Consider the following 288,358-nt stretch of genomic DNA (forward strand, 5'->3'; position numbering starts at 1 on the left):
GACTCCTGTGATTATGTTAATAGATATATTACAACTATGCTTTGCTAGCATGATCAGAAAAAAATCCCTTTGTTGGCTTAAAGAAGTAAACTGCTAAGCAAGATGGCCCATAGAGAGAGCCATATGGCAAGGAACTGCTCCTAGCCAATAGTCATAAAAAAAAAAAAAAAAAAAAAAAAAAAGACTTCAGTTGTACAGCCACAGTAAATAAACTCTACCAGCAACAAAAATGGGCTTGAAAGTAGATCCTTCTCCATTGAAGCCTGTGATGTTATGTGAACACAGACCTAGACAGCACCTAAATTACAGCTTATCAAGACCCTGAATCAGAAGGCCCAGATAAGCTGTGCCCACACTGCTCACATACAGAAACCATGATATAATAAGTGTTGAGATGCTAAGTTTTTGGTGATTTGTTATACTACAATAGAAAACTAACATAAAATGTCTTAATTCTTCTATTGGATATCATCACCTCCCATGGCAAATAGCACCTGATTGTTGGAATGGACAAAGGACAGGTTGGTCTAACTTCTCTTAGGAAATACCTCAAGAACAAAGGGTAGGTTCAATTACTCAGACTGAATACAGACTTTAAAGACTTACCAGTACAAAAGGAAATGCACCAATGGAGCAATGGAGGCAACTGTGACCTCTGCTAATGTAGGTCCCATTTGGAGGACCTCAACAATTCTAAATCACAATTACTTTCCAGGGGTACAATGTGCATCCTTGGGACTGTTTCTTGTGTATAATCCAGGCATTAACTTGCCTCCCTCCCCAAAACAGTGATGTGCACTTTAATGGTGGTCATAACAGACCTGTAATTGCTTAAGGGGACACCACCTGTAGATCACGTAGCACTCAGACCTTGAGAGGTTCTCTCCTAAATTGGATATCTCTTGGACACTTAGAAAAATTTCTCAGGGAGGGAGTATTAATGTTATCATATACACAGTGCAGGTAAATGTCTCTATAGTGGGAATTATACAATTAGAAAAGGTGTTATGAAATGAGTTTATAACTCATTAGCTAAAGAGATCAGTGATGCCATCTCAGACTCAGCTTACTAACCAGGACAGTTGTGGATCACAGAATTACCTTAATTGTCCCCTTTGTAAAATAAGGTAAGTCTATATATTTACTAATATATCATGTTGTAGCTTAATGAATACTTTAGCCGAGAGGAAAGGTCAATATAAAAATGCCAATTAGATAAAAAAAAAAAAAGACACTTAGTATTTTAAGTTAGACACTGGTAGTTTACAGAATTTTTTGACTATTTCAGTCTGGGACTGTTAAAGGCATGGTTGAAACAAATGACAAAGATTGGTCCCATCATGCACCTTGAAGTTCCATTGGTGTAGACTTAATTAAATGGCTGAATTAAAACAACTGAATTGATTTGGTCCCAGTCTCTGATCATCAGGTTATTTAGAGTGCCTAGTAAAGAGGTTTAGCCATGAAAAAAAAAATCCAGTCCCAGGATGGTGCAGAAACAAGGAGTGGATATTATTAGGAGATATTTCTCAACAGATCTCTAGCATTTCTGTATATCTAGAAAACAGAAGCATGTAAAGATGCTCATGTGGTAAACAATCTTGAAATACAGAAAGTTCATCTCCTTTCAGAGCAGTCATGCTTATTGCTCATTATAAATTATTTGGATTTTCTGAGCTCAAGGCTTCTGTCCTATAATGTAACCTGGATGCAGGCATATATCAGGGTAGCTCTGTGTGGCTGAATAGGACTTGAAGTGCAGGAGGAATCAATGCAAATATTATGTTCACATTCCATGCTGTAATGTGAGAAACAGTCCTTTGCTCTTACCTGGAAGTCCTGCATGTACCTTCTGAGAACATACTTAAAAAACTGTGGCAGGCTAGCCATTTAGCTTATAAATAGGGTAAAATCTTAAATCTTTTATTGTTCTTTACAGATTTTAAAATACCTTATTTGTTGTGAAATTTGAGAATGCTTATAGCCAGGGAAGAATTTTTATATCCAATTTTTAAAATCAGTTAACTTTACTAAAGAAATAGAAACAATGACATTGTTTGCATTTGTATTATATCAGAAATAAAATCGTATTCTTTTAGCTATGTACTTAATCACTGTTGTTTGAGATTTTTTTCCTCAGTGATAGAGTTTATTTAATTATGTTTTCCAAAAACTAACAACTGTCCATTTATTTCTCCATTTTCTCATAAAAAAGTATTTTAAAATATTATCTGATCAAGAGCCAAAAATAAAAATAGTTTACAGTATATAAATTGAATAATAAAATATTTCTTGAGATACCATACTTTAGGAAGTGATTAGGATTAACCATTTTGAGAATAGGTAAAGACGTATGCTTGTAGTTTTTACACCATAAAATTCATACCATTTTGCAAATTAACATTTTCCTTATAATATGATCTCTCAGTACATTCACATCTACATCAGACATTTTATCATGGTCTGGTGTATAGATATATTGTAATGCATTTAATAATTCTCTTATGATGAATAATTTGGTGATCTCTCGTACTTATTTTTGTGTTAATATAAACAATACTGAAATGAACATCTTCATTCCTTAGATTCTCTAGAATGCATTCCTGAAATTGGAATTGCAAGATTACATATAATTAATTTTCCTCTCTAATGTTTTTAAAATTTAAGTTAATTTATTTTACATCTAAATACCCTTCCTTAATATACAAAAAGTTGAAAAGCTATAGCTAATATATGTCTCTGTCATGAAGAAATAAACTGAGCTATGAAAATTCACCAAAACTTATAAAAATGCACCAAAAGCTGAACTCAAGTAAATGAAGCTTATCTTTAGAATTAGAAACAATGAATTAATTTTAATGAAATAAGTATGATAGATATACAATAATCATGAGGGAGATGATATACCTTATTATGATGTTAATTCTTTCCGAAAATTCATCTATAAATCCAATGAAGTCTTAACCAAGAGAAACTATCAGCCAAAGAAAAGCAAAGTTGGCTTCTTCACAAAATCTCATTTTATGAAGTGTATAAAATACAGTTAAGGAGGTAATATGGAAACAGAATTATTATCCTCACAATCTTATTATAAACAACAGAGAAAGTATTAATGATTAACAACTGCAGTTGACAGTTGAAGTACAGCAAAACTTTATCCCCTAAACTTAGAGAGTAAATGAACCACTTTTTACTGAAGATGTGCAATGAGTCATACCCTTTGTTGGTAGCTTTATAAATATTACATTGAACCAGTAATTAGTTCAAATGAACATACTGAGATAACCATACAAAATGTTTTATTTACTCTCTATTGCTATATTTCAACGGGTCAAAAAGAAAAAAAAGAATTACTATTGGTTCTTTAAAACACCTTTTTTTCCCCCTGAAATCTCGATCTTGCACCAATTCCTGTTCAGACACCAAATGCTGACTCAGTGTCTATTATATCTCACTACTTATATTTGTGAATACTAACTTAATGCTTTGACAACTGGCTGTTTATTTCTCTGAACCAGTTACAGTTGACCTTTGAACAACACAGGTTTGAACTGTTCAGATCCAGTTATACTCAGATTTTTTTTTGTAAATACAGTGCATTACTGTAAATGTATTTCTCTTCCTGATAATATTCTTTTTATTTATTTATTTTTATTTTTTTTTTTTTGCGTTTATTTATTTTTGAGACAGATAGAGACAAAGCATGAATGGAGGAGGGTCACAGAGAGAGGGAGACTGTTTCAGATTCTGAAATCTGAAACAGGCTCCAGGCTCCGAGCTGTCAGCACAGAGCCCGACATGGGGCTTGAACCCACGGACCATGAGATCATGACCTGAGCCGAAGTCGGACGCTTAACCGACCAAGCCACCCAGGCGCCCCGTCTTCCTGATAATATTCTTAATAACATTTTCTTTTTTCTGCCTTGTTTTATTGTAAGAATACAGTATGTAATATATATAACATGTAAATATGTATTAATTGACTATGTTATCAGTAAGGCTTCTAGACAACAGTAGGCTATTGGTTGTTAAGTTTTGGGGGAGTCAAAGTTATATGTGGATGTTTGTGCAGGGGGTGTCAGCACCTTTAACCAGTGTGTTGCTCAAGGATCAATAGTAATACCATTTAAAAAATTTAATATATGTAGTTATCCTTTAGACAAGATTTGATTTAAATACTATATTCTTATTTAGATATTCTTTACCTAGTTCATGAGACCTATTTATAATTTGATATATTTTTGAGTAAGATAGCATTTATTTAACCCATCAAGAATATTTAAGGGGCGCCTGGGTGGCGCAGTCGGTTAAGCCTCCGACTTCAGCCAGGTCACGATCTCGCGGTCCGTGAGTTCGAGCCCCGCGTCGGGCTCTGGGCTGATGGCTCAGAGCCTGGAGCCTGTTTCCGATTCTGTGTCTCCCTCTCTCTCTGCCCCTCCCCCGTTCATGCTCTGTCTCTCTCTGTCCCAAAAATAAATAAACGTTGAAAAAAAAAAATTAAAAAAAAAAAAAAAAAAAGAATATTTAAATAGATGAATTTAGTGGACCAATGAAACTTACTTTCTGCCATATGAATAATATTATAGGAACAATCTAAATGTTTTCCAAAATGATGCATTTCAATAGGCACATTGGTAGATAGACTCTTAAGTGTAACCTATGAACATGCTGAATTCCTAATATTAGTAAAATCTTACACTGGCCTGAGGATTAATGAGGTGACTTCTAAATGTTTATTTATTTTAAAATAAATTTATTTATTTATTTTGAGACACAAAGAGAAAGCGTGAGCAGGGGAAGGGCAAAGAGAGAGAGGAAGAAGAGAATTCCAAGCAGGCTCCACGCCATCAGTGCAGAGCCTAACACAGGGCTTGATAGCACAACTGTGAGATCATGACCTGAGCCAAAATCAAGAGTCAGATGCATACTTGACTGAGCCACCCAGGTGCCCCAGGTGATTTCTAAAAAAAAAAAAAAAATACCAGATGAAGATAGTTTTTGAAAAACTATGATATTTATGTGTATTTTTTAAGACTTATAGCTAATAGGAATATTTATTGACCCATGTGGTTGTATCTCTTCAGATTGATAAACAAGAGCTGAAATTAAAATGCCTCGTTGGAGCTCAACTTGTATAGATTTTCATTTCACATCCGGCATTTATAGAACTTGGTATCTTATTGCCTTCTGTCACCTCTCATTAACTATGTCAGTCTATCTCCACACTATACATCACATATTACAAGGATGTAATGCAGCAGTGGAAAGGAAAAGAGGATCCTATTTGTATTGGCATCATATATCCACTTTGAATTGAGATACTGTCTGATCAAGATCCAAGAAAAACATGAAGAGAAAAAAGGACCAGGCCTCCATCAATATTGCCTTTTGAAATGATTCAGAAATGTGGTAATACTTGATATAACTGGATTTCTGTCACATTAAATAACAGATGTTCTGGGAGCTCCTTCACTACAACAATCTTCATCCCCATATCCAAATGCATTCAAAGTTCTATTAGATATACTTAATGACCTGTTGCCCGAATTTTCCTTCTAATTAAATTATATCATCTAGGTAAATACAAGTAGGAGAAGTTAAATTAAATTAAAGGTAATTTTTTCCCTCTATTATCTTGAACACTGAGATCAAGCCTTTTTTTTTTTCAATTGAAGATTATTCAAGATACAAGGTTATTCCATTTAAAGGAGAAAATGAAGATCAGTGATAGTTTGAGTACATAAACAGCATGAAATTTTGTAACTACAGAAAGTAATTAAAATGCTGTTGGCACTTTTGTGTCATATATAATTGTTTTGTTTGGTCAAAAGCATAAGCTGAAATTAGCTTGTCTAGGCAGTCTGCCCCCAAATTATAATTTGTCTAAAACTTGTTTATTTGATAAAACCTGTGTTTTAGATGATTATATTTTTGTTCTGTTTTGTTTTTACTTTTCTATTCAGGAAGGATCATGGCTTCTTTCTGAAAACATTAATAAAAGGAAACTACATTTCAGTAATATCAAAATGTTTTGGAAACAAAAATGGATTATTTTATTAGCACTCAACTTAAGTTCTGAAACTACACTTTCCCACCTCATATTACTCTTGGGAAAAGAGTAGATTAAGATTTATCTTCAATTAAATTTATGATTCAAATAAAAGTTTTTGATATTTTGATGAGTGCTGGCATGAAATACTGGCAAAATCCTCATTTGGATCTATTTTAAGGAATGGTTGGAAATGGTGCTCAAAATATAATGTATTAATATCTTGCACAAGCTCTAAAAAATGTTAATTGTCCTACCAGAATTTCATTTGCCATAGGAACTATGCCCTTTTTATTTAAGTAACTACCTGACAATAACAGAATGGGCATGAAGAATGGAGTCTGTAGAAATGCTTTATCAAAATTAAAATACTCAACTTTTTCAACTATCTTTAGAAAACAAAAGTTAAGTAGAATATTTATATCTAGAATACTTGAAATGTAAGAAATAAAATTTCTTCACAAATTGAATAACTGTTTCTTAACTATCCAGACAAATTTTCCACCTTTTTTTTATAAGATAAAAGGAATATTTTGTTTTAGTTTTAAACATAGTACAATAATCCATCTATGTATTCTTGGCATTTTTATACTAGTTGAGTAGTAGAATTTCTCATTTGTTTTGCAGTTGTTTTTAAAAGGTACTACCTTTATTTAGAAATAAATGGAGGGGCGCCTGGATGGCGCAGTCGGTTAAGCGTCCGACTTCAGCCAGGTCACGATCTCGCCGTCCGTGAGTTCGAGCCCTGCGTCGGGCTCTGGGCTGATGGCTCAGAGCCTGGAGCCTGTTTCCGATTCTGTGTCTCCCTCTCTCTCTGCCCCTCCCCCGTTCATGCTCTGTCTCTCTCTGTTCCAAAAATAAATAAACGTTGAAAAAAAAAATTAAAAAAAAAGAAATAAATGGAAAAATCTTTGGATATTTATTAAGTAACAAGAAAATAGTGATTATAAAAAAAACTGATATTGGGAATTGAGTTGTTCCCTCTTTCTTATATTTCAGTATCTTTTCCAAGATGCAGTATTTAAATTACGTAATTTTAAAAGTCTGAATACAAATATTCAGTGAACATTGACATTGAAGTCATTTTTAAATCATTATTTATCAGTTGAAAGTTTTTCTGATTTACATTTAGAATTTTATTTTAATACTGAAGTTACATGATTTGGAATCATGAAAAAGTTAACTGTTTTTTAAAGTTTACTTAGAAAGAGACGGAGAGAGTGCAAGTGGGGTAGGGCCATGGAGAGAGGGGGAGAGAGAGAGGATCCCAAGCAAGCTCCTCGTGCTCAGTGCACAGAACCCAACAAAGGGCTTGAACTCACAAAACCACGAGATCATGACCTGAGCCGAAGTCCGACACTTAATCAATTGAGCCATCCAGGCATCCTCTGGCAAAGTTAACTTTAAGATAATTTAAGATGATAAGAAAATTGCCCTCTGTAAATGCATATGATATGTAACTCTGTGACCCAGTTTGGCATGTGTTTATGCATCTTAACTTTTTATACATACATATACAAAAAGACTACACAGCCAATTCTGAAAAATGGTTGTGAAAATACTAAATTATTGATTCAAATATATCCTGAGTTTTTGAGATGTTGAGAGAAATGTCTAATCACTTGTGCGTAATTAGAATTAGAGTGGCTACCTGTATGTGTTTCTAGGGCAAAAAAATTTTTCGCTTAAATTTAAAAAAATTAATGTCGATATTGAAAGATAAGAAAAATGACACATTTTTCTTCAAAAAGTGGGGCTATCAGGGACACCATTTCAAAAAAAGAATGTGCAATTAACAAAACAGATAAAAGTAAACTGAATATGAGACATCATGTCATATTAAAAGAACAAAGAAAACTGTAAGAACTCCTAAGGAATATAAAAAGATACATTAATATCATGGCAGTGTTTAGAGAGTATATTTATTTTTACAACTATCTTCTACAGTGTGCACATAAACTATATTTATAAAGCACCAAGTTAAATGTTTATTTATAACATCTTTTCTTTTTTCCAGCTTTATTGAGGCATTACTGACATACAACATTGTGTGAATTTAAGGTACAACATGATGATTTGCTACACATATATATTGTGAAATGATAACCACCATAACATTACTTAATACGTCCATCACCCCACATAATTACCTTTTTGTGTCTGTATGTGATAAGAACATTTAGATCTATCCTCCTGGCATCTTTCAAGTATATAATTGTTAACTATAGTCACTACGCTGTGCATGAATTCTTCAGAACTTACTCATCTTCTGACTGAAAGCTTATACCCTTTGATCAAAATCTCACCATTTCCCCCATTTTCTAGATGCTGGCACCCCCCCATTCTATTCTCTGTTTTTATGAATTCAGCTTTTTAAGATTGCACATAGAAGTGAGATTATACAGTATTTGTGTTTCTCTGTCTGATTTTATCTCATATAGTAGAATGCTCTCAAGGTCCATCCAGGGGGCAAGATTTCCTTCTTTCATTAGGCTGAATAATATTCCATTGTAAATGCATTTTATCTTAGCTGTTGTGAATGATACTGCAATGGATATGGGTGTGCACACATCGCTTTAGGACCTTGATTTCATCTCCTTTGAATATATACCCAGAAGTGGGATTGCTGTATCATATAGTAATTTTATTTTATTTTTTACTTGTGTTTTAATTTGAATCCAAGGTAGCTAACATGTAGTGTAATAATGATTTCAGGAATAAAATTTAGTGATTCATCACTTACATATAACACCCAGTGCTCATCCCAACAAGTGCCCTCCTAACGCCCATCGTCCATTCAGTCCCTCTCCCCACCCAACACCCCACCAGCAACCCTCAGTTTGTTCTCTGTATTTAAGAGTCTCTTATGGTTTGTGTCCCTCTTGTTTTAATCTTATTTTTCCTTTCCTTCCCTTATGTTCATCTGTTTTGTTTCTTAAATTCCACATATGGGTGAAATCATATATTTGTCTTTCTCTGACTTATTTCACTTAGCCTAATACCCACTAGTTCCATCCATATTGTTGCAAATGGCAAGATTTGATTCTTTTTGATCATCAAGTAATATTCCATTGAATATATATACCAATCATTTTATCCATTCATCAGTCAATGGACATTTGGCCTCTTTCCATACTATGGCTATTGTTGATGCAGCTTCTATGAATATTGGGGTGCATACATCCCTTTGAACCAGCATTCCTGTATCCTTTGGATAAATACATAGTGCAATTGGTGGGTCATAGGGCGGTTCTATTTTTAAGTTTTTGAGGAGCCTCCACACTTTTTTCAAAAGTGGCTGCACCAGTTTGTATTCCCACCAGTAGTGTGAAAGCGTTCATCTTTCTCTGCATCCTTGCCAACATCTGCTGTTGCCTGAATTGTTAATTTTAGCCATTCTGGCAGGTGTGGGGTAGTATCTCATTGTGGTTTTTATTTTTATTTTTTTTATTTTTTTTATTTTTTTTTATTTTGGTTGCATATTTATTTAATATGTTCTTTTTTTTTTTTATAATATATGAAATTTATTGTCCAAATTGGTTTCCATAAAACACCCAGTGCTCATCCCAAAAGGTGCCCTCCTCAATACCCATCACCCACCCTCTCCTCCCTCCCACCCCCCATCAACCCTCAGTTTATTCTCAGTTTTTAACAGTCTCTTATGCTTTGGCTCTCTCCCACTCTAACCTCTTTTTTTTTTTTTTTTTTTTCCTTTTTTCCTCCCCCTCCCCCATGGGTTCCTGTTACGTTTCTCAGGGTCCACATAAGAGTGAAACCATATGGTATCTGTCTTTCTCTGTATGGCTTATTTCACTTAGCATCACACTCTCCAGTTCCATCCACGTTGCTACAAAAGGCCATATTTCATTTTTCCTCATTGCCACGTAGTATTCCATTGTGTATATAAACCACAATTTCTTTATCCATTCATCAGTTGATGGACATTTAGGCTCTTTCCATAATTTGGCTATTGTTGAGAGTGCTGCTATGAACATTGGGGTACAAGTGCCCCTATGCATCAGTACTCCTGTATCCCTTGGATAAATTCCCAGCAGTGCCATTGCTGGGTCATAGGGTAGGTCTATTTTTAATTTTCTGAGGAACCTCCACACTGTTTTCCAGAGCGGCTGCACCAATTTGCATTCCCACCAACAGTGCAAGAGGGTTCCCGTTTCTCCACATCCTCGCCAGCATCTATAGTCTCCTGATTTGTTCATTTTGGCCACTCTGACTGGCATGAGGTGATACCTGAGTGTGGTTTTAATTTGTATTTCCCTGATAAGGAGCGACGCTGAACATCTTTTCATGTGCCTGTTGGCCATCCGGATGTCTTCTTTAGAGAAGTGTCTATTCATGTTTTCTGCCCATTTCTTCACTGGGTTATTTGTTTTTCGGGTGTGGAGTTTGGTGAGCTCTTTATAGATTCTGGATACTAGCCCTTTGTCCGATATGTCATTTGCAAATATCTTTTCCCATTCCGTTGGTTGCCTTTTAGTTTTGTTGGTTGTTTCCTTTGCTGTGCAGAAGCTTTTTATCTTCATAAGGTCCCAGTAATTCACTTTTGCTTTTAATTCCCTTGCCTTTGGGGATGTGTCGAGTAAGAGATTGCTACGGCTGAGGTCAGAGAGGTCTTTTCCTGCTTTCTCCTCTAAGGTTTTGATGGTTTCCTGTCTCACATTCAGGTCCTTTATCCATTTTGAGTTTATTTTTGTGAATGGTGTGAGAAAGTGGTCTAGTTTCAACCTTCTGCATGTTGCTGTCCAGTTCTCCCAGCACCATTGGTTAAAGAGGCTGTCTTTTTTCCATTGGATGTTCTTTCCTGCTTTGTCAAAGATGAGTTGACCATACGTTTGTGGGTCTAGTTCTGGGGTTTCTATTCTATTCCATTGGTCTATGTGTCTGTTTTTGTGCCAATACCATGCTGTCTTGATGATGACAGCTTTGTAGTAGAGGCTAAAGTCTGGGATTGTGATGCCTCCTGCTTTGGTCTTCTTCTTCAAAATTCCTTTGGCTATTCGGGGCCTTTTGTGGTTCCATATGAATTTTAGGATTGCTTGTTCTAGTTTCGAGAAGAATGCTGGTGCAATTTTGATTGGGATTGCATTGAATGTGTAGATAGCTTTGGGTAGTATTGACATTTTGACAATATTTATTTTTCCAATCCATGAGCAGGGAATGTCTTTCCATTTATTTAAATCTTCTTCAATTTCCTTCGTAAGCTTTCTATAGTTTTCAGCATACAGATCCTTTACATCTTTGGTTAGATTTATTCCTAGGTATTTTATGCTTCTTGGTGCAATTGTGAATGGGATCAGTTTCTTTATTTGTCTTTCTGTTGCTTCATTGTTAGTGTATAAGAATGCAACTGATTTCTGTACATTGATTTTGTATCCTGCAACTTTGCTGAATTCATGTATCAGTTCTAGCAGACTTTTGGTGGAGTCTATCGGATTTTCCATGTATAATATCATGTCATCTGCAAAGAGCGAAAGCTTGACTTCATCTTTGCCAATTTTGATGCCTTTGATTTCCTTTTGTTGTCTGATTGCTGATGCTAGAACTTCCAGCACTATGTTAAACAACAGCGGTGAGAGTGGGCATCCCTGTCGTGTTCCTGATCTCAGGGAAAAAGCTCTCAGTTTTTCCCCGTTGAGGATGATGTTAGCTGTGGGCTTTTCATAAATGGCTTTTATGATCTTTAAGTATGTTCCTTCTATCCCGACTTTCTCAAGGGTTTTTATTAAGAAAGGGTGCTGGATTTTGTCAAAGGCCTTTTCTGCATCGATTGACAGGATCATATGGTTCTTCTCTTTTTTTTTGTTAATGTGATGTATCACGTTGATTGATTTGCGAATGTTGAACCAGCCCTGCATCCCAGGAATGAATCCCACTTGATCATGGTGAATAATTCTTTTTATATGCCGTTGAATTCGATTTGCTAGTATCTTATTGAGAATTTTTGCATCCGTATTCATCAGGGATATTGGCCGGTAGTTCTCTTTTTTTACTGGGTCTCTATCTGGTTTAGGAATCAAAGTAATACTGGCTTCATAGAATGAGTCTGGAAGTTTTCCTTCCCTTTCTATTTCTTGGAATAGCTTGAGAAGGATAGGTATTATCTCTGCTTTAAACGTCTGGTAGAACTCCCCTGGGAAGCCATCTGGTCCTGGACTCTTATTTGTTGGGAGATTTTTAATAACCGATTCAATTTCTTCGCTGGTTATGGGTCTGTTCAAGCTTTCTATTTCCTCCTGGTTGAGTTTTGGAAGAGTGTGGGTGTTCAGGAATTTGTCCATTTCTTCCAGGTTGTCCAATTTGTTGGCATATAATTTTTCATAGTATTCCCTGATAATTGTTTGTATCTCTGAGGGATTGGTTGTAATAATTCCATTTTCATTCATGATTTTATCTATTTGGGTCATCTCCCTTTTCTTTTTGAGAAGCCTGGCTAGAGGTTTGTCAATTTTGTTTATTTTTTCAAAAAACCAACTCTTGGTTTCGTTGATCTGCTCTACAGTTTTTTTAGACTCTATATTGTTTATTTCTGCTCTGATCTTTATTATTTCTCTTCTTCTGCTGGGTTTAGGCTGCCTTTGCTGTTCTGCTTCCATATCCTTTAGGTGTGCTGTTAGATTTTGTATTTGGGATTTTTCTTGTTTCTTGAGATAGGCCTGGATTGCAATGTATTTTCCTCTCAGGACTGCCTTCGCTGCGTCCCAAAGCGTTTGGATTGTTGTATTTTCATTTTCGTTTGTTTCCATATATTTTTTTATTTCTTCTCTAATTGCCTGGTTGACCCACTCATTCGTTAGTAGGGTGCTCTTTAACCTCCATGCTTTTGGAGGTTTTCCAGACTTTTTTCTGTGGTTGATTTCAAGCTTCATAGCATTGTGGTCTGAAAGTATGCATGGTATAATTTCAATTCTGGTAAACTTATGGAGGGCTGTTTTGTGACCCAGTATATGATCTATCTTGGAGAATGTTCCATGTGCACTGGAGAAGAAAGTATATTCTGTTGCTTTGGGATGCAGAGTTCTAAATATATCTGTCAAGTCCATCTGATCCAATGTCTCATTCAGGGCCCTTGTTTCTTTACTGACCGTGTGTCTAGATGATCTATCCATTTCTGTAAGTGGGGTGTTAAAGTCCCCTGCAATTACCACATTCTTATCAATAAGGTTGCTTATGTTTATGAGTAGTTGTTTTATATATTTGGGGGCTCCGGTATTCGGCGCATAGACATTTATAATTGTTAGCTCTTCCTGATGGATAGACCCTGTAACTATTATATAATGTCCTTCTTCATCTCTTGTTACAGCCTTTAATTTAAAGTCTAGTTTGTCTGATATAAGTATGGCTACTCCAGCTTTCTTTTGGCTTCCAGTAGCATGATAAATAGTTCTCCATCCCCTCACTCTCAATCTAAAGGTGTCCTCAGGTCTAAAATGAGTCTCTTGTAGACAGCAAATAGATGGGTCTTGTTTTTTTATCCATTCTGATACCCTATGTCTTTTGGTTGGCGCATTTAATCCATTTACATTCAGTGTTATTATAGAAAGATATGGGTTTAGAGTCATTGTGATGTCTGTATGTTTTATGCTTGTAGTGATGTCTCTGGTATTTTGTCTCACAGGGTCCCCCTTAGGATCTCTTGTAGGGCTGGTTTAGTGGTGACAAATTCCTTCAGTTTTTGTTTGTTTGGGAAGACCTTTATCTCTCCTTCTATTCTAAATGACAGACTTGCTGGATAAAGGATTCTCGGCTGCATATTTTTTCTGTCTAGCACACTGAAAATCTCGTGCCAATTCTTTCTGGCCTGCCGAGTTTCAAAAGAGAGATCAGTCACGAGTCTTATAGGTCTCCCTTTATATGTGAGGGCACGTTTACCCCTTGCTGCTTTCAGAATTTTCTCTTTATCCTTGTATTTTGCCAGTTTCACTATGATATGTCGTGCAGAAGATCGATTCAGGTTCCGTCTGAAGGGAGTTCTCTGTGCCTCTTGGATTTCAATGCCTTTTTCCTTCCCCAGTTCAGGGAAGTTCTCAGCTATTATTTCTTCAAGTACCCCTTCAGCACCTTTCCCTCTCTCTTCCTCCTCTGGGATACCAATTATGCGTATATTATTTCTTTTTAGTGCATCACTTAGTTCTCTAATTTTCCCCTCATACTCCTGGATTTTTTTATCTCTCTTTTTCTCAGCTTCCTCTTTTTCCATAACTTTATCTTCTAGTTCACCTATTCTCTCCTCTGCCTCTTCAATCCGAGCTGTGGTGGTCTCCATTTTGTTTTGCATTTCATTTAAAGCGTTTTTCAGCTCCTCATGACTGTTCCTTAGTCCCTTGATCTCTGTAGCAAGGGATTCTCTGCTGTCCTGTATACTGTTTTCAAGCTCGGCGATTAATTTTATGACTATTATTCTAAATTCACTTTCTGTTATATTATTTAAATCCTTTTTGATCAGCTCATTAGCTGTTGTTATTTCCTGGAGATTCTTCTGAGGGGAATTCTTCCGCTTGGTCATTTTGGATAGTCCCTGGCGTGGTGAGGACCTGCAGGGCACTTCCCCTGTGCTGTGGTGTATAACTGGAGTTGGTGGGCGGGGCCGCACTCCGACCTGATGTCTGCCCCCGGCCCACCGCTGGGGCCACAGTCCGACTGGTGTGTGCCTTCTCTTCCCCTCTCCTAGGGGTGGGATTCACTGTGGGGTGGCGTGGCCCGTTTGGGCTACTTGCACACTGCCAGGCTTGTGATGCTGGGGATCTGGCGTATTAGCTGGGGTGGGTAGGCAAGGTGCACAGGGGCAGGAGGGGCAGGCTTAGCTCGCTTCTCCTTAGGTGATCCACTTCAGGAGGGGCCCTGTGGCAGCGGGAGGGAGTCAGATCCGCTGCCGGCAGTTTGGCTCCGCAGAAGCACAGAGTTGGGTGTTTGCGCGGAGCGAGGAAGTTCCCTGGCAGGAACTGGTTCTCTTTGGGATTTTGGCTGGGGGATGGGCGGGGGAGATGGCGCTGGCGAGCGCCTTTGTTCCCCACCAAACTGAGCTCTGTCGTCCGGGGGCTCAGCAGCTCTCCCTCCCTTTGTCCTCCAGCCTTCCCGCTTTCCGAGCAGAGCTGTTAACTTATGACCTCCCAGACGCTAAGTCGCGCTTGCTGTCGGAACACAGTCCGTCAGGCCCCTCCGCTTTTGCAGGCCAGACTCCGGGGTCTGCTTGGCCGGCGAGCCGCCCCTCCGCCCCGGCTCCCTCCCGCCAGTCCGTGGAGCGCGCACCGCCTCGCCGCCCTTCCTACCCTCTTCCGTGGGCCTCTCGTCTGCGCTTGGCTCCAGTGACTCCGTTCTGCTAATCCTCTGGCGGTTTTCTGGGTTATTTAGGCAGGTGTAGGTGGAATCTAATTGATCAGCAGGACGCGCGGTGAGCCCAGCGTCCTCCTACGCCGCCATCTTCCTGGAATCCTCTCATTGTGGTTTTTATTTGTATTTTCCAGATGATGAGTGATGTTGAGCATCTTTTCATGTGTCTGTTAGCCATCTGGATGTTTTCTTTGAAAAGTGTCTATTCATGTCTTCTGCCCATTTCTTCATTGGATTACTTCGTTTCTTTGGGTGTTGAATTTGATAAGTTCTTTATAGATTTTGGATAATAACCCTTATCCAATATGTCATTTGCAATTATCTTCTCCCATTCTGTCAGTTGTCCTTTAGTTTTGCTGACTGTTTACTTCTCTGTGCAGAAGCTTTTTATCTTGATGAGGTCCCAATAGTTTATTTTTGCTTTTCTTTACCTTGCCTTCGGAGACATGTCAAGTAAGAAGTTGCTGTGGCCAAGGTCAAAGAGGTTGTTGTCTATTCTCTCCTCTAGGATTTTGATGGCTTCCTGTCTTACATTTAGGTCTTTCGCCCATTTTGAGTTTATTTTTGTGTATGGTGTAAGAAAATGGTCCAGGTTCATTCTTCTGCATGTCGCTGTCTGGTTTTCCAAACAGCATTTACTGAAGAGACGGTCTTTTTTCCATTGGTTATTCTTTCCTGCTTTGTCAAAGATTAGTTGGCCATACATTTGTGGTTCTATTTCTGGGTTCTCTAATCTGTTCCATTGATCTATGTGTCTGTTTTTGTGCCAATACTATACTGTCTTGATGATTACAGCTTTGTAATATAGCTTGAAGCCCGGGATACTGATGTCTTCAGCTTTGTTTTTTTTATTTTTAATTTTTTGAGGAACCCCCATTATATTTTCCATAGTAGCTGCACCAATTTATGATCCCACCAACAGTGTGTAGGATTCTGTTTTTTCCACATTAGTGATGCCACTTATGACCTCTTGTCTTTTTGATGATAGCCATTTTATCAGATATGAAGTGATATCTCATTGTAGTTTTTAGTTGCATTTCCCTAATGATTAGTGATGTTGAGTGTCTTTTATTGTACCTATTGACAATTGGTAGGTCTTCTTTGGGAAAATGTCTATTTGTCCCTAAGACCATGTTCTAGTCAGATTATTTGTCCTTTTGGTATCGAGTTGTATGGGTTTCTTACATTTTGGATATTAATTCTTAACAGTTTGAAAATACCCATAGGATGTCTTTTTGTTTGTTGATTATTTCTTTTACTATGCCAAGTTTTTCAAATTTGATTCATTCCCATATGTATTGTTTTCTTCTGATGCCTGTGTTTTTGGTGTCATAACCCAAATCACTGCCAAGATCAATGCTATGTATCCTTCCAGGAATTTTGCCATTTCAGGCCTTATATTTTTGAGTCTTTAATCTTTACAAGTTAGTTTTTGTGAGTAGTATAAGATAATGGTCCAGTTTTATTCTTCTGTATATGATTATCCAATTTTCTGTAAATATCTTAGTGAAGAGATTATCCTTTCCCCATTGAATACTCTTCATTCCCTTGCCAAGTATTAGTTGACCATACATGTGGGAGTTTATTTCTAGACTCTAAATTCTGTTCCATTGGTCTATGTGCCTATTTTTATGCCAGTATTACAGTGTTTTGATTACTACAGTTTTGTCATATGGTATGAAATGAGGAGGTGTGATGCCTCCAGCTTTGTTCTTGTTTTTCAGAACTGCTTTGGCTATTCAGTTCCATACAAGTTTTAAGATTTCATATACACTTTAGGATATAATTTTTTTCTATTTCTGTGAAAAATGTCATTGAAATTTTCATAGACATTATATTGAATCTGCAGATAACTTTGGGTAGTATGGACATTTAAAAATATAAATTCTTCTAATCCATGAACACAAATAGCTTTCCATTTATTTGTGTCTTCTTAAATATCTTCATTAAAGTCTTTTACTTTTCAGTACACAGATCTTTCACTTATTTGGTCAAATTTATTCCTAAGTATTTTACTGCTTTCGAGGCTATTGTGATTTGAATTGTTTTTCTTGTTTAGCTATTTCATTGTTAGTATATAGAAACACAACTGATTTATGTATCCTAAAAATTCACTGAATTAATTTACCAGCTTTAATAGTTTTTGGTGAAGTCTTTATGGATTTTCTATATATAAAATCACATCATCTGCAAAGAGACAATGTTATTTCTTCCTTTCTGATTTTGGATGTTATGTTGAGCTATATATTCCTTCTATATCCAATTTGTTGAGAGATTTTATCATGAAAAAATGTTAACTTTTGTCAAGTGCTTTTTCTACACTTATTGAGATGATCATAGGAATTTCATCTTTTATTCTACTAATGTGGTGTATCACATTTATTAATTTGCATATGTTGATCCATCTTTGCATCCTAGGAATAAAACCTACTTGATCATGATGTATGTTCCTTTTATAGGTCTGTTGAATTTCATTTGCTAGTATTTTGTTAAGAATTTTAGCTTCTATATTTATCAGGGATATTGGCCCTTAGTTTTTTGTAGTTCCCTTATCTGGTTTTAGAATCAGTGAAATGCTGACCTCATACAATGAGTATTCTCTCCTATTAAGATTTTGGAAAATTTCCAGAGGTACTGGCATTAATGTTTCTTTGAAGATTTTGTAGAATTCACCAGTGAAGCGATCTTCATTGCTGGGGTTTTGTTTGTTGGAAAGTTTTTGATTACTGATGCAATCTCCTTACTGGTTATTGGTCTGTTTGGATTTTTTATTTCCTCAGGATTCAGTATTGTTAAGTTTTATGTTTCTAGGAATTTGCCTGTTTCTTCTAGGTTATTCAACTTGTTGGCATATTAATTGTTCATAGTAGTCCCTTCAATTCTTTATATTTCTGCCATATCATTTTTATGCCTCCTTTTTCATTTATGATTTTATTTACTTAAGCCCTACCTCCCATTTTCTTAGTCTAGATAAAAATGTGTTAATTTTGTTTCCTTTCACAAACAAGGTCTTAGTTTTCTTACTGTTTTCAATTGTTTCCTGTTTTCTGTTTTATTTACTTTTGCTCTCATATTTGTTGTGTCCTTCCATTTGCTGACTTTGTTTTGTTTATTCTTATTCTATTTCCTTGATGTGTAAAGTTAGGTAATTATCTTGATCTTTTTTTCTAATCCAGAGGTATTCAAAAAGATAGAGTTTGAACTCTCAACAGAGAGGAAGTCACATTATCTGAGATGCTAAGATTCCCATATACCAATAACACATAATAATATCCAAATTAGTATCTATCAAAAATCACATCATTTAAAAAATACTACTATGTAGAGAACATTGATTCTGAAGCACAGACCTGGGAGATGGCAGCCAGGAGGACAGTGGGCTCACCTTGTCCTGCTGATTGCTTAGATATCACCCACATCTGCCTAAATAACCCAGAAAACCACCATATGACTAGCAGAATGTACTCTCCAGAGTAAAGCATGGACAAAGCATACCCACAGAAGAGGGTAGGAAGGACAGAAAGGCAGTGCGTGCTACATGGACTGGAAGGGAGGCTGGGGCCTTGGAGGGGCAGCATGCCAGGCAAGGCAGAAGCCCAGAAGTCTGGATTGCAAAAGTGGAGGGGCCGGTCTCTGTGAGTTCTGACAGCCAGCAGGACTTAACATCTGGAATGTTAAAAGTCAACAGTGCTGCTCTCAGAGAGAAGGGAAGGCAAGAGGACACCGGGAGGGAGAGATGTTGAGCCCCAGAAGACAGAGCTCAGCTCAGCTTGGTTGGGGAACAAAGGCACTGGCAAGTGCCATCTCCTTCTCCCATCCCCCAGTAGAAATTCCAAAGGGAACCAGTTCCCGTCACCGAACTTGCTTGCACCACTCAAACGCCCAATGCTGTGCTTCTGTGGATTCATCCCTCCAATGGGCCTTCCTACCTCCCTGTGCTGCAGTGCCCCTCCTGCAGGGGACCACTGATGGCAAAGCCTGCCCCTCCTGCTCCTATCCACCTTGTGGATCCATTCCAGCTAATACACCAGATCCCATCAAAGCAGCACCACAAGCTTGGCAGTGTGCAAGTAGCCCAGACAGGGGCCACACCACTCCACAGTGAGTCCTGCCCTTGGGAGAGGGGAAGATAAAGTACACACCAGTCTGACTGTGGCCCAGCGGTGGGCTGGGGGCTGGCTTTGGGACTGCTGCCCCACCCACCAACACAAGTTACTCCTGACAGCACAGGGGAAGTGTTCTACAGTTTGGAGTCACTACAGGGACTATCCAAAATGACGAACGGAAGAATTCTCCTCAAAAGAAACTCCAGGAAGTAGCGACAGCTAACAAACTGATCAAAAACTATTTAAGCAATATAACGGAACAAGAATTTAGAATGATAGTCATAAAATTAATCGTTGGGCTTGAAAAAAGCATACAGGAGGGCAGAGAATCTATTTCTACAGAGATCGAGGGACTAAGAAATAGTTATGAGGAGCTAAAAAATGCTATAAATGAGATGCAAAATAAAATGGAGGTGGCCATAGCACAGACTGAAGAGGCAGAAGAGAGAATAGTTGAATTAGAAGATAAAATTATGGAAAAAGAGGAAGCTGAGAAAAAGAGAGATAAAAAAAATCCAGAAGTATGGGGGGAGAATTAGAGAACTAAGTGATTCAATCAAATGGAACAATATTCGTATCATAGGAATTCCAGAAGAAGAAGAGAGAGAGAAAGGGACTGAAGGTGTACTTGAAAAAACCATAGCTGAGAACTTCCCTGATCTGGGGAAGGAAAAAGGCATTGAAATCCAAGAGGCACAGAGCGCTCCCTTCAGACGTAACTTGAAACAATCTGCATGACATATCATAGTGAAACTGGCAAAATACAAGGATAAAGAGAAAATTCTGAAACGAGCTAAGGATAAACAGGCTCTAACTTACAAAGGTAGACCCATGAGAATAGTGGCAGACCTAACTACTGAAACTTGGCAGGCCAGAAAGGAATGGCAGGAAATCTTCAATGTGATGAACAGAAAAAATATGCAGCCAAGACTCCTTTATCCAGCAAGTCTGTCATTCAGAATAGGAGAGATAAAGGTTTTCCCTAACAAACAAAAACTGAAGGAATTCATCACCACTAAACCAGCCCTACGAGAGATTATAAGGGGGATTCTGTGAGTGAAATGTGCAACGACCACAAAGTACCAGAGACATCACTACAAACATGAAACCTACAGACATACAATGACTCTAAACCCATATCTTTCAATAATAACACTAATGTAAATGGGACTAAATGCTCCAATCAAAAGACATAGGGTATCAGAATGGATAAAAAAACAAGACCCATTTATTTTCTGTCTACAAAAGACTCATTTTAGACCTGAGGACACCTTCAGATTGAAAGTGAAGGGATGGAGAACTATCTATCATGCTAGTGGAAGTCAAAAGAAAGCTGGAGTAGCCATACTTATATCAGACAAACTAGACTTTAAATTAAAGGCTGTAATAAGAGGTAAGGAAAGGCATTATATAATAATTACAGGGTCTATCCATCAAGAAGAGCTAATAATTATAAATATATATGTGCCAAATACGGGGGCCTCCAAATATATAAAACAATCACAAACATAAGCAACCTTATTGGCAAGAATGTGGTAGTTGCAGGGGACTTTAATACCCCACTTACAGAATGGATAGATCATCTAGACACACGATCAATAAAGAAACAAGGGCCCTGAATGATACATTGGACCATATGGACTTGACAGATATATTTAGAACTTTGCATCCCAAAGCAACAGAAGATACTTTCTTCTTGAGTGCACATGGAACATTCTCCAAGATAGATCACATACTGGGTCACAAAACAGCCACTCATAAGTGTAAAAGAATTGAAATCATACCATGTACACTTTGAGACCACAATGCTATGAAGCTTGAAATCAACCACAGGAAAAAGTCTGGAAAACCTCCAAAAGCATGGAGGTTAAAGAACACCCTACTAACGAATGAGTGGGTCAACCAGGCAAGTAGAGAAGAAACTTAGAAATATATGGAAACAAATGAAAATGAAAATACAACAATCCAAATGCTTTGGGATGCAGTGAAGGCAGTCCTGAGAAGAAAATACATTGCAATCCAGGCCTATCTCAAGAAACAAGAAAAATCCCAAATATAAAACCTAACAGCACACCTAAAGGAACTAGAAGCAGAACAGCAACGACACCCCAAACCCAGCAGCAGAAGAGAAATAATAAAGATCAGAGCAGAAATAAACAATATAGAATCTAAAAAAATTGTAGAGCAGATCAATGAAACCAAGAGTTACTTTTTGAAAAAATAAACAAAATTGTTAAACCTCTAGCCAGGCTTCTCAAAAAGAAAAGGGAGATGACCCAAATAGATTAAATCATGAATTTAATGGATTCTGAGAAACTTAACAGAAGACCATGGGGGAGGGGAAGGAAAAAAAAGTTAGAGAGGGAGAGGGCCAAACCGTAAGAGACTCTTAACTGAGAACAAACTGAAGGTTGATGGGGGTGGGAAGGAGGGGAGGGTGGGTGATGGGTATTGAGTAGGGCACCTGTTGGGATGAGCACAGGGTGTTGTATGGAAACCAATTTGACAATAAATTTCATATTAAAAAAAAGAAACTGAAAAAAATAATTCTGAAGCACAGAAAATTATCTGCCCTTGTGATTCATTTAACAAAGATTTTAATTTAGTATTATGTGACCAATAAAAGATTAAATCACAAACTGAAAATTTGAAGCAAAGAAAATTTTGTGTATTCTGTAGTTAGTATGTGTGGTAATACTTTCATTTCTCCTTTTCTCAGTTCTGCTTTCTAAGCTGATGTTCAGATAAAATTTTGGAGAACTTAAACATTATTGTTGAGAAACTTGTAAGACTAATGTCAAAAAATCCATAAAAGTTTTTTGTTGATGGAAATATATCCATTGCATCTATAATTTTAAGGGAAATGTGGCAAAATATACTCTGAGTCATGTGAGAAAATTATTTTCCTATAAGGGACAAATCTATGATTTAGTAAGAATTGTTTCCCCATTTTTTGATTATTCTATCCCACAGTCATATTTCCTTCTAATAAAAGGCTATATAAATGTTTTGTAGTCTATATTAATAGTTAAGATATAATGTTTATATACTCATGAATGATATCATTCTCTGAAGGAGAAATTAATCAATATTGACCCACAATAAAATATTTATAAACTGACATATGTCAAATTTCCTATTTATATATAACAAAGTCTGTAAAATCACCACAACACTTAACACTAAATCCACCCAGGGTCACCTGGGTGGCTCAATCAGTTAAGCGTCCAGCTCTTGAGTTTGCTTCAAGTCATGATCTCACAGTTCGTGAGATCAAGCCCCATGCTGGACTCTGCACTGACAGTGTGGACTCTGGTTGGGATTCTCTCTCTCTCCCTCTCTCTCTCTGCCTGTTTCTCTCTCTCTCTCTCTCTCTCTCTCTCTCTCTCTCAAAATAAATAAATAAACATTTAAAAATAAATACATCCTAATTATGACCAAGTAATTTGAAACTTCAGAATGAACACACAAGTACAGGTTTTCTGTGTTTATTATCCTAAAGTCCACATGTCTCTCATGACACTGTTACTTTGCACATATTGTTTCCTTCTAGCTCTTTTTTTCCTATGTATTTCAATAAATTGTAGATATTCTTTGAGAGGTCTTCTAGGAAGTCTTTGTTATCTTCCTATCTCCTCACCTCCTACAGCTTCTCTTTTCCTCTAATATACTAGTACACTAGATGCTCAACTCTATTATTATACTATTTTAAATCCTTTCTACAAATCAACATAGAGTACTCTTTACAAAGCTTTGCACCCTTAAAAAATCTGCATATATTGCATAATCTAGTGAACTGCATTATAATATTTAATAAACGAATAAAGTAATAAGTCAGAGAAAAAAGTATTTAAAAAGTGGAGCAGTAAAAGTGGATTTACAGAAAAATGAAAATAGCAGTTTTCAATTTTATTTTATTTATTTATTATTATTTTTTAATGTTTACTTTTGAGAGAGACAGAGAGCAAGAGCATGAGTGGTGAAGCAGCAGAGAGAGAAGGAGACACAGAGTCCAAATCAGGTTCCAGGTTGTGAGCTGTCAGCACAGAGCCTAATGCAGGGCTGGAACCCATGAGCCCTGAGATCCTGACCTGAGTCAAAGTGAGAGGCTTAACCAGCTGAGCCACCCAGGTGCCCCACATCTTTAGATTTTAAAGATGGCATTACAGGCAAGAATTTTTCACTTATATTGGTGCAGCTGAGAAGACTGTTACATCAAAATCACTCTCTCTGTCTGTGTCTCTGTCTTTCACTCCACACAGAAACACTGTTCCGAATGTTCTGAACATGATGATTAGCTTAGTTTGATGCTGGTAGAGTTTGAGAAAGCTTTATCACCTTAATTTTAAATGGCACCCTGTTTTCTGAAGTTGTTGTCCAATGATCCATCATTATTATATGGCGTGTTCACTCAATCTCTTTTTGCCTCAGCTTATGTTATAAAAATGTTTCCATTTCTTTCCTTTTTCTGCCACAGTTCTTTCCAGTTAAAAAATTGACCATTCATAAATTCCTTGGCTAATTCATGAATTTCCCCAATGTTTTCACTTTGTTGTTTAAATATTGAAGAAGAACTTAGGTAGTAATTACACCTTCAAGAAGTGGATGTTAAGCCTCTATTAGATTCACATCCAAAGAGTGTAAGTTATGTCAAACTCTATAAAGTTTCTGTTTGTTAAGGAAATTGACACCACACTGCAATTGACACTGCATGACAACTGTGTGACTTCTAAAGTTATTAAAAATAAATAAAAGCCATCAAAAGAGAAGCATTTGTGTAAAACACTGATTTTATAGGACAACCTGAAGTTGAACATGTTTTCCATTATTTTTGAGCTCTGATGGCCCTGTTTGCTTCTTTCTTACAAAGCATAAGTATTTCCATTTGAGTATAGTTACTTACAACTTGTTTTAGTTACTTTAGTAGACTGAAAGCCTCTTGATGGAGGAGAGAATAGCACTGAAGTATTTGTTTTTCTCATCTTTGCGAGTTACTTACATGGCATGAAGGAGAGAATAGTATCCTTTGCTTTATTCCGAGAGGGAAGTGATTTGCTTGTTCATCCTTTCCAAATCTATCTGATTTGAAGGAAAACTTATGGAAGAATAGAGTTTCCCCATGTGTTGTAAGTGCTTAAAAGCTAGTGTGTTTAAAGCATAAAGTTTTGAAGTAGTCTACTCAGTTTTTAACAGTTATCATCTGGAAATGGGGATGTCTATCCTAACATTTTTTCAACTGTGGTTCTTGAACTACCTCAGTAGATACTTACAGGTATTATTTACATATGGCACGCATGAATCTTCATTTTCAACAGTGTCCTGTGTGATACTCATGCATGCTAAATTGAGAGAATCTAGTATGGCCTCTGAGAAAGTGACTACCTAAAAATAACACAGGTTCTCAAAGATAAAACAATAAGACTGGTTTTGAGAATGAATGTTTCAAACTCAGTGCTGCTCAAAAACCTAGTCATGTTGTTGGGAGCAGATCGCTGATTCAATTTCATTGCTGGTAGATCAGTCTGTTCAAATTCTCCATTTCTTCCTCCTTTAGTTTTGGTAGGTTATATGTTTGTAGGAACTTAGCATTTCTTCTAGCTTTTTCAATTTGTTGGCCTATGATTTCATAATACTCTGTTACAATTGTTATTTCTGTGATGTTGGTTGTTATTTGTCTTCTTTCATTTGTAATTTTGTTTATTAGGGTCCTCTCTCTCTCTCTCTCTCCACCTTTCTCTTTCTCTCTTTTTCATGATCTGGCTAAAGGTTGAACACTTTTGGTGATTCTTTTCAAAGCACTAGCTTTGGCTTTCATCGATCTATCCTATTGGTTCTTTTTAGTGTCCGTATCATTCATTTCTGCTCCTATCTTTAGTATTTCCTTCCTTTTGTTGGTTTGGAGTTTTGATTGTTCTTCTTCTTCTAGCTTCTTTAGGTATAAGGTTAAGGCATTTATTTGAGATTTTTCTTGCTTCTTGAGGTAGGCCTGTATCTTTCCTCTTAGAGTGACTTTTCTGCACCCCAAAGATTTCAAAGATGTTGGAAATCTGTTTTCATTTTCATTTGTTTCCATGTAATTTTTTATCTCTTTGTTTTCTTGTTTACCCCATTCATTGTTTAGTAACATGTTATTTAACCTTCCTGTATTTGTGATGTTTTGAGATTTTTGTTGTTGTTGTGGTTGATTTGTAGTGTCATAGCTTTGAGGTCAGAATGACTTTCATCTTTTTGAATTTGTTGAGACTTGTTTTGTGGTCTAATATGTGATCTATTCTGGAGACTGTTCCATGTGCACTTGAAAAGAATAGGTATTCTGCTGTTTTAGAATGGAATGTTCTGAATATATCTGTTAAATCCTTATGGCCCAGTATGTCATTTAAAGCCATTGCTTTCTTGTTGATTTTCTGTTTAGATGATCTGTCTATTGATATAAATTGGGGGTTAAAATTCCCTATGGTTATTGTATGACAATTGATTAGTTCCTTTATGTTTGTTATTGACTGTTTTATGCATTTGGGTGCTCCCATAAATATTTACAATTATTATATTTTCTTGTTGGATTGTACCTTTTATTATCACATAGTTTCTTCTTTGTCCCTTGTTACAGTGTTGGTTTTAAAGTCTATTTTGTCAGATATAAGTATTGCTACCCTGGCTTTCTTTTGATACCATTTGTATGATAAATGTTTCTCCATCCCCTCACTTTCAATCGGCAGGTGTCTTTAGGTCTGAAATAAGTCACTTGTGGTATATGGGTCTTGTTTTGATCCACCGTGTCACCTTATGTCTTTTGATTGAAGCACTTATTCCATTTACATTCAAAGTAATTATTGATAGATATCCATTTATTGCCATATTATTACTGGTTTGGTGGTTCTTTTTTGGTTTCTCTCTGATCTTTTCTTCTCTTGCTCTCTTTCATGGTTTGTTGACTTTCTTTAGTGATATACTTGGATTCATTTCTCTTTATTCTTTGAATATCTATTACTGGTTTTTGATTTTTGCTTACTATTTGCATATAACATCTTTTGCGTAGAGCAGTCTATATTAAGGTGATAGTCACTTAAGTTTGAGCTCATTCCTTACTCCTCTCATCTACACCTTTTAGGCAGATGGTGTCATACTTTAAATACTTTTATTTTGTGAGTCCCTTCTCTTATTTTTATAGATACACTTATTTTACTGCTTTTATGCTTTCTAGTTTTCTTTCTTTTGTTTGTGGTCTTTCCTTTTTGCTCAGTGTCTCCTTTAATATTTCCTGTAGGGTTAGTTTAGTGGTCCTGAAGTACTTTAGTTTTAGTTTGTCTGAGAAACTCTTTATCTTTCCTTCTATTGCAAATAATATCTTTGCTGGATACAGTATTCTTGGCTAAAGACTTTTCCTTTCAGCAGTTTCACTATATCATGCCATTCCCTCTGGAGTGCAAAATTCCTGCTGAAAAATCCACTCTCAGCCTTATGGGGTTTCCCCTGTATGTAACTGCCTTGTTTTCTCTTGCTCCTTTTAATTTTTTTTTCTTTATCACTACTTTTTGCCATTTTAATTACATGTGTCTTGGTGTGGACCTTCTTGAGTTGTTTTTTTGAGGGGATCTCTGTGCCTCCTGGATCTGGATATCTGTTTCCTTCCCCCAGGATAGGAAAGTTTTCAGTTATTATTTCTTCAAGTAAGTTTTCTGCCCCCTTTTCTCTGTCTTCTTCTTCTGGGATCCCTATAATGTGAATGCTGTTACACTTGAGGGAGCCACTGACTTCCCTAAGAATATTCCCAATTTGCATAATAGTTTTCCCTATCATTTGCTCAGCTTGGTCACTTTCCATTTCTCTGTCTTTTAGGTCATTAATTCATTCCTCTGCTTCCTCTAGCTTGTAATTTATTTCATCAAGTTTATCTTTAATTTCATTTATTTTGTTTTCATCTCTGATTGGTTCTTTTTTGTTTCTTTGTTAAGGGTTCCACTTATTTCCTCTACTCTTTTCTCAAATCCAGAGAGTATCTTTATTGTTATTACTTTAAGTTCTCTATCAGGTATGTTACTTATATTCATTTCCCCTAGGTCTCTTCCTGTGGTTTGGTCCTTTTTTTTTTTTTTTTTTTTTCATTTGGGACATATTCCTTTGTGTTCTCATTTTGTCTAACTCTCTGTGTTTGTTTCTGTGTTTAGGAAAATCAGCTACATCTCTTCTCTTGATGGTAATGGCCTTATGTCCAATATGACTAGACATATTAACAGGTAAATTCTACTAAACATTTAAACAGGAGTAAATACCAATAATTCTCAAACTATTCCAAAATATAGGGGAGGAAATAAAACTTCCAAATTCATTCTATAAGACTAGTATCATCCTGATACCAAAACCAGATAAAGACACCACATAAAAAGAGAACTACAAGCCGATATCTCTGATGAACACAATGCAAAAATCCTCAACAAAGTACTAGCAAACTGAATCCCACAATACATTAAAAAAAAAACATACACCATAATCAAGTGGGATTTATTCCTGGGGTGTAAGCATGGTCAATATCCACAAGTATGTCAACATGATACATCATATCAACAAGAGAAAAGATAAAAACCATATGATCATTTATTTTTTCTTTTAATGTGTATTTATTTTTGAGAGAGAGAAAGAGGGAGAGAGAGACAGAGTATGAGTGGGGGAGGGGCAGAGAGGGAAGGAGACAGAATTTGAAGCAGCCTTCAGGCTCTGAGCTGTCAGCACTGCTGAAACTCACAAGCCATGAGATAACCTACTGAGCCACCCAGGCACCCCTGATCATTTCAACAGATATATAAAAAGCATTTGAAAAACTTCAAAATCCCATTCATGATAAAAACCCTCAACAAGGTAGGTCAAGAAGGAGTATATTTTGACAATGAAAGCCTCATTATGGAAAACCAAGAGTGAACATTATACTTAGTGGTGGGAAACTGGGAGCTTTTCCTTTTAAGGTCGAGAACAAGAGAAAGATGTTGACTCTGACCATTTTTATTCAACATACATCTGGAATTCCTAGCTATAGCAACCAGAAAACATAAATAAATAAAATGCATACAAATTAGTAAGAATGAATTAAAACTATTTGCAGATGACATGATATTCTATGTAGAAAACCCTGAAGACTCCACCAAAACACTACTAGAACTGATAAATGAATTTAGTAAAGTCATAGAATACAAAATAAGGTACAGAAAACTGTTGCATTTCTATACATGTGAATACTCTATACACGTTATACTCCTATAACAATGAAGCAGCAGAAAATAAAATGAAGAAAACAAACACATTTATATTTCCACCAAAAGCAATAAAGTGTCTAGGAATAAACTTAACCAAAGAGGTAAAAGACCTGTGCATTAAAACTATAAAAAATTGATGAAAGAGATTCAAGATGACACCAAGAAATGGAAAGACATTGCATGCTTATAGATTGGAAGAAAAATGTTAAAATGTCTGCACTACCAAAAGCAATCTCCAGATTTAATGCAATCCTTGTAAAAACAGTAACAGCATTTTCAAAGATTTAGAATAAACAATCCTGAAATCTGTATGGAACCACAAAAGACCCCGGATAGCTAAAGCAATCTTGAAAAAGAAAAATGAAACTAGGGTATCACAATTCCAGATTTCAAGTTACATTACAAAGGTATAGTAACCAAAAAATATGGTATTGGCACAAAAATAGACACATGGATCAAGAGAAAACCCAAAAATAAACCCACAATTATATGGCCAATTAATCTTCTATACAGCAGAAAAGAATGTCCAATGGGAAAAAGACTGCCTCCTCAACAAATGGTGTTGGAAACACTGGACAGCAACATGCAAAATAATGAAACTGGACCACTTTCTTACATGATATGCAAAAATAAATTCAAAAAGATTAAAGAACTAAATGTGAGACTGGAACCATAAAAATCCTAGAAGAGAGAAAAGGCAGTATGAAATTTCTCTGACATTGACCAATAGGAACATTTTTTAGATGTATTTCCTGAGGCAAGAGAAATAAAAGTAAAAATAAGCTACTGGGATGACATTAAAATAAAATTCTTTTGTACACTGAAGGAAACAATCAACAAAACTAAAATGCAACCAGTTGAATTGGAGAATATAGTTGCAAATGACATCTCTGATAAAGGGTTAGTATCCAAAATATGTAGAGAACTGATATAACTCAACACTCAAAAATCAAATAACCCAACTAAAAAAATGGGCAGAAGACATGAACAGATATTTCTCTAAAAGATATACAGATGGCCAACAGACACATGAAAAGATGCTCATCATCTCTGATCATCATGGAAATGCAAATCAGAACTACAGTGAGATATCACCTCACATCTGTCAGAATGACTAAAATCAAAAACACAAGAAACAAGTGTTGGTGAGGGTGTGGGAGAAAAGGAACCTTTATGCACTATTGGTGGAAATGCAAACTGGTGCAGCCACTGTGGAAAACAATATGGGGTTAAAAATTAACTCCTCAAAAAGTCCAAAGTAGAACTACCCTAGGATCCAGTAATCACACTATTGGGTATTTACCCCTAAAATACAAAAACACTTATTCAAAGGGATGCACTCCTATGTTTACTGCAGTATTATATAACCAAATTAAGGAAGTAGCCCAAGTTTCTATCAATAGATGAATAGATAAAGAAGATGAGTTATATATACAATGGAATATTATTCAGTCATAAAAAACAATAAAATGTTGCCATTTACAACAACGTGGATGGAGTTATTGAGTATAATGCTAAGTGAAATAAGTCAGTCAGAGAAAGACAAATACCGTACGATTTCACTCATATATAGAACAAAACAAATGAACAAAGAAAAGAAAAATAAAGTGACAAATGAAGAAACAGATTCCTGACTAAACATGATTACTGGATGATTACTGGAGAGGAAGTGGGTAGGGGGATGGATGAAAGGGGTGATGGGGTTTAAACAGCACGTTTGTCATGATGAGCACTGGGTGATGTATGGAATTGTTGAGTCACTATATTGTACACCTGCAACTAATATAACACTGTATTTTAATGATACTGGAATTAAAAAAAAAGTTAAAAGCCTTGCCATGTACGGCTATCACTAGTCTACCAACTCCAGTGAGTTTGTGCAAAACTGCCCATACAGGTACCATAGACTTTTCCTAGCTACAATGTATATTGGACTCATGACAATAAGACTAAATGGTACACTTTACCTTCAAAGCAGAGAGGTGTTTTCAAACATTCAGTGTCTCAGCTCATGAAACATGTAGGACTTAGCCTTTGAAAAGCCTGTGCATAGAAATGAGAAAGGTGGGCCTTAATGTCAGGAACTTGGAAACCATATTCTTGAACTCTTCATTTGAAGTTTTTAAAATAAAGTGAATTATTAGGTGGCTTTACCGAATGCTCAAGGGTTGAAGTAATTTCAATCTATGCTTGATGTAAAGTTCAAGTATAAAACTGAATCAATTTTTTTCTTCTCTACATTTCTTGACCAAAAGATTTAAAAACATGTATATAGGATAGTGAATTTACAGAGTAATATTGTAGTTTCAATTTTATTGCTTATCCCTCCAGAAAGCACTATAAACTACTCCAGAGAATGGAATAAACTTTCATTTAGACATATGTGGCAAAAGAGAAAGAGAAAGAATGCAAAACTGTAATAGTGACAAAATATTTTCAAATATCATAATCTCCTTTATTTTGATACTACCATTTACAAAGTAAGCAGATATTTTATATATCAGAAATCATTATATTTCAAGTAATAGAAAAATGAACTAATTCAGACTTTTATTTTTTTTTTAATTTTTTTTTCAATGTTTATTTATTTTTGGGACAGAGAGAGACAGAGCATGAACGGGGGAGGGGCAGAGAGAGAGGGAGACACAGAATCGGAAACAGGCTCCAGGCTCTGAGCCATCAGCCCAGAGCCCGACGCGGGGCTCGAACTCACGGACCTGGCTGAAGTCGGACGCTTAACTGACTGCGCCACCCAGGCGCCCCTAATTCAGACTTTTAAAATAAAGGGAATTTTTAAGTCACTTCACTGTACAATGTGTGGGTCATTCTAGTTTCAATAGAGGCTGATATCTTGGGTTCCAGCAATATAAACAGGACATGCATCACTCTCAGCTATTTTTCCTTAATCTTGCACCCATGTTGTGAGGCACTGTCTTTGCCTTCGCAAATAGGGTGTTAGCCTCTTCTACCACATGCTCCCGTGTTCATAGGCAGCAAGAAAGAGAAATTCTGCTTTCCTAACAGCCAAATAAAAGTCATATAATTGAGACCCATAAGCTCTGTTTGCCCTGACTATTTCATATTTACTAACCTGGAAAAATTATCTTGTCCAAAAAGGTAGGTCATGTTGACTGGATTTAGCCAATCTTTGGGCACCCACTAGAAACAGAGGTGGAATAATCTATCCCTCATAAACATTGTAGGTGGGAAATTCTGGGTACTCTTAGAAAGATGATTAAACGATAAAATGCCAACTAGTGGATGTCCAATATATTATTGAAATGGATACTTTTTAAGAAAAATTGTTTAATAATTTTTGAGTTTTTTTTGAAGAGCCAGAACTTTCTTTCTTACCTCAAATTGGGCTATAGAAAATTTTCTGACTGTTAAATTGTCTTTCATGGTTAGAGACCTAGCTTTTCATTATTTAGTGAGCTAGGTGAGTACTACTACTCATCCAAAGTTCATATTTAGATTATCTTTTATTTAGAAATAATGTCAACTGCAGGAAACCAACTACATTGGCTTAAAAAATATGCTATCTCCCACCCCCACCCCCCACTCCATGTAATGTACAGTCAGAAGGTAAGCAGTTAAGAAGGTGGTCAGGTTTTCAGTGGCATAAGAGACAGGATATCTGTGATTCTCTATGCCCTTGGTTACCAGTAAGTGCAATAACTTTATACCTCCAGAGACCTTGCCAACAACTGGAGCAGAAAGAGGAGGTAAGCAGACTGGGCTTTGGCATCAGAAATTATCATACCTCCTTGGCCACTCTAGCTTTAAGGGACTCAGAGAACATGAGGACTTTTGTTTTTCTACCAGAGTAAAACTGAGCAAGAGAGAAAGAACAGGAAGAAGGTGCTAAGTGAGTCAACCTATATTGTCTTCTCCAGATAATATTCTCTATTTTTTTATTGCATTAACCTATTTAGTAACAAAGAAGAGGCCAATCCTAAAAACATTAAAAGCCTGAACTATATTAAGCCTAAGTCTAATGTAAACAATCTAGTGATAAAACAGATCCACTTAAGGGCTTTTAAGTTTCTTGCTTTAGGCTAGACTAAGATTTATTTCACAAGGAAATTAGAGGTCAGAGGGGGTGCTCAGTACTTACCATTGCTGGTAACTATATACAGGTACAGTCTTGAAAAATGAACTGTATACATTACTCAATTATAAATATAAATGGTCCCATGGTGTAGGAAAACTTGGTTGACTGTCATACCATGGTAGTCATCTTAAAGCCTGTTTTTTAAAAGCACTGGATTTTATGTGAAGAACAAAGGCTGAAGAGTTTCAAGCGCCATAAGAACATGCCAGTTAGTTTAAACATTCTTCTTGCATACAGGAGAGTCTGAGCAAGAAGGCTCCCTCCGTTTTCTTTTTCAGATTCACTTTCCCAGTAAGGGAAAAGCCTAAAAAAAAAGGATAATGCTTAGTAGATGATCACACTTGACCAGAATTTAATGAGAGAGATTTTTTTGTGTGCATTTGCTATAAAACTATATGTGATGATACATTCTACTGTATTATTCAGTGTCCTCTAAAAAAAGACAAAAACTACCTCAAATTTCAAAGTTAGGGGAAGAAAACACTTCCTAAATAACTGATATGTTTTTAGATTATATAACCATGTATAAAAACCCTTCTACAGGCAGTGTATGTAGTATCAATGATAAAAACAGAAAAACAAGGTGAAAGAGAGGGACAGAGGAAAGAAAGACTGAGTTTCTCCCTGACTGGCCAACTTGCATACATCTTCATCATAACTCTATGTATGATGCAGAACATTAAAGCTGGACCAAAACACTAGCCCTAAAATGGGGGAGATTATGGCCATCACTTTCTTGTATGAAATGCCAAATGCCAAAATCTGTACTTAATATGTAGCTGATAATATGTAGCTGATAATATGTAGCTGATATGTGCCAACAGTGAGTAGTAGGTTCTTTTTAGGCGTCTTCTAGGATACCACAAAGACCTAATAACTCTTTCATTTATATCTACTCACTTTATGTTTTCTATGTTTTCATTTAAATTCCAGTTAGTTGACTTACAGTGTAATATCAATTCCAGGGGTACAATAAAGTGATTCAACAATTCCATACAACAAATGGTGCTCATTATAGCAAATGCCCTCCTTAATCCCCAACCCCTCTTTAATCCATCCCCTCACCCACCTCTCCTCTGGTAACCATTAGTTTGCTCTCTATAGTTAAGAGTCTGTTTCTTGAAACTCATTTTATTTTTAAAACTATTTAAGTCAAATCCTGAGTGATTAAAAAGTTATGACAATTACAGCATCATAAGCCAAACAGATCAAATTCAATATTTCTCCTGAGTATGTATATATGTGTGTGTGTATATATATAAAAGTGAGTACTGTTTTGGTTTCTATTCTAGATATATCACAATGAGAGAGAGAAAAAAAGAAAGAGCTTGATAGACCAAAAGACTCTAGAAAATATCATGGAGGAGCAAAACTATAAGTTAAATGTGTCAATGAAATTTTGTGGGGTGGATGTGTCCTAAAAATATTGAAATGCAGAATTTAGTGGCTAGGAGCTTGGTTTAGAATCAACAGACCCTCCAGGATTAATTATTAGCAGTGCAACCTTAAACAGATTATTTAACCTCCTTGAAGTCAATGTCCTTCTATGTTAATTGGGAAAAACTATTGGTGGTTTACAGTGTTATTGTGAGAAATGAATTATATCTGTGAAACACCAATCCTAGTGCTAGTGCTTAATAAGACAGTATCATTTGAGGGTTTTATCATGTATCTCACCCAAGCAAAAAAATATCCCACAAATATGCAAATGTATCAAAAAAAACCCTAAATATAAGCATATAACAAGATCTACTATTTTAAAGTTTAACATGGTAAAATATGAATATGTTTGTATAAAATTTGATAAATTGTATAAATTATAGGGTTTTAAATGTCATCTTTAAGAAAAAGGTATAGGGGCGCCTGGGTGGCGCAGTCGGTTAAGCGTCCGACTTCAGCCAGGTCACGATCTCGCGGTCCGGGAGTTCGAGCCTCGCGTCAGGCTCTGGGCTGATGGCTCAGAGCCTGGAGCCTGTTTCCGATTCTGTGTCTCCCTCTCTCTCTGCCCCTCCCCCGTTCATGCTCTGTCTCTCTCTGTCCCCAAAATAAATAAACGTTGGAAAAAAAAATTAAAAAAAAAAAAAAAAAGAAAAAGGTATAAAATGCCATACATGAAACCCAGACTGTGGGAAAAGCTGTGTAAGGAAAAACATTGATTCTTTAATAAACAGAAAGAAGCCAAGAGAAATAAAGTACATTAAGCCTGTAAAAGGTTGCCTTGGAAATATTTAGATACGACATGTGTTAAAAAGGGATTGTAGATTCTGCTTTGACATTGATAAGAGAAACCTGGAACATGTAAGTCCCTGTAGCAAAGTCCAAAGCATTACAAATGTTAACACATAATATCAATGAAGTTTTTCATTATCCACTCATTCACTCACTATACTTCAGAGTAGGGGTGTGTCCTTACAAAGAAAAACAGCATGTGTTATTTAAGCAGAAGCAAAATAACATGGTTAGTTTGAGAAATTAAAAGAATAAGGCTGAAATAATAGAGAATGAGGTTATAAGGATGTAGTGTGATCATACTGTATAATTTTGGATTTTATTCCAAGTGGTACACTGCATCCTAATATCCCCCCAAATATAAAGGAAAATAACCACATACTTCAGCATACGTTGATAAATTCATAAGAAGGAGGTATTAGTTTAACATCTTTTGTAATCAGTTTCAGACTGGTATAAGTTTAAATTATGAGTAGGCAGGATTCTGCAATTTGGTTACCAAGCAAGTGATACACTTCTATCTGTATTGCAGTCTTGGAGTAGGCAGAGATGGTAGAAGAAAGTATGCAAGGTAGATCAAAGAAACTAGACACACTCTAAAAGCCCTTGAAATAAACCCATCTCCTGACATTTTAGTTATTAATTTTATTTGCATTTACTGGTTTGTTCTTTTATTTATTATATAAGATTATTTCTTTTTATTTATTTATTTATTTATTTATTTATTTATTTTTTAATTTTTTTTTCAACATTTATTTATTTTTGGGACAGAGAGAGACAGAGCATGAACGGGGGAGGGGCAGAGAGAGAGGGAGACACAGAATCGGAAACAGGCTCCAGGCTCTGAGCCATCAGCCCAGAGCCTGATGCGGGGCTCGAACTCACGGACCGCGAGATCATGACCTGGCTGAAGTCGGACGCTTAACCGACTGCGCCACCCAGGCGCCCCAAGATTATTTCTTTTTAAAAAATTTTTTAATATTTATTTACTTTTGAGAGAGATACATAAGCATGAACGGGGGACAGGCAGAGAGAGAGAGAGGGAGACACAGACTCCAAAGCAGGCTCCAGGCTCTGAGCTGTCAGCACAGAGCTCGAGTCAGGGCTCGAACACGCGAATTATGAGATCATGACCTGAGCCAGAGTTGGAGGCTTCGTCGACTGAGCCACCCAGGCTGCCCTATGTAAGCTTATTTCTGAGTGTAATTACATTCCTCTGTTGATTTATAATGCATCATATATAAGAATTAGACTTTTTAGGGATTTACAAATCCTTACATGAAACTAAAGTTTGGCTAGGATGTCAAGCAAAGCACCTAGCCATACAGTGCTGTAGGAATGTCAGTTTGTACATACACTTTGGAAAACAATTTAGTGCTGTAATAATACCATGAAAATACAAAAGAAATAATAAATACAAAATTCATGCTATTAGTTACTTCCTAGGTGATTCAGCAATGGTCACCCTTGATGTTTCAAAAGCAAGGCTGTTTTTTAATTGATTGGTGTTCAGGAGTTTCCTTTTATTATTGATTATTATTCTTAATATTGCATGTGTATTTCATAATAAAACAGAAATAAAACCTTTTTCAGTATGAAAGTAATCATTCCAAACTGAAATTGTTTACATGCATTTCATATAAATGTCTGTAACAAAGGTACCTCATATGGTTTCTGATCAATTTCTAAGCTTTAAAGAATAAAATGAACAGTCAAATCATCGTTATAAAGGTGACTTTATCTTCTACATAAAGATGAGAAAATATTCTTATTGAAATAAGGGAAGACTATTATTGGCACTCTGCAATGCCACGAAAGTATGTATACATCCTTATACATATATCAAAAGGCTTTGACTACAAACTTGTGTTCTCCCTTGTGAGTATTCAGAAATATATGCCTCCAGTAGCTAAGCTGTAAGAGTTGGAAATTAAAAATAATAATAATAATAATAATAATAATAATAATAAGGGAAAATTTAAATTTTCCTGGCCTCTGGCATCTACGTAAGACAACTACTGCTAGATGCAATGATTAACTCTGCCTAAATATTAGAACCACTTGGAAGAAATTTATCAAATCCCAATGATTTGTGCCTCACCTTTAGAGAATGAGATTTAATTGGTTTAGGTGGAGCCAAAGCATCTGTAGTTTGGAAAAGATCTCCCAGATGATTCTAATGCACTATCACTGTAGTTCTTGAACTTTGATCACCAGACTAGCAGCATCAGCACCTGTGATCTTTTTACCCATTCTTACTTAGGCTCCACCCCGCGAGCTGCTGAATCAGAAACTCTGGTGTTGGGGTCCGGTAGTTTGTGTTCTTACAAGCTTTGCAGGCGATTTGATGCTTCCTGAAGTTTGAGAACCAGTACGATGTGCTGTAAGGTATTTTTTTTAGATTTTCTTTCCTAATTTGCTCCTCAGTAGGGAAAAAACGTCGTATCAGATTGGAAATTTTGAGACCAGACACTGATTCTGCTAGGTTTAGCTAATGTTTGCTGAATATAATTGGTTAGGGGTAGCGCTAAACAAAGGTTTGTTACTGTAGCAAGCGTTTGTGTAGAATCCTTGAAGTGTTTAGGGTTTGGCCCAGTTTAAAAGTTTATGGTTCCACCAGATGAGGACATGTTTAAGACTCATCTTTTTAATGGCTTCTTGGCTCCATTTTAAAAGCCCTTGACAAAAGTGATTGCATTTTATTTTACCTTTTGGATCAAACAGCAGATCCCTTACCCCTTTGGATCAAACAGCAGATCCCCACATACTTCAGGTGGGGGAATGGGTTGAAGCCACTGGTGAAAATTACACGTTAGAGTTTAGAAAGGTTTTTCATCAAATGGATGTAGTAGAAAAGCTAGATGGTGAGAGAGCAGGAGAGCAAGTTGTGGTCAAAAGAAGGAAGTAGGTACTTGAAATTGTAAAGCGTGAGTTGAGACTGTATGAACATCGCTTGGAATATGCTTTACGAAGCAGGATGCAGACTCTGAACGTGATGTAAACGTGTTTAACTTGTTTCTGTTAGTCTGTGTGTAGTGAGTACAGAGGACTGTTTAAGATGTGGCTGCAAATCCTGATCTGACATTTCCTGTGTGGTCATTTCCTAAGCGGGCAGGTGCAGCTTGTACTTTCTCCTCCCCTTGCATTTATGTTTAAATGAGTATCTTGTGGATATTTTAATATGCATTTCCTTGATGACTAATGTGGTTGAGATTTAGTTCTATTCTGTCATTTTTCTTTTATGAGGAAGAGTGCTCTGTTCAATTTTCTGTTTTCTCATCTACTACTTTGTAACATTATATGTTAATTTCATAAAAATACATTAATATCTTATAATAAACAAAAAAAAAACAATATTCCTAATACTGGTTCCCACCCTTGTTACCATTTGATAAGTCTTGCATACTCTTTTTATGTATATGAGTATTCATAGAAATACCTAATTTTAGTTTCACTTTGTGATTGCACACCTACCATATCATTGTTTTTGTGCTGATAGGGAACTTTTTTTCCACAAAACAGTAAGCCCTGATCTGTCCACATCACTGTCTATAACTATACAATTTAACTGTTACATTATATTCTAGTTTACAGATGGATATTTTAGGGACATGTGGAGTTAATAACATTTTTCATTAGGAGCAATGTATAATTGTGTCCTTGCCCACGATACCCTAATATGTTAGAATATAAAAGATCATGTCTAACCTAATCACTGTTATCCCCGGGGCCTGGAAGGTCATTGGTACATGGTTGAAAATAGATAAATATTTGCTCAATAAATGACTGAATGGATATACATACTAGTTGGCCCTTCAGTACTTAGAGGGACTTAAACTGTAAGTCTAACTATACAGGATCCTATTGAATTCGGATGTCAAGATGGCTGACCCAGGGATATGTAGATTTCAAAGTTTTCTAAGGTATTTTTTTTTTCAGACTTAAGTATGAGAAAAATTCTTTTTCAGAGTAGTGTTTCTCTAATAATTATGCCAAGATCAACAGCAAGATTACCAAGAGGGAACTTGTTAAGAATGCAAATTCTTTGGCTCCAACGAAGATCTACTAAATCAGAAACTGGGGCTGGGTCCCACAATGTCTGACTTAACAAGCCCACCAGGTAATGCGAATTTCTGAGAACCACTGCTTTAATAAATAACTTGATTTTGATTGAAGACAGCTGTTTTTAACTAGCTACCAATGATAGTAAAAATTAGCAGTATTTTTTCCCATTAAACATTAAAACATGAAATAAATTGTTGATCATAACCTACTGTATTATGCCAGTTGAGAAAAATAGAGAAGTTAGAGTGGATTTCATGGGGAGCCTATATAAACAATAAATTATTTTAATACCACATCTTAACGAGTGTGAAAAAATACTGTTCTCAAATACACAATGTTCTTCCTTATTATTTTTTTAAATGTGTGTGCTTCGGTTATGGGGAAGTACATAGCACAACTTGTATAAAATACATGGTAGTAATTTTTTCTTAAGATTGGGTTCCAGCACAAATAGGGCTATATTTTTATAATTAGGATGTTTTTTTAATCTCTTTAGTTCCTTTTCATCAGTACATTTATGAAGATGGCAGAAGATATTAAGAGGTCTGAGGTTTTTTTTTTTTTTTTTTTTTTTTTTTTTCCTCCCATTTTCCTTCTAGTCACAGAGTACTTCAGCATGTTACAATGCAATTTCACTCTCTAGGAGACGGCTATAATTCATTTCTCTTTGTAAACTGAATCAAATGCTGAGAGTATTATGGAGAGCCTCGGCTCGGGACTTCAACACTAGGCTGAGAGGCCTGCTAAGGATGGTGCAGGACAAGTTCTAGAAGCCTAATTGACTCAGTTTGTTCTGTAATTATAATTACAGCCTTTCTTAATTGAGGCCTGTGAAATCTGCCAGAGAGTTTTTAACTCCCTTTTTCCTTTACAGATTTAATAAAAGGTCAGACTCTTTTAAAATGAGAAATTATTATTTTTTATATATAGTTACCTCCCTAAGGAAATCCACTGGTGTCTTATGAATTACTGATTGCAATTCAGGCAAGGAGCATGTACCTTTTAGGATATGTAAGAATTATAATGAAAAACATTTCAATGAACACAATTTCCCTTAATCTCTCCTGAAAATACGCCACAGTTTCTATCACTTAGAAGGAATTAAGTATTTTCTTAAAAACTCGTCGCTTTAAAATTGGTCAGTTAGAATTTGTCTTTCTAATAAATGGAAATCTGTTTCTTTAGTAGCCAGAAGAATTTTACCAGTTTAGTGAAAGTTACTGTTTACCTTGATGCATTGCCAACTTAAATATCTTAAAGATTTTACTCAGTTACATGAAAAAAAAAAAAAGCATATTCAACATTTGCAAATAATCACTTAGTGTATGTTTTTATTTTAAAGTATCTCAAGTCCTTTTAATTAAGGAGGAGCTTATGATAGACACAGAAGAAAAAAACCTATAAGAATATTAGGGAATTTTGGGGTGCTGGGGTGGCTCAGTCCGTTGAAAATCGTACTTTGGCTCGGGTCACGATCTCAGTTTGTGGGTTCAAGCCCTGCGTCAGGCTCTGTGCTGACAGCTCAGAGCCTGCAGCCTGCTTGAGATACTGTGTTTTCCTCTATCTCTGCCCCTTCTCCACCTGTGCGCACTCTAGCGCTCTCTCTCTCTCTCAAAAATGTTAATAAAAAAGTTGAAAGAATATTAGGGAATTTTATATTTCACATGACAAATCTACATGTGTTTTATACAAAAATAAATACTATTTAGCCATACATAGCTTTAAAATAGGGTACAAAATTGGGGCACCTGGGTGGCTCAGTCAGTTAAGCATCTGACTTCAGCTTGGGCCATGATCTCACAGCTCATGGGTTTGAGCCCGCATCAGGCTCTGTGCTAACAGCTCAGAGCCTGGAGCATGCATCGGATTCTGTGTCTCCCTCTCTCTCTCTCTGCCCCTTCCCCGCTTGGGCTCTGTGTCTCTCTCTCTCTCAAACATTTAAAAAAAAAAAATTAAAATAGCGTACAAATTTAAATGCACCTTGGTTTCTGTTCTCAAAGTATTTTAATCTGGTGAACTATTAAGATACTCAAAATCACTAATGTTGTTAAGAGCTTTGTTTATGTAAATAAGAGGCTTCTATATTGATATAAAAATCACTTTTGGAGGCTTCTCCTAATTAAAACTAAACTGCAATGAATTTGTCTTCCTTCTACTCCCCTACTTCACACCAGCACTCCTAAACTTCTTTTTTAAATATACAGCAGGACTTGGCAATAAACAACTCCTGAGAAATTACAAGGAGAATTAAGTACAAACTGATAAGGAACAGTCCACTGGTATTCTAGTTTCAGATGTTGGTCCTAATAGCTGAGCCTGGGGTTCTGAGAAGCCTGGTAGGGTCGAAAACACAACTTGGGTTTGATGAGGAACTTGGAATTATCTACCTTCTATAAAGCTCAGAACCAAATGAATACTTGATAATCAATGGGAAAGGAGGTGGAAAAAAGCCTATCTTTGAAAATTTGAAATAGCGTGACTGGGCCACTTCAGGTTGTGGCTTGTGAACTCCAAATACCTGAAAAGTAAGAAAAACCTAAATCCATAAAATAAACATAAATTGAACAATTATGTACATTCATCAAGTTCACAAAGAAATAAACACTGCAATAGCAGTGTTAGTTTCATAACCACAAAGGATCCCCACTGAGGTTGATACCATAATTAAGAAATTTATAAAATAAGGAGAAATTCCTATATGATGAGTCCATACATCTGATAAACCCAAAGAACCTCTGAAAAGAGGACAGTTACCTGGAAAATATGAAACAAGTAGGATTTAAAAAAAAACTCTGAAGTGTTTAATTATTTTTGAGAGAAAGAGAGAGATAGAGTGTGAGGGAGGGAAGGGGAGAGAGAGAGGAAGACACAGAACCCCAAGCAGGCTCCAGACTCCATGCTGTCAGCCAACAGCTTGACACGAGGCTCGAACCCACATACTGTGAGATCATGATCTGAGCCGAAGTCAGATGCCTAACCACTGAGCCACTCAGGAACCCCTGAAATAAGTAGTTATAAAATAATTACATGCATAAAAGCTGAGTTAGGGACTTGGGGGGAACAGTAAAACAAATGGGGATATTAAAAAAAACAGAACTCCTCAAAACCAACATAACTATTCAAATTAATAACTCCTATGACAGATTAAATAGCAGATTAGGCTCTGGAAGATTGAAATATGGAAGGTGATTTAAGGGAAACCCAGAATGCAAATATAGAAAAAATGATAGAAAGCATGAAACAGGGGTTAAAAAATACAAAATACAAAATGAGAAAGGCCTTTGCATATCTGCTAAGAGTGTCTACATGAAACGAGAAAGATGGGAAAATATCAAATGAGATAATGGCTGAACAAGTTGGAGGGTTGAAGAAAGACATGAGTTTTTAGATAAGAAACACAATAGATCTTCAACTCATGATGAAATGACAGAATGTAAAAGTCAAAAAGCACATTCTAAACATTACTGGAAAGAAAAATTTCTACAAAAGGAGAAGCAATGAAATTGGCACAAGATTTTTCATCAGCAGTATTAAATCCCTGAGCATGGAATAATAGCCTGAGAATGCAGTATGGGCAGAAAACCTGGATTTCTTTTCCAGTCAAGTCTATTGACAAAAATAGGCCTACAGAAAACCTATTTCTTTAAGATGTAATTTGGCATTCCATTTGACATCGTGAAGAAAAAGATGTTCAAGCTTACTAGGACAAAAATTACATTTCAATTCCTAACTAATGACTAGATTATATGAGTAAATAAAAAAGAAGGAAAAAATTTGCCTTTACTTGCAGTGATGTGATTACGTAAAATTTCAGACTTTCTATGTATTAGAAAAAATTAGCATTTAGCTATTGCTCTTCATGTACAATTAGCAAAATTAAAATGCAAAATTAAAAGTATAATTGTATAGTAGTAATAAGCAAATAAGAAATTGACTTAAAATATTCTCTTGGCATTACAAAGTAAAAAAGGTTCTGAACTAAAAAAAAGATGAATAAGAATTTTATGGAGAAGTTGGAAATTTACTGAAATGATTTTCTCTCTTAAGTCTTACATTTTCCAAATGCAAACATACCACATGCCCATTGTAAAAGATAAAATGATTCAAGTGATTAATGTGTATTACAAAAATTAGATTCTCACATCATCTGCCATTGTCAATCATGTTAAATATTTGTGTATGTTTTTTGAGATGAAAGAAAGCATAAATGATACTTGTAAGTCTTAAAGCATATGAAAACTGATGCTATACTTAAGAAATGAACCATTATCAACATCCTTCATGGTTTGCCAGCAGTGTAAGGTAATTACTGTTAAGAATTTTTTAATCATTAAAAGAAAGTGTTTAAATACTTAATAAAACAGCAATATACCATGTGCAAAGCTAGAAGAAAAACCCATATTAACAATAGCTTATTTCTATAATATATATGGATATACATATATACACATATATGTGTGCATACACATGTTTCTATTTAAAATTCTGATCATTTTTGGTAACTTGGCAAGAGGATAATAAAAATCAAAATGGAAAAAACAGAGCCATGGATAACTAAATTATCAAGAAGATAACAGAGTAAAACATTTACCCATAGGAATGTATAAGGTGGTAAGCCATATTTTACAGTCATAGAAATAAAGAGGTTGTATATTGGCACAGGTAGACTGTATGAATAGAATAGAGAACCCTGAAAGATAACAGAATGCAGAAACCTAGTACTGATAACATTGTGTCCATGTCAGTTCATCAACTGTAACTAATACACTGCTCTGGGGGCAGGTGTGGATAATAGGGGACCTGCTTGTGTGGAAGGGCAGAGGGCATATGGGAAATCTCTGGAGCTTCCTCTCAGTTTTGCTACAAAATAAAACTGTCCTAAAGACCAAAATCCATTAAAAAACTAAAGAAATTGAGCAAATAGTAGCAACAGCTGGAAAAATGGAAGTTACACAATTGCTGCCAATATGGAAAGAAATGATATAAAACAAATTCTATTTTTAAAATTCTTAGTTCAGAAATCAAATATTCAATATTTTAAAAGTAAAATATAGAATAAAATATCAAATGATTACGAGTTGCTTAAATAAGATACAAAAGGCACAAACTACAAAATAGAGGTATATGTTGACACAGTTTAAAAATGGATAAATAACTTACTAAGTTCATAATTTGATATATAAATCAATTGATAAATCCAATATACATATTTCTTAAAATCACAAAGAGTTAAATGCAAGATATTGGCTGGAAGGGAATATGTATAAAACATATTACTAACAAAGAAATATTTAGCAGTTTTCAACACTATGGACAAAAAACTAACTCACAAATTTTAAAAATCTTAAGATGAAAGAAAATGGACAAAATATATAAACAGGCAATTTAAGGATGAGGAGATCTAAAAGCAAATACATGAAAAGTTGCTAAAATTCACTTTGTAATCAGGGTAATCAAGAATAATTTCTTATAACCAACAAAAAGCTATAACTAGATATATGTAAAATTGACAATATTATCAATAAATTATCTCTTATTTAAATTTTAAAATATGTGGGGTGCTTGGGTGACTCAGTCAAGCGTCCAACTTTGGCTCAGGTCATGATCTCACGGTTCATGTGTTCGAGCCCCACGTTGGGCTCTGTGCTGACAGCTCAGAGCCCAGAGCCTGCTTTGGATTCTGTGTCTCCCTCCCTTGCTGCCCCTCCCCCACTCATGCTCTGTCTCTCTCAAAAATAAACATTAAAAAAAGTTAAATTTTAAGATGTGAAACAAGTGGACACATGTCCATAAGTATAAAACTGAAATTAAGAACAGTGAGAGGTCTGAAAAATTACTCTTCTTGCAAGGTAACAATTTATCATGTCACTATTTCATGCACGCTAGTAGAAGACACAACACGCAGGATCCAAGACAAAAGACTTTATTACTCATGGCATAGTAGATAGCTTGAAAATCAATTCATCTTAGTTCCTCTGGCCCAACACTTCTCATGGAGGTAAATGCTATGTACATAATGCACCTCCCTCACAGTTTAGGAAACCAGATCTTAGGAAACTAGTAAACCTGCCCCAAATTTTCTCCTGGAAAGAGATTTTTTTATTATTAGACAACAAATAAATGCCCCCAGAGGGAGATTCTGTATTCTAAAGCTGTTCATTGCAGAAATATCTTTGAAAAGATAATATGGAAAACTTATGTAAGATATTCAGAGATGCTGTGGGAAATTGTCTCTCAATAGTAACAAGAATGGAAATGACACAGTAAACTTCAAAATAGTGATAATATCTGTGGAGTAAAAACCAAACAAACAACCCCCCCCAAAAAAAAGATTTCTAAGATGCTTTCAAAAATAACACTAATATTCTATTTATTTCAAAAAAAATAGTGAAAGTACTACTTACAGAAAGGAGGGAGTAGCTGTTGCCTAAAACAAAAAGTGGATTAAGAAACAAATTATTAAAAGACATCACTGAGCTACTAAGGCAATGGAACTTAGAAGATTCTCCACTTGATTTTAGCCAACAGCTGAGAAGCAATGGGACCTGGAAGATTCTAGAGACAGGAGAACTGTGCAGCAGACTCTCTGTAGCTGATTTTTCTCAGGGAGTATCTACCAATTCTAGGTATAGGCAGGAGACGAAGAGTCTCTGTTTTCCCCATTAAGAGTTGCCACTACCAATACGAAATGACAACAGCCAAGATATTGGTGGTTTTGCAGGACTTGAGTAATATAGTTAAAAACTTTCCAATCTCAAACATACAGTTAGTCTTATGAAGACCTTTTCCAAATCCTAAAGCTATATTGTAGAGAGATAGGTCTTAAAGGTACGGTGACAAGAGAATTGGAAAGCAGGGGGCTAAGACTCTCCAGGAGCCGAAGCATCAGTCTCCTGGCTCAAGCCTGTTTTATTTTTGCAAATTGTCTGATAACAGCAAGCACATACAACAGAGTATTTGGCATCTTGACAGGTCGTGCATCTGCAGTGTATTCCATACTGGGCCATGAGTACATCTGGAACCAGACAAAACATTCTTATCCCAGGCCTGGCACCCATATGATGTCCTTCTGGAGAGAATGAGCAGTCCCGGTGGCCTTCCATCCTGGGAATGAAACTGCTTTCAGTTTCGTCCTGTTCTGTCCCTTTCCTTTAGGACATTCTTACGATGCCTCTGGTCTCTTGTTCTCCAACACTATATGGATTAGAAGGGAGTATATACTTGACAACCCTTTTGCTGTTATTCTTAACCATATGACTTGCTTTGGTCTATGAGATTTGAGCAGAAGTGACAGTGAAACAGTTCCAAATTTATCATGTAGAAGATGCTGTATATTTCTAGTGTCCCTGTTGGGAGTTTTTGACACTGTTCAAGAAAGAACATATTTGAGGTAGCCAATATCCCTGACCTGAGTTTGATAGATTTTGAGTATATCAAACTCACCTAACCAATTCTACCGTCAATACAGAAACCAAAAGCCCTGAAGGAATGCTGATTAAGGTATGTCACTGAGATTTTGGTGGTGTGTGCTATATAGCATCGGTGTGATACCAGATGACTAATACAGAAATTGGTACCTAGGTGAAAATTGTTAACAAAATCTTAAACATGTAACACCGGCTCTAGGGAAGGTGTTGGATAGTGAGTAAAGTGTCAGCAAATGCTGGGGTCAGTGGACCCATAGTTATGGAGTGCCAAAATACTTGCTAAAGCTTGAACTACAATAAACGGAAAGAAAAAAAAATCTAGTTTATAATCTTGTGGAGCTGGGTGAGGGACCTGAGACACAACGTTGGATGAGTGAATTGTCTGTTTCTGTTGTAGATCACATGTACCTATGTGCAGAAAAAAGCTAAAAATATATACAAGAAAATTACTGAAATGCATACGAGAATTTATCAAGTAAACAGATTATATACAAGGTTAGAGTCCAGTACTTGGCATACCTGTACAGTAGCCAAACCATGAGGATCAGATTTTTAAAATATTTCCCTATACCACAACATCAATAGCATAAAATCTGTAAATGGTATACAAAAGATATATAGTAAAAACTAAAATTATTGAGAATAACTAAAGGAGACATAAATATTTCATGGAATAGTAAGTCAGTTATACTCTATAGAGGAAGCACAGCTCCAAAAAAAAAAAAAATCCAACCAGTTACATTTTTTTGAGAGGAAGCAAAGGCATAACAAATTCTAAAATTTATATTGAACTCCAAAGGTGAAAATGACCCTTGTGAAATGCAAGTAGAAATGATGGACAATGAAAAGAGTAGAAATGTGATAAATATAAATGTCTACTGATTGTAATTACCCCAAATAATAATGCATAGTATTTTTCAATATGTGTATAATTAACAAATATAATATTTACAGCACAAAGAAAAATAGAAGATCTAAATACTGCCATATGTTTCTAAAAATTTAATCCATTATTAAAACTTTTTCAGAAAGAAAAGTCCAGACTTAAATCATTTTGCAGGTGAATCTTCCAAACCTAGAAGGAGGAAACATGACCAATCTTATATAAAGTCCTCTAGAGAATAGAGAAAGAATATTTTCCAACTCCTTAAAGGAGACCCTGTTTCCTTCATAATAACCACAACAAGGACTTTATAAGATGACAAAAAAAAAATCCCTTCACAAGATAGCAAATCAAACAGGTGAATTATCAAAAGTATACTGTATCATGACTAAGTGACAGTTACTCCAAGAATGATACAGTGATAGGAAATCAGTATAATTTAACATATTAATCAAAGAAAGAAAAATTACATAACCCCAAAAGTGAAGAAAACTATTAAATCCTAACATGCAATCATGTTTAAAACACAAAAACTTTTTATATTAATATGGGGGAAAAGGACTTCCCTACTCTAAAAAATAGCATCTGCCAAAAACTTAGACAAATATCATGCTCAATGGCAAATTACTGAAATTCTTCCTCTAAGGAGAGCAAAACAAGAATGCTTGCTTTCAACCTTTCTAATTAATATTATCCCAAAGGTCCAGGCCAAAGCATTAAGCATTGAAAATAAGTAATTAGTATAATAAAAGAAAAGGAAAAATGACTTAGATTATTTACCAGTGAAATTATTGTATATAAAGAATGACTAATGAATGATAGTGAATGGTTAAACTGGTTCATCCAGATTATTAAATAGAACTCAGCTAAAAAGGAAACAGATTATAGATATACAAACAACCATGAAGATGAATCTCTGGGAAATTATGTCAAATGAAAAAAAATCCAAAGGTTTACATACTATATTATTCTCTTCTTATAGTATATCTTTAACTTAAAAAAAATACAAATCTATATGAAGAAAACACAAATGGAATTTCTGATGGAGCTGTACTTTACCAAGAATCCTTAAATTATAGATACAGATAATTCGCATTCACTTAGTCATTTATTCATTCTTCCCAAGATAATATTCTATCCTTTTACTGTATAAGCAAGTAACTGCACCAAAAAAGTAAGAGCCAAAAAGAAAAAAAAAATGCACAAAGTACTAAAGGATGTCAAGATGTTAATGTGTAAAAATTAGAATTTAAAAAACAGTTGAATCTTTAAAATACCTGATGAGAGGGGTGCCTGGGTTGCTCAGTCTATTAAGCATCTGACTTGGGCTCAGGTCATGATTTCACAGTTCCTGAGTTGAAGCCCCGCATCTGGCTCTGTGCTGATAGCTCAGAACCTGGAGGCTGCTCTGAATTCTGTCTCCCTCTTTGCCACTCCTGCTCTCTGTCTCTCACACAAAAATACATAAAAATCACACACACACACAAAAATTAAATACCTGATAAGATTAAGAAAAGCATTTCAGTTTTATACACACAATTTGCCTCATGACAAAGCACTTACAAGAGCTACAAAATTTAGAAATAAGATATACATTCTTTGTTCACAGAACTAATAATAGTCCTTAATCTTTTTATTTTTCTCTTAGTTTCAGGTGTAGAAATTAGTATTTCATCGCTTGTATACAGCACCCATTGCTCATCACAACAAGTGCCCTGCTTAATACCCATCACCCATTTAACCCATCCTCCTGCCCATCTCCTCTCCAGGAACCCCTCAGTTTGTTCTCTATAGTTAAGAGTCTGTTTTCTGGTTTCCCCTTATTTTACCCCCTATGTTCATCTGTTTTGTTTCTTAAATTCCAGATGTGAGTGAAATCAGATGGTATTTGTTTTTCTCTGACATGCTTTACTGGGCATTATACTCTCCAGTTCCATTCATGTCACTGCTAATGGCAAGATTTCATTCTTTTTATGACTAATATTCCATTGTATGTATGTATATATATGTACGTGCATATATATACACATTCACACACACACACACACACACACACACACACACACTTCTTTTTCCATGTGTGGTTCATTTTGGCTATTCTGACAGGTGTGAGGTGATACCTCATTGCAGTTTTGATTTGAATTTCCCTGATGATGAGTGATGTTGAGCACTTTTTCATGTGTTGGTTGGCCACCTGGATGTCGTCTTTGGATAAATGTCTTTTCATGTCTTCTGCCCATTTCTTCATTGGATGATGTGTTTTTTGGGTATTGAATTTGGTAAATTCTTTGTATGGTTTGGATACTAACCCTTTATCTGATATGTCATTTGCAAATATCTTCTCCCATTCTATCAATTGCCTTTTAGATTTGTTGTTTGTTTCCTTTTCTGTGCAGAAACCTTATATCTTCATGAAGTCCCGATAGTTCATTTTGTTTTGTTTCCCTTGCCTCAGGAAGGGAAGTGAGAAATTGCTGTGATGATGTCAAAGAGGTTACTGCTTGTGTTCTCTTTAAGGGTTTTGATGGTTTCCTGTCTCACATTTAGGGCTTTCTTCCATTTTGAGTTTATTTTTGTGTATGGTGTAAGAAAGTGGTCCAGGTTCATTTTTCTGCATGTCACTGTCCAGTTTTCCCAGCACCACTTGCTTAAAAGACCGTTCTTATTCCATTGGATATTCTTTCCTGCTTTGTCAAAGACTAGTTGGCCATACGTTTATGGGTCCATTTCTGGATTCTCTATTCTGTTCCTTTGATCTGAGTGTCTGTTTTTGTGCCAGTCCCATACTGTCTTGATGACTACAGCTTTGTAATACATCTTGAAATTAGAATTGTGATGCTTCCACCTTTGCTTTTCTTTTTCAAGATTGCTTTGCCTATTTGGGGTCTTTCTTTGTGGTTCTATACAAATTTTAGGATTGTTTGTTCTTGATCTGTGAAAAATGCTGGTTGTATTTTGATGGGGATTGCATTGAATGTGGAGATTGCTTTGGGTAGTATAGACATTTTAACAACATTTATTCTTCCAATGCATGAGTATGAAATGTTTTTCCATTTTTTTGTGTACTCCTCAATTCCTCTCCTTAGTGTTCAATAGTTTTCAGAGTACAGATCTTTTACCTCTTCGGTTGGGTTTATTCCTAGGTATCTTATGGTTTTTGGTATAATTGTAAATGGGGTTGATTCCTTGATTTCTCTTTCTGCTACTTCATTATTGGTATATAGAAATGCAAGAGATTCCTGTACAGTGATTTTGTATCCTGAAACTTCATGTATCACTTTGTATCTGAATTCATGTATCAGTTCTAGCAATTTTTTTTGGTGGAGTCTTTTGGATTTTCCACATAGAGCATCAGGTCATCTGTTAAAAGTGGAAGTTTGAATTATTCCTTGCAGATTTGGATACCTTCTATTTCTCTTTGGTGTCTGATTGCTGGGGCTAGGACTTCCAGTACTATGTCAAATAACAATAGTGAGAATGGACATCCCTGTCTTATTCTTGACTGTAGAGGAAAAGCTCTCAGTTTTTCCCCATTGAAGATGATATTAGCTGTGGGATTTTCATATATGGCCTCTGTGATGTTTAGGAATGTTTCATCTATACCTACTTCGTTGAGAAGTTTTATTATGAATGGATGTTGTACTTTGCCTAATGCTTTTTCTGCACCTATTGAGAGGATCATATGGTTCTCAGCCTTTCTTTTACTAATGTGTATTATATTGATTAATCTGTGATTATTGAACCACCCTTGAAACCCAAGAATAAATCTCAGTTGATAATGGCAAATGATTCTTTAATGTACTATTGCATTTAATTTGCTAGTATTTTGTTGAGAATTTTTGCATCCGTGTTCATCAGGGATATTGGCCTGTAATTCTCTTTGTTAGTGAAGTCTTTGTCTGGTTTTGGAATCAGGATAATGCTGGCCTCATAAAATGAGTTTGGAAGTTTTTTTTTTTTTCCATTTCTGTTTTTTGAAATAGTTTGAGAAGAATAGTTACTAAGTCCTCTTTAAGTATTGGTAGAATTCTGGGAAACCATCTGGCCCTGGACTTTTTTGTTTGTTGGGAGATTTTTGATTATTGAATGAATTTCTTTGCTGGTAATCTTTCTGTTGATTTTCTGTATCTTCCTGTTTCAGTTTTGGTAGTTTATATGTTTCTAGGAATTTATCCATTTCTTCCAGATTTTCCAATTTGTTGACATACTATTTTTCTTAATATTATTATAAACATTTGTATTTCTGTGGTGTTAGTTGTTATTTCCCCTCTCTCATTTGTGATTTATTTGGGTCCTTTCTGGTTTTGGTGGTTAGGGGTTTATTAATTTTATATATTATTCTATAATACATTTGAAAAGACAATTTTAGAACATATTAGTGGTTCCCAGAGTTTAGGGCTAGGGGAAGGTGGTGGTGGAGTGAAATGGGTGCAGTTATAAAATGCAACATGAGGGGCGCCTGGGTGGCGCAGTCGGTTAAGTGTCCGACTTCACCCAGGTCACGATCTCGCGGTCCGTGAGTTCGAGCCCCGCGTCGGGCTCTGGGCTGATGGCTCAGAGCCTGGAGCCTGTTTCCGATTCTGTGTCTCCCTCTCTCTCTGCCCCTCCCCCGTTCATGCTCTGTCTCTCTCTGTCCCAAAAATAAATAAACGTTGAAAAAAAAAATTAAAAAAAAAATGCAACATGAGTGAGCCATGTGGTGATGAACTACCAGTCTCTCCACTATAATGGAGGATACACAAACCTACATGTGTAATAAAGTTGTAGAAAGCTGAGCAGATATACAAATTGACACAACAAAAGACTACATGTAAAACTGGTGAATTCTAAATAGGTTGTGACATTATAGTTTTACAGTATTACCATTGACGGGAAAATGGGTAAAGTATACAGAGCTCTCTGTATTTTTCTTACAACTGGATGTGAATTTAGAATTATCTCAAAAATGTCAATTTAAAAAGTTATATGGAGGCACCTGGGTGGCTCACTCTTTTTAAGCATCTGACTTCAGCTTAGGTCATGGTCTCACGGTTCGTGAGTTCGAGCCCAGCTCCAAGCTCTGTGTCTCCCTCTCTTTGGCCCTCCCCCACTTGCTATCTCTATCTCTCTCTCTTTCTCTTTCTCTCTCCCTCAAAAAAAAAAAAATAAATAAAAATAAAAATAAACACCAAAAAATTTAAAAATAAAATACAGTAAATTCTCCTATCAACATATTGTCTGAATTTAACTTAAATTTATATTAAATGGCCAAATACTGTTAGCAATTTCAAATGTCCTTTATACACTGAAGTTTTATCCTACCATGAATTAATGAATTTAAATGGCATTTTTATGACTGCTCATAGTTTGGGTAAAAAACATTAAAATCTGTACTTCTATTTAAAGTCATGATTATTAAACTTAACTGTTCTCAAATGAATTCTGAAAATTCAGTTATTTTCTCAAATGAGCTTTCTCTTTATTTCTCCAAAAGTATGTCAAACCTTTTCCCTACATTCTCTAACCATATACTTCCAATTTACTCTGATAAATTGACCTCATTCCTTGAGAACATGAAACATACTTGACAGGAACTACTTAACCTTCTTTCTAAAGCATCTAATAAATTGAACTGCATTTGGAAATCTTTCTTCCCATCAGAGTCAGTTGGGACAGTTGCCTCCTATTAAAAGCTGATCTTCATACTAAGGTTCTGCCTTCTTTTGCTTGACCATTCAATAACATGAGGAAGGGTTGTCAATAACACCACACTATTTCTTCTGGAATACCTTCTACTCACTCTTCTGCCCAAAGAATCTCAGGCCTTTCTTTGTCTCCACGTTCTCTATGTGCTTGATACTTTGGAGTACTTCAGAGTTTGAGCCTATCTAATTTTCTTTCCATTTGCAATCTTTTCTAAAATGCTCAAAATGACCAACTATATGCCAAAGATTTCCAAATGGGTACCTATAACTAGAGTTCAGCTAACTCCCTATGTGCAATCTCCTCTCGAATTTAAAACTTTCATCAGCATTTCTACCATAGTGTTTCTTGTCTTAGTAAATAGCATACTAACTCCTTAGTTATTTAAGAAAATCTCACAACCATGCCACTGTGTGTAATCAAATTAATCTCTCTGATGTATTTAATCACTGCATCAGCAAATCCTATTGATCCTTATTCCAAAAAGAAATAGAAAATCTCATTTTCTCCAATACTATGAACTTTTCTAAGCTATTGTCTTATCTTACCTATACTGCTTAAAAAGCTTTACCTCATTTCTGCAATCTCATTATCCTTTGCCTATAATACTACACATTTCCCCAGGTTTTCATTTTCCATTGATTGGCCTGAGTGGCCTTTTAAAAACACATTAAACATTATATCTCCTTTAGTGCCTTCCCTTTATAGACTAAAATTAAGACTCCAAGGATCATAGCCTGTAGGAACTTACATGATCTATTTAGGAAATCAGATAATTTGGCTTTTTCTCATCAACCCCCATTTTTATATCTCTATGCTTCTCATATACTTAAATCCGGACATATTGTCCTTCTTTTACAACAATATGCCAGAGTATTCCTCAACACCTATATTTTCGATATTCCAAATTTCTGGAAAATTCTCCATACTTCTTAACATTTCAAGTTTTTGGAATTTGAATCTCAGATCAATAGTCATCTCTTCAAAAAGGTCTTTCCTGACTTCACCACCCAAAGTATCCTCATATCAAGCTACTCCCCTTGATCCCATCACATATAATTTTTCATTTAAAGAAGTAAGAATTGATTGACTTATTTAATTGATTACTGACTGCTTTGGTGCACTAGAATTTGAGCTTTAAGGGTATGGATATCATTTGTCAAATTCATCTCACTTCCAAGTGATTAGAATGAGACTTGAAACACAGAAGCACTCAGTAAGTATTTTGAATATATGTTAATAGTAGCATGCTCTCCTTCAGTTATTGCCAATTTTTCTTATCCATTTTAAGAATAGAAAGATCTAAAGACAATCCTTATATATCTTCTTGGATCCTTCTAATTAATCATTGCATATAAGAGTGATATTTTAAAACAATTCTGAATAAGACAACTCATGCTTAAGTATTTCCATTGGCTTCCTATTGTTCTTAGAATAAAGACCAGACTATTATACAAGATTTTCGATGGATTGGATTTTGCCTTTCTTATTGTTTTTTCACCATTATTTTCATCATATTCATTTTAATATCAGCTGAATTTTGTCTTATTTCAAAGTTTCCTAAATGGATTAGCCTTGTAAAACCTCAAGTTACTTATTTTATCCTAAGAGAAGTGGTAAAAATTAAGTACAACATATTAACAAATAAGATGGAAAATTGAAATGAGTGTATCCCTAATATTTTAATGCATTTACTTTGGAAATTGAACATGAATTTCAAAATATTCTCACTACTTCAAAGGATTTCAAGTGTGCTAAAATGTATACAGGCAGCAATTTTTGTCATTGGGAACTTTTGCAAGTATAGTTGTCCAATAGGATATTATTTCAATAATTTTTAACAAAAAGAAGAGTTACGATTATTCATAAAATGTTACCTTCTCAATCTACAAATATGTTTATCCTTGTGTAGATCATAATTCTAAAATGTAATATAAGATTATCAGTTCTTGGTAAAAAATTAAAATACATTTTCAATATTATGCTAAAGGCATTGTTATGTGTCATCCATGAATTGGCTTTTTATATTGCAATTTAAGCATTTTTTTTTACCTAATTTAATCTGCAATTACCTTAATTTTAATAGTGTAATAAATTGCACACAGTTAATTAAGCGTTAGAGTCATTTTTTAAAAGTATGAATCAATTGAATAGTGGCATGGTTTCAGTGCAGAGATTCCAGGTTAAGTTATAAAATTTAGTATAACTGACATACAGTTATATTGCTTATTTTTTCCCTTGGATTTGGATGAGCAAATCACGTTACATCTCCTGAGGCCAATATTAGAATGAAAACATTTTAATGAAGAAAAAACACATTTAAAAGAGCAATTTTTTAAAACATTTATTTTTGAGACAGAGAGAGAGAGAGCATGAACAGGGAGGGTCAGAGAGAGAGGGAGACATAGAATCTGAAACAGGCTCCAGGCTGTGAGCTGTCAGCACAGAGCCCGATGCGGGGCACGAACCCACGGACCGTGAGATCATGACCTGAACCGAAGTCAGACGCTTAACCGACTGAGCCACCCAGACGCCCCAAAGAGCAATTTTAAAACGTAATATGAGCTTTATTTTCCAGACTTACAATTGGTAAACATATAAGGAAATATTTTTGGAATTCAAATGGAAAGCAGTAAATTCATGGAGTGCTGTTTACAAATGAGTCTTATTAGCTATAGCTATGTAAAGGTGTGCTTAAGAAAGAAGATAGAGAAACAACTTAGAGTGGATCAATGGAGAAGTAAAGTTTCAGAAGGTGAATCTTATCTATGAGAGAGCTAATCCAAACAAAGGAGAAAAGAATATCTGTAGATTCATGGCACTTCAATATCAAAATGAGACACACTCAGGACCTGGACAATAGAGGCTCTCACTAAATATTCGTTCATATTCTCCCATCACTTGCACTTAAACATTTTGGAAAAAATACTGTGTGTGGTTGTTGTTTTGCTTTTAAAGATAAAGGATTCCTTCTTAGACAAGAAACAGACTGAATGAAATGGAGAGAAAAAAAAGCTACCAGTGCCTGATTTGCCTTAAAATATATATGAGTGTGTGCGCACACACACATACACACACACACATTTCAAAAAAGATAGTAACGTAGTATCAATAGTATGTATTAAGCTTGATTTTAAGCCAATCCCACACGTTAATTTATTTCTTACAACTTTGTTAAATTAGCACCATGATTACCTCCATTTACAAAAGAGAATAACAAAGCATAGTAATTTCCTTAAGGTCTCATAGCTGATCAAAGTGATGGAGTCACATCACACTAGATACTCTACAAACAAATGTACAAGTCAAATTCAGGAGCTCTTGTTACGAAGCTTATGAGGACTCCATCTTTCCCCTTCTCTTGAAGTCTTTAGGTACCCTTCCTTCACAGCTTCGCTTAGTCTAGAATCACTGTCTTAGAATGAAGCAACTCTACAATCCCATGATTATATTTTAAAAGAATTATTTCATCCTGAAATCCTGAAATCAAATTATTTCAAGGAAATATTTGTGTATTTGCTGAATGTGTATCACATGGGTACTCAAAGTATGCTTACAAAGTGTTATAATATCCCTCCATCTGATCCTCATGTACGACAGTGAAACTTTTGAAAGCCCAAGAAATCTGCCACAGAATAGTTCACTGATACTAACATCTTTGTTCTTCAGAATGTCAATGTTGCTTCATCCTTACCTGTTTACAGTTGAATTTTGATACTATTTTGAATGAATTTTAAAATGATTTTTTCCACCGAGAAGTAAAATGAATCCAGAAGGAGGTGTAAGCAGTGTCCTTTCAAACTCTTTTCCTTTTGTAGTGTCAGAATTCTGTGTAATTTTAACAGGAGGGATTCAGTCTATCACTGAATGGTTTTATTTTATTACACCATGATAAGTGATTCCAAGTAGCCTAAGTTGTTTAGTCATAGCCCTTCTGTCAAAAAAATATCTAAAGAAATGTGCAAAGTACAAAGCTTTCCGCTAAGAAAGGGAGGCAGGTAATTAATTTAGTTCCTAGAAAGATGATAATTCTCCACTTATCCAAAAGCCATTCTGCTATTAGTAGCCATTGCTTTTAAAATTTTAGAATCCACAAGAGCATTTCTGAAATTAAAGTCACTATTAAAAATTACTATTTTACCAAGAAGTGATAGTAAGCAAATTAGGTGCCTAATACAGTTTAGAATTATCATCAAGATATATAGCCTCATTTGTAGATATTTCAGTGAAATTTTAAATTAGCCAATAGAGGAAGAATACTTAATAATATAATAGATATAAGAAGCTCAATAGATTTTACCTGACATCTATATTAACTATGAGATTCAAATCAAGGGCTAGTCATAATGAACCAAACAAAGCTAGCCCTATGGCTCGCTCTTTTCTTTCTTTCTTTCTTTCTTTCTTTCTTTCTTTCTTTCTTTCTTTCTTTCTTTCTTTCTTTCTTTCTTTCCCTTTCTTTCTTTCTTTCTTTCTTTCTTTCTTTCTTTCTTTCTTTCTTTCTTTCTTTCCCTTTCTTTCTTTCTCTTTCTTTCTTTCTTTCTTTCTTTCTTTCTTTCTTTCCATTTGTTCTTGTTCTTTCTGTGTTTCAAACATAATGATTAGCAGCTGCCTGAATCTTCTAGAAAGGAAAATACAAGAAACTAAATCCCTGCTTTCATTCTTCATTTGTGTCTGACAATTAAGGTAATATGCTTTTATCTTTGTATACCTAATCAAAAGCAGACCTTGCAGAGTCAGGAAGGCACCAAAATGAAAGCAAAAGATTCTGGCCTTAGGAACCATTTTAGCGGAGATGTTAAGTCATAAATTATGCATAAATTAAGCCATATTAATGTATAAATTGAGAGATTCCCTTTTATACTGTTTTCCTAAATGGGCTCATCACTAAAATAAAAAGAAAATCTGATGCAGCTTCTTTCTGTTTGCTAAACATGCTTACCATTTTTCTTAACACAGAGAAAACCCATAAAAATATTAAGTGGTTTATAGGGCTGCAAGGTCCCCTCCAGTTACTGCCAATTTTACTTGTTAGCTTTAAGAATAGAAAGATCTGAAGACATGCTTTATTTCAAGAATTTCAAGCCTAACCACTTAATCAAAAACAGTTTAGAAGTTAAAAAATGGGTATGACTTCAACACATTCTAGCATGCTGTCAAAGAAGCTCAGGTGCACATTTTCCCTGGACATTTTTGTCTTTAAGGAAGGAAGAGACTCTGATTCCAAATACACATCAATATTTTAATTGACCTCTTGTTCTCATTTTCCTTAATGTTACAGAGAGAAGTCTGTGCCTTTACCTGTTGAAAAACAAAACAAACTTCTTTCTCACAGAGGTTGGGGGCAGTATTTGATATTTAAAGTATTTTCAAAGAGGCTTTGACCCTTGTCGGAATAATTGTTAGGAATATATTTACTTATATTAAAAACATGCTTTGTGGCACCTGGGTAGCTCAGTCAGTTGAGTGTCCGATTCTTGGTTTCCCCATGTATATTTGGGGACAAATCTGACTTAGGTCATGATATCAAGGTTTGTGAGTTCGAGCCTTGCATCATGCTCTGTATTGATAGGGCAGACCCTGCTTAAGATTCTCTCTCTTCCTCTCTCTGCCCCACTTATGCTCACTCTCTCACTCTGGCTCGCTCACTGTCTCTCGAAATAAATAAGTGAATAAAATAAAAAAATATGTGTAATGGAGCAAGCATAAAATATTACTACAGTCTCTATGATTCAGTTGTGACTTACCATTTATTGTCAAATTAAATCTATCTACTATTAGATAGAAGTATACATGGCTTTGGAGCCTGGAAAAGTAGATGTCTATCTTCCTCAATCATCATACACTTGGCTTTTTCCAAGAACGGAGTATATGCCAACTACTGGGATAAAGTTGGAATACTTGGTTTATGGATCCAGACGATTCATTAATGCAGCATTTCTTAAACTCTTTGACATCTCTGGATCATTGAATAGACATTTGGAATTGAATGGACCATAACATTGAGGTAAATTAAGAAAAAGTGATTTATTGGGAAAGAACACAAAGTGTTATAAAAAGTTAATAATTTCATATTAGTAACAATGATATTGTTTGCATCTTACATTAATACTTCCAGTTCTTATTTAATGATAAATAGCTATTGTTGTAAGAAGTTTGCATATCCAGGGAGTTTCTTGTCTTAAAAAACCTAACTTATATTTCTTATGTCTTACTCAAAATAAACATACACACTCACTGCCTGGAAAATTGACACACACACACACACACACACACACACACACACAAACAAACATGCATACATAGGACGGAAATATGGAGAGATTTCTCCTTAAGGAAAATAGGAAAGTTTCAGCACTTCATCAGAGATGGTGATGTTAAAGGATTGTCACGAGTTCCTAAGTTCCCGGTTTCCTGACTTGAATCATATATGTGTGTGTGTATATACACACACATATATACACATATACATATATATGTGTATACATGTATATATGTATATACACACATATATGTGTATATATGTATATATACATGTATATACACATACACACATATATGTGTATATGTGTATATACATGTATATACACATATACACATATATGTGTATATATGTATATATATACATGTATATGTGTGTATATATATTTATTCCATCCTTAGCTTGATAGAGGCTACATTCTTAAAAGGAAGACGTAGACTATCAAATAAACATAAAATGAAATCTCAGGCAACAATGTATGTTTTGAAGAAAAATGAAGCAATATATAGAAGGAAAAGAATAAGAAGAGCTATTTTATTTTCGTGGGATTCTCTGTTAAGGCAAAATTTGAGAAGATGTATGCAAAAGTGAGAAGCAAACAAAAAGTATCTCAGGCAGCAAGAGCAGTGAAAGTGAGATCCTAAATGGGGGAATCCTTGGCAGGAAAAAAAACAAACAAAAAAACCCACAAAAAATAGCCAAGCAGTATGACTGGAGTGAGAAGGAGCATGGTAGGAGATTAGGTCTTAGAGAGCAGGACATGGGAGAGGTTGGGACAGACCATCTAAGGTTTTTCAAGAAGAGTGTTTAAAACTAAATAAAGTATGAAACCACTGAATGATTGAGGATAGGGAAAAACCAGTTCCTGCTGATATGTTTTTAAGAACTTTGATACTTTATATATAAACAATTATAGGAGCACAAGAATGAAAATAGTGAAACAAGTTAGGAGGCTATGCAATGATCCAGATGGAGAAGATAGTGACCTGACATAAGTTGAAGCAATGGGGGAGGTAAAAAGTTGACTGTATCCAGGATATATTATGATAGCAAAGTGCATAGGATTTACTAATATATCAGATACATGCTATGAGAGAGAGGAGGCAAGGATGACTATAAAACTGTTTCCAGAGCAATCAGGTGAATTGTACAATTTCTTAAGTTGGGAATAAAATCAGCTGGAGAAAGGTTCAGTAGTTTTGTACTGGAAATGCATTTTGGAATACTCAGTAGACATGCAAGGTGAATTGTTGAATGTGAAGCAACGTATATAAGTATAGAACTCAAGAATGAGGCTGAAATTAGAGCTCTATATTTGGCAGTAAGAAGCAAATCGTGTTTCAAGCCATGGGACTAGGTGTGATCACACAAAGTGCAATTAGGTAGTGAAGAAGATGCAAGGAACCTGACTCAGCAGGAGCAGCCAGAGAGGTAGGAGGACAAAACACCTGTTATTGAACTCCAAATACATATTCATTTAATGAATATAAAAATAAAGCAGTTTGCTTATAAATTGCAATCCACAGTGAGGTTTGTCAAAAGAGAGTAAATCTATTTTTTATTGCTTTTTTTTTAGTAAAAAACACTACTACTGATATATATATATATATATATATACACACACACATATATATATACACAATATATATACTATATATATACTATATATATATATATCTACTGATATATATACATACATATGTCTACTGATATATATACATATATATGTCTACTGATATATATATATATATATATATATATATATATATACACACACAAATGCCTATATATGTGTGTGTGTGTATATATATATATATATATATATACATACATATATATTTGCTTATAACTGTTCTTTGTATATAGAGCAATGCCTCGCACATACTTGGTACTCAATAAATACATGTTAGATAAATAGGGGGGCTAAGCAGAAAAACAGTAACATAAACAAATTTACTTTGAAATTGTTACTCTGTAATGTGGAGAATATTCTTTGGCAAGGCAAAAGTGTCTATGGGAATAGAGTTAAGAATGTACTGTACTAACCCAGGCGGGAGAATTTCAAAGCATGAACTATGAAGAAGGAAATAGAGATGATGAAAAACAAAGATGTGAGAGCTATTTAAGAAGTAAATTACAGAGCAGTAATGAATCAGTACTGGGAAAGGACAAAGCGCATAGGGTAACTTCTAGATTATTCACTATCAGGATAACACAGTCGTTCTTATTACTATTCTAGGAATAAAGGAAAAAGGTGTCTTGGAAGGTTGGGGGGGGGCATGAGTTCATTCCGAAATATGCTGCATTTATTACCTAAAAATGTAAGAGGTTATTAGAGACACAGTTCTGGAGTAGAACAATGAACTATGAGTTGGAGACAGTTTTGAGCCATCTGTATATAAGTAACGACTGAGACTATTAGCTTAGATGAAATATCTTAGGCGATATAGAATAAAAGAAAAGATAATTTAAGACAAATCGTCATGAACTAAAAAATACAACACTGAGTGAAGAATGATGAATTTGCCAACAAAAAAGCCAAGTCAGACCAAAAGATAAAAATAGAAAATGAGAATGATAATTTATCATGGAAGTCAAATTTTAGGAAAGTAAGTTTCAAAAGGATGTAATGATTGACAGTGGTGGAAAAGGGTGAGACTTCTGTCTTGGGGAATGGCATATTTGTTGATGATCCCTCTACAAAGAGATAAAATCGCTAACTTAAAAAAAAATAACAGCGTAAAATCTGACACTATAGTAATAAATTATGAAGTAAAAAGATTTCCAGAGTGGAACAAATAAATATTATTTAAGGAAGTTAAAAAAAAAATGGCTGTTTTCAAATGCTATTGAGAACTAAAAGTAAATACTAGAAAATCCTTGATGGCTTTAGAGAAAATAATTTTATTGGTTTCCTTATTAAGAATTGTTTGAGGCACTATTGTGCTTGAAGTCAAATTGGACTGGTAGAGAAATCTGTACCAGGTGAATAAATGAAGAGCATGAATATTACCCTTTCTTTAGAGAAGTAGAGCAAAGTACTGACAAATAATTGACTGATAGGGCAGTAGCTTTCAGATGATATGGGGTGGTGGGGTTTATTTACTTTTCTAAGGGAAAATCACTGAGGGTACTAAAAATAAAAAGCCCTACCTATACACATAAATACTTCTTTGCTACTCCTACAACTCAATCATTTTTGATCCACTTGCAGTTTATTGCATAGATTACAAAATGAAAAACTTCTTTATAATGTATATAATTTCATTAACAAGCAGGATACTTCTCTTTCAAATATAGATATGCACTTCAGTAATGCATATATGTATACATGTGTGTGTATCCATATACATAGGATATGTGGGTAAGCTTTGTGTGCATATGCGCACACACACACACACACACAAACATCCTATGTACTTTACTGATATCAATCATCTAAAAAGAAAGCAAATGGATATGTTTACATAATAGTAAATATTTTTTCACATCATGTATCATTGATTTCATATCACTGTCAACATTGCATTTATGAAAAGAATATTTTCCAATAGCTACTTCTGTTTTTCTGAGTGTGTGACTAAGTTCAGAATTGGTTTTATGTATTTCTCTGCAAAAGTTGTGATTTTTAAGCTCTTTTCCATCTAAGGAGTAAAAATATTCATAAAGCTTCTGTAATTTTGTTCTCTACCTTACATTTAACAACTAATCATTTCAATAAAAAGCATGATCACAAAATTAGTATTAATAACACAGTTTGGAATAATACTATAACCATACACAGAAGACCTCCTTACAAAGCCAGAATATGCTGCCCTATACCTAGAAAAATTACTTGATGTTTATTGTGTACATATCAACTGTATTCCAGAGAAGTCGCTTGGGTTTGACAGAAAATGATGAAAACTCTCTAGTGGTTTTATGTCACTCTTTGAGAAACATTTAAGACACGATGAAATTCTCCAATAAAATCCAGTTTTAGAATATTCATCCTTAAACATCCCATTAAAAAAAGTTATCTTTGATGGCTACTTATGTGAAATTAGAGTTTTCCCAGCACAAGGTTTACACATTCTATGTGTGTTCTAAGTTCCTACATACATTATTCTGAATGTATTTGTCACATTAGTTGGTCCATCTCCACAACTGTTAAATCATTTTTGAGTCACTGATTCATGTCTTAAATTAGAGTAATGGCAGTGAAATGTGACCTATGATAAATTATTAAACATAAACAATAAAAAGTAAATGATGTGAAACACTTTGACAAAAATTACCAAGCCTTGTTTAATGAATTGTAACAGAGACCAACTCAACAATGTGATTTTGTAGTTCATGGGAAAACTTTAAAAATAAAGAGATTGTTGAGTCGCCTGGGTGACTCCGTTGGTTAAGGGTCCGACTCTTGGTTTCGGTTCAGGTCATGATCTCACAGCTTGTGAGATCAAGCCCTGCTTCAGGCTCTGTGCTCACAGCGTAGAGCCTGCTTGGGATTCTCTCTCTTCCTCTCTCTCTCTCTGCTCCTTCCTTGTTCATGTGCATACACACATGCTGGCTCTCTCTCTCGATAGGTAGAGAACTAAGAATATAACAATATTGAATCAAAATCTGAATGGATTATACATTTCACCTTTCAAATTGGGTAAACACAGAGAAAATTGTTTCTTCTCTCTCTCACCCTACTCTAAAAAGCAGCAGCTCCATCTGCAGAAAATGTGTTTGACCACAGAGAACTGCAATGGTCCATTTACCACACTTTACAAACACTGCACTAATGACTGCTTCCTTATCACTCTTCACCTATTAAGACGTGCAATAAACACATCTTTTAAAGTTTTACATTACTGTGGCTTCAAATACATCTTTTATGTGCAGTAATGATTTTCTAATGAATGTATATGCTTCAATGTCTTCTAAGTATTGATTAGTATAAGCAGGCTAATTTTAATTCCTAGCAATTTCCATTTGTCAACGAGATCTTTATCAGTTTCCTACTGTATGCCTAGCCTTATTAAGAAAAAAAGATTTGGGCCAGAGCTACAAAATTGCGACTTTTCTTTCTTAGAAGAAAAGGTAGTGGTTAAAAATTACCATATTTAATGTACAATTCCTTGTCATTTAAAAATAAAACATTTTCAATAAGAATGTAAAAACATTAATTTTGAAAAAAAAGACACCAATAATAGTTTGATTCTAACGTTACTGGTAGACTTCCTCAAGGGGTGAAATTGACATGAATTTGTTTTAGCCCTTAATCATAGGTATTTAACACAGTACAATATATTCAATAAAATTCACAATAAGTATAATTTTGCTGACTCTAATCAAATGAGTATTTTTGTCTTTCTCTATCACTTTAACTTTATGTAACATGTTACATTTACCAGCTTTAAAAAGTATAATCTGAGGATTTTTCGCATGAACATTTTCCTTTATCCTTCATATTTGTCATTTTTTATTTATATAACATTCCTTTTAGCTCATACGCCATAATGTTTAAACACTTCCTTAGACATATTTAAAAGTTTTCAATTTTATGATTTCACAGGTAAATTTTTAACAAACTTTTGCTAAGCATATAGCATTCTACTTTTATTTTTTTATTTTTTATTTATTTATTTATTTATTTATTTATTTATTTATTTTTCCAATATATGAAATTTATTGTCAAATTGGTTTCCATACAGCACCCAGTGCTCATCCCAAAAGGTGCCCTCCTCAATACCCATCTCCCAGCCTTCCCTCCCTCCCACCCCCAACAACCCTCAGTTCTCAGTTTTTAAGAGTCTCTCATGCTTTGACTCTCTCCCACTCTAACCTCTTTTTTTTTTTTTATTTTAGCATTCTACTTTTAGAGAACTGTTTCCTTAAGTCAAATTTTCAGAAGTGGGATGACCCAATCAAGAGATTGTTTATAATATATTTTGATTTGAGTCATGCATCATATTGTTTTCAAAAGATCTTACCAATGCATAATACCAGATTTCTTGTGTAGGGAAACACTTTGAAAATCTCTTGACCTATCCTGAAATTGTTTTGGGATAACAACTACAAACTAAATTCTTGGTGATGTTTAAGTGGCTATTAAAATGTATTTTTCATTTCCTACTATCTAAACTCTCCCCAAGGTTTTTTTTTCCCCAACTCTCTGCATGTGGCTGTAAATTAATAAGTTTCATTAATATCTTGGTGATACAGCAATGCCCACAAACTTGCCATTCTGTGATGTTAAATAAAATATACTTGAGTATAAAACTCTTATAAAAGTGAAATTTAGAGTCAATTCTAAAACTTAGAAAATGCTCCAATGCAACTTCCCTGAAGAATAGTATAAGTGTCATCTCTCTGAAGAGGAGCTGAACATACATAAATGCACTGCCATTTTGAAAGTCAATAACAGTACCTGAAAAACAAGTAGCTCATATTTTGCAGTAGTTATTCTCATGTGGTGTTTGAAGCTGATATTTCACATTCTGAAAGTCACATACTAATAGTGAATGTAATAAATAGATTGAATAAGATCTCCTGGTTGATTTTTGTTCACAGGAGAGAATTTAAGGTTTGGGTTTTTTTTTTGTTTTTTTGTTTTTTAATTTTTTTTTTCAATGTTATTTATTTTTGGGACAGAGAGAGACAGAGCATGAACGGGGGAGGGGCAGAGACAGAGGGAGACACAGAATCGGAAACAGGCTCCAGGCTCTGAGCCATCAGCCCAGAGCCTGACGCGGGGCTCGAACTCACGACCGTGAGATCGTGACCTGGCTGAAGTCAGACGCTTAACCGACTGCGCCACCCAGGCGCCCCTAAGGTTTTTTTTTAAGAGACTAACTTACTCCCCTTTCTTTGGATTGAGTAGAACATCTAAAGGACTGTACTATGGCAGCACGTTGTGTTTAAAAAAAATAAACTGTATTTTTAAAAATACATATGATATTCCACTTTGATCAATAGAAGGCCACACACGTTTGGAACAAACAGGTCATTTAAATGGTATATATCAAATAGCACAGGGTGCAACAATGACCTAGCTTAACAGGAAAATTGCAAACTAGTTTTATTCAATTCCTTCATAAAATGGGATAGGGAAAAGTTTTTTTCCCATATCCTATTGCCATACAAAATGTCCAGGACCACCTACTCCTATTCAGATGAGTTTAGTGGTTCAAACTGTGAGATGGCAAGTGGTCCAAAGGCTATAAATAAACAGGGATGCAGAAGCAGCAACATTCTAGAACTTGTGTCCTTTTTCATGTCGATGACTCTTATTTGTCCACTCTTTCCTTTCATACTACATATCCCCTATGCCATCAGTCTCTCCTCTCCTCATTTACCTCAGGTCTAAAATCATCTTTGGATGGAGAAAAATTGCTCTCCAAGCACATGTTAGAATCTTTCAGTTTATTACTTAGGCTAGTGTTTTCTCTACTTCGTTTTTGTTTCTATGTATGCTGAGAGAGGGGATGAAAGAAGCTTAAGGTTCCAATGAAATGCTGGAAGGTAAGTAGGGAAATGCATAGGAAACACACAGGTTAATACTTCTAGACTTAACCCGGCTACCTGTGTTATTGCTTACAAGATAACTTCAAATCCTAGTTTCCCTTTGTAATTGAGTTTAAAGCTCTGGGTAGTTTGAATCATTTTTACATAAAGTGTAGGCAAGAGGTGAATCTAGTTGTCATTGCTCTTTTCATTTTTCCTTGTGAATGGAATCGAGGTCATCAAGTATTCCCATTTCTAATAGGAGAGTCATAGTTATGAATTCACAGGCTAACATCTGTAAGTTCCATTATGTTCTGTTACCTGAGAAAATCTCAGAGTGATTTAACATCCATGTTTAAACAAATAACTGAAAGTTCTTCAATTTGAAGCACTCTTTTTGAATACCAGATATAAAACTGTAGATTTTAATTTAGCTACGACATACTCATGACTGAAATAAGCTTGAAACTTTTCTGCTTCTAATTTTTTAAGAAAGGAATCCTTTATATCTTTCATGGAAAACATACAGCCTCTCCCAAGGTTGACATACATAAAATCTCAGGCTTACCTGCAAAATAAATTTCACACGTTCTATACTTCATTGTCTTAAGGAAAACATGTTTCTTCAGCTGGATTGTTTGTAGTTTACGAATGGATTCTCATCCTTTGTTGGGATATAATTACATTGGCTTTATTTATGACATTATTTATAGCCTTATAATCCATTACATAATACATTGAGTCTCTCAAACAGTGCTGTGACTGGGAATCTGTGTGCTCTTAGGGGAGGATACAAGTAAAGTATAGGGGGGAATTAAAGACCATTTTCAAAGCTTAGTAAAAATCCCTTCAATTAAAATTAAACGTACACATTTTTCCTTCATAACTGTGCACCTTGAAAAATGCTTATGTAGTAGGTTGTGCATTTGCAAAAGGTATGCAAGAATGTATCAGCAACTTAGTCCTACCTCATCATCGTTTCATGCTTTGCTTTGCTCAGATCTGCATGGCTATCCTCTATCCCACCGTGAGAAGGTACTTAACTTTCTCATATCAGCTGTCATCATGTCATTTTAATGTGATTTGTTTTTCTTTAACTATTGTCACCCTCTAACAAAATGGACTCCTTCAGAATTAGAATACTGCCTGCCTTCATTGCATCTTCCCACAACTAATAGATCACAAATAATTTACAACTTCCATCAACCTTTGAAAAATCTCACTTATCTTTCATATACGCTACTTACTTCTCCCCAAGTAGCTTCCATTAGGCTATACATTCTAACTAGTATTTTTTTTGGATTAGCAAAGGTGAGCACTATGCCTTGGGCCCTAATTTTTTATCACATATTTATTGATAATGATAATGCATTTAATTGTATCAAACTCTTTCTGCTTCTTTTAGCCCAAAGGTATTTCTGTGTTACAAATAATTGATTAATGTAAAACAAATCAATATGCAAAATAAGAGTAAGTCATAAACTAAAAATACATAGAATAACAATTTTTGAACATAATTATTTTACCTCATTAGAAAGACATCAGGATGAATTGTCCAACATTGTATAATGTCCAAATGCACAGCTTTATTCTTAAACGCCCTTGCCTATTTTTTTATATCTGTGCAATCTTAGATTTAATTCATATATTAAAAAATAAATATGCATTAACCAAATTCTATATAGCAAGTACAATGTTTATATCAGAATGCATTTCTTCTTAAGTTTTATTAAATATAAAACATAAACCTCTGCCTTTCTTACGTCTAATGTATGGTTGTTTTTTTATGAACCACAAAGGTGAAGAGAAATTCTACATAAAACATACTACAAGTAGAGGCATCTGCTTGTTAAGTAGCTTCCTATACTTCAATATTAATGACTATATATCTCTTAAGAGGCAAAATCCATGATAATTTGGGATTGTTTTTATCATATGCCAATAATAATACCTAATAATCAAGATAAACACCTCTTATAATTGAGTAAATTTTTTTGGAAATGGGTAAAACAACTAAAATAATACTCTCCTATTTCACTTAGACATTAACAATTTTAAAATAAAAATACTTTCAGTAAAAATTTATCCTTAGTTTTTATAACTTACTGCATTCAGTACAATTCCCTATATCTGAATCTGAGCCTTGCCATTTACTAGAGGTAGAACCTTTGGGAATTTTTAACCTTTCTAAGCCCTAGTCACTTTATTTATAAAATTACATCATGTGGGTTTTTTTTTTTTTTTTGAGATTTAGAAGAGACTTCAGATGGATAAAATGCCTGACAAATTGTAAAAGCTCTATAAGTATTATTTTTATTGTATGGATTTAATTTTAATAGTATAATGATTTCTCTTGTAATTCTCTGCTGAAAACATATGCAAATAAAAATCTTCTCAAGAACACTTAGTCTTTCCTCCTTCGGGGGCATCCAGCTTTTTATGAGATAGAAAGAATCTTCTGTCCTTGGAGAAGTCCTTCAAGTAGTACCTGAGTGTCAGTCAAATGGCAGTTATCATACATCTATTATAGTTAATGCCTTTCAAGATATTATCCTCTCACAAGCCCAAGGACTATAATTATTTGGAAATAGATATTTTCCTTAAAATTGGTATGCTTTAACCTGTTTGAAACCAGGAGGTCAAGGAATATTTAAATTATAGTCTGTTTCCTTCTTACTCAGAGTTCAAAGTTTTTTAAATGAATATTTCAATTACATAGGTCTTCTTAGGCTTTAAAAATAATAGAAAAATGTCATTTGGGTTACTTTTTACCCAATCATAGCTTTATCATCTGTCAACTCACCAAGGCCCATCTGGAAGTGTTGCCATAGAAGTCTGGGCACTTAGGGCTCTCATTCTTCTGGAATGGCTTCTGGCTCTTTGGCTCATTCTCTTGTGTATTCTAACAACACAACACTGGGACATATTGTTTATATAAATGTCAATAAAATGAAATTGAGTCCCACAAATAATCCTATCTAAAAGTTTTCCAACATTTTACTTCCAAAAACTACCTCAAGATCTTCACAAACTTATTATCACCAAAAGGCATAGTGGGATTACTTTTTTCAAAGAAACACTACTTTAAAAAATCCATTATAAAGTCACAATCTTTAACAAGTTTAAGGATTATGATGAGTTTGAAAATCAAATATGAACTCATGCCTTACATTACATCATAGTAAAGAGATGTGGACTATCGGCAGTTTAAAATCAATTTGTTCTATCTGAACAGAACACAGATCATGAGATGAATAAATAGAATTATACACATTGTGCACAAACAGAAGTTGCATTCTCCAACCAAATAAAAGTCTTTTTATGTTCGTGAGCCAGGAGGTGGGGAACAGGGGATGCTTGTTAGGTATTGATTTTTGTAGATGCACACATCTGCATAATGATCTTAGTTAACAGCATTACCTAATACAAAGTGCATGGAGATAGCTAAGCTGTTTAGACTGCCAGAGGAAGTAAAAAGTAGGAAAGAAGCTGGAGCCTACCTGTCCCTTGTTGTATGTATACAATAATGCAGCAGGAGTGCAAAGTAAAGTCAAGAAAATATTGAGCAATGGGCCTTTTCCCTAATGTAAGGCACGGTAAAATGTTTAAATATGTAGACTTGTTTGGAGAAATTTGTCCAACCTTCTTATTTTAAATCTGTGTTTATATATATTATAGACTATATATTACTCCATACCCGAGTTTTTTACTATATTTCTGAGATACCACTTGATAGGTTAGTTTTAGATAGATCATCTAGAAATCACATAATTATTGAGTATCTACTCCGGATTGGGTCAATCAGCAAAGAAGTGAACACAAAAATCAGGATACCAGCTTTTGTGGAGCTTTGTAATAGTTAAAATTATAGTCAACTAAACACACATATTTATATTAATTTTAGATACTTCTGTAAAACTTTATAGTTAATTTTTAGGTCATATTTATAAAAGATAATTACTTAGTTGATTTCATTGCTAAGTATACATTTTCAAATTTGTGCCAATCTAGGGATGCTTTGCTGATAGGTTTCTCCCTTATTTTCTTCCCCTTGTGCTTTCTTTTCTTTTTTATAATTTTAAACTCAGAACATACATATCAGTTTTTTTATTTTCATTATATTCAATTTATGGATCTAAAATAATTGACTTTAATCATTTCCCCTAAAAATGGACAACTACTTATGACATTTTTACTATTTGTAGTAATGTCCCACTGAACATATATGTTGAAAGAGTGTGTGAATTCTAGTGCATATTATGAGTATCTTTACAGGATAAATTTCTAGAAATAAAATTGCAGGCTCAAAAAGTACATTTGAAATTTGGTGTTGTGTTAAAATATCTTACCTTGAAAAAATTTTATGCCAACTTATATAACAATATTATAGTATAAGAATACCTGTCAAATCTTTGCTTCATTAATCCATTTATTCATTTATTCAAGAAACATTTATTGCATACTTACAGTATGCCAGGCACTATTATAACTAATGGATTATCACAGAGAACCAGCCAAGAAATTTTGCTTCCATATCAGAATCTTATATTCTAACAAATAATTAATGAGGCCTGTCCCAAAATACTTGATTTTGTGATAGCCTTCTGGCCTTAAAAACATAAAATAAAAAAGGATTTTGAGGAAAAAATTCTCTATTTGAAGACCACTACAAAACTCAGATAATGTATCCTGGTGAGAACTGAAAATACACAAGACTTATTTACAAAATAAGAGTCGATTTAATTACTAGAAGGCATTATAATTATCTCACACATCTTATTTTTGCAAAACATGAAGAGGTCAAGGAGAAAATTGTAGAAAATTGTAGAAAATAATACTCCCTTTAGGGCCATAATTTGGTATTTTAGCAGCAGAATGCAATCCTAGATCACTGCGCCCTTAAACATTCTCTAATAATGATTTCATTCACTTATTTCTTTGCACATTACCTAGTATAATATTGTATTATTTTAATCGTTTTCCTTGTATTTCCCAATATTTTCACATTCTACAAAAATCTTATGGAGATAAATTTGAGCAATTAGTTTCAAATGTTTAATACTAATTTATGAATTGGAAATCCATGCACAGGGTTACAATACATGCTACATAAAAGACATATAAAGTAAATTAAGTGTTCTTTCCATTGCGGACCCAGAGCCATCCTGGTGGCAGCCATTATTGTATTTCTTGTGCATACTTCAAGAAGTAGTGTAAGTAGTCTAGGCGTATGTACTGAAACAAAAGGTATACATATAATTTATTGACCAAACTGAGACACTTTTGAAAGTGAAATGGTGAGCAAGTATTAATTATGCCAGGACAACAGGTAAAAATTAGAAGGGAGCAAACTGAGATAGTTGGTCATCCTATTTGTGTACACATATATTGGGGTGAATATATATTTTAATTTGATCTATATAGCATCATACCTCACACTCTTCTTCACCTTCCTTTTTTCACATAATGGTATATTTTGGATATATTTGCAGAGATTATACATAAAATTACTAATCCTTTATAATGTCTACATGGACATCTCATTATTTCCCCTGTTGACATTTAGATTATTTCCAGTTTTTTACTATTACAAATAATGTTGTATTAAATATCCTTAAATACCTCTATATCTATCTATCTTTCTCTATATATAGGTCATTTTGCTTACATGTAAGTATATATGTATAATCAGCTAATAGAACTGTTGAGTTAAAACCTATGTGTCTTTAAAATTTTGATGGATATTGTTAAACTATCATCTTGAAAAGTTCTATCACCAATATAGAGGATCCCCTTATTTATTCAAATGATTGACAGTGCAGTGAATTATCACAATTCATTATGTATGTTAAATTTATTAATATTTAAAAATTATGTCTTGTTAATTAAAAGAAATAATGTTTATTTTTGAGAGAGACAGAGACAGAGTGTGAGCAGGAGAGGGGCAGAAAGAAAGAGGGAGACACCAAATCCAAAGCAGGTTTCAGGCTTTGACCTGTCAGCCCAGAGCTCAACATGGGGCTCAAACTCATGAACCATGAGTTCAATGCCTGAGCCAAAGTCAGACACTTAACCAACTGAGCCACCCAGGCACCCCATGTCTTGTTAATTTTTATTTTCCTTTGTATGCAACTCTCATTTAACATGTTTTAATTTCTTCATGCCCATTTTTTGTATGAAATTATTGATCTTTGCCTTATTAATTTACAAGAGACATAAGTTATTTTGTACTGATGGATGAATTCTCATCCATTCAGACATATGCATTGGGTAATCAATGCCTACATTTCAGTTTTATTCTTATTAGCAATGTTGGTTGTTCATCAAAAGAAATTCCAATTTCTCAAGGATTTGATTGCTGAAGTCAACTGAGGACTCATGTAGGCATCGGAGACAAAATCTATAATGGGGCTTTTCTCAAACGGGAACCTCAGTGATGAGTGACTAGACATCTCCATGGCTTTCACTCAAGTGCATGCCTAGTATTTATTTAGTAGAAACTTTGGAGCAGAGTGGCAGGTTGTATAAGTAAAATGAGAAGATGGTTCTAAATAACCTCTAAATCTCAAAAGCTTGAAATAACAAAGTTTCATTTCTTGCTCAAGTTACGTAAAAGCTGTGGCAGCTGCAATTCAACTGCCTGCACCCCAGTAGTCTTCTATGGGTCTTTTTTATTCTAGCAACCAGGCAACAGCCTATATTGAAGTGTGCTGTTCACATGGCAGAAGGAAAAAAGGAAAAGTGCTGAATCATATTGTCACTCATAAACTTTCTTCTCATTGTACTCAGACTTGTTCACACATTCTACTGACGAGAAAAGGAAAACGAGAAGTTGATGAGCTGAGGAAATGTACTCCTCCCATAGGGAGATATTGACCCTCACATGGTAATGGACAGGGTTAAATAATCCTGTTACAGCAAGTAATTGGAAAGAATATTGTAATCTACCACAGACAATATTTTGGCTGTGTTGTTCATTTCCTTCCTTTCGTTAGTTAAAATGTCCTTATTTCCTTCAAAGGAGTTACCAAAAAGTCCTATCAAATCACAGTGTTAAGGCTCAAAGTCCAGGATCTTGATACAGCCTTGGCATTTGTTCCAGATGTGAATCTTCTTGATTCAAAGGCTGGAGTTTGAAAAAGATTACCTGCACACACACACACACACACACACACACACACACACACACGCACACACCTCTAACAACAATAAGGGACTAATTAATCACACAGTCTTTTTCAGATAGAAGAAATGGAGATACAAAGCAGTTGATGTTCTATAACAATGCTAAATTTGGGGGATAGGGAATAATTTTTAACGCACTAACTCACCTCATCTACTTCTTGGAAGTAGCCAAAAAACTAATAATTCTCTATAAGCCCTTAGTTCTGTGCTCTGGGAGGTCCTTCCCCATTATTCTCTTAAGCCACATCTGAAAACACCTTTGAAGAATATGCACTCTTCAGCCCGGCTGCAGCTTGTAGAATATTAGGCACCCAAATATCATCTTGAGTTTTCCATAGTCTTTATTTTTGACCAAAGGTGCCATGGCTCATTAATGATTGAATTGAATTTTTTTCTACTTGCTTGCAGTCAGCTCCATATGCCAACACTTCACACCTACAATTCTTTTAAAGGTGGATCTCTCTCTCTCTTTTCATGTGTACATATTTGTATTTGTGAAGTCATATTCTAAGTTGGGGCACTAACCATCCTTGTAATTTCTAAAGGGTAGACTAGTTGCTCTATACAGGTGTGTGTGTGTGTGTGTGTGTGTGTGTGTGTGTGTGTGTAGGGGGATAATCATGGTGGGTGGAATCAGAATTTTCAGCAATAGAGCTTCTTTAAACCACACATGATCTTTACCTTTCCAGCTATACATGTGATCACCATTAGAGATTCAGAATTTAGAAAAATTCAGAATTCAGAATTTAGATTCAGAATTTAGATTCAGTATTTAGAAAATATCCTGAATTCTAAATATATGTCGGGATAGTAATGAGTAATAGCAGCTTAAAAAGGGAACTTACACTACCCAGATATGGTGGTTGTAAGAAGAGATTTCTGGAAGTATTATTTAGAAATTATTGATGTAAAAGTTACAAATAATAACTTCTATTTGCTTCTTCGTATTTTCTAAACAGAGGCAGGGTATTATGTTAGATGCTCTTGTAACATCAGGTTTTTATGCATGCAGGAACCAGTTGTTAATTGATTCCTCCAAAGGAGAAAAAGAGGAAATAAATCCTTAGCTAAGAATTTTTCTCTTGTAATATTTTGGCTAACAAATATTCTTTCTCAAGAAGAAATTTTAAGGTAACAATGTTGTATCTCAGTATCTATCATATTAAACAACAGAGAAAGAAAATCTTTCCTATACTGTAAACAAGATGAAATTATTTAGGTATTTTTGATGACATTTATTTTTCTTACTGAAATTAAAATCAATATACATTTTCCTTTTCTTTCCTCTATCAATATGTATTTACTGGCTTACCCTTTGATGGTAAGTGCGCTATTCACTTGAGATGAGGTATGCAAAATGCAAACTTCCTTATGCAATCTGGAGTAAAATAAGAAGGACTGAGCAAGCAGTACCCAAACAGTAGAGTACACACTAGTCAGGAATAAGGGGAGTGGCTAAATGAAGAGGCAAGAAAGTGCTTCTGGGAAATACGGGGAGAATTCACAGAGGAGGTACCTAATAGAGTCTTAAAAAGTGAAAGTAAGATACTGTGAGTGGAGACAACATCAATGCAAACAGAAGAAGCATGAGAAAATAAGGACAATGAACATATTAGCATACCTGAAGTCTAACTTTCAAGTAGAGAGACCTGAGTCCTAGACTGGTCAGCCCTATGAAATATACTGAGAGGGGCACCTGGGTGGCTCAGTCCATTAAGCATCTATATGACTTCGGCTCAGATCGTGATCTCTCCATTGTGAGTTTGAGCCCTGCTTTGGGCTCTGTGCTGACAGCTCAGGGCCTGGAGCCTGCTTCTGATTCTGTATCTCCCTCTCTCTCTTAGCCCTCTCCCACTCACACTCTGTCTCTCTCTCTCAAAATCAATAAAGATTGAAAAAAATTAAAAAAAGAGAAATATACTAAGAGAAAAACTATTCTTCAGTGTCACAAATTTATTTATTTATTTATTTTTACTAAGTATAGTATTATCAGATGAGGGATTTAAAACCACGAACCTGATAGGCTTGGGAAATGGATTGGCATAGGGTGATGTTGACAGCAGGGAGACCGAGCTATTATCTTTATAAGTGAGACAAATATAGATCTGAAATAAGACCTTAGCCATTTTCTTTCAAAACTCACTTTTTGAAATATTTTAGGCATCTATTTCAATAAAGGTATTCTTTCTACCTATTTCACTACAAACATTAATAATTGCTTTGTGCTACTACCATAATTCTGAAGAAAACCCTAAAATTTCACTGTTTTTACTTAAAATATGCAATAGTCAAATGTCCAACCATTTTAAAAGATTATAGTTGATAAATACAAATGCATAGCTTCTTTAATTTCTATAAGGAGAAAGGACAAACATGTTGAATGTTTTACATAAAGTATTAACCCAACAAGCAGACAGTTACCATTTTTAATTCACATTACCATTCCTATTTAAGAGGGACACAAGATAAAATGGAGGAAAATTTACCGAACATTATCTGTTTAAGCAGGGACCTAATCCAGTGGTTTAACTCTCCTAATAAATATTGCTCCACATAAGGGCTGTCACTATATTCTGTACTACACAGCAAATTTTACTTAGCCAAACTAATTATCAATAAATCTGCCAGAATTCACTCAAAATATTCTCCTAATTAATCAGAATAGGAATAAATGAATTGAAAAACATTATTAGCCCATGAAAGAAATCTTACCAGTTTCTAGAGTTACTTAACTGATTTGTCTGTCTTAATCCTGGCATACCCATCAGCCTTTGCCTTTCAAGCCAGTTAAAAATATTCTGATTACCTGGGATGAAGAAATTATAAAAACCTTTTAACAGCACCAAATAATTGTGATTCTTAGCTGGAATACATTTATTTGCTCAAGCACACTTGATTCTGGTAATAAAATTCATGTCTCTATTCATACACTAAAATAGTAACCTCTGTGGTTCTTTAATCTTTAAATGACTCCTGTTCTTTTAGAGTACTTTCATTTACTTTTTTTTTGTTTTGGCTCTTCCATAATTTCTTTTGATCTCTTCCTCAACAATTTCCAGTGACTGTGTCAAGAATACTTTCAACAAAATTTTAAATGCCTTTTAAGTATAACAATTAAGCTTCATTAAGGCATAACAGTCTAAATCTTAACACCGATAATCAGCACTAAATGAAACAGACAACCTTCCATTTGTTTTTTTTAAATAGTCATAAGTGTTTTATTTTTTTAATATATGAAATTTACTGTCAAGTTGGTTTCCATACAACACCCAGTACTCATACCAACAGGTGCCCTCCTCAATACCCACGACCCACCCTCCCCTCCCTCCCACCCCCCATCAGCCCTCAGTTTGTCCTCAGTTTTTAAGAGTCTCTTACACTTTGGCTCTCTCCCACTCTAACCTCTTTTTTTTTCCTTCCCCTCCCCCATGGGTTCCTGTTAAGTTTCTCAGGATCCATATAAGAGTGAACACATATGGTATCTGTCTTTCTCTGTATGTCTTATTTCACTTAGCATCACACTCTTCACTTCCATCCACGTGACTACAAAGGGCCATATTTCGTTCTTTCTCATTGCCCTGTAGTACTCCATTGTGTATATAAACCACAATTTCTTTATCCATTCATCAGTTGATGGACATTTAGGCTCTTTCCATAATTTGGCTATTGTTGAGAGTGCTGCTATAAACATTGGGGTACAAGCGCCCCTATGCATCAGCACTCCTGTATCCCTTGGGTAAATTCCTAGCAGTGTTACTGCTGGGTCATAGGCTAGGTCTATTTTTAATGTTTTGAGGAACCTCCACACTGTTTTCCAGAGTGGCTGCACCAGTTTGCATTCCCACCAACAGTGCAAGAGGGTTCCCATTTCTCCACATCCTCTCCAGCATCTATAGTCTCCTGTTTTGTTCATTTGGCCACTCTGACTGGCGTGAGGTGATATCTGAGTGTGGTTTTGATTTGTATTTCCCTGATGAGGAGCGACGTTGAGCATCTTTTCAAGTGCCTGTTGGCCATCCGAATGTCTTCTTTAGAGAAGTGTCTATTCATGTTTTCTGCCCATTTCTTCACTGGATTATTTGTTTTTTGGGTGGAGTTTGGTGAGCTCTTTATAGATTTTGGATACTAGCCCTTTGTCCAATATGTCATTTCCAAATATGTTTTCCGTTGGCATTCTGTTGGTTGCCTTTTAGTTTTGTTGATTGTGTCCTTTGCTGTGCAGAAGCTTTTTATCTTCATGAGGTCCCGATAGTTCATTTTTGCTTTTAATTCCCTTGACGTTGGGGATGTGTCAAGTAAGAAATTGCTACGGCTGAGGTCAGAGAGGTCTTTTCCTGCTTTCTCCTCTAGGGTTTTGATGGTTTTCCTGTCTCACATTCAGGTCCTTTATCCATTTTAAGTTTATTTTTGTGAAAGGTGTGAGAAAATGGTCTAGTTTCAACCTTCTGCATGTTGCTGTCCAGTTCTCCCAGCACCATTGGTTAAAGAGACTATCTTTTTTCCATTGGATGTTCTTTCCTGCTTTGTCAAAGATTAGTTGGCCATACTTCTGTGGGTCTAGTTCTGGGGGTTTCTATTCTATTCCATTGGTCTATGTGTCTGTTTTTGTGCCAATACCATGCTGTCTTGATGATTACAGCTTTGTAGTAGAGGCTAAAGTCTGGGATTGTGATGCCTCCTGCTTTGGTCTTCTTCTTCAAAATTCCTTTGGCTATTCGGGGCCTTTTGTGATTCCAATATGAATTTTAGGATTGCTTGTTCTAGTTTCAAGAAGAATGCTGGTGCAATTTTGATTGGGATTGCATTGAACGTGTAGATAGCTTTGGGTAGTATTGACATTTTGACAATACTTATTCTTCCAACCAATGAGCAAGGAATGTTTTTCCATTACCTTGTATCTTCTTCAATTTCCTTCATAAGCTTTCTATAGTTTTCAGCATACAGATCTTTTACATCTTTGGTTAGATTTATTCCTAGGTATTTCATGCTTCTTGGTGCAATTGTGAATGGGATCAGTTTCTTTATTTGTCTTTCTGTTGCTTCATTATTAGTGTATAAGAATGCACTGATTTCTGTACATTGATTTTGTATCCTGCAACTTTGCTGAATTCATGTATCAGTTCTAGCAGACTTTTGGTGGAGTCTATCGGATTTTCCATGTATAATATCATGTCATTTGCAAAAAGTGAAAGCTTAACTTCATCTTTGCCAATTTTGATGCCTTTGATTTCCTTTTGTTGTCTGATTGCTGATGCTAGAACTTCCAACATTATGTTAAACAACAGTGGTGAGAGTGGACATCCCTGTCGTGTTCCTGATCTCAGGGAAAAAGCTCTCAGTTTTTCCCCATTGAGGATGATATTAGCTGTGGGCTTCTCATAAATGGCTTTTATGATGTTTAAGTATGTTCCTTCTATCCTGACTTTCTCGTTGGTTTTTATTAATAAAGAATGCTGAATTTTGTCAAATGCTTTTTTGCATTGGTTTACAGGATCATATGGTTCTTTTCTTTTATTAATGTGATGTATCACGTTGATTGATTTGCAAATGTTGAACCAGCCCTGCATCCCAGGAATGAATCCCTCTTGATCATGGTGAATAATTCTTTTTATATGCTGTTGAATTCGATTTGGTAGTATCTTATTAAGAATTTTTGCATCCATGTTCATCAGGGATAGTGACCTGTAGTTCTCTTTTTTTACTGGGTCTCTGTCTGGTTTAGGAATTAAAGTAATACTGGCTTCATAGAATGAGTCTGGAAGTTTTCCTTCCCTTTCTATTTTTTGGAATAGCTTGAGAAGGAAAGGTATTATCTCTGCTTTAAATGTCTGGTAGAATTCCCCTGGGAAGCCATCTGGTCCTGGACTCTTATTTGTTGGGATATTTTCGATAACTGATTCAATTTCTTCACTGGTTATGGGTCTGTTCAAGCTTTCTATTTCTTCCTGTTTGAGTTTTGGAAGTGTGTGGGTGTTTAGAAATTTGTCCATTTCTTCCGGGTTGTCCAGTTTGTTGGCATATAATTTTTCATAGTATTCCCTGATGATTGCTTGTATTTCTGAGGGACTGGTTGTGATAATTCCATTTTCATTCATGATTTTATCTATTTGGGTCATCTCCCTTTTCTTTTTGAGAAGCCTGGCTAGAGGTTTATCAATTTTGTTTATTTTTTTCAGAAAAGCAACTCTTGTTTTCAATGATCTGCTCTACAGTTTTTTTTTTTTAGATTCTATATTGTTTATTTCTGCTCTGATCCTTATTATTTCTCTTCTTCTGCTGGGTTTAGGGTGTCTTTGCTGTTCTGCTTGTATTTCCTTTAGGTGTGCTGTTATATTTTGTATTTGGGATTTTTCTTGTTTCTTGAGATAGGCCTGGATTGCAATGTATTTTCCTCTCAGGACTGCCTTTGCTGTATCCCAAAGCGTTTGAATTGTTGTATTTTCATTTTTGTTTGTTTCCATATTTTTTTAAATTTCTTCTCTGCTTGCCTGGTTGACCCATTCATTCTTTAGTAGGGTGTTCTTTAACCTCCATGCTTTTGGAGGTTTTCCAGACTTTTTCCTGTGGTTGATTTCAACCTTCATAGCATTGTGGTCTGAAAGTATGCATGGTATGATCTCAATTCTTGTATACTTATGAAGGGCTGTTTTGTGACCCAGAATGTGATCTATCTTGGAGAATGTTCCATGTGCACTTGAGAAGTATGTATATTCTGTTGCTTTGGGATGCAGAGTTCTAAATATATCTGTCAAGTCCATCTGATCCAATGTATCATTCAGGGCCCTTGTTTCTTTATTGACCGTGTGTCTAGATGATCTGTCCATTGTTGTAGGTGGGTATTAAAGTCCCCTGCGATTACCACATTCTTATCAATAAGGTTGCTTATGTTTGTGAGTAATTGTTTTACATATTTGGGGGCTCCCATATTCGGTGCATAGACATTTATAATGTTAGCTCTTCCTGATGGATAGACCCTGTAATTATTATATAATGCCCTTCTTCATCTCTTGTTACAGCCTCTAATTTAAAGTCTCGTTTTTCTGATATAAGTATGGCTACTCCAGCTTTCTTTTGACTTCCAGTAGCATGATAGATAGTTCTCCATCCCCTCACTTTTAATCTGAAGGTGTCCTCGGGTCTAAAATGAGTCTCTTGTAGACAGCAAATAGATGGGTCTTGTTTTTTTATCCATTCTGATACCCTATGTCTTTTGTTTGGAGCATTTAGTCCATTTACATTCAGTTTTATTATAGAAAGATATGGGTTTAGAGTCATTGTATGTTTGTAGGTTTCATGCTTGTAGCAATGTCTCTGGTACTTTGTCTCACAGGATCCCCCTTAGGATCTCTTGTAGGGCTGGTTTAGTGGTGACAAATTCCTTCAGTTTTTGTTTGTTTGGGAAGACCTTTATCTCTCCTTCTATTGTATATGATAGACTTGCTGGATAAAGGATTCTCTGCTGCATATTTTTTCTGTTCATCACATTGAAGATTTCCTGCCATTCCTTTGTGGCCTGCCAACTTTCAGTAGATAAATCCATCACTAGTCTTATCAGTCTCCCTTTATATGTTAGAGCATGTTTATCCCTAGCTACTTGCAGAATTTTCTCTTCATCCTTGTATTTTGCCGGTTTCACTATGATATGTCGTGCAGAAGATCGATTCAAGTTACATCTGAAGGGAGTTCTCTGTGCCTCTTGGATTTCAATGCCTTTTTCCTTCCCCAGTTCAGGGAAGTTCTCAGCTATTATTTCTTCAAGTACCCCTTCAGCACCTTTCCCTCTCTCTTCCTCCTCTGGGATACCAATTATGCATATATTATTTCTTTTTAGTGTATCACTTAGTTCTCTAATTTTCCCCTCATACTCCTGGATTTTTTTATCTCTTTTTTTCTCAGCTTTCTCTTTTTCCATAATTTTATCTTCCAGTTCACCTATTCTCTCCTCTGTCTCTTCAATCTGAGCTGTGGTTGTCTCCATTTTATTTTGCAGCTCATTTATAGCATTTTTAGCTCCTCCTGTCTGTTCTATAGTCCCTTAGTCCCTTAGTCCCAGAGAGCAATAGATTCTCTGCTGTCCTCTATACTGTTTTCAAGCCCAGTGATTAATTTTATGACTATAATTCTAAATTCACTTTCTGTTATATTGTTTAAATCCTTTTTGATCAGTTCGTTAACTGTCGTTATTTCCTGGAGATTCTTTTGCAGGGAATTCTTCCATTTCATCATTTTGGATAGTCCCTGGAGTGGTGCGGAACTGCAGGGCACTTCCCCTGTGCTGATTGAATAACTTGCGTTGGTGGGCGGGGCCGCAGTCAGACCTGATGTCTGCCCCCAGCCCACCGCTGGGGCCACAGTCAGACTGGTGTGTACCTTCTCTTCCCCTCTCCTATGAGCGGTATTCCCCGTGGGGTGGCATGGCCCATCTGGGCTACTTGCACACTGCCTGGCTTGTAGTGCTGCGGTCTGGCGTATTAGCTGGACTGGATCCGCAAGGTGCACAGGTGTGGGAGGGGCAGGCTCAGCTCACTTATCCTTTGGTGATCCACTTCAGGAGGGGCCTGTGGCACCAGGAGGGAGTCAGACCAGTGGCCAGAGGGATGGATTCGCAGAAGCATAGCATTGGGTGTTTGCGTGGTGCAAGCAAGTTCCCTGACAGGAACTGGTTCTCTTTGGGATTTTGGCTGGGGGATGGGCGAGGGAGATGATGCTGGCAAGTACCTTTGTTCCCCGCCAAGCTGAGCTCTGTCATCTGGGGCTCAACAACTCTCCCTCCCGTTGTCCTCCAGATCTCCTGCTCTCTGAGCAGAGCTGTTATCTTATAACCTTCCAGATGTTAAGTCCCACTTGTTGTCACAACACACTCTATCCGGCCCCTCCACTTTTGCAAGCCAGACTCGAGGGTTCTGCTTTGCCGGTGGGCTGCCTCTCCGCCCCGTCTCCCTCCCGCCAGTCTGTGGAGCGCGCACCGCCTCTCCACCCTTCCTACCCTCTTCTGTGGGCCTCTCATCTGCACTTGGTTCCAGAGAATCCATTCTGCTAGTCTTCTGGTGGTTTTCTGAGTTATTTAGGCAGGTATGGGTGGAATCTAAGTGATCAGAAGGACGCGGTGAGCCCAGCATGCTCCTACACCGCCATCTTCCTCCAACAACCTTCCATTTGAAGATAAACTGACTTTATTTCTTTTCAAGGCTGAGGATCCAACTGTCTGCCCTTTCATAGGAATTTGACCTTAATATTTGTAACTTTGTTGCTTTATTCTGTGCTTCTAAGCACTTACATCATCCTTTTTTCTAAATCTCTGAAGGAAATATCTTTTAAATCACCATGAGTTTTCCTAAGTGGAGAGTATTAAAAAAAGTGGGGAAGTATAACTACACTGGAGAAACATGGCAAACACTACATCAGATGGGTGATAAAGGCTAATATCTTCAGTGAAAAATTATTTTGATTTTACTATCATTGATATATGTGATAAGAATGACCTTCAACTTTGTAGTGTTCTTCCTAAAGCCTTGTAACCCCCCTGTAAACATAGAATAACAAAACAAAACAAAACAAAAAATGAAAAACATCAGAAAAACTCAGAGTTGTTTTACAAAAAACCTGACCAATACTTCTCAAATACATCAATAGCATCATAAACAAGGATGTTTGAGAAACTCACAGAACAGAGGAAGCTAAACAAACATAATGATTGAATGTAAGGTAGTATCATGGGTGGAATCCTGGAACAGAACTAGGGCATTAGAGAGAAACTAGGGAAATCCAAGTAAAGCATTGGGTTTAGTTAATGGCATTATTACCAATGTTGGTTTCTTAGTTTTCACAAATGTATGATAGCAATGTAAAATGTTAACTAGGTGAAAGGTATTCAAGAGGTTTTTATACTCTCTTTGCAAATTTACTGTCTACCCTAATCCTATTCTAAAAATGTTTTAAGTTTATTTAAATTTTTTTCCTTAAAACAGGAAATCAATAACAATGTAATAAACAGGCAAAATAGCCTCACATGTGTACTTGACAAATAGTATATTGATTATTAACAGGACTTCTGCATGCATTTTATACTATGAAGTATTTTGTACTGTGGATTTACACGTTCTGAGTTAAGCTGTAATCAAATGGTAAGGGGAACACTTTGTCAAAATTACTCTTGACAGTCTATTAAACAACCACAAAATATGGAACATACTGTCTTATGTATACTACATTCATTGTAGAAAGTCATATCAATTCTTACAAATCCTTCATAGTCAATGTTCCTCCATGGTCCCTTTCCTAATAAATATAATCCTCCAATTTAATCTTCCTAACCACTTGAAGAAACAGTGTTATTCGTGTATTTCTCAATGATGTGGGAACTCTTTGGAGAATCTCCACTTTCCTTTCAAAGACATTAAAATGTGGGTTGATAACTTAAGATCTTACTGTGTTTATTCTCAGAGGCACACTATCTTTGAGAAAAATGCTGAATCATCATCTCTATGATTTTTCTTTATTTCCTGATGGTTCAAATGAGTTCTAGCAGGTACACGTGTGACTCCACTGTTCCTCAGAATGTTGAATGCCTTTATTAGTATTTAGACTTTTCATGACCAAAAGGACAAATACTTTATTTAGGTAGGAAAGAGCTAGGTATTGGTATTTTTAATTGGAATAAAATCAGTGAACTATATAAAAGACAAATTCATCTAAATACGAAAACTAGAAAATCATAGATGATCATCAAATTGATGTTTGGTCAGTTTAAACATTAACTTTGAAGCAATTGCATCTAATCCTAGTGTTGCTATTGTGCCATTAAAGGAGGTACCATTATTTTGGTATGTGATGTTGGTTATTATTTATCTTGACACTGAATTAAAAATCCTAAATGAAAATTCCAAAAATTCTTGATAAAACTATTAAAAATTAAAAATTTTATCAAGTAATAAAGAAAAATTAACCAAAAAGTTTAATTGCTTATTCAATATTGATAAAGAAAAAAGAATAATCAGAAGTTTCATCTATTAGTAAAGATTTTACCTAAGTTATATGAAGTAAAGATGTAGCAACTAAAATGGGCAAATTTGGTGTTGTTCATTGAATGTTACTGACTGTTGACCCTTCAGGCATATAGTACACTTACTTGACACTCAATATCACATGGGTCCAATTGAGAAGTTCTCGCCAGCGGTGTGTGTAAATGATTTGTAACACTTCTTGCTCAAATGTTTAACTGATTGTACAAATCTCCAGACCTTTATTTTTCTTCCAGCATTGTGACAAACAATAGTCAAAATTGTGTTTGCCCCATCAGTCTGGTTCTACTTGTCACTCTGAAGTTCTACTGAATGGAGTTACTCTCTTGACTAGGTTGTCTTTTTGCATGAGAAAACAACCAGAAAATAAAAAATAAAAAAACAGAAAACAACCGTGTAATTGTAAGTCACTGAGAATTCGGAGTCCCTGGTTACCAATATCATAACTTTTTCTTAAACAGTGACAATACCATTTTTTAATTGAGGAAACACCATATAATTCTAGCCCTAAATAATTTACTATTTTAATTAACTACATTCACTGAACAAACTAATTAAATAATTGCCAGGCTTTTCACTTCACAATGGATTTCAGGCACATAAGAAATTAAAAAAAAAAACACATTGTTTTAAGCATGAAAAGTAGACATTTAGTTGTAAGACATTAGAGATAATATTCCAATTATAGTATTATCACACCCTACACTAAAGACCAGCATTGAGCTAACACCAATATTTGTACAAGTGAAATTAAGAGCATTCAAAAAAATTTGAAGAGCTAGGACTCATGTATATGCCTTGAGTAGGAAACTCAGTGTTTGCTTTGAAGGAATATTCAATGAATGTTTCTCCTCTACCAAAATCCTTCCTGTCTCGTCTTTAACCATCCATACTACACAGATATAACATTTTTCTAAACTCCTACAATACTCACAGGGTATGTTAAAAAGTTAATGTATATTTTCTTTTATTTTAATCATTACTTTATCTGTAATTATCTGCAATAATCTCATTTTTCTGAGCACATTGGATAGCAAGACCAGAACCTTACGACTTTTTTCATAGCTTACCTTTCCAACTACTTCAAACAATCCTAGGTATTTTTTTTTAAGCTGGAAGATTCAAATCTAACTTAAAATACATATTTTCCATGAAAACTTCTTAAACTAATTTCAATGTACTTAGATAAGGTTCTTATTTCTACACACATCTTCAATATTTCTATTCCATAAGTAGAGTATCAATTCAAATTTATTAACAAACTCTGACATCAACAAGTTTACTCACCTAAGTGTTATATTTTCTTTTTTTCTCTTGTATTCCACCATATTTCCTAAATTTTACCTCCATGTTCTAAATTCTAAAGAAGTCTTAACTACTAAATATAGGGATGTATATGGGTCTAATAAGGAGCATAGATAAGCCAGAAAACCCTATAGGTTGATTAAATTTGGAAAACAAGTTTAACTTGATCAAATATTCTTTATCAGGTATGTTTTTTAAAGATAAAAATTTTCAATCTGGGAATTACATAAAATAGGTTATTAAAATCTCTCAAACATATGTGAAAAAATTTCAACTCATTTACAGAGAAATGAAAATTAAAATCACAATTAGATTCAATTAAAAACTCACCAGATTAACAAACATTTAAACAGATCTGAAAATGCTGAATATGGATTAAAATGTGAGTACTATGAGTGCAAACTACTATACTACTTGGGAACATTATTTGAGAGATTTTAAATTATATAGATTCTACAGAAGAGCAATTCAATTTCTCTACACATATATTCTAGAAAAGCATTTGTTCATGTGTACCAGAAGATACGTACAAAAATGGTTTTAGTAAGATTTTTGTAAACTAGTCTGAACCTATATGAACCACTCATAGAATGGGCAAATTTTTATTATATTCAAGCAATGTAAAATTACATAGTATAAAAATAAAGAGGAGAAAAATTCCTCCATTCTTTTAGATTCTGTGCCCGGGTCTAAGATTTTAACTTACATAAAATAGACTAACATAAAAAAGCATGCTAATTTTCTTTAATATTTTTATGTGTACAAAGAAATTTTCCTGAACTACCTGTTAGGACCAAGAGCTTATGTACATTTTTAACAAAGTAATGATAAATTTGTGGAGAAATGACAAGACAAATTTAAGCTAGGGGCAGTAAATTGTGGGAAAGTGGCTGCATATATATTGGTGAAATTAATGCAAGATAAGGGTTATTTTATAGATTTTTTTGAATAGGTAAAATCTGGCATCATCTGTCAGAATCCAGTAATAAGAATTTTCTTTTCCCGGCCCAGAGAGGGCACCTTTCTCATGGTGAATTTTATGACGTGCTTTTAGGTAGAAAGGAGGAGTTCTGAGAGCTCTTCCTGTGTCTGCTAGACCTTCAGTGCCTTCAGCTCAAAAAATTCAATATGCTAAGTCACATATTTTGGGCATTACATGTTTTGAATCCCCTTAAAAGTGATGGTTAATTTTATGTGTCAAGTTGATGGCTGAGAGATGCCCAGATTACTGATAAAACATTTCTGGGTGTGTCTCTGAAGATTTTTCTGGAATACATTAATACTTGAATTAGTAGACTGGATAAAGAAGATCACCAATGCTGGTGGCACCGTCTGATCATGTGAGGGCCTGAATAAAACAAAGAGCAGAGGATGGGTCAACTTGCTGGCTGCATAAGCTGAGACATCTATCTTGTGGCCTCAGAAGCCAGCACTCCTAATTCTAGGGCCTTTAGATTCAAACAGTGACTTAACACCATTGGCTGCCCTGATCTCAGGCCTTTGGACTAGAACTGAATTACACCACCTGCCTTTCTGGTTTTCCAGCTTCCAAGGCTTCCTATTGTGGGACCTCTCAGTCTTCCTAATAGTGTATGCCAATTCCTATAATAAATCCCTCTCTCATTTCATATCTCTTTCATTTCATATTGTTGCGTATTGTTGCGTATTAAATTTTTCCAGAAAAACAAAACAGTTTATGTTGTGTGTAGATATATGTAGACACTACATAAATTAGTTTTTGAATTCTTCTGCAATGCCAGAATACATTTTTAAAAATCTATATATAGAAAGAGAGAAAAGAGAGATTCTACTTTGTTTCTCTGAAGAATCCTGATATAGGCACTACAGAATAATATAAAATAAGCTGGCAATACTTTGCGTAGGAAGCAAAGAACACAATTTTACATAGTAAAATCTACATAGTGTAGATTAATTTATATAAAGTTCAAGACAAGGCAAACTAAAATAGTGTTGTTAATTGATAAATACATAGTAAAATAAAAAATCAAGAGAATTATTACAAAGATCAGGAGAGTGATCATTTTTGCAGGAAGAAATATTTTGGAAGAGAGGCATACAAAAGGTTCAAGTACTAGAAATACTCTCTTTTTTGAACAAGGGAATGGTTATATGGATATCCATTAATACTTACATACATGAGACATATATATATTCTTGTGTTCATATAGTATTTATCACAATAGTAAAAATCAACCAGCTTGAATTGTATATGATGTAGGATAGAATAACAACAAAAAGGTTGTTGAAGGAGTAGAACATTGTATATGTTGTAGGATAGAATAACATTGTATATGATGTAGGATAGAATAACAACAAAAAGTAAGAAAATAATTATTAATATACAGAAATGTATTGGTTTATTTTCCTGGGATCTTGATAAAACATCTATTAGCTAAATATTTCTTGGCATAGTTCAAATTTATAAAGGGCTTAACAAATGAAATTGACTTCTATAATAAAGAGACAAGATACCTGAAGAGCCACAGCACAGACAGCTTAATTGGGTTTCATTAAGATTTTGATTATATTGGCATATATAGTTATGCAATGTGGCATATGATACTCAGACTATCAGGCTAGTAAATGACTTCAGAATTAACTGTGGCTTTTGGAAATTAGGTGATTAGTGATTTAAGAGCAAATGGAAATAAAAGAAAATGGAAAAGAAATAAAGGAGCACTTGGGGAAATTTTGTGTAGTCATTGTAATATATTAATCTTTGCCATATTATTTTTCTCTCACTTAGATTATGCTCCCCATTTAAAAAAATGAATATAGATATTGTAGACTTCACATATTCATTTATGTACTGTATATAAAAGGCTTTTTATTATTTTTATAGACCTGAAAGTACAAGAAATCTTCTTAGTTTTATAGATGTTGTTCCATAGGTAGTCAGTGCCTACCTCCCAAAGGCTTCTTTAAGGATCCATGAGGAATTTATTCCTAAATTAAAATGTAATCTTAGAGTAAAATTCAAAATGACATTTTAAGCCCATTTTCCTTTTTTCACCTACTTTAGCCAGTAGAAGATGTAAATTTTCTATTGCATAACCATTTCTAAAGGAAGAAGACATTATATTTACATGCATTTTGCATAGCATAAACTAAAAAAATAAGTATACCTTGTGTTTAGCACGTATAATGCATTTTCTATATATTGCTCTCCATTTCTTATGTGTGCTCTCAGCAAATAATACATGTATGAGCTGTGGCGATTTTTCCCCCATCAATACTGGTCCTATTGATCCAGAAAAATATTCTCTCACACACACCAATACTGGTATATAAGATGGAGAGATAGTATTCAATAATATGGCAGAATAAACAATACAAATAACCTCTCTAAAAGACGCATAGGAATTCTGGCTTTAGAACTTAGAAGAAGACACTTAGGTCAAAAATATTATAAATATCCCCTCAATTATATGAATGAGTTCACAAGAAAGTAAACAAAATCCCCAGATGCCAAAAATGAAGAGGAAGCCAAAACCAAAGTGGCTGCATGGATACAGTAATGGAGGCGTTGGGGGTCCATGAAGTGGGAAGTCAGAACTGAAATGCCAGAATAATGCCAGCAGAGAGGCATCTACTGCCAGTAGAGGGATATAATGAGAAAAATCACGTGCCTGCCCTGAGCTCCAGTTGGAAAATAGGTACCCATGAAATTGTGACTAAAGATCTGCTGTTTCACGAGCTTATAGTTTCGGAGATCCTTGCCAAGCAAGACCAAGATAACTTAGTTATACAATGAACCTCAACCATGGCTGCACAAAATTTGTACTTATAAAGCTTAACAACATTAACATTATAAAATTAGCACAAAAATGAATGTGCTACAATGAAAGAATGAGAAGATTTAGACTCCCAGAATTTTCAGATAATGGACTTTTGGAATATAGAGTATGAAAAATATATTTTGAAATTTAGTAGATAAAAAAATAAAAATATGAGAAGGAAGAAAATAACAGAATAAGCCCCCCAAATAACTAAGTACATTTATCAAGTACAACTTACTAAAATAACAAATAGGATTATTGATATTGTATATTCAGTGGATTGATAAAAAGCTTAGATACAATTAAAGACTGATTAGCTCAAAAATAATATAGAAGGGATTATCTATACCAGCACAGATAGAAGATCAATAAAAAAATAAAAATTAAAAAACACGTAGAAGAGACAGAAAAGGTTAAGAATGCTAATAGTCGTTCTAGAGAAATGGACAAGAAAATGGAGACACTATTCAAATAAATGATAGTTGATATTTTCCTAGAATCAATGAAATATGTGAATTTCAAGATATAAAAAGCACAAGATCTGTAATGAATATTTATATATATGGTAATACAACTTTAAGGCACCAAGGGCAAAAACATTTTATTTTCAACTTTCAAGTGTATAATAAATTCTTAATTATAACCCATACTATACATTAGATCCCCAGAACTTATTCATCTTTATAACTGGAAGTTTGTACATTTTAAGCAACATCTTAGTTCACCCACCCCCAAGTTCCTGCTAATCACCATGCTAGTTTCTGCTTCTATGAGTTCTACATTTTATGTTACACATACGGGTGATATAATACAGAATTTGTCTTTCTCACTTAGCCTAGTGCCGTCAAGGTCTATCCATGTTGTTGCAAATAGAAAGTTCTCCTTTCTCAGAGCTGAATAATATTCCATTGAATATACATACCATTTCTTCTTTGTGCATCCTTTGATAGGAAATTATGTTGTTTACATATCTTGACTATTGTGAATAATACTGCAGTGAACATGGATGGGCAGATATCTCTTGAAGATCCTGTTTTCATTCACTTTGGATATATATCCAGAAGTGGAATTGCTCTCTCATATGGTATTCCTGTTTTTAATTTTTTTAAAGGACCCTCCTTACTGTTTTCCATAGAGGCTGTATCAAGGAAATACTGGCCTGGTAAACTCATCTTGGAGTATTTCCTTCTCTTCATGTTTGAAAGAATTTGAATGGATTGACATTAATTCTTGAAATGTTTCATGGGATTCACTAAGGAAGCCAATGTGATATTGGGCTTTTCTTTGTTGGGAGGTTTTTGACTACTGAATAAATCTCTTTACTAGAAAGTGGTCTGTTCAGATTTTCTATTTCTTTTTGATTTAGTCTTGATAGATCATTTCTTGGAATGATTCTATTCTGTTGTCCAATTTTTTACTGTATAATTGTTCATAGTCCCTTATAATTCTTTTTTGTTTCTGTGATATTAGTTGTAATATCTCATCTTTCATTTCTGACTTTGAGTTCTCTCTCTTTTTTTTCCCTTAGTCTGGCTAAAGGTTTGCTAATTTTGAACCAACTCTTAGTTTCATTAATCATTTCTATTGTCTTTTTAGTCTCTGTTTCCACTCTGACCTATTGTTTCCTTCCTTCTACTAACTTAGGTTTTGTTCTTTTTCTAGTTCTGCGAGGTATAAAGTTAGGTGGTTGGAGATTTTTTGTTTCTTGATATATACTATGTCTTTTGATTGGAAAATGTCAATTTACATAAAACATTTATTGATACTTATGGGCAATTGCTATTCTGTTAATTTGTTTTCCGGCTGCTTTGTAAAGCTTCATTTACTTTCTCCTTTATCATGATCTTTTTCCCTTTGTTATTTGATGTTTTTCTACAGTGGTATGCCAGTATTCTTACCTTTTTATCTTCTGTGTATCTACTACAAGTTTTTACTTTGTGATTACCATCAGGCTTACATAAATCTAGTTATAACAGTCTAAGCTGATATCTATTTAAGTCTGAACACATATTAAGCTCTACATTATTACCCCTCCTCCCACATATGCATTTTTATATTTTTAGTGTCACAATTTAAATCTTTTTACTTTGTGTTCACTCACAGATTATTTTAAAGTTATTTTTGCTACTTTTGTCTTTTAACTTTCATGTTAGATTTGTAAGTGCTTTACTTGCCACCATTACATTATTCTGAATTTAACTATATATTTACCTTTATATATTTAACTATTCTGAATTTCACTATGTGTTTATCCTTTCATGTTTTCTTTTTCCTACTTAGTGCTTTCTTATTTCATCTTGAGGAAATCCCTTTAACACTTCTTGTAAGGCTAGTCTAATAGTGATGAAGTCTTTCAGCTTTTACTTACCTGGAAAACTGAGACTTTCTGTTTCAATGTATTTTCTCATTCAAACAATGTATAGGAGTCACTCAATTTATAGATTTATTTCAGTGATAATTTCCCTATGTACAACTGTACCTTTAGTGTGTTTGTGAGAAAAGGGGAGTTTAGGAATCTCCTATGTTACCATCTTTCAAAAATCCCTCCTTTGGGGAGCTGTCCAGCTCAGGTGGTAGAGCATATGACTCTTGATCTCAGGGTCATGAGATTACTTAAAAAATAAAAAAAAAAAATTGGGGTGCTTGGGTGACTCAGTTGGTTAAGTGTCCAGCTCTTGGTTTTGGCTCAGGTCGTGTTCATGGTTTTGTGAGTTTGAGCCCTGTGTCAGGCTCTGCACTGACATTGTGGAGCCTGCTTGGGAGGCTCTGTCTTTTTCTCTCTCTGCCCTTCCCCTGCTCATGCTGTCTCTGTCTCTCTATCAAAAAAAAAAAATTAAATAAAAATATTTTAAAAAATACTGTTTCAAAAGGTTTTAAATTAGCCATAAAGGAAAGGCATTTTAAAGAGAAATTATGATGATTAGACTTACAGCAGACTAACAATTACAAGAATAGATGATAATACAAACACTGGGGAAAAGTTCCTACAAATGCAGAGAATATAACCATCCATAATTGTATACCTATTTAATTTTTACTTAATGAAAAGTTGAAGAGAATTTAGACAAATTGTTGATTGAGTCTACCACTTATTAACCCTCAATACTAAATGTTTAATAAATTTACTTCACTATAAATAAAAAAGGGAAGAAATAAGAAGGAATAGTGAGCAAAGGAACTGGTATGTATGTAATGTAAACATATTACATATGAAATGCTAATATCCAATATATGTTGGGTGTGGAATATAACATAAAAGTAAAATATACAGGAATAACATGTATCACAGAAAACAATTATTAGTTTTGAGAAGTTCTAATGGCCTCACATACTTCTTAAGGATAGTGGAACTAGTGGTGAGTACGTGTGTGTGTGTGTATGTGTGTGTATATGTATATCAGTATATGTGTGTTACCCATAAATACTTACAAATAAAATAGAGTGTATAGTTCTAAAACCATTAGAAGGAGGAAAAAGGAAAAATGTATTAAATCCAGAGAAAGCAACAAAAGAGATTAAGATATTACAAAATAAGATTATAGCAGGAAGTCGCAAGCATTTATCATTGTGATACCTGTAAATGGTAGAAATTTTCCAGTTAAGTGCAGAAGTCATAGGAGTAAATAAAAAGAAACAGAGACAAACTTTGTACTATTTATAAACATAAATTAGAATGTCAAAGACTGGAACTGAAAAGACAAAAGACAATTAAACTCATCAAATAGCAATGAAAATAAATGGTATAGTGAGGTTACTATTAGACCAAATAAATTTTCAAGCAGAGAGTCATCATGCTATAATAAGATATAATTTGGTGTTTGTATTTGCATATTTTATCATCATCTCCCTCAATCTTTTGACAAATATAAATATGTAATATAGTCTCAAAACACATGAAGAAAGAATGGACAGAATTCAACCGATATCAACAAATTAGCCATCAACCCTATTCATATAAAAAAACTGGACACATTTTAAGCCTTAATGCAAGACTTAGAAATTTTCAGAGACCACATTTTGTGATCAAAATTCCAAGTTTTTAATTCTTTCATAAATTTCTTGGGAAGCATTCTTGATTACAGCAATACCTGAGTTCTTAAATACTTAAAAACTTTTTCAATTGCTTTCATTCTGAAAGCAAAGGTTGGCTGAATATGAAACCCTTGGTTCATAAAAAAATACCATTAAGTTAAATATATAGAACAACGTTACTATGAGAAGTTAAAAATAAAATCTAGTAAATTAATAGAATATTTTAATTTATACCACAAAGAGAAATCATAATGTGATTAGGAAATTCAGCACCTGTTTTATTTTTATGAAAAAGAAGAAACTGTTAGAGAAAAAATAAATAAACCTGAGATTTCCCAGTTGAATAAAATCCATCAGCAAACAACAGTGACAAATAAATAATTAAAATATTTATTTAAAATCAGAAGTAAAAATACATGCTTGAGTCTTTTCATTACTGCCTTTCAATATTTTATTTGAGGGATTAGGTAATGTAAATTACAAGAAAAAGAAATAAAAATTATAAGCTATTAAAAAACCTCATTACTTACAGATGTCTTTATTCTAACAGAAAATTAAATAGAATTTATAGACATTTATTTGAATTTATTAGGTCAATATGCAATCAATTACAGCTTCATTATATAAAATGAATTATTTGTCAGTATCCTAGAAACAAAAATAGAAGCCACATAATTGAAGAATAATTGCATTTTTCTAAAAGTAAAAATATTGGGGGGCACCTGGGTGGCTCAGTTTGTTAAGTATCTGACTCTTGATTTCAGCTTAGGTCATGATCTCAAGGTTCATGAAATTGAGCTCCATGTCAGTCTCCATGCTCACAGCATAGAGCCTGATTGGGATTCTCTCTCTCTCTGTCTCTCTCTCTCCCTCCCTCCCTCCCTCCCTCCCTCCCTCCCTCCTGCCCAGCTCCCTCTTTGTCTCTCAAAATAAACTTTCAAAAGCAATAAAAACGTTAGGTTGCTGATGACTACATTTAACAAAGCTGTGTAAAATATTTTTGAAGAATATATGATTTTATGAAAAGACCTTACAATGGAAAAGGAAAAAGGAGAAAAAGGAGGAGGAAGACAGGGAAGGAGGAGAGTGTACCATGTAATGAATGGAAACACTACCATATACATACCATTGCACTCCAAATTCACCTATAAAGTTAGTGTCATTCCATTTATAATGACAACAGGTTATACTCATGAAAATTGTAAAGCTCATGCTAAAATACATGTGGAATGGACAAGAACCAAAATTTTTGGAGACAGAAATGAAGAAATTTGCTATCTCAAGAATAAATTGATGATACATAAATTTACATAGTACTTTTTAGCTGCCAACATTATTGTTTAATGTTTACATTTAGGGGAGCCTGACTTCAGCTCAGGTTATGATCTTGCAGTTGGTGGGTTTGAGCCTCACATTGGGCTCTGTGCTAACAGCTCAGAGGCTGGAGCCTGATTTGGGTTCTGTGTCTCCCTCTCTCTCTCTCTCTGCCCCTCCCTTACTCACGCTCTGTCTTTCTCTGAAAAATTTTTAAAAATTAAAAATTTAAAGTATTATTACTCTCCACAACAATTATATAAGTTATAAAATCCCTATCTTGTAGATGAGGAAACAGTGATACGGAGGACAGATAATTTGTCCATTTTCACACAGTGGTAGAGACTGAATTTAAATCTGGACCTTTTGGTTGTATAGTCTTGTTCATAATTATTATATTAATAACTGTCAAAACATTATTGAACTTTGAACATTATTGCAAAGTGTTGTATTAAGCAGGTATAAACAGAGATGCTAACTGATCAGAATAGAAAGCCTGGAATTTGGCTAAAAGTTGTAGGAATGTTTACTATGTAGCAAAGATGGTTTTTTAAAAAAATAATGTTTATTTTTGAGAGAGAGACAGTCACAGAGTGTGAGCAGGGGAGGAGAAGAGAGGGAAAGAGACACAGAATCCGAAGTGTATCCAGGCTCTGAGCTGTCAGCACAGAGCCTGACGCGGGGCTCAAATTCATAAACCACGAGATGAAGACCTCAGCTGATGTCAGATGCTTAACTGACTGAGCCACCCAGGCACTCCCAAAGATGGTTTTGAGTAATCAGGATTGGAAGTAAGGTTTGAACAATTTGATAAAAAAAAAAATTCCTTGGACAATTCAAAATTACTTGCAGGTAAATTCAAGGCTGAAATATATAAAGTAAAATTTAAAATGTTATAATTTTAAAAATTTTGTTTTGAAAAGGATTTTTAACATAGACTCAAAAACAAGTAGGAAGAAACTGATTATTATAACCATGTTAAATGGAAAACATCTGTGTTTCTATAGCTACCAAAAAAGGACAAGAAACAAGTAACAAACTAGAAGATATTTGCTACATGTATCAAAAGTTTTGATATTCAGAATATTTCTTTTATAAACCACAAATGAATGATAATGATTATTATAGAATTATTTTTATGTAATAAAATTATAATTTTACTTTTTTTGTATTTAGATATACTTTATTATAATTTAATGTTTATATTTACATGTTATTACTTATAATAATATTTTTATAATTACATTATTAAAATTATAACATATAAAATATAAAGTATAAGTTTAAAGGATATACCTGCATATGTGCTGAGGTAGAGATGTATAATATATTATGGCAACATCATTTAAAAAACTGAAATAATTGGAAACAAATCAAATGCCCATTGCCAGAAGAATTTTAATGGAAATATGGTATAATAGATAAATGTCATAAACCAACTGGGGAAATTATACAAAACTATTATAATGTATTTAACTTTAACTCTACAATACAAACATAGTAAATGTTTATGGATACATACATGTGTATTAAAAGTTTGAGAACACATGTGGAAATGCAAAATTAATGATAATAGCCTTTTCTGTGGAGAGATGAATAACGTGGAAAGGAAATGGGATGGGGAGTATTAAAGGAGCCTCCATATGTTGTGTGCTTTATATCTGATGCTGGTTTGTAAACCACAGTAGTGTACAATATAGACTTTGGCATTTTTTTTTGAGAAATTAATAATGTAAAATATAATATGCTCTTTCGTTAAAAATTCATTAAGAGTTGGGGTGCCTGGTTGTCTCAGTTGGTTGAGTGTCTGACTTTGGCTCAGGTCATGATCTTGCAGTCAGTGAGTTCGAGTCCCGCTTCTGGCTCCCTGCTGACAGCTCAGAGCCTGGAGCCTGCTTTGGTTTCTGTGTCTCCCTTTCTCTCTCTGCCCCTACCCACCTCACACTCTCTCTCTCTCTCTCTCTCTCTCAAAAATAAATAAACATTATTTTTTTTTAATTTGTTAATGGTTGTTAATTTAGGAAGAAAGAAGATTAAAAAAAAAAAAACTCCTAAGTGATACAATTTATTAATGTTGCAGTAAAACCCTTCAGTGTGTCTAATAATAGGACTATGGGCTTTTTGTCTGCCTTCTGCAGTGTCTATGCTGTCAAACAAATTGTAGTTAAGGTGGTAACTGAGTATTGCCATATACTGATATCTGAACCATAACTGGGATGATTTTGAGATAAAAAGTAACACTATGGTGTTTTTTTTTAAATAATTGTTGCTTATTCTAATACTTTTCAAATAGAGATGAAAATTAAATGAGGATGTTTCTTTACAAGCAACATATTTCCAACTAAACTTTTAACTCTCGGTTCATCTAATACTCAAATTTAACAAAGTACAACTTGTACAATGAATCAGAGATAATCATTAATTACTGCATGCTCTAAAATGGGTGTTATCTTTGTGTAATTGTTTTTATTTATGGAGAAAATGGAATATTTGCACTTGTCTGTAGGAAGGCTAAATCTCATACAGATCAAGTGACTTAGAAGATACTGTTATCACAAAGGAATAAAGTACATTTGCCTAAAATATATTTGTTTTTAAGTGCCCAAGCTGCCATCTTTAAAGTCTTGTGTCACCACTATCCCAAGCCTAACACCTTCCACCACATACACACACATTTGCTTCATTCTTTGTCACTTACCTGCAGTTTCTATCTGAGGTCCTAAATCATCCTTCTATAGTTTCCTATTTCACAAAAACGCATAGCCTGTTCTAAAGTCTGTCACCTCCATGTCTCTGAGGACCACCACCTACAATAATTCCGGCATCTTAAGTACCACAGTCTTTCAATTAATCTCTCATCCTTACAACATGTCTTGCAAACTCATTAGGAACTTCCAACCACTGATTACACAATTATTTTTTTTATTCTTTCCATCTCTTCACAGCCAGATTTAAAAAATAAGCTCTATATACTTATCTCCCACTTATTCTCTCTTAATCTGGAATTCCTTCCTATGAAACTTAAATCCTACCATTTTACTGAAACTATTCTCGTGAATATAACCAACATCATTGTCACCAAACCCAAAGAATGCTTTCAATCCATATCTTCATTGAATATTCAAACTTATTAAACATAAACACCTTTACATAAATTCATACCCTGTAACAATTTTAATGGCATCCTACATGTTTATATATTAACTTATCCAAACACAATTTCCTTATCTTAGTATTTATTGTATCCACTAGGTTGCAATATTCATTACCTTCAATTTTGTACAATTTTCCAGGTCATTGACATTGACTTCTATAATGTTGAATAAATTTTGGCTGGTACTGCTTACCATTTCTTTCTTGAGGTCTGTCTTCGCTACTGTAACACCAAACTTTCCTGATTTTTCTCCTACACCTATGGGTTTTCCTTCTCTGTCTCCTTAACACTCCTCCTCTTATAACTAATTATACATGGTGAAATTCCTTAGAACTGTACCCCAAATCGTCTTTTCTCCTTGGGCTAATCTCTCTACATAGATGATATTATCCACCCTAATAGTTTTGATTATGAACAATATGAAAAGGGCACCAACACTCAGGTATCATTAATCTGAACCTCCCTTTTGACACATCTCATTATGATGGCTGAGATGGACAGTATCTTCTTCCAAACCCCTTCCTCCTCTACTATACAGCCTGATGGAAATATAGTGGGACAAAACTCCAAAAGAATGTTGATTATGCATATTTAAAAATCTTAAAATATTTAAAATTTTGGATTGAATAGTGCCTTGCTAAGATTTTTTTCTAAAAGCAATATACTTTCTATGCATACTTTCATATATTTTAAAATATTTCCATATATTTTATATATTTGTCATTATTATATATTTCTATTTTGTACGTCATGGATAAACACATAAAACATTGTAGTCTTAGTGAAAAGTTGCAGTAGGGGTTTGGTGGAGCTATTTTGGTTTACAGAGACTAAAAAATAGAAAAACAAAACAAAAAAATTGTTTTTAAACAAAAATATTAATATATAATATATATGATATATTGCTAACCAAAAAAGTAGCGTTCAAATGAATTTATAGAACATTCATCTTAACAATATGAGAACAATCCTTTTTCTTTTTTTTTTTTTAATTTTTTTTTTTCAACGTTTATTTATTTTTGGGACAGAGAGAGACAAAGCATGAACGGGGGAGGGGCAGAGAGAGAGGGAGACACAGAATCGGAAACAGGCTCCAGGCTCCGAGCCATCAGCCCAGAGCCCGACGCGGGGCTCGAACTCATGGACCGCGAGATCGTGACCTGGCTGAAGTCGGACGCTCAACCGACTGCACCACCCAGGCGCCCCAGAACAATCCTTTTTCTAATGAACATAGGAGTATCAGTCATTTTCTTTTAGTATAAAGCTATCTATTTTGGTGAAAACAATGTTAGACCTTAACTGATCACTCAAGTTATAAAAGCCAGCAAGAAGTTAATGAGTTTTTTAAAATGTTTATTGATTTAATTTTGAGAGAGGGGTTGAGCACAAGCCGGGGAGGGAGAGAATCCCAGGCAGGCTACATGCTCAGCATGGAGCCTCACTCAGCACAAAGTCCCACTGTGGTGCTGGATCTCACCACCATGAGATCATGACCTGAGCTGAAATCAAGAGTTCGTTGCATAACTGGCTGAGCCACCCAGGACCCGCAAGAAGTTAGTGAGTTTTTACTTGTGAATTATTTTTCTAGTTTTCTCTTGTTTGGAAGATGAACAGTAGAGAGTCTCATTCCTTTCCATCATGGAGCCAATACTGGAACTGCAGTTGGTTTGTAAGAAGAATGTAGACCTGACTTAAAAAAGACTTTTGATTATGAATATAAATCAAGACTACCCTCCACAGTGAAAGGCAACCTTTAGTGTGGATATTAAAGTATTATTTGGGGCACCTGGGTGGCTCAGTCTGTTAAGCTTCCAACTTTGGCTCACATCATGATCTTGTGATCTGTGAGTTCAAGTCTCACCTAGGGCTCTGTGCTGACAGCTCGGAGCTCCAAGCCTGGAGCCTGCTTTATATTCTATGTCTCCTTCTCTCTCTGCCCCTCCCCCTCTCGTACTCTGTCTCTCTCTCAAATGTAAATAAACATTAAAAGTATTAAAATAAATAAGTAAATAAATAAAGAAAATACTGCCTTATATATAAACCTAACTACAAAGTTAAATATGTCAACTGCTTTGTATATAAGAGGTAGTTCTATCTTTTGAGAAGAATTATTGCTTACTTCCTAAGAATCATTTTGACTATTACTGTGTAGAACCTATATATGGGATTGCTAAATAAGAATTGAATTACTGATACTGACACATTAACGTTAGCAGTTTAAAAAATATTTTCTCATCCTTTTCCCTCTATTATTTTGATAATATTTCTAGTCCTGTGGAATAAACTAGTTAAAGTATACTTTTAAATAATTTTTTTCAGGCGCCTGGGTGGCGCAGTCGGTTAAGCGTCCGACTTCAGCCAGGTCACGATCTCGCGGTCCGTGAGTTCGAGCCCCGCGTCAGACTCTGGGCTGATGGCTCAGAGCCTGGAGCCTGTTTCCGATTCTGTGTCTCCCTCTCTCTCTGCCCCTCCCCCGTTCATGCTCTGTCTCTCTCTGTCCCAAAAATAAATAAACGTTGAAAAAAAAAATTAAAAAAAAAAATAAAATAATTTTTTTCAGTTTCACTCACAAAAAATAAAAATTATGAGATATTAACAGAGGCAGTTATATAATAAATACCATTTTGGGGTGTGTGTGTGTGTGTGAACTTTTTTCCTTTCTTGAAAGATGACCAAATTCAGAAAACAACAAAAAGTAAGCTGTAGCTACTCTAATCACCTGTATCCAGAAGTTCAAAATATTTTTGCCTCTACTGCTTGCTACAAATTTATTCAGACTAGAATTGCCAGAGGCAAAATCTGAATTCCGCTTTGAAAGCCAGTGAAGGGGAATTAATGTCCAATTTGATCTGTTAAATTAGTTAAACAAAGTGACCATTAGGCTGATGTGGTTCTGATGCTCTGGTGGCCTATGTAAATAAGCAAACCAAATTCTAAGCCTGTAATGCCTCCAGTTTACCAAACCAAAATGCTAAGGACAACACATCACAAACAGCTAGGCTTTAAGCTGCAGTCAATCAATAATTTCCTTACACTGCTTCTGCCTTTTCTCTCTAAAAGTCACTCTGCTAACACCCATCGCTGCCGATGGGACACTCTTAACCACTTCCTGTTTGGAGCTACCCAATTCAAATACATTTTTGCTCAATTAAACTCTTAAAAGTTTTAATATGCCTCAGCTTCTCTTTTAGTAGTTCTGGAATCAGAAGAGGGAACTTAGAGTGACCGCTGAGAGCCCCCGGGAGCAAGGAGCAACCAGGCTTGAGTACCTGCTCAGCCTCTGGGGCAGCATTAGTCCTCTGTAGTGGGTGGGTGAACTTCTGCTAGTTCCTGGATCCTAGCTCTACAACTTTTGCATTATGAGTTTTCAAACTCTGAGCACTGCTTTTTCTACACTGGGTTCAGAAGCCACCACAGTGAGGCTGAGTCTGACTTGAAAACCTGACTGGTTATAGACTTGGATGGGTCTGACTTAGAACCCGACTGATTCTGGGCATCGGTTCCAGGGTCAGACTGGGTGGGACAAAGAAACAAGTCTCGTTGAGGGGTCAGACTGGGTATGACTTAAATTGTATCCCAGTACAGTTATTGTTGAAGGTGAGGAGAACTGTTGGGGCAGCCAACTCACTCCAGAGCCTGTAGACAGAAACCTGGGAAAACTGACAGAAGCTGGCAAAAGGTAAGATTTTTTTTGAGAGAAAGAGAGAGATGAGTACAATCTGGGGAGAGGCAGAGAGAGAGAGAGAGAATGAACATTTTCTTTTAATGTTAATTTTTCAGAGAGTGAGCAGGTGCAGGTGGGGGAGAGGCAGAAAGAGAAGGGGACAGAGGATCTGTCAGGGAAAGTGGGCTCTGCACTGACAGCAACCCTGATGTAGGGCTCAAACTCATGAACCCTGAGGTCATGACCCAAGCTGAAGTTAGGCACTCAATTGACTGAGCCACCCAGGTGCCCTGAGAGGGAATGAGTATCTTAAGCAGACTTCACACCAGTGCAGAACCTGACATTGGGCTCATCTCACAACTATGAGATAGGGACCTGAGCCAAGATCAAAAGTCAGAGGGTTGGCTGACTAAGCCATTCAGGTGCCCCAAAGATAAGAATTCTTAATGATGTCAACTCTCCCAGATGTCTGTGGTGCCTGGTCTAGAGAGGAAGGAAAAATTTCACCTTGTCTCTTCTTTTCCTAATTCAGATTGTCAGGAAAAAAAAATTAGTTATTGATCCTTTCTTTCCCAGAGACAGCTATTGCCATATAGTTTGTCTTGTTTTGTGCTCTGAGAACTTGGCTTGCCAACTGTCAGGTTGGGGATCCTCAAAATATGGCCAGACACAAATGTGGGTTGCATTCCATTTGCAGCTGGAGTCTTAACACTGTTTTTCAGCTCTCAGGAAAATTGCCCAAGTCTTTCTTTTGGTTATCTTTGGGAGTCTGTGCCAGGAATATTTACTGTTTGCCATGGCTAAAACCCACAAGATATTGATTTTTTTTTTCTTTTAAGTAGCTCTGTGGTCAGAAGTTGGCCAAATTGGAAGCTGATATTTAGGATCTGATAGGAACTTTTAGACCTTCTTGCCTAAAACTAAAATGAAACTATGTACCGAAAGAGAAAAAAAAAAGTTATGAATCCATTTTGGAAGGATTTCTTAAAACTTTCCAAACAAACGCAGCTCTAAATCTAGAACATAGGAATCTTTTGATTTCCATCTTAGTTGAAGATCTCTCTGGTATAAAAAAGCGAATTGAAGATAATGTAGTCAGATGGGCTGAATCAATTTCTTCACATCATCCAGGTTTCAATAGAATTGATTGAGGAATTAAAAACAACTGTTTATCTTACAAATTGAATCTTCAGAAGAACATAAATGTTACTCTAGAAACTATTCAAAGCCCACCTATCCTTTGTACTAATCCCGAAACACCCACTACTCTTCCCAAAAGACTTGCAGATATTGTAAAATAGACAGTATCTATGTCTATTTAGGTAAATTATAAATGTGTGATATTTTTCTAACTCTAGATGTTATTGCCAAAATTAATTTGTAAAGAGCTCTATTTAATTGGCTTAAAGACAAATAAGTATACAAATCAGGTATACTCTCAGAAATAAACTAACACAAATGTTTTTCAAGTTCCTGTGATATAGGATAATCTTCAGTAAATAAAAGCTAGTTCAAGTTTGTTGATTTAATAAAAACAGAAATGTTTTTAGAGTTAGCAGCATTAAATACAATACTTTTATTCCACGTAGGTTTCACTGAAAAGCAAGATCATTTCCAAACAAGATAAAATACTGAAACATTAGTTACTGATCACAGGTTTATTCAGTTTTGGCTTTCTTTTACAGAGGAACTAAAGATATCTGGGTGTATTCGTAAACATGTTTTGTGTTACATTGAAAACTATACTGTGAGGAAGAATAAACTCCTAGAAATTGTGAAATGTACTTATAAATTTACCAATCTGGAGCATACGAGTGTATCCGACATTCCACAACTTATTTCTTAGTTTCCACTAGGAATAAATGATTCTAAACGTTCAGAATTCTAATCAATATATGTAATTTAAAACTTTTTTCACCTCTGTGTAACATTCTATATTTGCCTTTAAAATCTGGTCACTTTAGTTAAGTAGATAATTAAGTATTATTTCATAATGATCTGAGATCCTATTTCATCAAATATTCATAACTTTGACACTTTAAAACTTCCCCAAATCACACACACAATTGGAAACATTGGTTGTATTGCTAAGGCTTGACTGGAATATCATATTTGAAAATATGCATAAAATCAGATATAACCAGACAGTTTTAAGAAACTAAGGTTGACTGAATGGAGCCAATAAAAGCCCCTTGTAAAACTGTCCTGGTGTCTTATGTACAAAGTTCCTGAGAGGCTTACCAGAGTAAGGAAGGTCACTCACTGGCAGGCCCAGGAATCTCAGAATACCTTGGGTACCTCAAGAGGAGAGGAATTTGCCCAAATCTATAGGTACTTCAGGTGAAATCTGATGGAGGGTTCTGGGCTTCGCTTCTTAGACCAGAGTGGCTTTAAAGTCCAATCTAAGATTCCTTATGTAAATCTAGCAAAATAGATATTAAAAGAGCCTATGTGGTTAACCACTGTTTTTGATACACTTGTGTAAATAATCAGGCCAAGTTTAATGGGACTGGACTTATTTTGCAAACAAATTAGTCTTACCGTGATTATCTTTCATAGAACTGAGGGTGATTATAGAGGAAAAATTTTATTTCAATAGAAAATTATAACACAAGCTTATAGATATCAGATTCTAAGTCTGTTCATTGTCTCTGAAGTTTTATTATATACCTGCAAACCAAGCTGGATCCCAAATTCTTCTAGTTTCCTCAAATATCTGGCTATAATTCTCCAAACTAATGTTTTTAGTTTTCTCCCACCCTTCTGATTTGGAATCATTAAGAATAAAGATGGCCGTTGAACCTCTTTGGAAGGGACCATACCAGCTCCCCCTCACTACCCAGATAGTAACCAAACTTTAGGAATTTGAACCTTGGATCTACATCCCCCAGTTAAAAAGGGCTCTGTCCAACTCTTGGAACCAGCTAGAGATCTAGAAGTAAAATAGAGCAGGGAGGTTCCTCCATGGAGTAGACAACATCTTGGGGGTGGGTAGGTTGCCCAAGATCAAGGATAAGATGTTCATCTCTAATATGAAACCTTTATTCCTTTTGCCTTTTTGCTATTTGCTTTTTTCTTTAGTGAATAGGGAGGAAGACCGTGCTCGTTAACCCTGGCAAGTAGTGTTGAATCTACTGCTAAGACCATAGCAGAAAAAAAAAATCCCTAGACTTTCTTGCTAAGGTGTTTTTAGATTATAGAATTGCTTTAGAGTACTTACTGGCTGAACAAGGAGGAGCCTGTGCCGTAGCAAATACTTCTATCTGTACCTAGATCAACATTGCTGGTACTATAGCAAATACAAGAAATAAGCCACTTGGCTGAAACAGATTGACTTCCCTTTCGTTACATTCTTTGATTTATTTGATACCAACTGGCTTGGTTCATGGAAATGCTAGCTAAGGAGTGTATGTCAGTCTTTTGGCATTATCCTAATAATTGTTATCATTGCAGTTTCCCTGGTACATTATGTTCTGTCAAATGTTTTAAATGAATGTTCACAGCCATCAGCAATACATCAGATGATTTCATTGTGCTTAGAGAAACAGAAACAAGATGAACAATGGGATGAACAGCATAAACAATTCTCCCACGAATCTGACATCGTAATGTAAGTTTCACAATGAGACAAGAACGATTTAACTCTGATGGAGACTGAGAGTGGCACCAGCAGCAAATTTTTGTTTAATCTCTCATGTATGAGAGGATGACCAAGTGAGGGGAATAGTTAAATTGATTAAACAATGAGGCCATTAGACTGATGTGGTTCTAATGCTGTGATGGCCTAAGTAAGCCAATCAGAATCTAAACCTGTAAATGCCTGAAGCTTATGAAATCAAAATGCTAAAGACAATCAATCACTAATAGCCAACCACGCTTTAAGCTATAGCCAATCAATAATTTCCTTACTTTGCTCCTACCTTTTGGCCATAAAAGTCTCTCCCTGAGCTCCTGAAGCACTCCTGGCCACTTCTGACTTGGCACTGTCCAATTCTAATAGATTTTTGCTTAAATAAATTCTCAAAAGTTTTAATATATCTCGGTTTGTCTTTTAACAGGTGTAAATTTCTCTTTTTGGCCCTTTATTTTATTTTTCCTCTTACTATGTTTATAACATGATGAAATATTTTCCTTAATCTTGAATTGGCTTATGGGAGTCTTCTGTCACTTGTGCCATTCAATAATAAATAACACAAATATTAACTTAGCATAAAAAGGAAAAACTTTATCCACAACAGTCACTGTTCATTGCCACATGCATTAAATCCATATCTCTGAGGCAAGTCAGTATTGATTTCATTCCTACTAATTATCTTATAATGAATATATTTTTAACGATTCCATACTTTTCTTCTAAACAGATGTTTCTTTAATGGTGTTCTTCTTTTTTTTCTGCTGTTAGACTGTTTAAATAAGTTGGCACCAATTTGTTAGGTTATAAAACTGGGTGCTTTGTTGGAACTAATTTTGTATTAGCATAAAACTTCAGTACACTTGGTCCTTAGTGTTTCCCCATGGATAGGATGTAGCTTTTCTCACCATTTAATTCTTTCATTCATCAGTGTTTTATTTGCAAATTGAGGTTTCTTTGGTGGGTATCTTTTTCTGTGCTAATAGGCTACTAGCCAGTTTTGCCCAAGAATTGTGTAACCCTTCAGGGTTAATTTCAAAAGCAAAGTAATTCAATTTCTCAGCAATTCCCTAGAAAAGATAAGTACAGGACAGGATGAGTGCAGACATAAAAGCGAGCTTTAAACATTCCTTCTGAGGTAGACACTCACATATTTATCTCTACCCTTAAACCTTAATTACACAGAATGTTGGAAACAATGGCAGACTCATCACTTGCACTTATTACTGTAGGCACAGGCCATGTAAGTTGTGAAGGAAAAACTGAAATAACCCAACTGATTCTTTAGCTCATAGGTGAGGTAAGTACGTAACTTTCAAAGTAATTGTTGACCATTTTTTAATTTTTGCCATAAAAGCAAATATAGGGTCTCAATAAAATCCATATTACTGATGAAAATGCACCTACCCTCTCCAGTTTTACCATCATATCAATTTTTCATGACTGAATCTGACATTATCTCTTCCCCTCTCCTCTTTTACATGATAAGTGAAATAAACTATAGAGGTAAAAGAAACTTGATGCCTCATGCAAGTTTCATAGAATAAAGAAGCAGAATTTGCCCTTTTCTCCGTGTTCTCTCTGATAGTGTTACACCATTACATAAGAATCACGTATACATGCCAAACACTGGAAATCACTTGATTCTATGTCACCCTTTATTATTATTACTTTGTTTTTATTTTTTAGTTAAACTCTATACCTAGCCTGGGGCTTGAACTGAAGACCCAGAGATCAAGAGTCATATGTTCTACCAACTGAGGCAGCCAGGCACCCCTTATTATTACTTTAAAATGACTTTTAAAGGGAAAATTTCATTAAGTAATCTTGGTTTTCTTTGTACTGTGAAGTAGTCTTTTTAAGTTGCATGGAAATAAAATTAATTTTTTTGAAGATATGGGGAATTGTTTTTCACATGATAGAGAAACAAATCCCCATCCTTCAAAAAAAGTCACCATTTCCCTTATGACAGATAAAAATATTCATGTGAATATAATTATGTGAGTCAAATATTACAATTTTAAATTACATATAATAATTTATCACCCATTGACTTTTTTGGTTTAAAAATGTGGTGTTTATAGAGGGATTTATTGTTTTAACTATGCCTCAGTTGCAAATTTCCGAAATTAACAGTGAATGCTTAACACAAAAAGTCATAAAAGGTATGTACCATCTTCCCTGATGTGTTAATTGATGTCATCATGTGATTTTCAATAGTTTTGCTTTACAAATGTGACATCACAAATCTGTTATGAAGACAATGCCCACTTTTTTTCCTTATTAAAAAAATTGTTTTAATGTCTATTCATTTTTGAGAGAGACAGAGCATGAGCAGGGGAAGGGCAAAGAGAGAGGGAGACACAGAATCCGAAGCAGGCTCCAGGCTCTGAGCTATGAGCAGAGCCCAGTGTGGAGCTTGAATTCACGAACCATGAGATAGTGACCTGAGTCAACATTGGATACTTAGCCGACTGAGCCACCCAGGCTCCCCTCCTTATTTTCTAACAGGACCATATTAATCAAATAGTTATACCAAACTATAACATCTCTGAGTACATATGAAGAACATCTTCATATCTAATCATATTATTTAAGTTAGATTTCACATATCCTTAAATTAAGCTTTTGGCTATTGGACTTTAATCACAAAATTTGTCATGGAAAATCCTTTTCAGAATCTTAATGTGTGTTTTAAAGTCTTACTACGGGAACTTTAAAATTAACACAAAAGTAAAGAGAATAATGAAACCCACACACCAAAAACCTAGTACATTCTTTCCTCTTGCTGCCGCGAAAGAAAAATAACACAAAGTTGGTCGTTTAAAACGCAGATTTATTATTTTACAGTTCCAGAGGTCAGAAGTCAGAAATGCATCTCCCTGGGCTAAAAATAGGTACATATTCCCTTTCTGGATTCAAGCGGAGAGGTGTTTTCTTGTCTTTCCAAATTGTAGAGTCTGCCTAGAGCCTTAGGGGATTATTCCTTGATCATCAAAGCCAGCAACATTACCCCAATTCCTTTTCATATTGGCCAACTCCCTGGTTCTACCCTTTCTGCTTTCTTATTCTACTTGTAAGAACCTTTATGATTGCATTGATTCATTCCCCTCTTAACTGTAGGGTCTTCAGGAAAATTTTTCCATTTCCATGTCAGTTGTTAAGCAAACTTATTTATATCTGCAACATTAATTATCCCTTGCCATATAACAAGATAGTCATAGATTTCCAAGATTGAGACCTGGACGTCTTTGGGGGTGTCCTTTTCTTCTTATACATACTGCAGTTACCAATATTTTGCCATTATTTCATTTATCCCCTTTGCCCCATAACATACATATACCAACTTTTTTTTTCATGTGTTTGTTCAGTTTTCTTTCTAAGCAAATCTCAGACTTTACCTCACTGCACCAATAAATGTGAATGTGAATACACATTCATTAAAATGTGTATCTCAGTGAATAAGGACATTTTGTTTAAATGTAACCAAAACAAAATAACACCTTACACAATAAACAAGAATTCTACAGTATCACATAATACCTAGTCTATTTCTCATATTTTAGGATTATCTCAAAAGTGTCTTCTATAATGTTGGAATTGGAATCAAAATGAATTTCACATGTTTGTTGGCTTGATAGATATCTTAAATTTCTTTTACTCTATAATCATTTCCCATTTATGTTTTTTTCACATCATTTAATAGTTGGTGCTACTTAATTGTGTACTCCAGAATTTTCCAAACTCTGGGTTTGGCTGATTACAACTTCATAGCATAGTTTAACATGAAACTTTATCCTCCATATTATCTGTAAACTGGTAGTTTCAGAGTCCCCCCCATCAATCCCCAGAATACATTACTGTAGTGTGTGTAATTCCTATTGTACCACATTGGCTAATACATTGTATGTGGTTGTCTCAATTTTAGTGATTTTAAGAATGAGTATAAGATTCAAGAGTTGTCAGCCTAATCTGTGTGTTAGGTTATAGTGTTCCTCATCAACATTTACCTAATTATTTCAGGTGGAGTTGATAATAGTTGCATAGATATTTTGAGCCCACCTTTTAGGAGCTTCCTCTATCTTCATATTTAACATTGTTCAATGTTCTATAAAAATTGACTTACCACTACTTTCCAGAGATTTAACTAGCGGGAAAAAGGGAGGTACTTTGGTAACTGACCAACTTGTCTGCCTACAGAAATATAAGGCTGTCTTAACTCATGATGCAACTGTCAGTTACATTAACTTTGGGTTTCTTATCTATCACAATTTTTATAATGTGTGTTCAAAGAGGATACAACAAAGTAACTGACAATCTTTATGAAATAATATTACTGAGAATATTACAATGTCAGAATTTCTATGCTGTGTACATTGGAAGGTATAATTTTTTTGTTTTCTAGGACAGTATTCACAGAAACTGGATCCACACAAATTCCTTAGAAAATATTAATTATATTTGTATCATATTCTTTAACTTATTTTTAGGATGCCATTATCCTTATTTAGGAGAAGCTTGGATGATTTCCTTTTTCTTTCTGTCTAAAATAACATTAAGGTCTTTTACTATATAACAGCAAGTTTTAGTCACATTTTCTAATTAATAAGTGTAAGTATTGTACATGAAATTGCACAAATAGCACATATAATTAAATGGAAGTTATTAGCTGGCACCCACAATGTCTATATTTATGCTTTATTTTTAGTAAAAGTGTAACTTGAAAAATCACCTTTATAAATATATAAGTGTTTTAAGTTGTGGATACTAATTTGATGGTCAAAAAATGAAAAGAAAGAGCTACACTAATCAGTTAATTAGTCATCAAAACAATTTTTCAAACTCCCTCACAGGAGAACGAATTTTTTTCATGTCATAGGAATGATAGTCAGTGAGAACTTATTAGTATAATATTTGATTGTGCAGTATTCATGAACACGTTCTATAATAGTCCTTTGAGAAGTTAGATTTTACATTCCTATTCTTTATTCTTACTTATAGATGCTATAATGGTATAGTCATCAAATATTTTGAACAAAGTATTTAAAATCCATTTGGTAAGTAAATCGCTCTTATAGTAATCACTTCTTCATATAAGACAAATAATAAACCCTATATTTGACCATATATTCCAAACATTCAAAATATACTTTATCTCCTGTGCATGTTCCCATATCACAATTAGGCATTTGTGACTGATTTTCATGATTCTTTCAAATGCCCATACTTAACTTTTAGTGTGTTTCCTATTTATATAAAACACACTTCAGAAATATTTTAGGAGTCATGCTTCATTTTTCATTAATGCGAAACCTTTCAAAGTTTCTCTTTATCTCAACTCACTTAAATACCAACAACACTGTGTTTTTCTCCTATTTGCTTTGTTCTAATATTAGCAATTGTTCATTCACATTTATTTATAAATTCTCTAAGAGTTTTCACATTGTGCCTTTTAAATTTTTTAATGTTATTTTTGAGAGAGAGACAGAGAGCGAATGGGGGAGAGGCAAAGAGAGAGGGAGACACAGAATCTGAAGCAGGCTCCAGGCTCGGAGCTGTCAGCCCAGAGCCCCATGTGGGGCTCAAACACATGAACCATGAGATCATGACCTGAGCTGAAGTTGGATGCTTAACTGACTGAGCCACCCAGGCTCCCCTCACATTGTGTTTTTGAAGAATCTTAGTATAGTGCCTAGATCATAATATCGAACTATGAAAGAAAACTTATTAAGTTAAATTACTAAATCGAGAATATGCCAAATAAAGCCATTGATCAGTGATATTTTAAATCTAATGTTTTAACATTTGTTACTAAATTCCACAAAATTTGTAGTGACTCTCATTCCATACCCTACTGCCTCTGTAGAATAAATTCTAAAGAATGAGCAGAACTTAGAATATATATATATGTATATGTGTGTGTATATACATATGTGTGTATGTATATATACACACATATACATATATATATGTGTGTGTGTGTATTATATATATATATATAATAGTCCCTAGTTATTTGCATGCACTTTAAGTTAGGCTGGACTATGCTTACAATCAATTATAATACTCTTGTTTCCTAAAACATTGAACTCCAGAACAGATTGCTTTTGCTCTCATCCCATTTTTTCTTTCTCCACTTGCCACTATCTAAAATTATCTTGCTCCCTTTTGTTTGTTTATTCTTTTGAGGTACTAATTTAGTTGTTTATTAGCTATATTCCTCACTCCCAAATCCCTCTACACTCCCAAAGCCCCTAGCCTACACAAAAATATTTCCAGAAGAACAGGGACTTGGTTCATCTCATTTATTACTGTATCCCCCAGCTCTTAAGATAGTGCTTGTCACAGAAGACATACTAAGTAAACATTTCCTCATAGCTCAGTCTCTGAGATTTTGCATGTCCTTTATTCCTTTTCATTAGTGTTGTGTATACTGTTGTAGGTATAGTGTATATGATTCCCCTTACCATTGAGTTATCATCCAGTTGGCATTACTGATCTCCATATTTTTCTGTTCATTCATTTCAGGCTGAGGTTTCTTAACACATTAGTAAGTCAAAACCATTTGTTTCCAGCCTCTTCTGAGCTGAGATGTTGTCCTACTAAATAATGCAAGGCATATGTTACTATTTGTTCTCTTGAAATTGCAGGTGTAGACTCTGTTAAAATGAGAAATTGAATGTCCTGTGTTGCTCATTCCTTCATTTTGCTTGTTGAGTCTATCTAAAACTATTTGGAGATGTTGACAACTAATGCATTGTTCTATTAAACTCACAGCAGATAGTATTTTAGTACATATAGGTAGCTGTTCATGGATACATTTTTGAACAAGCTATATTCCTTATCTTCATTTCAATAGTCTTGTCATTTATCCTATTTTTATTTGGAATCAATTTTACTTATGAAAAATATTTGATTTGTAGTTCTTTTCAAATTCAATAAAATATGTTTCTTACTTTCAAAGTCCTAGAATGTACTAGAATTAATTTATGGATAGTTTTAATGACTATTTTTTTTTCAAATCTGTAATGAATCTTTTTTTTTTCTTTTTAGCAGTATTTCTTCTGTGGTTACCTAACATTCTAATTTAATATTTGAAAACCACGAGACCAGCGATGCCACCCTATGTTTTTTTAAAATGTTTTATTTATCTAGTTAAAATTTTTTTAATGTGTTTATTTTATTTTTGAGAGAGAGAGACATAGAATGCAAACAGGGGAGGGGCAGAGAGAGAGGGAGACACAGAATCCATAGCAGACTCCAGGCTCTGAGCTGTCAGCAGAGAGCCCCCCCCCCCTCCATGTGGGGTTTGAACCCATGAACCATGAGATCATGACTTGAGACAAAGCTGAGTGACTGAGCCACCCAGACACCCCATTAAATGTTTTATTTATTTTTGAGGGAGAGGGAGAGAGAGAGAGAGAGAGAGAGAGAGAAAGAGGGAGGGAACAAGCAGGTGAGGTACAGAGAGATAGAGGGAGAGAGGATCCCAAGCAGTCTCTGCACTGAGAGCAGTAAGCCCAATGCAGAGCTTGAACTCATAAACTGAACTATAAGATCATGATTTGAACCAAAGTCAGATGCTCAGCTGACTGAGCCACCCAGGTACCCCTCCACCTTGTGTTAAATAATATAACATTGCCAGTATTCAGTTGTGTTTGATATATAATGTCCAACCGAAATAATCTTACTTAACACTAAAGGTGACTTTAAGAATAAAAACTATAGTAATAAGAAAAAAGAATTTAGATTACCATACAGCAATAAATATTATAAATAAAATCTCTCTATATCTCAAGTTGATTTTCAGACTATAGTGAATTTTATCATTTCCATTGTACAGGGTTATAAATTCTTGAAGGGCTTTATGTAACAAAAAATTGCCACATTAAAATCCTCATTCTTTTTCCCTTAGGATAGTAGTTTAATTGTTCTTTCTCCGCCTCTTTTTCCCCCTATTGAGGGAAAACAAAATTTAGTAACAAATGATCTTGTCATATTTTCTGGACAAATTTACTGATTAAGATGTGCGACAAGAGATTCTGTTATAGATCAGATTATGTATATTTCAAGAACAGATATATATACATATACATATATATATGTACACATATATATATGTGAGATATACAACATTCATGAATGGAAAGAAAGAAAAACAGACTAGGAAAACTAGTAACAATGGGAACATTTCCTGTCAAAAACTAATAGTACATATTTTATAGGTAGAAAAATATTATTTTTAAAATATGGCAAAAGAATGATCTAAAAGGTCAGTGGAACAAAATACATAGCTTATAAAGTAACCCTAAAATTCCAAATTATGAAAATCCATGTGTGAAAAATAATTAAAAATACACACTGAAAAGTTAACAATGTGTTTGCTTTGAGTAATGATTAGTAATTCATTTTTATCCTTTTTCTATTTTTAAATTATTTACAAAAACTGCATATTTTCTTTATAATTAAAAAACCCCTCTAAATTCTAAAAAAAATTTGAAGTGTTTGGGTTTTAAAAAATGATAATAAAGACTATATACTAAATGATGATAATAAAATGTAAATCCGTTTCCAGGGAAAAATAATTCTTCACATTTACTTGTAAAATATTTAACCATTGGAACTGAAACTGCAGAATTCTGGATCTATTAGTAATCCCAATAATGCCTTTCAAAATAGTGGGTTTCTTATGTTCTGTTAAGAATTAGCTAAGCCATTTCACTGACCATCTAATTGGAATTTTGGTTGGTTTTAAAAAATTTCTAATTCAATTTAATCTAAGCCATCATGTGAGGAATAATTGATTCTTTCTAAAAGAAAATAGATGTTATTCCAGTATGAAGATGGTCATTACAAACAAGTTTTTTGGTCTATTTTTCTCTGTCTCAGAGATGATGAAAGTGGTTACATTAATATTATTAATACATTATTACCATAATACAATTGTTTTCTGGATTCCTTTGCAGTATCACTTACATTATTCTTGCACAGCCAACCATCTATTTAATTAATTATTTTTTAAAATATGGAAATAATCTTTACACCAAAAAAGTTGAACTAAAAAGTAGACTCAGGAAAAACAAAACAAACAAACAAAAAAACCCACTATCGCATCTGTCTTCCTTATAAATTAAGGAATTTATCTGCTTTAAAAATGTCAGTATCAAGACACTACAACTATTAAGTTTTTGAAAGCTACTTCTGCACTGGAAATATTTTTGTAACTTTTTATTAAAGTGTGTGCCTCCTACTTAGTGTAAGATCTGTTGAAATGTTTGTTCTTTCACTTGAATGCTCTTCATTTATATAAAGAATCTATATAGTCCCAGAAACTTTGGGGGTTAAATATCAGTACTTCGATAGTTTCTACAATAGTGTAGTTTTTCTTTTTTTTTTTTTTTTTATGTTTATTTGCTCTTGAAGGAGATAGAATGTGAGTGGGGAAGGGGCAGAGAGAGAGAGAGAGAGACAGACAGACAGACAGACAGAATCCAAAGCAGGCTCCAGGCTCTGAGCTTTCAGCATAGAGCCAGAAGTGGGACTCGAACTCACCGACTGCAAGATCATGACCTGAGTGAAGTTGGTTGCCCAACCAACTGAGCCACCCAGGTGCCCCTACAATAGTGTAGTTTTTAAACAGTTCCATTCTGATAAACTTCATTTGGAGCCTCCATAATAAGTTAATATACTTTACAAAATTTTCAGGTGCCCCTGTGCCCTAGTGTCTTGATCATGCAGAGTGACAGAAGGCTGTGGCTCTTAAACTTTTTCACATGAACCACAGTAAAAAATAAATAAAATAATACAATGATAGAAATAGATATAGATATATTTCATCATAATTCATTGCATAACATTATTGGGTATACTCCATGTGCCATGCACTCTTCTGTGTCATGTACTAGGTATTCAGAAGTAATGGCAGCAATCAAAAATTTTGGCCCGCATGTAATTAATAATCTAGGCCTATCCGTCTCTCTACCTGCATCCCTCAAGTAATTATTCCTTTGTATGAGTAATGCAATCTTATATTTTTTATTCCATCTGTCCATTCTGATCCTATTCTCTTCTTTTTAGTTCTAAAAAATAAAATAAGGTGCTCTTTATGACCCACTAATTGTTTCAAGACTCATTAATGGATCTTCTTTAAAATCTGCTTTGAAAAATATTACCATATAGGTGTTACATACTTTAGAAGCAGCCTAGAATTTATTTATATCTCATTGTTGGCTTCTGTCACCAATTTAAACATCTAGTCTTTTTCACTGAGCTGCTTTTGAGATAGGACTCTCTGAATCTACGTTTATGTAACCTGCTTTTAATCTAAATGGGGAATCTTATATTTATTTCTGTCAAATTCTTCTTTATTGGTTTTAGTCCATCATTCAAGCCTATCAAGATTTTTGAAATCCATCACTGTCATGAAATATATTGGATAATCCTCCTAAATCTGTCATCCACAAATACGAAAAGGGTGGCTTCTATGTCATGATCCAAGTCACTGATAAAAAATATTGCAAATTCTTGTACTTTTCCTTTAGAGATCTCCCTAGTGTTGGCATGGATCCATTAATCAACATTTTAGAGTTGTATTTGCATGTCAAAACACAAATCTCCCTTAATTATTCTAAGGGTCAGTCTACAGTTTTTCATTATACTAAAAAATCTTAAACTATCAAATATGTACTGAATTCTTGATTTTTATGTTCCCCTGAGATATGATAACCCATTCAGAAATATATAGTTTCTGTTTACCCCAGCCCCAACTAGTTGCAACTAATAATTGCCTTCAGTTTACGAGTTCAGCTCAAGAGCAGATAAGATTCTAGTATCACAGTGTCCTGGGAATCATTCTCAGAACTAAGGGATGGTCTAGAACTAGCCTTCACTGATGCAAGTGCTGAAGGGATAAGCAGCATTCTTGGTGGTCACAAAATCATTCAGCGATTGCTCTTCAATTTACCATTGATTTCCAACAGATATGGCTTTTTATTTGGGCACCAGGTCTTACTGTCGATAACAAGTCTTGAACAGGACTGGAGTTGGGTAAGCAAGAGCTAGACACTCTTTATCTACTTTTAAAAGATCTCTTTCTGGCCAGACACCTTACTTTGGATGTAACTTACATTTACCTCAAAGAATGTTATTAAAATGATATCATTAACATATAATTAACAGGATATTTTCCTTAGGTAAGAGCATAGGGCAAGATATTAACCAGGGATGCGTTTGAATCCTTACTCTATTTACCAATTTTTATATAACTTTTGTAAGATCTTGATACTTGTAAAGTCTCTGGTACTTCATGTACAACCTGGAGTTAGAAATACATACCTCACCTACCTCATAAATTTCGTGTAAGAATGGAGATTATACTGGAAAGAATACTAAATGTTCACTAAATGGTAGTATGAAGGAGCATGAGGCAACCTGAAGGCAAATACAGGCTAACAGCAACCCCTCTCCCCCAAGCAAGTGGGATATGTGTGATATTCCTCAGACACTCCTAGCTGTCCAGGAACAGGGAAAAGGAAAGAAAGCAAATGGTTGACTGATAGAGATCACAGTCATGCAGGACAGGAGTCTCCTTCAGTTTATGGATAACCTAGTAAACTGCAAGAAAAAGGCAATCTTCTCCATATCCTAATCTCCAGAAACCGATAGATTCCGTTTCCCGGAGCCCTTATATCTCCCTCATCAAGATGCAAGGAGGTTTAAGTGCTTGCCAAAGGAAAATAAAACATCAAATTCCCTTGCTTCCTACAGCCCATTGACAAGTTGTTGAAACAGGCAGAGTAACCTTCCTGTAGGAGCTCAGCTGCCTAGATGATAACATTTTGCTGGGGGCAAAAGGGAATCTTGGCTTAACATTATCCTGACCCCCAGGATCCTGTGTCTCTTTAAACACGTTAAAATCCCTTTGCAAACCTCCTTTATCTTTAACCCCCAGGTATAAGTTGGCAATTATACTCTAAGCATATGGCCACTGGTATACATCTGAAGGGTCTCATGACTGAGATCTTACTAAACAGTAATAAATGATGTTTTCCTAACAACAGCCAGCCCTGCAAGGTCCTGGAAACCTTGCTTCCAAAATTCCTTAGTGACAACACTGTCCCTAACCCCCTCCCAACCTGAAGGTATGTAGTCAGTCACTCTTCACAACCCAAGTGCAGCTCTTTCTGCCCACATGTCCTGTACCCATGCTTTAATAGAATCACCTTTTTGCACCAAAGACATCTTCAAGAATTCTTTCTTGGCCGTTGGCTCCAAAGCCCCACCATCAGCCCAAACCCCATCAATAGTATAGTATCAATTGGTATATTAGTAGCATCCTTTAAAATGGGTCACTGCTTCATCTGCAGAAATATCAAATTCATAATCCAAAGGGGGAACAATTTTCTACAGCATCATCTCATTCTACAGATGCTCTCTTTTTACTTCTGTGTAAGATTATTCCATCCCTCAATGTTGTCCATCTTTCTTCCTCAGGAAGATACATGGGCATTTCATTCTTTATAGGCATTTATATGCTAGTCCTAGATCTGCAGTCATTCAGCAGATCACTTAATCTCTCTGAGCCTCATTTCCCTCATTTGTAAAGCAAGAAACCAACACTTAATTTGAGGCAGTTTTAATAGACGTAACATATGTAAAATTTTTAAAGCAGTGATTGACACACACCGAGTGCTCAATACATGGTAGTTATTTTTATTTCTAGATTTTTTTCCTATTCATTTTTTAAAAATGCAATCCATAATAAATAAGAAAGGAAAAAGAGGTCCTCAGACATTCTTTTTTCCAACAGAAATATTCCTCTGTCCTCCCACAAAACTGCAATAACCTTTCAAACCTTTCTCTACCTTCCTCTTTAAGCAACTAACTAATAAATCTAGAAGAACAGCCAAATTCCCAGTGAGAGGGAAAGTGCAGAGCAAATATATCTGGCATAGTAGTGAGGAGGCATCTTACTATGAAAAGTGAAGGAGTTAGTAATTAATTGCATAGCCTTTTAAATCAGGCAGACAGAACTGGGTCTGAATTTAATCTAGACATTTACTTGCTGAGTCACAATGTAGAAGTTACTTACCCTTTCTTAGCTATTTCCTATTATATAAAATGAGCATAATAATAGCATTTTGTCACTCAGTAGAAAGTGATATAAATGAGAAATGTTTAAAAGTTTAATACTTAGTACTGGCAGGTAGCAAATAATTTATAAATAGAATCTCACTGCTATTTCTCCTTCCACTGCTCCATTTAAAACCTCCTTTCTAATATTTTTCATTGATAATGATCAAAATTATTTTACCTTTGGAATGTGCATTTTAGCAATGTACATATTGCGTGAGTTCTTCAGATAAGAACATTTAGGTATCCTGTAGTATTATTAATTGACCATGTCAATTACAGCAGGATTTACATGCTCATCAGAAAGAAATGATAGTCTCCAAATGTCTAGTTTCTGTTAACAATTTTAGTCATGGAAGACTATAAAAACCTTATTGTTTTGCTGTTTTTGTTGCTGTCATACTTGATGTAGTTGTTATTCTTACTACATGTTTTAACATTTTGTGTCCTGACTCTTGGATCAAAATACTTCAATGATATTTCACCCAAGTTCAAAGATATATGGAAAAAAGTAAACATAATTTCAGTACTTCCCGGACCCATGTGTAGCTTGTAAGAGATTCCCAAATTCTCAGGTTGGGAATACAACTGTTAGAATTTTAAGATTATTGGTTTGGAAAAGTAAGATTGTAGAAGACTGTTGGAAAGCATCTCCTAGATATATTATCTTTCCATATGGGCTAGGCACCTTTAAAGTGGAAAAAGCACTTTTTAGTCTCTTAACTCTTTTGAAAGTCTCCACAGAGGGAAAAAAAAAAAAAAAAAACAACACAACTCATTTGAACAACTGGGAAAATTAACCTAAAAATAAAAGTATCTACAAAATAAACACTCATTACAAATCTTCTGTGTTTCACAAATTATTTTAAGGCTAAGGGTACAGTGATAAGAAGATTAGCCCTGCCTTGGGGAGCAGGAAAAGGCACACATAGAAACATTGAGCAAAATGCAATGCTTAATATGCCAGAGTTAGGGGAGATCTATTGAAAAGGAGGGAAAAATATTCTTGTATCTATTTAAGGCTTTACAGAGAAGGCAACATTTAAGTCATGAGAAGTTCAATACATGTACCAAAGATTAGGCTCTTAGGAGTTGAAAGAGAAGAAATAGCAGATGGAGAGTCTCAGCTGATGAGAGAGAGAAAGAGAAGGGCCAGCCAGAGGAGGGAGGCAGAAAGAAAGGGAGAGGAAATAGAGAAGGGAAGGAAAGAGGAAAGAAGAGAAATACAGAAAGTGACCAAATAGTAGTACATCTTGGGCATTAAATATCCTATTAGTACTAGCTGGATATTGATGAGATCCTACTGGTATCAGATTATTTGGTATAAATAACGAAGCCCTAAATCCATAAATCAATAATTTGGTTATCGCATATTATTTTTTAAAATGTTTAGTTCTGGGCACCTGGGAGGCTCAGTTGATTAAACGTGTGACTCTTGATTTTAGCTCAGGTCATGATCTCACTGTGTGAGATCAAACTCCATGTTGGGCTCCTTGCTGACAGCACAGAGCCTTATTGTCATTCTTTCTCCCTGTCTCTCTGCCCCTCCCTCACTCACATGCACACTTTCTCTCTCTCTCTGTCAAATAAATATTTTTTCCTCATTAACATAAATACCAGATCTTTAATAAAATTTCAGCCTATTAAATCCAGTAACATGTAAGAAGATATTCCATAATAACAAAGTGGCAGTTATCCCAGAAATGCAAGGTTACTTTAATTCTTCAAAACTAATGAATGTAATTCACTGTATTACCAAAAGAAAAAAGAAAAAAAATCACATGATCATTTAATAGCTGCAGATTGGTCTTTTGCTTTTCTTTACATACATTTGTTATTTTATTTTATTTTATTTTATTTTATTTTATTTTATTTTATTTTATTTTATTTTATTTTTTCAGTATATGAAATTTATTGTCAAATTGGTTTCCATACTACACCCAGTGCTCATCCCAAAAGGTGCCCTCCTCAATACCCATCACCCACCCTCCCCCCCTCCCACCCCCCATCAACCCTCAGTTTGTTCTCAGTTTTTAACAGTCTCTTATGCTTTGGCTCTCTCCCACTCTAATCTCTTTTTTTTTTTTTTCCTTCCCCTCCCCCATGGGTTTCTGTTAAGTTTCTCAGGATCCACATAAGAGTCAAAACATATGGTATCTGTCTTTCTCTGTATGGCTTATTTCACTTAGCATCGCACTGTCCAGTTCCATCCACGTTGCTACAAAGGGCCATATTTCATTCTTTCTCATTGCCACGTAGTACTCCATTGTGTATATAAACCACAATTTCTTTATCCATTCATCAGTTGATGGACATTTAGGCTCTTTCCATAATTTGGCTATTGTTGAGAGTGCTGCTATAAACATTGGGGTACAAGTGCCCCTATGCATCAGCACTCCTGTATCCCTTGGGTAAATTCCTAGCAGTGCTATTGCTGGGTCATAGGGTAGGTCTATTTTTAATTTTTTGAGGAACCTCCACACTGTTTTCCAGAGTGGCTGCACCAATTTGCATTCCCACCAACAGTGCAAGAGGGTTCCCATTTCTCCACATCCTCTCCAGCATCTATAGTCTCCTGATTTGTTCATTTTGGCCACTCTGACTGGCGTGAGGTGATATCTGAGTGTGGTTTTGATTTGTATTTCCCTGATAAGGAGCGACGTTGAGCATCTTTTCATGTGCCTGTTGGCCATCCGGATGTCTTCTTTAGAGAAGTGTCTATTCATGTTTCTGCCCATTTCTTAGATTGCTAGAAATCTAGGGAGAAAAAAATTATAATTTTTATAACTTCTATATTTGTTTCCAATAAAAAAATATTCTTCATTTATGTAGCGGTATTTTTACTTCACAAAAACATTGTGTAGTTCTTTGAACTTAAAAGTTTAAATCTAAGAGTAAATTCATTACTTGATTTTGCTTATGTGTTACATTATGAAGTATTACTTCATTCATACATAAGTTACCTAATGAAGTATTGCTGAGTCCTTAAAATTAATAAATATAAAATATATCTTTAGTATAAAGTCCTATTCAATCAGAAAAAGTCAATGTGTAAGACATTATGACTGAATAATCCAGCTGGTTACTTGCTTTCCATACTTCACCTTGAAACCTAAATTAACTACATCATAATACAGAGTTCTATAGGTTATCAACAATATTTTGAATTATATTTGAAGCACAAGAAGTAGCCTTTAAGGTTACTTTCTCTGTTATCCTAATTGGCTAGCAGTTTCTCCTAAGTACTAGCTAATTGGTATAGAAATAAACCATAAGCCCATTTTACTCTAAGGCAAAAGGTCAGCATGCACCCTCTAGTAATGTGCTATTCTATTTTTCTGGCATATATTTTGCAGATAATTATTTTTCTTAGAGTCAGCACACTATAGGCTCGAATGTGACAGTGGGTTAATTGTATTAATTGTGATGATTGAACTATTTTCCCTCAAGCTCCTATGGACTCTGATCATGACACATAATAGGCAATCATTTACAAAGATTGATGGAAATTTAAAATTTAAATTGTATCAATAATTATTGTTTTAGTTATTTTGACTTGCTGAATAAGAGCAAGCACATTACTGGCATTTGTGAAAGAAAGAAACTTCACAAATACCAGGCACACACTGACAGGTCCTGGATAAAAATGGCAAGTTAAGGTGAAGGTGTTGGAGTGACCAAAGTAATAAGGTCCAGGTGGCCCATCAGTGCAAAAGTGGCACATTTTATATACCGTAGAGAAAGGATGGTAGACTGGGGCACCAAGACATAACTAGCCACAAACCGTGCTCATTCTCTTATTGATGTAAAGAGAATATTTGTTACCCATAACTAAAGGGAAAATAGATAGTTTCCAGAAGGAAAAATGCACAGAATAAAAGAGTACACATTTTACAAGAATATATTTAAATTAAAAAAAATAGTATAAGTTCATTAAGAGGATCTCCTGTAGGGAGATGGAAATTAGAATGTGATTTGGTGATAAAGGGAATTCATTAACAAAATACATAGTCTCTAATGAATTGATTTAAATCAAACAAAACGTCAAGAAAAATATCTTACCCAAATTTGTTCAAATGAAAACAGAAAACCTAAGTCCAAGAAAATTCACAATGCTTTATCATTACCTACCAATATACAAAGATTAAAATTGTTTTGAGAACAATAGTCTTCAAATTCGAATATTCCCCATAAGATAAAACAACACTATGGGAATAAATAGATATTCCTATTTCCCTAATGCAGAATCACTGAGAGAGACGAAATTAAGGTACATTTATGAAAGCACTGAGCACCAAGACTGGCACAAAATAGACCCTGGCCTCAGAAAGGAATTAAGATGTGAATCCCATATTCACAGGGTACCCACATTCCATCTAAAAGCACAGGACCAGCTCATTTCATAATCATAGTTCTAGCTACTCAGTGCTGCTCATTCATTTCTTACCATTCTCATCATCCTTTTTTTTTTTTTTAAGTTTATTTATTTTGAGAGAGAGAACAGGGGAGGGGCAGAGAGAGAGGAAGAGAGAATCCCAAGCAGGCTCTGGTCTGTTAGCCTGGAGCCTGACTGATGTGAGGCTCTGTCCCGAGAATCGTGAGATCATGCTCTTAGCCTAAACCAAGAGATGGATGCTTAAGCAAATGAGCCACCTAAGCGACCTCCCTTCATCCTTTTAAATATTCACTCTCCTGATCATATTTAGTAGCCTTGAGAACTAAGGCTCAAAGCTTTTCTGGGACCTAAGAAGACATTTTGATGATAGATCTAAGAACCACTGTTCCACTTCCCCTTATCAAAAAAAAAAATAAATAAATAAATAAAATAAAATTTCACATAAATGCATTTTTGTCTTTACCTGCATTGTAAAGAATAGATGTTAGTTTGATCAATAAGAGTGCAGAAGTACATGGGCTCCTGGGTGGCTCACTTGGTTAAGCGTCTGACTTTGGCTCAGGTGATGATCACACGGTTTGTGAGTTCCAGCCCCAGCTTGTGTTTCTCTGTCTCCCTCTCTCTCTGTCTGCCCCTCCACTGTGTGTGCTTTTGCTCTCTTTCTCTCTCTCAAAAATATATAAACATTTTTTTAAAGTGTAGAAGCACAGACACTGTTGCCACTGCTTGGGTTCAGGTCAAGCTTTCTCACTTACCAGCTGTGTGAAATTTGGTCAAGCTGTGTTACTCCTCCTATCAGTTAATAATTCTAAAACATACCTTTTTTCTCAGTAAAATTATTGTGAGATACTTATAACCTCACATATGTTTTCCATTTTTAAATTGTGGTAGAATATACATAGCATAAAATTTATTACTGTAACATTTTTAACTATTCCGTTCACAGGTATTAAGTACATTTATACATACTCTTGTGCAACCAACACCACCAGAACTCTTTCCATCTTGCAAAATCGAAACTCTCTGCCCATTAAACAATAACTCCTTTTCATTTGCTCTCCCCTCAGCCCCAGGCATCCATGATTCTGCTTTCTATCTCTACAATTGGGTCTACTCTAACTGCTTCATAAGAATGGAATCATACAGCATTGTCTTTTTGTGACTGGCCTATTTTATTTAGTATTACGTCCTCAACATTCATCCCTGTTGGGGCACCTGGGTGGCTCAGTTGGTTGAGAATCTGACTCAGGTCATGATCTTGCAGTTTGCGAGTTTGAGCCCCATATCAGGCTCACTGCTGTCAGTGTGAAGGGAGCTCCCTTTGGATCCTCTGGCCCCTTCTCTCTGCCCGTGCCCACTTATGTTCTCTCTCAAAAATAAATAAACATTAAAAAATTTATCCATGTTGTAGTATATGTCAGAATTTCCTTCCTTTATAAAGCTAATAATATTCCATTGTAAGAGCTTAGTACATGTTACTTATCTGCATATTTGTTGATGGACACTTGAGTTGCTTCTATTTTATTTATTGTAAAAATGCCGCTATGAGTATGGGTATATAAATATCTCTTTGAGATCCGGTGTTGAACTTTTTAACTATACCCAGAAATAGAATTGCTGGGTCATATGGTAATTCCTTTTAATTTTTATGAGAAACCATGGCAGCTATACCATTATACATTCTCCAGCAATAATCCACAAAAGTTAAACTTTCTTTACATCCTTGCCATCTTTTCTTCTTCTTTGTTTTTTTTTTTTTTTCAACGTTTATTATTTATTTTTGGGACAGAGAGAGACAGAGCATGAACGGGGGAGGGGCAGAGAGAGAGGGAGACACAGAATCGGAAAGAGGCTCCAGGCTCTGAGCCATCAGCCCAGAGCCTGACGCGGGGCTCGAACTCACGGACCGCGAGATCGTGACCTGGCTGAAGTCGGACGCTTAACCGACTGCACCACCCAGGCGCCCCTCTTCTTTGTTTTTTGATAATCATTTTAATGGACATGAGGTGGTATCTAATGATATTTTTGATATGCAATTCCTTAATGATTAGTGATGTTAAGCATCTTTGCATGTGTTTGCCATTTTTATATGTTCTTTGGAAAAATGTCTATTTAAGTCCTTTGTCCCTCTTTACAATGAGCTGTTTGCTTTTGGGTGTTAAGTTTGAAAAGTTCTCTATGTATTATAGATACTAATCTGTTATCAGATATATGATATGCCAATATTTTCTCCAATTCTGTGTATTGCCTTTTTGCTCTATTGATAGTATCTTTTTTTGTTTTTTTAATGTTTATTCCTTTCTGAGAGAGAGATAGCACAAGCAGGAAAGCAGCAGAGAGAGAGAGAGGGAGACAGAATCCAATGCAGGCTTCATGCTCTGAGCTGTCAGCACAGACCCCGGCGTGGAGCTCAAACTCACGAACCATGAGATCGTGACCTGAGCCAAAGTCGGAAGCTTAACTGAGTGAGCCACCCGGACTCCCCTGTTGATAGTATCTTTTGATACACAATTTTTAAAGAAATGTTAATGAAGTTCAATTTGTCTGCATTTTCTTTTGTTTCCTGTGCCTTTATTGTCACATTTAAGAAGTCATTGTCGGGGATCCTGGGTGGCTCAGTCGGTTAAGCGTCCAACTTCAGCTCAGGTCATGATCTCGCGGTCTGTGAGTTCAAGCCCCGCATCAGGCTCTGGGCTGACAGCTCAGAGCCTGGAGCCTGTTTCAGATTCTGTGTCTCCCACTCTCTCTGACCCTCCCCTGCTCATGCTCTGTCTCTCTCTGTCTCAAAAATAAATAAATGTTTAAAAAAAAAAGAAGTCATTGTCAAATCAAATGTCATATTTTGCTGTATTTTTTCTTCTAAAAGTGTTAGTTTTAGGTCATACATTAAGGTCTTTGATACAATTTTTAGCTAATTTTTGTGTTATTGTATTAGGTGAGGGTCCAATTTTATTTTTTTGCATGTGCATATCCAGTTTTTCCAATATCATTGAAAATATTGTCTTTTACTCATCACATGGTTTTGACCTTCTTACTAGAAATCATTTAACCATATGTGCAAGGGTTCATTTCGGAACTGCATTCTATTCTTTTGGTTCATACTGTCTTTTTGCTAGTACCATATTATTTTGATTACTGGAGCTTTATAATGAGCTTTGAAAAAAGGAAGTATGAATCTCCAGGTTTGTTCTTTTTCAAAATTATTTTGGCTATTCAGGGTCCCTTCAGATTTTATGTGAAATTTAGAGAAGATTTTTCTATTTCTGCAAAACCATCATGAGGGTTTTCATAGGGTTTAAATTAATTCTGTATACCACTTTGGATAGTATTGGCATCTCAACAGTATTCATTCTCTGATCCAGGAACATAGGCTATCTTTCTCTCCATTTGTCTTCTTTAATTTTTTTCAGAAATGTTTTATAGCTCTTATGGCACAAGTCTTTCATCTTCTTAGATAAGTTGATTCCTAAATATTTATTATTTTTATTGAACTGTTTTTTTTTAAATTTCCTTGTAGATCATTTATTGATAGTATATAGGATTACAACTTGGTTTGTATACTGCTTGCCTTATATCCAGCTACATTGCTGAATTTATTTTAATATTTTTCTGTAGAATCTTAGAGTTTTCTAAAGATTATGTCATCCATTAAACAGAGATAACTTCATCTTTTCTAATTGGATAACTTATTTATTTTTCTTGCCTAATTTCCCTGACGAGGACTTCCAATTCCACGTTGAGTAGAAGTGGTGAAAGTGGGCATTTTTTTCAGTCTTTGACTATTGAGTATGACTTTTGCTGTAGATTTCTTATATATGTCATTTCTTCTGTTGAAGTAGTTTCTATTCCTAATTTGTTGAGTGTTTTTATCACGAAAGAATGTTGAATTTTGTCAGTGCTTTTTCTGCATCAATTGAGATAATAATTTTAAATAGTTTATTATCCTTCATTCTGTTAATCTGATATATTGAGTTATTTTCTTAGGTTGAATGGTCCTTGAATTCCAGGAAAACCTCCCACATGATTGTCTTTTAATATGCTGTTGAATTTGGTTTGCTAGTGTTTTGTTGAGGATTTTTGCATCCTTGTTCATAAAGGTAATTGGTCGGTAGTTTTTCTTTTTTGTAGTGATTCTGGCTTTGGTATCAGGGTAATGCTGGCCTTATAGAACACATCAGATTTTTTCCTCCTCTTCAACTTTTTGGAAAAGCCTGAGAAGGATTGGTGTTAGTTCTTCAAATATTTGGTAGAATTCACCACTGAAGCCATCAGGTCCAGTGCTTCCTTTGTCAGGTTGTTGTTGTTGTTTTAACTAATTATGGGATATTCAGATTTTCTCACACTCTCTCTCTCTGTCTTTCTCTCCCTCCCACCACCCCCACCCCTCTGGTTTGTATTTAGGAATATTAATCTGATTCAGGAAGCCAGAGCTGCAAAAACAGCTCTGTGGTAAGCCAATATCTGATCTTTCCTTGCTGCTATGAATATGCTTCTACATATTTTCAGGTTCCCATGTGGAAATATCTAGCTCATTAAAAAAGATGAAATTAAATGTGATCTGGAACCTTAGAGAATAAAGTGTTCTATGGGGTCATATTTGTCAGAATGTCTAGCTCCAATCTAAGCATCAGGGCGTAATTGTTTAGTTAAGAATTCTCTAAGGAATTTGCCTGCCTTCTGTATATTGAGTATTGTAAATATATTTTGAGTTTTCCTTTATAATCCAGGCAATTATTATAAAATCAGTTTGGGTGTTGTATTTTATAATAGTAATGGTTCCAAGACATATAAAAGCGTTCAGGGCTTGTGGCACAATATTAGTCATGTATTTTATTTTATTTTATTTTATTTTATTATGTTTTTTAGTTTGTTTCCTTCCTACTTCACTGTCACCTTTCTCTCCTAAAGACAACAATGTAGAAATCCATCATCTTTTCAAATTTGCTACTTCCCAATATCATGTGCTTCAAAACAAAATAATGAAGCATATCTAAGTTGTGGGTAAGAGTAGCTAACATCTGGCTAAAGGAATGTGTAGTTTCCCTATGAGTAAAAGACAGGAGCTTAAATGTATTGACTCTGATTTTTAGCTGGCTGGCCAGTGACTTACATATTCTCTTCATATTCTCTCTACCTTATTTGCCTAGAAAACTGGCCTATTGCATTAGATGCTAACACTTTATGAGTTGTAAATTCCAAAGAAGTCAAGATTGAAGGAAATTGAAGAAAAATTGAGAAAAGTGAGGCTAGGGAGGTGTATCTTCACAGCGACCCTATGGACAAATAGATTCAAAAGAATCTCAGTAGGAAAATGATGGTAGAAAATGTATTCATTGGCTTTGTTTCATTGATCAACATTGCCTCATAGAGATCAACTCCCTTACACATGTTGGTTGTGCTGTCCACTCTGAGTGGTTACCAGAGCTAGCAAGTTTCCAGACGGCAATGATAGCACCCAAGTATAATCCACAGGGTTCAGGGCAAGCCAGTAAGTGAGTGTGAACTGGCAATCCTCCTTGCCAGGCCTAGTAAACTATTGCACTTCTGTGAGCTCACAATAGGCCTTTTGTCCTCTTCTTGGCTCCAGGGGAACAGAGACTCACCAGGGAAGGAGGTCAAATGGCCTTGAACAAGGCTTGAGACAAGTTACAGTTGGGATTGTATCTCTGAGAGATCTGAGAGCAATTACTGCAGTGGGCTAGTCACAAAAGCCTCGCCCTTCTGAGACGTATATGAAACATTCCAGGAACCTATTTCTGGTGATTATGGAAATCCCCTTTGGGCCTACAGATATGCTTCTAGGAATCTTTCTACAGAATCAGCATAGTAGTCAGTAGAAAATCATGCCTGAGGAATCCATATGGCATGTATTCTAGATCCAAATATTTTAACTTTTTGTTAGGTGAGGGGACACCCAAACAAGTACAGATCTTCCTTAACTCAAGATGAGGTTATGTCCCAATAAACCCATCATAAGCAGAAAGTATCATGTTGAAATTGCATTTAATACACCTAACTTACCAAACGTCATAACTTAGCCTAGCCTACCTTAAACGTGCTTAAAACAGTTACATTAGCCTACAGTTGAGCAAATTCATCTAACACAAAGCCTATTTTATAGTAAAGTGATGAGTATCTCATGCAATTTATTGAAAACTGTACTGAAAGTGAAAAACAGAATGGCTGTATGCATACAAAATGGTTGTCAGTATATCAATTGCTTACCCTTGTGAACCCATGGCTGACTGGAAAGTGGGCCGGCTGCTGCTGCCCAGCTTTATGAGAAAGTGTCTTACTGCATACAGCTAATCTGGAAAAGATCAAAATTCAAAATGTGAAGTATGTTCTTTTACTGGATTCATATTGCTTTTGCACCATCGTAAAGTCAAAAAATTATAAGCCAAACCATTGTAAGTCAGGGACTGTCTGTAATCTAAACTCCATCCTCACACTTTCCATTTGTTTGATAACCAGTAAAAATTGATTGAGTGTAGTTTTCTCTTTTAACATACATGAAATGCTTTCTACACAGGTGTGATATTTAGTGTTTACAGATTATTTGGCAGGGTTCATGTAGAACCAGAGGGAAATAAGACAACAGGATTTTTTAGACTACTTTTTACAATGCTTTGGGAAGATTTTCTTCAATATTTATTTCTGGAGGCTGAATTATTAGTTATAGACTCGGATCATAAAACCATAAATTGGAAGTTACTTATAAAGTGTGTGTGTGTGTGTGTGTGTGTATAACCATATAATTAAATTATATTGAAATACCAAGATGAGATGGCATTTTAAGTATGCATCATTTCTCTTCTATATTAAGCAAATAAATATGTTTTTTCTGATGTTCTAAGATTTTGATAATTTCTTCTTAACACTGGTAGTTTTTGCTCTTCTGAAAATAATTCTTAATAAAGTTGAAAAACAGTGAATTATCAAGCACATACTCACACACAAACACAGAAGTTATTCATCTTCACAGCACACTGGAAGTCCAGTAATGAGATAAATAATAATGTAATTTAATTTTATGTGTTTCCAGCAAGTACTAGGCATAAAAAAGTTCTGCTCACTAAAATACCAATAAAATCTGGGAACTTCCTTTTAAAAGGAATCATTCTGCCTCTCTATTTACTCTCTAGTTAATACTACTCTTTTTATCAACTTGTTCAAAAAAATAGTTGTTTTGAAAGAAAAAAGAATGCATTCACATAGGCAATGTCTCTGCATTCCTGTGTCTTTCCAAAAAGGAGCAGGAAAGGGTTTCAATAATCCTAACTTCTGGGCATCCGGAGAAAACTGTTTGTTCCAAATCCATACATACGCTGAATCACAACCTCGGAGGAGGGAGATTTTGCTATGGAAATTCAGTGAGCAGTAATCTTAACATTGACTGAGGATTAAGTAAATGGTGAGAAAATGGAGATCCCCTTGTACCCAGCAGTCCTTATAACTGCTAATTTACTACATGATGCTAATTAAATGAAGTTAGCCTCATAATGGCAATGTATGGTGCCTGTGTAGGAAAGCTGTTAACATAATTATATCTCTAACACAGGGGGCAAAGCAGATTACAATTATTAGAAAGCCATGGGATACAGACTACCGTGAGCTTTACAACATTAGGAAGTGGATTTACAATCCTAAATTTCCCAAGTACCTCTACATTTTATATTTCAGTTTCTATTCCTTAGGTAGCATTTAATAGAAATATTTGAAAAGTGAGCATTCTTCCATATTGATATTCTATCAATTTTCAAATTCAGAAGTGAGAGACAGAGTATGTGTTTATGCGTAGAAGTGTGTGTATGTGGGTAAAATATATTTTGGTGTACAATTTCCTGCCTTGTCAGAGAATTACCTCTTTGGAAAGATACATGATGTGACAGTTATATATCAAACCCTAAATAAAAATTGATATATAAAAATGAAAATATCTTAATATGCAATACTGGATCCCATCTCTCACATACTTTCTACCTCTTATATCCTACCAAGGCAACATATTATTGAATATCAAAGAATATCAGACTGAAAAAAGGACAAATTCTCAAAGTTAAAGTTATTTTCAAAGCCATTTTGCCTTATTAAATACTCCTGGCCTTCAGTAATGTCCTAACTCTAGTATTACACAAAGGGGAAAAAAAGCTGGCAAAACAAACTTGCCCATTTTCATAACACTTGTTTATTATTTTTAATTACTAGTTTTAAGAAAGGCATACTTTGTAGTACAAACAGAAATATTTAATTTAAACAAAAGCAAAATTTTTAGAGTGAATCTGAGGAAGTAAAGAGGGTAGTATTCAAACACCAACAACACACACACATACACACACACAAAACTAAAGCCTGTAAGCTAGTCATGTACAATATAACAAATATTTTAAATATTATTACTCTTGAATTCTGGTTAATCTGGCTTTTTGAAAATTCTAAAGTGTTATAGTGTTTGCCTTGAATATCTGAATAGTATAGAATATCTTTAGAAATTAATTAGCTGATTAAAGATGAAGGCAGCAGAAACTTTCTAACCTCTAATGAGTTACAAAGAAACTGGATATTTATTGATGACAGAAGAACTAACGTTTGTTTATGCCCTTCTGTATTTCCGGAACTTAATATAGATTGTCTAGTTTAATTTTCAAAACAATTATACAAGGCAAACACTGTTATTATTTTGCTTTTATTGATAAGGAGTCAGAGATTCAGAAATGTCAAATAACTTGTCCAAGGCCACCCACCCAACTTCTCTCCACATCTTATGTATACCATCATCCATGCAACCCTGATATCCAGTACCCATGGATGCCAAAGAGGCCTCAGAATTTACTTTCTTAATATAAAAGAACAATAACTTATGTTTATATATTTATTTTTGTTTTAACAATTTTTATGTTGAAGAAAAGACAGAAAATGATACTATGAATACCCATATATTCATATATCCATCATTCAGAGTATTCAAATGTTAATTTTTCATTCTTTGCTCTATACATATATTTATATTTAAATAAGAATTAGAGTTACCTTTGTGCTTTTGCCCTGATCTCTGTTCTCTTTATTACCTCCTTTAATGTGTAATATTGCCATCCACACTCAAAATATCAGATCTATACCTGCAGCTAAAAATATTATATAAAATACACTTATTTTATATGAATGCTTGTATGCTGAACCTATGCAACTCTTCTCATTGAACATTAAGTTTTAACATAAATTAGATAATAGAGATTTAATTCACCAATAATGGGAATGGATACATTTATACAATGGAATACTACATAGCAGTTTAAATAAATGAAATAAATTTCTAATTAGTTGGAATATATCCTATTTTTAAATAAAATTTATTTTTTAAAATGTATTTATTTTGAGAGAGAGAGAGAGAGCAGGGGAGGGGCAGAAAGAGAGGGAGAAAGAGAGAATCCCAAGCAGGCTCTGTGCTGTCAGTGCAAAGCCTGATGTGGGGCTTGAACTCACAAACCATGAGACCATGACCTGAACTGAAATCAAGAGTCGGACGCTTAACCAACTGAGCCACCCAGGCACTCCAAAATTTATTCTATTTTAAATGACAAAGTAAGTGGCGTGTACTATTATTGGGTTGTGAGGCATTGATTAGAGAAGCATAAATTAATCAAGAAAAGCAAGGTATAATGTTAGCTTTGAAATTTGAGAACAGTATGTAAAGGTACAAATTGATAACATATCCACCAGTGAAAATTTAGTACTTCATTTTGTGACTTTCTCATTCAGTACTCTTATTTTTATTGTGAATGTGGTTGAGATTTCTAATATATGCCATAATTGCCTACACATGTGTATGTGTATATATGTATATATTCATGTATATGTATATATTCATAAATATATTCATGTACATTGTATATGAAAGAGTATATAAATATAGGAATGGATATTATATGAAGATAATATAGATAGTGACATTATTTATATAGTATACAAATATAGATCAATGTTTTTGTCTCTTATTAAAAACTCTTAGTTAGATTTTTATTTACTTATTTTTATTTTTATAAATGTTTGTTTATTTTTGAGAGAGGACACAGTGCAAGCGGGGGAGGGGCAGAGAGAGAGGGAGACAGAGCATCCAAAGCAGACTCCAGACTCAGCTGTCAGCACATAGCCTGAAGTAGGGTGGAACTCGTGAACTATCATGACCTGAGCCAAACTGTGAGATGATGATCTGGCCCAACTAAGTGAGCCACACAAGCACCCCTAGTTAGATTTTTAAATTTTTTTTTCAACGTTTTTATTTATTTTTTTGGGGACAGAGAGAGACAGAGCATGAACGGGGGAGGGGCAGAGAGAGAGGGAGACACAGAATCGGAAACAGGCTCCAGGCTCTAAGCCATCAGCCCAGAGCCTGACACGGGGCTCGAACTCACAGACCGCGAGATTGTGACCTGGCTGAAGTCGGACACTTAACCGACTGCGCCACCCAGGCGCCCCCCTAGTTAGATTTTTAAATCCCCAGTTCTTGTATTTTAACTTGTGATAAAAACTCTTTTTGTATTTTTCCTCTCATCATCCTTATGATTTCTTTAGACTTACCTAACTTTATTCACCTATCCCCTGAGTTTTATATTTCAGTGTATATGCAGTTAAGATGTAGTTTGTGAGTAACAGAAAACCAGAAAAAATATCTTGCATAACAAGAAGTCTAGAGGTAGTATAGCCTCTATATATATATGGGGTATCTGGGCGGTTCAGTGGGCTAAGCATCTGACTTCGGCTCAGGTCATGATCTCACATTTTGTGGGTTCGAGCCCCACATCGGGCTCTGTTCTGAGCCAGGAGCTTGCTTCAGATTCTGTGTCTCCCTCTGTCTCTGCCCTTCCCTCACTCATACTCTGTCTCTCTCTCTCTCAAAAATAAAAATAATAAAAACATTTTTAAAAATATATAGGCAGAGGGGCGCCTGGGTGGCGCAGTCGGTTAAGCGTCCGACTTCAGCCAGGTCACGATCTCGCGGTCCGTGAGTTTGAGCCCCGTGTCAGGCTCTGGGCTGATGGCTCAGAGCCTGGAGCCTGTTTCCGATTCTGTGTCTCCCTCTCTCTCTGCTCCTCCCCCGTTCATGCTCTGTCTCTCTCTGTCCCAAAAAAATAAAAATTAAAAAAAAAAAAAACGTTGAAAAAAAAAATTAAAAAAAATATATATATATAGGCAGAATATTCACATAAAACAATCTAGTTGAAAAGCTAAACTTTTTTTTTTCTTGTTAGGACAATGGTATTGTTTCCATCATATCTCCTTGACCCAAATTCTGATGTATTCCCATTCTAGAATGAAATCATTAGCTGTGTAGTGGGATTTTCTGTGTATCAATAATATCTGTCTTTGGAAGTTGGTCTTTAATAAGCACCTTGGCGGCATTTAACTAGGTAGATGAATAGGGTATGTTTGAAAAAAATAAAATAGAATTTCTATTTGAAGGAAAAATGGTGAAATAGTGCTGGTAAGAAAATGAACATTGTTAGGGTATAATCACTGTTTTCAATTTCAGAAAGTTATTTGATTTTTTTCCAATTCTGTCTTCCTTTACACATAGTCATATATTTTTCTTTGATTTTAATTTTTCACTTTAATTTTCAAATATATTTTTTAGTGTCTTTCAAATTATTTTAAATTTTTCATTCAACAAATCTTTAGTTCTTTTCACTTTTATTCACTTTTTCCCCTCTGTTTTTTTGCAATTTTTAATTTTGTTCATATTTTGTACAGAGTTCATTTTTTTCCAGTTCAGTAAATTGTAGATAATAAGAAGAATGTGACACATAATTTATGAAATTTAGACTAGTAATTTCTTATAGTTAATTCAGGTTAGGATTATTTGGGTTATTAATTTCTAAAAGTTTATTTTTTTCTCTCTCAAACACTCCAACATCTCTTTATTTTTCTGGGCGGTGAACAGTGTACATTTAATCCCCGATTTCTTGTATGGATCATGTCAAAGAAAACAAAGCAAGGGCACATTTTATTCAGTAATAAGTTACTGAAGGTGGTAAGAGGGTTCCCCATGAACTGAATTCAACTTCCATTTGTACAGAGGTGACTATGAATTTTAAAAGGAAAGTGAGGAGGTAAGAGGGGGTACTGGGGTGGGGGACTATTGAGCAGACTCAGGGGAGAAGAAATTTATAAAAGCAGAAGAGGTCTTGGTCTGTATGACTAGACCATCTGGGTTTGCTAACTGGTGCTAATGGAACTTAGGCTCCTATCTTCCCACAGAGACCGAGAGACAGGATTCCCATGTTCAAGTGTTGGCTGGAGGAAACAGTAAATACTTTGGGCAGCCTTGCTCTTTCTCAGGCAGACATTTTAAAGGGAGCTGGGTTCGTCCTCCCCATATTAAGGGATATGGCCTTGAGCTATTACAAACTATGCTAGTGTTTTTCAAGTCTCTTGTGTCTATGAGTGAGTGAATGAGTGTGTGTGTGTGTGTGTGTGTGTGTGTGTGTGTGTGTGTGTGTGTGAGAGAGAGAGAGAGAGAGAGAGAGAGAGAGAGAGGGAGTTGGTGGGGTAGATAAAATCACGTGTGCTGTATTTCCCACTAGGTTTTAATAAATGTTGAGTCCTAGTCAAGAAGAGGGTTCAGGGCAGTCTGACTAAAATTTGGTCAAGAAGAATCTGTCAACCATTACTTGGAGTTTCAGTAGTTCTGCTTTCTACAGCAAAGGCTACATTCTTCTTCTCAAAATAGGAATCACTCATTTTCTGGGTCAAATTTTATGAGTGTTATCTCCAGTGAGTTACTACAGAGTTAGCTGAAATGTGTTCCTCTCACTTAGATTTCTCTCTTCCTTTCTGGCTTATGATGGTTTTTCCTTTGTTTGAAAATTGTTTACTGTGTGTTTGAAATATATTTTATCATAAAGTTCAGCATTTCTAAGGTGTTAAAAAGGACAATTCACTTCAGTAAAATAAACCAAAATTAAAATAATATGGTATATAATATCAAATTGCCAGAGGAATAATAGAAATATTTTTTATTTTACCAGTCAAGCATTCTACCAGCTCAAATATTTATCAATAATATGCATAATTATATTTTAATTCCTATGTATATAATAGAATGAATGATAATTAATAAGTTATACATTTGTGTGAGGCTATAAAAACCGAATGGTTAACTAGGGATTCTATAGCAATTCTGAAGTACATTTGAGGTACAAGTTCCCCCCACCCCATTCCAGAAGTAGAGCATTCCTATGAAGCCTTTTGTAAGCCAAAATGGCATAAAGTGAAGAAGCAATTACCATTACTTCATATGGAAAACTTTTTGAGCATTTCCAGGCCACCCGAATAACCTCTTTTAGGTTTTTCTGATACCTTAGGACACATCTTGGTAACAGATGTGGGAAAGAAATTGAGATAAAGCATAGATGCTCACAGACACAGCTCAAAACAATGGCAGCTTGATGCTGAGGTGCTGAGTGTAGTTCCCAGGGAAGAAGCTTGGAAGCGCCACTCTCACTGCTTGCGGTGTGTGGTGCCTCTATGATGGCTAGCTGCAATACAAAACAAACATTGAATGCTCTTTTTTTGGTGTTTCCCTTTTTTCCTAAAGGTGAAAATCCTCTTCAGATTTCTTTCAGTTAGCAAAAACAGGTATATTTGTAGGTCTTCTTAAAAAATGATTTGGTGCATTGTGAACTTGCAAAAAGCAGGGGATACCTGTCACTGAAATATTGTCCTAAATTATGTTTCATTCCATCAATCAAATATGCTCTAATTTGCATACATATAATCTATTCTTTATGGTTTAGAAAGTACTTAAACTGCATTTGAAGATTCTGAAGTCACAATTTAAACTCTAATTAAGAGCTTTGAACTTCTGTGATCTACGTGGTTTGATTTTTCCATTCCTGATTTTATATACCTTGCATATTCCATTTACTACATAATGAAACTATAATTTTCGTGGAGTATTATGTACCCTCTGAATTTTAAGTTGTATTTCCATAATATATGAAACATGACTGCAGTAGAGGCAAATTCTTGTTGCCAAAAACGATACCTGTGGCAATTTTCTACATTTATTTCCAGAATTCTCGTCCTGCACATTTCTTGAAAATATTTAACTCAAGTGATTGGAACCAAAACTAATTACTTGAACATGATTGCCTGAATTGAACCAAGTGTTTTCTTGAGAGATTTCTGCGACAGTGCCATACATCGTGGGGTGAAAGACATAAACCTGGAGTGCCCAGATGTGTGCAGTACACATTCATTTAGATTAATTCTTACTAAAGAAAAAAAGAGGCACTTCCTTAGATACTAAGCCATAGTTAGAATAAAATATAGTAAAACCTTGGTTTGAAGCATAATTCATTCTGGAAACATGCTTGTAATCCAAAGCGCTTGTATCTCAAAGTGAATTTCCAGTAAGAAATAATGGAAACTTAGATGATTCATTCCACAACCCAAAAATATTCATTTAAAAATTATTACAATACTGTAATATAATACAAAATATTAAAATACAAAATATAAAGAAAAATAAATGAACCTGCATTTACCATTGAAAACCTTAGAGGCTGGTGTGAAGGAGGCAAGAGAGAAGAGTGTTCTTTTATAGGACAACTTTCACTGTCAGTAACAGAATTACTGCTATCTATTGCCTCAAGGGAATCTTTCTTTTCGTGGAACTTTAACAAGGAACCTATCCAGTGACACTTGCTTTTGCCTCCTTTTGAGGATTTTGTGGAAATGTGACATTGCATTGTCACTGAACAGATTCATTGCTTGCCCTGTTACAGCCTTGTTCAGATGGTGATTTTCTATAAAATCTTGGACTGGTTCCCACACTTTACATATCTCCATAATCTCATTTGAAGTGAGGGATTCCTCGGCCTTTTTCTCCTCCTCCTCTGCGAACAAGACGCACACATAGACTTCTTATAAAATCTTGCAATTTTGGCTACTCGTGTACCTTGTTCGTAGTTCTTGATGATTTCCTCCTTAACTTCCGCTGTAATCATCTCCTTCTTCTTACTGTATTTCTTTTCACCCTTTTTCTTCATGGGAGCCATTGTATATGCTCATGTGGATGTTGACTACAGTACAGTATTAATAAACTCGTTATATACTGTATTTATTGTAACTGGCAATAAGGCACCAGAGGAAAGTGTCTATATCTGCAGGCTGCTTGACCTAGAATGAAGCAAAGCATTCCTAAGCTTACTTTTGTATGGAAAAGCAAAGGACTGTCCGTACATTCTTTGAAGTGACAAAAAAATATACTAATGCTAATTGTAGGCCCCTTTCAACATTCTGAAAAATCACTGATTTCTGCCAAACACCACAGCCTGTGACCAAGGATCCGAGCATGGGAGATGATCACCCACAATCCTGCATCAAGGGAGAGAAGGAGAGAAGAACCATCATTTCAGTTGTGATCATGTGACATTTGGTGTCGCATACTATTCATATTGCAAGATATTGCTCATTTATCAAGTTAAAATTCACTAGATATGTTGGCTCATCTTGAGAAACACTTGCATAACAAGTTAATCGCGATGCAAGGTTTTACTATACTGTTTTTAAAAATTGTTACGTGTCTAGGGTATTATACTAAAAAGTAAGACATGTAAGATTAATATAAGATATGGTCTATGTGCTTAATGGATTTATAATCTACTTGGGAGAGTGGTGATTTAGTGAAACCATATCATGTTTATGCTAAGTTCCAAATTAGACTTTTAAATAAAAATAGAGCTAGGAGGACAGAAACAGAAATGATTACCAGGCTCAAGATGTTCTCAGGAAGTTGTCAAAGAGCAACTGAATGTTAGACTGGGACTCAGTGGAGGAGAGATAGGTTTCATATCAAATTTTATAAACTCAAATACCCTTTGGAGTCAACCCATGGCTCCGGTGGAAGCCACATCCTTCAGTAGGTGAAGTCCTAACAGGGAAATAGCCACACAATTTGATTGGATTCTGCAAGAGTTGACCCAGACTTGGCAGATATCCCAAATTTTATGAGAATAATAAAATGTGAAATTTATATTAAATGTCCAGATTTTTGAATACTAACAAGCAATAACATAAAAAACCCCCACCATTTTGCAGGACAAAAAACCCCGCCAAAAACAAAAAAACAAATGCAGTTTTAAATCCACCATTGCTGCTAGTGTGAAACATCTGATTTAAATATATAGCTAGTTAAAACAGAGTGGAAATTGCTATTTCAGTTACTGTGCTTCAGACAGTAGACAATTTTTAAGCTTATATGGAGAGGATATTGCATAATTGGAGGGAAAAATATGTACCAGTTTGGCTAAATGGCTGCTGTGGTGGGAATTAAAAAAAAATGTTTTTAATTATTTGAATGAGAGTTATTATGTCAATTTTTAATTGGTTTCTAGGGCAAACAAGTTGATAAAAGTGGGACAGGCCAGGAGCCAAAATGATCTACTGACAGGAAAATATCAATTTCTCTAAATAATAAGACACCATAAGAAAATACTTTTATAAAGAAAAAACAAGTTCTATATAAAATATCTAACAGGGTTTTAGTTCAAAGATTGAAATTTGTAGAATATTTTTTCAGAAGAAAACCTTTTATAAATAAATTTACAAATAAATATAGAACTGCCAATAGAATTCTAAAATTTATATGTGTTCCAATATGCAGGAAGACAATTTAATTTTAAAAAACAAACTTGTCTTTCCTTTATTCTACTTGAAACCCATTGGTAGATACGAAGTTGGAGATAACCTCAGTAGACATATGTAAATAAAAGTTTTCAGAAGGATTGCATGACCTCTACTCCTACCTAGTGTCATGGTGATAGATGGGGTTACAGTCTGCCCACTTACACCTTCATCACTTTGTAACAAAGCTCTCTTTGGCCTTCATTTATTTTTTCAGACAAATTGTTTTTTTTTTCAAAACTGCAAATTAGAGAAATCTTTAACTTAAAAATTCTTACTGAGTTACAAGATTTTAGTCAGTAGGCATCTGGCTGGTAAATAATTGAAAATTTACTTATACTCCAAAAGTATAACCAAAGGTATTCATATAGAATGAAGATGTTTACCATCTTGTATTTGTATTTGTTCAACATATGTTATCATAGTATTTGTTATCCTAAAATGTTTATATAAGTATGGATCAATATAGGGCAAGTAGGTCAGATATATTTTTTTTACAAACTCTTTTGATGAATATGTCTTCACCAATTTGAAAGTTAATTAAAAGTTCAACTTTATTTCTTCTTAGTAGAGGTTTTTGTGTTAGAAATTTGTCGTATTGGTGTCCTGAGTTTAAGTATTGTCACTTTTGGATTAAAGACTCACCTGCTAATTTATCACACATACCTGACATTGAAATTAAGTTTATAGAATCATCTGAATTTTGATTCATGGATAACTTGAGAAGTAAAGATTTTATTAGAATTAACTGGTAGGAAAATTATTGAAAAGTCCTTAGCGGTGAGATTTTGAAAAAAGAAATGCTGGAGACATGCCTAAAGGAATAAAGACTGACAAGACTGTGCTGTCACACAGTTTTCATGATTAAGTATATTTGTACTTTTTGTTGAAACTCCTATAAGTAATATGATGAGTAAATTTACTGAAAACTATCTAGATACATATATATATGTAGATATAGAGATATAGATACGTTATTTGGGAGGTGAATTGCAACAAAGAAATCTCAATGGACAAAATCAAAGATCAGGAGAAGACATAGAACTTGATCAGTTTTACTTAATGGTCTCTACATTAGGGGTATTTTTTTTTAACCTGTAACTTTAATATCTCAGTTCCTTAAGAACTTCCTTCAAGTTCCTTGAAGCCATGGAATAAAGAATAGGAAAAAAAATAGAACCAAGAAGAAAAAATATTTTCTTCTGTTTTCCAGGAAAAACAAACGTTTCTCAAAAATTGAAAAAGAATTTAAAATTACCTATTGAGTGAATGAAAATAACATAAGAGGGAATTTGCCAACCCAGGTGTAAATATTTTCAGTGTTCTGAGTACAATTCAAAAGTAGGGCTGGATGAGAATTTATGAGGTGCTTACTGGGGTTTCAAGACTATTGCCTGACAAGGGATTTGACCTTCCTCCCACTGTGAGTTACACCTGATCAAAAATTGATAGCTTGTATTAATTCAAAGTTGATTTAGGTAGTTCAATTTCAGTTCATTTTATTAGGTTATAGAAAGAATGAAAATGTTCTGTATGATAAAATCAGGAAGCAAGAATTTTTCTCACAGTAACACAGGATCAAATTTTTAGTAATGGTTTTTGCTTGGTTCAGTTGGCACATTGAACATTTCCATGTCCCTAAAGATGAGTAGTTTGATCGAAAAGAGAGATGTCCAGATGCAGAAATCTAATAGTACTACTCAGTATGACTTAGATAGCAACACCTCAGTAAAAGAAGAGAAATTACTTCCAGAATAGAGACTGCTTAAGCAGACACCATCACGAAAACTCACTGAAGTTCTTAATAATTTTGTTGGCTCACAAAGCAACCCCTAATAATGTTTTCAACTATATGCTAACATTGTTTATTTTTAAGGTGATACCATGAAAAAATATATTATCTGTGTGTGTGAGTATGGCTGAGAAGCTCAGTGGTATCAATTAGTCATTAAAGCACCATCAAATATATAGAAATGATGGCTGGTAGTGGTAACAATTCTAACAGCCTAACAGTCTGTCAGGTTCCAATTCTTTACCCTAGAGTCCTGGATGACCCAATGCCTTTGCTTGAAAAGTTACTCTATTGACAGAGGTATATTTTAAGATCTATATTTTGCCTGTAATTTTTTACTTTTTGTGAAATAGTTATTGCAAGATGGAAATTAATGTATTTGAGGAGGTATTTTGTAATTAAAATCTGACATAATGCTTAATCATATAAATCTCTGTGTCTCACACTTCTGAAATATTGACAAATGGTAGACTTCTTTTCTTCCTTTACCTTATTAGTGAATATTCAGGAATATAGAGTTCGTTACAGTGTTGAGTCTGATCTGCAAAATTGGAAAGGTCAGCAGATGTGTGTAATCTTCAGTATACACTTATGTTGTAGTTGTTGTTTTAGTTCGTTTGTGATGATGCCAAATTATTTAAAACACAAAATATGAAAGTATTGTTGCCCTTACATTAAACTTTAGTATAAATTGAAGCTTTAAGAAGCCTCATATTTTTTCAATCAAAACATAGACATATATTTCTGATAAATACAGCTTTTAATTTTCAAAATAGTATTCAATACACAACGGCATTACAATCCACATGGCAATACACATGGTATTTCAAATGGTTGAAATTCCTTTTTTAACAAAAATATTCACTACTGTGTTTATAAAATTGAGTTGATCAAGGATAGTGCAAGACACTGAAGATAAACCAGGAAAGAGAGAAGAGTTTGTGAGCTAAAACAGCATGTACAACATGAGGAAAACACTTCAGTAAGTAGCTTATCTCCCTTCATGCATACCAATCTGAGTAGAAGAGAAGGAGACAACAGAAAGGAATGTAAGAATGGTTGACGGACTAAAAACCTGTGAGGAATATTTGAGTGCACAATAAAACTTTACCTTTCAGTCATCAAACAGATCTCAGGGCACCTGGTTGGCTCAGTGGGGTAAGTGTTTGCTCTTGGCTCAGGTCATGATCTCATGGTTTGTGAGTTTGAGCCATGCATTGGACTCTCTGCTTGTCAGCACAGATCCTGCTGCTGATTTTGTTTCCCTCTCTGCCCCTCCCCTACTATCACTCCCTCTCTGTTTCTCTCAAAATAAATAAAAATTTCTTTAAAAAGGCAAAGAGATCTCCATTCCTCAATCAGAAGTTGTTAGCGTGTGTAGTGATGGCATTGTGAAAATAACCATATAGAGGCATCAAAAGACGTGAAATAGGCAATGAGACAACAGTGACAGTGATTACAATAAATAGAGGAATTTACAAAGTCTCCCAGATGGCTGAAATAACAGGAAATTGTATAGAAAGCAGGAGAAAAATGGATAAAGGCCAAGTGGTATTACTTTCAAACTCTCTAAAGTGAAAGGATAAATTGTTACTGTTGTTTTTTTTTTTTATAAATTTTCAGTATGTTGCAGACCAATACTTTTGTGAAGTGAAATAAAAATAAATTATACCAAGAATTAACTGAACATGGATTACAAACCTAAAGTTAAAAGGCAAACTATAAAACACATAGAAAATAACATAGGAGAAAACCTAGATGACCTTGGATATGGTGATGACTTTCTAGATGCAACACCAGAGGCACAATCCATGAAAGAAATAATTGACAAGATGAAGAAGACAAACCACAGACTGGGATAAAATATTTTCAAAAGGCACATCAGATAAAGGACTATTATCCAAAATACACAAAGGACTTGTAAAACTCAATAGTGAAAAACAACAACAGCAACAACAAAAAACCAGATTAGTAAATGAGACAAAAACTACAATAAACCTCTCACCAAGGAAGATACACAGATGACAAACAAGTATAGGTGAAGGTGCACCACATCATGGGTTATTAGGGAAATGAAAATTAAAACAATAATGCAATACTGCTATGTACCTATTAGAGTGGCCAAAATATAGAACACTGACAACAACAAATGTTGATGAGAATGTGGAGCAACAGGAACTCTCATTTATCACAGATATGGCAAAATGATACAGCCATTCTGGAAAACATTTTGGCAGTTTCTTACAAAATTAAGCATACTCTTACCGTAGGAGTCAGCAATTGTACTCCTTCATATTTATCCAAAGGAGTTGAAAACTTATGTCCACAAAAAACCTGAAGATAAGTATTGTTCACACGTTTATTTGTAACCACCAAAGCTAGGAAGCAACCAAGATGTCCTTCACTAGGAGAATGGGTATATAAACTATGGTACATGCAGAAAATGGAATATTTTTTAGAGTTAAAAAAGATAGGAGCTATCAGTCCATGAAAATACATGGAGGAAACACACGTTACTAAGTAAAATAAGCCAGTGTGAATATGATACACGTATGATTCCAACTATGTGACATTCTGGAAAGGCAAAACTGGGATCAGTGAAAATATTCATGGTTGTCAGGATTTGACAGAAGGGATGAATTAGGCTGAGCATAGAGAATTTTTAGGACAGTGAAAATACTCTGTATGGTATTATCATGACGGATATGGCCATTAAACATTTGCCCAAACCCGCAGAATGTACAACACCAAGAGCAGATTGTAATGTAAATTATGGACTTTGGGTGGTTATGTCAATGAAGCTTCATCCATGGAGAAAAACAGAAAAATAGAAAAATAGCCTGGGTGGCTCAGCTGGTTAAGTGTCTGACTCTTGATATTGGCTCAGGTCATGATCTCACAGTTCCTGGAATTATGCCTCGCGTCAGGCTGTGCACTATAAACACAAAGCCTCCTTGGGATTCTCTCTCTCCCTCTCTCTTTGCCCTTCCTGAGCATGTGCACTGTCTCTCAAAATAAATAAACCTTAAAAAAAAACTCAGAGAGCAAGATAAATATTTAAAAATTAATAAAGTATCATCCTGTTAGGGGATATCAATAATGGAAGAGACTACGCAGGTGGCAGGTCAAGGGTTATATGGGAACACTCTATCTTCTCAATTTTGTTGTTAATCTAAAACTCTAAAATTTGCTTTAAAAAGCAAACAAGTAAGTAAAATAATCTTGCCTTCTAAATAAAGAGACTTGATGAAGGACAGCAATCATTTATTTAGTAATGAATATAATTTACCATAAAGTACAAATTCCATATTTAGCTAACTTCTTTGAAAATGGACTTGCAAATACATAAACATAATGGTATACATATAATCATCCTCCAGTAAAGACAATGTGAAGTTCTATTTGTACATGTAACATAGTATGCTACTAAGACAGGTTATCTAATTTTTAAAATGTATTTGAGTGTCCATGGAGCATTTCTCCTTTTTCAAGTGCTATAACACAAGTGCTATGTTTTCTTATACAGTTGCTATAGAAACTCTGTATGTTATTGGATAGTAAATTAGGAAACTCATAAAGCCTTTTTATAATACAAAGATTAGAAATCTTGTTTGGTTGCTGCAGTTATTTGCAATGTATCCCTAAAAAAGAATTGAATGACTCTAATCAAGTAAGTGATATTTCTCATTGCTACCATTTTTCTTGTAGATTTCCTTACCTAGAGTAAATAATGATACTGTGATGAGTAGTTAATGGATGAAGAAAAACATCTTATATGCATAAATTCTAAGAGTTTACAAATACACATGCATATGCACATATACATATGTATGTGTGTATATGTGTGTATTTAAGTGTACACATACACATATGTACACATAGATGTTTTTAAAAGCTTTAATTCAAAGTTGTAGTTCATAATTGCATAAATGTTTGCTTCTGCATATACCTATGAAGGTGAGAGAAAAATCTTCACAAATAACACAAGCTCACTGTTGAACCATTACACCAATGTATGCTGAGAATATTAAAATAGTTTCTATTATATTGTGTCTTTCTGGACCTTTATGTCCATCATCCTTTAAATAACAGTGAATATGTAAAATGTTAAGATGTGGGAATTTAATTTGTACTGCTGACAAAGTGAGATTGTAATGGTTGTAACATTCTGTTATCCATGGAATTTTCTATTCCTTGGAAGTTAATAGCTCTCTTTTAAATACCAACTTTTTAATTCAAAACACAAAGATTGGGACTACACTGACATAGTGAAGGGCAAGTAATATGACATAATCACTTGGTGAAATCAAGGTTTGCCTTTATTGATTATTTGGAGAAAAGGGCCCTTTGATGCCTTTAAGGCGGGCTTCCACATCACCAAGGAGAACTAAAATGTTCACTAATGTGGAAGAGCTGTAAGGTAGAGAACAATCTTAAAACGTTACTAATATTTCTCTAAGAATAAAAGCCTAAATAATTTATTAAAAGCTTAGAAATCAAAATGGCTATACAGGCAAATATAGTTGCGTTTGGTAAATGTCTATTCCTCACAGAGAAATGTCATTGCTCACCATCCAGCTCACTCGTCAAATATCAGAGTATCTGAATATTGGAAGTACCTTGAAGGTAGAGGGGTCTTATCTGTATGAAGCAAGTGCCTAATGTCTAATAGCTGTTGAGTAAATGTTTGTGAATGAATAAATGAGAAAGTAGACTGCAGTCTGACTTTTCAGGAATACGTCTCAACCCTTCTAAGTTCTGTTTTCTTGAGAAGCATAGTTGAGGGGAAAAAGAACATCCATTTTTTTGCCTATAATGTTTCAGTATATTGGTCATCAGTAAATAATGTGATGCATGGATGATACATTGTATTTCTTTTTAGTAAAACTCTGATATGATTAAAATATAAGTAAGCTGTTTTCTATTTCTAGACAAAGTTGCACTTTTTGATGAATCTTCCTTGTGAAATAATAATACCAACACGGATTTTAAAAAATAAATAAATAAACAAATAGAATGTAGCCATTCCCGAAGAAAAAAGTGATCAGTCAACTCTGTGAGATCCTTCTAACCTAATATCTGACAAAGTATGGTACCTGGATCAGAAATTTTATAATGGCCTGGGGAATTTGGGAAAAAAATCAGTTACATGGACCAATCTCAGACCTACTGGATCAGAATCTCTGGGAAAGGTGAGGCTTAGGAAGCTGTGTTCCTAAAACGACCCCAGGGAATCATTATGTTCACTCAACTTTGAGAAGCACTGAACAGCCAGATGGGCCTTAAGACATGGACATAGGCTTGCTTTTTACTCACCACCTCTCATTTATTTTCTTGAGTGGTACTTTGCAAATGTGCTGTTGAGTAGAAATAATTTAAAAACACTACCAAATACCTGCATTAAAAAATAAATACATGATTTGTTGCCACATTTCAATAAGGTAATGTCAACATATACTGACACTAGAAAATCAGTGACTATGAAAGTTCACTCACGCTTCCTAAGAAGGATCTCTGATTAACACTGTTTATCTGAGATTCTCAGAAGTTCGTAACATTATGTCAGCTATTTTCATAGTGTGTTAGGATTTTTAAGAATGGCTTAAACTTGCTCAAACCTACACACATAATAATAAGATAAAAAGTAGAAAAATAAATCTGCCTCCTATTGAGTACTCAGTTACACTAGGCACTCTTATGGGACCCTATCCATACACACTTGTGAATTTCAAATATATGGGGATATAGTCCTTCTTATTTAAAAAAAATTACCTTACATTTCCAAAAATAATTCAACAAGACATATCAGTGTCTGCCAAAATTTGTGCTGTAAAATATTTCTGCCAGGTTATTCTTGAAGCAAATGTGGTCAATATGTTTGGAATGTATTACTACGCTCTATTGCTCTGTTGACAAATTCAAAGTAGGTATCATAATATTAAGTGTTCTGAGAAGTTGTATAATAAGGATACCAGTTTAAATTGTCCTCCAAGTATTTTTTACCATAATAATATGTTTTATAGTAGTATAATAGTTTCTAATGTCACAGAACTGGTACTCTAACAATATATTTTTAGAAGGATTCTTCAGTTAAAATATTTTTTTGGAAAGATAACTTAGGATTCAACTAGGTTGAATTTAGGATTCAACCTAAATTCTGGATTGCTCCTAAATCCAGAAGAAGGTGTGCACATATGTTTAAGGCATTTGTACTAATCTTTGAGACATTGTAACTAAATATTACATTCTAGTCTTAATATACATTTCTTACCAAACTTAATGGAACTGTCTAAGGTAAATTAATTTTGATACCATATTGATAGATCCCAGGAGAAATTTTCTGAAGTCCAAGTTAGATTCAAATACTTACAAATTAGACAAAGAGTTTTCTGCAGTCACATTGACAGTAATATTATTTCACTGTTTTGTGATTGAAGTAAACACAATTTAAAAATAGTTTGAAGTAAAGTCAAAAAATACAATATTTAGACAGGGTATAAGTGGCATAATTGACATCTTTTAAGAATAAGATATTGTTCAGTTATTATTCTTTTCATTTTTCTATCTTCTTGTCATTCTTTGACATCACAAACAAACCATGATCTATCCTTTTCAATGAATGAAGGGTAAAGTGACATCAAAATGTCTCTTTTTATGATATTTACCATTATCAGTCAATGGTCCTTTCTTCCCATTTGTTTTGAATTAGATATAAAATCCCTGTCATGGAAAGACATCATCATTTTGCTTTAAGCCTAACATGATTTGTCTCTTTTTTAACATGTGATATGTGAATAATTTACTTTCTGTTTTACGTGTTTCATAAATATTTTTGTCGTACTTTGCAATTTTATCTTTTCACCCCTTTCTTTAGTAAAAATACATTTGTGAATACATAACAGTGAATATAATGAAAATGATCAAAGATTAAAAATTAGTTATACATTGAAGGTTATGTTTTTTATAGTAGAAAAATGACAACCTTACAAGTTCCATGGAAAAATAATTTTAAAATATCTCCAGAGCTCTCAATTCTGAATAAAGATTGAATGGAAAGATTTTTGACACAATGAGAAAAGAGAATATAAAGCATTTGGGTTAAAGCAATGAGTCTGATTTTCTCTATTTACCAGTGCACATTATGCCACCATTTTACTGTATCATAAGTGTGGCTTAAAATAAATGAAAATTGTCCCTAAAATGAGTTTCAAAAAAGTATACATGTATATGAATCTGAAGTCAGGAGGGTGAAAGAAAAAGGATTCAGTCAGTACCTCCAAAGTTAATATATCTGAATTCTATTTTTAGGCCATGTTAGATCATTAACAATTGTAATTGTTTTTCAGAAATCTAAAAATATTCTTTATCAATACTACATTGCAAACTGGACAGTGTATTCTTTCAATTTCATAGTTGAATAATGTTTCTGTGATGAACGGGGTCTTCAATTATTTCCATTGATTATTATGAATTCAGTGCTCATGACAATATGATGAGGATATATGTCGATAATTTTTAGGTCTCCTGTTAATGTAGTATACTTAATGAAAAAGAGACAAGTGTAGCCAGGATGGCTGTAGAAGTTTTTTCGTTTACCATACAAAACCATTGATTAACTAGGCTGGATCTGAACATTGCAAAATGGTTAATGTCTCAAAACAATTAACCTCTCAAAATCATTAATCTTTCAAAATATATAGTACAACCATTATCGTTAAACTAGGTTAGAAAATAATAGTATGTGATGGTTTAATGGCTTTGATTTCAAAGAACTCACCTTCAGCATACTTTGTTAAAAGTGGGTTTCTTTTAATTTTTCTTGTAGAAACCTTATCAGGACCAGTTTCAATAATTTATTTAATACATAATTTATACCTGAAAGGTTGAAATTCTTATAGATCAATAACCATGCATATTTTTTCCAGGTATGTATGCTGAAGTGTTTGGGTAAAGTAGATAGCTGAAATGTGGTGAGATTTTTAACTTAAAATATTTAATCAAACACAAAATTAACCCATACAGCAAAACATTAATACTTGTAAAATTCACATAGGACCATTACATAAGTCTCTCTAATTTATGATTAACATTTGGTAGTGAAAATTGGAAACAAATCAGTACACAAAAACAGATGTAAAATAACGAAAATAAGAGTAAGCCTTTCTTTTTTTATGATTTGTGTAAAGAAAAAGTTTTAAAGTAAGACAAACACTAACAAGACCATAAGAACTAACTAATTTGATAGCATAAAATGATGCAATTTTGAACTTTACACACAATCAATACTAAAGGAGTCGTCAAAAGACAAATCATAAACTGGAAATAACTGAAACCCAGAAACCTGCAAAAAGATTGTTATTTTGTCTGTATGGCTTATTTCACTTAGCATAACACTCTCCAGTTCCATCCATGTTGCTACAAAGGGCCATATTTCATTCTTTCTCATTGCCACGTAGTACTCCATTGTGTATATAAACCACAATTTCTTTATCCATTCATCAGCTGATGGACATTTAGGCTCTTTCCATAATTTGGCTACCATATGGTTTCACTCTTATGTGGATCCTGAGAAACTTAACAGAAACCCATGGGGGAGGGGAAGGAAAAAAAAAAAAGAGGTTAGAGTGGAAGAGAGCCAAAGCATAAGAGACTCTTAAAAACAGAACAAACTGAGGGTTGATGGGGGGGTGGGAGGGAGGGGAAGGTGGGTGATGGGTATTGAGGAGGGCACCTTTTGGGATGAGCACTGGGTGTTGTATGGAAACCAATTTGACAATAAACTTCTTATATTGAAAATAAAAGATTGTTATTTTGTATAAATGTCATATGCAAGCCAATAAGAAAAATAAAAATAAAACAAAAATTGGTTAAATTGCATGTATTCAAAATGATAACTAGTAGTTCCAAGTTATTGATTCTTACAATAGCATATGAGAGTTTCTGCTTCCCTACCTTCTTGCTAACTTCTATCAAATTTAATATGTAGTTTCTAATTTGATAGGCAAAAATATTTGATTATTTCTTATATTGGGAAAGAGATATGTTTTTATGTGTCAGAAGCTATCTGTTTCTTTTTCCATTAGTTAATTACCTATTCATATAATTATGTGAAAAAATAAACACACACACATATATATCCAGAGTGTGTATACCTATGGGAAGTAGAACTCCCATGAGACTCAAATTTTAATGTATTTCCTTTTGTACTCTTTTAACATGAGTATTTTCTTTTATAACATAAATTTTTAAAAATATCAAAAGTAGGTAAAACTGTGTTATCAATATAATACTCTTGTTTTAGTATCGAGAGAGAAGATTTTTTATAAGATAGCAGCAAATATATCTTCACTCACAATTAAGTTATTTCTGGTCTTGTGTTGTTATACCCAAGTGATCTGAAACGTTATGACACAAAATTATGCTGTCAAAAATAGCAAAATGAGTACCAGCTCCATCTTTGCCAGGAAGGAAATGAAACTGAGTGTCTTAGAAATGCTTATGTTGAATGATCTTAAACTTCATTTTGGATTTAGGTAGGGGCTCATTATTTACTGAAATCACCTTTCATCAAGTTGCTATCATTGATTGAATTCAGACATTCTTTTGTTATATCCAAATATCCCGTGGAAAAAAAATAGCTTTGGAAAAAAAAAATCTGTCAGCCATTGCATGTATATTCTCTCTTCAGTTGCAACAATGAAGATTTTATTTCCCAAACCAGCTATTTATTTAAATTACCAAAATTTATGAAAAAATTTATTTAAATTATATATTTCCTAACAAAACCAGGTTATGTCACATCTATCCCTGTTCCTTACATACATGTATTGAGTTCATCTATTATCAGGTTGAGCTTCTTTTTTTTTTTTAATGAGTATTTATTTTTGAGAGAGAGAGAGAGAGAGACAGAGTGTGAGCAGGAGAGGGGCAGAGAGAGGGAGACACAGAATCTGAAGCAGGCTCTAGGCTCTGAGCTGTGGGAATCAAACCAATGAGCAGCGGGTTCATGACCTGAACTGAAGTTGTATCCTTAATCTACTGAGATACACAGGTACCCCTCAGGTTGAGTTTTGATAATCAGATTTTTATTGTGTTTTTTTTAATGTTTATTTATATTTTTGAGAAAGTGAGAGCACAAGCAGAGGAGAGGCAGAAAGAGGGGGGAGAATCTTTTTTTATTTTTATTTTTTTGAGATCAAAATGACAGATGCTGAATTTATTAGAAGGAAGAGCAAGGGGGCCTAGGTGGCTCAGTCCATTAAGCCTCCAACTCTTATATATATATATATATATATATACACACACACACACACACACACACATATAATTTATTTTCAAGTTAGCTAACATACAGTGTTATATACAGTATAAATACAGTGTGCTCTTGGTTTGGGGGTAGATTCATGTGATTCATCACTTATATAACAACACCCAGTGCTCATCCCAACAAGTGCCCTACTCAATGTCCATCATCCATTTCCCCCTTCCCCAACCCCCCCCAATTAACCCTCAGTTTGTTCTCTATATTTAAGAGTCTCTATGGTTTGACTCTCTCTCTGTTTGAAACTATTTTCCCCTTCCCTTTCTCCCATGGTCTTCTTTTAAGTTTCTCAATTTCCACATATGAGTAAAAATATATGATATCTGTCTTTCTCTAACTGATTTATTTCACTTAGCATAATACCCTCCATTCCATCCACATTGTTGTAAATGGCAGGATTTCATTATTTCTTATTGCCAAATAGTCTTCCATTGTACATATAAACCACATCTTCATTCATCAGTTGATGGACACTTGGGCTCTTTCTCTACTTAGGCTATTGTCGAAAGCACTGCTATAAACATAGGGGTACAAGCGCCCCTATGAATCAGCATTTCTATATTCTTTGGATAAATTCCTAGTAGCACCCTTGCTGGGTCATAGGGTAGTTTTATTTTTAATTTTTTGAGGAACCTTCACACTGTTTACCAGAGCGGCTGCACCAGTTTGCATTCCCACCAACAGTGCAAGAGGATTCCCATTTCTGCACATCCTTGCCAGAATCTATGGTTTCCTGAATTGTTCATTTTAGCCATTCTGACTGGTGTGAGGTGGTACCTCAATGTGGCTTTGATTTGTAGTTCCCTGATGATGAGTGACATTGAGCATCCTGTCATGAAATGTTTTTCCATTTCTTTGTGTCTTCTTCAATTTCCTTCATAAGTTTTCTATAATTTTGGCATACAGATATTTTATATCTTTGGTTAGGTTTATTCCTAAGTATTTTATGGGTTTTGGTGCAATTGTAAATGGGATTGATTTCTTGATTTCTCCTTCTGTTGCTTCATTATTGGTGAATAGAAATGCAACTGATTTCTGTTTTGTATCCTGTGACTTTGCTGAATTCATGTATCAGTTCTAGCAGCTTTGTAGTGGAGTCTTTCAGGTTCTCCATGTAGAGTATACTGTCATCTGCAAAAAGTGAAAGTTTAACTTCTTCTTTGACAATTTGGATGCCTTTTATTTCATTTTGTTGTCTGATTGCTGAGGCTAAGACTTCCAACCTATGTTAAACAACAATGGTGGGAGTGGACATGTCTGTCATGTTCATGACCTTAGGGGGAAAGCTCTCTGTTTTTTCCCATTGAGGATGATATTAGCTGTGGGCTTTTCCTACATGGCTTTTATGATGTTGATGTATGTTCTTTCTATCCCTACATTCTTGAGGGTTTTTATTAAGAAAGGATCCTATATTTTGTCAAATGCTTTTTCTGCATCTATTGACAAGATCAGATGGTTCTTATCCTTTCTTCTATTAATGTGATGTATCATGTATCACATTGATTGATTTGTGGATATTGAACTAGCCCTGCAGCCCAGGAATGAATCCCACTTGACCATGGTGAATAATTCTTTTGATAGACTATTGAATTTGATTTTATAGTCTCTTGTTGAGAATTTTTGCATCCATGTTCATCAGGGATATTGGCCTTGTAATTCTCCTTTTTTGTGGGGTCTGTATCTGGTTTGGGAATCAAGGTTATTCTGGCTTCATAGAATGAGTCTGGAAGCTTTATTTCTGTTTCTATTTTTTGTAACAGCTTGAGAAGGATAGGTGTTAACTCTGCTTTAAATGTCTAGTAGAATTCCCCAGGGAAGCCATCTGGCCCAGACCTCTTATTCGTTGGGAGATTTTTGATAACTGATTAAATTTCTTCACTAGTTATGGGACTGTTCGATTTTTCTATTTCTTCCCATTTGAGTTTTGGTAGTGTGGTGGTATCTAGGAATTTGTCCATTTCCTCGAGGTTGTCCATTTTGTTGACATATAATTGTTCATAGTATTCTCTAATAATTGTTTGTATTTCTGTGGTGTTGGTTGTGATTTTTCTTCTTTCATTTGTGATTTTATGTATTTGGGTCCTCTCTCTTTTCTTTTTGAGAAGTCTGGCTAGGGTTTATCAATTTTGTTTATTCTTTCAAAAAACCAGCTCTTAGATTCATTGATCTGTTCTACTGGTTTTTTTGGATTCTCTATTGTTTATTTCTGACCTAATCTTTATTATTTCTCTTCTTCTGCTGGCTTTGGGATTTCTTTGCTGTTCTGCTTCTAACAGGTGTACAGTTAGATTTTATCTTTGGTATTTTTCTTGTGTCTTGAGATAAGCCTGGATCACAATGTATTTTCCTCCTAGGATCGCCTTTGTTGCATCCCAAAGGGTTTGGACTGTCATGTTTTCATTTTAATTTGCTTCCATATAAGTTTTAATTTCTTCTTTAATTGCCTGGTTGACCCATTCATTCTTTAGTAGGATGTTGTTTAACCACCATGTATTTGGAGGCTTTCATTTTTTTTTTCTTATGGTTGACTTCAAGTTTCATAGCGTTGTGATCTGAAAATATGCATGGTATGATCTCAATTCTTTTATATTTTTGAGGGCTGTTTTGTGACCCAGTATGTGATCTATCTTAGAAAATGTTCCATGAGCACTCTAAAAGAATGTGTACTCTGCTGCTTGTGGATGAAAAGTTCTGAATATATCTGTTAAGTCCATCTGGTCCAGTATATCACTCAAGGCCATTATTTGTTTATGACTTTTTGCCCAGATAATCTGGCCATTGCTATAAGTGGAGTATTAAAGTCCCCTACAATTACAGTATTCCTATCAATAAGATTGCTTATGTTTGTGATTAATTGATTTATGTATTTGTGTTCCTCCAAGTTGGGAGCATCAACATTTACAATTGTTAGCTCTTCTTGATGGATAGACCCAAGAATTATGATATAATGCCTTTCTTCATCTCTTGTTACAGACTTTAGCTTAAAATCTATTTTGTCTGATATAAGTATGGTTACCAGCTTTCTTTTGACTTCCAGGAGCATGATAGATGGTTCTCCATCACCTCACTTTCAATCTGAAAGTGTCCTCAGGCCTAAAATGGGTCTCTTGTAGACAGCATATAGATGGATCTTGTTTTTTTTTTTATCTATTCTGAGACCCTGTATTTTTATTGGAGCATTTAGTCCATTTACATTCAGAGTTATTATTGAAAGATATGGATTTAGTGTCATTTTGTTATCTGAAAGTTCCATGCTTGTGGTGATATCTCTGGTTCTCTGTAGTCTTTGCAGTGTTTCACTCAAAGAGCCCCCCCCCCCTTAGGATTTCTTGCAGGGCTGGTTTAGTGGTCATGAACTCCTTCAGTTTTTGTTGGGTCTGGGAAAGCCTTTATCTCTCCTTCTATTCTGAATGGCAACCCTGATGGATAAGGGTTCTTGGCTGCATATTTTTCCTATCCAGCACATTGAATATTTCCTGCCACTTCCTTCTGGACTGTCAAGTTTCAGTGCACAGGTCTACTACTATCCTTGTGTGTTTATCTTGTAGGTTAAGTCCTGTTTGTCCCTAGCTGCTTTAAGAATTCTCTCTTTACCTTTGTATTTAACCTGTTATACTATGATATGCCATGGAGAAGACCTATTCTTGTTTAATCTGAAGGAAGTTCTCTATGCCTCCTGGATTTGGATGTCTGCTTCCTTCCCCAGATTAGGGAAATTCTCAGCTGTAATTTGTTCAAGTAAACCTTCTGCCCCTTTCTTTCTCCCTTCATTTTCCAGAACTCCTACGATACAGATATTGTTATGTTTCATTCAATTACTTAGTTCTCTAGTTCATCCCTTATAGTCTAGTATTTTCCTATTTCTCTTTTTCTCAGCTTCATCATTATCCATAATTTTATCTTCTTATTCACTTAATCTCCCCTCTGCCTCCTCCATCCTTGCTGTCACTGCATCTAGTTCATTTTGTAACTCATTTATAGTATTTCTTAACTCATCAGGACTATTTCTTACTTCCTTGTTCTCTTCAGCAATAGAGTCTCTGCTGTCTTCCCTGATTTTTTCAAGCCCAGCAGTTAATCTTATGACTATTATTCTAAATTCCTGCTCAGTTATGTTTTTTATACCTGTTTTGAGCAATTCTCTAGTTGTCACTTCTTCCTGGAATTTATTTTGAAGAGAATTTCTGCATTTTGTAATATTGGCTAGATTTCTGTCCCTTATAAGTTTTAATAGGGGGGTGGTGGTGGAAAAGGCCTTATCCCATACAAAGAGAGAAATGACAGGGTAGGGAAAACGAAAAGAAAAAAAAAAGATCAGGCAGAGAATCAGAGAAATTATATGGCTTAATCCAGAGAGAGAAAGAGGAAAATAAAGAAGGAAAATGTCTGGTTAAACAAACCAATAACCAATATAACCAGACTAGAGAAGGGAAAAAAATAAGTGGTGAAAAGGGAAACACACACACACACACACACACACACACACACACACACAGAGAGAGAGAGAATAAGAATTGACCAAGAATCAAAGCAGAGAATGCAAAACCACTGGACAGATATCTGACGGTGCCATGGAACTGTTTCCTACCCTGGTCTGAAAGACAGATTGTCTGGTTTGATCAGTGTCAATCTTGCTCTGTTAGATATGCAGTTACCAGGCACGGAGGGGCATGGTTTGGTGTAGGCAGGTCCAGCCTCCACTGTGGGCCTGCTGTCTATTCCCTGAATCCCCACCTTGTTGGTAATGGGGAGAAAAATGGCAACATCCCAGTCTCTCCTCTATAGGCCAGGTGTCCCAAATCACTCTGTTCAGGCCATCCTTGCAGTGCTGTGTGGTCACAAGCAGGCCGGTTTTGTTCTACTCCATAGTGTCCCATGCCTCCCAGGTGCTTGGCTGGGATTCAGACCTTGATGTCTTAAAGGCTCCCACTCTCTGTGCCCTGGTTCTGTGGAAGTGTGCCACTCCACCCAGCTAACTAAGGGCTTATGGATCTTCACAGTGCCCAGCAGGTACCAGTGGGCTTCTATGTCTCACTCCACCATCCCCAGTGTCTCTCTGGTGCTCAGCTGGGATTCAAACCCTTATAGCTTAAACGATCCTGCTTGGCACACCCCAGTTCTGGTGTACTGTCACTCCAGGATAATGTCACAAAGGGCGTCTGGCTAGCAGGCGGCCCGTGGGGTCTTTTGTCCTTGGAATGGGTATTTTCCTTCTTCCCACAGCACTCAAGGGAGAGGATTGCTCTCTCCAACTGTGCCTGGGAGCTAGATACCAAACAGGGGCTGGCTTCCCTCCTCCACAGGCATTCAAACAGGGCTAAGAAAACCCCATAGTTGTAAATTGGTTCATTCTCCGTTTTTTCCATTCCCTGGTCCATGGTTTTTCTCTTGACAAAATAAAATCCTACACTTCCATAGCCTCTCTTTCTCTTCCTTTTGTCTCTCCACAGAAGGAGATCCCTCCCTTCCATTCCTACACCACCCATTTTATCTCTCCCAGTTTGCAATCATGCAAGTATGGCTCTCCACCTTGTCCCTGTGGACTCCTGGAGACATTTCTGTCACTCTGTAGTCCTGGGTTCCTGAAATTCCAAGGCTTCTGGTCTCAGTACTGCTGTGTTTGAGGGTTGAGAGAACTTCGGATCCCCCTACTTCTCTGCCATGTTGACTGGTCACCAAACAGGGAGAGAATCTTAAACAGGTTCCATGCCCAGTGTGGAGCTTGACACAGGTCTCAATTCCATGACCATGAGATCACCACTTGAGTTGATATCAAGAGTCGGAGACTTAACTGACTGAGCCACCCAGACATCCCTGTTGTGTTTTGATGGTTCAAACACTGAAATCATCAGACATCTTCAGTATTCTCATATAGAACATTGTTAACTAATATTTGGGTGAATCAAGGGTTCCAGTGTGGATAATTAATAAGGAGAAAAGCCCATGATGAATTCTCACTGAGCCGTGTATTTTTTTAAATTTAAACCCGTTAGTTAGCATATAGTGTAATAATGTTTTCAGGAATAGAATTTAGTGATCTATCATTTACATATAGCACCCAGTGCTCTTCCCCACAAGTGCCCTCCTGTTATTCATGCCCATCACCCATTTAGCCCATCTCCTCACCCAACACCCCTCGAGCAACCCTCAGTTTGTTTTCTGCATTTAAGACTCTCTTATGATTTGCCTCCCTCTCTGTTTTTATCTTATTTTCGTGCTTCCATTCCTATATTCATCTATTTTGTTTCTTAAATTCCACACATGAGTGAAATCATGTGATATTTGTCTTTCTCTGACAGACTTATTTTGCTTAGCATAATACACTCTAGTTTCATCCACGTTGTTGCAAATGGCAAGATTTCATTCTTTTTGATTGCCAAGGAATATTTCATTGTGTGTGTGTGTGTTTGTGTGTGTGTGTGTGTATCACATCTTCTTCATCCATCAGTCAATGGACATTTGGACTCTTTCCATATATTGGCTATTGCTGATAATGCTGCTATAAACATTGGGGTGCATGTGTCCCTTCAAAACAATTTTTGTATCCTTTGGGTGAATACCTAGTAATACAATTGCTGGGTTGTAGGGTCATTCTATTTTTAATTTTTCAAGGAACCTCCATACTGTTTTCAGGAGTGGCTGCACAAGTTTGCATTCCCACCAGCAGTGCAAAAGAGTTCCTCTATCTCTGAATCCTCGCCAACATCTGTTGTTGCCTGAGTTGTTAACGTTAGCTATTCCAAAAGGTGTGAGGTGATATCTCATTGTGGTTTTGATTTGTATTTCCTTGATGATGAGTGATGTTTAGCATTTTTTCATGTGTCAATTGGCCTTCTGGATGTCTTTTTTGGAGAAGTGTCTATTCATGTGTTTTGCCCGTTTCTACACTGGATTGTTTGTTTTTTGGGTGTTGAGTTTGATCAATTCTTTATAGATTTTGGATACTAACCCTTTATCTAATACATCATTTGCATGCATTTGACCTGCCCAATTTCCTGAGTGCTAGAGAAGATTGCTGGCCCTGGGCCTTTGGTTGGGGAGCTGCAATGTATAGCAGCATTAGCGTCAGTACCACCACCAGCAGCAGCAGCAAGAGTAGTTCAAACCTATTTTCTCTTCCAAATTTGACCTAATTATGCAATCAGTCAAAAAGATATGAATGCAAGGTAAGAAGAATTTACATTCCTTTTAGGAACTCACTTTTATTAAATACCCTTCCCATGTCTTTAACTGACTATCAAGGATTCAGAGTCAATGTTATATAGAGGAATTTGTTTTTTTATTAATTGCAAGAGGAAACTAAAGTTAATTCACTAACATTGAAATTCTTAAATAATTATCAAGCTACTATATATATTTGGACAGTCATGTGGTCTATTTTGTATATTCTAAAGTCATTATTATGCCATAAGGGAGGGGAGAATCCAAAGATATACTGAGATCAAGATGAATGTCTAGTCTTAATTTTGATTTTCTGAAGTTTCTCTATCCTGAATAAAAGTGGCAAAAGTAAGTCTCATGCCCATAAAGTTGTGGTAGCTATCAGAGTCCTTCACTCTTAAGAAAATGTAAAATTATCCAATGATATTTTGTTTTCAAATGCCCTAATCTGTAAACTTAGTCTAGAGTTTTCTTTCTGACCATTAGCCATGTTCCAGTCTTCAAGAGTTATTTTAAAATAGCAGTTTATAGCTTCACAGTGTGTTTGATCCAATTTTGCTAGAACTCTAGAATCCCAGTCATCTGCAGTAAAGGTGTTTATTTGAATCATCTTTCACCATGTCTTTACCTACTGCCGTCTAGTTCATCAAACTTCCAGTCTGTGCTTTGTCTCTCTCCTTGCTCTGAATTCCCAGTTCAGTGAATCTGTCTAATATTAATATGTGGAATGACTCATCTAATATTTGAGCCATAATTTAGCCATATGACAGATTTATTTGCAGGAGAGAAAGAAAAATGAATTAAATGATAGAATATGTTGAGTCTCTTCAACTTTTGATATTGCTGTGTATTTTTTTCACTATTTTTAACTAGAAACACAGAATTCACTGCAAGAATGGTAAAATGGAACATATATGCATAGCATATTAAGCTACAGATTCTCTACTTTACACATAATTAATTATTATGTGTTATCATTAGAGAGCAATTTCAAATTTGTAAGGATAAAAACAATTCCAGATTCTCTGCAAAAAGGGACATTAAAAAGACAAGGCAATGAGGTATAAATTACTCTTGCTAAAGAAGTTAAGGACAAAGAAAAAAGATATTGGCAAGTGGCTACATAGTAGACTAAACAAAATAGAAATTGATCTTTTTATTAAGTTTTCAAAGTGAAATTGTCTGTATTTGTTTACTATTTTTAATTATTTCATTTCATTTATTTTCTAATTGTTTGGATGCTACTCCCTACTGAAGTTAGGAGGCACAGTGGAAAGTAAGGGTAAATAACAAGTGCCCTAGTGTCCAGACAGAAGTCTCCCACTAAATAAATAAAGACACTCACAGAGGAGAACATATCTCATCAGAGTTCTTCCAAAAGTCACTTTTGATGGCCTTTATTTTTTTATTCTTGCCTTTTTATGCCTTTTTTTTAAAAAAATTTAAGAATTAAAAGTAAGCCCACAATACTAGAAGTTGAAGGGAGGGATGCAGCCATTATCCCTTTGTTTCACTCGTTATATATGTTTCCATGTTTCTGTCACACTGGAAGCTGAAAGAGAAATGAACGTATTGAATTTTTAATGGTATATTTGTTTATGTTCAGTTTACTATTAAGCCCTTTTTCCATATTTTCCTAAATGCTGCCATGGCTATCAGGAACAATCTTTTCATGTCCATATTTTTCATTATAGGAAAAAAAGCCCGCTGATGAATTTCCCAATATTATCTATTTCCCACTGCACACCTTGGGGAAATTACAAGCTTCATTTTCAACACATGAGAAATAGGTGAGAGCTCATTTTTAAAGCAAAATTAAATATTGCCCTCTAGTATTCTGTCATACTCTTTTTTTTCTGATTCATGTTTATACACATTCATACTCAGAGGGGCACTACATCTAAAAATAAACAAATAAGCCCGCTGTGTGTGCCTGTAAACACAGAGACTGATGGTTGTATGCATGGTATGAACTCAGGAATTATGGCTTAGCTCCTGCAGAGGCATAAGAAAATTACATAAACTTCTGAGGCTGGAGTTTATCATCCATTTAAAAAAGCAACAATTCCATGTCTAGTGTATAGCTCAGTGAGATAAGGGTCATGCAGCCTGAATGAAACATACTTTTCTACCCAGTCTTCCAACTTTCTCTGTGGAAAGTCACAGGGACTGACAAATTTTCCTCTCAGTTTTTTTTCCAAGATGAAAACTCTTGATAAGGCAAAAAAGAAAATCACACAGAATTAACAACCAGGTAAGCAATTAGCCTTTTTGCTCAAAGATATTTTGCCTGGTAATATTTAGATATTAGTGCTCAGCATCAGTATTTTCTGTAAAAATATTTATTCAGGACCTAACATGGACAATGAGTCATTCTGAAAGATACAGAGTAAAAGTTCATAATCCTCTCATACAGTTTTCGTGCTATATTTACTTAAAACATTAAAATTAATAAAAATAATATATATGGGAGGGTACAGTACTTGTATTTACTCTAAGTCGAAGATGACTGTTGCTTAATATAATATGCATGAGAAACTCTGATTGAAAATTTCCCACTGTGTTCTCAGCTCCCAAAACTGTTCCTTCCAAACCTTGTGGTAGATCTCCCGTAACATTAACACATAACCTTCATTGTGCCACTTTTGCTGGATCAAAATTGCCTAGCTATCAGCTGGTAAACTATAAGAACAATCTCTCCCTCTTCCAAGAAATGTTTGACTAACCATTCCCCAAACCTACTTTAACTTACTCCTCTGCAAAGCACTACAAAAACTCTACCCTTTTTCTTAAAGATAAAACACTCTTTCCAAACCGAATCTGTCGTAGCATTTTTGAATAAGGGCTTTCCTTAATGGTGCTCAGGTTAGTTTTCCTCTGCCTTTTTTGATGCTGCCACTCAGGTCATACTTAGCCCACGTCACTTCCTAGAGAGAGCACAACAGGACCTCTTAATGTCTGTCTTTTCAGAATCCCAGAGCATGGAAAGTTAAGCAGTTTGTATTTAGGATGAACATGCCTATTCTTTACTTCAAGTGATGCTTACGCCTTTACTCTCCATCTTTTTTGACCTTGGCATAGCCTCTTGATTGGAATCTGTTTGACTACCCAAGGTACTCAAGAATAAGGTGGTGTATAGTGCCAAGACTCTTGTCTACTATGTGTCTATTGTTTATTATCATTTGTGTATGGGTTTCTCATTCAATGAAACTGATTTGTTGTCCGCCTGATAGGTGTAAGTATATAATGTGAATATAACTAAACATTAGAAACTCTGGCAAGATTTAACCAATTAGTGACTTCATTGTTTTTTTTTTTTTTGTATAACTTTCAATATACTAATAATTTCCCCAATTACTAATAATTTTTGTATAACTTTCAATATACTAATAATTTCCCCAATATACTAATAATTTCCCCTTTCCTATTAAAAATGATTAGTTAAGAATCCAGTCCTAGTTCTCAGATATTGGTGCCTACACAAGTCTCTGATTTAAAACAAAAATGAAAAACAGAGCTCTCTGGAGGAATGGATGATTTTAATACTTGGACAGAACATATACAAAATGAGTCTGGGTCTTCTTGTATTGCCACAGAATGAATAGAAGATAACTAAAAAGACACACATATATATACTTTGATGGGGAATATGATGAAGAGGGAACTAAAAGAATTGCCAATGGCCAAAATTGGAATAATTTGAGCAAGAAAATAAAGTAAAATTGCATTATAACACAATGTATAAAATAAATAGCCATGGGTCTCTACTTCTATAAATAACTGATTGAATAAATAAATAAATTTGGGTGGAGAGAAGAGACTCTTATAGAGAAGACTTCCAAATCATTTATTTGTTCTTTATAAGGGGGAATATAACTCCCCATTCCTTAAGTGTGGGCTGCACAAAGTGACTTCCTCCCAAAACCTGCAGTTCGGAAAGGGGAAAAGAAAGTAACTTTATAGTGGAGAAACATGACAAAAAAATGATCTCATGTAGTTAAGGTCAACATCATGTTGATAATACGTGTCCTTAAAATATGTGATGAAAATCACACTTTTCTTGTGTGAAAAACCAAAACCCATAACCCGAATTTAATCGTGAGAAAAAAATCAGGAGAATTCCAATAGAGAGGCATTCTACAAAATAATTGACCAATAAACTTCAAAACTGCCAAGTTAATAAAAAACAAGGAAAGTCCGAAAAATTATCATAACAGAGAGGAGGCTAAAGAAACATGGGTGACTCTGAATAAGATTCCAGAGCAGAAGAATACATTAGGTAAAAATTAAAATCTTAATAAAATGTGAATTTTAGTTAATCATAATATATCAATATTGGTTTATTTATAATATACCATAGTAATATCAGACATGGAAAGTGGATGCAATAATATGGGAACTGTATTATTTATTCTTAATATTTTTATAAATATAAAACTTCTAAAATATAAAGCATATTTAAAAATCTCAGTCTTATAAATAGAAAAAAATTTCATCTTAGACTTTCAAGGTCATTATCATTGCCACCTTGAAAGGAAATTCTAGTCTCTCTTGGGGAGAAGACGTTGCAATTGTTCTTACTGTCCTATTAACATTTTTGGTTAAGGTCTTAAACCTGAGGTCACAACTTTAGTTAGAAAACCAAAGATTAGAAACCAAACCGTACCCATTTGGAATTAAAAGAGCTTGCTAAACACTTTATAAACTTTGCTCAGAAAAAGAAAAATTGTAGACCAAATTAATAGCCTCTAAGTTAAGCAACTGGAAAAACCCATGAGCAATGAATCTTTATACTAGTCTAAACAAAGACACTTGTCAATATTTTATAGAAAAGAAACACTAGAAGGAAAAATGTCTTAGCACAAATAAATGAATTCAAAAGGACAAATGTCAATCTTTGTGTGACAGAATGGTATTTATCATTATTGTCCTTAATATAATCAGGAAATGTCCACATAATTACCAAAAATAAAGTTCTCTTTTTATTTGATTGTGTCATCAAACCCATTACCATTCCATCCTTCTTTTATTAGGGTAACAATCTGATTTCAAGTGTTGGAATTTCAAATACCCCTCAAATTGTGCTTTTGCCTCAACCACTTCCTGTTTTCTAAGGCACCTTCTGGATCCTCTCACTAAACTTTACCTCTTATTGATTCCACTCCAAGAATCTGTTCAAGACCTATTTTGTAAATTTGATACTACTGTTAAAGTGTGGATAGGTCAGCTTCTTTCTGGAACTCTCAGGAGAATAATACCTGGCCTATAACTTAATGATTGTGCACATTGATAACCCACCACCTGATTTATCTCCAACAATGTTAACCCCTGAATCTGTCCCTAAATCCTCAGGCCAAAGATAATTCAGAAGTGGGATCTACATAAGAGAATTAAATTATAAAAATCTCAGTTAGTCTAGCTATACCCTTAATAAAATTGACCAAATTTCCAGTACAAAAGGATGGTATTAAAAGATTATGTTTCATCATATCTGCAGACCTCCAGCAAGGATTTATCACATGTCTTGTGGGCCCAAATCAGTCTGTTAGCTAGTTTTGTAAAAACTTACTGGAACACAACTATGAGCATTCATTTATGTATTTTGTATGGTTGTTTTTGCACTATGACAGATTTGAGTAGTTCTGACAGAGAACAGGTGGCCAGCTGAGCCAAAATATTTACTGCCTGACCATTTAGAGCAAAAAAAAAAAAAGTTTATTGAACCTTGATCTAAGTTATGATGTCATATAAAATAGAAAGCTATTTGCCCCTTTAACTTCAAATGCTAGTTACAACTTTTATTAGCTGATTACTAAAAAAACAACTTAGAGGATATCTAAGTTGTTGGATACCTTATATACTTGATTCTTAACTTTCCTGCACTGGCTATCCCTTTAAATATCTCAGAAAATCTGATACTCCAGAGGCCATGCTTTGAACAAACTCAATACAAACTGACTTCTTTAAGTGAAAGGACTTACTCAAACCCTGCCTACCCTTGGCCTCACTAATTACCATAAATCCTATTTTCTGTTTGTACATAAAAAGTATGGACAAGCTTTGAGGGTTCCAACTGAACAAATAACACACTATTTTAAGTGATTATGGCCACACTGTTGAAAGATTTAAAGCCACCAATTCAAGGTATACTTTAATCTCTCAGTAAGATAAATATAAAGGATAATGGTAGTTTATAGGTTTTAAAGTGTATGTAGAAATGAAAGGCACAAAATAATAGCACAAAAATAAAAAAAAATATATGAGCGCAGTCAAGTCATTCTAAATGTTTTGAGTGAAGGAATATTGAAAGTATTGATTGATGTTAGACATTAATTAGCCACTCATGAAATTTTAATTTCTATAATAACCATTATAAGAATAGGAAGATAATGAATACTTAAGAAATTTTAAAAGGTAAAATAAATGTTGAAACTATTCAAATAACCCAAAGAAAGAACACAATGAGAAAAAGGAATGTGGAGCTCTTGGGATAAAAAATAAAATAATAAAATGTCACACCAAAGCATATTAATAATTACACTAAATATAAATAGACTAAACATTGCAATTAAAATATTTCAGACTGAAACAAAAACAAAGCTTTAAATGGTAATTTATATGTTCCTTAAAAGGGACACAGAGCATATAAACAGTCAGAAAAGTTGAAAATAAAACTAGAAAATGACATACTATGCAAACACTGATCAAAACCAAACAAAAATTGACAGAAGAGAAATAGTCACATATACAATCATAATTCTTTATTTCACTAATTTCTATAACTGATAGAAGTCGTAAAAAAGAAAAGCTAAGATAAAAGATTAACTAATTGATAGAACACTGAAGCTAACAATTGCATGTTTTTGATGTACATAGGATATTTATAATAATTAGAGGGAACTGTTATCCACAAACACATATATATTAAAAGAATAATGCCAACTAATAAATGATAAATATATTTAAAAAATAGAAATAAAAAAGGAAAAGGATGAATATGAGAAAAGAAAGAAGGAGAAATTAATGAAATAATAAATGTAGTGTAAAGAGGCAAAAAACAAAAATTGCCTCTCTGAAAAAATTAAACCAATTAACTGCTGACAAAGCAGATAAATTTATTAAAAGGTAGAAACACATGATAATAAGTATCAAAATCTAAAAGGGTTTATTACCATATATTTTATACTCATAATAAGAAGACATTATAAACATTTTGTTCCAATAGATTTGTAACTAGATGACATATGCTATTTACTCATTCTTTCACATATGATTTTATTGACTCCAATAATGGCCTGGACATTGCCTTTGGAACAGTTCTCCTGCAACCAACACATATAAACTTTGAGTAAAATGTAAAGTCAGCTATGTGAATACACTGGAGAGCAACTAACAATAGACAGAATCTGTAAGAGTCTCTATGCCTGGACAAACTTTAAGCATAAGATGAGTATAGTGGCTTAATTATATCAGATATAGTAGACTACAAGACAAAATCACTCAAATCAGTTTTATTTAAAATAACTTAAAGTGGAAAGAAATTAGTTTATTCTTTTTTTAACCAACAGGACAATATATAAGAAACTGAGGCATATTCATACAATAGGAAACTACTTGGTGATAAAAAGTGATGGATTATTGTTGCATGTAAAGCCATAGATGAATATTAAACACGTAGGAAAAAAGGCATCACACAAATGATCACAACCTGCATAACTCCATTTATGAGTCATTTTAGAAGGGACAAAACAAATATAGGGAAAACAATCAAGAAACTCATTTCCTCTGGGGTGTAGACTAGCATGAAAGAACTTTCAGGATGATCATAACATTATATATCTTTAGAGGGGGTTGTTACAGATGTATACCAAAATTATTGCATGTATACTAAAGACCTGTGCTTTTAAGTCTATGTGACTTTTACTTAAAAATTATAAACAGGTATCAAAATAGTTAACATTGTTAGTGTTGAAATTTTTAGGGCTGCAGCATGTGCAACTTACTTTGAAATGAATAAAAAAATAAGATAGTTTGAGGGATGCATGCAGGATGAGTACTTGGAATATGTGAGGAAGCAAACAGCAAAATATTAGTCCAAGTAGTGGCTATGTAGGTACTCACTGTACAAGACTTTTAGCTTTTCTTTATGCTTGAAAAGTTTTACTGAAAAACTTAGGGGGAATGATGTTCATAAAAGTGGATAATAAATATATCTCCATTATATCATTTGAAGTAACCATAAATAAAAATCTCACCATGTAAAAACTTCAAATCTAGATGGCTTCCTATTGAATTCTCCTACAAATATAAAAAATAATATCCCCAAACTTAAACATTATCATGAAATATAAAAAGAAGACAAATATTCCCAGAATATTCTTAATATCCAAAGCTAATGACACTGAGATAATTACAAAGGATATTACATTGAAAGAAAGTGGCACTAATCCTACTGAAAAAGCTAATTAAGTCCAGCAATCTGTTGAAGAAAAATTGAGTACAAATAAGTGTTTTATTGAAGAAATGCAATAATGATTATACATTAAAAATCAATATAAATGACCCCATTACAGAATAAAGAGAAAAAAAGGTGAGATAATTTCAATAGGTGCTAAAAAGGTTTTGAAGATTCTCAACATCCATTCATGTTAAAAATACATAGCAGGAAACTTGAATACATACTTCCCCAAAGTGAATATCCAAATAAAAGATGCTCAATCTTATTAGTCATCAGGCAAATGAAAATTAAATTATTAACATGACATTCTTCAGGTTTCAGTCGAAAATCACTTATACCCAAAATCAGGAAGAACTTAGACTGAATGAAAAAGACATCAATAGATGCCAACACTGAGATGAAAGAGATGTTAAAATTATCTGACAAAGACTTTAAAAGTATCCTTCATAAAAAGACTTCAACCAACCATTACAGAGACCCTTTAAACAAAAGATTTTTTTTAATCTCAGCAAAGAAATATAACGTATAAAGAAAAACCAAATGGAAATTTTAGAATTTAAAGTACAATAACCAAAATAAGAAAGTGAGACAGCAGAATGGAGGGCACACAGGAAAGAATCAGTGAAGTTGAAAATAGAATAGAGAAGGGAAGTAATGTTTTTATATTTTACTTAAATGGGCACAATGTTAACATTAATAGAATGTGACATTATGTATAATGAAATGCTTAAGAGTAAATGACTAATAATGTTATTCAAAGAGATGTACTCAAAAATACTTACAGATAAATAAAAATTGAATCTAAAAAATACATTGAAGTAACCCACAAAAGGCAAGGAAAAGAATACAGAGAAATGACAGAGCAAATATAAATACAATCTTATATTTTTCTCTTAAACTTAAGCCTTACCATGGTGATAATTCTGTTAAATGTGACTCACCTAAGTATAACAATTTAAAAGAGCGTAATCAAATAAAAAACATGAACTCAAGTATATGATGTCTGTTGAAGCTTATTTTATTTCAATTTCCAGTATAGTTAACATACAGTATTATATTAGTTTTCCAGGTGTACAGTATAACAATTCAGCAATTCCATAATCAGCCAGTGCTCATTACAACACCTTAATTCCCTTCACCTATTTCACCCATCCCCCTACCCACCTCTCCTCCGTAACCATCAATTGCTTCTTTAAAGAGTATGTTTCTTGGTTTGTCTCCCTCTCTTTTTTTCCTTTCCTCATTTGTTTTGTTTCTTAAATTCCACATATAAGTGAAATCGTATGGCATTTTTCTTTCTGATTGACTTATTTCACTTAGCATTTAACTCTCTAGGTCCATCCAGATCATTGCAAATGGCAAGATTTCACTCTTTTTTATGGAGGAATACTATTCCACTTGGAGAAATGTCTATGTCTTCTGCCAATTTTTTAATCAGATGATTTGGTTTTTGAGTGCTGAGTTGTAGCAGTTATTCATATATTTGGATATTAACCCTTTATTGGATACGTCATTTGCAAATACCTTCTTTCATTCAGTAAGTAGGTTGCCTTTTAGTTTTGTAGAGTGTTTCCTTTGCTGTACAGAATATTTTTATTTTGATGTAGGTCCGATAGTTATTTTTTGCTTTTATTTACTTTGCCTTCATAGACATATCTAGAAAAAATGTTGCTACAGCCAGTGTCAGAGACATTACTACCTGGGCGCTCTTCTAGGATTTTTATGTTGAAGCTCATTTTAGATATATAGGCTGGTTGAAAGTATGAGAGTATAAAATGTTACATTATGTAAAAATCAAAAGTAATCAGGCATGGCTATATTAACATCAGATATTACCGACTTCTAAGCATAGAAAATTACCAGTCACAGAACATGATATAATGATAAAAGTAGGAATACACCAAGAAGACATAGTAATACAATTTGTGTATGAACCAAAGCACTGATGTGTGGAATAAAAACTAATAGAACTTAAAAATCTCCAGTTATAACTGTGATTTTGTCTATTCTCCTTTAAGACCCTTTGCAAATAACTGACAGAATAACTAAACACAAAATCCACAAGAATGTAGAACTTAAAACACCCATCGACTGACAGAATCTAATCAACATTTTTAGAATACACCATTCAATAACAGGAGAATACATTTTATTTTTAAGTATTCAAGGAACATATACCAAGACAGACCATATCCTAGGCCAGAGAACAGATATGAGAAAATCTAAAAAAAAAGAACACAATGTGTTCTTTAAAGAATCAAACTAGAAAGCAATGACAAAAATAATTTAAAAATCACCAAATACTTGAAAACTAAAGAACAAACTATTAAATCACCCTTTGGGTAGTTTTCAGGTTAAAGAAGTCTCATTGGAAATTTATAAATACAGTGAGATAAATGAAAATAAAATACATTATATCAAAATTTGTGGGACCCAACTAAGGTAGTGCTAAGAGAATACATATATTAGAAAAAATGGAAATTCTCAAGTGAATAATCTGAGCTCCCACCTCAAGACACAAAAAATGAAGAGCAAAATAATCCAGTGAAAGCCTAAAGAAAGACCTAGTCATAAGAGCAGAAATCAATGAATTTGAAAACCGAAAAACAATAGAAGAAATCAGTGAAACAAAGAGCTATTTCTTTGAAACTATCAATAAAATTGGCAAACCTCCATCAAGACTGACAAAAAAAGAAAAGACAAAAATTACTATATCAGGAATGAACCAGGAGATATTACTGAAGACCCTGAAGATGTAACAAAATTAAATAATAATGATTTCCAATAATAAAAATAAGGAATACTACAAACAATATTACACTAATAGATTGGACAACTTAGATGAAATGGATCTGTTTCTGAAAACAAAAGCCTTGTAATTAAAAAACAAAACAAAACTTTTATTATACACTAAAGAGTTTATTGCCAGTCAGATGTTACCTGGATTCATATGCTGAGGGCATTCATTTTATTTTGAAGCAAATAACATTAAAATTGAAAACAGAGATATATATGCTCTTGAAAGTTATGAGGACATGCTTTTTCAAGATCCAGAAGTGCATTAAATGCCTTCACATCATTTCAGGCTCCTAAAATGTATTTCTAGTATAAATTAATAGGCATAATATTCACATATAGTTTATGTTAATTCTAAAAAATTGTAGGCAAATGTATTTTAGAATACCTGCTAATTGATTATTTATGCCCAATGACTGGCCCTGAACAGGCTGTAGAAGTTATCAGAGCTTTATTTTAGGAAATTTACTAATAATACTTTTTAACATGAAACACTGCACTGAAGAAGTATGTGTGGGTAAAAGAGCTGTAGCAGTGAAAGACATCATATATTACCAAATAGTTTACTGATATTATACATAATAAAATGCTAAATGGATTTTTATGTCTTTGAAATTCTAGGCAGATTTTTTTCTTAATATACTATGTTCTTGTAAGTTCTTCTTATAAGATAGTTTAAATGAACTGGAATTGACCCTATGTCAGTAAGAACTTACCTCCAGCAATATTTACCATAAACCCAATTACTGAGATTATTAGTTTTTAGTTTTTTTACAAGGTCACTGTAAAAAGTTGCCATTCTTGTAATACTCTTTGTGAACATACTTCAACACCACAAGCTTTTCTTTATTGAAACAGGTGATACTAAAATTTTTTCAATAAAAGAGAGATTAACATTTCCAAATTTCAATGTTTATGGAAGTTATAAACCAATGTGAATATCTAAATAAAGAAATTTAAGGACATAAATCATACAAGTAATAATTGAATAATAAGGCTTGGAAGGATAAAATATGTCTCTGGTGGGAACCACTCAATATTTTCATCAAGACACTTTCCTTGGAATGAAAGTATATAAATTATTTCCTCTTTGTACTCCATTTTTCCTGGAAAATAGTAGAAGTCCAATTTGTTTATATGTTTCAAATCCACCCTTTTACTCAGAAAAAAACTAAAAATATTCTGATTTAAAGACCCTCCCTAACCTCATACAATAGAGGTAGAAGTAATTCTAAAAAAGGTAACTGAGATGATTTGAACCAAACCAAGGGAAACAGATGCTGGCCAGCTAAAATGCAAGAAAACATTTAATAATGTTGTCTCAAAGGACCAAGTAAACTTTGTGAACATCTAGTCAATTAAGATAGTCCTATGCCACTATGTAAAATACTCATTTTAGTAATGATCTGTAACAATAGATGGATATTTTAACTGTTGTTTCACCATGAATGAAACACTTAAACATGTCTACATCCTATGCCTGTAGTCATGTATTCCTTGGAATTTCTGGTGCCTTAGAATGGCCTGATGGGAGTAAATGTGGACAAAGAAAAAGAAGGCAAGGTTTTTGTAAAATGTTGTGTTTCCTAACAAAGGAAAAATAATACTGAAAACGCACTTTCTGAGGAGAAAGCTCAGTAAAGCACTTTTTCCTTATTTACTATTATTTCCATTTTAAGAATGAGAATGGAGTGCTAATTGACTAAAAGTACTACTTACCTTACTTTTTTAAAGAATATCAAATTACCTGTATAAGTCAGTACATTTGATACTCAGTTAAGAAATAATGCAAAAATGGTTCTTCAAAGTCAAATTCTTAGCCTGCAACCCCAGGATACCCTCAAATTTCAAGATCAAATCAAGCAAGAGATCCAAATATTTTATGGTTTTACATTTTGTATCTTAGCTTTCTTTCAGATGCAATCATGGTTGAGACATCTCACCTTTTCCAGAAAAATACCTTGGCTATGATATTGGACTTCCCACTTGGAGAATAATATCTGGGGTGTCATACAGTTATTAAACTTTTAAATCTGTGCCTTTATACAATGATCAACAAAAGTTACTTTCTATTTTTATTTTTTAAATTTTTTATGTGTTTTTTTTTTTTGAAAGAGAGAGTGTGAGCAGGGGAGGGGCAGAGAGAGAGGGGGAGACACAGAATCTGAAGCAGGCACAGGCTTGGAGCTATCAGGACAGAGTCTGATGCAGGCCTTGAACCCACAAACTGTGAGATCATGACCTGAGCCAAAGTCGAATGCTCACTTGACTGAGCCACCCAGGCACCCCTGTTTTTATTTTTAATCCTTACCTTGCCATATTAAGGGATGTGCTTGTCCACAGTCTTGTCTGATGGCATCAAGGAATCAATTGCTTACTAGTTAAAAATGGTGTCATTTTCAGCATAGGATTAATGGAAAGGTTGATTAAAACATGAGGTTTCACAACTGAGTCTATAGTTTGATTTTATCTATACTGATTTTATGTAAAATTGTCTTAAAACTTTGAGATATCAAGAATAAGCCATGTCAAGGCAAGGCAAGCCCTGTAGCCAAGGCAACTCTTGTAGGCACTAATGATACCATGGGAAATGTACAACTAGTCTTTTCTTATGAATCAGTAAAGGCTACCCCTCAACAAGACTCCTTGTTCTGAATAATATCTTGCTTGAACAAAATGATTGAGATTCAAATACCTTCCATGTTACTGGACCCTCTCTGATGGATTAGGACAATTCCAGTGAGGTTTACTACTACACAGTTTCACAAGCCCTCCTCCTACCTATATCTTTCACTTCTCAGAAGCTCATCCTAAAAGACAATCAGAATTGATGATACAGACACAAAATAAGGAATTAAATATTTGCAGGCAATGGGATGTGTGATTCTGGCTCATGTTTGACTCAAGCTATATATCCTTCATGGCTATCCATCCTGAAACAGTAGGCATGATGAGATAGAACAGCTGAGTGTGTCAACATAGACTAAGGAGCTATAATAAACATGAGCAGCCCATGGCTCTGGTGGTGTAATGCCATGTTATTCAAAGTGGGGCCCATGGACTAGAAATTTGGACTTAGTCACTAAATCAAATTCTGCATTTTAAAATTCTCTCCTGCTGAATTGTATACATAGTAAAAGTTTGAGAAGTTTTAGAAGTAAATCTGAAAGTAAAAATGAGAAGATTTCCCTTTTCTAAAACTCCTTCCTTTATAACCTTCAGTAGAATCAGTAAAGTAGTAGATATGATTAGCCTGAAAACATGAGGGGCCACTTGTGATCCCAGTTCTAGCAAGTGGAGGGAGCAGGAGCAAAAGCATGTTTTCTCTCCAAGAAGTAAAAAAAGGAACATAACTGGCAACTTCGCATTGAATAAATTTCTGATATTCTTGGATATTAAGGTGGGGGAAAAGATCTCAAGACCCAGTGGTGTATGGCTGTCATCTAATGTTATTTATATGCTGAAACCTTCTACTTTATATACCTAATTCCACTCTCTTTGTGTGGTTTCAAATCAGATTCTACCGTGTTTGATATTTCTAGTTGGATATTTAACATCCATGTATTTACATGTTAAAATTCATATGCTTAAATAGAAACCTCAATTCCCCACCTCTAGCCAAATCCTTTCCCATCCTCCCCCACTTGGATAAATGGGACCATCCTCATAGGTTATTTTAAGCCAAAATATTAAAAGTCATATTTGACTCCTCTCTTTCCTTTATACCCTATATTCACCCAAAGCAAGTCATGTAATCCCCACCTTGACATAAATGCTGAGTAACATCAAGACTTCTTTAACATGAAAATTACCCAAAGGATGATTAAATAGTTTGTTCTTTTGTTCTCAACTATTCAGTGACTTTCCAGTTATCTTTCTGTTAGTGCTTTCCAGCCCTCACTGCTTTCATAATGACCCCACCTAAACAACCATAGACTGTGATAGCCTTCTTAATGTTCTTGCTGTATTCATTTTCTGGTCTCCTTAGTCAGTTTTTTTATGGAGCAGTCAATATGGTCAATTTGATACTTAAATCAGATCACTTTCGGTTCAAAACTTCCAGTGGCTTCCATCACAATCAGAATAAACAGTCTCCACCTCAATCATAACCCATAAGACACTCATGCTGGACTTCTAATACCTCACGTCACAAGGGTTTTCCTTGCATTTGAATCTTTCTATTTACCATTTCATTTTCCTGAAATATTTTATACTGTCTGCTGATTTTGCATGAAGGCCGCCTTTGATTAATGTGTCTAAAATGGCCTGTTATTCTCTATTCTGTCCTCCCATTTTATTCATCTGATATCATGTAATTTGTGTTTCATGTCTTTTTTTCCCCACTTAAATGTAAGGTTCATGAAAGACCAGAACGTGAACTTTCTTACAAATAGTATAGCCCATCCTTGAACACAGATGCAATTAATAAGTATTCATTAAATATTTTACAGGAGGAAATTTGAAGAGAAATACAAATGGGTCCTTGATTTTATTATAGGCCATTAAAGCCATTCAGCTAATTAGCTCTCTCTTAAAATAAATGAGGAAAGACTGGTAGGGAAAAAAAAAGGAGAGACAAGTAATTTACCATGTTCCCCTTATAGAAAAAAATGAAAAGCAAAACAGCCACTAACAGTTGATATATAATATATTTCACTGACTGATTACTTGATTGATTCATTAACAGAGTATCTACTATGTGCCAAGAATCCACCCAGAACCATGAAGACACATGGGAAAGGTAAACAAGTCTTGTAAAGTACAGGTCCTCATAGACATAGAACAAGTTATATTTTGATCTAATAATATTTCAACAAAGCTACACAGCAAAGAATATTATCTCTGATAAAATCCACCAAAGCCATACTTTCAATTTTTGCATTTTTCTGTTCCTTGTTGTTTGCCCTCCGACCAAAAGTTAAAATGGTAAAGAATTTATTGTTCTTTTTTAAAATGTTTATTTGTTTATTTTGAGAGAGGCAGGTAAGGGCAGAGAGAAAGAGAGAGAGAGAATACCAAGCAGGCTGACAGCACAGAGCCCGATGCAGGACTCACTCCTACAAAGCATGAGATCATGACCAGAGCCAAAATCAAGAGTTGGATGCTCAACTGACTGAGCCAACCAGGTGCCTCAAAAATACCTTATTCTATTTCAAACCTCTCCTGATTAGTCATGGCTTTGTACCATTTATTTCCAACTCTGAAATTATAAGATGCTCAATTCGCATGATAACTCATTTATCTAAACTGCATTCATTCAAAGCTTGACAAGGAAAAACAACAATAATAACAACAACAATAATAACAAAATCTGACCAGCGATTTTCTATATTTTTTTTACTTGATTGCCTTTTAAACATGATTAAATTTATAGGATGATTCAAAATGCTAAAGTAGCCCAGACTTGGGATTTTCAAAGAGATTTTCAACAAGAATGTCTCTCTCTCTCATTCTCTCTCTCTCTCTCTTTCTCTCTCTCTCTCTCCCTCTCTCTCTCCCACCCTCCTTCTCTCCCCCTCCCTTCCTCACCACCCCACCACACACACACACACACAACTGTCCTGATAACATTATTGGCTTGGCTAAAATTTTTCATGGTGACTCAACACTTTTCTTAACACTTTCCATATATGCTGGTGATATTCAATCTAAACTACAGATACTCTTAAAATCACATGAAAAATACAGGGCACTGCAGTTTTCTATGTTAGAATTTGAAAAAAGGACCCAGGCTCTTTCAGCTTATAACCTATAGTTCCTGACTTCGAAGTGTGGAATGTCTTTTCCAATGATTGAATGATTCTTTGTCATCTTATTATATACTCATTGAGCACACTCTAAAGGCATGAATGTGGATGTTACCATGAGTTTTATGCTTGCCTTCAACAGCAAAAAATTACCTCTCCAGCACTGCTGATCACTGCACAGAAAATCTGCAGTCACCACAAATTTTGTTAGAACGCATCAAACATACCTCACTGCATATGCTAACAATAATCAATCATGTTAAAAATTGTATGGCCTAGGGTCGCCTGGGTGGTTCAGTCAATTGAGCGTCGGACTTCATCTCAGGTCATGGTCTTGCAGTTTGTGAGTTCAAGCCCCACATTGGGCTCTGTGCTAACAAACAGCTAAGAGCCTGGAGCCTGCTTCAGATTCTGTCTCTCTCTCTCCCCCTCCCCTGCTCATGCTCTGCCTCTCTCTGTCTCTGAAAAATGAATAAATGTTTAAAAAAATTAAAAAAATTGTATGGCCTATAGGTACAATTTATAAGATAAAATAATAAAATAAAATTTGAAGTACCAATTTCATTTCAATATTTAAACAGTACTCCCTCAAATACATCTTATATAGAATCACTAGCATTCTTATTGTTGGGTGATTTGTAAAATGCGTTGGCTTAACTATTTAGGGGGTTATAAGCTGAAGACCAAAAAGCCTGTCTACCAAAGCAAACAACAGAAAAATATCACTTGCTTTTTAGTGATTATGAGCACGTGTACTACGAAAAAATGAAACTATAGGAGTGAGTGCTTTCTTTTGTATAATCATGGGGCTTCTGTCTTGCTAGAGATTTTCCATTTCTTCATGCAGTTAGGCAAGTTCTCCTCTATGCTGCAGGGATTAATCAGAAATGTGAACAATCATGGTGAGAGCAGTTGTAGTTTGAATGAGTGTGTCATTGGATATGTGAGACTTTACATTCTCAAAAGAAGTAAAAGGATAATGGCCTTTTAAGAAGTAAAAGGATTGATGGACTTTCAGTAGGAAATGACTAGGTGCCATGACCTATCCACCAGAAATATAAGGGCAGGTTTTTACGTATGTTTGGTAGAAGGTTTGTACCAAAACAACTTCAAAGGCCACATGCCAACAGACACCAATATAATTCCAACAATGATTATATTCCCTAAATTTCACTATCTAGTTAGTTTAGCTCAGTAAGTCCAAACCTGCCAAGTCAAGTCAGGTTTGTACTTTCTTTGGAATGATTTCCATACTCCATTAAGGTTTTTTTATTCCCCCCCATGTAAAAACTAGTGTATGCCTTTAACATAAAATAAGTTTTTTTTTTTTCATCTGCTTGCTTTTCAGGTACACTAAGACCGTGCAGTAAAATACAATAACCCAGTAGGTAAATAATGTCAAAAAAAATAAACATTTGAGGTAGCACAACTGGCAGAGAAGAGGGGTTTTTCACAAGTCAAACTGAGAACATGATACAAAAGCCAATTATTTTGAACTAGTATCTTTTCCAAAAATCATTTGTCTAATCAATATAAAATTAAATTTCCAGCCAAAGCAGTATTGAGAGCCTAACAGTTGCTTTGACCCTTGTCTTAGGCTCACTTCTGCTTCACATGTCTTAGTCTTTTGGAAAGCAAAGCTATGGAAACTCATAAGGGCATTCAGGTATCCTAGGGACACATGTATGCAAGATCTTACGCCACTTTTGGTCTATCTAACATGAGGTAGCACTGTATTCTTTGACATCAGACTTCAGATTTAACAATGTCACATTGGCACCTGTAACAGAAGAAAAACAGTTTTATATGAAAAAACAGTATGGTTAGACACAAGCTTCTAAGAAAAAGATAATTTTCCACTATGATTGCAAACAAGACAAGAATTCGGCTGAAGGTAAACTTTGATATTTGGATCCTTTCTACTATTTCTCTATTTTATAAGGCAAATTGAGCTCACTTCACTTTTTGAGTGAACTTGCCATGATCCATCAATTGCCCCTTTAACCTAATATTAGTTGACAACAAAATTTTATTGTTACTGATTTTACAACAAATATCCTGATTTATTTAAAGATGCTTAAATATGAAACTAATATGGAGGAAGTGGTATACAACTTACTTGCATATTGTTAAAGAGAAACCATACTCCTGTTCTTCTAAAAATAAAAACAGAAAAGCCCAAAATAACAAGATAAATAGCAGATAAATGGTTTGGGGAAAGCCAATAGAGCACAAAGCAAAGAACTTGAAAAGAACCAGGAAGTAAAAGGGATAGGACTAATTATGTATTTGTAGAGAGGCACCATTTATGTGTACTTACAGCTATCTTGGAGACTGATAAGAAAGGTAATCTGAATGATTTATGCTTGATGTTTTTTTATACATTTAGTAAAGTTTATATTGCATGTTACAACACATTTTCTTATTAATTATTAATGCAGAAGTGTCTGAATCTTAATCATTTATTATATTCATAATAGTTTATCTATTCTTTCTAAATTATTTAGAGTAAAAATTTTTTAAGCATTATCTTTTGAAGGACTTCTACTCTAGTGAAGCCAGAAAACATAGTGCATGGTCAGATAGTGATCTGAAAGGAAATAATTCTGTTTCTTGGTAGAGCAGAATTCTTAAGCACTAGCTCACAAAGAAGAAACAGTGCAAGTTACAAAAGGATACCTACATAGAGCCTCTTAGCTATAATTTTTCTTACAAAAATTCACTCACAAAATTTCAGCATTGAATTACATGCCAACATGTTGCTCTATTTTGGGTAGGTCCATTAATTTCTGTCCACTTATTATTATAATTTAAAAACCATTTCCCCGAAAGATTTTAAGAGAACTTTAAATCAATAAATGTCAACACCTCATATAAAATGGAGGTGATTTATTTCTTTACTTCATCTAAACAGATAATTGCTTAGAATCTAATGGGGACAAACCGGAATTCAAGGTAACTGGAGCAGTCAGTTATAATATTGTGTATAGTTCAAAAGGTAAAAGAAGGAGCCACAGGCATTTATATATTGTTGAACCTTAGTACTAAACTATTTTACAGTTCTGATTTGTTCTTATTCTTAGTACAGCTTCACAGAAATACCTAATACCTTATTATAAAACAAGGCAACCCCCACCCCCAAGAAAAAGCTGAAGAAAAAAAAATAAACAGACTTTATTATGAGTAGCAATATCCTTTTAAATAACAAAAAATAAGCAATATTTTTTAATGTTTATTTTTGAGAAAGAGAGAGAGAATGAGTGGGGGAGGGGCAGAGAGAGAGGGCGATACAGAATCTGAAGCAGGCTCTAGGCTCCCAGCTGTCAGCACAGAGCCTGATGTGGGGCTGGAACTCACAAGCTGTGAGATCATGACCTGAGCCGAAGTCGACGCTTAACTAACTGAGCCACCCAGGCACCCCTTAATCAATTTTTTAATTGCAAAGAGTAGAATAATACAGATAAATGCTTGACTAGTCATTTCTTTATGCCTAAGTTAGAAAGAAAGTTATGCCTTTGACATCTAGTTCTAGCCCCCCCTTTTTTTCAAATCAATCATTTTACAAATAAGGACACTAAGACCCAGAAAATTAAAGTTTTTCGTCAGAAGTTATACATAAACCTATTACCTCTAGGCCCAATAGAATGTATTGAGTAGGTATTTGTAGTGCTAATTCCGTGAGGGGTCTCTGTTAATATATACATGTGCCAGATTTTGTTCATAATGTATTTAGAGTTAAACCAGTGTGAATACTAGTGACATGATTCCTATTTATTTGGATGGATAGGCTAGGTGTCACCAATACTCAAATTTGAGGCTCTTTTCAGTACAAATCATTATTGATCTGCTTTACACTGTAGGAAAAGATAGTAGACTCAAAGAAAGAGAAGTTAGCTTTCATTTACTGTTCTAAGTTTTGACCAGACCCACATTTCAAGATTTTATCTTGAAATATTTATGCTTGCAAATCAACACAGCAAGAGCCACACTGTGCCCTTTTATAGTTCTTTTGAAATGAGAAAATGACTTCACTGTTGATGACTTTATACACTCAGATTCTTCCACTTTATAGGTAACTCTTTGAGAATATATAAAGCCTAATAGAGTTTTTGCTTTTTCCTTTTGTTTGTCTGTTTAGATGTGTTTTTTTTTTAATTCTCTGTAATTTTTCATTTAGAAAATACTTGGAGTAAGTAAGTAAATAACTTGAAGATAGAGTTAGGAATTTATAAAACTTTCTGGCTATAGTCTCTAATTTAATAGCTCCCGAACTTTGGATAGCTTATAAGGCTCATGATTTTGACGAATTCCGTCACTTTTTATAGTGCCTTTGTCTTTCAATGAACGTTCAAGGTAAATTTTTTATCAATTTCCTGGAAGGCAGGTGTCTTTCTGGGCTATTTCATTAAGCGTTATGTATAACCGAAACATGTCTGCTGAATCCGCGTGCAGCAAAGGGCAGAGGAGTCTGTATGTAAATCATGTGCCTCACTTCCTACCTGTGAGATGTCCTCCCAACGTAGTGATGATCAGACAAACAGGTTTCCCAGGGAGCTCTTTGGGAGGACTATGGATATCTTTTCCTTTAAGTGATTACAAGGCCTTCTGAGACAAAGTCATTTTTCCCTCAGGCAATAATCTTTCATCCTTTAGGGTTCCAAAGGAGAATCTCATTTCTTGTACTCACATGACTTCAATCTTTGAAGATTCATTTCTCTGCTTAAAAAAAATAAAATAAAATGAAATAAAATGGAAGGAAGGAAAGAAAGAAGGAAGAGAGAAAGGAAAGAGGAAGAAAGGGAGAGAAAGAGGGAGGCAGGGGTCACATGTTTACATCCATCTTTGTTTGAAGGGAAAGCCTTGAAGCTTATTTATTCAAATAAAAACTTTATCTAAAATCTCTCCCAGATTATAATGAATTATAAACTGTTATTTGGCATAAACCTCTCAGGAGAAGTTCTAATACTAGCTATAGAAATATCTTAAAATTTTTTAAACCAGAAATTCTTGAGCCATTACAGGGGCACCTGGGTGGCTCAGTCAGTTGAGCATCCAGCTTCATGATCTCACAGGGTTTGTGGGTTCGAGCCCCACATCAGGCTCTGTCCTTACGGCTCAGAGCCTGGAGCCTGCTTTGGATTCTGTTTCCCTCTCTCCTTGCCCCTCCCCTGCTCATGCTCTGTTTCCCTCTCTCACAAAAATAAATAAACATTAAAAAAATTTTTTTAAAGAAATTCTTGAGCCATTACAGTAAAAATTTTACCCTTTAGTAATTTTTGTTCTTTTAAGGTGGAAGTTATTTACATGAACAGCCCAGATGTAGCATAGTGATAGGCAACTCTGAAATAAGTTTGTGTCCAAATTAGAAATTATTTTGCTATTCATATAAATAGGAAATGTAGCTACATAAAAAATATTTCCATTGAAATGAAATTTAGAAGGACAGGAAAACTTAAAGACAATGATCATCATTCAAAATAGCCCTTAGTACAAAAATGCTGATTATCTTTTTTTCTTCTTGAATTTTCCCCCAGGTTTACTGAGATATAATTGACACAAAGGACTATATAATTTTAAGGATAACTGTACAATAATTTGGCTTACATATATTGTGAAAGGGATACCACAATAAATTTAGTTAACATCCATCACCTATATAGATTTAAAAAGAAAAAAAATTTTCCTTGTGAAAAGAACTCTTAGGATCTGCTCTCTTAACTTTCAACGATACCATACAACAGTGTTAACTATAGCTATCATGTTGTTTATTACATCCTTGGCACTTGTTTATTTTTCAACCAGAAGTTTGTACCTTTTGACCACCTTCCTCCAATTCTACCTACTCCCACCTACTGTCTTTGGTAACCAGAGTCTCTTTTTGTATGAGTTTGGTGTTTGGTTTCCCTTCATTCCTTTTTTAGTTGTGTTTTAGTTTTAGATTTTGTTTTTTTTGCTCTGTTTTGTTTTTGTTTTTCGTGATCCCACACCTAAGTGAGATCATAAGATATTTATCTTTCTCTGTTTAACTTCACTTAGCCTAATGTGCTCAAGGTCCATCTATGCCACAGATTCCTGATTTCCATTTTTTTATAGCTGAATAATATCCTTTGTATATCCATATATACCTCACAACTTCTTTACCCATATATCCATGGATGGGCACTTCAGTTGTTTTCATGTTGGGCTATTGTAAATAGTGCTGCTATAACCATAGGGGTTGCAGATATCTCTTCAACAGAGATTTTTGTTTCCTTTGGATATATTCCCAGAAGTGGAATTGCTGGATTATATGATAGTTCTGTTTTTAATTTTTTAAAGGAAACTCCATACTGTTTTCCATAGTGGCTGTGCCAGTTTAAAATGTGACCAACAATGCACACATTTTCCCTTTTCTCTAGATCCTTAACCAGAATTTGTCTTTTTGACAATGGCCATGCTAACAGGCCTTAGGTGATATCTCATTGTGGATTTGATTTGCATTTTCCTGATGATTAATGGACCTGAACATTTTTTCATGTATCTCTTGGCCATTTGTATCTTATTTGGAAAAATGTCTATTCAGGTCCCTTGCCAACTTAAAAAAAATTCTTTTTAATGTTTATTATTGAAAGAGAGAGTGAGCAGGGGAGGTGCAGAGAGACAGGGAGACACAGAATCTGAAGCAGGCTCCAGGCTCCAAGCTGTCAGCACAGAGCCCGACATGGGGCTCGAACTCACAAACCACGAGATCATGACCTGAGCTGAAGTCGGACACTTAACCGACTAAGCCACCCAGGCGCCCCGCTAATTTTTTAATTGGATTATTATTGATTATTATCATTACTATTTTGCTATTGAGTTGTATGAGTTCCTTCACATATTTTGGAAATAACCCCTTATCAGATGTATGATTTGCAAATATTTTCCCATTCTGTAGGTTGTCTTTCATTTTTTTGACAATTTCTATTGCTGTGCAGAAGCTTTTTAGTTTGGCATAGTCCCACTTGTTTATTTTTGCTTTTGTTGCCTTTACTTTAGGTATCCTATGTAAAAAAAAAAATTGTTGCCAATATATTGTTGAGAAGCTTTTTCTCCTGTTTTCTTCTAGAAGTTCTGTGATTTCTGTTCTTGCATTTAAGTCTTTAACCTACTTCAAGTGAATTTTTGTGAGTGATGTAACATAAGGAACAACTTTCATTCTTTTACACCTGAACATCCAGTTTTCCCTGAAATGCTGATATCTGTCAATAAATTTTGTTGGCTTTTATAAAATGAGTCTCTTGAATTAGAATTTACATTAGAAGTGCATACACAAAAAGGCATTAATTCCACATTTGCTCAGGAATTGTTTGGTGTATTTTGTATTCAACTTACGTATATATGGCACACCCAGAAATTTTTTATATGATTTTGAGGTAAAAGGAAGCAAACTCAATGAATCTTCAAATCTGAAAGCTGGCAAATAGCAAAGCCCCTTTATATAGATCTGTTGAGTACCCACAGAATTTGCCACTGTGTATGTAATTGCCACTATTCCAGTCATTAATCAACCAGGTGGCACACTCATGACCTAGTTTAGTGGGAGGGCAGAAGGGGAATCTGAGGAATCAAATCGGTGCCACTGTGAATTAATCTGTATCCTCCATTTAAAGAAACATTTGGGTTGTTTCAGTGACTATACAACATGTGTCTCCTTTTGTTTGATTCAATAAATTTTGAGGATGTCTTGTGAATTCAGCTCTCAATATGGGATGGAAAGCATGATTTGTATACTTGTGCTTTTTTACACCATGACTGTTGAATTTAAAAATGCTCTCTTGTGGGCCCATTCATTTATTCATTTATTCATTATCCCTTGAGGTCATGAGCACCAGGATTTACAAACAGTAAATAAACTATACCCTGGGGATTTATGTAATAAGTAATATATATTGTTTTGTCATTAGAGGTTTATCCTTTTATGATGAAAATTGAGATGTTAGTAAAAAAATACAGACTAGAAAATAATAAAGTAATGATTATTAATATTTTTAATATAGTGATTATATTGATAATCTAATGTAAGTTAGCAGCATTACATATATTATCTCATTTAATGATATTTATTTATCCATTTAATAAATAACTGATATGAAGTCCATAGCAAAGCATCTGATCCAAAGCAAGTATTCAATATATGGTTATAATTGTAATTCTTAATATCAAGTAATATTATTGTTCCTGAGAGCAAAGGGAATTTCTATTATGAAGATGTTAGGAACAGAAACAGATGATAGAGGCAGGATACAAATCTATGTATATCTGAATGAAAATGATTATGTTTTTGGTTTTTATGATGAACACACTTATTACCTATGGACATGGCATATGGATTATGATTCACAGCCTCACTTGAGTTTGGGTTTCTCTTCTGTATCTTACTGATTTGCTTCTTTATTCCTAGTACATAATGAGGACATCTTGTTAACATTTAGACATTTAACAGTTCTAAGAGGAAGGAATGCACCAAGCCTAATACCTAGATGTGGAATGAAACAAGACTGATAATGAAGTTTCAAATGCTCTGTTTATGAATTAAGTCATAGAGACTCAAGTAGATTTCTTCCAAGACAAAATGAACTTTAAAAGAGTGATATTTGACTTTCTAAGTTGGGGACATTGTTATTTCTAAGTTTCTCAGTATATACAAATGGAGACCATTCTTGATAGGGTACTTAATTGCTTGATCTAGGCATGTGACCACATAAAGGAGAGGAATAATCAAACCTGCTGCTAGTATCTAGAGTTGTACTTTCCAACATGGTAGCTACTAGACATGTGTGGCCATTTCAATTCAGATGTGCTCTAAGTGTTAAATATAAACTAGATTTGGAAGCTTTAGTATGAAAACAGGAATGATTTTTACCTTGATTATGTGTTGAAATCATAGTTTTATATTACGTTAAATCAAATACAATATTAAAATGTATTTCACTTTTACTTTTGTTAATGTAGTTAATAGCAAGTTTAGAATTACTAATGTGGTGTGAAGAATATTTCTCTTGGACAACACTGATCTACAATGCCATGAGGAATTTTCACCATCTTGTGGAAACTTATGGATAAGAAAAGGGGGAGCCACATGAGTGAAGGATTAAACATGCAGACCCAGACAAGACCACACAGAGATGGGGAACCATTTCATTAGAATATGGAGGATGGGCCATTCCAGAGCAGGGAGGCATCACTTAAATCACCATATTTCCTACAGTAGCTCACTATCCTGGAGTGCCCCCTCCCAGCATAAAAATCACTATCTTCCTTCTACACTTCATCATTATTATTATCCAGTGGTATCTTCAATGTCATCAGAGAATGTTCATAGGATAGTAAGATTAAATACCTATGTTTTGCCTATATAGAAGATTTTCTCCTTTTAAATATCTAGAGGGCTTTAATTTGGTACCTTGTCATTGTTTAACTGGGTGTTATTATGAATTTTTAAAAATTTCTTAATGTTTTATTTATTTTTGAGACAGAAAGAGAGCATGAGCAGGGGAGGGGCAGAGAGAGAGGGAGACAAGAATCCAAAGCAGACTCCAGGCTCTGAGCTGTCAGAACAGAGCCTGATACAGGGCTCGAACCCACGAACCCTGAGATCATGACCTGAGCAGAAGTCAGACGCTTAACCAACTGAGCCACCCAGGTGCCCCTATTATGAATTTTTTAAAGAGGTTTTTGTGTAATAGCTCTAGCCAGGAAAAGTGCGACACTGCCTACCTTCCTTAAATAATGGTGCCTTCATTCTATAGGAATTTCAAAATTGCATGATTATATATATAACACACACAAATGGCATTTTTATTTTCTATAAATTATCCCTACTAGTAATATCATTATCTAACCCATTACTCTTGGAGAAAAGTATGACAGGAAAGAAAAGATATAGTAACAAAAGGCAAATATGTATGTAAATGGTAATATATTATTCCTAGCCAGCTTTTAATGAAATAAATGGCCATATTTTGAGATAAATCATCCCACTTTGGACACTGGTACTTACGAAAGGTGTTTGTGTACAGTACCAGCAGGAAGAATTGGAATGTGAAATCACTCAGACCACTAGATCCCATCAAGACTGCTATCATTTACTGAAAACTCCAGATGGAAATTTAAGGAGGAAAGAAGAGAGGAGAGGAGCCCAATTAAGACAGCTCAGGATTAATTTTCTTTAAGAAGCATAGTTACTCAGCTGCTTGACATTATGTTCTTTCTATAACAAAGCCACATCTGTCACTACTTATCTTCTCTGTAAGCAAGGCAGGTATCATACTGCAAAATTTTCTAAGTAAGAAATTGTTCTTTTATATTCTTTTTCTCCATAAATTGTTTCCCAAATTCTGTCTCCTTATTTCTTCTGTTTCCCATTTATAACTAAAAAAAAAAAAATTGTGGTTCCTTTATATTGAAGTGTCTTTTGTGGCTCTCTCACATAAAGAATTGCTGAAGTAAAGAAATACTTCACGGTGTAGAGAAAAAATGTATTTCTAAATCTGTTCAGCTTGTGTTCATAGTTTTGCACATGGTTATTCACAGTTACTTTACATGTGGCTTATAAGAAATTTCTCTATTTCTAGACAAAGCTATTTAATCAGCCTAATACTGGTATGGCTAATATAATCGTTAAACCATTTAGTTTGTATTGCAAACAGCAGTTAAAGTTATGTTTGGACCTATCCAGAAGTCAAAGCCTTTTGTGAATAGGTACATTTCTCGCTTACCCAATGTTTCCCATGTGGGCCATCAGAGCAAAAGAGGGTGAGAAGGCCTGTATTTTATAATGTTTTATTTTTAATTTTTTAATGTTTATTTATTTTGAGAGAGAGAGAGGGACAGAGAACAAGTGGGGAAGGAGCAGAGAGAGAGGGAGACACAGAATCTGAAGCAGGCTCCAGGCTCGGAGCTGTCAGCCCAGAGCCCCATGTGGGGCTCAAACCCATGAACCATGAGATCATGACCTGAGCTGAAGTTGGATGCTTAACTGACTGAGCCACCCAGCCACACTATAATCACTCTTGAGATAGAAACCAAATGGCTCATACCTCTCTTAGTTTCAGGGATATTATTTAATGTCTAGACATTATTTAATGTCTAAAAAAAAAAGAAGGCAAGGACTACATCTCAGAGACCCAGAATTCTTTTCAGGAATAGGATTTCCTCCCTCAACTAATAATCTGTGATTGGTTGGGAAATATTTGTTCCATAAATGTATCCTGGTGGCTATTTATCACCTCCAAAATATGCCTGGCCCTGTAGTGTCTTTATTATCTCTTCCTACATCTTGAGATTTGGTTCCTTTGTTTATGATATTATTAAATAGTGTTCTTTCTCTTCAGAGCACTCTCTAAATTAGTAGTTATGTATTAGGAGAATTATTTGATTATTATCCGTCTTCTTCATTTGACTGTAGTATCATAAAAAACAGGAATCATGCCTGTTTTCACAAATTTTTGTACCTTCAGTTCCTAACACGATGCCTAGTTCATGATGAGTACTCTTAAAGTAACTGAGATTTGGGGAGTGAAAGAACATTTATATTTTGCATGAATTGCTTTGCACTGAGTTGACAAATGTTTGTCCTTAATTCCTAAAAGCTTATTTTAGGTCAAGATGAGTCAAACTATACTCTAGGATTAAGGATAATAGAAAATGTATAGAGTACCTTCGGACCCAGTACTCGTCAGGTCTCAGAGTGATGCTCAAGTTCCCCCAGTGAAATGTCAGATATCTCATCACCTTACACCTAATCCAAACACCAATCACAGAGTGAGGATGACTTGGTGGGTCTTCCCCAGATTTTCTGCCACAGGATATTTTAGAGTTATTCTCATTAGGAAGAAACTTCATTAGCACTTGGGATAACAATCAACACTCAGGAATAAGGACAATGTAATTATAAGGATCAATAAACTTCCAAACTCTAGCTTATGTTGTATTTAAAAAACATATATACTTTATTATGTATGAAATCTCCCACCACAAATCATATCAAGCCTAAAGATATACTAGTCAATTTTTAGGAAATATAAAATATGAAGAAAGAGGTAAAATGATAGGCTAATATCAGGAAAATCCAGTCTTTGGGAAATTCTATGAATCTAGTTACTCAACTTTTTTTTTCAACAAACAAATTGCAAGGGGAGAAAAAGAGATATAATGGAATCTATAATTAAATATTAATTATTTAGAATGAACAACTAAAAACGACCTAAGAAACATATTGATCTCACTTGGATCCAAATTAGATCAAATTATTTTTTAATCTGGGCATTTGATGATAGTAAGAAAATATTAATTTTCAAGTCTGGTAATATATCACAGTTCTGTTTTTAACAGTCCATTTCTATCTATCCAGATGAGATTTTTTAAAAAATTGAGTTCATTAAGTTCATTGACTTGAACCTAAAAATTAAATATCAACAAAGGCTTAAATAAACATACAAAATCAACATGTCCAATCTATTTAATACCACCCAAGCAGAGTCACTTTCTTTTCATACTTTTTCCTAAAGTATGTCCGAGTATTAGATTTAACCATTCCACCTGCAACACTACAGTCTTTTTACTTTCCTACCAGTAAATTTCAGGATAAAAAGACATACCTTCATTTCCCAATAGCAAACAATTTTCATTCAAGAGAGGCACCTGATAATGAACTTGTATTTAAGAAGAAGAAAAAAAAAAAAAACACTGGGAAACAGAGGAATTTACTAATTCTCTAGTGGGAGTCTATTGCTAATAATACATTGATTTTCACCAGGAATAATAAGTTAATACTTGATTAATTTGGGTAATCCAGTTAGTGCCAGATTTTTTGGTATATGTGTGTCCCAAGCATATTTTGAGATTTTAAAATTTTGTGAGGCATACATGAATTGGTTAGATTTCTAAATTTTTTTAAATTTGCAAGTTGTCTTTTTTTAAAGACTTTTTAATATAGTAATTTTTATACTTGTATTAAGAAAAATAATCTATAAAACAATTATAAATATTATTTAATCATGACATAAAATTTATAGATTGACATATATTAAACTTTTTCAAGAGATGGGACTCTAATTCATTGAAATAACAATATTGAAAACTGTAACACATTCAAGACTTTTTAAAATTTTTTGTATTTCAAGATATCCTTTCTTAATAGAAACCTACAACTGAACCAGTGATATATTTAAATGTTTCTTTCTAAGGGCAGGGTTGATGGAAATTGAAGTAAATTATCATTAATAACAATATTAGATACTGTGGAAAAAATGAACTTTTTATTCACTCATACTTCTCTAGTACTAGCTGGTAGATACATTTTTTAAAATGCTGTCCTTCCATGACCTGAGGTGTGACAGAATGCGAGGAGGAATCATTGTGATACTCTGATTTGGTATCAAAGCAAACATTTTAAACTATTATCTTTTCTCTCTCTTTTTTTGACAAAAATTTTTTCCATGAAATTTACCTTTTTTGAAAATCAAGAATAACTTCACTTGGCTTTTACATATTGATATTAAAAGCATTAAAATATAACTTAGCCATAAACTCAAGACCTTTTTAAAAAGCCTTTTCTCATTATATTTTTTAATAACAATGATTGGAGTGATGTTTTGAAGTATATTACAAAGGTGAGTGGATAAATTTTGCATGATGTTTTTATAGTTCCAAAAATTAATTTAATAATTAAAGCCTTGCAGGACATTTTGTAACAAAGGTAAAAGGCATCATGGAAGGCAAATCAAAAGGAGTATGTTCTTCATCAGGCTAAATGGTTTACACATCCATTAGGTCAGAAACCCAGGTTGCTACTTCATAGCCAGTGTTCAGTGAAAAGTGGTGATTCCAGCTAGCAACAGAATTACAGAGCTATTGAATAAAGAGGTATTCTGAATCATCTAACTTGAGAAGCATACAGCTTACCGAAGAAGCAACCTTGGACATAACAGAGTCCCTCATACCCTATCAACTCATATATGATGCAACGGGCAGCCATTATAGATAATAACCGGAGCAAGGAATGAAATCCTTAGTTCTATGAATTTTCAACTTTACAGATTCTGGAGTTAATAATATAATTGAATACTCATCTGTAAGGTAACAACAGAAAATTAGCTTAACTACATTCAAGAAGCGAAAGAAGGTGTGGAGAAAAAGAACATAGAAACAAAATCCCTGAAAGTTAAACTGAAAGAGATACTAGAAGTCAACGTTACACATTTAGCAAGTTATTGCTCTGAATGGTTATTTCTAAAGGGCAAAGCCTAAGAACTAGTTGCATGTAAAATAGAGTACATATTCCTAAAGAACATGATGTTATAGTTTTAAAAGTTCTCCCACCAGACATTTCTGCAGGACTCAACGGCTGCCAAGCACTAACTATTAAGATTTATTTCTAGAGGAAACTTGGTGTGCAAATCAGACTTATATAGTTGAAAAGGATAGGTATTAGGTGTACACACAATGAAATTTTATCAAGTTGGGGAGTCTGTGTGAACTGGTGTGGGGGTCTGAGGTAGTTAAGAACATGGGTCTAAATATCAGGTAGCATGGGCCCCAGGCAGGCTCACTCAGCCCTAAGAATCTGTAGGCAACTGTCTCTCAACTGGTAAACAAACCTTATATAACTCCTTTTTTTAACCTGATTCATACACAAATGACGTTTAATTTCATGCTGGGGAACATGTACAGCTAATGCTCTTGGATTTTTAAAAACACTGTAGGCTGTATTTAACTTTGACTCCCGTATTTCAATATTTATTTGTTTAATCACATATATTTTTTTAGATTTTGAGGGCTGTCAGTACACTAAAAACTCCATAATTTCCATGAAAATAATTTAATATCTTTATCTGACATTATAAGATTCACTGGGTTTATTTTTACATAGACTTATAACTTTTAAATGATGTGAGAACTAATAGTATTATATATAGACATTGTCTTGTAAATCTCTTGTTTGAATAAAGGACAGGGTTTATTTACCTCAAGTTGTCTGTCAAGCCTTTTAGAATTTTACTGTTGTGATTAGTAAAGTTTTTTTCTGTGCCTTAAAATTTGTTATTAAATGTAGATAAATTTGTAAGTATATTTACTCAAACATTGGGACTTTAGACTTAAGTCACCGGTAGTTTGCGGTAATCTTATATTTGATGAAATTTCACATATGGTTTGTAATCATGATAAAATTATCTTCTATGGATATTAAACACTCTATGAAACTTTTGTAAATCAAAAAGAAAGGCAGACATTTATACCTCTTGACATTATACTCTATTGCTACTATTTCCTTATTCTCTGCCTTTGAAGAAGATTCAGAGATTTTTTTTACTCAGAAAATTTGCCCATTTGTTTTCTTCAAAAGAAATAAAATAGGTTTTATAACAAATAATAGTGTATATCTAGTTAGAAAACATCAAAGTAGGGCAGGTATGATATAATCTCAATAAGTTCTTGATTTAAAAGTATTAATCATGTGTCTGGCAAAGCAATTGTCTCTAATGTACATTTCAAGACATCTGTGAAAATTCATAAAGGAAATGTGAAGAATAATTCTTTAATCTCTTTACATCTCTTTAACTGGTGATTCCACCAAGCAATTTAGTAATTCTATATGAGATAATGATTAAGTTGTGAGTGAGATACAAATCACCACGTAAGAAACAAATGTAATAGATTTTTCCCACTAACAATCTCAAAATCCAATTTTATCTAAATGTTTTATTAATGACCTTTATATTCAAAAGATTTTTGATAAAATATAAAAGTCGGTACCAGTGCATTACAACAAAGGTTGCTATAAGGTCAATTTATGTTTAGTGTAATTATAGATTGGAGATATGGTCTGTGTGGCCTTGCTATGCAAGTGGAGTTCTTGTTTAGATTTGCTATGTTATTGAAATTATAGTAAGTGCGATATCATTGACTTCAATTACTTTTTAGTGAAGTATAACATGCCTATGAAAAACTTTAACACATTGCATATTACTAGCACACCAAAGTTGCTCCCTGACATCCCTCCCCGTCACCAATATTTCTCCCTAAATGAAACACTGTCATGATTTCTAATTCTACATATCAGTTTTACCCAGTTTTGAACTAATATAAATTTTATAGGAGTTCTTTTTTATATGTTTTAAGTCTTCTATATAAGTTATGTTTGTGAGATGACATTGCATGTAGCAGCTTATTCACTTTGATTGCTATATAACACTCACTATTAATATACCATAGGTAATTCATTTATTCTATCGTTGATGAACAGCTGGGTTGTTTACAGTTGGGGGTCATTGTGAATTAAGCTGCAAGGTCATTCTTATAAGGAATTGCTGAGTTACAGGGTACGCATGTAATCAACTTCGGCAGATAATGCCAAATTGTTTTCCAAAATGTTGTACCAGTTTGCACTTACTACCAGTGTAGGTGAGAATTCTAGCAATGCTGCATTTTTGCCAACAATAAGTATTGTCAGTCTCATATTTTCTTTTGATTTAAGGTATACCGGTGAGTTTGTAATGATATCACATTGTGGTTTAATTTATATTCCCCTTCTATCAATGGTTTTGAACATTTGTTTATGTGCATGTTAGCCATTTGGGTATCCTGATCAAATGTTTTCTCATTTGTGTTCCCTGTCTTCTTTTCTCTTGATTTATAAGGATATCTCATACATTCTGGATATGAATTCCCTGTGGTTTACATGGATTATCAATACCCTCCTCCACTCTGTGGCTTATTTTTTTATGCTCTTAATAACATCTTTTAATGAGCAGAAATTCCAAACCAAGATCAAGGGAACGTTTTCCTTTCTAGTGATCTCACTGTCATCCCTACTTTACACACTTGTATGTACAGACACAGAAGAGAACTTTAAAAATTCCCCTTTCTACCATATGAAGCTCAATTGAGAACTGAATCTCACTACTGTTCAAAACAACTCATTGCTTCCATATGGTTTGAATAGTGACATACCTAGCTTCAACGTTTTTTCTTCATTTGACAGTTTGTGGGTCAGGAATCATCATCAGTGACAACCCTAGCATAGGTGATATCCTGAGCAGATTATTATCGAGCATCATGAAATGAAATATATAAAAATAACGGCCAGAAAGAAAGCACAGATAGTAGAGGTTTGATTTTGCTAAACTTTGTATACATGTGATTATGTCAGTAAAAAAATTTAAAGAATACAAAATTGGAATTATTATAGTACAAAACAGGGAATAATGTAGTGGGTTAGCAATTTTTTTTTAGTTATTACTGTATCTTTAAAGAATGGAAAAATATCTTATACATTGGGCTACAGCTATAATAAATTATAATCAATTTAAAGTTTCTGTTTGCAAGTCTTAAGCTGCAGATTTATCAATGAGTTTATCAGGGTTATCTTTTTAAACTATGGTCAGTAGGCAATATAACCAGATTTGTAACTTTAACTCTGCTCAGAGTTGATTGACAAAGTTTTCATTAATTTTAATTTCAAAAAAAATTTCACATAATACAATGGGCATACACAATTTTAAAAATATCTAAGGTATAAGGAAAATTTTGGCATATAATGATAAAAATCCCTTTTTATAATAAATTCCAGAAAGTACAATATTATTATATGTTGTCATTTCTTTAGGATCAATTCTAATAGTTGCCAATATTTTAAACACAGATAAAAGTCCAGGTGATCAAATTTTGCTCTGCCTTTTTTCAATCACTGGGCTATCATTTATTACTACTCTGCTGTTTAAAGGGAGCCTTGAACTGTGCTTAGAAAGATCTCAAATGATTCCAAATGTTTATGAACTTACTCTGGAATCAAATGCATGTATCAAACCCAGCTATATAACTGAGAGGTAAATTAAGTTCCATGTAGAATACAATGTTTACCACAGGGTAAGTAGCAAAAAAGTGCTAATTTGAAGCTTACACGTATATTACTAAAACTCAGTAGCAACTGTAGCAATTGTTTAGAACTTAGAACAATGTATTTTCTTTCTGGAAGGAAATTTTTATTATTGGCTTAAGGCATGGTGTTAATAAAAAGCAGGTTGACTTTAGTTGAACATTATTATTTTTAAATTCTCTACAGACAGTTCACCTCATGGATTGCTTACACCACAGATGGACTGCTCCCCTCCCATGCCTCATCTTTGACTTGCCTCTACCAATCACTGTGAGTTTTTAACTTTAAAAATAATCCAAATGTTGAACTCTTTAATGATTGATGCCAATACTTAATGGCAATGCACTGAGAGGAACATCTTTGACACGTAAAACATTACATTTTTCTCTTGAATATCCTATTGACAGCATTAAATGGTATTCACATCGCCTCTCAGGGAACAGATGTGTAATATTTAAGTCAGGAAGGTTTATCACAAACTAGAAGCATAGTAGCATTCTCATTTTGTATGTATAAACTGTATTCTGGCTTCACAGCTTTCTGATGTTTATCACAGTGAGTGAGTATCATAAAGTGCTCGTTTTCCTCACTCTGTCTTCAACAAGGATTCTAGTATTAATAAAAATAATTTTTTTTACATTTTCATGTACTTTTTTGGGTTACACAAACTACAGAATATTTTTATGTACGTATACATACAAATCATACAGATACACAGTTTCTTATTGCTATCACAGCTCAGATGTTATTATTTCCATTTTCTCAACTGAGGAATCTGTGATTCTGAGAACATTAACAATTTGAGCGCATGTGTTTATTCACTCAACAAATATTTATTTACTCCTTATTCCATGCCAAATTCTACATGAGGAAACGGGAATAAAACAAGGTCCATACACAATTATTCCCCTCAAAATTTTTGAGTAAATGTAAGGCTAAGCTTGAACTTGACCCAAGATTTCAAGCTCTTGGCCCATGACTCTAACTCTACACTACGACTCCTGAGAACCTCAATTAGCAAAGGCAGATGTGTTGGAAAATCCCTGCAAGAATGTGTTCAAAGCAATGAACATTGCTGAAACTACATGTTTTATACCTTAATAGCTTCATGTCTCTGCTGTCTTGGTTTCAGGCTTTTGACATCAGGCTAAATGCAGTATCCTATATCTTCTTATTGGGCAATACAGAAGATCAGTGGGGAAAGCAAGATACATGTTTTAAAATATAGAATATCAGAATGCATTCTAAATTGTGCTCAGGGCTGTGTCTTCATTCCTTCAGACAAGAGCCAAAAGTAAAAGGAACATTCTCTTTAATGGTTGTAACTACATTGATTTTTTTTTTATCATTGTTGTCACAGAAGATGTAAAAGATTTTTTTAAGACGATTCTTTTCATGATGATGATAACATTTATATTCTACTAGCCTTCTAGAGAGAAAAAAAGCAGAGTGTATGTCTCTTATTGTGTAAAAACAATGGAGTTGTTGCATAATGAAGTGGAAAAGAAAGTAAGTGAACACAATATCATTATAGTATATTATAAGCCATTAACAGCATGTGAGAAATAAGTGAGTTTTGTTTGATTGTCCAAAGTTCTTTCAAAGTAGCTGAATAAGTAGTTGATACTTACACTGTAAAGAGATTTTCTACAAAAGTTGAAGAAATAACTTTTGTGGTTCTAAGGCAGATCCCTTAAAATATGAGAAAAATGAATTAAAAAAACGAAGAGTGCAGCTACTCAAGATGTTATTGTTTATCAAAATGTATTAACAATTCATGAGGTGAATGAATAAAGTCCTTCCCATATGACTTAACTTTCCTTTGAAATGCTACATATTTGCAAGTATATATATTTGTCTTGTGATATTATATATATATATATATATATATATGTATACATATATATACACACACATATTGTGTGATATTATATATATATATATATATGTATACATACACACACACACACACACACACACACACACACACACACCTTTCCTATGCCATAAAGGATTTGGGGTTTTCAGTCTGAATAATATCTAACCTCACATCCACTATCTGCATAATTGTGACAGGGAAATATTGGGTGTAGCTTGAACTACATTAGAGATTATTTATCCAAAGCCTGTGAGATCTTCTTAATCACGATGTCTCACCTACTGAATGGTTGGTGATAATTATCTGTCATCCCAGAAACATTGGTAGGAAATATATAGTGTATTGGGCAAAGTCAGTAAAATGTGGTTTAGAATCTCAGACCCACTGCTTTCTAAAAGTGCAATAGCAGGGACACCTGGGTAGCTTGGTTGGTTACGTGTCTGACTCTTTATTGTAGCTCAGGTCATGATCTTACGGTTTGTGGGTTTGAGCCACACATTGGGTTCTACACTGACAGTGCAGAGCCTGCTTGGGATCTCTCTCTTTCCCTCTTTCTGTCCCTCCCTGCTTATGCTCACTCGCTCTCTCTCAAAATAAATAAGTAAACACTAAAAGATATAAAAGTGCAATAACAATATAGAATACAGTATCTGTGACTCATGGTTATTATAGCTTTTTCCTAAAAATCTCCTAAAAAGAAAATTGCCTATTTTTTCTCTACGAATTGGCTAAAACTAAATAAATACTGGATGATGATAGCTCTTATTATCAATATTAATAATTTAAATATCAAATCAATGATGATATGAAACACTGTTCATAAGGTTATTCATGTACAACTTATGATTTCATTACTATTATCACTAACCTTAAAAGATATAATAAATGATAATTTTTTCAATAATCCACATATAATACTCAGTTTCTTTCTCAGGTAAATATAACAGCTAGAATCTCAGAATAGGACACAAATAGCCAAGTGCCCCTAAGTCAATATGACTTTTCAGATTCTCCAAATTCTTACACTGTTTTTCATATTTGACTATATACGGCAAGTCCAAGAAAGAAAAACAATATGCTAAAAGTAAATATAATTATATATAATTTCCCGATTTTATACAGTAAACACATATACTATGATAATGGCTAGTGGATATTCAGTTGAGTTTTTCTTAAAGACTCTGTAATAGTTATTTTCATTAGAAGAGCATTTTTAATTATGGGTTGTCTATCTTCAAGGCATTCTCAATAACTTCTAAGCTTTACAAGAGTGAGGATCAATTGGAAAGTTGCCCTGTATTTAACATAGGCATGCCCTAGAAATCCTTGGTTCTACAAAGCATTTATTGAAATCAAGATTCACTTTTTAAATCCATCTCTAGAAGAAACTCTATTGATTCTTCTTCTAGCAAGTGGGAAGTATAATGATTAGTGAGCAAAAACAAAACCTTACAATGTTCAGAGAGAAAGAGAACACACACCGATAGCTCCGCCAAATGACTCAAATTCCTTCTAAGATTAAACACCAAGTAAAGCAGTTGTAACGCTGTGGCTTCAGCAATTCTAACAAAACACCTCACGCCTCTGTTGCATGTGAAGTGTGTTACATACTATTTTTCCCATGTGATAATGTATGATTTCTCACAGAAATTGCTCTTTCTCTTAGTGTATTGTGTTCTAGCCATTTTATTTAAAATATTTTACTGAAAAGATAATATGCCATAAAACTATAATAAAAATTTTAGATGATTTTACATAGCCCACCTCCCCCTGAAAAATTTATTTCTCTCTTAATTTTAGCATATCTATTTTCAAAGTTAGTTTGAGGTAACAATGCTTTGGAAATGATTACTTGGGCAATTCTCCATTTGTGAAAATCATATTGAAATAGAATTTAGACAAGGGAATCTCACAAACCGATCATCGATATTTTTAGAAAAAGTAAAGCCATATCGAAGGCATTATTTACAAAGTGATGCATAATTACTCTACTTCGGGGAATATATGCCACACACACACACAAAAAAAAGGAACACAATTTACTTATTGTTCTCTTTCTTAAACACTAAATGTCTTAGGAAAGGCAATAAGAGTACCTATGAAAAAGCAAGCAAATCATTTGATCACAGTAAAATTTCAAGAAATTATGTCTGATTAGGAATAACATATACAAACTCACTGACCTTATACTATAGAAGATTGATCTATTAATGGTTGAAAATGAACAGGATGGAAACATGATAGTAAATGCAATATGAGGAGAATATCCAAGACCCTACGAAATTTTTGGAGAGTGATCAGACAAGTTTCAACTACTCACATTTAAGTTCTTCAGGATTGTACTAAAACCAGAAAATGATAGGTGCTGACAAACTCTACATTGTAACCCACAAACATTTCAGCCTAGCCATCTTTAAGACTTAGAGGATGTAAAATTGGTCCTGCAGCCATTAAGCTACTACCACTCACCGACAGACCAAAAAAGAGAATGGGTCTTTGGACTTGTCCCTTAAAGAGGTTGTGCTTGTGAAAGGAGGTTGTCAGGAGAAGAACTCTGTCTTACTAGTACTTACAAGGTTACTAGTAAGAAGAAGAGGAATCTAGCACATCATTCCCTTCTCTCCTTGACACCTACATAAGTTGTACACTCTGTGATCTGTTCCTTTCTCATATCCGAGCAGTTTCAAGAACAGGATATGAATGGGTGGATGAAGTGGAAACCTGGAAAAGTAGCTGTGCTTGAGCTATCCTGCCTGCACTCCACATGATAAGAATGTTTTCCGAGCAAGGAAATCCCAACAGTATATGCCCTGGCGGGGGAAGAGCGAAGGGAGAATGAATGCGGTTGTGTCCAAGTGGGACCTCTCAGATCAGGTATTCTGAAGAGGCCTGCAGAGGTCTCAGACAGACTTCAGAGACTACAAATGCCCAGAGGAAATTAAACAAGCCAACAAAAAAACCTGTCAGTATCAGTTATATAAACAGCCACAATTCAGAAATAAGAAAATAGTGACTTGCTTGGATGATATATGTCCCATTTCTACCCTTCTACTTGTCTAGTAAAAAGGAGGAGCAGGTATTGAGGAGGTAGGGAGTTTCACCCTTCATTACTGTTTAATAACTTAATGTTCTAAATCAAGATGGTGAACTACTCATAACAATAAGGTACCGTCTGAAAACTCTGCAAACCTCTCTGACTGCCAACAGTAGCCAGTTGTAGGTATGTCTTTTTGCTTGATCCTTTCCAGAGACTCTTATTAAAACTTATAACCTCATTTATATGAAGGAGAAGCCATGTTTGTGCTTTTATTTGGGAGTGATAAAGAGAAAGGAGCACTCCTACGGGTGATGATAGTAACTGCAGAGGTCTGAGGGTATGTCAGTGGACGTAGACCATGATTTAATTCACATAAAAACTAACCATGTAGCAATGACATGGATGGAACTAAAGAGTATAATGCTAAGTGAAATAAGTTGGTCAGAGAAAGACAAATACCATATGATTTCATTCATGAGTGGAATTTAAGAAATAAAACAATGAACAAAATAAGAAGAGAGTGAGAGACAAGCCAAGAAACAAGAAACAGACTCTTAACTATAGAGAATAAACTGATGGTTACCAGAGGGAAAGGGTGGGGGGGATGGGTGAAAAAGGTGATGGGGATTAAAGAGTGCACTTGTCATCGGGACCCTGGGTGACCCAGTCAGTTAAGTGTCCAACTTCGGTTCGGCTCATGATCTTGTGGTTCGTGAGTTTGAGTCCATGCCTTTGTGAGTTCCTAGCTCAGAGCCTGGAGCCTGCTTTGGATTCTGTGTCTCCCTCTTTCTTTGCCCTACCCCACTTGTGCTCTGTCTCTCAAAAATGAATAAGTCTTAAAAAAAAAATAAAAAAAAGGAGTGCACTTGACATGACCTTGGGTGACGAAATTGTTGAATCTCTATATTGTATACCTGAAAATAATATAATATTATATGTTACCAACTGGAATTAATATAAAAATAAATAAATAATTTTTAAAAGTTTACACCAAAAATAAACCGTAAAACAAAAACAAAAACCTCACCATAGAAATGATGTACCTACTCATGGGACACAGACATGCTGCATTTAGGTAGCCATCCTCAGACATAGGAATCCTTCAAATCTCAGCAAATGTAATAGAAGATAGCATGGCCTAAGCAGAGGAATATGACATCAATGAGTGAAAAGCAATTGAAAGTAAATTTACTTGGCCACAAATTATGTGAAATTATATTAAGAATTATTCCCACTAATTGCTTTAAATTAATTATAAAATTACCCCTAACATTGGATTTATAAAGCTATCATTTGGATTGTTCAATCTTCTATAAAATTCAGTCTTCACTTAACTCCATATAAATTACAAACTTTTGTAGTCACACACTGTTCTTTTCAAGAATATTTTAAATAATGATTTTAATAATATTTTACTCATATTTGTATGACCAACCCTGTTGATTGTGATACATATCCAATAATAAATCAGTCAGAGGTCTGAGTCAGAGGAAGAAACAGTTCACATTAATTAATGCAATGAAATTTAATTTTCCTTTTTTGGTGAGAAAATACAGAAGCCCAAAAATAAAAAGAAAAAGTGGTATTAAGTGATAGTCATTCAGTGCTGATATTAAGCATCCAGTCTACCTGTAATAATTACTGAATCATTCTCATTGAAAAAGTTAACTACACAAAGCCTCTGTTTCAAGACATAGGCTGAGCAAATATGTATTTCTTTCATCCTTCTAAGACCCTTCAAAAATATGAAAAAGGAAATCCCTTCCCTTGCAAGAATACCATAAGAGGCTGAAATATTTAAATACATTTTTAGATGATGGAGAGAGGACGGACGCACAAGTGACATACTAAAAGAACAGAGAGAGAATAATTAACAGGTAAACCAAGGAGAGACCCAAAGTGGAATAATTAGATTTGTTGAGGAGACTAAGAAGATTGGTGGAAATGTATTTCAAGAAATTTCAGTGAAAAGTATATGTTTTTTTACAAGTTAAAAAATCCATTTGAACATTAAACATCCTAAGATACAACGCATTCCATTTGTCATCCTTAGATTATGTTTCAAAAGTTATTAAATTTTACTTTAACTGTAATTATAGAGAGCTTAGTAGAACACGTGATCTAAACAATGATTAATAGCAAAGTTCTTTTGAGATTTGGGGTATTAACTATGAAATGATGTAGCATGCTGTTTAGGAACACACATTATGGAGAGTCTGGATGACTCAGTCGGTTGAGCGTCCGACTCTTGGTCTTCGCTCAGGTTATGATCTCAGGGTTCATGGGGTTGAGCCCTGTGTTGGGCTCTGTGCTGACAGCACAGATTGCTTGGGATTCTGTCTCTCCCTCTCTCTGCCCCTCCCTTGCTCTTTCTCTTTCTATCTCTCTCTCTGCCTCAAAATAAATAAATAAACTTTAAAAAAAAGAAAGAGGAATGCACATTATGGAACCAGATAGACATAGGTTCAAATCTTGCCCTCCTACTCAATAGCTAAGGATTACTGGGAAAGTGACTTAACATACAAAGCCTCAGCTTCTTTGTCTGAGAAGCAGAGATGAGGACAGTACCTACTTTAGAGTATCTGCCACATAGAAAAGATAAACCCAAGTAAAGCCTCTGGTTAAAACGGCATTTGGCACATTCAATAAATGTTAACTTTTCTGTTATCATCTATGATTTACACAAAGGGTCAATATTTCTTCCTTTCTCCCCCCCCCCCCGCCCCGTATTAACTAATGTAGCAATACAGCTGTACATAAATCTGATTCTTCACTTCACATTCTGACTGAGCAGACAAATGTCTGCCTCCCAGGAATAAATGGAAGAAATACTTTCCCAATCCTAGCTGCACATATGTACTCTTGTTCTTAATTTGCTATAAAGTGTATACATAGAAAACAAGAAAACGATGGTTAAGAATAAGAAAATCAAATCAAATGATTTAAGGTTGCAGCTGGAATTTCATAGACCAAAGGGAGTTCAGAAAGAAGAGCTATGTTTAGATTATTCTATATAATTTTGCCTTTTCCTGATAAGCAATGTACCAGAGAATGAATCCAGATTTGATCCTTCCCTGACAAAGGGAAGGAGTAAAATCCAGATTAGATGTTATAACCAAGTGTATACAAAGGCCAGATGAAGGCACAACAGGGGATTTCTCTGCCTCGTCATTTTATACCTGCAGGCTGTGTCTACAGGTTTTATTCCATTTCTTATGGACTGCTATATGTAAAGGCATGAGCCAGAGATATGGTCTCAATGTCTCACCTCAAATAAAAGGACATTATTAACGTTAGACAAAGCCACTTCACCATCACCCTCTGGTTGAAGATAATTCTTTATGAGAAGACTATGTAAACGAAACTTCTCAACAAAGTTCGAAAATTGGAGTTTCTTTAGGGAAAATTTTGGTGTATTCAAATCAAGTCCATAATGGCCCCTGGGAAAGACTCAAATAAAAAATTCTGTTAAAAATAGCTGCCATATTTTAATTAATCATCTTTTCTCATTCAAACCATTCCGTTCTGGCATGTAACACATATTATGCTATATGATGAGCACTTAAAATTAGTTCACTTATGTAAAGATATAATGAATATATATGTTTCACATTTATAAAACATCCATACTTATTTAATTTAATATTAGATGCAAAGCACTGAGAACCACTTCCTTGCTTTAAAAAGAAGGTTTTTAAGTGAGATGAAGTAGTAAGGTACTGGAAATGCAGGAGGTGATTGCCGAGAGGTTCCTGAAGTTGCTTCCCATGGAATAAAAAGCCAAAAGAAAATAAACAAACAAATAAATAAATGCTTAAATAAATGCTAAATAAATGTTAAAACAGAAAGAGGATAAAAGAAAAGGGAACAAATCTCAAAAAGCAGAAGTAGAAAAGTATGTGGGATTCTGCTGAGGATATGTGGAAATACAAGCACATTGGGGCAATAAAAAATAAAAATTAAGCCCATGCCTAGACTATTTGTCAAAAACAGACTTTTATGAGTTAGTCCCCGAGTAGGAGGTCAAGCTATTATATACAACCTTATGACTTGTTATAAACACTTTAAAAAATGAAAATATTTCAAATTATTCTCCATGTGCCATTACAATGTGTTTTGACTGCCTTTTCTGGGTCACACACCTTTCTTAAATGCATGAAACCACAACACCCTCCTTCAAGTTTCCACTTGATTCAACTCTTAGAAAACTTGTCAAACTAAATCCACCTGGGTCCGTTCGCTTCCAGATATTCTTACACCTGTGTGTAACCTGACATGTCAATGGGAGCATATGCATGTCTCTATCATTTATGATCACAGAGATTTATTTATGCTGGAGCTAACTTCTGTATTACATTGCCCTTGTGGGCAAGAAATATATCTTCTTCTTTTTAACTTCTTATGGCAATACAGTATTGAGCACTTGGTGGACTATTAAAATGCATTTTGCTGTATTTTGGGATAGTCTTATATACTTGGTGAGAATTAAGATTCATAAATGTTTTAGGACTCTAGGGGAGAAAGATGTATTTCAGAATCATCCTCGTTTACAATAAAATAGAGGTCTCAAAAATAGATGATTAACATAAGTATTATATAACAAGTATTTTCCTACCACATAGAAGTAAAGATAGAAGGGGATTGTTGAGATACATCAAAAAAAAAAAACTTACATGCATTTCTTCCACTGTTATTGTTTACAGATTTGTTCAACAAACATTTATTGAGCACCTGTGCTTCACTTGGGACACACTGATGAATAAGTAAAGTTTCTGTCCTACAGGGGCTTACAATTCAATAAGACCAAGAGGGCTATAAGTAAATAATGACACAGATTCAGCAAAAGCATAGATATTCCCACAGTGCTATGGGAACACAGAAGAGAAACACATAGTTATGAATTTGTCATTTATCAGAACAATTTTGAGGACCAAATATGTTCAATGGCTTTTGGATAAATAGAGATTCAATAACGAATAAGCATTTAGAGAGTTTGTATTCTGGTGAATGATAATAGCAAGTAAGCTTATGATATGTATGATAGAAGAAGTGTAGAATTATAGTACCCTATGAGCATGCAGAATTATAGTACCCTATGAGCTAAGACAGCTTGCCCACATGCAAAGTGTGTCCCTTTCACTTGCTAAAGTTCAACATAGGATAAATTAATTAATGTCCCAATACCTCATTTTCTTCAACTCTAAAGTGTAGATAATAACCATGCTTAACTTACAGCATTATTGTAAGGATTAAATACTTTAATATGTGCAAAGCACTTAGAAGAATTTCTGGCATATGTTAAATACTACATGTATTTGATATTGTTATCATGCTATGACACCACATTAAAGGGATCAAATTGAGACTTTGATGCTCAGGAGGACTTCTGGAAGGGAGTAATATTTATGGTAAAAATGGAAATATCCTAGAGGATAGCTGTTGGAAGGTAAGAGAGTGAGGTAAGGGGAGAGAAAAAGAAAACTCACACTAAAGAATTTTTGCAAACATCTAGAAGTGGAAAAGATCATAGCATATGGGAGAAATTATTTTTTGATAATTTTGATATTTTTAGAGGGAGGGTGATACAAAAACTGGAGAGGACTAAAAGTTTGGAGAGAAATAAGAGGCAGATAAGAAGTACCTGAAAGAAGTGGTACCAAGCTAAATTTTTAAGAATCAGCAACAATTACACTTGATCTTAGCCAAAAGGCTGAAAAGTGATGAGAATTGTCAATAATTAAATGGATCAAGACAGCAAGCTCTGAAGGATAGTCTCAGAGGAGAGAGCAATGAGAGGAGACGTAGGAGTTGGGTGACATTGTCATTTGTTCCAGGAGCTCCACACAGTGGTTTCACCAACATATAAAGTATGAGAAATGCAGTGAAGGGAGATGAAACTTTATAGTCACATAGGATCAAAGTTTCAGAGAAGGACTAGAGCAGAACTACTTTTCACTGCCATGAAATGCCTCTTGTGCATTTTCCTGTAAATAATTGGGAACACTGAAGTATTATCCTATGAGTGATAGAGGACATTGCAGGGAATTTCAACTGTAAATATGATAGGTAGTTTTGTTTCATTGTGGGGGATGGGTTGAATCCATATGACCTTCCTTATTAGGAGGTTATTGAAATAATACAGGTAAGAACTGAATGAAGCCTGAATTTAAAGTGGATATAGTAGGTATCAATAAGTGAGAAGAAATATTTAGGATTTATAGCGATGATAGTATTGTGGGCTGCAATGTAATGACGTAACATATGCTTGCCAGTTTTCTTTTTTGGGTGATCAGAGGAATATCGTGGAAAAGGATGGAAATATCTTAGATTAATTTTGAGCATGATGAATATGATGGTGGCACATTTAAATAATGTGTTATGCAGATAAGTGTCATATAAGCCATCAGGAAAGATATCAGGATGTAAAATGCCAGTGTTCATTTAGCTACCTTTAATATTTTGTGGAAATGATGACAGTGGTTGAGACCACATTTGGTGGGTGTTCAGAGGAAGTAAATGCCAATAAGCCAAGTTTAAAATTTGGGAGTATACTGATATGTCAGAGAGGGACCTGCAAAGAAGGCCATCAATGAATAGTTCCAGAAGCATTTAGAGACTGGAGAGACAATATTTATATGGAATTCAAAACACTTCTAAGTGGACACTTCTAAGAAGAATAACACTAATTAACAGGGTTGAATTAGTTGAAAGGCAGTCAAACAAGAACTTGCTCTTGACATTGTAGAGATCATCAGGGACCTTTGAAAGGACAGTGTTTTCGAAATGATGAAGGAGAGAAAAGACCACAGTAGGCTGAGAATTGAATGGAGCATGAGTCAGAGAATCAGTGACTATAGTTACGAAGGATGAAAGATTAATGACAAGGCATTTTTTAGGAAGCCTGGCTATGTTTATTGGGCTAAATTTAGAGGAAGAGTGAGTAGATAAATAGAAGTTTGAAACTTAATGGTGGCAGGAGAAGAGGAGAGGAATGAAGATTCAGAAAGATGATAGTGGAGAGGATGGGATTAAGAATTATTGTGGAGGCATTGGCTTTGAAAAATAGGAAAAATAATTTGTAATGCTAAAAAGTAGAGTAGAGATGGAAAGGCAGCTTCTACTTTTAAGATTCTAAGAGATAGGCATAGCTGGTTCAGCCTCTTTTCCTTCCCCACCTCTTCCTGCCTTGAATGTTAATGCAAAACTTAGAGGTGGAGCTGCTCTGTATAGCCAAACTGGGCAAATTGTGGGTTATAAGAATGTGGACTGTGGTGTCAATGGGCTGTTGAATCAAGTCCAAGAGACTCCTCTCTCCAAGGTCATAATGACTAAAATGAAAAAAAAAAAAAACAGCACAGAAGAAAAATGTTCACCTATGACATTTTATTTCAAGTGTTTCCTTCTTTTTTTTTTTTTGTTACTTATAGCCACAATAATCCTAATGCTCCATTAAAAAAATATCTCTGAAAGATAGGGGAGGGAAAATTTAAAAAAAAATGTTGAAGTGTTTTTACATCAATTGTATTCAGCTGGTATTCCATAGGAGCACAGAGAGTAGATTTGAGTTTGAGTTGGGTCTTGTTTGGTAGTTATGGAGGAAGGTCAGAAGTGTTAAGAGTTTTGAAATGATGAATCATGCCTGGGCCAAGGTCCAGGACCAAACTGTGAGAATAAGTGACAAAGTGGAGTAAAGAAAAGTTCCCTGGTATTGAAATGGCCAAATATCTGAAGATAAGGAGTTGGATGTGTTGTCCATGTGAATGCTGAACAAACCAAGCCCAACAGCATAAACTGGGGGTTAGAGGAGTGTTTTGAACTAGTTTGATTGTAGTAAGTAATATATCTTACTTCATGTATTCAGATGCCATTTATCAGAAGATGATTCCCAGGTCTCTATTTCTAGTATTTCCTGTACTTACTTGTCTTCAATTTTCCAGAGTTATATATTAAGCCGCCTCATTAATATCTCCATTCGGATAGCATATTGACATATAGAAGTTAAAATGTCCAAAACAGACTCTTTGATTCATCTCCCCAAACCTGCTCTATCCTCAGTCTTTTTCATTCCAGAAAAAAGCACACAAATCACCAATATTTTTGAGCCAAAAACTGTGCTCCTTCTAGGTTGAATCCATTAGTTCATCTTCTGTCTTCAAATATATGTCTCATATCTGTCCTGTTCTCTCCATCCCCACTGTTGCAACCTAATTATAGTTGGCATATAATATTAGTTTCATGTGTTCAACATAGTAATTTGGCAATTTTGTACATTATGAAATGCTTACCATGAGAAAGGTAGTTATTATGTGTCACTACACAAAATAATTACAATATTAAGAAGGAGGGGTGGTTAGCTCATATCACATCTTTACAGAATACCGTCTATAAATTACTAGACATTTATATAATTTTATACCCAAGACAGAACAGAACTAAGAACATTCTGATGAAGAGAGTATATGAACAACCATGCTCAGGCAGAGGAAGTCCACACCAAACAGGATGTCATAAAAAGCACAAAACAAATGTAGATGCTTTATATTTTGGCTGAGCCCCTGTTGGTTCTGTGTAGAATATCAATGCCAGGAGTCAAGGTTGATTCCTGACGTATAGTTCTAAACTTTTTTAAAACAAATCTATCAGGGCTGCAACTACAAAAATTAAAAATGGCAAAGACTGAACATAGATATCAGGATTATAGTTTATGTTATTTTAGAGTATACATGTGGAAAACTAAAACAATGTGAGCAAATCTAGATATTAAAACAATTTATTCTGAAGTTCTTAAGATATTGGTATGTGGATACATTAAATGACCAAAAATTGTTATGATTGAGTACTTAAAATGTTTTAATAGTATTTATGAAGATATTTTTATGTCGTAGTAGATTGTTTATGCTACAATAGGAAGCTATTCAAAGTAGAATACAAAATAACACACACAATATATAATCTACATGTGCAGAGAAAAATACAGCTATTAATTTATCAGAATTTTAACAATAGATATGTGTGGGTAATAAAACTGTGGATGGTTGTTATTTTTTTTCTTTAAACCTTGCCATATTACCCAAATGAACATGCGTTATATTTTAAATCAGACATAATAAATGTTTAATAATGAAATTCCCTTGTAAATAAATAAATGCTTCATAATATTAGACAAATGAGAAACACACCACTACTTGCTACAGTATCAGTTCTCCAGAGATTTGTGGTATACTTTTCAGAGTTTTCATATTTGTAGGGGCAAGAGTTGAAGAGAAATAACTAATTTCTCCATCCCCAAAGCGGCTTTAACTTCAGATCTCAATTCATTGACAATCTGGTCAGATCATTTATTATATCACAGTTAGTTGGCCAGAGGCTTCCCTTTGCCAAGGAATTTTGGCAGGCCAACTGTTGCAATGAACAACGCGCTGCATTGTATCTTGAAAAGATGGAAACCACCTTGCTTTTCTGTAGCCAAATGTGAGGTCTTAGAAAAACCTCAGCATGACAAAAATAGTTAATTTTAAAGTTTTCCATTTATGACAAGTCATTTTTTTAGGTCTTTTATTCTACTTTAGCATTTGATAAATATAAGGAAGACAAAGAAACTCATTTTGGATTTTATCCAACCACAGTTTTGGGTGGAGAACGCACACTGATTAAAACATTTCAGTAGACATTTTCATCCTGTCCTCTGCCGACCAGCTTGGGAGATAAATGTGGAATTACTATTTTCATGTCAATTATATTGAGTCATGGATTTTGCACGGCACTATACATTTTAGACATGTTACTGATTTTACTCAATGTATATACATAGTAAAACATATATTATTCAAATACATTCAAAATACACCACATAAGCCCCAGGCATATGTTAAACAAGTCAAAACTATATCAAATCTGAAAAATAATTCTTTAACCAATGGGAAATAGTTCATATTTTACTTGATTATATTGCATGCATTGTGCCTGAATATTCAGGATGTATATTTCATGCTGTAAATCTGAGATAAAATAAACATAACACCATAATCTCTTGCCAATATCTAAATCTTTCCTCCTTTACAATGCCCAATGCCAGATAAACAATTTGCATTGTAAAATTTATAGATACTTTATAACTTTCAACAAGATAGTTTTATTTTCAATTACTAGAGAGTCTTATCAGTGCTTTGGATCAATATATCGTATGGTTAGAAAACTTAAGTTTTTCAAAATAAATTTTATGTTTATACTCATCATTCTGCTTTTTTTCCAACTGAAATAAGCAACTCATTCTTTTTAGGTTTAAGCTTTCAAATCATGCATTCTTCAAACAAAGACCAAAATGGAAGATGGACCACCAGTAGATTTCATTCTGTCCAAAATGTTCTACTCTAACTACACAATTGATCTTTGAACATAGGGTTTACGGGCACTGACCCTCATGTATTTGAAAATCTGTGCACAACTTCTGACTCCCCCCAAACTTAACTATGAATAGCCTACTATTGCCCGGAAGCCTTATCAATAACATGCACAGTAAATTAACACATATTTTTCATGTTATATGTGTTATACATTGTATTCTTGTAGTCAAGTAAGCTAAAGAAAATATTAAGAAAATCACAAGAGAAAATATATTTACAGTACTATACTGTAAAAAATCTGTGTATGAGTTGACCTACACAATTCAAACCCATGTTATTCAGAAGTCAATTGTAACTAGAAGATTGTGCTCAACTAGAATATTTTTAGGAAATTGATATACAAAGTTTTAATCCAATGTATCTTTCCAGCTTCTTCCTCTCTCTACATAGTTATACCTACTTCAAAGTTGATGTCCCGTGATGCTTTCATGCAGCTCCCTAGCTTCCCAAAACTAGACTTCTTCCAGCTTACTCCATGATGTTCTTGAGGTAAAGCTTTAATGACATACAATTTTGGCAGAGAGAGGGAGGACATGCTTGGACATGTCACCTTGGACTGTATTATACCTTCTTTTTACTTAAACGTGTATGTATTTATCTCATCACCTCAAAGAAATGCTCTTTGTACCTCCCATGGCAGAAAATTGATACATAGTGTAGGGGAAAACAAAAAACAAAAAACAAAAAACAAAAAACAAACAAACAAAAGAACCCGAGAGATACCCTTGTTACATACTAGGGTTTCTTTGCTTACCAAATCAAAGGTAAAACATACATTTTGTTCAGAATTCTGGAAATAATGCCTCTGTTGCTCTGGTCTAATCCACATAGTTTCTAAAATTATTTCCAAGTGAAGACAAAAACATTTTGGAAGATCCATATGGTGATACTTGCTCAGAACCAGATTTATGGTATCCCTTGAAAGACATGATGGTCTGTTAGCATCAATTGCTCAATTATTGGGTAAATTCTATTCTCAGAGGCAGGGTTCAAGTGTTCCTATCAATGATCAGCCAACAATGGTCAATGGAAACAAATGGCTAAGAAAACAAATTCATCTTGTCTCATGTTTATGTATAGCCTGTAAGCTGAGAATGGTTTTTAGATTTTTAAAGGTGTGAAAAACTCAGAAACAATAGTCCATGACCCATTAGAATTACATGAAATTCAAATTTCAGTATCTAAAAATAATATTTTGATGCAAATGGCTACACTCATTCATTAATGTATAGTCTATGCCTTCTTTTATGTTACCATGGCCAAGTTTAGTACTTCTGACAGATGTTATAGCCCACAAAACCTAGAATATTTATATTCTGACCCTTTACAGAAAACTTTGCCAATCCCTGGTTTATGGCATAGCTTTTTCATTACTCACACGTTCCCTCTATTGCCTGGAGAGATTAAGACAACCTGCACAAAATCCCCAATGACATGCCACCTTCAGACAAAAATGCCTTTGGATAATTTTTGGAGCAGTGACACACACACACACCCCACTCCTCCACCTCCATGGCCCCAGAGTGACTTTTTCAGAGCATGGTTCCAAATTTACCTGCTTAAAAGCCTTCAGTGGCCCCACTGCCTTTAGGGTCCATCAAAACTCCCAAGTTTGGGTTTAAGACCCACCCAAGACAAATATGAGCTAACTTAATATTCCCTTCTACCCCATAACCCAGACTTACCAAAGCCCAATGTGTGCTCTCAAGTCTCTGTGCCTTTGAGTTTCCTTTCTGTCTAGAATTCTGGTCTTCCCTTTCTCTACCTGGTAAACTCAATACACATCCTTTAAAAAAACAAATCAGATGTTACCTCTTCTATGAAGTGATCTTTCCTGATACTTCTGATCAGAATCTTTTGGTTAACAGATTTCTGTATGTTGATTTTGTATCCTACAACTTTACTGAATTTGTGTATCAGTTATAGCAGTTTTTTGGTGGAGTCTTTAGGGTTTTCTATACAGAGTATATGTCATCTGCAAATAGTGAAAGTTTTATTTCTTTCTTGGTGATTTGGATGTCTTTTATTTCTTTTTGTTGTCTGATTACTGTGGCTAGAATTTTAAATAACAGTGGTAAGAATGAACATCCCTGTCTTGTTCCTAACCATAGAGACAGGGCTCTCAGTTTTTCCCCGTTGAGGATGATATTAGCTGTGGGTATTTTATATATGATCTTTATTATGTTGAGGTATGTTCCCTTTACACTTACTTTGTGGAAGGCTTTTATCATGAACGGATGTTGTACTTTGTCAAATGAAGTAGCACTTAATCTTGATAAGTCTCTATTGTCAAAAAAAAAAAAAAAAAAGTCCAGCTTCCTTTCCACTCTTACTTCAGATTCTTCTCCAAGATTCAAGATTTCCATTAAGCATAAATAATCTTATTGGTAAATCCTTTTTCTATCAGGTAATAATTACAAACTAAGGGTTATCATTCAGTATAATAATGAGCAAGTCAACAATAACTATTAGCTTTCATTCCAGTGTGTATTATTGATACTATCCATTTTTCTGCAAATTAGACGGTTAGAAACTATAGTCTTCTGGAAAAAAAAATTGACATCTTCTATAATAATCTCTAGGATCATCAGGCCTTTAATTACCTCTGTGTTAAGGAAACAAAGAATACAAACCCATTTAAAGTAAAAAACAAAATAGTTAATTTTTGGAAGAAATATGTCTACTAATAGCATTCAAAGTAAAGGAAAACAAATTAAAAATTGTTTTAGACATGTGTTCACTTAACTATATCTTTAGAAAAAAATATCAAAAATGGTATGATTCCATCTTAAATCTGTGATAAACTTGTCTGATGCCTCATATTAGCTTTATTACTCTGTTTCACCAGGTACACATTGGAAAGAATAGGTATCCTTTTATACTAGAGAGAAATCTATAAACCTGATGATTATACATAATTATTTTTAAATATATAGAAATGGATAGTTATATTAGAAATGTTCTGAAGAAAACTGATGTGTAATTTTAAAATGTAATGACTACAATAAAGTTTTTGTGATATCAGTTTACCGAGAGTAGGTCCTATGGCACTTTGATATTTCCTCTTCTAGATGATTTCTTAAAATTGGTTAACATATTATCAGAATTACACTGAAGTGCCCATCACTGCATAAGTCCTATTTGTTTTTACTATAGACTGACAAGATTCTATTACCAAATCAGAGTATGCTTTCTTTTTAGTATATTTTTAATAAAATTGGAACACAAATAAGAAAAGATTCTCACTATTATATTGAACATTTCTTGGAAGTTTTATCACCATAAAGAAATGATAACTGTAAGTATTAGAAAGCAGAAGATTAAAGCTAAAATAGTTTACAACATTATTATTCTTTATTCAAAGAATACCTGAAAGACTATTAGTATATATAAGTTGAACACAGTTTCATTTATGAAATAAGTATACTAACAATGACCAGTTACATAAATGGAACAAAAGGACTCATTCACAATAGCAATATTATTCTTTTTTTTAAATGAGAGTAAACTTAACAAGGAAAAATCAGATTGAATATAAGGGGAAAAAAAATGTTTCTGAAGGACAACAAGGTCGACTTCAGTAAATAGAGACAAACTTTGGTCTTGAAGGAAATTACTCAGTATTGTAAATACATTAATGTAATTCAAGTCAATATATACATATTATATGCAATTATAATGAAAACTGTATTTTTTTAAATTTTGAGGTAATGTTAACATCCATCTGGGATGTTTTGGCAGAAGTACACAAGAAATGATTGATGAATGAATGAATGAGTAAAAGATGTTTGAATTCAAGTGCCCATATCTTGGCTTTTAAAACCATTATCAGATTAGAGGAATCAGGGTTCCCTTGGATAAAGGGCTGTTTTAGGACTAGAGCAGGAAATATACAAGATGAGTCTAATTCTCATTCAGAAAACTAGTGCTCAAACAACAACAAAAACCACATTTATGTCATGTAGCAAAGGGAAGCAGGAATCAATGGAAAGAGATCCCAATGGCTATAATTACAACAATTTGAGCAACAACATGAAATAGTATAAAATAAATATTTGTAATTCATATTTGATAGAAATAAATTGAATAAATGAGAGAGAATAAGCAAATATCCCATGCAGAATTTCAAACAATTTATATATGTACTGCACCCTCAAGTAAATGGAGTGAGCATAACTCCCTATTCCTTAAATGTGAATGGCATAGAGTGACTTCATTCCAAAGGGTATAGTATGAAAAGAAGAGGGAAAAAAAGAGTTTCTTCATGTTGGAGAAACCCGACAACACAACCTGAGCCAGGTGATCAAGATTAACATAGTGATAAGTCATGTTGATAGTTTATTCCTTTGATACAATGTTATGAAAAGGTCATTTTTCCTCTGTAGCATTCCTTCCAAAAGCCTATAACTCTAGTCTAATCTTGAGAAAAACATGAGAAAAATTTCAATACGAGGAAGTGTACAAAATATCTGACCAGTACTCCTCAAAACTGTCAGGTTTGTTGACTTAGTTCCCTCCTGGCTGCTGTAACAAAAATACTATAGACCGGATAGTTTTTAAACAGGAATTTCTCACAGTTTTGGAGACTGGGAAGTGCAAAATCAAAACACTATCAGCTCTGGTATCTGGCAGAGCCCATATCCTGGTGGATAGACCGCTGTCTTTTCAGAAGTGGAGGGGGTGAGGGAGCTCTTTTTGGGTCTTTTTCTTTTTTCTTTTTTTTCAGTAGATGAAATTTATTGTCAAATCGGTTTCCATACAACACCCAGTGCTCATCCCAAAAGGTGCCCTCCTCAATACCCATCACCCACCCTCCCCTCCCTCCCATCCCCCATCAACCCTCAGTTTGTTCTCAGTTTTTAACAGTCTCTTATGCTTTGGCTCTCTCCCACTCTAACCTCTTTTTTTTTTTTCTTCCCCTCCCCCATGGGTTCCTGTTAAGTTTCTCAGGATCCACATAAGAGTGAAAACATATGGTATCTGTCTTTCTCTGTATGGCTTATTTCACTTAGCATCACACTCTCCAGTTCCATCCACATTGCTACAAAGGGCCATATTTCATTCTTTCTCATTGCCACATAGTACTCCATTGTGTATATAAACCACAATTTCTTTATCCATTCATCAGTTGATGGACATTTAGGCTCTTTCCATAATTTGGCTATTGTTGAGAGTGCTGCTATAAACATTGGGGTACAAGTGCCCCTATGCATCAATACTTCTCAGGTCTTTTTCCTGAAGGCACTGATCTCATTGGTAGGGCTGTGTTCTCATGACCTAATCACCTCCAGTAGGTCCCACCTCCTAATAACATCACATTGGGGATTAGAATGTCAACGTATGAATTCTGCAGGGACATAAACATCAGTCCACTGCAGTCATCGAAAGAAAAAAAAAGGAATAAAAGTCTAAATAACTTTTACAGCCAAGAAGAACTTAAGAAGACAAGATGACTAAAAGTAATGTATCCTGGAGAGATTCTAGAAAGAAATAGAAAAAAAGAGCAAGAGAGAGGGAGGGAGGGAAAAGAAGGAAGGAAGGAGGAAAGAGAGGAAGGACACAGGAAGGAAGAGAAAGAAGAGAAGGAAGGAAAGAAAGAAAGGCAAGACAGGACATTAGATAAAGACTAAAAACAGCTGAATAAAGTGTGAATTTCAATTAATAATAATATATAAAGATTGATTCATTAACTGTGACAAAGGTAATATACTAATAAAGATGTTAACAATTTGTAAACTGGCTGTAGGGTGATTAGGAACCCTGTGCACCATTTTTACAATTGTTTTGTAGACATAAAATTGTTCTAAAATAAAGTGCTTTTTTAAGGATGTTTGGAATACCATACTTTAAAGTTTACTATAGAGATGTAATAATTTCTAAAGCATAGCACTGGTACAAATTTAGACAAGTAAATCACTGCATAGAACATAGTCTAGAAACACACTACAACTATATACTAATCTTCTAAATCATTAATTTAAGAAATATTTATTAAAAACCTTTTAAGTGCCAGACACCATTCTGAGCAATGAAGATAAAGCAGTGAACCAAATATCTCTCCCTCACCTCTTATCCCCCTACAAAACTTCCTCATTAAACTCATATTCTAGTTGAAAAGACAGGCAATAAACAAATTAGTAAAATGTGTATTTCAGGTGTTAAGTGCAATGAAGAGTAATAAACAGCAAGACGAATATGGAGTACCAGCTCTGGGGTGGCCATTTTAAATAGAATAGTCAAAAAGGCCTAACTTTCAGTTAGCATATCTTAAGAAAAACTGAGAAAAGTGAAGGAGTGAACATTAGGAATGTCTGGGGAAAGATCAATTCATAAAGAAGGAAAGTGAAAGTCCCTGAAATGACTATGCTTGTCAGATTTGAAGGCAAGCAAGTGGATTGGTGTGACTAAAACAAAAGAAGAGAGACCCAGAACTCTAGGCTGTGAGACCAGGGTGATGACACAGTGAATATTCTTGAAGACTATCATAAGGATTCTAGAGATTTTCCTTGGAATTAGGTACTTTTAGATAGTTATGAACAGAAGAAATATATGGTTCAATCTGTATATTAAAAGCAATGATTTGGTTATTGTGCTGAGAATTGAACGTAGGGGGAAAATAGTGAAATGAGAAGACGAATTAAGCAGCCTTTGAAATAATCCAATAAAAAGGGATAGTGGCTTTGACTAGGATGGTAACAGTGGAAGTGGTGAATTTTTTAAAATTTTGAATGGAAAGCTGATGTTGCATTATCGTTGACTAGATGTGGGCTCTCAGAGAACTAGAGGAGCTAAGATGAATCCAAAGCATTCGTCTTGAGCAACCCAGTGGAATTCCTTACTATTCACGGAAATGAGAAGGACTATAGAAAAAGCCTATTTAGGACCAAAGATAAAAATATTTTGGTTTAATTTTGTTAGACTTGAGTTGTTCCTTAGATATGCAAATGATGATATCAAATAGGTATGTGAATATATAATTTTGAAACAGTGGAAAGCTCTGGAGTGGAAAATAAATCTCCATGTAAATGTACTCAAGCCAAAGAGAGTGGACAAAATCATCAAGGAAGTAAATGTAGAAATAGAAGAGAAGAGGTCTAAGAACTGAGCTCTAGGAAACTCAAACATTAAGAAGTACAGGAGATAAGAAGCAAATCAAGGGACCTGAGAAGGCACAGCTGGTGAAGTAAGAGAAAGGAAGAAGGAGTAATCAAATGGGTCAAACAACGGTGTTACAGCAGGTAAGAAGAGAACTGAGAACTGAAATTTGCATTTACTAAGGTAAATAGGGTAAAACAATTAAGGGCCTTGAAAGACCGGCCAAAGCTTGATTAGAGGGTGGTGAAAGAATTGGAAGAGAGAAATTTGAGCCAACAGCTTAGACAGTTCTTTGGAGGTAGAATTTATAATTGTTTGGAGAAAGATTTGATTATTGAATAAAGAATGCTGAAACAATCAGTTTACCACTTATAGAAAAAAATAATGGAAGACAGAAGGAATGTGCAAATAAAAATACTCAGAAACATTAAAATTTAAATGTAAGTTTATAAATGTATTTAGATCATTATATGAGGGAAGATATATGTATATAAATTTATATTTATTTATGCATATCTGTATATGTAATTACACATAGAATATATTTAATCAAAATATGAGTGGTACAAAACAGAATGAAATGCTAAAGTTTTTTATAAATAAAATTCAGAGCTTCTATGTGTTCACAAATATTATAATACAAAAAGATAAGTTAATGACAACTTGGAAAAAGGTTATAATTTATAAGCATTATACAAATTATTTGTCGTTTGTCTCTTGGTCCCACATTTTTCTTTGCCTTAAATATGCTGCTTTATGCCTCTATAGCAAGACACTTTAAACCACTTTCCCCAGCCTCTGTACCTGGCTAGTGTCTGATTAACTCTTGTCAATGGAAGAGAGAAAATAGGCATTAAAAGGAAGGGAGAAGTAAAATGCACGTTCAGTGTCTGGCTCTGAAAGTGGCAGCAGTTGGTGGCCTTGGCACTAGTGTTTGGGGCGGGCAGATAATCATGGCCTCTCGCAGCCCTGGAAGCACCAGCCCAAACAAGAGTTCCCTCTCTGAAGGTCTCTCCTCAGCAGTGTCAGTGCCACTTTGCAGATGGAGCTGCTGCAGCTGTACCTACAACCAAGCAGTGGCAGGTGCAGGCTCATGGCTCTGGCTCAGGGGCATTTGTGGCTTTCTCATCTCAGGGTAATATCCCATCATCCTCTTCATTCCTCTTCCATTCCCCCTCCCTTTTGGGTTCCTCCATAGGTTCCAAAACTTTTATACCTTATTTCATGTATTAAATTCTCTCTGTGGTTTCTATTTTTTGACTGGATTCTGATGGATATGGAAGGCCAAAGTTTTGATGTCCTTAATATTTAAACACAAATAAATGAAAAATGAATGTGCCAATAATAATGGGTAAAGAAATGAGTGATTTGCTATCATATAAAAGTGCCTAATATATGTATAGATACACATGTATAGTTTCAAACGCACTGGTACTAAAAATGAATTCTTGGTGAGATTTAATTTTTATTCATCAACTGAGAAAGACTAAGGAAATTACATATGCATTATTGCCAAGTGTAAATTAAACAGGAACTTTTATACACTGCTGCTGAGAGAAAGTTTCCAGAGGACAATTTGGCAATATATACTAAAACCCTTAAAAATGTGCATACATTTGACTCAGCAATTCTTTCTAAGAATTTATCCTAAGGAAATAAATATGAATGTTTCCATGAAGAGTTTATGTCAGTAGTACTTTGTTAGCAGTAGTAAAAATTGGGGAGAAATAATCATAGGCAGTTTTTCTAAAGTAGGGAATATTTTATATAAAATATGGTGCATTCATAGAAAGGAATAATCTACAGCCATTAAAATTTTATGAAAGAAAAGTATTTATTAACATGGGGGAAATGATCAGAATATATATTTAAGGAAGTAAAGAAGAATAGGTACTATATAAAATCTTATTTATAACCATTATACACACACCTATCTATCCAGCAGAATAATATTTCATGGACTCATGACACAATAGAGGTTCCAACCCAGTAAGATGACAGAACAAAAACTTTCAGAATAAATATTTGAGAGTTTTTATGACTGGAAGACCTTTCTAATTGAGACTCCTGACAGGGATAGAAGGTAGAATCAACTCCAGTGAATAAAAAAGAATGTATATGGAAAGGGTTTGGATTGGATTTGCCTTCTCTTTTGGAAAGTGTTTCTCCAATGCTGTGATTCCCAACCTCCTGCCCACTACCTCAAGACTATTCTTTCACAGGAGTTCTGAAGAGCTCCATCAGGTAGCTTGGGATGCCTTTCCAGTATTTAAGAGAACACGCTGAGCTGCTGTCTGGAATATTCCAAAAGTATAATGAGAACAGAAGACATGGCTACTGCCCTGAGGCAGCTAGGGAGGAAGAGGATATTTGGGAAGTAAACCCTCCCAACTTAGACTTAAGAATGATTGGGAAAGAGAGCCTAGAGCTGTTGTAAAGACTGCCCATGAAGACTCCCTGGAAGGTTCTACAGCACGTGGATTACAGGAAAAACCAGGGCTGCAGGAAAAATGCTTTCCTGGAAGACATACATTACAGCCATGCAGAGTTGTGGCAGGAGTGGGCAGGTGACAGGGGCCTTTGAAGGACCCAGGAAGTACCATGAAAGACCAAGTCAGAAATCACACATACCCACTGCTGTGAAGACCATACATTCCCTTTCCTCCGTTTCTCCTACCCTGAGCTTAAGATTATGAACCTTAATTCATAAGGAAGAGATCTTGAGGTGGGGAGTAAGTAGAGCCACACATCCATATAAACACCCTCTACTGCTCTAGAACATAGATTATATGTGTCTACGCTTGTGTGAGTGAGGTTTGGGGGGAAACTCAAGGGATAAGAGCTGAGTTCCATACCCAGGATGATGTAGTAAAGTATCAGGCCAGCAAGGTAAAATTATGTGATGGTCCAAAAAATGAGCAAATATAGTCAGCTGTGATTATGAAAAAAACACTATTTCATCACGGATGGGATAGACTTTCAGTCAATTATTTTGGGCAATTCTATAAAGACCTGACACCAGAGTTGACATCCAGCTTAAAGGGATTGGAGATAGGTACACAAAGTAAGACTCAAATGATGTGTCAGCTGTTTCTAGAGATGAGTCAGTTATTCAAACAAGGAAAGCTGGTTTCTTAAAAGAGTTAATCCTAATTTTGTTTTTAGCCATTTGGTTAGTAGTGATAAGTAACATGATTACTTTTCCAAATTTTTTAATCAGTTCTCAACTTTTCTAATCCCTTTTTGCTCAAGAACCAATCTTTAGTCGCTGCAAGAAGACAGTGAGGATGACCCAGTCCTAACCTACACAAAGTGTCAGAGACCGCCTTGACTCAGCAAATAGCTGCTGTGTCAGTCTTGCAGGGAGTTGGGCTCACTAGGAAATTCAGTTTTCAGGGGCACTTCACCTTCTGGCTATTCTCCTAAAGGATTGTGTTAATGGACAGGGGCAGCCAGTGTACTTGATTTTGAAATTTCATGTGACCTTATGTCTGTATATAGTATTTGGGGCACAGTCCGTCCTACATAGGTTTACCTGTTTTTTTGTTCTTAGAACAAATTGGATATAGTGGCAGGAAATACTTCTATATGCCGGTATTCACCAACTGTGGAAAGAAATCTGAATGATAATAAAATTGCTTTATCTAAAACCTTAACCTTTAAACCAAAAATTTCACTGACTGTCCAGAAATCCTCAAGTGAGCTGATTTAAATGAAATCATAATTAATATATTTCCATTTTTAATGAGAAGTATTTTATTGGGATATATCATGTATACCAAAAGGTCAGATCACAATTATCACCAATTGAAGTGACTGACTTATCTTCTCTTTCTGTCTGCCTACCTGTCTCTCTCCATATATATATATATATATATATATATATATATATATATATATATAAACAATATGTGTGAGTGTGTATCTGGTATATAAAAGCATTCTCTCTTGCAAAATACAATCAAAAGATAACTTTTTATTTTCTCCCACTAACAATTAAAAGGTATTTGTTGTGAGAAATTTAGATTTTCCTTTGCCCCTTGTTGGAACCTGAGAGTCTGGCTGAGACTCCCCACAATCTTATCTTTCTGGGCATTCTTTGATATTAAAATACCTTCAGTCACTTTTAATTATAAATAGAGTCTTAGTTTAGCAGCTCCAATTTTACAGTCCCAGAAAATAAAACTGTGACCCTGCCTTAGTATTTGGATTTTCTCCCTTCCCCACGGCAGAGCCACAGTGGGGAGAGTGCTTCCCTGTATTATTTTCTCTGCTCATAGCATGTCCTCTCTCTACTGCTTTATAACTGCTTGGTTCTCACCTCTTCTAATTCATAAGGTTTCATAATCTTAATAAGGGGGTAGACACATATAATCTATGTTCGAGTGCAGTACAGGGTGTTTATATGAATGTGTGGCTCTACTTATCCCCACCTCAAGATCTCTTCCTCTCCTTTCTATTGCTTTCTTACTCTCATCCAATTTCTAGACCTTTTTTTTTTCCATAATCAGAGACTCTTTAATATCACTGCCAGAACAAAAGAACAACTGCTCCAAAGCCTACCGTTTAGCACAAAAGAACCAAATGTCATTCTCTTATATCTCACAGTCAATTTCCAGGAAGGGACAAAAGCAACATAAATTGATTTCCCCTTGGATTTGAATTTTGCAAACCCTCTTTAAAAAGTCTAGTTACCTACAGTAGTTCTAGGTAAAATAAGAAAAATATGTCTCTTATTTTCTCTATTTTTTCTACTATTTCACTGTCCATATCTTTAACTCAATCCTATCTGTGCTCAATCTCCCTTGTTAATGTTTTCCTCCCATTTTTGTTTCCTTTGATTCCTTTCCTAATTCATGTTCTTGCATCAACCTTTCCTCATTGTTTCCTCTTATGCCTTTCTTCTGTACTCCATCTTCATTTCGTTATATGTCAAGGTTAGAAAATTTGATTTGAACCCAAGTTGTTCTTACTTCAGTGATTATTTTCTGTCTGCTTTATCCAGCTGTTTGTTTATGCACTGGTATTGACTACTTTTTTTTTTAACCAAATTCTATCATGTTTTAAAATGCTTAAAGTTATATAGCACATTGAATCATTTTACATATGATTCTAAACATATTTAATTAGAATGTAACAATATGGCAGTACTAAACCTAAATACTATTTTTTTAGTCTGCCAGTTTTAGACTTCTTTTAAATAAAAAGTATGTTCAGATATAGAGAATTTTTGTTTATATTTGTACCTTTATAGTCAATATAAGAAAACATTATTCAATATTTATTATATATATAGATATATAATATGTAGATAGATTTATATTATCTCATATCTTATTTACTCTCTCGTTTAGCAAATAGCCCTATGCACCTACATTATCTTCTGTATTTATTTATATATTTACTTCGGATAAGAGACAGACATATCAATATAAAAATTAAATTAGAGCTATGTACAAGGTGTTGTGGCATAAGGGATACAAGTAGCATATATCATAATAACAATAATATAATAATAATAATAATGATAATAATAGCCACAGTAACTATCACATGGAATACTTTCAATTAAGTAGTATTCCTATACATCTCCATTTTACAGATGAGAAGAGAAATAGTTTGGGTAGTTTAAATAATTCCAGGGGCACCTGGGTGTTTGAGTCTGTAAAGCGTCCAACTTTGGCTCAGATCATGATCTCACAGTTCATGGGTTGGATCCCCACATGGGGCCCTGTGCTGACAGCTCAGAGCCTGGAGCCTGCTTCCGATTTTGTGTCCCTCTCTTGCTCTGCCCCTCCCCCAGTCGTGCTCTATCTCTTTCTCTCAAGAATAAATAAAAAACATAAAAAAATTTTTAAATGAACAATAATTCTAGATTCATGTAGAGATTCATGCATTGAAACTGTCAGTTAAAGCCAAGATTTGGACACTTGTCTGACTGCAAAGTCTGTTCACAGTATTGTATTGCCTCCATCTAAAACTTGTGCCATTCTATGAACTATATGAATGTATACACTCGTAATGGTAGGCACAAATAATGTTAACTCAATAAAAGCAATTCTGAAAGGAATTTTCACTGGAAAAACATTTTTCATCCTTTGTGTTTCACAAAGGTCTTATTGGTCAGTATATATAATGCAATGTGATCACTGACAGCTTCTACCTATAGTACCAATTAAACTTTCTATCAAATTATTGCCTTTGAAATATGTTCAATGTATATTTAGGTTGTAGAGTAAGAAAGAGAAGGATGGAAGTCTGTCTGAACTGTGCTCAACCATGTCATGCAGTGGCAGGGACAGACACATGAACACAGTAGTAGTTAAACGTGGCATTGCTCACAGCAGTCTAGGCTAAACAATTAGAGACATTCTTCACAGGGGAATTATAGAAATCCCCAATTAGGTAAATCTCTATCTTCTATGTTCTAATTAACTTTAAAGTCATTCTATATATTTTACCTCTTCGAATAATCTGGAAAATGCTCATCAATGAATCAATGGTTGATGGGCTTCTAAAATTTTTACATTATATGAATGACAACTTGTCACTGTAAAATTATTTCATAAGTGAAGTTAGAGTTCAACCGGGAACTTTTGTGTCTTATGAATTGAAATGCCTAACAAGTTTATAACCTAAGATGTTACATACATTTGGTAGAAAACATAAAATAAAACCATCATTTATGACACACAAAAGTAAGCGTCACAGGCATAGAAGAAGTTGGCGTTGACCACCAAACTCCTATCAACTGCTAGCACAAAAGTTCACAACTGAATGGTAGATCTGATTCAAGACTATAACATAGTCCCTAAATAAAATTATTTTTTAAATGATGCAATTTTGAGATTGTATTATTACTCCTATCAATGGTATCTCTGCCACCCTGTCTAAAAGACATTTTAGATCCCATTATTGTGTGTTCATTCAGTAGTTTCTGTCACTGAGGAATGAATCATAGACATTTTTTGAACCATTGGTCATGTTTTTATTTTTTCTAACTCCTAGACAAGAATTTCCATTTAAGCTAAAGAAAAATGTCTATAGCCAGCCATGTAGAATTTGTCAGCTCAAAATTGTTAAGTGTTCTCTAAATCCCTTTCTTACATTTGGCAAGTCCATTCCATTCTTCTCTACTCATTGCCTCTTTGCTTACATCTTGCTCGCAAATCACTTCTCATAAAGCCATTGTAAGTGATCTACCTTCAGATCTGATTATCCTGTTTACAGCTTCTCTTAGCACTTACTTTGAAAATTTTAGAAATCTTATTTGTTAGCAACTTTTCTTGTAATATTTTGTATTTTTCCACATACGCTTATTTCATAAGACATTGAATGAGAACTTACACATTTTCTAGTCTTGCACCTCCCCAGAGAATATTTCAAGTTTCTAGCTTTAAGTGTTTGCTTAGGATCCTTTCTATAACTCCACTTTTTTCACAACCTTCTCTGCCAAAAGACTATACAAGTGGAAGGAAAACATACTTTGCCTTTTGATTTAAATTTTCTAGTACAATCCTGAGAAAAAGTTGCAATACATTTGTCTATTGAGCACTTAACAACAAAGATAATAAAGTATTATTTTTTTTAATTATGTACTATAAGTCAGAGAGCGTTAAACACTTTATATATTTAACTGAGAGCAACTGTCATGTGCAACATTATCTCCAAAAACAAAGAAATTGAGGCCTTATTTAAGTAATTTGGCCAATGTCACACAAAACGCCCATGAAATTGCCAACATTCTAATCAAGGTTTGTCTGATTCTAAAGCATGTTCTAGTTATGTATGAATAGTTTCCCTGCCAGTGTGTGAGTAATCAGAGCACAGAGTCGCCTGTGGAATAAAGGTGTATTGAGTGTTCTATCCACACTCTAAGCATGTGATCAGATGACAAACCAGAGTTTTCTCTTGCTGGCATAAGCTTCATAAATCGTATCATTAGTACATCTTCTTTGATGATAATATTAATACTAGATACATTTTAATATAACATTGTTATTGCACAATTTTTTGAATATGATTTTATTTCTTATCAATTTTATGTCTTGAGATGAATTGCAAATTACATTGTCTAAATAAGTGAAACTTACCTTTTTTTTTTTTTTGTCTAAATCCAGCATCTATATGTAATAGTAAAAAGAGAACTAGCCTACAGTCTGACCTGCTGAGTTGTGTCCTGATTTGGTCGCTGAAGAACTACGTGGCCACATACAAGTTATATAGGCCTTCTGGACCTAAGTTTTGTTTTGTTTTGTTTTGTTTTCTTATGTGTAGATATAAAGGATTGGAAATGACTCTCTTTGTAATATTACCCAATTATAATAGAAAAAAAAAGTTTATTATGTAGTTATTAAGGATATATATACTCATGATATAAATAAATTAATTAAATGACCTACAAATAAAGTGAACGAAAAAATAAGTGATAGTACTATTATGTGCCCCCTGGGTTTATTTTTAAAAACTGGCAAAAAAAAAAAAAAAAAAAAAAAAGAAACCCCTGAGTTCTTCCCAACCATATATATGGCAAATCAAACTAACTCTCATAGAACCCATGTCTTAAAAAAGCAAGTCTATTTATCACAGCTCTAGAAGGCAAACAAGGAAATGGTCGTAGAAAAACTAACCCCCTGTGACAGCTACCGTTAAACACTCAAAGACTAAGCAATTTCTCAAAGAATGAGAGAGGTAGATAGCAGTGACTATTCTTGGACCATGGTTAATTGATATCAGAACCCAACTTCAGATGTTGTATAGTAGGCATTTGAACACCTACACCCTGGTACCAGACTGCCTGAGTTAAATGATGGCCGCACTCAGGGCGCCTGGGTGGCTTGGTTGGTTGAGCCTCAGGCTTCAGCTCAGGTCATGATCTCACCATTGGTGAGTTCGAGCCCCGTGTTGAACTCTGTGCAGACATCTCAGAGCCTGTAGGTTGCTCCGGATTCTGTGTCTTCCTCTCTCTCTCTGCCCCTCTCCTGCTCGCTCGCTAGCTCTCTCTCTCAAAAATAAATAAATATTTAAAATAATAATAAATGATGGCCGTGAACTCACTATCTCTGTGAACTTTGTTAATCTTTTTAATGCTTCAGATTGAGTTTCTTTGTATATTAATATGCCTACCTCATAGATTTGCTGTGAAGATTAACATAGTTAATACAGGCAAAGCATTCACGAAGTGCTTTATTAATCATTCAATAAATGTAACTTATGTTAGTGGAAGATATAAGCTAAAGATTACAGTTGGTTACCTAAGCATCAGCTTGTGACCACAGGTATTTTTGTAGAACATTTGTACTTTGTATCATTAGAGGAGTGCTACTTCTTTACCAGTCCATATCCTGCAAGAATGCTATATCAGAATCAGTGTCTTACTTTTAATTGTAATAATCACAACAAACATGGCAATCTATTTCCTATTTCTAAAATTGTATTATTGGAACAAATTTTAACAAAGAATGTGTCCTTATCAGTTCTCCTTTACCCAAGATAAAATGTTCCTGGTAATATCTTTCCACCCAAATAACCTATTTACATAGATGATAAGGCAATTAGGAATGATTAGAATTATCAGATTTTGACCAGATCACCTCTAAAAGGTTTGATAGTGGGAGTGAACTTTGGGAGAACAAACAAGGAAATGATAAGGATAAATGGGGAAGGTATTTCTTTCAGAGTTATGGCTTGGTGAAAGTCTTAGAAATTAAGAGTGAATTTGTTGAACAATACATGCAATCAGGATTTTAAAAAGAAAAAAAAAGACAGCTTCCTAAATATGAAAAAAAAAAACTTTTTTTTGAGGGGCATTGGTTTAAATTCTGGAAACCTATTTCTTTGCATTAGTCAGAGCAAAACTCTAATGTAGACAAACCTCTCATTAATTTCAGATATATTTGATCTGTAGAATGTACCGAATGATAAAGTAGCTGGGAGTGCATAAAGAATGGGCATGCAAAGGTAAGATGGTAAATATATGCTGCACAATTAGAAGTAGAGTAAATTGAAGTCCGTCTAACATGAGACGAAACCAAATCAACAGGCACCTGCAATAACTTCAGGGTGATCGGCTACTCAAGACATGAAACCAACTTGGACCTATCAAAATAAGAAAAAGGCAGTGCAAAAACAGACCTCTTAGCCAAAGTGAAAATGAAAACTGAGAAATACCACACCAGGAAGCTTTCTCCAACACCCGGTTTCAAAGTCCAGAAATGAAAATCCTTTTTGGAAAGCTTTTGAGATATAATTACTTAAACTTTGTTTATAGTGGCACAATGAAGTCTTTTCTGTTCTTACCTTGCCAAAAAAGTAAAACCCTAATGGATTAGGAACATCAACAACTGAAATACAGAGAACCTTAGAGTGGGAGGATGCCAAGAAGTATGAAATGTTTCTATTTCCTCCTTTGTGTTAGCAGCTGGACTCTACATTATTTTCTTTCAACTTGATCCCTTCTCCTCCTCTTAAAAAATCACATTTGTCAGTTGCTTTTAAGTTTTCCACTTTGCATTGAACTAACAGTATTATGGAATATACTGTCAGGAGTTTCTCGTGTGTATATATATATATATATATATATATATATATATATATATACACACACACACACACACACATACATATATATACATACACACATTATATATACACACATATACAGTGCGTGTATATATATATATATATATTTAATTAAATAAATATGGTTCGTGTGTGTATATATATATTTATTTAAATAAATATATAATATATATATTTTCACTTCCATTACCTACCTAGTTTTCTCAATATATGTAATATTTGACATACTTACTAACAAACTTTTTTTGTCATTAGATTTGTAATTCAACTTGACCTATAAACATTAACTGAGAGATATTTTACATCTTATGTTGAATGGTTTTTGAATTTCCCTATTTCATTTCCATGAAAATAATTGTTCCTTCTCATGAACAAATTATTTAAAAAATAAAAATATCTTTTTCATTGATGCTGTTTTATTCCTTCTGTATATGTGCCTACTATTAACAAATAATTATATATGGCAGTTCCTTCTCCATGAACTAATTTACACATGCGGAATTGTAAGTAATGATTCTGGCACACTCCAGATTTATGAAGATCAGCTGCTTTAATGACTATGAATATGTTGCCAACCCTCTTTTATTTGTCTCCAAGCCTCTCCTTGTAAATCACAGTCCTCTTTTTCAGCCCCACCTGGTTATCCCAACTCTGCACTATTCTCATTTCTAACCAAAGCGCATAAAGACTCCTGAACCTAACCTGCTTCTTCCCTTTTCCTGATCAGGGTAATTGGTCTGGCTGCATGTTTTTTTGTTTGTTTGTTTGTTTTGTTTTGTTTTGTTTTGTTTTTTTAACTCCTGTTCTCACGTTGGTTTTCACTCCCCTGACCTCAGCTCTCTTCCCTGGAGATCAGGCCATTCTGCTTTCCCAATTACAAAAATTCCAAATGCCACAGAGTAATCCAAATCTTACTACTTTAGGTATACACATGCGCACACACACAAGTGTGTGTGTGTGTGTGTGCGTGTGTGTGCATATAAACGCAAGTATATGTTGCATTTCATGCTTATATTAAACACCAAAGATAAAATGTCCCATCAAAGAAGCAGTCTTAACCTACTTGCCTAGAAGTTAATTTTAATTATTATGATCTGGCATTAATAAACATGGGTGGCCACATATCATTTATCAAGATAGCACATTATTTCATAATGGTGGTTGACTTAGAAGTCAAGTATCACAGCTTGAAAGAAGACAGCTAGTACTTTCTAAACAACTGCTTCTCAAATTTTGTGTATCCATAACCCAATTTTTGGACTAATAACTTGAAAAAAAGGTATTGCTGTTAAATATTGGCATTCCTTATTAATAAAACATTCCATGTCCTAATACAATCGGTTTCATTAGAAAACAATAATGGGGCTTTGACCTAATTATACAGCAAATTTTTAATATCAATCAAAACAATCCTAACAATTAAAAATACATTTCTTCTCTAATACTACTGATATCTAAGGTAAGTGTTTTGTCAGAATGGCCAAAATTAACAACACAAGAAACAACAGATGTTGGCGAGAATGAGAAGAAACGGGAACCCTTCTGTACTGTTGGTGCAAATGCAAAATGGTGAAGCCACTCTGGAAAACAATACGGATGTTCCTCAAAAATGAGAAATATAACTAGCTTATGACCCAGCAATTGTACTACTAGGTATTTATCCAAAGGATACAAAATTGCTGTTTTGAAGGGGCACAGGCACCCCAGTGCACAATCAACAGCACAATCAACACAGCACAATCAACAGCACAGCACAATCAACAACAGCCAAACTATGGTAAGAGCCCAAACTTCCATGGACTGATGAATGGATAAAGATGTGGTATATATATATATATATACAGTGGGATATTAATGATCAAAAAGAATGAAATATTGCCATTTGCAACAATGTGGTTAGAACTGGAGTGTCTTATGCTAAGTGCAACAAATCAGACAGAGAAAGACAAATACCCTATGATTTCACTCATATGTGGAACTTAAACAAAATATATGAATATAGGGTAAGGGAAGGAAAAATAAAAACAGAGAGGGAGGCAAAGCATAAGAGACTCTTAAATACAGAGCACAAACTGAGGGTTGCAGGAAGGGAGGTGGGTGAGGGGATGGGCTAAGTGGGTGATGGGCATTAAGGAAAGCACTTCTTGGGATGAGGTCTGGGTGTTATATGTAAGTGATGAATCACTGAATTCTACTCCTGAAACCAACACTACACTCTATGTTAACTAACCTGAATTTAAATAAATAAATTAAAAAAAAATAACTCCTGAACCTCTCTTATGCCATGTGTCATTGTGCACTATGCTAATTATAGCCTCACCATCTCCCAACCATTGAACACACTGTCCTTATTAGTACTTCCTAGATATTAGACAACTTGTAGTAGTATTATTTAATTATTGTTTTTAAATTACAGGTCTTCCATTTTAAACAATTTTTTGTTCAGTTTTAACCTGATTTTAAAACTTTATTTAGCTTTAAATATGGACAATGTATTTCAATGTTCACTGTCAATTCTTTTCTATTAATTGCGTTCTATTTATAAAAACTTACTTCATTTCGGTGTTTTAGGTAATTATTGCAAAGTTAATTCATAAATTATATTACTGAACATCTACATATTTGAATATGTACTTTGTTGGCTCACATATCTAAAAAATCAAGTTAGTTGAGTATAAAAGTATTGTGTGCAAGATTTTATATGTCATAGCCCTCTATTTTTTATTTTAATTTATTGCAGAAAAAAGTCTGTTGCCATACTAATAACTCCTTTTTATATTCAACAAAATTTTTATCCTCTTATTTTTCGTAGTGTTTTCTCTCTCATGTGTGTGTGTGTATATGTGTGTGAGTACAATTTTAAAATTGAGCAGGTACCAAAATGTATATTACTTATTTTTATATCTATTGAAATATTGTGAAATTTTTAATCTGAAATAACATTCTGATTTACTCATCTTAAGAAAAATTTCTTATGTTATAAATTTGATTAACTGCATTTTGAAAATATTTTTTCTGGGGCGCCTGGGTGGCGCAGTCGGTTAAGCGTCCGACTTCAGCCAGGTCACGATCTCGCGGTCCTTGAGTTCGAGCCCCGCGTCAGGCTCTGGGCTGATGGCTCAGAGCCTGGAGCCTGTTTCCGATTCTGTGTCTCCCTCTCTCTCTGCCCCTCCCCCGTTCATGCTCTGTCTCTCTCTCTGTTCCAAAAATAAAAAAAAATAATAAAAAATAAAAAAAAAAAACGTTGAAAAAAAAATTTAAAAAAAAATTAAATAAAAAAAAAAAGAAAATATTTTTTCTGATTTTATTATTCTGAATGTTTATTTTCGTGCATGTAATATGTCCACGTGCCTTCACGAAGCTATTCCTAGGCCTTGTATTATAATGTTTTCAGAATTCTATTTTCCTTATTCAGTAACACTTCACATAATTTCTATTTAATATTTGGGTTTAATACTTGCTGGTAGATGCATATTTATATAGGAAGAGTCCACTTTATTTCATATTCTAACCCAGAGATCAGAAACCTTTTTCAGCAAGGAACCCAGTAGTAAATATTTGAGGCTTTGGAGGCCACACAGTCTCTGCCATAGCTACTTAACTCCATCATTATATTCAAAGACAATATGTAGGTAAATGAGTGTGGCTGTGTTCCAATGAAACTATATTTACAAAAACATCTAGGAGGCCAAATTTGGCCTTTAAGGCATAGTTTGCCAACCCCTGCTCTAATCCAAAAGGTTCTCTTGGCTCTCTCATCTTAGTTATAACTAGAGAACAAGTTGATACACAGATCCAACCCAATGACCTGCCTCTAGTGCAGTACTCTAATATTCTAATGCAATACTCTAGTATTCTAGTGCAGTACTCTAGTGCGCTACTTCTCTGTTACCTCAGGGAGCTCTTCTACTTCCAGTGCCTTGTTCTTATATTTGAATTTATACATAATTGTAAAAACTTCATACCCTGGCGTATTCTGCTATAATAGATCTTCTTCAACTACTTATCTGTCTTGCCTGTAGTACTCTACTTATGGGGCCTGTTTATCCAACATTCAGAAGTGCAAAGCTGTGTAATTTTCTGTTTACCATCTCTAATAGTTATCTATTGTTGAATAATAAATTATCACAAATTTAGCAGTTTAAAACAACACACATTTATTACCTCACAATCACCAGGGGCCGGGAATCTGGGCATAGCTTAACGATGTTCTCTGCTTAAGCCCTCACAAGACTGCAGTGAAGGTATTGACTAAGAAGTGTTCTCATCTGAAGGCTTAACTGGGGAAGCACCTACTTCTAAGCCCATTTGCGTTTGCTGGCAGAATTTACTTTCTTATAGTTGTAGGACTGAGGTTACTGGCTATTGGCCAGGGGCAACTCTCAGATTGTATAGGTTATCCACTGTTCTTTGCTAGGGGGTCTTTCCCACAATGAGAGCTTACTTTTCTAACCAACAAGAAGAGTTTCTAAAGGGAGTTTACTAGCAGAATGGAACCTCACAAAGCTATTTGATCAGGGAAATGACATTCTATTGCTTTTGGACATTCTGTTGCTAGTGCAAAGTGTAAACATCAAGAGGCAGGCATGTTAGGGGCCACCTTAGACTGTATCTGCAACACTATTGACACTAAGCCTCTAACTTAGGAAATAAAGAACAATAAATGTACAAATTGTTTTTTGTCTTTGAATTTTAGCCTTTTTAATAGGAAGCATGTGTATACCATAATTGTAGGTTATGAACCTTTAGGGCTAATTCCCTAATTTGGAAAATAGATTGTTTACCAATAATCATTTGGTTACTTGTATCTTTTCTAATCTTCAAAATTATTACTGGTGGAAGTTGTTAAAGGTTGCATCAGATACTTTTTTTAGCCAGGTATCATTTTAAAGCAGAGATCTACAGGAGCAGTCAATTCTAAATGTAGTATTTTATTTGAAACATCTTATCAAGAAGGCAGAACTTTCCTATGTCAGTTTAATAGAGGTAAATTCCTTTTAGGCAGCAACTGCTCAAGCATGATGGTTTGAATCCAAAGGTATCATCATGATCTTGTAACAGAATAGCTTGACAAAATGACCCATGCTTACCAAGGTTTGCCAAAGCACACTCATTATGTTCAGAAGTTGCATTGACAAGGCTAGTTCACAAATGCTCATATTTCAAACTATTGTAGCTCTGATACTTCCTAGAAAGGCAAAGGACAAGAACATAAGTTAGAATGACTTGGCTAAATTAAGTTCAAGGACAGGTTACTGGCAGTTATTAAAACTTGAATCAGTTATCTACTGAGTTCATGTTCTTGAATCATTATTATGTTCTTAAAGCTGACTAGTTGACCAATCACTAAAGAAGACTATTTTCTGAAGAATGTAACTTCTATAACTTTTGCTTATTTGCTTTAGAAATTTAAGGCAAAAGATATATAATATCTGCAAATTTGGATTTGTATAACATTCCATTTATCCTCTCATCCACTTTTATATAAGTAGGTTTAATTTATAATTAACCCTAAGTTTTCTCTTAAAACTTGTTTATTTCTCTAAAAAATACATGTGGATGGATAATCCAAGATTGTTATTTGACAATAACAATTATGTTATGACTTAAAAGAATATGTTCCTAAAAATTAAAGCTTCTCTTACACATATATTCATAAGATTTTCTTTTAAAAATTTTATGAAATTGGTTCGTTAGGTCTTTCATGTTTAATGACTGTTAAACAGTAAACTTTTTTTTTGAAAAAATATTATGAAATATATCAGACATTCTTAAAGACTAAAAATTTATATAGGAAACCTGTGTATCCCATTCCAGGTTATACAACATGTTGAAATCATGAATATTGCACTTAGAAATCCCATTCCCCACCTGTTCTCATAATACTTAACCATTTTCAAAAATTTGGATGTTGGCTTTTCCATCCATCTCTTTTTACATTTTTTTCTGCAAAGCATAGATGTACAAAACTTATATATGATTGTTTTATAGCAATATTTTTACAAAATCTATTTTCATATATGTAATACTATTCAACAGTTGTTAATACAGAGAGTAACCTATATTATTATGTAATTGAAGAACTCTGCTGCCAGAAACATTCTTGCCTATATATGTCTCCGTGTAAAAATATTTTAAAGGTTTTCTGTGTTCTATAACTTGAGATGAAATTACTGTGTCATATGGTGAACGCATCTTCAAATTTGCTAAATATTGCCAAATTTCTTTCTAATTTATACCTATTTAATGAATTAGAATTACCAGTTTTTTTTAATATACACAAGTTTGCATCTTGTGTATAAAATCCTTCCCTACCAAAGTGGTATATTCTCTGATATATTTTTATTAACTCTTTAAAGTTTGTTGTTGATGATATGAGGTTGGCATTTTATTTTTTTAAGTTATATCTAACTAAAGGTCACAAAACTGTTTTTGTCTAAGATCCTATTAGTTGCTAGAGCTTCATGGGACAACCTAGTATTTGTTAGGTTAAGCCTCACTAAATACTCCTATGAAAATTTCTTGGCTGCTCTTAGCCATTTGCTTTTCCATATAATGGTAAGAATACACATGCCAAATTAAAAAAAAAAAAAAACTGAAAGAATTTTTATTGGAATTGTGAGAAATTTATGAATTAATATGAAGATAATTACCATACTTAGGATATTTTTCCTCTCATAAATATGTTATATATTGCAATGTAGTATTTATTTTTAATGTCTTTCAATAAAGTTTTTAATGTTCTCCATAAACATCATTGTACAGCTATTGTTGAACTTATTCTGAGACACTTTATTATGATTATTGCTTAGTTAAGTGGTATTTTGTATCTTTAAATGATTCCTGATAATATATAAAAATGCAATTTTATTTTTTAATTATTTATATTATGTTCAGAAAATTTACTAATCTCTCTTATTAATAGCAATAAGCTCTTCTGTGCTTTTCATGAAAACCATACTAATTGTGAATGATAAAAGATTTCTTTAAATATTTTAGGGTCTCTGAAAATCTTACACCTTTTATTTCCTTTTTGTCATCCAACATTTTATAGGTCCATCATTACCATGTTAACTAGAAATGATTATGGCTTCTTTTTGTTTCTATTTGTCCAAGATACCTTTATCTTATGCTTTCAATGTTTTATATCTTTTTGGTTATTTGTTTTAAAAATGACATATGACCAGATTTCAATTTTAATCTTATCTAAATACTCCTTTATTTTTAATAAAGTGTTAACTCCATATTACGTTTATATATTGAATATTATGTTTGAAATAAGTTTTGGCTGTTAATTCAGTGCCACATAGTTTATTACTGCTGTAAAAAAAATGTCACTTCAGATACCAACTTTTCTCCATTTTAAGTCTGAATAATATGATTAAGTAGTAGAAACAAGCAATCATAAACTTTCAAGATATGATTTCAAGATAAAAGTTTGTTTTGTTCTGTTTGGTTTTGTTTTACTCCCACATACTCTGCCATTTCCAAATAACTTCCAAAATATCTCTATTCAACAATGTCACTCAAGAACACAGATTGCTCCAATCCTTAGACCCACCATCTAAACACAAAGCTTACTTTAAGATTTCCACCAAGTAGAAAAGAGAAATTGCATTACCATTTTCTTTACACTGGCTTCTGCTGGAAGTGACACAGCTTCCTCTCTTATTTCATGGTTCAGAGTGAGTCAGATGGCCCTCGGGGAAGGGGCTGAGAAGGGCAATCTCCCATGCATCTGAAGTGGGTAATGAAGCAGTTCATAATGCACGCAAGCAATTTTAGATAAAATCCTGATGACATTTTTAAGTGTCATAATAAATATGTGAAATAACAGCAGGAATAGGTAAGATGATGATATTGAGACTTCTTTTCTAAGAAAATATGTACCTTTCCCTTGTTTATGACTTTCTTTGTGTCACTCAAGAACATTTTAAAATACTTTTAATGTAAAATGTGAGCATTTCTTGCCAAGTTTGTCTTCTATCCAATTTATATTATTCATTACTAATATAAACAGAACATTCCCTCCATCATATTTCTTCTGGCTTGTCATTATTTTTGAAGTATATGGAAGTTATTAATGTTCTATATTATTAGCCACTTGTATATGTGAATTTTTTGTTTGTTCTGCTGCTATCATAGGTTATTTTCACTTGATTCTCTTAAAATTTCCAGGTACAAAACCATGTCATCTTCAAATATTAGTCAGCCTTCTTCAGTGTTTATATGTGTTATATTTCTTCTTTCTAAGTTTCTTGGATAATGGCAACAGGAAATTTTTAAATAATAGTGGTAATAGAGATTTTTGTCTTATTCCTGACCTTAGTAGAAATGTTCCTAGCATCTTTTCATTATGAATAATACTAGTTTGGGTTCAGATTAATACATTTTCTCATGCTAAGGAAACTTTAGCTCTTCCTATTTTTTTCAAAGTTTCAGAGTTGTTTTGTTTTGTTATATTTTTAATAAGACAAAGACTTGCATTTCATCAAAGGAATTTTCAGTATCTACAGAAATACTCAGATGATATTTGGGTACTTCTCAAATAATGTAAATGTAATTATATTAATTATATGCCCTAATGTAAATATAAATTATATTAATATATGCCAAATATTGAACCAATCTAGTCCTGGAATAAACCCCACTAAATTATATTGTGCTTAAGTGTTCCTAGATTTCTGCTTAAATTTTATTGAACATTATTACATCAAAACTCATTACTTATTTTTAGAGCTTTATTGAGGTATAATTGACAATTAAAAATTATATATATTTAAGGTGTACAATTTAATGAGGTGATCCACAGTGTGACGTAATCACCACAATCAAGATAATTAACATATCTATTACCTTTTGTAGTTACCATCTTCTTGTTTTGTGTATGGCAAGAACACTTGAGGTCTAACCTCTTAGCAAACTTCCAGTATATAATACACTATTGTTAACTGTAGTCACAGTGTTGTACATTAGATCTCCAGAATTTATTCATCTTGCATAACTGACACTTTGTGCCCTCTGACCAACATCTCATTTGCCCCTTTACTCACATCTTTGCAACCACCACTCTACTCTCTGATTCTGAGTCTATTTTAGATTCCACATATAAATGAGATCATGCAGTATTTGTCTTTTAGTATCTGACTTATTTCACTCAGCATAATGTCCTCCGAGTTTATCCATGTGGTTGCAAATGGCAGAATTTCCTTCTTTTTAACAGTGATTAATAGTCCATGGGCTGCCTGTGTGTTTCAGTCAGTTAAGCGTCTGAATCTTGATTTCCACTCAGGTCATAATCTCACGGTTGTGAGACTGAGTCCCACATTGGGCTCTGCACTGGGTGTGGACCCTGCTTAAGTATCTCTCTCTCCTTCTGCCCCTGCTCTGCTCACGTGTGCCTACTCACTCTTTGTCTCTTTCTCTCTCTCTCTCAGCAACAACAAAAATAGAATGAATAGTAGTCCATTTTATTTGTAACTACTTTTCTTTTATCCATTCATCCATCATAGGGCATTTAGGTTGTCTCCATATTTTTTAAAAAATTAATAAATTAATTTAATTTTGAGAGAGAGAGAGAGAGAGTGTGTGAGCAAGGGAGGGACAGCGAGAGAGGGAGATACAGAATCCTAAGAAGGTTCCAGACTCTGAGCTTTCAGCACAGAGCCCGACAGGGGCTGGAACACACAAACCTCGAGATCATGACCTGGGCCAAAGTGGGACATTTAACCACCCAGGTTCCCCCTAGGTTGTCTCTATATTATCCATACATCTGTCTTTAAAAATTTTTTAAGTTAAAATAAAAATTGTAATAAAACTTATACTTGAAATGTGAGAATTTAGAAATCTTCTTTATTTCCTATTCTAAATGGCCTTTTGTGTTCTTTAAATATTTCACAGTATTTCTTGTGAAACCAAGTAAGGTTAGAGCTTTTGGGGGAAAGAATGGTTATTTCTTTTAAAATGTTATTTCTTCAATGGAAATTGACTCTCTCTTTCTCCAAATATAATACATTTGTAGTTTTTCCAGTTTTTTTTTTTTTTTTTTTTTTTTTTTTTGTTAAGGGCTCTATTTTCTTTAACTACAGCAATAGGCTGTTATATAATACATAATATTCCCATATCCTGGCCCTCATAGAACCTGATCTTGTTCAAGTGGGCTTTTCCTTAATCCTGCATCTCTAGTTTCTTAGAGTGCTGGATCTAGGATGATAGTACTTGCCTTCCTGGATGATGCATTCATTTTTGAAGGTGTATTTTGCTGCCAAATTTGACACCTGCCATCTCCAAAAAACGTTTCTAGGACTCTGGTCCTTTATCATGTCAGGTTTCGCCCACCCCCAGAGGTTCCCTGTCAGGGTGGATCTCCCCTCTGAGAGTGAATAGTTGCTCAAGATTTCTGAGATCTGCCATTTTAAGGTCCTCGCCATCCTTCTTGTTCTTTGCCACAGAACCTTATGACTTTCATACACTTCGTAAATGGTTCCTTTGGTCTCAGATGCTTTAGGTAACCCTCAATGGTAATTGGAGTTCTAGGTTTTCTCTGACTTCTCATTATACCAAAAATGTACTTAATGTTTGTTGATGTTGTTCCAAAGACAATTTTTTAGAGCAGTTTTAGGTTCATATTACATGTACCGAAAGGTACCTAGCCCGTACATGCATAGTCATCCCTATTATGGATGACCCCACCAGAGTTCTACATATGTTACAACTGATGAACCTACACTGGCACATCCTAATCACTCAAAGTCCATAGTTTACATTCTTGTTGTGCATTCTATGGGTTTGGATAAGTGTATAATGACTTGTATTAGTCACTGTAGGATCACAAAATATTTTCACTGCCCTAAAAATTCTTTGTGCTCCACCTATTCAACCCTCCCTTGCTTCCCCAGCCTTTGGTAACTGATATTTTTTACTGTCTCCATAGTATTACTGCCTTTCCCACAATCATAGAACTGGAATCATACACTCTGTAGCCTCCTCAGATTATCTTTTTTCACTTAGTAACATGCATTTAAGGTTCCTCCATGTCTTTTCATGGCTTGATAGCACATTTATTTTTAGCGCTGAAAAATATTCCCTTATCTAGAATGGCATATTTTTCTTACGCAGTTTACTTATCGATTCATCCAATGAAGAACTTCTTGGTTGCTTCCAAGTTTTGGCAATTATGAATAAAGTTGCTATAAATATCCATGTGCAGGTTTTTGTATGGTCATAGGTTTTCAATCCTTCGGGTAAACACCAAGAGGCACAATGGCTGGCTCATATGGTAAAATTATGTTTAGTTTTCCAAGTACTCGCTGAGTTTCTATTGTTATTCTTCTGGTTGCTTTTCATGGGAGACTTTAAAATTTAGCATTGCTATTTATGCTCCTAACCAGAATGAAAAGTTCTGCTCACTTCCTCTTAAATGAGATATCTCAAAATCAGAAGCTAACAGAATCCAGTCAAGAAAAAATAAATGAGTAAATTTGGCTGGATTTATGAAAATGCTATCTTGAATTTTCTGGGCACACATACTGCATATATTAAAAAGTAAGAATATTCTTCATTTCCACAATAAAGCGCCCACTCTAATTTTCTTAGAATATAAAACCATCTCTTTAATGTTCCACTTTTAGTTATGCAAGGAGAAGAAAAGCAACAGAGGAAATAAATGGTCTATCTGAACCAAGACTCAGCCTCATGCCTGGGAGTAATTACAGATTGACAAGGAGGGTATCAACCTAGAAAGTGTGCACCACTACTTATGTGGCTTGGGTCCAGTGTGACAGCTATTCAGATTATCCAAGAAACCCTAGGAATTTGGGTTTCTATGTGAAATATCCTGCATTTTAACTGATGGCGTATTTTTAAAAACATATTCAAGTCAAACAAACATTTGTTAGCCTTGTCTGAGCAGCAGACTTTCAGCATATGAAGCCATCCTGATCCCTTAAACTTCATTGTTATTGCTACATTTGGCATCATCTCAATTTCTGTGTGTCTGAAAGTGGGCACATAAATATATATTTCATTTTTGACTTTTATATCTAAAAATATCACTGGCAGTGTAGGCTTAATTTTTTGTTTAAGTGATGGAGAGCACATCTACTTCTCTGTCAGTGAAACCTGCCAGTCATTTCTCATTTAAACACTTGTTCATTAAATTATATATATTTTCTCTATTCCATGCTTTTGGCTTATTTTAGACCTTGATAAATTGAATACTTTTACTTTTTCCTCTCAGATATTCTATGCTCGATGCTCCTTTTACTACATCAACATAAAGGATGGATTAATGATTTTACTGGGAAGACAGGGACATCCATTTTACAGCATCCTCACAGACAGCACAGGGCTATATAGTGCTCTAGATAATTACAGGAACAAATTCCCAACAGAAACATCAGAAAATGGCACCAGGGAGAAATGAAGTAAAATCAGATTGTATTAAACAAAATATTTTATAACTCATAAGATATATATGTTTAACATTTCAGCTTAAAAATATAAATGAAAGAATCAGACAATCGAACAAAACAAGACAAAGAAATCTTGAGTTGTATTTTGTCTCTTTCTTTCTTTTTTGTTTCTTGGCTTCTAAGTATATCTTTTAATCAACTTTCAGCATACGGTAAACTTCCAAGTTTCCCTGAATCATAGTGGACCCTATTTAACTTTGAAAATTTGATGAAAAAAATTGATAAACTAAGATTACTGTAAGTTTTCTTTATTGAAACCACATCTACTGTCATGTAGTAGATACTCAATTAGTATTTCTTTCTTTTTTTTTTTTAATGTTTATTTTTGAGAGAGAGACAGCATGAACAGGGGAGGAGCAAAGATAAGGAGACACAGAATCAGAAACAGGCTCCAGGCTCGGACCTGTCAGCACAGAGACCCATGCAGGGCTTGAACTCACAAACCGTGAGATCATGACCTGGGCCGCTTAACCGACTGAGCCACCCAGGCGCCCCTCAATTAGTATTTCTTAAAATATAAATTAATAAGCATCTTTATAATGATGTCCATTAATTTATTCTAGCTGCATGCTGGAATTCTCACCAGCCTTGTGAAATGGAGTAATCTGAATTTATTAAAAAAAAAAAAAAAACTAAATTTTATCTTTGTACACACTCTTACAATTACTACTTAATTCGCTAAGTTTTCAGGCTATGGAGACTGACAGAATAGGCAGTATGCTAAGTTTTGGGATTTGAGGAATTCTTACAATTCAATGGCATCTTTTAAATTTTAAAAACTACATCTCATTTAATCTAGCATTACAACTTCTAGATTATACTAAAGAATGGCCCCCCTCATTTGTGAAATTACAGCACTAGGTTTTCAGAATGTAAGACTAAAGCTTACTTTACATCCATCAGTCAGTAAGAAGATAAAATATGCTACATTTATATAGTGGAAGACTTTGCAACATTTAACAAAAAGTTAGATGTCTAGTTATTTCTGTGCTATGTGTTATCTTTTAAATGACACATCCTAGATAAAAATGTTATCTGTATTATGTTTCTGTTTGTAAAAAATGAAAAAATCTTAACATATACCTACAATGGTATACAAGTACAAATTATATGAATACTGTTCGTATATATAAGGAATATCGCTTGATGATGCATGAAATTACCAGTTCTCTTCTGGGGTGGGGAACTGAAGGAAGTAGTAACAATAGTAGTAACAACATCTAACTACATACCAAGAAGTTGTATTTAATTTACACATAATATTCCATTGAATCTACATAATAATGACCAGTAGGTTCTAATATCATCCCTTTTATTCAGAAATAAAAAAATGGCTCACAGAGAAATTAATTTGACTAAAAACATGGAATTAGTTATTTGTGATTCCAGAATGAGCCCAACCTATCTGACTCCAGAACCAGTGCTCTTAAACTTGTGTGTATATGTCTAAGTTTAATTTACTCAGGTGTTTTTAAAAATTAAAGTTACATGCACATTGTTTGAAGAGTCAAGTTGTTCCTTAAGGATTATTATGAAAAACTTTTACCACCAGCCCTGTAGGGTTCCCCACCCCCAGAGTCACCTACTTTCAATTTTTGTCAATATTCAAAGTGTTTCACCAAGTGGATGCATAATAGTATTATATAACTACATTTCAGTTTTCAGCTTTAGGCATTATTCATGAACTTCTCACTAAGACAGATAGGATTTTCACTTTATTATCCTCTTCTCTGTCTCTCCTTTATCTCTGCAACAAACAACACACTTGCCTGCCATCCTGCTAATGCAGTAACTTCACTTTGGGGTTAGAACATTATCCAGTGTTTAAAATGATGATGATGTAAATACTATTCACCACTGAGCCATAGAGCATATTTCTTTTCTTCTTATATTCCTCACAGTGAATTTGTCTTATTTTGTCTTACTGTTTCTTTGAATAGTTTCCTGCTTTTATAACTTAAAACATCCAGCCAAGTGTCCGAGCCTCCTTGAAATGCATTCAGACTTAGCAGCTGTACAATCAATTGGATCTTAACAAAAAATCTCTGGCTACTTCCCACCTGCTCCAATCTGAACTTTGACCTCTGTCTGTAGAGCACAAGGATTTAGGTTTTTTGCTTTGTCATTATCCTAGAGTCTCCCTTTGCCCCTTCCTGCCTTATTTTGATCCCCTGCTTCCTGGATCCCATCATATGTATTAACCTTTTTAAAATTGTTGTTGTTTAATTTCTCATTTTGGTTGAGGATCTCAATAGTCTTCAATATCTTTCGGAATTTATCTTTACCCTCATCTTTGTATGAAAGTTTAGTTGGAGGTAGAATTCTGGACTGGAAATCATTTTTGCTCAGTAATTTCATATTACCCTTTTGCCTTTAAGCATTCTATGCTGAAACTGAAACAGTGAAAATTACTGTTTTTCCTAAGTCTGTATAAGACAAGTTTTTCTTAAGGGAGTTTTGTAGGATATTCATGTTATCTTCATGATTTGAAATTCAACAGTGATTTTATCATGGTGTGCATCTGTTTTCATCCATGGCTCTGGATATTTAGCGAGTGCTCTCAATCAACAGACTCATGATTTTTAGCTCTGGGAAATATTATTTAATAATTTTACTATTTTCTCCTCTCCTTCCTTTCTCTGCTGCCTCTTTCTAGATGTTGAACATTTAGACCATTTATTTCTTCCTATTTATCCTATATTTTATTTGGTTCTGCTTTGTTCTTATTATGTGGAGCAAAAACTTTCCAAAAATTCTGTTGAGTTTTTCTTTTCTGTTTTAATATTTATTTTAGAGAGAGAGTGCAAGTGGTAGAGAGGCAGAGAGAGGGTGACAGGATCTGAAGCAGGCTCTGCACTGACAGCAAGTGAGCCTGATGTGGGACTCAAACCACGAAGATCATGACCTGAGCTGAAGTTGGAAGCCCAACGGACTGAGCCACCCAAATGCCTCGCATTTTTCAATTCTAGTTTCACAATTTTAATTTTGAAAAGTTTTGCTTTCATCTCTGATTTTTCTTTATTAAAAATATAGCGTCTCCCGGGGAACCTGGGTGGCTCAGTAGTTAAGCATCTGACTTCAGCTGGTCATGATCTCACATCGGGTGAGCTGGAGCCCCACTTCCGGTAAGCACTAGCTCTGCTTTGGGTAAACACGAGCCTCACTTTGGGTGAGCCCCACTTCTCTCTCTCCCTCTTCCTCTGCCCCTTCTGGGATTCTCTTTCTCACTGCCCCAAACTCACTTGCACCCTGTGTCTTCCTCTCTGTCAAAAAAAAAAAAAAAAAAAAAAAAAAAAAAAAAAAAAAAAATATATATATATATATATATATATATATATATATATAATCTCTTTCTGTTTGTACATATAACACTTCCCATATGTCTCTCAGAAAAATAATGATACCGTTGTATTTTTTTTTATTTTTTGTTTTCTTAATTTTACTACATTCCGATGTAAAATATAAATTTAATATAATTACACATAAGACAGTATCAAATTTTAATTTTGTATAGTGTCTTATTTTTCACTTTTTAGTTCAAGTTTTTATTTAAATTCCAGTTAGCTGGCATACTGTGTAATATTAGTTTCAGGTGTAGAATTTAGTGATTCATCACTTTCATATAACACCTAGTGCTCATCACAACCAGTGTCCTCCTTTATACCCATCAACCATACGACCCCACGCCAACCCACCTCCCCTCCAACAGCCCTCAGTTTGTTCTCTATAGTGAAGAAACTGTTTTCTGATTTGCCCCTTGCTTTCCCCCTATGTTCATCCACTTTGTTTCTTCAGGTACATGTATGAGTGAAATAATATGGTATTTGTCTTTTTCTGACTTATTTTGCTTAGCATAATAGTCTCTATTTCCATCCATGTCTTTATATGTGTGTGTATGAGTGTGTGTTTGTGTGCATATACGTACATATATACCGCATCTTTATCCATTCATCAGTTGATGGGCATTTAGGCTCTTTCCATAATTTGGCAGTTGTTGATAGTGCTGCTATAAACATTAGGGTGCATGTATCCCTTCCACTCAGTAATTTTGTATCCTTTGGGAAAATACCTAGTAGTGCAATTGCTAGATCATAAGTAGTTCTATTTTTAACATTTTGAGGAACCTCCATACTGTTTTCTAGAGTGGCTACACCCATTTTTATTACCTCCAATAGTGTAAGAGGGTCTTCCTTTCTCTGCATCATCATCAACATCTGTTTCGTGTGTGGTTAATTTTAACCATCTGACAGATACCAGGTGATATCTTATTGTGGTTTTGATTTTTATTTCCCTGATGATTAGTAATGTTGATGTGTCTATTGGACATCTGGATGTCTTTAGAAAAATGTCTATTCATGTCTTCTGCCCATTTCTTAACTGGATTATTTGTTTTTTGGGTGTTGAGTTTGGTAAGTTCTTTATAGGTTTTGCACACTAACCCTTTATCAGATACATCATTAGCAGATATCTTCTCTCATTCTGAAGATTGCCTTTTACTTTTGTTGATTGTTTCTTTTGCTGTGCAGAAGCTTTTTATCTTGAAGTCTCAATAGTTCAAAAGTTTAGCTTTAGTTTCCCTTACCTCTGGAGATGTGACTAGTAAGAATTGCCATGGCCAATGTCAAAGAGGTTACCGCCTGTGTTCTTTTCTAGGATTTTGATATTTTTCTGTCTCACATTAGGTCTTTCATCTATTTTGAGGGTTTTTTGTGTATGGTATAAGTTTCATTGTTTTGCATGTTGCTGTCTAGTTTTCAAGACTGTCCTTTTCCCATTGGATATTCTTTCTTGATTTGATGAAGAATAGTTGACCATAGTTGTGGAACCACTCCTGGGTTTTCTGTTCTGTTCCATTGATCTATGTGTCTGTTTTTGTGCCACTACCATACTGTCTTGATCACTACAGCTTTGCAATGTAACCTAAAGTCTGGAATCGGGATGCCTCCAGCTTTACTTTGCTTTTCTAGATTGTTTTGGGTATTTGGGGTCTTTTTTGACCCCAAGTTTTAGGATTGTTTGTTCTAGCTCTGTGAAAAATGCTGTTGGTATTTTGATAAAGATTGCATTAAATGTGTAGATTGCTTTGGGTAGCATAGACATTTTAACACTGTTTGTTCCTTTAATACATGAGCATGGAGTGTCTTTCCATTTCTTTGTCATCTTCACCAGCGTTTTATAGTTTTCAGACTACAGGTCATTCACCTCTTTGGTTAGATTTATTCCTACATATGTTATTGTTTTTGCATAATTTTAAATGAGATTAATTCCTTGATTTCTGTTTCTCTACCTCATTATTGGTATATAGAAATGCAACAGATTTAAGTACATTGATTTTGTATCCATCCTGAGACTTTACTGAATTTATATATCAGGTCTAGCAGTTTTTTGGTGGCATCTTCCAGGTTTTCTACGTAAAGTCGCATGTCATCTGCAAATAAGGAAAGTTTGAATTCTTCCTTGATGATTTGGATGTCTTTTATTTCTTTTTGGTGTCTGATTGCTGAAGGTAGATATACTCCTACTATGTTAAATGACAGTAGTGAGAGTGGACATCCCTATCCTGCTCCTGTTCATAGAGGAAAAGCTCTCAGTTTTTCCCAATTGAGGATGATATTAGCTGTGGGTTTTTGTATATGGCCTTTATGATGTTGAGGTTATGTTCCCTCTATCCCTACTTTGGTAAAAGTTTTTATCAAGAATAGATGCTTTGTCAAATGTTCTTTCCTGCATCTCTTGAGAGGATCATATGGTTCTTAGCCTTTTTTTTTTATTAATATGGTATATCACATTGATTGATTTGTAAATATTGAGCCACCCATGCAACCGAGCTATAAACCCTACTTGATTGTGGTGAATGATTCTTTTAATATACTGTTGGATTTGATTTGCTAGTATTTTATTGAGAAGTTTTGCATCAATGATCATCAGGGGTATTGGCCTGTAGTTTCTCTTTTTAGTGGAGCCTTATATGGTTTTGGAATCAGATCAATGCTGGCCACATAAAGTGAGTTTGGAAGCTTTCCTTCCATTTCTCTTTTTTGGAATAGTTTGAGAAGAATAGATGTTAACTCTTATTTAAATGTTTGGTAGAATTCCCCTGGGAAGACCTGGACTTTTGTGTTTTGGGAGATTTTTGATTATTGATTTAATTTCTTTGCAGGTTATCAATATGTTTGAGTTTCCTGTTTTTTTCTTGTTTGAATTTTGGTACTTTATATGTTTCTAGGTATTTATCAATTTCTTCCAGATTGTCCAGTTTGTTTGCACATAATTTTTCATAATATACTCTTATAATTGTTTGTATTACCATGGTGTTGATTGTGATCTCTCCTCTCTCATTTGTGATTTTATTTATTTGAGTCCTTTCTCTTTTCTGTAACTTTGGCTAGGGGGTTATAAATATTATTAATTTTTTCAAAAAACCAACACCTCCTTTCAAAGTATAGCATCTGTCCCATTGTGTTTTTGTTTATTTTTATATCATTTTTTCTGCTCTAATATTTATTATTCCCCTTCTTCTGTTGGCTTTAGGCTTCAGTTTTTGTTCTTTTTCTAGTCCCTTTAGATATAAGGTTAGGTTGTTTGAGATTTTTCTTGCTTTCTGTGGTAGGCCTGTATTGCTTTATACTTCCCTCTTATGACTGCTTTTGCTGCATCTCAAAGGTTTTGGACCACCATGTTTTCATATATTTTTTTATTTACTCTTTAATTTCTTGGTTGACCCATTCATTGTTTAGTAGGATCTTCTTTACCCTCCCTGTATTTGTGGCCTGTCCAAATTGTTTTATTGTGGTTGACTTCAAGTTTAATAGTGTTGTGGTCAGAAAAGATGCATGGTATGATCTCAATCTTTTTGTACTTATTGAGGACTGATCTATGACCTAGTACGTGATCTTTCTGGAGAATTTCCCGTGTTCGCCTAAGAAGAATGTGTTTTCTGCTGCTTTAAGAGGAAATGTTCTGAATATCTCTGTTAAATCCATCCAGTCCAGTGTGTCCTTCAAAGTCATTGTTTCCTTGTCAGTTTTCTGCTTAGAAAATCTCTCCATTGGTGTAAGTGGGGTGTTAAATTCCCCTACTTGTTTTGTCATTGTTTCTGGAGATTTTCTCTGTTTCTTTCTTGTTTTTGTCACATTTGGTCTTTCTTTCTCACTCAGAGTCCCCTTTAATGTTTCTTGCAGGTCTGATTTAGCGGTCACAAACTCCTTTAGATTTTGTTTGTCCAAGAAACTCTTTATCTTTCCTTCTTTTCTGAATGATAGCCTTGCTGGATAGTGTATGCTTGGCTGCAGACTTTTCACATTCAGGGTGTTGAATATACCATGCCACTTACTTCTTGTCTGCCAAGTTTCTGTGAGAGATCTGCTGCCAACCTTATTTGTCTTTCCTTGTAAGTTAGGGACTTCTTTTGTCTTGCAGCTGTTGGTATTTTTTCTTTACCTCTGTATTTTGCAAATTTAACTATGATAGGTCTTGTTGTTGGCCTACTTTCGTTGATTTTGATGGGAGTTCTCTGTGTCTTCTGGACTTGGATATCTGTTTTATTCCTTAGATAAGGGAAATTTTCAGCTATAATTTCCTCAGGTAAATCTTCTGCCCCCTTTTCCCTCTCTTCTTCTTCTCTGATTCCTTTGATACGAATGTTATTTTGTTTTATGGAGTTGAGCTCCCTAAGTCCACATTCATGATCCAATATTTTTCTTTCCCTCTTATTTTCAGCTTTATTATTTTTCATAATTTTACCTTCTACATCACTTATTTATTCCTCTGATTCTTCTATCCTGCAGTAATTATATCCAGTCAGTTTCTCATCTAAATTATTGCATTTTTCTAGTTGGCCTGACTAGTTTTTTAGGTATTTTACCTCAGCAGTAAGGGACTCCATGGTGTCTTTTATGATTTTTTTCAAGCTCAGCTGCTATCCTTATGATTGTTGCTTTAAATTCTGGAGCAGGCATATTATTTATATCTGTTTTGATTAGACCCCTGGCCATGACCTTTTCTTGTTCTTTCTTTTGGCATTAATCCCTCCCTCTTGGCGTTTTGTCTAAGTCTGTCTTCTTGTGTGTGATAGGAAAGCCTGTTATACTTCTTGCTCCTGAGAGTAAGAACTTTATGAAGAAGAGGTGTTATGCTGTCCAGGGCCTGGTGCTTCAGGAAGTGTCTCTGGTGTGTGCTATGTTCACTCTGCTGCTCTGTTTTGGCTGTTCGTTCCCTCAGTGCAGTCCTCTGCAGAGTTTCTCTTTGCCTGCAGTGGGGAGTGTTTGGACCTTGGCCAGAGTGTGGTGAGTTTTAACTAGGTGTGCCCTGGTCTGCTTGTTAAAAGAGACCTGATACTATTTCCACTAGAGCTGAAGCTTTGCAGAACTCTGTGGTCAGTAGGCTTGGTGCATGTGGGGCATTTGTGCTGGTCTTCTTGTTGGGGCGGGGTAGGGGGGGGGCTTGCTGCTCTGGTTCTCAGGCACATTCCTCTGGGGAAAGTGGCACCAGCAGAGCACAGGCGGCAGGGGGGTGGGGAGCCCTTAGTGTAAGAGGCTTAAGCCAGCAGTGTTGATGCTGTGCTACTTCCTGGTTAGTTTAATCTGAGGGGCTGGGTAGAGAAATGGAGCTAACCAGCTCCCTGGAGAGGGGGGTTTGCAGCTGTCGTGTCCAGGAAGCCTTCCCAGAAGAGTGAACAATTTCCCCTTGTGTGTCCCAGGCATCCCTCAGATATCTGACTTCACCTAGTCTGCCTAGGCCACCTGCCCACCTGGCAGCACAGTGTACTTTGGGCTCTTTCTCAAGCAGGCTGGATGAGTTTTAAAACTCCAAATTTTAGGGACCTGGCATGGAGGTGACTTGCGTTGGTCCTCTGGGGAAAGGTCTTATTGCACTGAGACTAATGGAAGTTTGTCCCAGAAGGGCAATTGCATCAAAGCACAGGTGTGTGGGTTTTGCAGTAAAGCACAACAAAGAGCCAGTGTCCAGGTTACCTGCCCTCAGCAAGTGTCTCTGTTTCTGTGCTGAGGAGTGGGGGACAGAACTGATGATTACTGGCTCTTTTGTTCCCAGAGAAGCAATGCCACATCTCCTGGATGCACTCCAAGAATGGGGAATCTTCCCTCTGAGTGCATTCCATGGGATCCTCCAGTCACATCCTGCCCCACACTATCTGCCCTCCTCCACAAGAACACTGCCGCTCCCTCAGGTCTCCACACCAGCCATGCCTCAGACCTCTAAAACTCCATTCAGTCTTTAAGCCCTGCTGGTTATAAAACTTTATGAAAATTAGTCCCTCCCATCTTCTAAGTCAATGGCTTTGGGAAAGTGTTTTCCTTGTCCAATCCCCTGTGTTCACCTCTCCCTCACTCCCTCCCCACCCCTTTCACTCTCTCTCTCTCACCAGAGCTCCTTCCCTCCTCAGCACCTGTGATCCACTTCTCTACTAAACCACCTCTATGCACCTCTTACCTCATGTGGCTTCTTCTCTCCCTTTAGTTGTGCAGTTTCAACAGCATTGTATTTTTAGAGTTAGCCACTTTCAATGGCGTAAGAACTTCCACTATGGCAAATTTAAGTGTACCAACACGGAGTCACTAAATACAGAGTAGGGAGAAGATATTAACAGTTGACTCCTGCCTCCAAGCTGGTGGCTTCCAGAAACATATTACTGAATCATAGCTTATTTTTAATTACTTTAATTTATTTGGTCTTAACTTTCCTTATTTATATTTTGATCCCTGCTTACCATCTCATATTTAAGAGTAAGATGTTATAAAGCCAACTAGAAGCTCTAAGCATGTGTATGAAGTTTATCAACTGGACTTTGCTATCAAATATCTAGCTGAAAATCTCCAGTGTATTTACTCTTAGGATGCTATGGTTGTCGAAGAAGGTTCTTCTAGTATCTTGCCTAAAGAATAAAGGCATAGCTATTAGTATCCCAAAACAAAGAAGGGAAGAACTGATATTTGTTCCAAAATATATTTGCTTATTTAATGCCCCTATTTAATGCTTTTAAAGAAAGCATTATTTAAAAGCATTACAAAAATGCATTTAAATAGGGGCAATAAATAAACAAATATATTATTCAAATATGCATGGCTTCCCTGGGGTAGATACCCTCCTTGTCCTCCTCAAAAAATAAATCTTCTGTAATTTGTGTCATTTAGAATTTGCATTATGAAGGCCCAAGTGCTTCTGGTGGCAGTTGGCACTAAAATAAAGATAGAAGGCTTTTTAAGTCATATTATTTTGACACATATTACTGTTAAGAAATGAAAGTAAGAAATAGTAAGAGAAAATATTTTCATGGTTCTTACTATCCCATCAAATCTTTTCTCATTAGAAAAGATCTTATTTAAATTTGCATTCTGGAGTGAAGGACAAAAATTAAAGTTTTGGTATGTAGTCTCCAGTCCTTAATGCAAGCCAATGCACCAACAGCTCTCACATCCACTATGAACACCACTTAGTCTGTGTTGCACTGATGTCCACACAATGAGCATGAATGAATCTTCTTATAGTGTAGTAGAGTTTTAGTCACTGTCATTTAAGGCTTGCTAAGTTCCCAGGATCCTATTCAATATTTTTGGGTTTCAGTTTTTCTTATTCTCATTTTGGTTATACACGTTCTGTTCCTAAATACTGTAAAAATGGGTTTGGACTACAATTGAGCAATGATATGTTACTCCTCTTAAATGCAGCAATCCCTGGTTATAGCTATTGCATTCTCTGAGAAATTATGTTCTATATTATTGAGAACACAAAAAAATCTATGAAATATTTTCCATTTTACTTTTTTTTTATGTGTTGGTTTACATGAGTAGCTTCTTTGCATATCAACTTACTCACCTATAGAGACATCATTAATGATGATCAATGAATAAAAATAGTAAAGACTTGTGTTTTTTTATTTAATTTTTTATTTTTTTAAATTTACATCCAAATTAGCATATAATGAAACAATGATTTGAGGAGTAGATTCCTTAATGCCCCTTACCCATTTAGCTCATCCCCCCACAACCCATCCAAGTAACCCTCTGTTTGTTCTCCATATTTAAGAGTCTCTTCTGTTTTGTCCCCCTGTCTGTTTTTATATTATTTTTGTTTCCCTTCCCTTATGTTCATCTGTTTTGTTTCTTAAAGTCTTCATATTAGTGAAGTCATATGATTTTTTTCTTTCTCTGACTAATTTCATTTAGCATAATACCCTCCAGTTCTATCCATATAGTTGCAAATGACAAGATTTTATTCTTTTTGATTGCCGAGTAATACTCCATTATATATATATATATATACATATATATATATATATATATACACACACATACACACCACATTTTCTTTATTCATCCACCAATGGACATTTGGGCTCTTTCCATACTTTGGCTATTGTTGATAGTGCTGCTATAAACATGGGGATGCATGTGTCCCTTAGAAACAGCACACCTCTATCCCTTGGATAAATAACTAAAGTGCAAATGCTGGGTTGTAGGGTAATTCTATTTTAGTTTTTTGAGGAACCTCCCTACTGTTTTCCAGAGTGGCTGCACCAGCTTTCATTCTCAACAACAATGCAAAACAGATCCTCTTTTTCTGCATCGTCCGCAACATCTGCTGTTGCCTGAGTTGTTAATGTTAGTCGTTCTGACAGGTGTAAGGTGGTATCTCACTGTGGTTTGATCTGTATTTCCCTGATGATGAGTGATGTTGAGCATTTTTTCATGTGTCATTTGGCCATCTGGATGTCTTCCTTGGAGAAGTGTCTATTCATGTGTTTTGCCCATTTATTCACTGGATTATTTGTTTTTTGGGTGTTGAGTTTGACAAGTTCTTTATAGATTTTGGATAGTAACCCTTTATCTGATAGGTCATTTGCAAGTATCTTCTCCCATTCTGTCAGTTGCCTTTTAGTTTTGCTGATTGTTTCCTTCGCTGTGCAGAAACTTTTTATTTTGATAAGGTCCCAAAGTTCATTTTTGCTTTTGTTTCCCTTGCCTCTGGAGACGTGTTGAGTAAGAAGTTGCTGCGGGCAAGATCAAAGAGGTTTTTGCCTGCTTTCTCCTTGAGGATTTTGATGGCTTCCAGTCTTACATTGAGGTCTTTCATCCATTTTGAGTTTATTTTTGTATATGGTGTAAAAAAGTTGTCCAGGTTCATTCTTCTGCATGTCGCTGTCCAGTTTTCCAAGCACCATGTGCTGAAGAGGCTGTCTTTATTCCATTGGATATTCTTTCCTGCTTTGTCAAAGATTAGTTGGCCATACATTTGTGGGTCCATTTCTGGGTTCTCTATTCTGTTCCATTGATCTGAGTATCTGTTCTTGTGCCAGTACCATACTGCCTTGATGATTACAGCTTTTTAGTATAGCTTGAAGTCTGGTATTGTGATGCCTCCTGCTTTGGTTTTCTTTTTCAAGATTGCTTTGGCTCTTCGGGGTCTTTTCTGCTTCCATACAAATTTTAGGATTATTTGTTCTAGCTCTGTGGAGAATGCTAGTGTTACTTTGATAGGGATTCCATTGAATATGTAGATTGCTTTGGGTAGTATCAACATTTTAACAATATTTGGCCTTTCTATCCAGGAGCATGGAATCTTTTTCCATTTTTTTGTGTCTTCAACAATTTCTTTCATAAGCTTTCTATAGTTTTCAGTGTATAGATTTTTCAACTCTTTGGTTAGATTTATTTATTCCTAGGTATTTTATGGTTTTTGATGCAAGTGTAAATGGGATCAATTCCTTGATTTCTCTTCCTGTCACTTCATTGTTGGTGTATAAGAATGCAAACGATTTCTGTGTGTTGATTTTCTATCCTGCAACTTTACTGAATTCATGAATCAATTCTAGCAGGTTTTTGGTGGAATCTTTTGGGTTTTCCATATAGAGTATCATGTCATCTGCAAAGAGTGAAAGTTTGACCTCCTCCTGGCCCATTTGAATGCCTTTTATTTCTTTGTGTTATCTGCTTGCAGAGGCTAAGAGTTCCAATACTATGTTGAATAACAGTGGCAAAAGTGGATATCACTGTCTTGTTTCTGACCTTAGGGGGAAAGCTCTTAGTTTTTCCCCATTGAGGATGATATTAGCATTGGCTTGTTCATATATGGCTTTTATGATCTCGAGGTATGATCCTTCTATCCCTATTTTCTTGAGGGTGTTTATCAAAAAAAGGATGCTGTATTTTGTCAAATGCTTTCTCTGCATCTATTGAGAGGATCATATGGTTCTTGTCCTTCCTTTAATTGATGTGATGAATCATGTTAATTGTTTTACGGGTATTTAACCAGCCCTGCATCTCAGGTATAAATCCCACTTGGTCATGGTGAATAATTTTTTTAATGTATTGTTGGATCCAGTTGGCTAATATCTTGTTGAGGATTTTTGCATCCATGTTCATCAGGGAAATTGGTCTATAGGTCTCCTTTTTCATGGGGTCTCTGTCTGGTTTTGGAATCAAGGTAATGCTGGCTTCATAGAAACAGTTTGGAAGTGTTCCTTCCATTTCTATTTTTTGGAACAGTTTCAAGAAAATAGGTGTTAACTCTTCCTTAAATGTTTGGTAGAATTCCCCTGCAAAACCATCTGGCCCTGGACTCTTGTTTTTTGGCGGATTTTTGATTACTAATTCCATTTCCTTACTGGTTATGGGTCTGTTCAAATTTTCTATATCTTCCTGTTTCAGTTTTGGTAGTGTATATGTTTCTAGAAATTTGTCCATTTCTTCCACATTACCCATTTTATTGGCACATAATTGCTCATAATATTCTCTTATTATTGTATTTCTGTTGTGTTGGTTGTGACCTCTCCTCTTTCATTCTTGATTTATTTATTTGGGTCCTTTCCTTTTTCTTCTTGATCAGACTGGCTAGTGTTTTATCAGTTTGGTTCTTTCAAAGAACCAGCTTCTGGTTTCATTGATCTGTTCTGTTTTTTTTTTTTTGTTTGTTTGTTTTGTTTTTTTTGTTTTTTTTTTTTTGGTTTCGATAGCATTAATTTCTGCTTTAATCTTTATTATTTCCTGTCTTCTGCTGGTTTGGGGTTTTATTTGCTGTTCTTTTTCCAGCTCTTTAAGGTGTAAGGTTAGATTGTGTATCTGAGATCCTTCTTCCTTCTTTAGGAAGGCCTGGATTGGTATATACTTTCCTCTTATGACCGCCTTTGCTACATCCCAGTGGTTTTGGGTTGTGGTATTATCATTTTCATTGACCTCCATATACTTTTCAATTTCCTCTCTAACTGGTTGGTTAGCCCATTCATTCTTTAGCAGGATGTTCTTCAGTCTCCAAGTATTTGTTACCTTACCAAATTTTTTCTTGTGGTTGATTTCTTTTTTTTTTTTTTCTTTTTTTTTTTTTTTCTTTTTGGGACAGAGAGAGACAGAGCATGAACGGGGGAGGGGCAGAGAGAGAGGGAGACACAGAATCGGAAACAGGCTCCAGGCTCTGAGCCATCAGCCCAGAGCCCGACGCGGGGCTCGAACTCACGGACCGCGAGATCGTGACCTGGCTGAAGTCGGACGCTTAACCTACTGCGCCACCCAGGCGCCCCATCTTGTGGTTGATTTCAAGTGTCATAGCGTTGTGGTCTGAAAATATCCATGGTATGTTCTCGATATTTTTGTATTTACTTAGGGCTGATTTGTGTCCCAGTATATGGTCTATTCTGGATAATGTTCCTTGTGCACTGGAGAAGAATGTATATTCTGCTTTAGGATGAAATGTTATGAATATATATGTTAAGTCCATCTGGTCCAGTGTGTCATTCAAAGCAATTGTTTCTTTGTTGATTTTTTGATTAGATGATCTGTCCATTGCTGTGAGTGGGGTGTTGAAGTCTCCTACTATTACGGTATTAGTATCAATGAGTTTCTTTATGTTTGTGATTAATTGATTTATATATTTGGGTTTTCCCACATATGGCACATAAATGTTTACAATTGTTAGGTCTTCTTGGTCTATAGACCCATTGAATATGATATAATGCCCTTCTGCGTCCCTAGATACAGTCTTTATTTTAAAATCTAGATTGTCTGATATAAGTAAGGCTATTCTGCCTTTCTTTTGTTGACCATTAGCATGATAGATGGTTCTCCATCCCCTCATTTTCAATCTGAAGGTGTCTTTAGGTCTAAAGTGGGTCTCTTGTAAATAGCATATAGATGGATATTGTTTTCTTATCCATTCTGTTACACTATGTCTTTTGATTGGAGCAATGAGTCCATTGACATTTACAGTAAGTACTGAAAGATATTAATTTATTGCCATTATGATGCTTGTAGAGTTGGAGTTTCTGATGATGTTCTCTGGTCCTTTCTAATCTTTTGTTGCTTTTGGTATATATATATATATATATATTTTTTTTTTTTTCTTCATCTTTTCTCTCCTCAGAAAGTCCTTCTTCAAATTTCTTGCAGGGCTGGTTTAGTGGTCACAAACTCCTTTAATTTTTGTTTGTTTGGGAAACTCTTTATCTCTCCTTCTATTTTGAATGACAGCCTTGCTGGATAAAGAATCCTTGGCTGCATGTTTTTCTCATTCAGCACACTGAATATATCCTGCCACTCCTTTCTGGCCTGCTAAGTTTCTGTGGATAGGTCTGCTGCAAACCTGATCTGTCTTCCCTTGTAGGTTGGGGACTTTTTTTCCCTTGCTGCTTTCATGATTCTTTCCTTGCCTGAGTATTTTGTGAATTTGACTATTATATGCCAGGTTGATGATCAGTTTTTGTTGAATCTAATGGGGGTCCTCTGTGCTTCCTGGGTTTTGATGTCTCTGTCTTTCCCCAGGTAAGGAAAGTTTTCCACCATGATTTGCTCACATAACCTTTCTACCCCTATTTCTCTCTCTTCCTCTTCTGGGACCTTTATGATTCTGAGGTTCCTTTTTAATGAGTCACTGACTTCTCTAATTCTTAAATCATGCTCTTTTGCCTTAATCTCCCTCTTTCTTCCTGCTTCGTTCTTCTCTATAAATTTGTCCTCTATATCACTGATTCTCTGCTCTGCCTCATCCATCCTTGCCTCTGCAGCATCCATCCGTGATTGCAGCTCAGTTATAGCATTTTTAATTTCATTCTGGCTATTTTTTACTTATATCTCTGCAGAAAGGGATTCTAATCTATTTTCGACTTCAGCTAGTATTTTTATTATCGTGATTCTAAATTCTGGTTCAGAAATGTTGCTTGTATCTGTGTTGGTTAAATCCCTGGCTGTAGTTTCTTCGTGCTCTTTCTTTTGGGGTAAAATCCTTCGTTTTGTCATTTTGAAGGGAGAAAAGGAATTAATGAGGTAGAAAAATTGAAATAAAAAAATTAAAAAATATATTGAAATTAAAAATTAAAAACACACACACACAAATTTCGAATAGATGATGTTAGATCCTAGGTATGTTTTGTTCTGGGTGTTGAAAGTGGTTTCAAAGATTAGAGGGGGAAAAAAAGGTTGCGGGAAAGAAATCATTTGAGAATTTGATAATATGAATACACTGAAGTAGACCAAAATGAGATGATGGGTGTAACATAGAATTTGAAAAAAATATACACAAAATAAAGGATGTAGTAGAAAAATTAAAGAAAAATATTTTGAATAAAAAAATAAATAGGAATCTTTTCATTTTCTGTAATTAAGAAAAAAGAAAAATGAAAAAGAGAAAAAATGATAAAAAAGAAAAGAAAAAATCGTTTGAAAATTTGAAAAAGTGAATACACTGTAGTAGACTAAAATAAAACGATGGAAGTAAAATATAATTTGAAAAAAATTACATACAGCAAAAAATATAGTAATAAAAAATAAAAATATTTTTAATAATAATTGAAAGTAAAAATGAAGTTTTTCTCTTTCTGTATTCAAGAAAAAGAAAAATGAAAGATGAAAAAAAGAAAAAGAAAGAAAAAAGGAAATTGAGAATTTGAAAAGGTGAGTACACTGAAGTCGACTAAAATAAAATGATGGAAGTAAAGTAGAAATTGAAAACATTTACACACATTTACTAAGCATTTAAAAAGTATAGTAATAAAAATTAAAGAAAGATATTTTTAATTAAAATTGAAAATAAAAATGAATTTTTTCTCTTTCTGTATTCAAGAAAAAGAAAAGAATTGTAAAAGAGATAAAGGGGAAAAGAAAAAAAAAGAAAGAAAATTGAATAGATGAACCTACTAACAGATTGCAGGAGGACTGAAATTGCTTGGTTTTTCCCTAGAAGTCAGTCTATGTAGCTCTTTATAGTCCATAAGTTAAGCTGGCGGTGAGACTTGTGTTCTTGAAGAGCGAGGTTGGCCCAGTTGGACAGGGCTCAGTGTAACAGCTCTGCTCTCCACTAGATGGCGCTGCTAGCCTACTGGGGTGGATTGTTGTGGGGCTTGTAGGTGCGTATGCACATGTGTGGGAGTGGTGAAAATGTCATGACCCAGCTACCTAGTCTGTTCTCCTGGATCAGCAATTGCACACCTGTCCTCTGTCTTCAGCTCTCGTGTACTCCCCGCTTCTTCACTCTCCGTGACCAGGCCCCAGGCAGCATCTCTCTCCCAAGCCTTGTCTCAGATGCGGCCGTTTTCCCCAACCCCCTCCTTCCGACAGACTGTGGCTTTGGCCCGTTCTGCCCCTCTGTAGGAGGGTCTCACCAAGCAATGGCCGAATGAGCAATGGCCGAATATCGGCTGTACCCAGGTATGCTCACTGGACCCTGTTGTTGCCAGTGCCCTGAGACTGCGGCCAGGTGCCAGCCTGTCCCAGAAAATGTTTGTGAGACAGTGTAACAGCAGAGTCTCAGGGATTATGGAAAATCACAACACACATCTGGCACTAGGCTTCACCCTTAACGACCTTGCCCCAGCACCAGCAAATATAGCCACCTTCTGGGGTCTGCTGGGACCAGGTGGCTTCAACAGTCTCTACCAAATGTCCTTTCAGCAGTGAAGCTGCTTTTCCCTGTGTGGCCCGAGAACCTCCCAGATCCCACTCTGTTCCTGGGGGTTCGCCCTTTCCACCAGAGCATCGCCAGGTATCGAGCTGCAGAGTTGCAGCCTTTGCACTCCCCTTGTTTACAGTCTTAATGAAATTTAAACCCTCTGCTTTCTCCTTTCTCCCTTTTTAGTTTAGTCCCTGCGGCTGTTTCCAATTTTCCACTTTCTCTCCAGCTACTTTTGGGGAGGGGTTATTTTCCCATATTCTCCCCCTCTCCCCAGTCTCCGTCCTCTCTGCCTGCAAAAGCAGTTCCCTACCCTCGGGACTTCTTGATCCCCAAGTTCAGCTCGCCGCGCCGTGTACCTGTTGAATTCTGTGGTTTAGGTTGTGCAGATTGTTGTGTTAATCTTCCAATCAGTTTTCTAGGTGTGTAGGATGGTTTAGTGTTGGTCTGGCTGTATTTCATGGACGCGATACATACAAAAAGATTCCATACTCTTCCACCATCTCGGCTCCTCCCCCCAAGACTTGTGTTTCTAACGAAATAACTAATTTGATTAATGTGTATACAAATGTTAAGTAACACTTTTGAAAAATTTTATCTGACACTATAACCACTGGTATTTTACATTCATGAGAGGAAATTCTAGAAATGTTTTTGCTACAAGGAAGAAATATAATTCTACACTGGAATTTGTTTTTTGTAGAAAATTTAAAGTTCATATAAGAATTACTTTTAGGTGAAAATTCTATTACTAAATCATCATTGAATTACAGGAACTTATGATGACATCATTGTGAAAAAAAAGTTGTTTCTGTCATTCAAATTTATTCTAGCTCTATTGGGCAAATAATTTTCATCTAGACACACCATGATCTGAATTAGAAAATATGTCAGGAAATATGTGTCTGTGTTTTGAGCTACTTACTATATAAGCTTTAATTTTAATGATTAGTTTGTACATTGACTCAAGTATTTTCCTCTACAAGAGAATAAGCACATGTTAAAATATATCTTTTCACTTTAACTTCAGTTAAAGAAACTAAATGTTGTAATGAAGCTTTTATTTCTTCCTGAGAAAAGTTGTTTCCATCAGACATGTTGACTCAGGTTGTCATTTTAATATGAAATTAAGACTTCTGAAATACAAGCAAAATTTATTTATCAGTGGTCCTTCAGGGCCCATAAGCAAAGTGCAAGCTGTCAGAAAGTAAAGTCCAAACAATTAGATGTCATTTAATGTATACACAAAGAATGAACTTGTTTTTATAATTATTGATTTGTTATCTTTGGTCTTTCACCTAACACTTGGAGTGCATTTTAATGTTTATATACCATTGACAGATTTAAAAATAATAAAAACAAAACTAAAATGACACTATGATTTTGTTAGGAAAAGCCTTATTGCTTATATCATCCTTTGTAGAATAATATGAAAAAAACTGGAAAACTATAGTCTCATACCTTTCAAAAATGTAATCTGATTCTAGGGGTGCCTGGGTGGCTCAGTCCGTCGAGAGTCTGACTTGATATCAGCTCAGGTCGTGATCTTGTCGTCGTGAGATTAAGTTCTGAGTTGGGCCCTGTGCTGAGCATGGACCCTGGTTGGAATTCTCTCGCTTTCTCTCTGCCCCTCCCCTGCTCATGCTTTTCTCTCTCTCTCTCTCTCTCTCTCTCTCTTTCTCTCTCTATCAATAAATGAACATTTTTTAAAATGTAATTGGTTCCAAATCTTTAAGCCTAAGTAAATAATTGAAGTAAAGAAGTATGCTCCGAAGTCTTATTAGTGGTCTACATACATAGCAATTTTAAAACAGCCTAAATGTCTCACAAATGTAAGGCATATTTCAGTAAATTTATTGATATTGATATCAATACTGGCATATTGATTCAATGACATTTTAAGAGGTCACTTCATTGATATAGAGATTATGTAAAAACATGAGTTAGTTTTATGAAGGAGTTATAAGTGAAAAAGTGGCACACACAACATATGTGCACATTTAATGTAACTGCCAAAATATTTATGTTCATGCACAGTTATGGAAAGGTAATACATCAACACAAAGACTTATCAGTAGGGTCATGAGACAAAGGATAATTTTAAAAGTTCTTTTATTTCATAAAGAAAAAGAAAAGGATAAGAAAAACAGTTCTTGATTCAAAAGTCTACATGTGTAACTATTTCATATGTCATCTGAAGTTGATTTTAAACTAATATCATTACTTTTCATTGTAGGAATGATTTTAATCATTCATATTTATTGAGTAGATTAAATATCAAAACTTGGTACACTTAAGGAATCCCATAATCCATGGTTCCAGTGTCATATTGCTGAATGATTATGAATAAAATATTATCTTTTTTGACCCTCAGAAGTGATAAAATTCAATTTTGGTAATTGAGCTGAGCATCCTCAATGACACATCCCATTTTCAAAATACTTTTGCTTTTCTCAATGAAACATTTTGTTTCCTAAAATCCAAGTGTCAATGGAGTGTCTGTGCCTACTATAACTGTATTAATATCCATAATAGCAACACTTCCCACTGTTTGATATTTTAAAATACCCTATTCTTATCAACATATAATTCATTTCACTCATTATCAGTAATATTTCATATGATTCAGTGCAACTATTCCCTGAACTGAAAACCAGGGCACTAGACAAAAGAAATTATTTTTTTTCCTTTGATGTGTAATTTATTATTCATAAATGATTTTTGCAGTTATAAAAATTAAATTCTGCTACTTAAGCTTTTAAATAATTGCCTCTGCTGAATACAATTTCATGAATTAGAACTGCCCCATAAAATTGAAGCGTATAGTTGAATTATACCTATGACTATTATATTTCCACCTTAAAATACATTGCCACACAAACTCATACACAGTGATTCACTGTCACAAAAATGGCATTTTATAAAACTAGCTAAAAGCCCACATTGAGCACTTACTGAATGCAAGTTAGTCTAGATAATTTTGAAATGAGGAAATTGTACAAATGTGCGTAGCTGGCAAATGGGAAAATTGGAATTGAATCCTAAGTAGATGTGCTTTACATGATTAGCCACTACCCCATACTGCTTCCCATAAAATTATAAAGATATTTGTTACATAATTAAGGGCTTATAATGTTAAGTGGTGATATATCCATATGTTTGTGTGCATGTACATGTATTAATGCATGCGTGTGTGTGTGTGTAGTATACATATCTTTCTATATGCATAGTTATATATTTTCTATGTGCATAATTATTCATACCCATGTAAATACATGTAAACATAAAATATATTAACATGCACATAAATGGTTCTAAAACCTTTATTATATATATGTGCACATAATAGGGGATAATTTTTTTACATTTCTGAATGAAAGATAGTTCAGTTTTTTTTTTTTTTTTTTTTTTTTTTTTTATGAAATTTATTGTCCAAATTGGTTTCCATAAAACACCCAGTGCTCATCCCAAAAGGTGCCCTCCTCAATACCCATCACCCACCCTCTCCTCCCTCCCACCCCCCATCAACCCTCAGTTTGTTCTCAGTTTTTAACAGTCTCTTATGCTTTGGCTCTCTCCCACTCTAACCTCTTTTTTTTTTTTTTTTTTTTTTTTTTCCTTTTTTCCTCCCCCTCCCCCATGGGTTCCTGTTACGTTTCTCAGGGTCCACATAAGAGTGAAACCATATGGTATCTGTCTTTCTCTGTATGGCTTATTTCACTTAGCATCACACTCTCCAGTTCCATCCACGTTGCTACAAAAGGCCATATTTCATTTTTCCTCATTGCCACGTAGTATTCCATTGTGTATATAAACCACAATTTCTTTATCCATTCATCGGTTGATGGACATTTAGGCTCTTTCCATAATTTGGCTATTGTTGAGAGTGCTGCTATGAACATTGGGGTACAAGTGCCCCTATGCATCAGTACTCCTGTATCCCTTGGATAAATTCCCAGCAGTGCTATTGCTGGGTCATAGGGTAGGTCTATTTTTAATTTTCTGAGGAACCTCCACACTGTTTTCCAGAGCGGCTGCACCAATTTGCATTCCCACCAACAGTGTAAGAGGGTTCCCGTTTCTCCACATCCTCGCCAGCATCTATAGTTTCCTGATTTGTTCATTTTGGCCACTCTGACTGGCGTGAGGTGATACCTGAGTGTGGTTTTAATTTGTATTTCCCTGATAAGGAGCGACGCTGAACATCTTTTCATGTGCCTGTTGGCCATCCGGATGTCTTCTTTAGAGAAGTGTCTATTCATGTTTTCTGCCCATTTCTTCACTGGGTTATTTGTTTTTCGGGTGTGGAGTTTGGTGAGCTCTTTATAGATTCTGGATACTAGCCCTTTGTCCGATATGTCATTTGCAAATATCTTTTCCCATTCCGTTGGTTGCCTTTTAGTTTTGTTGGTTGTTTCCTTTGCTGTGCAGAAGCTTTTTATCTTCATAAGGTCCCAGTAATTCACTTTTGCTTTTAATTCCCTTGCCTTTGGGGATGTGTCGAGTAAGAGATTGCTACGGCTGAGGTCAGAGAGGTCTTTTCCTGCTTTCTCCTCTAAGGTTTTGATGGTTTCCTGTCTCACATTCAGGTCCTTTATCCATTTTGAGTTTATTTTTGTGAATGGTGTGAGAAAGTGGTCTAGTTTCAACCTTCTGCATGTTGCTGTCCAGTTCTCCCAGCACCATTTGTTAAAGAGGCTGTCTTTTTTCCATTGGATGTTCTTTCCTGCTTTGTCAAAGATGAGTTGACCATACGTTTGTGGGTCTAGTTCTGGGGTTTCTATTCTATTCCATTGGTCTATGTGTCTGTTTTTGTGCCAATACCATGCTGTCTTGATGATGACAGCTTTGTAGTAGAGGCTAAAGTCTGGGATTGTGATGCCTCCTGCTTTGGTCTTCTTCTTCAAAATTCCTTTGGCTATTCGGGGCCTTTTGTGGTTCCATATGAATTTTAGGATTGCTTGTTCTAGTTTCGAGAAGAATGCTGGTGCAATTTTGATTGGGATTGCATTGAATGTGTAAATAGCTTTGGGTAGTATTGACATTTTGACAATATTTATTTTTCCAATCCATGAGCAGGGAATGTCTTTCCATTTCTTTAAATCTTCTTCAATTTCCTTCGTAAGCTTTCTATAGTTTTCAGCATACAGATCCTTTACATCTTTGGTTAGATTTATTCCTAGGTATTTTATGCTTCTTGGTGCAATTGTGAATGGGATCAGTTTCTTTATTTGTCTTTCTGTTGCTTCATTGTTAGTGTATAAGAATGCAACTGATTTCTGTACATTGATTTTGTATCCTGCAACTTTGCTGAATTCATGTATCAATTCTAGCAGACTTTTGGTGGAGTCTATCGGATTTTCCATGTATAATATCATGTCATCTGCAAAGAGCGAAAGCTTGACTTCATCTTTGCCAATTTTGATGCCTTTGATTTCCTTTTGTTGTCTGATTGCTGATGCTAGAACTTCCAGCACTATGTTAAACAACAGCGGTGAGAGTGGGCATCCCTGTCGTGTTCCTGATCTCAGGGAAAAAGCTCTCAGTTTTTCCCCGTTGAGGATGATGTTAGCTGTGGGCTTTTCATAAATGGCTTTTATGATCTTTAAGTATGTTCCTTCTATCCCGACTTTCTCAAGGGTTTTTATTAAGAAAGGGTGCTGGATTTTGTCAAAGGCCTTTTCTGCATCGAGTGACAGGATCATATGGTTCTTCTCTTTTTTTTTGTTAATGTGATGTATCACGTTGATTGATTTGCGAATGTTGAACCAGCCCTGCATCCCAGGAATGAATCCCACTTGATCATGGTGAATAATTCTTTTTATATGCCGTTGAATTCGATTTGCTAGTATCTTATTGAGAATTTTTGCATCCGTATTCATCAGGGATATTGGCCGGTAGTTCTCTTTTTTTACTGGGTCTCTATCTGGTTTAGGAATCAAAGTAATACTGGCTTCATAGAATGAGTCTGGAAGTTTTCCTTCCCTTTCTATTTCTTGGAATAGCTTGAGAAGGATAGGTATTATCTCTGCTTTAAACGTCTGGTAGAACTCCCCTGGGAAGCCATCTGGTCCTGGACTCTTATTTGTTGGGAGATTTTTAATAACCGATTCAATTTCTTCGCTGGTTATGGGTCTGTTCAAGCTTTCTATTTCCTCCTGGTTGAGTTTTGGAAGAGTGTGGGTGTTCAGAAATTTGTCCATTTCTTCCAGGTTGTCCAATTTGTTGGCATATAATTTTTCATAGTATTCCCTGATAATTGTTTGTATCTCTGAGGGATTGGTTGTAATAATTCCATTTTCATTCATGATTTTATCTATTTGGGTCATCTCCCTTTTCTTTTTGAGAAGCCTGGCTAGAGGTTTGTCAATTTTGTTTATTTTTTCAAAAAACCAACTCTTGGTTTCGTTGATCTGCTCTACAGTTTTTTTAGACTCTATATTGTTTATTTCTGCTCTGATCTTTATTATTTCTCTTCTTCTGCTGGGTTTAGGCTGCCTTTGCTGTTCTGCTTCCATTTCCTTTAGGTGTGCTGTTAGATTTTGTATTTGGGATTTTTCTTGTTTCTTGAGATAGGCCTGGATTGCAATGTATTTTCCTCTCAGGACTGCCTTCGCTGCGTCCCAAAGCGTTTGGATTGTTGTATTTTCATTTTCGTTTGTTTCCATATATTTTTTTATTTCTTCTCTAATTTCTGGTTGACCCACTCATTCGTTAGTAGGGTGCTCTTTAACCTCCATGCTTTTGGAGGTTTTCCAGACTTTTTTCTGTGGTTGATTTCAAGCTTCATAGCATTGTGGTCTGAAAGTATGCATGGTATAATTTCAATTCTGGTAAACTTATGGAGGGCTGTTTTGTGACCCAGTATATGATCTATCTTGGAGAATGTTCCATGTGCACTCGAGAAGAAAGTATATTCTGTTGCTTTGGGATGCAGAGTTCTAAATATATCTGTCAAGTCCATCTGATCCAATGTCTCATTCAGGGCCCTTGTTTCTTTACTGACCGTGTGTCTAGATGATCTATCCATTTCTGTAAGTGGGGTGTTAAAGTCCCCTGCAATTACCACATTCTTATCAATAAGGTTGCTTATGTTTATGAGTAGTTGTTTTATATATTTGGGGGCTCCGGTATTCGGCGCATAGACATTTATAATTGTTAGCTCTTCCTGATGGATAGACCCTGTAACTATTATATAATGTCCTTCTTCATCTCTTGTTACAGCCTTTAATTTAAAGTCTAGTTTGTCTGATATAAGTATGGCTACTCCAGCTTTCTTTTGGCTTCCAGTAGCATGATAAATAGTTCTCCATCCCCTCACTCTCAATCTAAAGGTGTCCTCAGGTCTAAAATGAGTCTCTTGTAGACAGCAAATAGATGGGTCTTGTTTTTTTATCCATTCTGATACCCTATGTCTTTTGGTTGGCGCATTTAATCCATTTACATTCAGTGTTATTATAGAAAGATATGGGTTTAGAGTCATTGTGATGTCTGTATGTTTTATGCTTGTAGTGATGTCTCTGGTATTTTGTCTCACAGGGTCCCCCTTAGGATCTCTTGTAGGGCTGGTTTAGTGGTGACAAATTCCTTCAGTTTTTGTTTGTTTGGGAAGACCTTTATCTCTCCTTCTATTCTAAATGACAGACTTGCTGGATAAAGGATTCTCGGCTGCATATTTTTTCTGTCTAGCACACTGAAAATCTCGTGCCAATTCTTTCTGGCCTGCCAAGTTTCAAAAGAGAGATCAGTCACGAGTCTTATAGGTCTCCCTTTATATGTGAGGGCACGTTTACCCCTTGCTGCTTTCAGAATTTTCTCTTTATCCTTGTATTTTGCCAGTTTCACTATGATATGTCGTGCAGAAGATCGATTCAGGTTCCGTCTGAAGGGAGTTCTCTGTGCCTCTTGGATTTCAATGCCTTTTTCCTTCCCCAGTTCAGGGAAGTTCTCAGCTATTATTTCTTCAAGTACCCCTTCAGCACCTTTCCCTCTCTCTTCCTCCTCTGGGATACCAATTATGCGTATATTATTTCTTTTTAGTGCATCACTTAGTTCTCTAATTTTCCCCTCATACTCCTGGATTTTTTTATCTCTCTTTTTCTCAGCTTCCTCTTTTTCCATAACTTTATCTTCTAGTTCACCTATTCTCTCCTCTGCCTCTTCAATCCGAGCTGTGGTGGTCTCCATTTTGTTTTGCATTTCATTTAAAGCGTTTTTCAGCTCCTCATGACTGTTCCTTAGTCCCTTGATCTCTGTAGCAAGGGATTCTCTGCTGTCCTGTATACTGTTTTCAAGCCCGGCGATTAATTTTATGACTATTATTTTAAATTCACTTTCTGATATATTATTTAAATCCTTTTTGATCAGCTCATTAGCTGTTGTTATTTCCTGGAGATTCTTCTGAGGGGAATTCTTCCGCTTGGTCATTTTGGATAGTCCCTGGCGTGGTGAGGACCTGCAGGGCACTTCCCCTGTGCTGTGGTGTATAACTGGAGTTGGTGGGCGGGGCCGCAGTCCGACCTGATGTCTGCCCCCAGCCCACTGCTGGGGCCACAGTCAAACTGGTGTGTGCCTTCTCTTCCCCTCTCCTAGGGGCGGGATTCACTGTGGGGTGGCGTGGCCCGTCTGGGCTACTTGCACACTGCCAGACTTGTGATGCTGGGGATCTGGCGTATTAGCTGGGGTGGGTAGGCAAGGTGCACAGGGGCTGGAGGGGCAGGCTTAGCTCGCTTCTCCTTAGGTGATCCACTTCAGGAGGGGCCCTGTGGCAGCGGGAGGGAGTCAGATCCGCTGCCGGAGGTTTGGCTCCTCCGCAGAAGCACAGAGTTGGGTGTTTGCGCGGAGCGAGCAAGTTCCCTGGCAGGAACTGGTTCCCTTTGGGATTTTGGCTGGGGGATGGGCGGGGGAGATGGCGCTGGCGAGCGCCTTTGTTCCCCACCAAACTGAGCTCTGTCGTCCGGGGGCTCAGCAGCTCTCCCTCCCTTTGTCCTCCAGCCTTCCCGCTTTCCGAGCAGAGCTGTTAACTTATGACCTCCCAGATGCTAAGTCGCGCTTGCTGTCGGAACACAGTCCGTCAGGCCCCTCCGCTTTTGCAAGCCAGACTCCGGAGCTCTGCTTGGCCGGCGAGCCGCCCCTCCGCCCCGGCTCCCTCCCGCCAGTCCGTGGAGCGCGCACCGCCTCACCGCTCTTCCTACCCTCTTCCGTGGGCCTCTCGTCTGCGCTTGGCTCCGGTGACTCCGTTCTGCTAATCCTCTGGCGGTTTTCTGGGTTATTTAGGCAGGTGTAAGTGGAATCTAATTGATCAGCAGGACGCGCGGTGAGCCCAGCGTCCTCCTACGCCGCCATCTTCCTGGAATCCCGAAAGATAGTTCAAATATCATTTGTGTCAAACTGATTATCAGGCAGCTGCTTCAAGGTTTGTAATGAAAACAGTGCAAAGTGCAGTGTCTTGGGGCAGTGGTACTATTGTCACTTCACCTTTTCCAAGAAAAAAACCTTAAAGGAAAGAAAAAGTAAAATACACATACCAAAGCATGATTGAACTTAAGTCTACACAGAGCCCTTAATTTGAGAATATGAATCAATTTTCATTTGCATAAGTAGGTTCATAGTAATCAGACAACTAAATCCAAACAGTAGTAAAGTCTGTAGTTGGTTCTGTGATAAATAGGAGAGAAATGGTTTAATACCAAAAGCCATAATTACCCACAGCTCTCAGTTTACAATTAGTTTTCTTTGACAGTTATAGTCATAAATGCCAGCTTTAATCATGTGTTCAGGTTGAATTAGGCTCTGCCAATGCTGGAAGAGATCTAATCCGCTTTCTTTCCTACTCATAATGAAATAATAATGCAAATTCACTACATTGATGGGACGACCCATGTGAATTTATTATAGGCTTGGAGAAGTCTCTTGAAGGGGATAAATTCTTTCTGGGTACAGACTTGAGGTAATTCAAACCAGACAAGGAAAAAAATGGAGCTGTCATCAGAGGCCAGGATATGGAATGGATTTAATTTGTATGAATAGGCTTTTTAATAAGTATAACAGGGCTAAGCTCCAGCTTTAGTTGGGGAATATTACTGCTGTCAGTTTCCAAATCTGGATGCACTAACTTTATTTGGGAGGATAAAGACCATTTCCAAAACTCATTTCTTGTAATAGCACAGGTCACTGTAACTAAAAGCACACTATGCAGCAGCCATGGTGAACAGGCCTAATTATGGAAGTTAAGTCAACAGGACAAACCATTTTCATCAATCGGCCAGTGTCAAATGCGGTTGACATTTCCAACTGCTGTTTGAATGTATATTTTAGGCTATAAAAGATGTCAATGAAACAGAATATATTTTAATGGCTTTCTTTCTTTCTTTTTTGAGTGAGAAGCATGTTAAATTAATACTATCTAAAGGATAAATAATCCTTCTTCTAAACCAATAAAAGAATCACAAGGAAAGCACAGTTTGAAAAACAATTCAAACAACATAAACTCCCATCATATCAACACATAAAGAATCAAAGTTTGACCATTATAAATATTTCAGGCTGCTAAAAATTTATGTAACTTGACATATATATATATATTTCTTCCTGAGGCCAACATGACAAATTCAACCTGTTTCCTCAAATACTTTAGGCTGTGTCAGTATCTTTAAAATAGAACTATGGAAAGATAGTTTTTTGGTATAATGTCATTGATTAGTTTGATAAGAAATCTAATAAAATATTAAGGAATGAGGAGTGTTCAATGCAACAAAGCAAAAACATTTTTAAAAACAAAATTTAGGTATTTCAAGTAAAAAAATGTTCATTTTCCTCAGTTTATTGTTTGGGTCCATTGAATACATTGTTTTGCCTTGCATTTGCTTGAAATACTACATATATTGTATTCATTTTAAGAATTTAGGTTTGACTTTCAAGTAATTTTTCTTCATTTTCAAATATGTTAATTTTTATGAATAAAGTTCCAAATGAATTATTTCATCTAAAATCATCACAGCACAATTCTTGATCCTGTTTTACAGGCATACAGTGACTTATGCAATCTTTATGTAGTGAAGAGTATCATTCATTTTTATGGCAATAAAGAGTGCACTGTTATTTCATGAAATACTAAGAATAAGGTCACTAAATGGATTATCAAAAAAATAAACTACATAAAATATTCAATATTTCTTCAGAAACCATTTAGAGGATGACAGAGATATCAAGAGAATTCATTTCTATTGCTTTCTAGTTGGTCTTCTCATATGAACTCTTCTGTTATGAGTTGGCATTTAACAAATCATGTCTACATACCTTCCATGCTCAGAGTACATTTTACCAGATCATAGTTACACTGTTCACATTATAACTATACCACTGTGGGTTATTACTGCATCATAAAACAAAGAATTCATCTATGATATTTTTTAAATGTTTACTTATTTATTTTGAGAGAGAGAGAGAGAGAGAGAGAGAGAGAGAGAGAGAAAGAAAGAGTATGAGTGGGGGAGGGGGCAGAGAGGGAAGCAGAGGTTCCAAAGCAGGCTCACCTCTGACAGTAGACAGCCCAATGCAGGGCTTGAACTCCTGAACCCTGAGATCATAACCTGAGCTGAAGTTGGATGCTTAACCAACTGAGCCACCCAGGCGCCCCTGCACCTGTTATTATAAGGGCTCTCAGATCAGTGGTTCTTCTTACAAATTATATAATAAGTAACATCATGGAAGAATGTGGGAGAAAGCAAAAGCAAATGAGAGGGCTTTTGTTCATGCAAACATTGTGTGATTTTCACTTGAAATTTTTTTTTGAGTTTGATGAGAAATAGGTTCAATGTTTTAGAGTGAAATTTATAGTAGATTGTAAGTCTAGTAAGTTAAATGGTACTGGATAAAAATCAACCATGTGGAAATTGGATAAACTTTTTATACAGTAAAAATGACTTAAATATTATTTAATGGGTGGTAACAAAAATAATTAGGTTAAAACTTAATTTATTCAATGTTATATATTCCAGTGGAACTGGTGTGAATGAAAGCTAAATTATTCAATTAATATTGTAAAAGCCACAGCAAATGTGTTCTAAAAATACATACCTCGGGGTGCCTGGGTGGCTCAGTTGGTTAAGCGTCTGACTTCAGCTCAGGTCATGATCTCATGGTTCGTGGGTTCAAGCCCCGCGTCGGGCTCTGTGCTGACGGCTCAAAGCCCAGAGCCTGCTTCGGATTCTGTGTCTCCCTCTCTCTCACTCTCTGACTCTCCCCTGCTCATGCTCTGTCTCTCTCTGTCTCTCTCAAAAATAAATAAACATCAAAAAAATTAAAAAAAAAATACATACCTCAGGAGCACTGTGACAATCACTCATTAATATGCAGGAAAGATATCACATATTTGTTTATGTCCCATATAGTCAATGGTAGCATAAATATATCCCTATTATACTGAAAAGTAAAGCCAGTATTATTAAGTGTCTATAAATATGATTTCAGGAAAATATCCCAAATAATTAGTTTCCTATTGTGAATTAAGTGGTATGCTTTTTAACTAGTTTAAAATAATCACTTAATAAATATTAGTTATTTTTTTTAGCTATTATTATTATTATTATTATTATACCTGTTACGTAAGTTAAGTTGCTTACAAAGTACCATCAGTATTTGAGGGGCTGAGGATAGAGAAAAACAATTATGGGCTTTATTAAATGATACACAAATAGCATTTGTTGGCCAAACACATATCACATCAGCAACACTTTGCATTGTTTGAGGTTGTTTTATATTTTTTTAATGTTTTTTGTATTTATTTTTGAGACAGAGAGAGACAGAGCATGAGCAGGGGAGGGGCAGAGAGAGAGGGAGACACAGAATCTGAAGCAGGCTCCAGGCTCTGAGCTGTCAGCACACAGCCCAACACAGGGCTTGAACTCACAGACCATGAGATCATGACCTGAGCTGAAGTCGGACGCTTAACCGACTGAGCCACCCAGTAGCCCTGTTTGAGGTTGTTTTAAAGAGAGGTTGCCTAAGAATCAACTAAACAGAATTATCCATAATTTATTTCTTGCACTGTGAGAATGAAAACTTTCTTTGTTCATGTATTTCGTGGTACTTTCCTTCCACTCACTTTATTTTACTTTCACTGTGCACCAAATGGTCAGAAAGGACAGGAACCCCAAAACTTATCTTATCTTTGAGAGACTGAGACAGAGAGAGGTGGCAGCATACAAAAGAGTGACACACAAGCTAATTATTTAATATAATATTAGAATCTTATTTTATTTTTATTTATTTTAGAGAGAGAGTGCACATGAGCAGGGGAGAGGGGGATAGGGAGAGGAAAAGAGAAAATCTCAGGCAGACCCCATGCTCAGCATGGAGCCCAACACATGTTTCATGACTTTGGAATAATCAGACCTTGATTCAAAATCCATAGTACACTTAGTAGCCTCATGAACACATTAATAGGAAGGATAGCTGTGTAAAGGTGTTAATGGAAATAAAGTTATATTTTTACAAATCTATGGGAGTGGGCATAATTTATGAAAGCTGTGGGATGGCCTAAGTTCTTACTAAATATTGGATCTCTCTCTTAGGAAGGATTTTTAAGAAAATAAAACCAAAAAAAAAAAAAAAAAAAGAAGTGTCCAAACACGGGTAAATGCCAGTGTCATTATTATAACTCCCTTCCATTATGTGATAGTTATTTACCAAGTAGTTGTTATAATATGAAATAAAATTAACTTGGGAATAGGAGCAAATATTTTGTAGCCTTTTACTTCAGTTTGTGTTTTTCTGTGAGGCTATGTTCGGGAATCACAGATGATAAATTCTGGAGGCTAAAGTGATAATTAACACCATTCCCCATCCATATCAAATATGTAGAATGGCAATATTATCTTACCTGGTACTGGCTAATTCTGACTCAAATGAGGGAGACAAAAACTGCAAAATGCCTAATGGGCTCTTACTATAGCTACTTTGACAGGAAGTGGAAGCAGTATCTAGCAAAGAGATTGTTCTGTGTATGCTAATTTGATTCACACCTGCCACCACTTCAAAAATGGTTATACTGGAACACTGCTTCTTAATACTGTGGTGGCTTATCAGCCACCTTGCTACATATTCTCTGTCCATCAGAGTAATGGAGGCCATTAGAGGAATGCCATTTCTTTTTTAAAGTTTCTTTTAAGGTCTCTTTCTTTTTGAGAGAGACAAAGAGCAAGGCAGAGAGCTAGGAAGACAGAATCCGAAGCAGGCTCCAGGCTCCCAGCTGCCAGCACAGAGCCTGATGTGGGGCTTGAACTCAGAAGCCATGAGATCATGACCTGAGCCCAAGTCTAACACTTAACCGACTGAGCCACCCACGCGCCCCAGGAATGCCATTTCTTGTGAAAAATTATCTGCAGAGGAAAAGCTGTTGAGGAATTGATCCTACTAAACCAAACCATGAAAGTGGCCAGCTCACACTCCATTTTAAATCCTGGGGTAGGATGGAAAATACTTGGAACATTTAGGAGTGCCATTTACTAACACCTAGGATTTTGTGCATTCATTTTTATGAGTAAAAACTTCACTTTTGGTATTCTCCTTTTTGTCAAATATTTAAATGTCTTCTCAGAGCTGTGTGTGTGTGTGTGTGTGTGTGTGTGTGAGAGAGAGAGAGAGAGAGAGAGAGAGAGAGAGAGAGAGAGGACTTTAAAAGTGTGCTTATAGAGCCACAAGAAAATAAGTATAAAATATAATCAGTATACAATATCCAAATTAAATCATACCTGTTTTTGAAATTGATAAATTAGTCTTCATTAATTCATGATAGGAAAGGGTTGTAACTACACTTGTATTTCAATTTATAATTCAACATAGTGTGTTTAACACATAATGTAGAAGTGGAGCAATAATCTAAGCAACGCAAGGAAATGAAGTATATTATATAATGCATATGATTGTTTCTTTGACCTGACACGTCTACTACATTTTGCATTTGCTGACCTTTTATCTGAGTGAACAGCACAATCAATCTACAGAAATTTCAGTAGGGATACCAGGATCAGTTTTCACAGCTGATATCACAGCTATAAAGAGAGATGTATGATAATTGTGACCTTACATCCATACCGACCCATTTTAGCATGCTTAAATTCCCCCTTTATATAACAAGGGATAGTCCTACTAAACTTAATATTTCAGGTTTTAACATTTTAGACATATTGATGTTCTTATTAAACTTTAAGACATTTTCAAAAAGTCTACATTTATTTTAACTTCTCTGGACAAGCTGGAATAATCATTATTGGAAATATAAACATATTTTTCTTCAGGTACCTTTTCTCCATCATTTAGTCTTATTTAAAAACTGACTACATTACTCCAGAACTTGGAATTTTTGTGTTATGGAAAGGTTATGTAACAAAGATTTTTCTGTAGTTGTTATCTGACTTAAAGTTCTCTTTCTTTTTTTATTTCATTCACAGACATTACAAAATAATTACAAATATATCTAGTCCTAAAAATAACTTCAGCCAACTTACATCTTTTGGGAAGGAAGGAAAATGACTTCCTGAATAGAATTGTAGCTCCACTGATTTAATCATTGAGTGATCATAGACTTACCTGAGTTGTGATTTTGTCATCCCATTTATTTCTCACAGAAAGGCTCTAAGGTAATAATATAAAGTTCTAAGCAAGCTGTGGTATATGGTTTATGCTTACTTTTTACAATCATTTTATACTTTTATGTGTATTTTCACATATATTCTTATACAGCAGATTATTTTTTTTTTAATTTTTTTTTTCAACGTTTATTTATTTTTGGGACAGAGAGAGACAGAGCATGAACGGGGGAGGGGCAGAGAGAGAGGGAGACACAGAATCGGAAACAGGCTCCAGGCTCTGAGCCATCAGCCCAGAGCCTGACGCGGGGCTCGAACTCACGGACCGCGAGATCGTGACCTGGCTGAAGTCGGACGCTTAACCGACTGCGCCACCCAGGCGCCCCAATTATATTTTAATACTGCTTTGTAACCTGATGTTTAAAAATGTATTAATACGTTATCAACACATTTCCATGTAAATAAATATATATCTTTTCATCATCTTCAATGATGTAGTACTTCACTACCTACTCCAACCCACTCCAGCAAAGGAAGTACTTCAACTACTCCACTTTAATTGCTGTGTCATAGTCACCAATTACTTCCTTGAGACTAAATCCAAAGGATGCTTTTCAATCACAGTCTCACTTGGAATCTCTGTATTATTTGATAGTATTCATCATTCACCCCCAAACACTCTCTAATTCTCCCTATGGCACAACAGCTTATTTAGTTTTCTACGACATTGAATATTCTTTCTTCAGCCAATTTTTGGTTTCTGCTGCCTTCTTAAATTTTGGTAATTCTCATTCATTGTTCTAGGCCCTCTTACTCTCCACACTTTCATAATGGTCTCATACATTCTTATGTTTCAACACAACTTGGATGCTTCAAGAGCAAGCATGTCCATGACCAACTACCATCCAGGTTTCTTCACTACATATCTTAGTGTCACTCACATACTACATGAACATGACGAAAATTCTACTGAGCTCATTGCTTGCTGTGTCCCACCCTTCAAGAAGAAACTGTTCCTATTTTAGTGCTTCATATTTCGTAAATGACACACAGCCTGCCCATGTGTCCAGGTCATAAACATGAAAGTCATCCTTGACTCTAGAGTCCCCCTCCACGTTCCTCATATCCAGTTACCAAATCCTTTCACCTCTCCTTAAATGCTTCTTTACTTCTTTGTAAAGTAAATGATACCAACTAGTCCAAGCTGTCATGTTCTGTCTCTAGAACATTATGTTAATTGATCTTCCTGTATGAATTAGCATGTACCATTTGAAATTACCAACATTCAACCATTTTTATGACAATTTGACATGGTTAGGCTTTATACTAATTCTCTCAAATTTATTTTACATATTTCTCCTAGAGTGTTCTTTAAAAAACACCAAAACGTGAGTGTTGAATAAATATTTTTCACAAGTAAATATGTGCAGCTATACTTAAGTATCTATGTGACTACCAATTTTTACTATAGTCTATCACAAATATTTCACTTGGATAAAAAATTCTGTAATAAACAGTTGGTGTACAACTTGCCTGTGTATATATTTAATTAATTTATCAACAAATATTTTAAGGTAGACCTGTTGGGTGCCTATCATTTTGAATCACTGGCAGACATGCCCAACCTCTACTCTGAGAGTGTTTGATCTGTACATATAACTCTAGACAAAACCAAGACAGAATTTAGGAGAGCACACTTCAAAAATCCTTGCAATGATACTTTCTTAAAACATGCCAAAAGAGAGTATATATACCTAAATGATGTTTTCTGGATATTATTTTACCTAAAACAGTTAATTAATTGCAAATCAGTTACCCAAAAGTGTTTTGGAAAATTTTTAAACTTTAATGTGTATGTATGTATGTATTTTGAGGAAAAAAATCCACTTTTCTATATTTTCTGAAATGTATGGGTTTGTATTTCCAGTTTGTCCCTGCTGTTGCTATTCTCTACAATGTAATATTACATCTAATAAACATCCAGCAGAAAATGCTATAAAAATCAGTAATGTGACTTGTTAAACAAGTATTAGATATTGGAATCATGCTATATATGTTACCTTCACTTTCTATTTAAAGAAATCATTAAATTAAATGATGGCTAGAAAAGTCGAGTATGGGGGCGCCTGGGTGGCTCAGTCGGTTAAGCGGCTGACTTCAGCTCAGGTCACGATCTCGCGGTCCGTGAGTTCGAGCCCCACGTCGGGCTCTGGGCTGATGACTCAGAGCCTGGAGCCTGCTTCCGATTCTGTGTCTCCCTCTCTCTCTCTGCCCCTCCCCCGTTCATGCTCTGTCTCTCTCTGTCTCAAAAATAAATAAAACGTTAAAAAAATTTAAAAAAAAAAAAGAAAGAAAAATCGAGTATGCTGAAATGATAGAAAGTAAAATAAAAGGATTGCCTGAGAGACAAAGGCATGCTAGAAAAATTGTATATGTGTGAAAAGCTGTAAATCAAATTATTTGATATTTAGCAGTAGTCACTAGTACATCTTAAAAAAAATAAGTGAGGCAGGAAAGATCAAATACCTCATCTAGCAGTTAGTGTATGCTACTATGTAATCATTTCTAGTATTTTAAAATTTGTGAAATAAGGCATCACATTTATTATTTGAAGCATTAGCTGTAATTTTAATTTATTATTTTCTGTTAAGGGCGAGTGTTCTATTATCTGCATTGTAAGTGGAATTTTTATTTGATGCAAGTTTGATACACATTTTTAATTATGGATCATAAATTCACTTCCCAGCAAACTTTGCCTGTCTATATGCATTCTTAAAATATACTAAATATTGTCTTGAACCTTGTACATTTATTATCAAAGCATTTCAACAACTGTGTATGATATTAATACAAGCTTACAATTAAGAATCTGCTCTTTTGTCAGCAGATATCACAGATGTTTTTCCAAAAGTTGTTCTTCACTCCAGGTGTGACAGAGTAGAGGCAAAGAACAAAGCATCAGATTACCTGGTCACAGAAGGCAGAGGTTATGTTCAGGATTGCAAATATCAGGAACTCAGGAAAAATACCAGAGTGGTGAAAACTACAAAAAAGGAGAGTAAAACTAAAAAAAAAAACTGTAAACAAAATTTCTCCTACCTGTTAGCTGACACCTTTACTACCCATGTGCTGGGTAAAAGTGAAAGAAACATAACTGAGAATAGCAACCATGAGGCTAAGGATATGATTAAAAATTTGAGTAGCTATAGAATACTGGGAAGTAGATTTTGGAGTTAAAACTTCACCAAAGTTGGGACACTTGTGTGGGTTCAGTTGGTTAAGTGTCCTGCTCTTGGTTTTGGCTCAGGTCATGATCTCAAAGTTAGTGGGATCAAGTCCCACAACAGGCTCTGTGCTGACAGCATTGATGCTGCTTGGGATTCTCTCCTTCTCTCTCTGTCCCTGGTCTTTCTCTCTCTCAAAATAAATAAATAAACTTAGGGAAAAAAAACTTAGCCAAAGTGTATGAAGTCTAGTCAGTATCCTAGACCATTGGTTTAAACCCAAAAAATGTCCTTTCTGTAAGGACCATACCCAAGAAATAAGTATGATGCCTATGAATAAGGACTACACATTACAAAGTTGGACAAACTGAACAGACAAGCCTTAGTAAAGCCTTAACTCCAGACACAACAGAGCAAGTTAATCACCAGAATACTAAAGCCTATAGAAGGAAAGTTTAATCTTTTGGAAGAAGAAAACATTATCCAATACTCTCAACAGTATATTTCAACAATGTTCAACATATTTATGAGTAACACTAAAAAAAGATTGAAATGACTGAAAATTAATATAAAACAAGGACAATGGATGAGGGACACAGATAATACAGATATGAAAATTATCAGATAAGGACTTTATGACTAATATATTAATCATGATAAAAATCTGAAAAAGAAGAAAAGATGAAAATAGATTAAAAAGTTAAGATTTTAACAGAGAATTGGAAATTACAAAAAAAAAACAGAAAAATTATGAAGGTAAGAGTACACTGAATGAGATTGAACAAAATATGACATAGATTTAGAAAACCAGAAATAGGAAAAAATAGAATACATACAAACTGAAGCCCTGAGAGTATCAAGAATGAGAAAAACTTACATAAAGTAAAATACAAGAGACATGTGAGACACTATTAAAAGGTCTAACATATGTGAAATTTGAGTCCCAGAGGAGTGGAGAGAGAAAATGAGACAGAATTGGTGTTTGAAAAAAAAATCTCAGCAAATAATTTTTTTAAAAAAAACTTATGAAAATTTATCTGTGAATCTCTTTCAGATGCAAATATTCCATTTAATTCTATGCAAGAAAAGTATTTAAAAAAAAAAAAGCACTCCAATCACATCAAAATGAACTGTTGAAAATCAAAGATGAAGAGAAAGCTTTAACAGTAGCTGAGAAACAAAAGATATATTACCTTCAAAGAACAGTAAGATTGATGGCTGACTTTTTAACAAGAGCAAGCAAAGATAGATGACAGTTTGATAACACATTTACATTCTGGAAATATTTCCAATGCACAATTCTATACTCAGAAGAAATATCCTTCAAATATGGAATAGCAGGTATCAGACTCCCCTCCACACACACTCTAAAAAACTATAAAACTGGAAAAAGTATACAAATAAACTTTTTATATCCTGAACAATACATGAAACAAGGATTTATCAGCAAGAGAAAGGAAACACATTGAGTAAGCATAACATTCACCAAGATTTCCACTGAGGACAGGGAGGAGCTTTCTGAAGCATGAAAAAGGGAAGGGGAGTTTGAAAAGAGATAAGAAATCGCTCTGGGAAGAGGAAACCACTAGTTGCAATATGGGACTCCTGAGTCAGCTGCAATTTGGAAATCAGGATACAAGAGATAAAGGAGATATGCAGAGAAAGAACACCAGAATCTGCACAGGGATCCTTTGAGTCTTTGGCTGAAGATTAATCTGCACAGGCACAGGATAATACTCCACAAGACTTGCCAGGGAACAACTACTGAAGAACTGTATCCTAAATAGAAATTCTGGAGGTTACAAAATCCTGGATACACTAGAGTTTATACAGTCAGTGTGTAGAGACTTCATGGTCACTCTGGACATTGAACTGAATTGCCAGAAAGCCCTTTCTTTACAAGTAAAGCTACTCTCATGCTAGGGTAAGGCTACTTTAAAACTACCCTAATAAATTCTAAAATCAAGACTCAACAGAATTGTAAATTAACTTCCTTTAAAGACAAACTTTATCATTAAAAAAAAGAAAAAAGAGAAACAGAACCAAGATGCTAAATAACATAACATCCACAAGGACCAGCACATAATCACAAACTGATACCCACATACAAAAGTGGGATCCTATCATCTGTAGCTAAAAGGAAAAAATAAAGAGTTTTAGGGATGTCACTAAAATTAGAATACATGAAAATTAAAACAGCTATTTTATATAAGGTCAAAGATTTAAAGAAAAATTTAGGCATCAAGCGGTAAGAGGTGGAAAATCACAACAGAAAAATGAAGAATATAAAAAGGAACGAAATTATTCTGCTTCCAAGAATATTAAGTACATGTTATAGACCAGCTCTCCTGCCATAAACAACCAGAAAAGGTTTTCAGACATTGGACACTAGGCAGTACAGAGCTATAATCCTGATAGGAGAAAAACAAACAAGATGAATTTTATGATTACTCTAGCTTGCTGATGGTCTAGAAGCATTTTCTGTACTTCTAGTATAGTAAAGGGGAAATCGATCAGAAGAAACATTATCTCTTTCTTGACAAGATAAAGATCAGAGCTCATAGCTCTAGAAGAAGTGGAAATATATGGTGTAGAATATGTATAAGAAGCTATTACACAGAAAAATAGCTCCAGAGATCTATGTGGATCTTCAGTGTTCACCTGAAGACTAGTCAGCTATGTAACCATATAGGATGATACTCCACAATGAACAATTACCTTGGACCTGTAAGCTACACAACCATGAAAAATCACACAGTATAGGAAGACATTTACATTCAGACAAAGAAGAGTGGAGAATATTATTGAATACTTAGGGCTATAGTTAGAGTCACCAGAAATGGTTTACACACATTTTGAGTAGTGATAAACCATTCCTAAAGTAAAGACTACTGTTGATCCATTCTAACAAGCGATATGATGAGCTTTCAAAGGATCAATCTAATCCACAAATATTTTAACTTCCTGTCAAAAATTTAATGTCCTGCTTTGTATCTTGATGAGGTCCCAACACTTGAGAGTAAAAAATGTCATATATTCAAAAGCATAACATTTATAATGTCCACCATTCAATCAAAATGTGTTAGTCACCTGAAGATACAATAAAATGTGACCAATAACCTGACAATAATAAATTAGAAGAAACACGTTTAGAAATCAATTTCATAGTTAACAACAAAATTATAAAAACATATAAATGTGTTCAAGAATCTAAAGGAAAGCATAAACATAACAAAAAGAAATAAATTCTAGAGAAACAAAAATGGAAATCTTAGCAATGAATATATGGTTCAGCAAATAGGATTAATATAGGATTAATGGCAGATTATACACATCAAAGGAAAGATTAGTAAACTTAATGATAAGGCCTTCCTAATATAGGACATAAATGTTACAGATTTTATTAAATATCAATGCCAATTTTCCTTTTTATGCTTTTTTGTGTTCTAATTCATGATTCTAAAAGAATCCATAAATAATGATTTATAATTAACAAATTTCATGACACTTGACCAATACTTTGTAATACTAAATAATTCACATATGTCTAAATGAAACATTTGTGATAATGACTCTATATTTGGTAAAGATGGTAAAACTGCATCTATATCTGTTAAAGATGATAAAAACTGAAATATAACCTTGTGATTTATGTGATAAAATATTTCTAGTCTTTGATGGAAATATATAAAACTTCATTACGAAGTTTGGTCTCAACTTCAAAATCCTACTTTATTTCTGAATCTAATAGTTGCTTCAAGAATATTATAGATAATTTCATTGCACCTTCCCCAGCAAAGTAATTTTTTTCCAAGTTACTATTGATAGCATACAATCTAAGAGCTGCAGTGGCTCAGGAAAAGATGTAGAATTTTGCATTACTTTCAATTGAAAAAAAACTATGTGGAAGGGTTATTTTTAACAACATATTTAGTGATTTTGCTGAAACTGAGGCATAAATTTTATGAAATAATTATAAAGTCAGTTGTTAATTGTTTATTATGTGCTCAAACATATAGGATGATTGGGAGACATTTTTCCATGAGTATTTCATATTTCTACACATCTTGCCAGGAGAGACATTGTTGTTTTTTTTTTGTTCCAGACTACATTTTAAAGAATATTTTTATAGAAAACAGACTTAGAAGATAGAGATAGTGTGTTCTTCCAGGAAAGCAGATAGAATTTTTCTTCTTCTTTTTTTATTTTTTAAAAATATTATTTAGTCAAATTATCTAACATACCGTGTATACTGTGTGCTCTTGGCTTCAGGAGTAGGTTCCCATGATTCATCGCTTACATGCAACACCCAGTGCTCATCCCAACATGTGCCTCCCTCAATGGCCATCACCCATTTCCCCCTTGCCCCCACCTCCCCATCACCACTCATTTTGTTCTCTGTATTTAAAAGTTTCTTATGGTTTGCTCCACTCTCTATTTGAAACTATTTTTCCCCTTCCCTTCCCTCCATGGCCTTCTGTTAAGTTTCTCAAATTCTACATATGAGTGAGAACATATGATATATATCTTTCTCTGACTGACGTATATCACTTAGCATAATACCCTCCACTTCCATTCAAGTTTTTGCAAATGGCAGAATTTCATTCTTTCTCTTTGTCAAGTAGTATTACATCGTATATGTAAACCACATCTTCTTTAGCTATTCATCAGTTGATGGACATTTGGGCTCTTTCCATAATTTGGCTATTGTTGATAGTGCTGCTATAAACATTGGGGTACATGTGCCCCTATGCATCAGCACTTCAGTTTCATTTGGATAAATTCCTAGGAGTGTTATTGCTGAATCATAGGGTAATTCTATTTTTAATTTTTTGAGAAACCTCCACACTATTTTCCAGAGCAGCTGCACCAGTTTGCATTCCCACCAACGGTGCAAAAGGGTTCCCGTTTCTCCACATCTTCGCCAACATCTGTCATTTCCTGAGTTGTTCATTTAAGCCACTCTGTCCAGTGTGAGGTGGTATCTCAATGTCATTTTGATTTGTATTCCCCTGATGATGAGCGATGTTGAGCATCTTTTCATGTGTCCATTGGCCATGTGGATGTCTTCTTTGGAAAAGTGTCTATTCATGTCTTCTGCCCATTTCTTCACTGGATTATTTGTTTTTCAAGTGTTGAGTTTGGTAAGTTCTTTATAGATTTTGAATGCTATCCCTTTTCCAAATATATTCTCCCATTCCATCATTGCCTTTTAGTTTTGTTGATTGTCTCCTTTGCAGTTCAGAAGCTTGTATCTTGATGAGGTCCCAATACTTCATTTTTGCTTTTATTTTCCTTGCCTTCAGAGATGTGTTGAGCAAGAAATTGCTGCAGCTAAGTCAAAAAGTTTGTTGCCTGTTTTCTCCTCTAGCGTTTTGATGGGGTCCTGTATCAGATTTAGGTCTTTCATACATTTTGAGTTTATTTTTGTGTATGGTAAAAGAAAGTGGTCCAGTTTCATTCTTCTGTATGTTGCTGCCCAGTTCTTCCATCACCATTTGCTAAAGAGAATGTCTTTTTTCCAATGGATACTCCTTCCTGCTTTGTCAAAAATTAGTTTGCCATACATTTGTGGGTCCAGTTCTGGGTTCTCTATTCCATTGGTCTATGTGTCTGTTTTTGTGCCAGTACCGTACTGTCCTGATGATTATAGCTTTGCAGTAGAGGCTAAAGTCTGGGATTGTGATGCCTCCTTCTTTGGTTTTCTTTTTCAACACTACTTTGGCTTTTGGGGTCTTTTGTGGTTCCATACAAATTTTAGGATTGGTTGTTTTAGCCCTGAGAAGAATGCCAGTGCAATTTTGATTGGGATTGCATTGAATGTATAGACTGCTTTGGGTAGTATTGACATTTTAACAATATATGTTCTTCCAATCCATGAGCATGGAATGTTTTTCCATTTCTTTGTGTCTTCAATTTCCTTCATAAGTTTTCTATAGTTTTCAGCATAGAGATGTTTTACCTCTTTGGTTAGGTATATTCCTGGGTATTTTATGGTTGTTGGTGCAATTGTAAATGGGATTGATTTCCTGATTTCTCTTTCTGTTGCTTCATTTGGTGTATAGAAACACAACTGATTTCTGTACGTTGATTTTGTATCTCACTACTTTGCTGAATTAATGTGTCAGTTCTAGCAGCTTTTTGTCGGAGTCTTTCGGGTTTTCGACGTGGAGTATCATGTCATCTGCGAAAAGTGGAAGTTTGACTTCTTCTTTGCCAATTTGGACGCCTTTTACTTCATTTTGTTGTCTGATTGCTGAGGCTAGGACTTCCAACACGATGTAAAACAACAGTGGTGAGGGTGGACATCCCTTCTGTGTTCCTGATCTCAGAGGGGAAAAGCTCTCAGCTTTTCCCCATTGAGGATGATATTAGCTGTGGGCTTTTCATGTATGGCTCTTAGGATGTTAAGGTATATTCCTTCTGTCCTGACTTTCCTGAGGGTTTTCATTAAGAAAGGATTCTATATTTTGTCAAATGTTTTTTCTGCATCTTTTGACAGGATCATATGGTTCTTATCCTTTCTTCTATTAATGTGATGTATCATATTGATTGATTTGTGAATATTGAACTAGCCCTGCAGCCCAGGAATGAATCCCATTTGATCAATGTAGATAATTCTTTTAATATACTGTTGAAGTCGATTTGCTAGTATCTTGTTGAGAACTTTTGCATCCGTGTTCATCAGGGATATTGGCTTGTAATTCTCCTTTTTTGCGAGGTCTCTGTCTGATTTGGGAATCGAGGTAATGCTGGCTTCATAGAATCAGTCTCGAAGCTTTCCTTCTGTTTCTCTTTCTTTCTTTTTTTTTTTTTTTTTTTTTTTTTTGGAACAGCATGAGAAGGATAGGTGTTAACTCTTCTTTAAATGTCTGGTAGAATTCCTATGAGAAGCCATCTGGCCCAGGACTCTTATTTGTTGGGAGTTTTTGATAACTGATTCAATTTCTTCTCTGGTTATGGTTCTGTTCAAATTTTTTATTTCTTCCTGTTTGAGTTTTGGTAGTCTGTGGGTGTCTAGGAATTTGTCCATTTCTTCCAAGTTGTCCAGTTTGTTGGCATATAATTTTTCATAGTATTCTCTAATAACTGTATATCTGTTGTGTTGTGATCTCTCCTCTTTCATTCATGATTTTATCTATTTGGGCTCTCTCTCTTTTGTTTTTCAGAAGTCTTGCTAGGGGTTTATCAATTTTGTTTATTCTTTCAAAGAACCAGCTCTTAGATTCATTGATCTGTTCAACTGTTTTTTTTTTTTATTCTATATTGTTTATTTTGCTCTAATCTTTATTAGTTTTCTTCTGCTGCTGGCGTTGGGGTTTCTTGCTGTTCTGCTTCTAGTTCTGTTAGATGTGCACTTAGGTTTTGTATTTGGGATTTTTCTTCTTTCTTGAGATAAGCCTGGATTGCAATGTATTTTCCTCTTTGGACCACCTTTGCTGTATCCCAAAGGGTTTGGACTATTGTGTTCATTTTTGTTTTCATCCATGTGGTTTTTTTTTTAATTTCTTCTCCCTTTTTAAAACATTTTTTCAATGTTCATTTACTTTTAACAGAGAGAGAGACAAAGTGCAGCAGGGAAGAGGCAGAGAGAGAGAAAGAAAGAGAATCTGAAACAGGCACCAGGCTCCAAGCTGTCAGCACAGAGCCCAATGTGGGGCTCAAACTCATGAGCTGCAAGGTCATGACCTGAGCCAAAGTCAGATGCTTAACAAACTGTGTCACCCAGTTGCCCCTTTAATTTCTTCTTTAATTGTCTGGTTGGCTCATTCATTCTTTAGTAGGATTTTCTTTAACCTCCATGCATTTGGAGGCTTTCTAAAATTTTTCTTGTGGTTGATTTCACATTTTATAGTGTTGTGATCTGAAAATATGCATGGTATAATCTCAATTATTTTATATTTATTGAGGGATGTTTTGTGACCCAGTATGCGATCTGTCTTGGAGAATGTTCCATGTGCATTAGAGAAGAATGTGTATTCTGCTGCTTTTGGATGAAAAGTTCTAAATACATGTCAAGTCCATCTGGTCCAGTGTATCATTCACGGCCATTGTGTCTTTATTGATTTTCTGCCTAGATGATGTGTCCATTGTTGTAAGTGGAGTATTGAGTCCACTGCAATTACCATATTCTTATCAGTAAGATTGCTTATGTTTGTGATTAATTGATTTGTATATTTGGGTGTTTCAAGTTGGGAGCATAAACATTTATAATTGTTAGCTCTTCTTGATGGATAGATCCTGTAATGATATAATGCCCTTCTTCATCTCTTGTTATAGCCTTTAGTTTAAAATATAGTTTGTCTGATATAAATATGGCTATTCCAGCTTTCTTTTGACTTCCAGTAGCATGATAGATGGTTCTCCATCTCCTCGATATCAATCTGAAGGTGTCCTTCAGGTCTAAAATGAATCTCTTGTAGATAGCATGTAGATGGATCTTGGTGTTTTATCCATTCTGATACCCTATGACTTTTGGCTAGGACATTTAGTCCATTTACATTGAGTTATTATTGAAAGATATGGATTTAGTGTCATTGTATTATCTGTAGGTTCCATGCTTGTGTTGATGACTCTGGTCCTTTATAGTCTTTGCAGCATTCCACTCACAGAGTCTCCATAGGATCTCTTGCAGGGTTGGTTTAGTGGTCATGAACTCCTTCAGTTTTTGTTCGTCTGGGAAAGACTTATCTCTCCTATTCTGAATGACAGCCTTGCTGGATAAAGGATTCTTGGCTGCATAGTTTCCTATTCAGCACATTGAATATTTCCTGCCACTCCCTTCTGGCCTGTCAAGTCTCAGTGGACAGGTCTGCTACTACCCTTACATGATGTGTCTCAGGATAGTAGACTCTAGTATCCCTAAGTATACTTATAGGTTAAGGCCTATTTGTCTCTAGCTGCCTCAGAATTCTCTCTTAATCTTTGTGTTTTGCCAGTTTCACTATGACTTGCCATGGAGAAGACCTATTCTTGTTGAATCTGAAGGGAGTTTTCTGTGCCTCCTGGATTTGGGTGTCCATTTCCTTTCCCAGATTAGGGAAGTTCTCAGCTATAATTTATGTTATTAAACTCATTAATTTGATTTTACAAGTGAAATATTTAGTCAGGTGTATGTGGGCCTCCGTTTTTAGTCTTGTCTCAGACTCCATATATAATAGGGGTGAACTAGTTCATATGAGGTGATCCCCAGCCAATATCCTCAATCTAAATATACAGTCACTCCAACCTTGAACATTGAACTTGCAGAAATTCTAATATGAATTTTACTTCCTTACACTTCATGTGTCTACTGGCAAGGCCATTAGGTAGACTTGGAAAGGTGCACACCTGTCATTAGACAATATTGCTTTCTCTGTATCTTATCCTGACCACGATGATTTCCTACTTTACCTTTTAAATATGCAAACCAAAGTTGATTTACCCATGTTCCCTGTATAAATAAAAACTTAAAATTGCCATTTGTCAATAAGGTAGTTGTACAATTTTTCACTAATGATCTCTACTATTTTTATTTACATCTTTTTATTGTTTTAGACATAAAGGGGAATCTGGATAGTTTAATTTTTTGTTTTACAAAAGAACATTCATATATATACTAATAAACTACATTGTAATTCATTCAGTATTTCTTTCATGTATTGATTGGATATTTGGTGAGTACATAATATGTGCCAGGTTCTTTTTGGGTTGGAAATAAGAGAAAATTTTTTTTCTAAAGTTTAGTAGGAAAAGATAAGTAATAGTAAGAAAAATTCAGTGCTATTTTAACATATATTACCTAGAGAAATGATGTCAACAAAGCAAACTTTTGTTTGAGAGGTTGTGGAAAATGGAACATAATGTCATTAATGGCATTTTTGAGTCAGATGCAAGATTTCCAATTGACTATAAGTAAAAACACCTAGATTTGATTTTCTTATTTTAGTTTTGAGGACAACAGAACTGTAGAGATTCTGAGAAGGATGGCAGTTTTAGCACATTTTACAAAAATACTACTATCCAGTATATAATTAAATAAGGAAAACATGACAATAGAAAATACATGAAGAGTTATAGAAAGTCTATTCACCTCATGTTACATGAAAATTAAGATGATATTAAAGGGACCAAAATAAGCTCAAATAAAACTTTCTGGACTCAGTACAGAATGACCTATCAAAGGTGGGTGCTTTTCTGACAGACTATATTACTATTTATCAGTTTGGGAAAGACAGTGCTTAAGAAGTGGATGGGGCTACAAAACCTTTTTAGAAATTATTTCACCCTTGCTGATAGAGAAGAGTTGTAGAACTAAAGGAGAATATGGTAGGCTAAGTAGTAGCATACTTTAATTTTTCCCATAGTCTAGAATCCTAGAAAGAAGAGTAAAGTATGAAAGGGAGCCTCCTTAGGGTTTGGAGCAGTATAAACGTACAAAAAAAGTTACAATGCAAACGCAATGAATAGAATAGTTTCATTCCAAATAAAACCTCACTAAAGTGAGAATTTAAAAGGCGAAAGATTTATTCAATCTGAAGAGAAACCAGAGTATCACTAAAGTGGGAATTTATACCAAAATTCCAGCAAAAACAAGGAACAGAGGCCCTGCCCACCAATGCAAGTTATTCAAGACAGCACAGGGGAAGTGCCCGGCAGTTCCGCACCAGTCCAGGGACTATCCAAAATGACGAAATGGAAGAATTCCCCTCAAAAGAATCTCCAGGAAATAACAACAGCTAACGAACTGATCAAAAACGATTTAAACAATATAACAGAAAGTGAATTTAGAATAACAGTCACAAAATTAATCGCTGGGCCTGAAAACAGTATAAAGGACAGCAGAGAACCTATTGCTACAGAGATCAAGGGACTAAGGAACAGCAAGGAGGAGCTAAAAAATGCTATTAATGAGCTGCAAAATAAAATGGAGATGACCACAGCTCGGATTGAAGAGGCAGAGGAGAGAATAGGTGAACTAGAAGATAAAATTATGGAAAAAGAAGAAGCTGAGAAAAAGATAAAAAAAATCCAAGAGTATGAGGGAATAATTAGAGAACTAAGTGATGCACTGAAGAGAAATAATCTACGCATAATTGGTATTCCAGAGTAGGAAGAGAGAGGGAAAGGTGCTGAAGGTATACTTGAAGAAATAATAGCTGAGAACTTCCCTGATCTGGGGAAGGAAAAAGGCAGTGAAATCCAAGAGGCACAGAGAACTCCATTCAGACGTAACTTGAATCGATCTTCTGCATGACATATCATAGTGAAACTTGCAAAATACAAGGATAAAGAGAAAATTCTGAAAGTAGGTAGGGATAATGTGCTCTAACATATAAAGGGAGACCAATAAGACTCATGACTGATCTCTCTACTGAAACTTGGCAGGCCAGAAAGGAATGGCAGGAAATCTTCAATGTGATGAACAGAAAAAAATATGCAGCCGAGAATCCTCTATCCAGCAAATCTGTCATTTAGAATAGAAGGAGAGATAAAGGTCTTCCCTAACAAACAAAAACTGAAGGAATTCAACACCACTAAACCAGCCCTACAAGAGATCCTAAGGGGGATCCTGTGAGACAAAGTACCAGAGACATTGGTACAAGCATGAAACCTACAGACATCACAATGACTCTAAACCCATATCTTTCTATAATAACACTGAATGTAAATGGACTAAATGCTCCAACCAAAACACATAGGGTATCAGAATGGATAAAAAAACAAGACCCATCTATTTGCTGTCTACAAGAGACTCATTTTAGACCTGAGGACACTTTCAGATTGACATTGAGGGATGGAGAACTATTTATCATGCTACCGGAAGTC

The sequence above is a fragment of the Leopardus geoffroyi genome, chromosome A1, assembly GCF_018350155.1.
Source record: "Leopardus geoffroyi isolate Oge1 chromosome A1, O.geoffroyi_Oge1_pat1.0, whole genome shotgun sequence".
In the NCBI taxonomy this organism is placed as follows: Eukaryota; Metazoa; Chordata; class Mammalia; order Carnivora; family Felidae; genus Leopardus; species Leopardus geoffroyi.